Consider the following 288358-nt stretch of genomic DNA (forward strand, 5'->3'; position numbering starts at 1 on the left):
GGGATTATTCAGCACAGACATGATTTGGTAGAGTTGTTAACATTTGGAACCCTATGTTGATTGGTGAATTGTAATAAGTCTTCATGGAGTTGGAAAGGCCCTTCAGTGTTATCCCTAATTGAAGCAAAGGTGCCAGGCATTGAAACAGTTGTTGGATGTGGAGATGGGGCATGACTTTCCATTAGATGACTTTCTTGAGCCAAGGGCAAGTCCTGAGAGAGACTCAGCTGAGAGTTATTGGCTGCCGGATCTCTAAGCAGCTGAGAGAATGAATAACTTAGTCCTAAAGGGGGAGACATCTGAGAGGCACACTACTGCATACACTACAGTTTATTACATTTCCTATCAAGGCCATGTGATTCTTCTGAAATGGAGGGAGTAAATGATGGTTGGAAGTAATGAAACTGGAGCCCGAATGAGAGCCAAGGAATGATAGAAAGGGAAGGCAAGGATAATTAAAGACTGAAGAACAAGTGATTGGTTCTTTAGATTTTCAGTGATTGATGAGATCTTTCCCTTACAGTGGCCTCCTATGAGTGAAAATGGGTGACTTCGTATCCTCCATCGGAGTTCTGCTGTGAGCCCAGATAGGCAGACAAGAAGAAAAGCCTGTCAAAAGAATCTGGAGGAGGAAAATTTTCCTAAGGCAGATTTTGTTTGGTTTGGTTTTGTTCTCATCAGTCCCTATTATGCCATTGTCAAATGCCTACTTCGTCTAACACAAGTCAAACCCTGGTCAAAAGGATGAATTCCTAGTTTGCTAAGGATTTTTATTGTGAATGGGTGTCAAATATTTTTCAAATTGTTTTTCTTCAATTGATCTTATCAGGTCATCTTTTTGTTTAAATTGTTAATATGACACATTACATTGATTTTCAAATGTCAAACCTTCCTTGCATACCTGGAATAAACCCATACAGTCATGGTAATTATTTTTTTTTATATATTGCTGGATTCAATTTGTTAGTATTATGTTGGGGATTTTTGCATCCCTTGCTCATGAGAGGTATTGGTATATACTTTATTTATAATTGATTCAGTTGCCTGGGTTAGAGCACTCAAGTCCTATATTTCCTTTCCAGGAGCTTCCAACATCCTTGCGGTCTAACCTTAAAGTGACTGCGTATCTCTTGCCCTATTCCAAAGCTCTTACATCAACACACTGTACCTATCACTAGATTTACATAGCAGCTAGACTCTTGAAAAGGGAATACTAATCAAATGCTTTACTCAAAATGAATTTTTTTCAAAACCAATACATAAGAAGTAATAAACACTTTCGACTGTATAAAAAAGAGCTAAGTGACCTACACCCTGTTTTCTCCCCATCACATTTATATAATCAGTAAATAAAGCATTTATAAGGAAATGTGAACATATTAACAATGCTTAGTCATGACACTGACAATGCCTAGTCCAACTATCAGCCTCACAGGCATATAGCCTATGGTTGTATTCATCTTCTTCTCCTTGGCATCACAATCTCTGTATTTCTCAGACCCGGGGCCATTCTTCCATCTTGGTGACCTGGTCCTGTCTTGGTCAGACTGCAGTGAGTCCCTTGTCTTCCCAAGAGTCACCATGGAACAGTGATTGAAAGCATGTTCTGTGGAGCCAAACTGCCTGAGTTTGAAGCCTGGCTCGGCCACTTACTAGCAACATGGTCTTAGGCAGGTTACTTAAACTCTCTGTGCCTCAGTTTTCTCATCTATATTATTATGACAATAATAAGTGTACCTACTTCTTAGGGCTATTGTGGAAACTAAATGGAGTTAATATCCATAAAGTATTTAGAACAGTGTCTGATATACAGCAAACACCATTATAAGTGTTAGCTATTAATGTCATTATTTCAGTGTATCTGAGATCCTCTTGAATTCAGTGTTGATGGCCCTTGCCAGCCTCTTCACATGCCTGTGATGTTTGCTGACATTTTCTAGTCCTGGTTTCTCTTCATAGTAAACCTTTCTTCTGCCTTCCCAGGCCCTATCAAAAACAAAAGTTTGGGGGACAGGCAATATTATCAGGCAGTCTTTTGACCCCCATTTGGCCATATAAGAATGGGCCTTGGGCTTGGAACACTTCCTGACCAAGAGATAAAGAGCCCACACAACCTCTGCTTGAGTGAATATCTTTCCCTGTTGCCAGCTCAATGTATGCTCCTTTGTACCACTTAAGCATGTGTGTCATATGGCACCTGGCCAACCCCACTGCTGTATCTGTCCAATGAGGGGAGGGGACAGGGCCTTTTACTAAGGTACAAGAGAGGTGTGCAAAGGCAAACTGCCCTGAGTCAGCTGTGGAGAGAGACCCAGTGGCCACGGGGGACCAACACACACTACTGAAGCTGATCTTGCTGTCTCTTCTCTATGTAAGTAAAGTACTGTTGCATTCAGTACTTGACTGCATTGTATTTTCCTTGGTGACTCCAATATCAAGATGCAATGGGCAGAAGTGTTTGGAATCCTCACCTAGGACTGGCAACCAGTACACAGTGTTCCGCTCGACAAAACAAAACAAAACAAAACATTCTACTCAGGGGAATTCCCTGGTGATCCAATGGTTAGGTCTCTGTGCTTTCACTGCCGAGGGTGCGGGTTCAATCCCTGGTCAAGGAACTAAGATCCCACAAGCCAGGGCGGCCAAAAAAAAAATTCCACTCAGGAAGTCCATTTGCAAGAATGACAGGTAAGCCTGGGAGGCTCTAGTGTCATGAACTCCTGGCTTCAGTTCTAGCTCAAGCCAGTAAGAACTAAGTCACCCTGACTCGGCCACTGACTCCTCACAAGGTGTCTCCCCAGCATGAGAAAACGAAATGAGCAAGGGTATGAATGCATGTCTCAAGGCCTGAACAAATGTTAACTCAAAAAACAAGCAAAGAGCCTCACACCCATGTCCTTTCTGAGAATGTTCCTTTGGTAATGAGGCTTTTCTGCAGAGTTGTTGAGAGTCCCCTGTCTGGTATCTTGAATCCAGCCAGAGTCCTAGTAGGATTGACACTCACAAGTGCAGTAGGAAGAGGGGAATTTTGCTGTATTTTTTTGGTGGGTAGTTCAGGGTAATGAATTAATATTTGTTGAGTGAGCATCCACCTCTACTACACTACTGTGTGAGGTCCTATAACAGGTATAAAACAGACAATGAGTTGTTAAACATAAGATAATTGAGCATAAGACAAAGCTCTTGGCATGGAGAGTCTTCCAGTAGGGCTGAAACCTGTCTAACAATGCTACATCTATAGGAGAATAATAAATGCATTAAGGGGGACTTTGGAAGAACAAAAGAGCTTCAACAGAAAATTGGGGAAGCCTCCATAGAAGAAGTGACATTTGAGCAGGGCCTTGAAGAATGGCCAGGGTTTAGCATGCAGAGATGTGAATGGGAGTGAGAGGAAAGAAGGGTATTGCAGGCAAAGGAAAGATTGGGTTGGCCAAGAAGTTCGTTCAGGTTTTTCCATACCATGTTATGGAAAAACAAGAACTTGTTGGCCAACCCAATAGCTTGAATAAACTACAGAGGTGAAAATGAGTAAAGGGCATTTGTGTAGGAAACCCAGATTTGGTATGAAAGGAATGGGGAGAGTTAGGCTGAAAAGATGGCTTTGACCAGACTTGATAGTACTTAAATGCTGGACTAAGTTAGATTTGGGGTTTTAGACATTGGATACAACTGAAGGATTAAGAGAGATGGCAGGCCTGGATGAGAGTTACACTTTAAAAAGTTAACCTGCTGAGGGGGACCTTCAAGATGGCAGAGGAGTAAGACATGGAGACAACCTTCCTCCCCACAAATACATCAAAAATACATCTACGTGTGGAACAACTTCTACAGAACACCTACTGAATGCTAGCAAAAGACCTCAGACTTCCGCAAAGACAAGAAAATCACGACACCCCGGGTAGAGCAAAAGAAAAAAGAAAAAACAAAGACAAAAGAATAGGGATGGGACCTGCACCTTTGGGAGGGAGCTGTGAGGGAGGAAAAGTTTCCACACTCTAGGAAGACTCTTCACTGGTGGAGATGGGGGGTGGGTAGGGGGGAAACTTCAGAGCCACAGAGGAGAGCACAGCAATAGGGGTGCAGAGGGCAAAGCGGAGAGATTCCCACAGAGAGGATCTGTGCCAACCAGCACTCACCAGCTTCGGAGGTCAGATCCCAGGGAGAGGACTGGGGTTGGCTGCGTGAACACAGCCTGAAGGGGGCTAGTGTACCACAGCTAGCTGGGAGGGAGTCCAGGAAAAAGTCTGGAACTGCCTAAGAGGCAAGAGACCATTGTTTTGGGGTGCATGAGGAGAGGGGATTCCTTCCCTGTGTGCCCACAGAAGGCAGAGCACCACTTAAGCAAGCTCCAGAGATGGTGGCGAGCCATGGCTATCACCTCAGACCCCAGAGACAGGCACGAAGTGCTATGGCTGCTGCTGCAGCCACCAAGAAGGCTGTGCACAAGCACAGGTCAGTATCCACACCAACCCCCTAGAAGCCTGCTCAGCCTGCCACTGCCAGGGTCCCGAGGTACAGGGACAACTGCCCCAGGAGAACCCATGGCACGCCTCGGGCTGTTGCAATGTCATGCTGGCCTCTGCTGCTGCACGCTTGCCCTGCATTCAAATTATGACTACCATACCCCTTCCTCTCCCTGGCCTGAGAGAGCAACAGAGCCCTAATCAGCCACTGCTTTAACCCCATCCTGTCTGGGCAGGGAACAGACACCTGAGGGCACCTACACAGAGAGGCAGGGCCAAAACCAAAGCTGAACCCCAGGAGGCGTGCAAACAAAAAAGAGAAAGGGCAAGTGCTCCATGAAGCCTCAGGAGCAGTGGATGAAATCCCCAAAATCAAGTTGATGAACCCGGCATCTGTGGAATACCTGATTAGACAACAAATGTTCCCAAAACTGAGGCAGTGGAGTTTGGGAGCAACTGTAGATTTGGGGTTTGTTATCTGTGACTGATTTGTTTCTGATTTTTATGTTTCTCTTAGTTTAGTTTTTAGTGCTTGTTATCAATGATGGATTTGTTTATTGGTTTGGTTGCTCTCTTCCTTTTTTATTTTATTTCTTTATTTTTATTTTATTATTATTTTTATTTTATTAATTAAACATTTTTTAATTTAATTTTAGTTTTTTTTCTTTTGAGCTGTGTGGCTAATGGGGTCTTGGTGCTCCAGCCAGGTGTCAGGCCTGAGCATCCAAGGTGGGAGAGCCGAGTCCAGGACACGCGACAAACAGAGACCTCCTGGCCCCATGTAATATCAATCAGCAAGAGCTCTCCCAGAGATCTCCGTCTCAACACTAAGACCCAGGTCCACCCAATGGCCAGCAAGTTCCAGTGCTGGACGCCCCATGCCAAACAACTAGCAACACAGGAACATGACACCACCATTAGCAGAGAGGCTGCCTAAAATCATAATAAGGTCACAGACACCCCAAAACACACCACCAGAGAAGGTCCTGCTCACCAGAAAGACAAGATCCGGTCCAAATCACCAGAACACCGGCACCTGTCCCCTCCATCAGGAAGCTTACACAAGCCACTAAACCAACCTCACCCACTGGGGGCAGACACAAAACAACGGGAACTACGAACCTGCAGCCTGTGAAAAGGAGACCCCAAACACAGTAAGATAAGCAAAATGAGAAGACAGAAAAACACAGCAGATGAAGGAGAAAGATAAAAACCCACCAGACCTAACAAATAAAGAGGAAATAGGCAGTCTACCTGAAAAAGAATTCAAAATAATGATAGTAAAGATGATCCAAAATCTTGGAAATAGAATAGACAAAATGCAAGAAACATTTAACAAGGACCTAGAAGAACTAAAGATGAAACAAGCAACGATGAACAACACAATAAATGAAATTAAAAATTCTCTAGAAGGAATCAATAGGGGAATAACTGAGGCAGAGAAACGGATAAGTGACCTGGAAGATAAAAGACTGGAAATAACTACTGCAGAGAAGAATAAAGAAAAAACAATAAAAAGACTTGAGGACAGTCTCAGAGACCTCTGGGACAACATTAAACACACCAACATTCAAATTATAGGGGTCCCAGAAGAAGGAGAGAAAAAGAAAGGCACTGAAAAAATATTTGAAGAGATTATAGTTGAAAACTTCCCTAATATGGGAAAGGAAATAGTCACTCAAGTCCAGGAAGCGCAGAGAGTCCCATACAGGATAAATCCAAGGAGAAACATGCCAAGACACATATTAATCAAACTATCAAAAATTAAATACAAAGAAAAAACATTAAAAGCAGCAAGAGAAAAGCAACAAATAACATACAAGGGAATCCCCATAATGTTAACAGCTGATCTTTCAGCAGAAACTCTGCAAGCCAGAAGGGAGTGACAGGACATATTTAAAATGATGAAAGGGAAAAACCTACAACCAAGATTACTCTACCCAGCAAGGATCTCATTCAGATTCGATGGAGAAATTAAAACCTTTACAGACAACCAAAGCTAAGAGAATTCAGCACCACCAAACCAGCTTTACAACAAATGCTAAAGGAACTTCTCTAGGCAGGAAACACAAGAGAAGGAAAACACCTACAATAACAAACCCACAACAATTAAGAAAATGGTAATAGGAACATACATATCGATTTATCTTAAATGTAAATGGATTAAATATTCCAACCAAAAGAAACAGACTGGCTGAATGGATACAAAAACAAGACCCGTATATATGCTGTCTACAAGAGACCGACCTCAGACCTAGGGACACATACAGACTGAAAGTGAGGGGATGGAAAAAGATATTCCATGCAAATGGAAATCAAAAGAAAGCTGGAGTAACAATTCTCATATCAGACAAAATAGAGTTTAAAATAAAGACTAGTACAAGAGACAAAGAAGGACACTACATAATGATCAAGGGATCAATCCAAGAAGATATAACAGTTGTAAATATTTATGCAGCCGATATACAAGCACCTTGATACATAAAGCAAATGCTAACGGCCATAAAAAGGGAAATCAACAGTAACACAATCATAGTAGAGGACTTTAACACCCCATTTTCAGCAATGGACAGATCATCCAAGATGAAAATAAATATGGCAACAGAAGTTTTAAATGATACATTAAACAAGATGGACTTAATTGATATTTATAGGACATTCCATCCAAAAACAACAGAATACACTTTCATGTCAAGTGCTCATGGAACATTCTCCAGGATAGATCATATCTTGGGTCACAAACCAAGCCTTGGTAAATTTAAGAAAATTGAAATCATGTCAAGTACCTTCTCCAACCACGACGCTATGAGATTAGATATCAATTACAGGAAAAATTCTGTAAAAAATACAAAAACATGGAAGCTAAACAATACACTACTCAATAACCAAGTGATCACTGAAGAAATCAAAGCGGACATCACAAAATATCTAGAAACAAATGACAAAGAAAACATGATGACCCAAAACCTATGGGATGCAGCAAAAGCAGTTCTAACAGGGAAGTTTATAGCAATACAATCCTACCTCAAGAAACAAGAAATATCTCAAATAAACAACCTAACCTTACACCTAAAACAATTAGAGAAATAAGAACAAAAAAAAACCCCTAGGTTAGCAGAAGGAAAGAAATCATAAAGATCAGATCAGAAATAAATGAAAAAGAAATGAAGAAAACAATAGCAAAGATCAATAAAACTAAAAGCTGGTTCTTTGAGAAGATAAACAAAATTGAGAAAACATTAGCCAGACTCATCAAGAAAAAAAGGGAGAAGACTCAAATCAATAAAATTAGCAATGAAAAAGGAGAAGTAACAACTGACACTGCAGAAATACAAAGGATCATAAGAGATTACTACAAGCAACTATATGCCAATAAACTGGAAACCTGGAAGAAATGGAAAAATTCTTTAAAAGCACAACATTCCAAGACTGAACCAGGAAGAAATAGAAAATATAAACAGACCAAACACAAGCACTGAAATTGAGACTGTGATTAAAATCTTCCAACCAACAAAAGCCCAGGACCAGATGGCTTCACAGGCAAATTCTATCAAACATTTAGAGAAGAGCTAACACCTTTCCTTCTTAAACTCTTCCAAAATATAGCATAGGGAGGAACACTCCCAAACTCATTCTACAAGGTTACCATCACCCTGACACCAAAACCAAAGAAAAATGTCATAAAGAAAGATAACTACAGGCAAATATTACTGATGAACATAGATGCAAAAATCCTCAACAAAATACTAGCAAACAGAATCCAACAGCACATTAAAAGGATCATACACCATGATCAAGTGGGGTTTATCCCAGGAATGCAAGGATTCTTCAAAAGACACAAAGCAAGCAATGTGATACACCATATTAACAAATTGAAGGAGAAAAACCATATGATCATGTCAATAGATGCAGAAAAAGCTTTTGACAAAATTCAACACCCATTTATGATAAAAACCCTCCAGAAAGTAGGCATAGAGGGAACTTACCTCAACATAATAAAGGCCATATATGACAAACCCACAGCCGACATTATTCTCAACGGTGAAAAACTGAAACCATTTCCTCTAAGATCAGGAACAAGAGAAGGTTGTCCACTCTCACCACTATTATTCAAAATTGTTTTGTAAGTTTTAGCCACAGCAATCAGAGAAGAAAAAGAAATAAAAGGAATCCAAATCGGAAAAGAAGAAGTAAAGCTGTCACTGTTTGCAGATGACATGATACTATACGTACAGAATCCTAAAGATGCTACCAGAAAACTACTAGAGCTAATCAATGAATTTGGTAAAGTAGCAGGATACAAAATTAATGCACAGAAATCTTTTGCATCCCTATACACTGATGAAAAATCTGAAAGAGAAATTAAGGAAACACTTCCCTTTACCATTGCAACAAAAAGAATAAAATACCTAGGAACAAACCTACCTAAGGAGACAAAAAGACCTGTATGCAGAAAACTAAGACACTGATGAAAGAAATTAAAGACCATACAAACAGATGGAGATATATACCATGTTCTTGGATTAGAAGAATCAACACTGTGAAAATGACTACACTACACAAAGCAAACTACAGATTCATTGCAGTCCCTATCAAACTACCACTGACATTTTTCACAGAACTGGAACAAAGAATTTCACAGTTTGTATGGAAACACAAAAGACCCTGAATAGCCAAAGCAACCTTGAGAAAGAAAAACGGAGCTGGGGAAATCAGGCTCCCTGACTTCAGACTATAGTACAAAGCTACAGTAATCAAGGCAATAATGTACTGACACAAAAACAGAAATATAGATCATGGGAACAGGATAGAAAGCCCAGAGATAAGCCCAAGCACATATGGTCTCCTTATCTTTGATAAAGGAGGCAAGAATATACAATGGAGAAAAGACAGCCTCTTTAATAAGTGGTGCTGGAAAAACTGGACAGCTACATGTAAAAGAATGAAATTAGAACACTTCCAAATACCATACACAAAAATAAACTCAAAATGGCTTAAATACCTAAATGTAAGGCCAGACACTATAAAACTCTTGGAGGAAAATATAGGCAGAACACTCTATGACATACATCACAGCAAGATCCTTTTTGACCCACCTCCTAGAGAAATGGAAATAAAAACAAAAATAAACAAATGGGACCTAATGAAACTTAACAGCTTTTGCACAGCAAAGGAAACCATAAACAAGATGAAAAGATAACCCTCAGAATGGGAGAAAATATTTGCAAATGAAGCAACTGACAAAGGATTAATCTCCAAATTATACAAGCAGCTCATGCAGCTCAATATCAAAAAACCAAAAAACCCAGTCCAAAAATGGGCAGAAGACCTAAACAAACATTTCTCCAAAGAAGATATACAGATCTGCCCCTTTCTTTCTTCTCCTTCTGGCCAACTTCCAGAGTCCTGAAGAAGTTGGTGGGTTTTATCGTGTTTGTTTTTGTTTTTGTTTTTCTGCAGTTTTGTCAGTTTTATCATCTCTTTTTGAGGAACGGATTTGTTGAGCTTCTCACTAACCTATTTTGGAAGTCCCACCTCTACAGTAGCTTATTTTAATACCTAATACTTCCATGTCAAGTGGAAGTCAAACAGCTGAAAACAGAAGGCAAGTGGTCCTGAGAAATAGCTGCTTGTTAAAACATTTTAAAGGATACTTGAATTGAATTGCCCATTGAAGAAAACCTATCTTCAAACAAACCAGAGTGGTGAGTAATATTTATTAATACTTGTGTGATTTGGTAATTATTCACCAGCTGAACTAGTGTAATCATCTTACTAAAAGTTCTATAGTTCAAAGTAATCATGTTGACTAGAAATAACACTTCACACAACAAAGTTGAATTGACATATTTTCTTCCTCCAGCAGATGGTGACATTTTATAGATTATGGATAAATTGTCCAGAAGGACCAGCAAGCTAAGTGACTAAAATAGACTTGTATGTTTCATTTCTTCTTTATCTACATCCTGAATTCATTTACAAAAAAGCATTCATCAAGAAGCTACATCTATCAAAGTAGTCTAAGAACAATAAAAAATCATGACTAATATATACAGTAAAAATTTCAACTTCTTCAGTGCTGAGTTACATTGTGTTTTTAATCAGCTATTTTCTCCTTTGGCATCAGGGCACATCAGCCTGCCCATATACAAAAATAGAACAGCAAGGACAAGTGGGTAAATTTGTCTTTAAATAATGTCCACCTCTGATTTATCTTTGTTTCTTTCTTCCATGGAGGTCCCTCATTCCTCTCAGTCTCCCAAATTAGTTCTTTAGAATCAATTCTCCCTTCCTTTAAACTCAACACATTAATGTTTACTTCCCTAGTTTCTAACCTACAGTATAGAATCTAATTAAAATTCATTCTTAGGTGTATGTAATTAGTTGTCACAGCTTAATGTGCTAACTATACCGAGGATATTAAATACACTAGTTCAAACCAAACATCAATTGAACATATATTTCAAGGTTTCTTGTGGAGTTCAGAGTCCATCTAGTAAGGGAAACAAACTCAAACAGTAGGTAAGAGGTATTTTAATGCACGTGTGCACAAGATTCTATGGGAACCCAGAATGTGAATCGTTAATTCTGTTGAAGGAACTTTATATGTGAGTTTCAAACCTCAGTGCCATATCATAGACTGAGATGGGCAAAGGTCATTTCAGGCAGAGGGAACAACTTGAGCTCAGATTTAGAAGCATCAAACTACTCGGCATTTTTGCTAAACCCAGAACAGTCTTGTTCGAATACACAGCATAAAACACAGTGTGCCAACAGAACTGGAATGGTGGATGGGAGAGGAAGAGGAAGGAAATGGAAGAAAGTGAGACTGTAGAGGTAGGTTGGTGCCAGACTGTGAAACCCTTAGAAGGCATGCTAAAGAGTAACGACAGCTCTATGAAAAACCTTATGAGGTGTACTAAGGAGTGTGGACTTGATCTTGTGAGCCTCAAAGAGCTGTATTTTAAAAGCAGTGAGGGATGGAAGCAGAGAGACCAATTGAAAGGTGACAAATCGCACAAAGCCTGAGAGAAATAACACAGTGTGGATTGATGAGTGGTGACGTCTTGCAGGGAAAAGTGTCAATGATGAAGGCAAGTGTAAGAGACATTAACATGGTAGACTTCTGGGCTGAGGCAAATGGCTGGATGTGGTGCCTGAGAAAAGGGGAGGCACGCCCAAAGATGACTGTGAGGTTTCTAATTCTGCCATCTTGGTGTCTAATGATAGCATTATTCAAAACAGGAAATTCATGAAGAATAGCAGATTCGTAGAGGGCTGCAGAGGATTTGGTTGGGGACAAAATGAATTTGAGATGCTTGCAGGCATCCAGGTGGAGGTGCTGAGACAGAAGCAGAAATATGAGTCTCATTGGAGTTCAAGAGAGAAACCTGGAAATGGCATTTGAGTGAACACTGTAAATTTGCTGGGAGAGGCCATGGTAATGGAGTCTCAGGTGGTTGAGTGCAATGAGAAGAGGGGTCCAAGGATGGGATTCCCAGTATTTTAGGTTAGGTGGAGACTATGAAGGAGATTAAGAAGGAGGAGCTTGAGCGGTAGCAAGGAATAGAGTCGTGTTTGAAGAGGAAAGATGGTAACTAACCTTCCTCTCACAGTGTAACCTCCATATTTGTGGGAGATGGAGTGGTATACAATGATATCCTAACAATATTTCTAGAATAATCCCTGCCTCACTTTGGCCAGAGCTTGGAAGACTGTCCATGCCAGAAAGTCAACATCATAAGAATGTGAAGTGAGAGTATTATGAAAGATGCCCTGACCTACACTGTGTACTTAATTAATTTTTCTTTTCTGATGAGAAAAAAATTAACAAACTTAACTAAGTTCCATTAAAATCCGTTTTCATCCTCACAAGATAAATTATACATATTACAACAAGGAAGGAAAATGTGTAAAATTGGAAAAATTCCTGTGAGAAGACACTCTTTGCCCAGAAAATACATTTATTTGCTGATTTAAGTTTCTATCAGAACATACAGAGGGACCTCGGAAATGAGTTGTAATTGGATTTCAACAGGAATCCACCCTTTCTGCCTTTGTCGATGACAGAGCGTGTGGTGGATGCTGTCCAGATTCTCCTTCAGGAATAAAGAAAATGTTCCCCAGCTGCTGGGAGTGGTGCCCATGGAGAGCCCTCAGCCGCCGGCCTCTTCAGAGATTGCCTTGGCTGAAGAGAGCTGCCTCACCCAAAGTCACAGCCTTCTATGGATTGGCCTGAAACTAATAACCGAATGACAGGGGGCCTGTCCCCTCAACTTGGGACAACTCTCAATAGCCATTCCATCTTCAAAGGTCACCACGTGGTACGCCAAAAGAGTCGTTGGGCTCCTATTGTAAGCCAGCTTCTCCCTGTTTCCAATCCTGCACCCTTCCATTCCCTTCAATAGACGTTGATGCCTCTGATAAATCTCCTGCATGCTAATCTCTATCTCAGAGTCTGCTTCAACAGAAGACTCAACCTATAACAGGGGTGAACTCATAGAGCATAGACATGGGTTGCACGCAAACCCTAGGCCCACCTTTTCATCCATTTGAACTTGGTCATTGGAAGAATGCAGGGCTAGAAATATCTGGATTTCTTAATTTTATTTTTAAATTAACCTACAGTAAAACTCACTCTTTGGGGCATACAGTTTTATGAGTTTTCACAAATGCACCAAGTCATGTAACCACAACCACAGGCAAGATACAGAATAGTTATAATTACCACCACTCCCCAAACTCCCTCATTCTGTCACTTTATAATCAGTTCCTCTACTCTGTCCTTAATCCCTGACAACCACTAATCTCTTCTATCAATATACTTATGCATATTCCAGAATGTAATATAAATGGAATCATACAGAATGTAGACTTTTGAGCCTGGTTTCTTTCACATAGAATAATGCATTTGAGATTCATCCATGTTGCGTATTATCAACAGTGTGTTCTTTTTTATTGTTGAGTAGTATTTCATTGTATAGATAACCAGTTTGTTTCTCCATTCACCAACTGAAGGACATTTATGTTGTTTCCAATTTTTAGCAATTATTTTAAAAACTGCTATATTCACATAGAGGGTTTGGTTTGAACATCAGTTTTCATTTCTTTTGGGTAAATATGTTGCCATGGAATTGATGGGTCATGTAGTAAGTGTATTTTTAACTTTATAAGAAACTGCCAAACTGTTTTTCCAAACTGTTTGAACCACTTTTACACTCCTGCCAGCAATGTGTTAGAGTTCTAATTGTGCTACAACCTTGCCAGCTGCCGTTATTGCCAGGTTTTTTAAAGCCATTATAATAGGCGTTCAGTGGTATCTCACTGTGGTTTTAATTTGCATTTTACTATTGATGTTGAGCATCTTTTCTCACAGGAAATGCAGTGGAATATCTTCCTTGGTGTAGTGTCTGTTCAAATCTTTTGTGCATTTTCATATTGGGCTTTCTGTTTCCTTATCGTTGAATTTTGAGAGTTCTTTCTATATTCTGGTTATGTCTTTTGTCAAACATGTTATTTATAAATATTTTCTCCCAATATATAGCTTTTAGTTTTACCCTCTTAACAGCATCTTTTGTTGAGCAAAAATTTTTACTTTTCATGAAGTCCAACTTATCAAATTTTAATTTTATAGATGGTGCTTTTGGTGTCATATCTAAGAATTCTTGTGCCCAGGGCACAAAGATTTTTTTCTATGTTTTTTTCTAAAAGTTTTACATCTTACATTTAGGTCTATGATTGATTTTGAGTGAATTTTTGTAAAAAGTGTGAGGTATGTGTTGAGGTTCATTTATTACATATGGATGCCCAATTGTTCCAGTACCATTTTTTAAAAAGTTTTATTGAAGTATAGTTGAGTTACAATGTTTTGTTAATCTCTTCTGTACAGCAAAGTGACTCAGTTATATATATATATATATTTCTTTTTCATATTTTTTTCATATTCCTTTCCATTATGGTTTGTCAAAGGATATTGAATATAGTTCCCTGTGCTATACAGTAGGACCTTGTTTTTTATTCATCCTATATATAATAGTTTTTCTCTGGTAATCCCAAACTCCCAATCCTTCCCTCCCCTACCGGCCCTCCCCCTTGGCAACCACAAGTCTATTCTCTATATCTGTGAGTCTGTTTTTGTTTTGTAGATATGTTGTTTTGTATCATATTTTAGATTCCACATATAAGTGATATCATATGGTATTTGTCTTTCTCTTTCTGACTTACTTCTCTTAGTATGATAATCTCTAGGTCCATCCATGTTGCTGAAAATGACATTATTTCATTCTTTTTATGCCTGAGTAATATTCCATTGTATATATATACCACATCTTCTTTATCCATTCATCTGTCAATGGGCATTTAGGTTGTTTCCATATCTTGGCTATTGTAAGGAGTGCTGCTATGAACATGGGGGTGCACATATCTTTTCGAATTATAGTTTTGTCTAGGTATATGCCCAGGAGTGGGATTGTAGGATCATATGGTAACTCTATTTTTAGTTTTTTGAGGAACCTCCAAACTGTTTTCCATAGTGGATGCACCAATTTACATTCCCACCAACAGTATAGAAGGGTTCCCTTTTCTCCACACCCTCTGCAGCATTTATTATTTGTAGGCTTTTTAATGATGGCCATTCTGACTTGTGTGAGGTGGTACCTCATTATAGTTTTGATTTGCATTTCTCTAATAATTAGTGATGTTCAGCATCTTTTCATGTGCCTATTGGCCATCTGTATGTCTTCTTTCGGAAAATATCTATTTAGGTCTTCTGCCCGTTTTTCAATTGGGTTGTTTGTTTTTTTATTATTGATTTGTATGAGCTGATTGTATATTTTGGAAATTAAGCCCTTGTCGGTTGCATTGTTTGCAAATATTTTCTCCCATTTCATAGGTTGTCTTTTCGTTTTGTTTATGGTTTCCTTTACTGTGCAAAAGCTTGTAAGTTTGATTGGGTCCCATTTGTTTATTTTTGTTTTTATTTCTAGTGCCTTGGGAGACTGACCTAAGAAAACATTGGTACAATTTATGTCAGAGAATATTTTACCTATGATCTCTTCTAGGAGTTTTATGGTGTGATAGCTTATGTTTAAGTCTTTAAGCCATTTTGAGTTTATTTTTGTACATGGTGTGAGGGTGTGTTCTAACTTCATTGATTTATATGCAGCTGTCCAACTTTCCCAGCACCACTTGCTGAAGAGACTTTTCCCCATTTTATATTCTTGCCTCTTTTATCAAAGATTAATTGATTGTATGTGTATGGGTATTTTCCTGGGCTCTTTATTCTGTTCCACTGATCCGTATGTTTTTATGCCAATACCACACTGTTTTGATTACTGTAGCTTTGTAGTATTGTCTGAAGTCTGGGAGGGTTATGCTTCCTGCTTTGTTCTTTTTCCTCAAGATTGCTTTGGCAATTCTGGGTCTTTTATGTTTTCATGTAAATTTTATGATTCTCTGGCTTTGCTAACCAGAAATTCTACCTGGAAATTTTTAAATGTTCTATTAAATAATTCTTGAGAGGAAGGGAAATAAAAAAATGAAATAATAGAACTAATTTAAAAATAATGCTAATAAAAACACTACATATCAGAAATTATTGGATATAATTTTTTAAATGATTGGATGAAACTCCATACCCTAAACAATATCAATAAATAACAACAAATGAATAATATCCATACTAATAACATGAAAAAATGAAAACATGAAAATATATGAATTAAATTCCCAACTCGGGGACTTACCTGGTGGTCCAGTGGTTAAGACTCCACACTTCCAGTGAAGAGGGCATGGGTCTGATCCCTGGTCACAGAACTAAGATCCCACATGCTGCGTGGCCAAAAAAAAAAAAAAAAAAGAATATATATACATATATATATATATATATATATATATATATATATATATATACACACACACATATATATAAATTCCCAACTCGAAACACTAGAAAAAGAGCAACAAAGTAAACAAAGTAAAAGCACAGGGAGGAAAGAATAAAGATAAAAGCAGAAATTAATGAGATTAAAAAACAGAAAAACTATATTTTTACATCTAATTAGTAAATCAAAAGCCTTTTTTTCTTGAATAAATTAGTAAAATAGACAAACCACTATTGTACTGATAGTTCCAGTTTAATGTTAAATATTTGTGGAGATAATGGGTATCCTTACCTTGTTCCTGATCTTAGCAGAAATTTCTCTAGTGTTCCAAGGAAAAAAAAAAGAGGTGGCAGACGTATACAAGGTTAGAAATGACATGAGGGAAATAATCATTGAAATAGAAGAAATTTTTTTTAATCATGAGGACTTTCATAGACCTCTATGCAAATAAATTTGAAAACAGATGAAATAGATAAGTTTTTAGGAAAATACAGTTGCTAAAATCGACCCCTTTAGAGAGACAAAGCTTAAACATATCAATTTCTTTAAAGTTATAAAAGAACTCTTCCACAAAAGAGCAGTTGGCCCAGATGGTTTCACAGTAGAATTCTGCCAAACATCCATAGACAAGATTGTTCAAATAGTACATAGATTATTCCATAGCATGGAAAATGAAGGAGAAACTTTACTTTCTTTTTATGAAGCAAGTATAATCTTGATACCTAAACCTTATAAAGACAGCATAAAAAAATCACAAATTAAATCACTTTTATGAATATTGGTGCAAAAATACTAAATAAAAAATAAGCAAACATGATCCAACATGACATTAGTAAGTAATACTCCATGTCTAACTGGGATTTAATCCTGAAGTGAAAGGTTGGTTCAATATTATGAAATTCATTAATATAACATATTAACACATCTGAGAAGAAAAATTATTTGATTATCTCCATTGATGTGAAAAAACCTTTGACAGAATTTAACTTTATTTCCTAATTTTAAAAACACTCAAGAAAATAGAAATTTATGGATACTTCCTTTACATACTTCCTAGCATCTCAGGAATTTCTGTTAAGATCAGGAACAAGGTAAGGATACCCATTATCTCCACGACTATTTAACACTAAAGTGAAGGAATTAGCCAATAGAATTAGACAAGAGAAATTAATTAGAGGCATAAGAGTTTGAAAAACAGAAATAATTTTCTATTTGCAGATGACATGATAGTAAACCTGGAGGCCCCTACAGAATCAATAATAAAAACTAACTCAAACAATGAAAGAATTCAGTAAGTTAGCAGGATATAAAATTAACATAAAGGAATCAGCTGCTTCATGTGCACAATAACCTGTTAGTAAATGTAATCTTAGAGAAAAATCCATTTACAATAGCAACAAAGAAGGTAAAATACTTGAGAATAAGTTGAACAGGGAATATGCTAATCTATACAATGAAAACCTTAAAACATTCCTGAATGACACAAAAGTAGTCTTGAGCAAATGGAAAGACATTCCTTTATCTTGGATAGGACAAGTAAATATCATAAAGACAATTCTCCTCCCTAAGTTATTTGAAAAATTTACCACACTCTCAATAAAAATACCAATAAGTTTTATTCTGGACCTAGACAAGTTGACCCTAAAATTTATATGGAAAAACAAATTTGTGAGAATAGCAAAATGGTCTAAGTTTTTTGAACTGACCAGGTTCTCTTCTGCTACTCCATTGCCACCTCATTTAATTGGGCTCTTCTCCATCTTCAGATCTCAGCTCGAGTGTCCCTTCTGGGAAGCCTTTACTGCACACACACACACACACACACACACACACACACACACACACACACAGTCTAAGGCAGGCATTTTGTTATACCCTGTCACAGAACTGTGTTACTCTCCTTCATAGCACCTTGGCTCAATTTGGAGTTATTTACACACTGGGGGATTTATTTGGTTAAAGCTGGTCTCCTCTCCTAGGCTGGAAAGGACAAGAGAGGAGAGACAGGGACTGTTTTCCTCACCATGTATCTCCTCAGCCCAGCACAAACCCAGGTGTAAATGCATGATTGCATTTGGTAAATATTTTTGAATAAATATCAAGACATGAAAAAAATACAAAGGAAAGTTCCAGCCATTTTTGAGGAGGCTTGGTCTCCAGTCCAGGGTTTTTAAAGGATTAAAGATGTGATTTTAGCACCCCTGTTTATAATGTTTGAAACCTCATGAAAAAGAGAAAAGGTAACAGAATAAATGAATCAAAAGGAATCATTTTTTTTCTTTTTCCCATCTCAACCATTGGCCTCATTTTTCCTCAGCCAGGCCTGCGGATTCTGCTTTCCCAGGCTCTCTCCATCCTTTCCTTTCCTACTGCCATCTACTTCAAATCCTCCTCCCCTTCCCGCCCAGTACATCTTCTTGCCTCCATCTCAATCCACTGGACTCCAGCAAGACTATTTTTGGAAAGTCATTTCTGCTAATATTACTTACTCCCTCAATAAAAATAGTCAGTGATTTGCTTTCAAAGACCAAATGCAAAAGCGCTTCCTGCAGCAGTCACCTATGTGCTTGACACCATGATAAGCTCTGGTATTCAACACCCCTAACCACACAATTTACAAGCTTTAATGATTTGAGTCTTTATCCAAAGGCCCATTGGAAGTCATGACAGACTCCAAGCCCAGGAGTGACAGGACTGGAATAAATCACTGATTCAAAATCAGAGGGGACTTCCCTGGCGGCCCAGTGGTTAAGACTGCGCTTCCACTGCAGGGGTCGCGGGTTCCATCCCTGGTTGGGGAACTAAGATCCCGCATGCTGCAAGGCTCGGCCAAACTACGATTCAAAAAAAAAAACAGGGCTTCCCTGTTGGCGCAGTGGTTGAGAGTCCGCCTGCCGATGCAGGGGACACGGGTTCGTGCCCAGGTCCGGGAGGATCCCACATGCCGCGGAGCAGCTGGGCCCGTGAGCCATGGCCACTGAGCCTGCGCGTCCGGAGCCTGTGCTCTGCAACGGGAGAGGCCACAACAGCGAGAGGCCCGAGTACCGCAAAAAAAAAAAAAAAAAAAAAAAGGAGGAGAGCAGAGTGGAGACAGAGACCAGCTAAGCAGTTTTTACAGTGCTCCAGGGGACAGAGGTGCTCACCTGGGCTAGGCTGGTGGTAGTGGCAATGAAGAGACGTAAACAAATTAAAGGGATATGAGGAGGTAAAACCAACCTGCCTTGGTGATGGATTGGATTGAAGAAGGTGGGGCTGAGAAAAAGGGAGGTGCCAAGACCAACTCCTACATTTCTGACTGCATAATAAAATAGATGGTTTTCCCATTCACATATTAAACTTGAGATGACCAAGAGGGATTGTCAAGTAGGCAACTAGATTTCTAGGTCTGGAGCTCCAAGGAGGAATCTGGGCCAGAAATGTCGATCTGGGGTTATTGAAGAAACCACAGAGAAGAAAAAGGGCCTAGGGCTGAGCCTGAAGGAATTCTAAACATTCTAACATTGAATGACCAGGCAGAGGAGGGTGAGCTTCTCACAACAACGACAGTAACATAATCCTTGAATCTCACTCCACGTCATGCTCTGGGGTTCTATTTATATCTAGCTAGCTAGCTATCTGTATTATAAGATTTAATTCTTACAATAACCCTACAGGGTAGATACTATTAGGGTCACTATTTTACAGAGCCCGGTCTCCCAAGCACTGTGCTGTGAAGGTGCAGCTATGAAACGGGAGGAGAGCTGAGCAAAGGGCATGTTGCCAAAGTTGAAAGAAGAGAGTTTGTAGGTGGGAGCTGTCAACAGTGTAAATGCTACTGCAAGGTCAAATAGGCGAGGCATTGAAAATGTCCTCTGGATTCAATAACACAGAAGCTATTAATAAGCTTAGAAAGAGCTGTTTGGGTAGCAATATGGGGTCAGAATCCAGACTGGACTGTGCTGAGAATGAGTAGGAGATGACAGCAGGGAGGGAACAAGTATAGACAACTCCACCGAGAAGCTGGGCTGTAAGGAGCGGGCAGAGAAACTGGTGACAGCAGGTCAAGGGTGTGGCGAGGATGCCGGGCAGGAGGATGCAAGTGCAGGCTGGAATCCAGCCAGGCTCTGCATCCAGCTGTCAACTTGGACCTGGGGCTGTGGCCTGAAGGCAGGGGTGCTTTTCTCACTGTGGTCAGTCCTCCTTTCTGCAATTCCTCTGTCTGGAGGGGGCACCTTCTGATCCCCATAAAGGTGCTGAATGTGTTAGCAGCAGCTGTGCTACATGAAACCGTGAATCAATGGGATTTTAAAAAGAAAAAGAAAGACATTTAACTATGTTGCATTCTCACATTGGTGAGAATAATCTGGTTGAGAGAATGTGGTTGAATTAACAGGAGGGAGAAGTGTTGACTCATGGGGAGAGGGGCCTACTCTATTATACCAGAAAGAAGAAAAAAGGGGTGGCAGGTTCACTAACTTAGGTGTGATAGAAGTCACTTTGTAGAAAACAACTTTATGGGTTTGTTAATTGACTGTTGGGGTGACAGACAAGTGACCTTGATGATTCCTAGTGTTTCTCTACTCTTAGGGCTGTACAGTTAATCTGGGGTCTTAGGATCACTGGGTTTTGGTTCACATGATTGCCCCTGAGATGTCACCATCACTCTCTCTGTGACCCTTCTGCTGCCTCCCATCTGTAGCTGTCAAGATGAACCATGCAGCCACTCCTCCTTGAGTACTGCTCTTCCCTGATGCGTGGCCAGGAAGAAGAGCTCAGGTACTCTCTGCTCTGGGGGCGTAGACTTTCCTCTCTCCCTTCCCCCACCCCCAGCCTAGGGGAGGGGCCCATGGAGCGCTGCTCTTTCCTCTGCTTCTCCAAGATATTTTATCTAAGCCCTCACACCTTCTCTGTATCAGCTAGTTTTTGCTGTGTAACAACCCCCTAAAACTTAGTATCTTAAAATCCACAGCTGTTATTTCTCACAACTCTGTGGGTCAGCTTGGTGATTCTCCTGGTTTGGTTCAACTTGAATGGGGCTGGACAGTGTCACATCTTTTCAAAGCATGCTTCTCAGACCAGCAGTACACAGGAGCTTATTAGAAATGTAGACTCTCTAGCCCCACCCTAGGCCTAATGAATCAGTTTTGGCATTTGGCAAAATCCCCAGGTGGGTTACGTATAAAGTTTGAGAAGCACTGATCTAAGATATCCTCCCTCACTTGTCAGGTGGTTGGCATGCTGGTTTGTCTGGGGGCCTCAGCTCGGATGGCTTACTCTTTGATCCATGCGGCTACCCAGGCTTCTTCACACGGTAATCTCAGGGTTCCCAAGAGCAGCAAGAGGGCAACCCCCAAAGTGGAAGCATTTTTCAAGCCTCTGCTCGTTTCATGTTTGCTACTGTCCTATTGGCCAATGCAAGTCACAAGGCAATCCTAGAGTCAGTGGAGGAAGGCACTACCAAAGGACATGGAGAGAGGAGGGGAAAACTTTGTGGTTATTTTAAAAACCTACCTACCACACTCTCTAGTACTGGAGTTTACGCTTTTGGAAAGAAACACCAGCGACCTTCTGCATTCTGCCCAGCCACATCCCTCCCTACAGGTGAGCACAGAGTCACTTACTTGCTTAAAAAAGGAGAGAAGGGAAAAGTGAAAACATAAGGAAGGAAAAAGTTATAGATTAATATTGGAAAATAATATCCTTGCAAAGGAGAAGATGGGTACAGAAGTAAGTGGATATATGGATCTGATAGTGGACAAGTGAGATTCTCCAACCATTTCATATTCTCTATGAAGTAAGAGGTAAGGTCACCTGTTGAGAATGGGGGGGGGGGTGGAGGGCAAAGAGGGAAAACAGAGTAGACCTCTCCTCAGAGAAGAGGTTTGAAATAGTCACAGTTGAACTTGAGACTAGGAACTGACGTGAAAAGCACAGGACTGGGACTTCCCTGGTGGTGCAGTGGTTAAGAATCCACCTGCAAATGCAGGGGACATGGGTTTGATCCCTGGTCTAGGAAGATCCCACATGCTGCGGGGCCACTAAGGCCATGCGCCACAACTACTGAGCCTGTACTCTAGGGCCTGTGAGCCACAACTACTGAACCTGCGTGCCACAACTACTGAAGCCCACGCGCCAAGAGCCCATGCTCCGCAACAAAGAGAAGCCACCGCAATGAGAAGCCCTCGCACCGCAACAAAGAGTAGCCCCCCCTTGTCACAACTAGAGAAAGCTCCCACTCACCGCAACTAGAGAAAGCCCCCGCGCAGCAATGAAGACCCAATGAGGCCAAAAATAAATAAATTTATTTATTAAAAAAAGAAAGAAAAGCACAGGATTTCAGGGACCATTTAGGTTGATGCTTATGACTTTATCTTGATGCCAATCTGTCCTGTGGGGAAACTTTTTGCAACAGCGTTGGCAGGCACAGAGAAAGCCAAAAGCAGGGATTGGGGGATGTTGCTAAGTGAGTAATAAAAAGACAGAGGGTCAGGGAGCTCAGGTTATTGGTAGAAGCGTTACTAAAAATAATGGTCTGGAGCATGGGAGACCTTCAAGATGGCAGAGGAGTAAGACGCGGAGATCACCTTCCTCCCCACAAATACATCATTAATACATCTACATGTGGAACAACAACTACAGAACACCCACTGAACGCTGGCAGAAGACCTCAGACCTCCCAAAAGGCAAGAAACTCCCCCACGTACCTGGGTAAAGCAAAAGAAAAAAGAAACAACAGAGACAAAAGAATAGGGACGGGACCTGCACCAGTGGGAGGGAACTGTGAAGGAGGAAAGGTTTCCACACACTAGGAAGCCCCTTCGTGGGCGGAGACTGTGGGTGGCGGAGGGGGGAAGCTTCAGAGCCACGGAGGAGAGCGCAGCCACAGGGGTGTAGAGGGCAAAGCAGAGAGATTCCCGCACACAGGATCGGGGCCGACCAGCACTCACCAGTCCGAGAGGCTTGTCTGCTCACCCGCCGGCGTGGGTGGGGCTGGGAGTTGAGGCTCGGGCTTCGGTCGGAGCAGCGGGAGACGACTGGCGTGGAGAACACAGCCTGAAGGGGTTAGTGCACCACGGCTAGCCGGGAGGGAGTCCGGGGAAAAGTCTGGAGCTGCCGAAGAGGCAAGAGACTTTTTCTTCCCTCTTTGCTTCCTGGTGCATGAGGAGAGGTGATTAAGAGCGCTGCTTAAAGGGGCTCCAGAGACGGGCGCAAGCCGCGGGTAACAGCGCAGACCCCAGAGATGGGCATGAGACGCTAAGGCTGCTGCTGCCGCCACCAAGAAGCCTGTGTGCAAGCACAGCTCACTATCCACACCTCCCCTCCAGGGAGCCTGTGCAGCCCGCCACTGCCAGGGTCCCGGGATCCAGGGACAACTTGCCCAGGAGAACACATGGTGCGCCTCAGGCTGGTGCAACGTCACACCAGCCTCTGCCGCCGTAGGCTCGTCCCGCATCCGCACCCCTCCCTCCCCCCGGCCTGAGTGAGCCAGAGCCCCCGAATCAGCTGCTCCTTTAATCCCGACCTGTCTGAGCGAAGAACAGACGCCCTCAGGCGACGTACACGCAGAGGCGGGGCCAATCCAAAGCTGAACCCCAGGAGCTGTGCGAACAAAGAAGACAAAGGGAAATCCCTCCCAGGAGCCTCAGGAGCAGAGGATTAAATCTCCACAATCAATTTGATGTACCCTGCAACTGTGGAATACCTGAATAGACAACGAACCATCCCAAAATTGAGGCAGTAGAGTTTGGGAGCAACTTTTGCTATATGCGACTGACTAGTTTCTGGTTTTATGTTTATCTCAGTTTAGTATTTAGTTTATTATCATTGGTAGATTTGTTTATTGATTTGGTTGATCTCTTCCTTATTTATATATATATATATTTTTTCCTTTTTCTCTTTTTGTGAGGGTGTATGTGTATGCTTCTTTGTGTGATTTTGTCTACATAGCTTTGCTTTTACCATTTGTCCTAGGGTTTGTCTGTCCGTTTTTTTTTGTTTTTTTTTTTTAAGTATACTTTTTAGCGCTTGTTATCATTGGTGGATTTGTTTTTTGGTTTGGTTGTTCTCTTCTTTCTTTCTTTCTTTTTTCTTGATTACTTTTTAATTTTTTTATTTTTAATAATTTTTTAAATTTTTTATTTTAATAACTATTTCTTTTTATTTTCGTTCTTTCTTTCTTTCTTTCTTTCTTTCTTTCTTTCTTTCTTTCTTTCTTTCTTCCTTCCTTTCTTCCTTGCTTTCTTTCTCCCTCCCTTTTCTTCTGAGCTGTGTGGCTGACAGGGTCTTGGTGCTCCATCCAGGTGTCAGACCTGTGCCTCTGAGGTGGGAGAGCAGAATTCAGGACACTGGTCCACCAGAGACCTCCCAGCTCCACATAATATCAAACAGTGAAAGCTTTCGCAGAGATCTCCATCTCAACGCTAAGACCCAGCTCCACTCAACAGCCAGCAAGCTACAATGCTGGACACCCGATGCCAAACAACTAGGAAGACAGGAACACAAGACAGGAACACAATACCACCCATTAGCAGAGAGGCTGCCTAAAATCATAAGGTCACAGACACCCCAAAACACACCACCGGACATGGTCCTGCCCAGAAGAAAGACAAGATCCAGCCTCATCCACCAGAACACAGGCATGAGTCCCTTCCACCAGGAAGCCTACACAACCCACTAAACCAACCTTAGCCACTGGGGGCAGAAACCAAAAACAACAGGAGCTAAGATAAGTAAGATAAGCAAAATGAGAAGACAGAGAAACACACAGCAGATGAAGGAGCAAAGTAAAAACCCACCAAACCAAACAAATGAAGAGGAAATAGGCAGTCTACCTGAAAAAGATTTCAGAGTAATGATAGTAAAGATGATACAAAATCTTGGAAATAGAATGGAGAAAATACAAGAAACATTTAACAAGGACCTAGAAGAACTAAAGAGCAAACAAACAATGATGAACAACACAATAAATGAAATTATAAATTCTCTAGAGGGAATCAATTGTAGAATAACTGAGGCAGAAGAATGGATAAGTGACCTGAAAGATAAAATAGTGGAAATAACTACTGCAGAGCAAAATAAAGAAAAAACAATGAAAAGAATTGAGGACAGTCTCAGAGACCTCTGGGACAACATTAAACAAACCAACATTCAAATTATAGGGGTCCCACAGAAGAAGAGAAACAGAAAGGGACTGAGAAAATATTTGAAGAGCTTATAGTTGAAAACTTCCCTAATATGGGAAAGGAAATAGTTGATAAAGTCCAGGAAGCACAGAGAGTCCCATACAGGATAAATCCAAAGAGAAACATGCGACGACACATACTAATCAAACTATCAATAATTGAATACAAAGAAAACATATTAAAAGCAGCAAGGGAAAAACAACAAATAACGTACAAGAGAATCCCCATCAGGTTAAGAGCTGAAATGTCAGCAGAAACTCTGCAAGTGAGAAAGGAGTGGCAGGACATATTTAAAGTGAGGAAAGGGAAAAACCTACAACCAAAATTACTCTACCTAGCAAGGATCTCATTCAGATTCAATGGAGAAATTAAAACCTTTACAGACAAGCAAAAGCTAAGAGAATTCAGCACCACCAAACCAGATTTACAACAAATGCTAAAGGAACTTCTCTAGGCAGGAAACACAGAGAAGGAAAAGACCTATAATAACGAACCCAAAACAATTAAGAAAATGGGAATAGGAACATACATATTGATAATTACCTTAAATGTAAATGGATTAAAAGCTCCAACCAAAAGACATAGACTGGCTGAATGGATACAAAAACAAGACCCGTATATATGCTGTCTACAAGAGACCCACTTCAGAAATAGGGACACATACAGACAGAAAGTGAGGGGATGGAAAAAGGTATTCCATGCAAATGGAAATCAAAAGAAAGCTGGAGTAGCAATTCTCATATCAGATAAAATAGACCTTAACATAAAGGCTAGTACAAGAGACAAAGAAGGACACTACATAATGATCAACGGATCAAACCAAGAAAAAGATATAACAATTATAAATATTTATGCAACCAACATAGGAGCATCTCGATACATAAGGCAAATGCTAACAGCCATAAAAGGGGAAATCGACAGTAACACAATCATAGTAGGGGACTTTAACACCCCACTTTCGCCAATGGACAGATCATCCAAAACGAAAATAAATAAGGAAACACAAGCTTTAAATGATAAATTAAACAAGATGGAGTTAATTGATATTTATAGGACATTCCATCGAAAAACAACAGAATACATATTTTTCTCAAGTGCTCATGGAATATTCTCCAGGATAGATCATATCTTGGGTCACAAATCAAGCCTTGGTAAATTTAAGAAAATTGAAATCATATCAAGTATCTTTTCTGACCACAATGCTATGAGACTACATATCAATTACAGGAAAAATTCTGTAAAAAATATAAAAACAAAGAGGCTAAACAATACTCTACTTAATAACCATGAACTCACTGAAGAAATCAAAGGGGACATCAAAAAATATCTAGAAACAAATAACAATAAACACACGATGACCCAAAACCTATAGGATGCAGCAAAAGCAGTTCTAAGAGGGAAGTTTATAGCAATACAATCCTACCTCAAGAAACAAGAAACATCTCAAATAAACAACCTAACCTTATACCTAAAGCAATTAGAGAAAGAAGAACAAAAAAACCCCAAAGTTAGAAGAAGGAAAGAAATCATAAAGATCAGATCAGAAATAAATGAAAAAGAAATGAAGCAAACAATAGCAAAGATAAACAAAACTAAAAGCTGGTTCTTTGAGAAGATAAACAAAATTGAGAAAAAATTAGCCAGACTCATCAAGAAAAAAAGGGAGAAGACTCAAATCAATAAAATTAGAAATGAAAAAGGAGAGGTAACAACTGACACTGCAGAAATACAAAGGATCATGAGAGATTACTACAAGCAACTATATGCCAATAAAATGGAAACCTGGAAGAAATGGAAAAATTCTTTAAAAGCACAACATTCCAAGACCGAACGAGGAAGAAATAGAAAACATAAACATACCAATCACAAGCACTGAAATTGAGACTGTGATTAAAAATCTGCCAAGAAACAGAAGCCCAGGACCAGATGGCTTCTCGGGAAAATTCTATCAAACATTTAGAGAAGAGCTAACACCTATCCTTCTCAAACTCTTCCAAAATATAGCAGAGGGAGGAACACTCCCAAACTTGTTCTACAAGGTCACCATCACCATGACACCAAAACCAACGGAAGATGTCACAAAGAAAGATAACTACAGGCCAAAATCACTGATGAATATAGATGCAAAAATCCTCAACAAAATACTAGCAAACAGACTCCAACAGCACATTAGAAGGATCATACACCATGATCAAGTGGGGTTTATCCCAGGAATGCAAGGATTCTTCAATATACGCAAAGCAAGCAATGTGATACACCATATTAACAAATTGAAGGAGAAAAACCATATAATCATCTCAATAGATGCAGAAAAAGCTTTTGACAAAATTCAACACCCATTTATGATAAAAACCCTCCAGAAAGTAGGCATAGAGGGAACTTACCTCAACATAATAAAGGCCATATATGACAAACCCACAGCCAACATTATTCTCAACGGTGAAAAACTGAAACCATTTCCTCTAAGATCAGGAACAAGAGAAGGTTGTCCACTCTCACCACGATTATTCAACATAGTTTTGGAAGTTTTAGCCACAGTAATCAGAGAAGAAAAGGAAATGAAAGGAATCCAAATCGGAAAAGAAGTAAAGCTATCACTGTTTGCAGATGACCTGATACTATACGTACAGAATCCTAAAGATGCTACCAGAAAACTACTAGAGCTAATCAATGAATTTGGTAAACTAGCAGGATACAAAATTAATGCACAGAAATCTCTTGCATTCCTATACACTAATGATGAAAAATCTGAAAGAGAAATTAAGGAAACACTCCCATTTACCACTGCAACAAAAAGAATGAAATACCTAGGAATAAACCTACCTAAGGAGACAAAAGACCTGTATGCAGAAAACTATAAGACACTAATGAAAGAAATTAAAGATGAAACAAACAGATGGAGATATATACCATGTTGTTGGATTGGAAGAATCAACATTCTGAAAATTACTATACTACCCAAAGCAATCTACAGATTCAATGCAATCCCTATCAAACTACCACTGGCATTTTTCACAGAACTAGAACAGAAAAATTCACAATTTGTATGGAAACACAAAAGACCCCGAGTAGCCAAAGCAACCTTGAGAAAGAAAAACGGAGCTGGAGGAATCAGGCTCCCAGACTTCAGACTATACTACAAACTATAGTAATCAAGACAGTATGGTACTGGCACAGAAACAGAAATATAGATCAATGTAACAGGACAGAAAGCCCAGAGATAAACCCACGTACATATGGTCACCTTACTTCTGATAAAGGGGGCAAGAATATACAATGGAGAAAAGACAGCCTCTTCAGTAAGTGGTGCTGGGAAAACTGGACAGCTACATGTAAAAGAATGAAATTAGAAGACTCCAAAACACCATACAAAAAATAAACTCAAGGGCTTCCCTTGTGGCACAGTAGTTGAGAGTCTGCCTGCTGATGCAGGGGCACGGGTTTGTGCCCCAGTCCGGGACGATCCCACATGCCACGAAGCGGCTAGGCCTATGAGCCATGGCCACTGAGCCTGCGCGTACGGAGCCTGTGTTCCACAACGGGAGAGGCCACAACAGTGGGAGGCCCGTGTACCGCAAAAAAACAAAACAAAACATAATAATAATAAACTCAAAATGGCTTAAAGACCTTAATGTAAGGCCAGATACCATAAAACTCTTGGAGGAAAACATGGGCAGAACACTCTATGACATAAACCACAGGAAGATCCTCTTTGACCCACCTCCTACAGAAATGGAAATAAAAACAAAATAAACAAATGGGACCTAATGAAACTTAACAACTTTTGCACAGCAAAGGAAACCATAAACAAGATGAAAAGATAACCCTCAGAATGGGAGAAAATATTTGCAAATGAAGCAACTCACAGAGGATTAATCTCCAAAATTAACAAGCAGCTCATGCAGCTCAAAATGCAAAAAACAAACAACCCAATCCAAAAATGGGCAGAATACCCAAAGAGACATTTCTCCAAAGAAGATATACAGATTGCCAACAAACATGAAAGGATGCTCAACATCACTAATCATCAGAGGAATGCAAATCAAAACTACAGTGCAATACCATCTCACACCGGCCAGAATGGCCAGCATCAAAAAATCTACAAACAATAAATGCTGGAGAGGGTGTGGAGAAAAGGGAACCCTCATACACTGTTGGTGGGAATGTAGGATGGAGGTTCCTTAAAAAACTACAAATAGAACTACCATATGACCCAGCAATCCCACTACTGGGCATATACCCTGAGAAAACCATAATTCAAAAAGAGTCATGTACCCCAATGTGCATTGCAGCTCTACTTACAACATCCAGGACATGGAAGCAACCTAAGTGTCCATCAACAGATGAATGGATAAAGAAGATCTATACAGATCTATACAGATATATATATCTTTATATATAAAGATATATACAATGGAATATTACTCAGCCATAAAAAGAAACGAAATTGAGTTATTTGTAGTGAGGTGGATGGACCTAGAGTCTGCCATACAGTGAAGTAAGTCAGAAAGAGGAAAACAAATACCGTATGCTAACACATATATATGGAAACTAAAAAAAAAAAAAAAGGTCATGAAGAACCTAGGGTCAAGACGGGAATAAAGACTCAGACTTAGTAGAGAATGGACTTGAGGATATGGGGAGGGGGAAAGGAAAGCTGGGACGAAGTGAGAGAGTGGCATGGACATATATACACTACCAAATGTAAAATAGATAGCTAGTGGGAAGCAGCCGCGTAGCACAGGGAGATCAGCTCGGTGCTTTGTGTCCACCTAGGGGTGGGATAGGGAGGGTGGGAGGGAGACGCAAGAGGGAGGGGATATGGGGATATATGTATACGTATAGCTGATTCACTTTGTTACACAGCAGAAACTAACACAGCATTGTAAAGCAATTATACTCCAATAAAAACGTTAAAAAAAACCCCCACAAAACTAAAAATAGAACTACTGTACAACCCATCAATCCCCCTACTGGGCATACACCCTGAGAAAACCATAATTCAAAAAGAGTCATGTACCACAATGTTCACTGCAGTCTATTTACAATAGCCAGGACATGGAAGCAACCTAAGTGTCCATCGACAGATGAATTGCTAAAGATGATGTGGCACATATAAACAATGGAATATTACTCAGCCATAAAAGGAAACAAAATTGAGTTATTTGTAGTGAGGTGGATAGACCTAGAGACTGTCATACAGAGTGAAGTAAGTCAGAAAGAGAAAAATAAATACCGTATGCTAACACATATATATGGAATGTAAAAAAAAAAGTTTGAAGAACCTAGGGGCAGGACTGGAATAAAGACGCAGACATAGAGAATGGACTCGAGGACACGGGGATGGGGCAGGGCAAGCTGGTACGAAGTGAGAGAGTGGCATGGACATATATACACTACCAAATATAAAATAGGTAGCTAGTGGGAAGCAGCCGCGTAGCACAGGGAGATCAGCTCAGTGCTTTGTGACCACCTAGAGGGGTGGGATAGGGAGGGTGGGAGGGAGATGCAAGAGGGAGGAGATATGGGGATATATGTATATGTATAGCTGATTCACTTTGTTATAAAGCAGAAACTAACACACCATTGTAAAGCAATTATATTCTAATAAAGGTGTTAAGAAAAATATAATGGTCTGGGGGCTTCCCTGGTGGCGCAGTGGTTAAGAATCTGCCTGCCAGTGCAGGAGACACGGGTTCAATCCCTGGTCCAGGAAATCCCCCATGCCGCAGAGCAACTAAGCCCATGTGCCACAACTACTGAGCCTGCACTCTAAAGCCTGGGAGCCACAACTACTGAAGCCTGTGCACCCTAGAGCCCACGTGCCACAACTACTGAGCACACGTGCCACAACTACTGAAGCCCACACTCTCTAGGGCCCACGTGCTGCAAGTACTGAGCTGCACGCTGCAACTACTGAAGCCCGCGCACCTAGAGCCGCCCTCTGCAGCAAAAGAAGCCACCACAATAAGCCTGTGCACCACAGCGAAGAGTAGCCCCTGCTCGCTGCAATTAGAGAAAAGCCCGTGCACAGCAACGAAAACCCAACGCAGCCAAAAAAATTAATTGATTAATAAAATAAAAGTAATGGTCTGGGGTTTTTTAGCTGAATATGAAAAATTGAGAAGTAAGTGGGGGTAGTGGTCAATGAGGTTGGAAAATAGAGAGGATTTGAACCAGTGGCTGAAAGGAGAGGGAACTGTGGACAAAAAGTAGAATGCCTGAGCTAGTGATTTCAGAGGTGGAGTCGTTGCTGTGATGAAAAAGACTAGAGGAGAAGATCTTTGGAGATATTTCCACTTTTGCAGTTTGAACACCTTCCCCTGGTGGAGATGAGTACATTTGCTTTCTATCGTCATTAACCTTACAACACCTTCCCCAAGGGGGTGTTCATTATCCTCCCGAAACAGAGCAAAAATTAGCGTTTTTAGTTCTCTTGGATTTCAGGCACTCTGATCTGCCTCTTGGACTTCCTGTCACTTTTTCATCCACCCTTGAGTACATGTTCCTTCTTATGGGTCCTTTTATTTTTTTTAACTTTTTATTTTATATTGGAGTATAGCCGATTAGCTATGTTGTGATAGTTTCAGGTGCACAGCAGAGGGACTCAGCCATACATACACGTGTATCCATTCTCCTTATGGGTCCTTGTAAACACTGAGCTCCTGAGAAATTCCACCATCCTACCACTCTGAGTCTGTAAATGTCTTTTGCTCATGTGTGTCATAATAGGCTAGGTTATTCTGTGCTAACAAAGGACCCCAAAATCTCAGGCTGGAAGGTATGGAGGCACTAAAACTTATCTGCATTTTACAAATGAGTAAACTGATCTTCAGGGTGTCTGTAAAACGTGCATGGCCCTCAGCGGGCAAAATCCTAGGAAGACGACACTTATATTTCCGCAAAGGCTACACCTAAACAATTAAATGCTCTGAGTGAACGCAGTTGTGCTTCCAATTCCTCTGGACCACGATGCACTATGCAATCTGCGTCTTTATGCTAGTGGAGAAGTGCTCCCATCCAGAACTCAGTAACACCCACCCCGGGGCTGACGGGGGCGCTGGATGTAGATAGTGACCAGGGGCCCCATTCTAAATAGTGTGGAGGCGAGTCTGCTTACGACAGAGATGGCCAAGCAGGGGACATAAAACAGGAGAGACAGTGGAGTTCTCCGGGTGGGGTCCACGTTCTGTCACTGGGTACATTCTGTACACACGAGTCCCTCCCTTGCCTGCACTCAATTCATGAAGACTTGACTTCATCACGGAGGGGTTGGGGAAAGGTGGGGTCTGGCTCCGTGCGCCCCAGCCGGCGTCCCCCGCCCCGCGGCAACCCCTCCCAGATCAGGCAGAGCCCTGGACGAACCCCAGCGGGTAGAGAGGCGGGGAGAAGCTGCGGGGTGGAAGGCGGGGCGGGCCGCTGCCTAGCCGGCCAATAGGCGGCTCTCCAGCGCGGAGCCTGGAGAGGGCAGGGCATTCGCCACTAGCACCACCGCCTCCAGAGTTTCCCTTGTGGATGCACAGCCCTAGTGACTCCGCTCCTCCCGGCGCAGAGGGGCTCCAAGAGGCCGGAGGAGCGCACTCGGGACGGGATTTCCGAGGAAAGGGAGAGGAAGGGCGCCCCACCCGCTCTGGAGGGGTTCAGTGAACGATGAAGGGCCGGCGGCGGCGGCGCCGCCGAGAGTACTGCAAGTTCGCGCTGCTGTTGGTGCTGTACACGCTGGTGCTGCTGCTCGTCCCCTCTGTCCTGGACGGCGGCCGCGACGGGGACAAGGGCGCTGGGCACTGCCCGGGCCTGCAGCGCAGCCTGGGAGTGTGGAGCCTGGAGGCGGCGGCGGCGGGCGAGCGCGAGCAGGGCGCCGAGGAGCGGCCCGCCACGGAGGAGGACGCGGGCCGGTACCCCAGGTCCCGGGGCAACCTCAACGGCGCCGTCGGGGAGGCGGCGTCTCGCGAAAAGCAACACATCTATGTGCACGCCACCTGGCGCACGGGCTCGTCGTTCCTGGGCGAGCTCTTTAACCAGCACCCGGACGTTTTCTACTTGTATGAGCCCATGTGGCATCTGTGGCAGGCGCTGTATCCGGGAGACGCCGAGAGCCTGCAGGGCGCGCTGCGCGACATGCTGCGCTCGCTCTTCCGCTGCGACTTCTCGGTGCTGCAGCTGTACGCGCCGCCGGGGGATTCCGCCGCGCGCGCCCCAGACGCGGCCAATCTCACCACGGCCGCCCTCTTTCGCTGGCGGACCAACAAGGTCATCTGCTCGCCGCCGCTGTGCCCCGGCGCGCCCCGGGCCCGCGCCGAGGTCGGCCTCGTCGAGGACGCCGCCTGCGAGCGCAGCTGCCCACCCGTGGCTCTCCGCGCCCTAGAGGCCGAGTGCCGCAAGTATCCGGTGGTGGTCATCAAGGACGTGCGCCTCCTCGACCTGGGCGTGCTGGTGCCCCTGCTGCGCGACCCCGGCCTCAACCTGAAGGTGGTGCAGCTTTTCCGCGACCCGCGGGCCGTGCACAACTCGCGCCTCAAGTCTCGGCAGGGGCTGCTGCGCGAGAGCATCCAAGTGCTGCGCACCCGCCAGAGGGGCGACCGCTTCCACCGCGTGCTGCTGGCGCACGGCATGGGCGCTCGACCCGGGGGCCCGTCCCGCGCACTACCCGCCGCCCCGCGCGCCGACTTCTTCCTGACCGGCGCGCTCGAGGTGATCTGCGAAGCCTGGTTGCGCGACCTGCTGTTCGCGCGCGGCGCGCCAGCCTGGCTACGGCGCCGCTACCTGAGGCTGCGCTACGAGGACCTGGTGCGGCAGCCGCGCGCCCAGCTGCGCCGCCTGCAGCGCTTCGCCGGGCTGCGCGCGCTCGCCGCGCTCGACGCCTTCGCGCTCAACATGACGCGCGGCGCGGCCTACGGCGCGGACCGGCCCTTCCACCTGTCGGCGCGCGATGCCCGCGAGGCCGTGCACGCCTGGCGCGAGCGCCTGAGCCGAGAGCAGGTGCGCCAGGTGGAGGCCGCATGCGCCCCAGCCATGCGCCTGCTGGCTTACCCTCGCAGCTGGGAAGACGGCAACGCCGAGCCGTCCGAGGACGAGGAGACGCCGCCGGAGACGGGGGCCGAAGGCGCCACGTAGCCCCGCTCCCGCGCGCCCGGGACGGATCCGGGTAAGGTGGCCCCCGGCAGGGTAGGGTCAGGAAAGGGTCTTGGGGAACTTGGATCAGCCTTCAGGGGGAGGGGAGGGATGCCGTCTCAGATCGATCTCACCCGATGAAAATAGATCCGAGCGGAAGGGGAAGTCCAGCTGGGAGCATTTGGGAGAGTCATTGGGATCTCTAGCATAGCCCCCTGCCTTCTCAGAGGAAGACCCAGAGAAGCGAGAGGTTAATTATGGCTAAGGCGGAACGCAGGTCTCCACACTACCAGTTTCCCCTATGAAGTAAAAGGTAGGATCGTCTGTGGAGAATGAGGAATGGGGGAAGGAGAGGGAAGAGGGATATCACGGGTCTGAGCAGAGTAGAGAAGGTTTGAAAGTCACAATGAAACTTGAGACTGGGAATTGACATGAAAAGTACAGGATTTCGGGGACCATATGAGGTCCATGATTATGACTTTATCTTGATGCCACTAGGTCCTGTGGGGAAACCTTTTGCAGCAGTGTTTGCAGGCACAGGGAAAACCAAAAGCAAAATTTGGGGGAAAGTTATTGACTCTTATCCTACCTACCCCTAATCTGTTTCATATTTCTCTGCCTCTGCCTCTCTGACGTGTGCAGACTCCGAGGCGTTCTTTCAGATTTACCAAACATACAGTCATAGGCCTCTCTTGCAACAGCTTTTGCACATGTGTGTGCCTCAGGCTCTGGTATACTGGCGTGGAATGGACTTTGCTTTCCCCTGGCTCGAGGGGTGGCTCCCCCCACCTCCCACCTCCGCCCCCAATGGCTGGCGCTCCCAGGATATTTGACCATATTCCGTTCACATCAGGTCACAAAAGCTGCCTGGTCTGCTTCCTCTAGTGCAGACAGAACCTCAGGGCTGGGCTTCCCTCACTCTGCCCGATCCACTTGAGAGATGAAACCTTGGATCGGCAGTAGCAGCTTTGGCTGTGACTGCTGAAGGAGCTTTGTGAAAAGACATTCCCTTTCTGCCTCCCTCCCATTTTTTTCTTTCTCTGTAAAGCATATATCCTAAGGTATCCTAAGATGCCAAAATGGGGCTTAAATGATCTCAAAATGTGTTCAGTGTCTGGGTCGGTCTATGGCCTGTTCATTGGGATGAGGGAAGTTTGTTCTACGTGATGTTGACCTCAGGAGTCTAGTTAGTGGCATGGGAATGCGATTTCCCAAACTTTGTGTGAGCTGGAAGAGTGCAGCCTTCTGCACTGTGCAGTCCAGAGGAGGAAAAGCAGTGCCGGGTGGGCGGAAATGACTTAAGTTTCCATTCATTAGTTTATAGTGTAATTCAGTATTCCTCTGGGATGAAGCCCTGAGGACAATAGTCGAAGACGTTAATGAAGATGGATTTTGTTGTTGTGAATAGAGCCAGGGTTTCAGAGTGATTTCGGAAGCTGATTTTCCTCCTAGTGATCAAGTCGTTTTCTTAAGTTTCTGTAATTGCTTAGGAAGTCTGTGTTCTTTCCTGATTTCCAGAGTGAAGGTAAAAGGAACAGGGTGACTTGTCACATTTTAACAAAAACATCCTTTCATCTGCTAATCCTGTATTTACAGATGTAACATAATGGGTCTCCAATCCTCCTTCACCGGTCTGAGGGAACGCCTCTCGAGGACAAATGGCTGCAGCATTTTATGGTTTTAAGAATTGACAATCTCCCAGAAACTCTGACTCTTTTTTTTTTCATTTTTACTAACATTTGGCACTGACTGGGGTGAGGTAAGAAAGTGAATAGAGAGGAGGGTTAGAGGACACAGTCTTCATCCTCTAGGAGGTTAGAGTCTGTGCACGTGACAGTGACTATGGGGCCAGACATCAGTGCTGCTGTTTGGAAGAGCCAATGGGGCTTCCTTTGCAGGGCTGCAGGGACATCTGGGAACAAGCTTTAGGCTCTTTCATACTCTGGTGACTGAGCTCTTCCTCCCACATTTCTGCTGGAATTATCGGCCACTTACCATGTCACCACCAACTAGTGGATTTATCAAAATGCTGGTTCCGAGAAAGGTAATGTTACCAACCAACTGATGAGTTTCCAAAAGTCTGTCACACTCCACTCTAGGAATGGGAAGGGGATGGATCCTCAGGTGCGATGTGTTGAGTTAGGCATTGTGGATATATCATTACTGTGACTGTCGATGAAAATAAGCAATAAACAATCTATAATAAGAATAGGAAAGAGTTTCATTTGAGCCAAACTGAAGACTATAGCCCCGAAGACCGGAAGACAGTCAGATAACTCTGAGGAACTGCTCCAGAGAAGCTTGGTTTTCAGACCAGTTTTACATCTTGTCAGAACAAAGAACACTAAGCAACTCAGGGATCCGTTCCTTCAAGGTTTCCAAAAACAAACAGACAAACAAAACAAAACAAAACAGATCAGCACATACACCGCGAGCCAGTATGTCCTCAGCACCTGGGAAGGGAGTCTTATCATTGAAGGAGTACCAGCATGAGCGTCCCAGGAAGGAAGGCATTTAATCTTTATTTTTAACACAGACATTCTTTACTTCTGGTCAATGCGCCCTTTTCTTTAATAATTAAAGTAGAAGTACCGTGTACGTTTGATAGGCCACAAACAGGCTGTTTTAGTTAGCATCACATTCGGGTTAAATCAGGTATAAGCCAGAATGACTTCCCCATACCTCCACATGTGAACATTTCTTTCATCATGACATACTATCAGTTTTACAGATGAGAAATCAGAGATTCAGAGAAGTCAGGTACCTTGCCCAAAGTCACACCTGGGCTGCTGGGCTGCTGAGCCGAGTGTTAGACCCCAGAGCTCAGAATCTCTCCATTATAACACACCCTCACCTGCCCCCCCCTTTACCGTCCCCTGGCACCCTTTTGGCACTGCAGCCAGGCATAGTGGCTACTCTAGGGTGAGAACCACACTTAGCTTTATTACTAACAAACACTGAACAAACCAATAAAATATCTCTGAGCGCTGCCAACAGCACCTACACGGGAGAGCCCCTGACTCTATAGCCGTCCTCCTCATGGCTGTCCTTCGCTCGGGGCACCTGAGCACCCTTGGGGCACCCTTGGCTCAGCAGTGAAGAGGGACTGCACGTGAATTAACCTGAGCGACTTCTGGATGCTCCAGACCTGACAGCCAGGATTTGGCAGGGAGGGAGTCAGTGCGCTTTTTTCAGGGCTGGGTGGGGACCGCAGCACCAAACCAAGTCACCGAGGACCCCAGGCCCTTTCCATCTTCTTGGCTTTCGTTCACCAACTTATCTTCCCACTGTCACAAGATGGTAGCCTCAACAAGAAGCATCACTTCCTCACCCAACCACACAGGGTTGTGAAAATGAAGAAAGGAAGGAAGGTGGTTACTAAGGGGTAGCGTTTTCCCTCATGTATCTCTCTTTCCTCCAATCTGGTTATAAAGCCATCCCCAGAAACCCCTACCCCAGTCGACTTCCTTTTATGTCTCACCGGCTAGAACTGGGTCACGTGTTCTGCCCTAGCCCAGTAATTGGTGAAAGGGAAGGGGGTTGTCATGATTGGCTTAGACCAGTGCGTTCTCGGCCCTGGCTGAACATTACAGTCACCTGAGGAGCTTTTTTTTTCTTATGTCAATATTAAAAATACTCCATCCTCAGAGATTCTGATTTAATTGGTCTGGGGTGGGATCCAGTTATATAATTACTGTATAATCCCCCAGTGCAGCCAAAGTTGAGAGCCACCTACCTGGACCCGTCATGCTTCATCCCCTGGGCTGAGCCCTTGCCACTGGAACAGGATGAGGATGCAGACTAAAGTTGATGAGCAGCGAACTGTCTGCCATAGTCATTTATGTGAAAGAACTTGGAGCTGTGAAATACCAAGCAGCTGTAGGGTGTTAATATGGAAACGTCTTAAATTATTCACGGCTCCATTTATCACCCTCTCACATTCCTTCAAATGCTTCGTTGTCTGTATCTCCTTATCTCTAATCCATCATGGTACACTATCCACTACCATTCTGAACAGACTCATGTGCTGTCCTATCCTTTTCAGCAGGTATCCGTTTGACCTCTGCCCTTGGTAGGACCCAAGATTTCATTTCATTACGCATTTAAGACATCTTGGTCTTTGTTCTTCACAAGACAGATGGACCCTCTGATTGAAATTAGGAAGGGAGGTAAGTGCGTAACCGAAACCCCAACAATCAGAAAGTGTTCTTTCTAAGGAAACCATCCAAACAAAAAGAAATGAGCAGCCATCACCAAATCCCTAACAAAGCATTTTGAAAGTCATTCGATTTTAGTAAAGCCAAATGGCTTATGTATAAAAATCACTGAAAGGGAAATCTCTTGCTTAAACAGTAGTCTGTACTGCTAAAGAATAGGCATTTGTTAAACATTGTTCCTACCTAGAATTTCTCATTCAACAAAATTTGTTCAAATCCCTAATTGTAGTAAAAGAATGAAGCTAGAACACTCCCTAACACCATGCACAGAAATAAACTCCCAATGGATTAAAGACCTAAATGTAAGGCCAGACACTATCAAACTCTTGGAGGAAGACATAGGCAGAACACTCTATGACATAAATCACAGCAAGATCCTTTCTGACCCACCTCCTAGAGAAATGGAAATAAAAACAAAAATAAACAAATGGGACCTAATGAAACTTCAAAGCTTTTGCACAGCAAAGGAAACCATAAACAAGACCAAAAGACAACCCTCAGAATGGGAGAAAATATTTGCAAATGAAGCAACTGACAAAGGATTAATCTTCAAAATTTACAAGCAGCTTATGCAGCTCAATATCAAAAAACAAACAACCCAATCCAGAAATGGGCAGAAGACCTAAATAGACATTTCTCCAAAGAAGATATACAGATTGCCAAAAAACACATGAAAGAATGCTCAACATCATCATTAGAGAAATGCAAATCAAAACTACACTGAGGTATCACCTCACACCAGTCAGAATGGCCATCATCAAAAAATCTAGAAACAATAAATGCTGGAGAGGGTGTGGAGAAAAGGGAACCCTCTCGCACTGTTGGTGGGAATGTAAATTGATACAGCCACTATGGAGAACTGTATGGAGGTTCCTTAAAAAACTAAAAATAGAACTACCATATGACCCGGCAATCCCCCTACTGGGCATATACCCTGAGAAAACCATAATTCAAAAAGATATGGGAACATATGTATATGTATAACTGATTCACTTTGTTATAAAGCAGAAACTAACACACCATTGTAAAGTAATTATACCCCAATAAAGATGTTAAAAAAAAAAAAAAAAAAGAGTCATGTACCAAAATGTTCATTGCAGCTCTATTTACAATAGCCTGGAGATGGAAACAACCTAAGTGCCCAGCATCGGATGAATGGATAAAGAAGATGTGGCACATATATACAATGGAATATTACTCAGCCATAAAAAGAAACGAAATTGAGTTATTTGTCGTGAGGTGGATGGACCTAGAGTCTGTCATACAGAGTGAAGTAAGTCAGAAAGAGAAAAACAAATACCATATGCTAACACATAATATATGGAATCTTAAAAAAAAAAAGGTTCTGAAGAACCTAGGGTAAGGACAGGAATAAAGACACAGACGTAGAGAATGGACTTGAGAACATGGGGAGGGGGAAGGGTAAGCTGGGACGAAGTGAGAGAGTGGCATGGACTTATATACACTACCAAATGTAAAATAGATAGCTAGTGGGAAGCAGCCGCATAGCACAGGGAGATCAGCCCGGTGCTTTGTGACCACCTAGAGGGGTGGAATAGGGAGGGTGGGAGGGAGATGCAAGAGGGAGGAGATATGGGGATGTATGTATATGTATAGTTGCTTCACTTTGTTATAAAGCAGAAACTAACACACCATTGTAAAGCAGTTATACTCCAATAAAGATGTTAAAAAAATTCCTAATTGTAAATTAATGTAGGTACTGTGTTCGAGCCAGAGGGCTAGAAGTTAGGATGGGGCGTGTGTGTGTGTGTGTGTGTGTGTGTGTGTGTGTGTGTGTGTGTGTGTGTGTGTGGCAGGGATGCAGTAAGGTGCGAGCAATTTTTAAAAACACATCCACATCCAAATTATTATTGCCCCCTTGTGAGGCTAGTGCTGCCTTTGACCAAGACATTCTTGGAGCTCCCCCTTGGGGCTGCCTTCCCAGGCAGGACCCCCTCAGTTGATGGTGGATTTAGTGTTTAGGAAAAATCACAGCTCATCAAATGTGGTGAGTGAAGCAGGGGAGGAGGCTGGTCCTGCGAACTGAGGTGTGGCCATAGAGTAGTAGCAGAGTCATTCCTTGGCTCATATGAAATCAGGTTTTATATTAGGGTACAGGAACCCAGGCATCAGAGCCTGGCTTTCCTGGTTACTGCATGATTGACCTTGGCAAGTCCCTAAACCATTTTGGCTTTAGTGTTCTACCAGTAAGAAGATGAGGTTGAATTAAGAGGATTTACGAGTTTTCTTGGCACTAAGTGGGGGTGTGTGTGACATTTATCGAGTGCCTATTTTGTGTACTGTGTTACTAGCTTAGTGCATGTTGTCTGAGTTAGTCCTCATCTTAGCTTTATGAGGTACGTAGTATCCCCATTGTATGGATGGTGAAACAAGCTCAGAGAGGTTGGGTAATTGCTAAGGATAACACAGCCAGAGGATTAAAATCAGGTGCTCTCTATTTTGAAACTAGTGTTAAAAAATTTTTAGGAATAATATAAGCACATGGCGAAAAAAGAGTTCAATAGTTTAGGAGGATATAAAATACCTGCCAGGCTCACTTCATAGAAGTAACCACTACGTTTCTTGTGATATATGTCTAGAAATACTTTATGCAAATTCAAACAGAAGTATGTAGGCTTTTGGTACTTAAATCTTTTTAATTCCTTAAAATTTAAAAATTGAGATCTGACATAACATTATATTAGTTTCAGGTGTACAACGTAATGGTTCACTCTTTGTATATATTGCAGTAGATCTCCACAGTTAGTCTAGTTACTATCCATCACCACACAAAGTTACGTAGTTGTTTTCCTTATGATGATAAATTTTAAGATCCCCTTTCTTAATAACTTTAAAATATATGGGAATTCCCTGGCGGTCTAGTGGTTAGGACTCCGTGCTCTCACTGCTGAGGGCCCGGGTTTGATCCCTGGTTGAGGAACTGAGATCCCACAAGCCGTGTGGCACGGTCAAAAAAATAATAATAATACACACACACACACACAGCATTATTAACTGTAGTCACCATGCTGTATATTACATATCCCTGACGTATTTATTTTATACCTGGGATTTTATACCTTTTGACCCCTTCACCCAGTGCCTCTGGCAACTACCAGTCTGTTCTTTGCATCTGCAAGTTCATGGGTTTTGGGGTGGGAGGCGGAGGGCTAGATTCCACATATAAGTGACAGCATACAGTATTTGTCTTTCTCCTTCTGACTTATTTCACTTAGCATAATGTCCTCAAGGTCCATCCATGTTGTCACAAGTGGTGATATTTCATTCTTTTTTTATGGCTGAATCATAGTCCCTTGTACACGTATATACCACATTTGCTTTATCCATTCATCCACTGATGAACACATAGGGCATTTCCATATCTTGGCTATTGTAAATAATGCTGCAGTGACCATGGGGGTACAGGTATCTTTTTGAGTTAGTGTTTTCATTTCCGTTGGGTAAATACCCAGCAGTGGAATTGCTAGATCATATGATGGCTCTATGTTTAACTTTTTGAGGCGCTTCCATCCCATCTTCCATAGTGGCTGCACCAATTCACATTCCCACAATTCTTGGGTGACAGGGAGGGGCACTTTGTTGTACTGGATTTCTGCTGTCATCTACTTAAAGTCCAGAAACATGATGGCAAAGATGAAGTTATGAAAACTGTGCCTTTGAGGAAGATGGTGGAGAGAATTCGAATTCGCAAGTCCCAGATTCTAAATGATGAGGTAATCACTATCTTGGATAAGTACTTGAAGTTGTGCTATGGAGAGAACATGGCCATGGGGCACGTTCACCGCTCTCAGCCACCCATCTACCAGTCCCTGGCCAGCAGCTGGGGGCACGTATATCACCTGGTTTTTTTTAATAAGTAAATAAATAAATTTATTTATTTTTGGCTAAGTTGGGTCTTTGTTGCTGTGCGCGGGCTTTCTCTAGTTGCGGCGAGCGGGGGTCTACTCTTCATTAGGTGCGTGGGCTTCTTGTTGCGGTGGCTTCTCTTGTTGCGCAGCACAGGCTCTAGGCCCGCGGGCTTCAGTAGTTGTGGCTCGTGGGCTCGAGAACCCAGGCTCAGTAGTTGTGGTGCACGGGCTTCGTTGCTCCTCGGCATGTGGGATCTTCCCAGACCAGGGCTCGAACCCGTGTCCCCTACATTGGCAGGCGGACTCCCAAACACTGTGCCACCAGGGAAACCCTATCACCTGTTTTTGAAAAGTCCCAATACTGACTACATTTAATAACTAAGGGCATATTTTTTGTTCTATAAATTTAGTGAGAATTTTAGGGACTATTTTTCAGTATCTTTGTGCCAGTTAAAGTGGGATGCTTTTTTTTTTTTTGGCTGTATGGCTTGCGGAATCTTAGTTCCCCCACCGGGGATCGAACCTGGGCCCCCTGCAGTGGAAGCGCAGAGTCCTAACCACTGGACCACCGGGGAATTCCCTAAAGCGGCATGCTCTTCAATCTAAAAAGCTTAATTTTATAAAATTGACTTACTTTTCTAGACTAAAATTGTATATGCTTTTGGTAATTGGAAACTGAGAATATTGGCTGCTGATTGTTGCCGTCATGTTCTTACAAAATTATTTTCCATTTTTTATAGAATGTTCCCACAGCTAGCTGTGTCATAAGGTACTGCTCAGTTCATCCATTTATCCTTTGGCAAAGGGTCAGTAATGTTTAGAGAAAGATTTGTGGGCTTAAACAAGAAACTTAATGCCAGCGAATTGATTTAAAATCCTTTACCGATTAGCAGTAAACTTAATGATTAAGTATTTCACTTTTGTTTAGGGATTTTTCTGAGGGTCTTTTGTGAAGAATCTTTTCTAAGTAATTCTTCCCTTTCCTTTTCTGTGTCAGTGTTTCAGAAAATAGTGAACTCGAGTCCTCTGCTTTCTCTAAATCCACTTGTGACAAAAGCTAATTTGTGAGGTATGATTTAAAGGTTACAGAGATAAAACTAATGAAACCTTAAAAAGACAAAAAGTTCCTATATCTTCTTTTCAGTGACTGTCTAGTATTTCATTGTAGGAATGTATTGTAACATATTTAACCAGTTCCTAGTCCCAACATTTCATTGCTGCATTTTTAATAGCATCTTTTGCATACATGTAAGTACATCTGTAAGAAAAATTTCTGTAGTAGGGTGATGGTATAGAGCAAAAGGTATACAGGCTTTTTTACATTTTGAGAGGTTAAGTTGTTCAACGTTGCACCAACATCTGCCCCCACCGGCTGTTTCTTGGAGTGTCTGCTTCCTAGACTTTCAACAACAAGCATTTTATCTATTTATTTTTTCAGCATGGCTAGTGTGATAGGTGGAAAACCCTTTCTCCCAGTGCCCTGGCCCTCTCTGACCCTACAGTTCATCTCAGGCGGTGAATAAATGCCTCCCACCTCAGGTTGTGATAACCAGATGCCAAGATGAAATTCATTCCTTAGTCCTCGCACCTGGGTTTGCAAAGTGTCACTTCTGTGGTTCTTTTGAAGGACTGGACACATCTTGAAATCAAAGTGATCATCCCTTTATAAAACCACACTTACACAGGACATCAGATTGTAGCAAGCTTCTTATTAAGCTGAACTTCTCCTACTGCTGCTGCAGGGGATTGTACCTAGTGACTTGAACTTCAGCTATTTCGGGACACTATCAGTGGGGAACTGAGGCTGATTTTAAATGAGGTTGAACTCTATACATTTTCTCTCTAGTCCTGAGAGCCCTCTTTATTGGGGGCGGGTGGAGGGCAGAAGTGCCCATTTACAGTTGTTGAGGCAGGATTCAGAGGATTTTCAAAGAGGCTTTTTTAGTCTGGGCAGGGATTTGTTTCCCATGAATATTAATGTAATATAAATAATTGGGAGTGATGCTTTTAAAAAACATTTATAAGCAGCTGGCTTAAAATTCCTCAGTCCAAACAGTACAGAAAAGACTGAAACTGAAAAAAAGCCTGGCCCCTCATCCTCTCACTTCGTAATGGAACCTGAGGAACTTGCTCTATTGAAAGAACCATTTCTGCTCAGGTGCAGTATAAAATAAGAACAGTAGGGACTAAGAAACAGCCCTGGCCCAAGTTCAAGAACACAGGGAAGTGGAGAACTACTGGGGAGTTGAACAGGAAGCAGTTTCAGTCGGAGCAAAGTTGCTGAGCTCAGTGATGTCTGCATGGGAATGGGAAGCCTTCAGCTCTGCCCCAGCCCACAGGCGCCAAGCCAGAGCCCGTCAGTCCACTGGATGCTGAGAAGACATTGGAACGGCAGCTAGCAGTGAATGTTTTGAAATCTGGGGGGTTAAGGGGTGGTGGAAGACGACCACCACGTTTGACTTCAATGATGACCGCAGTGAGCAAATTTCTCCTCCCCTGAAATGGGTGCAGCAGGGGGCTTGGCTATAGAGTCACATTCTAAAAATAGCCACTGAGGTAGTAGACTTGTGTTCTTCTTTTTTCTTTGTCATTATTTTTTTTACATCTTTATTAGAGTATAATTGCTTTACAATTGTGTGTTAGTTTCTGCATTATAACAAAGTGAATCAGTTATACATATACATATATCCCCATATCTCTTCCCTCTTGCGTCTCCCTCCCTCCCTCCCACCCTCCCTATCCCACCCCTCCAGGCGGTCACAAAGCACGGAGCTGATCTCCCTGTGCTATGCGGCTGCTTCCCACTAGCTATCTACCTTACGTTTGGTAGTGTATATATGTCCATGCCTCTCTCTCGCTTTGTCACAGCTCACCCTTCCCCCTCCCCGTGTCCTCAAGTCCATTCTCGTAGGTCTGTGTCTTTATTCCTGTCTTACCCCTAGGTTCTTCATGACATTTTTTTCCCTTAAATTCCATATATATGTGTTAGCATACGGTATTTGTCTTTCTCTTTCTGACTTAATTCACTCTGTATGACAGACTCTAGGTCTATCCACCTCATTACAAATAGCTCTTGTGTTTTTCACTCGTGGAATGGAAGCCCTTTCTTTTAAGTGTTACCTTCAGGCAGAGGTGTTAGAAGGAGCCCCGAAGGCACAGGGAGAGTTGTCAGAATGCGGGGCAGTCTCTGGGCCCTGCCAGCAAGAAGCCTCAAATGTGGCCTGAAATCCAAACGCTTAGAGGGCCAGCTTGGACAGATTAATCTTGTGTGATTAAGATGGTTTGGTCACAGTAACCAGCAGGCTGGAAACAGCAGCCTAACTGAAAGGCTGAAGTCGAACATTACAGAAGCGTTTGTAAGCTATGGGGAGCGGGTGGGGACTCGAGACTCTGAGTTCTTTTGTAAAGATGATGAACTGGGGAAAGTTAGGAACAGCACAACTGGGAAGCTGGCTGAAGCAGTCCTGACATACATACAGATCAAGTGAACATCAAGGAAAAAATGTCCCAGGGCTTTGAGGGTCACTTTCCCCATGACTGAGACCAGACATTACCAAAAAGGACTCATTACTGCCTCGGAGAGCTTATGGGAACAGTAAGCCAAAAATACTAAAACCAAGATAATGTTTTAAAAATAGGACTTCCTTTCAAACAGCCTAGAGCTGGCGTATGTTAAATATACAGATTTTAGAAGCAATAAAATAGATGCTGTGTCTTCCTGTTAAATAAAGGATATTGCTAACAGGGATGTGAGAAGGGAAAACAATACATTTTTCAGGTTCTGCAAACAACAAAAAAGTTAAACTTTGTTGCCTTTCTGTGCACTCCCCTCCCCCACCCCATCCCCCCAGCTGGGAATTGCCAAGGAGACTATTTTACAAAAAGGAGATGGTTGGCTAAAAATAAACACACAGCCCTACCAAAGACCAACAAAACTCCCAGCATTATCGAATGCCTTTTAGATTTATTTTTATTTCTCAGCAGTCAAAGAGAAGGAGAAATCATTCTGAGCTCAGGAAAAATCCATGTCCTGCTCCTAAGTATGGCAATCTCTGGCAATCCTACAGGCCCAGGAGAAGACTGGTGTACGGCTCGCCAGTGTCCTGTGAGAACGTGAACCTGCTGTTGGCCATGGGGCCATTTCATCCCTGCCAGACTGTGCCCAGTGCTAGGAAAGGGTGGCACAGACACAGTGCCTCGCTCCGCAGGGAGAGAAAACCGGAAGTGATGGGCTAGACTTGGGGTGACACACAAACTCTGTAACCTGACTAGCCATCCTAACCTGTGAATCCTGAAGCTGATCGGGAGTGGCCCTAGTGCCCCCCACTCCATTTGGCCCCCTGTAGAGGCCAAAGGGCTGCCTGAATGGTAGGTCCAAGCTTCCCAACCCTGTGCCCTCACTAACCTCTGCCAACCCCACTTGGTAGTTGGCAAACATCTACAAGTGGGCGGTCAAATATATATTATAAAATACTGACTCCGTTCCTTTATTTGAGTTGGGAACGACTTTACTCACAAAAGCAAGTAGGTACACCAATTAAAATTGTATCTTGGAGCAGCTCAATGAAAGGAAAAAACAAAAGTCAACTAGCCAAACTCACGTCTTTCCAAGTTTTATTAACACTGGTTTGGAGCGCATTCCTTTTGTTCTGAAGTGAGCTCAAAAATTTAGGAAAGTTTTAGCTGGGCGTGGGTATGATAAAATTGGAAACGTGTTATTATTTTATTCTCTTCTATTGGGGAAATGTAATGGCCATTCCGTTTTTGCACTGGCTGACTCTGGGTCTTGACTAATGAGTCCCATGGAATGAGGTTTTATTCTGAATTCCGGAGCAGAGAAGTGAGTCCTCTTCTCCCACTGGAGGCAGGGAGGGATGGAGATGCAGCTCAGCTCTGGACATGGGCTGCCCAGGGTCAGGCAAGTGGCTTCTCCCCTAGTTTCCCCCTTTACCCCCCAGGCAAGAGTTTTGTTTGTTAGTGGGTTTTTTTTTTAAAGATTTCTTTGAATGTGGACCATTTTTAAAGTCTTTATTAAATTTGTGACAATATTGCTTCTGTTTTATGTTTTCGTTTTTGGGCGGCAAGGCACGTGGGATCTTAGCTCCCGGACCAGGGATCGAACCCACATGCCCTGCATTGGAAGGCGAAGTCTTAACCACTGGACGGCCAGGGAAGTTCCTTATTTTTCTTTTAAACTCAGTCTCTGTTTTCACCTAAAGGGAGAGTTGTTTCATGTATTAAATAGGACTGAAACTAGTATTGACTAATGCAAAGATACTGGTGCCCCCTGCCACTGCTACTTAATTTTTCAGATTGAAAGTCTGGAAATGATTTATAACATGTATGCTGCTTCAAGTACATTTCTAGGCTGTTTGGGGGGTGTGGTTGTATTAGCAAACTCCATGTTTCCTGTTCCATTTTGCTTTAGAGTCACAGGGAGGGAACGCTTGCACTTTGACATTTCTGGTATTTCAAGTATTATTTTAACATTATCCCTAGGCAGCTCCCTTAAAAAAAAAAAAGACAACTTAATGGCTCTATTGTCACAAACTTTGTCAGTTATTTCCGTTTTCCTTGGCACTGCATTTCACTAATTTGAGGTGAAAACAGGAAGGTGAAGAAAGCTTAACCAAGGTTAACATAAACTTAGATGGTAACATCACTCACAAGGGGGCTGTTCCAGAGTAGGATATTGGGAGATGGCCCCCCGCCACACACACACAAAACACGTCGCCCTTGAAAAGGAGGCTAATGCCTGTCCTCGGCCCATTTGTTCTGCAGCGGGTCCGAGAGGAAGGCTGTTACAATAGGCTGGAAAGTAATTCCCCCATGATAACGGGACCCACTGAATACCCGGAAACCTCAGCTCCCGCAGCCAAGATGCCAGGTCCCTGCACCAACTTTTAGCATCTGTGAAGTGGCTTCTGGTGGAGAACCTGGGGCACCTCACCTGGCACAAGTGTGTGCGCAGGGACAGGTGAAACCAAGAAAACTGGAAGGAAAGAGGGTCTAGTAGAAATCTACAAGTGCAATTCAAGGAGGGGAGGGAGGTGCCCATGCCGGTTCGCAGAGCCACCGGGGACGCCCAGGGATCGGTATCTGACTTGAAACGGGCCAGGAAGGCCACTGAAAGAGGTAAGTTCATTTGGCCGAATCTTCTGTTCTCAACCTTGAAAGTCGGCAGGAAGTTGATTCTTCCTCGTCCCCCATCCCAGCTTCAAACGTTGAAAAAAGTTTGATTAAAATGCTAAGAGTGTGTCTTCCTGGGTTATTCCGCCCGGAGAGCCGCAGCCAAGCCAACTGCAGGCAATCACAGCCTGGAATGACGTTTCCCTTTGATGGCAATGAGGCTATTAGTAGGTCAACCAGCTGCAGTTAGGGCCCGGCTGGTCATTTAAGTACTCAGGGGAACTGTAGCAAAGGAGATAAAATACACCCAACTCATGGGAGTATGACTTTGAATCTTTAAGTAAACAATCCATTTTTTAAAAGTGCAAGTGAATTTGTGAATTAATTTGAGTATTAATTAAGCCATTAAGGAATGACTTCACACTTCAATGCCACATATTAAAAAAAAGCCTTTTATACATGCTTCACAAAACAATATACAGAAATCTCTGTAATTCTGGAAATTAATTGCACCAAGACAGTTTTTAAAATTATCTATTCTCTATTATCATACAGGATAGGTCTTGAAATAGTTTTGACTTCAGAATGACCAGAAGGGTCTACACCATTTCAGGTGGTTCAGGCAGTAGTAAACATTCTCCCCAGACGCTGGACAAGCGGAAACAATTTTAACCAAGAAGTTTAGTAGCTTAAAATTTACTTCTACATTGTTAAACATCTAGCAGTTGTAAAAGGGCAAAGCTGGCTACTTGGTAACTGTAGCTGGCTGATAACCTGAGCGTTCACTTTTAAACTATGCATGCAAACTTGAACACTTCATTGCTCCAAATGAATCAGGCCACATAGTATTAAGAAGAGTGGGGTCTAGAGTTAAATTCTTAATCCTATATCTAAGGAGCTTAAGAATTTGGGGGATCATCACACTAAGAATTCATGGACATGTTAGTGTTTTAAACACAACCAAAAGTAATTAAAATGGGAGGAAATTAACTGATAGTTTTTGTAGGGTCTACTTGGAGGTGAAGTGAGAACTGGAAGGTATTTGAGCATCCCTGCCCTGGTGCGGTGACATTCAGGAACTGAGACCAAACCAGAAGAACAGGAATCCATTTCTGATGTGAAGAAAGGGCCTTGTGGGGTTGCTGCCTGGGCCCAGCCTGGCTTAGCAGGACTTCAGAATTGTTCTTCAAATACCCCAGAAGCAGTAATAGATCTTTGAGGGCACCTGTTTCTCCTCTCCTCCCACCTTGTACTGCTGGGTGATTTGATAAAAAGAAAATTTGGACTTACAAAAAGCAGCTTTTCAGGTAGATTTTTAAAAATTTTTTAAAGAAGGTTTTTAATAAAAGGACTTAAAGAGTGCTTATGGGTCCACAGGTTGGGCTGATAGTATCTCCATAAACATCTGTCAGGACATAGGATATGATCAGGCAACATTTAGCACTTGGTTAGTTTTTGACAGAAAGCCACCCTGAGTTACTGCCAAGTGTTCTCAGTCTTTAAAATGACCCAAATGGAGAGCTGAATGCATTGTACAAAGAAAGAGTGACAGAGGAAAACTTTTTATTTTGAAATAACTATAGACTCATGGGAGGTTGCAAAAATAGTACAAAGAGGTCCAGTGTACCCTTCACCCAGCTTCTCCCAAAGGTAACATGTTACACATCTTACACATAGATCAATATCAACACCATGAAATTGACATTGGTACAATCTACAGGCCTTATTCAGTTTTTAACAGTTTTTACGTACACTCATTTTGTGTGTATGTGTGTGCATAGATCTGTGTGATTTTATCACATATACGTAAACATCACCACAATCGAGATACAGAACTGTTCCATCAGCAAAAAGAAACTCTTGTGCTATCCCTTTATAGTCGCATACCCTACCTCATCCCACCCCTTTCCCTGGCAAACACCAATCTGTACCCCATCTCTGTAACTGTGTTATTTCAAGATTGTTATACAAATGGAATCATACAATATATAACCTTTTGAGATTGTCTGTTTTCATTGAGCGTAATTCTCTGGATATCCATCCAGGTTGTTGCATGTATCAATAATTCATTCCTTTTCATTGCTGAGTAGTTTTCCATGGTATGGATGTACCACAGTTTGTTTAACCATTAACCCATTTGAAGGGCATTCGGATTGTTTCCAGTTTTGGACTATTACAAATAAAGCTGCAATGCATATTTGGGTATAGGTTTTTGTGTGGATGTAAACTTTCATTTCTCTGAGATGAATGCCCAGGAGTGGAATTGCTGGTTTGTGTGGTATATTATGTTTAGTTTTATAAGAAACTACCAAACTGTTTTTCAGGGTGGCTGTACCATTTTATATTCCCACCAGCAATGTATGAGAGAGAAATTTCTGTGCAGCCTCGCCAGCATTTGGTATTGTTGCTATGTTGTATCTTAGCTGTCCTAATAGGTATGAAGTGGTATGTTATTGTACTCATTTGCATTTTCCTAGTGGCTAGTGATGTTGAACATCTTTTTGTGCGCTTATTTGCCATCCATATCTCCTCTTTGGTGAAATGTTGGTTCAGGTGTTTTGCCCATTTACTAACTGGATTGGTTTTTACTCTTGAATTTTGAGAGTGATTGGTATATTCTAGATAAAAGCCCTTTGTCAGATATGTGGTTGCAGATATTTTCTCTCAGACTGTATCTTGTCTTTTCATCCTAACAAGATCTTTGGCAGAGCAGAAGTTTTAAAATTTTGATGAAATCCGATTTATCATTTTTTCTTTTGTAGATTGTGCATTTGATGTCATGTCTAAGAACTGCCTGTCCCTCACCAGTATCACACTGTTGTGATTAATGTCGTTAGATGTAGCTTAATATTGAATAGAGTGACTATTCCTACTCTATTCTTTTCCAGAAAGGTTTTAGCTATTCTAGTTTTTTTGCCTTTCCATATAAATTTTAGAATAAGCTTCTCTGTATGTATAAAAGGCATTGATAGAATTTGGTAGGAATATTGTTAAAACTATAAATCAATTTGGGGAAAAAATGACATCTTTACTTGAGTCTTCCAATCCATGAACATAGTTATATCTCTCTATTGATTTAGATTGTTTGATTTCTTTTATTGGTGTTTTGTAGTTTTTGGCATATGGGTCCTTTATTGTTTTGTTAGATTTATACCTAAGTATTTAATTTGAGCGATCATAAATAGCATGAGTTTTAAAATTTGGTTTTAAGATGTTCATTTCTAGTATATATAAAGTTGATTTTTAAATATTGATCTTGTACCTGCAAATCTGCTGAATTCACTTATTAGTTCTAGGAGTTTGTTTTGTATTCCTTGGGATTTTCTATGTACATAATCATATAAACACAAATAAGGACTGTTTTCTTTCTTTCCAATCAATATGGCTTTTCTTTTTCTTGCCTTATTTCATTGGCTAGAACCTCTAGCACTATGTTGAATAAGAATGGTAAGTGCAGACACCTTTGTGTTCTTCCTGATCTTAAGGGGGAAGTATTCAGTCTTTCACCATAAATAATGAGGTTAGATGTCAGTTTACGTAGATTTTTTTAAACATCTTTATTGGAGTATAATTGCTTTACAATGGTGTGTTAGTTTCTGCTTTATAACAAAGTGAATCAGCTATATATATATATATATATATATACATATATCCCCATATCTCCTCCCTCTTGCGTCTCCCTCCCACCCTCCCTATCCCACCCCTTTAAGTGGCCACAAAGCACCCAGCTGATCTCCCTGTGCTATGCGACTGCTTCCCAGTAGCTATTTTACATTTGGTAGTAAATATAAGTCCATGCCACTCTCTCACTTCGTCCCAGCTTACCCTTCCCCCTCCCCATGTCCTCAAGTCCATTCTCTACGTCTGTGTCTTTATCCCTGTCCTGCCCCTGTGTTCTTCAGAACCATTTTTTTTCCTTTTAGATTCCATATATACGTGTTAGCATACAGTATTTTGTTTTTCTCTTTCTGATTTACTTCACTCTGTACAGACTCTAGGTCCATCCACCTCACTACAAATAGCTCAAATTTCATTTCTTTTTATGGCTGAGTAATATTCCATTGTATATATGTACCACATCTTATTTATGCATTCCTCTGTCGATGGACATTTAGGTTGCTTCCATGTCCTGGCTATTGTAAATAGTGCTACAATGAACATTGGGGTGCATGTGTCTTTTTGAATTATGGTTTTCTCTGGGTATATGCCCAGTAGTGGAATTGCTGGGTCATATGGTAGTTCTATTTTTAGTTTTTTAAGGAACCTCCCTACTGTTCCACGTAGTGGCTGTACCAATTTACATTCCTACCAACAGGGTAGGAGGGTTCCTTTTCCTTGACACCCTCTCCAGCATTTATTATTTGTAGACTTTTTGATGATGGCCATTCTGACCAGAGTGAGGTGATGCCTCATTGTAGTTTTGATTTGCATTTCTCTAATAATTAGCAATGTTGAACATTTTTTCATGTGCCTGTTGGCCACTGTATGTCTTCTTTGGAGAAATGTCCATTAGATCTTCAGCCCCTTTTTTGATTGGGTTGTTTTTTTTGATATTGAGCTGTATGAGCTGTTTGTATATTTTGGAAATTAATCCCTTGTTGGTTGCATCATTAGCAAATATTTTCTCCCATTCTGTTGGCTGTCTTTTCGTTTTGTTTATGGTTTTCTTTGCTGCACAAAAAAGTGGCTTCTTTAGGTTACACGTATGTAACTAATCACAACCTACTGGTCTCAACATTTTACTACCACCTCAAGTGAAGTGTAGAAACTTTATGTCCATTTAGGTTCCATTATCCTGTGCCCTTTATAATTCTCTTATAATATTTTCTCTCTGTATATTGAGAACTACATCATACAATGTTATAATTTTTGCCTCAACTGTCAAACATAATTTTTTAAACTCAAGAGAATAGTCTATTAAATTTACTTCTATTTTATCCTTTCTGTTCATTCTTCATGATGTTTCAAGTTTCCTTCTTTTATCCTTTCTTTTCTGCTGGAAAAACTTCCTTTAGCAGTTCTTTTACAGCAGTTCTATTGGCAATAAATTCTCTTAGCTTCCTTCATCTGAGAATGTCTTTATTTCACATTCATTCCTGAAGGATATTATCATGGAATATAGAAGTCTGAGTTGACAGTTATTTTCTTTCAGCTCTTGAAAAATGTCATGCCACTTCCTTCTGGCCTCCATGGTTTCAGATATGAAATCCACTGGCATTCAAATCATTGTTTCCATAAGTAGTGCATCATTTCTCTCTAGTTGCTTTCAAGATTTTTTCTTTGTCTTTACTTTCCCGAAATTTGATTATGCTGTATCTTGGTGTAGATTTCTTTGGGGTTTTGTTGGGGTTCACCCAACCTCTTGAATCTGTAGTTCTTTTGCCGAATGTGGGAAATTTTTAGCCGTATTTATTCAAGTACTTTTTCAGCCTCAATCGCTATCCCCTCTTTCTGGAACTCTGATTTTAAAAAAATGAACACTAGATCATTTATTGTAGTACCACAGGTCCCTGATGCCCTGTTCATCTTTTTTCACTCTACTTTCTCTCTTTTGTTCAGATTGGGTAATTTCTATAGTTATATTTTCAGACTCACTAATTCTTTACTGTCATCTGTAGTCTGCAATTTGGCCCATCCAGTGAGCTTTTAAAATTTTGGTTATTGTATTTTACAGTTCTAAATTTTCCATTTGGTTCCTCTTTCGTTTTTATATTATATTTCTTTGCCAGGAATTTTTTTTTTTTGCTTCAAGTGTGTAACTGCTAATTGAAGTATTTTTACGATGGTAGCTTAAAATCCTTCTTGGATAATTTCAGTATCTGTGTTGTTTCAGTGTTGGCATCTGTCAGGTGTCTTCTCTCATTCAAGTCAAAAATCTCCCTGGTTCTTGGTTTGACAAGTGATTTTTTTTTATTGTATCCTAAACATTTGGCATACATTTGAACATATATTATGAATCTCTGAATTTTATTTATTTTAGCAGGCCTCCACTGACAATGTGCTGGTAGAAGAAGGGGTGCATCACCTGGTTATTGCCAGATGGGGGTGGTAGTCCAGAAGCCCTGGCTTCCCCTAGGCCTCTGCTGACAGGAGGGGGGATTTTTTTTTTGAGGTGCTTGGGTTCTTTCTAGGCTGACCCTTTCCCTGCCCTTTGGCTAGAGATAACAGGCTTTTCATGGGGCTTTTATGGTCTATGGCCATTGGTATTTCTGGCCTGCTGGTTCTTCAGCATCCATCCTAGGATATTGAGGAGGCAAAAAGAAAACCCAGGCAACTCACACCTGTGTTGTTCCTCAACTCCCAAGGTCCCTAGTCAGTCCAGCTTGTTTTTCCTATCCTTCAGAGTCTTATCTTCATCTTATAAATATATTTGGGAATTTTAGTTACACTTTGTGGGAGGAATAAGGAGCAATGCATCTATTCTACCTTACCTGGAACCACAGTCAGCCTGTCTGGAAATTGGTTTTTATTAAACTAAATTCAACTGAAATTTGACATGCTGGCTCTTTCTTTATGTAAATAACCAGTACTAACAGAATGCTAAAGGTCATGAGACAGGCCTCAAGGCATTTATGAAATCAGTTCTTGTCTAATGCTTAATGTGAATCTTTATTGCACATTTTTAATCACCTTGAAAGTGCTCCTTACCCAAACTCTGCTGCATCAGTAGTTCTATCAAGTTTTACTACATTAGAAAATGATGTCAAATTTGGCACATATCCGGGGTCAGAGGAAGGATCACAAGAAAGCCAGAAACCGGTGGCAGAACTAGCATGAACATCGTCAGTTCACCCTTTGCCGCTCCCATAAAGTGATGCAGCAATGTGTTTTAATGGAAGATGGAAAAAGCCCAGATCCCACAGAGGTAGGAAGCTGGACTCGTTGCTTATATACAGCCTCAGTTTTACAGAACAGCTGATCGTTGTTGGCATGATTTATTTCGCACATACGAACCAGTACACAAGTGAAAGGTGGATGGTTACATGGTCGGTGCCTAAAGGTACAGCTTCAGTCCCAGCCCTTACCCCACTCTACCCAGCAGGTCTCAGAAAGTTTTCTTCTCAACAGGCGCCCCACAGCAGCAGCTGCAGAAAGCACAGTCACACTAAGAGAGGTGCCCCCATCTTTATCCTCACCAAACACCTCTTGGGTCACAAGCAGAAATGATAGATACTGATTCTGTATGCGTCTACAGCATTGGATAATGCAGCTTAGGTAGGGAAGATTATAGGTTTCATATTTAAGAGGCCTTATGTCATCAAGGTTCAACAGGCTTTCCGTGGATTTCTGTGTTCTGAAGTTCAAACATCCTTTGTTCCTTCCCTTCCAGGTCAGTCACCACGAACCAGGCCACTCAGCACGTTGTCCCAGCATTGGAGAAGCCATGCTGTGGAGGCAGTCTATCACACTGTCAGAGACTGGGGCTTGACTTGGTACCAACTGCTGTGCTATTCTGCGGAGCAGGAATATTATGAGCTGTTAAATAATGACTGACACATTGGTTGAAATGAAGTTTCCAGTAAGGAAGTGACAGTGCAATGTGGATAATTATGGCAATAAAATAGGAAGAGCTTTAGTTCCCAGCCTGACCCTGCCTCTGCTGGAGCCATGTCAACAAGGCGTTCTCAGAACAAAGAAGAGACGTGATTTGGTACCATTTCCCATCAGCAGGTGTCTGGACAAAACATCAATGTGAATAAGGTTCAAGTGCAGTCCTGTGTATCTTGATTAAATTACTTAATATTAAATAAAAGGTCTGGGTGGTATTTTTTAAAATCTGACTCATCCAGCTCTAATTCAAATAGCTCCCCTCACCCCGACCCTTGAATGGATTTTTAAAAAGTAATTTCTCTCCCTGGGGTGGGAGAACCCTAATGAACTGAAAGAAATTTTTGCTTTTAAATTGTTCTATATGATGTTTTTGTAAATTATATTATTAAATGACTCTGGAGTCACTGTTAATGACAAGATTTGGTTTTGCTCTGTTATGATGTAGTTCAATTGCATGGTTTAGGGAAAAGCTAGTCTACATACAAAAGAACACAAAGACTATGAAGGAAACCATAGCGAGCTCAATAATCTTAGCAACTAGCCAACACTCAAAGCCTGTTAAAGATGATTGCAGGCCAGGAGAAGTCACAGGCAGAGACCAGGTTTAAAGTGTTTCTTTTTATCCTAAGGCACATTTTTAACATCTAAAAAAAAATCTGTTGCTGTGATTTTTAGATCTAATTTTAAAACTAAAAATTTTCAAGCATCTCAATTAGGGGTCAGCAAAAAACTTTTCTGTAAAGACCCTGATAGTAAATAGTTCAGGCTTTATGAGCAGCTAGTTGTTCACTGCTGTTACAACTCCTCAGCTCTGCGTGAAAGCAGTCACAGACAGTATGCAAATGAGTGAGTGGAGTGTGTGCCAATAAAACTTTATTTACAAAAACAAGCAGTAGGCTGGATTTGGTCCAGGGGCTGCCGTAATTTGTCAATCTCTGTTCTAAATGAAGTTGGAGAGGAATAGCTTCCACCCAGAACAGAACCTCTCTGTGAGGGAAAGAAACAGACTAAGAACAGGATCATACTGCATTCTTCTACTAACGGACAATACTTTTAGAAATACAAAGCAAGATGAGCTCACCCAGTTAATCTTTTTATTTTGAGTTTTGTTAAAAAAAAAGCTTTGAGAAAAATGTGTTAAATATCAGTAAAGGCAGGAAAACATGTAGCTAGCTTTATAATATCAATCTAAACATATACACAAAGGCAAACATTAAGTAAAATGCTAGGGAAAGGGAGCACTTTGGGGGCCTAACTCCAGTTTTTCTTATTGCACATAAATAAAGGTTGCCGATAACTCCAAGTCTTCACTTTTTCACAGTTAGACATACTTTAATATTATTTTATATAACATGTTTATATAACATCCTATGTTAATTTTATAAAGCCACCAGTTTGCTACTGTTGAATGGAAGTAAAAGACAAAAATTTCCCCAATTACAGTATGTAAGTAAGCTCTCTATAAAAAAATTCCCCAGAAGGTCACATCAGCCCATATTAAATTCATCCTATTCTATTTAAAAAACTGCTTTTCAGCTATTAAATGAATCTTGGTGGCCTTCCCATTTAATCATTTTAATAGACATAGTAAAACTTCCTAAGTAAGAAGTACCAGATGTATTTTATGTAAAAAATAAAAAACCTAGGAGGTGACCCTACCATGAAGTCATACTTCGAATGAGTGATTTCAGGGACAAATTCCAAATCCATAGACTTAACACCCGCATGACTGAAAATCATCCCACTGCTTCTCCAAAGCCCAAAGCTGGAATAATCACAACTAAAGTCAACCCCCAAATGTCCATGCAGCTAGATACTCACCCAGTAACACTGGGATCTTAACTTTTTTGAAGTGCTTTAGACAGCAGATGTAGAGTTCTTCACGCTGTTTCCAAGTCCTTTTCCACCTGAGTTCCCCCAACACATACAGGCCCAGATAATTTTCCACTGGCCAAGAGTTGAGCTGACCATGACATGTGGCAGTTCTGTGAACCCATTTGAAAAGGTGGCCATCAGGATGAGAAGGTAACCTCTCCCTCTCCCGAGCACTCTCATGTCTGGTACACACCTTTACAAAGGGCAGCAGAACAGGCAGCCCTTCCTTCTCATCTTTTCCAAGGTTCATGTAGCAGAAAACTGGCTGCCTGTGTGTGCCATGTGGGCCATGGTTAGACTATACCCTGCTTACAAAAATAAAACTGACATCAAAAACTTTGGTTTTGCTCTTTACAATTTCTGCTAGCACTGGCTGACAAGATGGGTTTGTTAATTTATAAAAACTCTGCTTATGAAACTTGGAACTGGAAAAAAATGGTTTCTTTCTAGGTCTCGTTTTGAAAGGCTTGTCAAAGAGCCTACTTGCTTTTCCTCATTAGACATTAGCATTGGTTTCCAGAATATTTCTCTGTAGATTGTTCTTATTAGGTTTTAGAAAGAGGGAAGGTCTTTTGAGGTATCCACATGGTGAAAGCAGCATTCAGGTGGGTCGTTTCTAAACTCTAACTCTTGGCCACTAGATGCCCTCAATTTACTGTATCAGAACGCAGCAATTGACACTGGTGAGCCAGATTCTCATTTAAAAAAACAACAGAAGAGATCAGAATTCAATGATACCAATCTACTGTATTTGACAGACTAGCTCCTACACTAATTCACCTACAGAAGCAACATCAAAAAGCAGGCACGAAACCTGTCAAGTGTCCCATTTCTGAAGTGGAATAAGGAGTCATATACTTACTGAATCAGAAAGCTGACTTTCCAGATGCTCTCAGTCCAGATTGCATTTTATAGCAGATGGGAAAATCAGCTTTCTGATCTACCTCTTAGAACTCGCAATGGGTACCAAGGTAGGTTTCCAAGCAGATGATTTTCCCCTCTGATGAGCTGCTTGTTTGCCCTGCCAGCAACCTCCCCTGAGCGCATCAGCGGTGTTTCTACATTTAGCAATCATTTTGTTCACATTAAATAGCTGACATGATAACATTAACTTCCACTCTGGACATAGAAAGGGAGACCTATGATGGGGGGTGGGAGGTGTGTGCGTGAAACAGACTTCTGTTTTGGAAAGAACCATTACTTCTTTGCCCGAGACTGAAATGTTCGCGGATAGCTGAGATAACATTTTTTCAGGTTTTCTAAAGAGATTTTGTCAACTGAACCATGAAGGACATTTTCAGGTCTAGAGAACACGGCGTAAAGAGCGCCTTGCTGTTTGCTTGATGAAACATTTGATGTCGCAGCGTGATTTTGGGCTGCAGGGCATCAATGCTTTGTCTGGTCACTCTGAGTCCTGATGGTCAGAGTCCACTTAATCACATATGCCCTTCCTATACCTGTTTCCTAGGAAGAAATACCAAATTTCTTTAAATTCCAAATTTCCTTCTTTAGTTCAGTTCTCCTTGTAGTCCCCAAAAAGAGTATGAAAAGGAATTGCAGGCGTTTTTGTCTTTCCTGTGTCGGTGCTATACAAAAGTTTGTATCTCCTTAATTACCTGCTACCGACACCACCCCCACGTGACAGCAAAGTGATCACAACTTTCCACTTAATACGGGGCCTCTGCTCAGGCAATAAATGGGCCCATCCTTACCCTGAGGAGTCCATCGTGGATGCAGGCATGGGGACAAGCAAAGTGTGAAGAGAAAGAAAGTTCACTTGACTGCAATGGGGACTATTAATATAATCTCAGGTTAAACTGCAAAGATACCATCTCAGAAACCTTCACATTTGATTAGTCTGCAGCTCAGTTAAGACAAAACCCCTTTTTTCCCACAGATGGGGGCAAACATGACAGGTTTTTAATTCCCCCCGCCAAACATACACTCAAGTCGCCCATCTCTCCTTCTCACGCTCTAAGGTTTTCAAAAGTGACCTTTTAGGTTGCACTTTTTTGTGTGTGTGTGTGGTATGCGGGCCTCTCACTGTTGTGGCCTCTCCCGTTGTGGAGCACAGGCTCCAGACGCGCAGGCTCAGCGGCCATGGCTCACGGGCCCAGCCGCTCCGCGGCATGTGGGATCTTCCCGGACCGGGACATGAACCCGTGTCCCCTGCATCGGCAGGCGGACTCTCAACCACTGCACCACCAGGGAAGCCCTAGGTTGCACTTTAAGAGGTACATTCCTGACTTCTGCAAAGATTAGCATGAAACTCTCACAGCTGCCCAGTCTGTATTACCGATCAACAACTGTTTGTTCCACAAGACTAACAACTAAAATAAAACGTTCATTGCTAGGCCATTCTTTAAGGTTCCAAATAGGGTCCACTGCAAGTTCTAGACTAGAGGCTCTCAACCCTAGCTGTGTATTAGAATCCTTGAGGATCTAGAACAAAGCATGGCAGCCAGGCCCCACCCCAAACCTACTGAATCTGAATCTCTGAGGGTAGGGCCCTAGCATCAATAGTTTTAAAAACTGGCCAGGTAATCCTAATGTGCAGCCAGGGTTGAGAACCTGTGCTCTAGAGCATTCGACTACTGAACTGTCATCCCCCTAACCCAGAACAAACATGTTTATAAGATGACTTGGGATTACTCTCTCAGGGGAACTTTCTTCAGCTGGATGCACCATTACTTAGCAGTTTCGATCTGATTTCTGCCAGACTGGCAACAGACACTCAGCCTTGAGTGAGGTGATTTCAGGCCTACTTTTTTGCCACTCAGCACAGGCATGATGCTTCTGAGAGGTGGAAGCATGTTGATGAGTGGACTCACTTCCCATGACCCCTGGTAAGGTCAGGATTAATCTCCACATCTTGCAAACCAAAATTAGGACGACAGGTCAGTGATTCACTCTGATCCACTGAATAAAAAATCCAACCACATAATTACAAACCTAGCTAACTTTTAGCCTTAGCAAATCTCCATTTACTTATATTTAAGTAGGTTAGAATAAAATGTTTGCAGTGAAGAGGACAAAGCCCATGGATGACCATAAAATCAAAATGGACTTTAGTGTAGATACGAAGGAAAGAGGGGAATAAAAATGATTCAATTATATTATATTGAACCATATGAAATTGCCCTATTTTTTTTAAATGGTTGAATGTCAGCAATTTCATCTGGCTTAACCTAATAATAAAATTTTCCTGGTTTGCATAAATTATCAATTCAAAAACAAAGTATCAAGTAATGTCTTATTTAAAAATTAACCATTAAAAATGCGAGTCAAGAAGATTAAATGACTGACTTCATTATGGGTGTCCTAGACTGAACTGGGCCACTATTTTGTCTGCCATAATAAGAAAAATGCCCACATTTTATGAAAGCATGTTTTAGAAATTGGGTTTTCAAATATACTAGGACTGAAGCATAGAGACATGGGGAGAATCTCAAACTTGGTTTCCAAGAGTTCTCTCAGTATTTCACCTACTGCAGGTGCGGGCAGGTGGAACAGCTCATCCACAAAGAACCCAAGCTAAAAACCTAAATTTTAAAGCACACTTACACATTAAGCTGGTGCAAGGCTCCCCAGATACCAAGAAAATGGCCCTTCTCTACATGGCATTCAATGTCAAGACATCTGGATTCTTAATCTGTCTATAGTAGACAGAACCTTCCATCAAGGTGAATAATGCTGAACTTTTCATTGACTTGCCTCTGATTCCCCATGTGGCCACAGAAATCTCATGTATTTATTAGCTCAAAGTTTGGAATTCTACTCAGTCGTAAGAATACTATCTTGTATTTTCTTTGCAGTTAGTTTTGTTTGCAGTGAGATTTCTTCCCTCCGAATACTAGCTTGTTCCCTCTTAGGCTTCTTACTGCCTTCTCTTCCCTAGATAAAATTGCACCCCACAAATTGTGGTGTTATTTCTAAATCCACAATAGAACCCAGTCCTATTAATCGTTTTCCAGGCAGTCAGCTCATATGGGAGCCTTCAAGAACTGACTGATTTTTGCAGTGATATCACCATCAGTTTCTAAACAGTTTCTCCTGTCCTCAGATTAATTAAAAACAACAGTATAACACTATTTTGCCTTTGGTTTCAAACATTTCAGTAACTTCTTCTTTACGGAGATTTCCAGAGAAGGAATTGGAATTCGTTCCCCCATGTTGAAATGTTCATGGACATATTTTCCAACCTTCAGTCTAGAGGAAACACAGGTAGCCAAAAAGGGCAGGAATCCTGATAGGAGGGTGCAGTCACGCAGCCTCGCTGCTGGAGCCTCCACTCAAATTGCTTTTTCATGTTTTCTGGCCCGTTTAACACCAGCTTCTCACAATCCTTGGAGGTCCAATCTCCACTGCCTTCCTTCACGGTCATTTTCTAGCCTGTTCCCCCCCTTGCTATTCCTACAACCAGCTAGACCTGCATCTCTGTGTCTGGATATGAAGCCTCTCCTGGGAAGAACCCCCAGGAGTTCTTCAACCTGCCACATCTTGTTCAGATCTGCAGGTGAATGAATGAAGAGAGCATTAAAGCATGCTATTAGTTTGTTTGTTTGTTTAACTCTGAACAGCGCACTACTATGTGAACAAAGTGGGAATAGGTCTGCATTTGTCTTGATTTAGAGACACTTTAGCCCCACTAGCTGCGTCTTGGGTTAAATTTTAAATGTGAAGATATCTTCAGACCCCAATAAAATAGAAGTGTTTAGTTCCATTCAGTCAAGGCCCCACGTCAAGCTCGCAGCCATCCTCACCCCGCCAGTGGGCCTACCCCGTCACTCAGGGCTCAGGGCGGGGAGTCACGCGTTATCCTCCAGGGGAAACACCAGGCGGGTGCCCCGGCTGGAAACCTTCTGCTCTCCCATTCCCAGGTCTCGTTCCAGCACCTCCTCGGCGCTCGTGGGGGCTGCGTGGGAGCTTGAGGAGCCGTTCGCAGTCACTGTGCTGTCCCCGTAGGTCAAGGTGAGGTCGCCCTCGGTCAGGATGAAATCAGAGTCTTCCTCTCTCAGCGGCTCTTGGTTCTGAAACGTGCAACAAACACCACGAACATCAACAACAAATGGAAGACCACTATTTTCCTGGGCTGAAGCCAACCCCAACCTCAGCTCCTCATCTGAAAAGAGGGATCATAAAACTTGCCTGCCTTGAGCCTCTAGCATGATAACTGGATGCAAACTGTAGAGTGCTAGGCAATGTAAGGCTGTTGCTGAACCAGCACTTCAAACACCAGAAAGCAGTTCTGATTTTAAATGCCTGACAGCTTGGGGACAAAAAGTGACAAAAGGGAAGAAAGGGAGATCAGCTCCAATTTTCGGCTTCCCAACCCACAAAGGTAGGAAGGAGTAAGGTCCCTGGGCAAACCTACAAATAGGTTTCAGGTCCTCTCTTCTTTGGGAAGGTCTTCCGGGGGTGGAGGCGGCCTCCTGCCCTGTACAAACCACCGTAAACCCACCTGGTTTACAGTTGAACTACTCTTTGTCCTAGTCAGCAATTCAGGGAAGAGGATAAGCCATAATTAGGATTTCCTTCCTGTCCCCACAGAAACACCCTGATGGGAAGGAAGCCCTCAGGTGGATGAAGCAAGGGACAGAGAGGGAGGGGACGTTTTCTCGAGCATCTATTATACGTCTGCCAGGAACGTCACAGAAGGTCTCGTTTGATCCTCACCCCTTCCCTATGAAGGGCACAGACACTCGGGTCACAGAGAAGAAAACCTGAGAGAACCCATGGAATTTGCCTGTGGCTGTCCAGCTGCTTGGAAGCAGAGTTAGGATTTATGCTGTCCCTAGACTGGTTCTACCCACATAAAAAATGTGAAAAATCACCCCGTCGGGAAGAGGACTGGTGGGGCATCTCATGCTAGGCAGCGGTGGTAGCAGAACAGACAAGGCTGAGCAAAGCAGGCTAAGTGGCAACCACTTGAAACTATGAGACTCTACGGGGAGAGTGTCAGGAAGCAGCGTAAAGTCAGGCACAACCTTTCACCCTCCGATGGTTTAACAAGCAAAGCAAGGGGCCCCCGCTGCATGGCTGTCAAACACGGGGAGCTTCTTCCTTGAATGGCAAACATATGCTTCCAAGCCGCTCCACGTAAACGGTTCTTTCTCTCCTACTTCCCATCTCCCTTCAAAGTGCATTTGCGGTCCTTCAGCCTCTACACGACAGGGTCTCCTTGGTGTGGGATGCTGAGCCTACCTCCCTGACAGCCATGTGGCCCCCACTCAGTCTCGCTGCCCGAGTTTGGGGTAGATTCTCCCGTGTCCGGGCCGGGGATCCCCATCTACGTGAGAAACCACCGAAGAGCAGTGATCTCCTCCTCTTCCTGGCGCCCTTGCTTGCGCTGCTGACCTCTTAGGAGGTGCTAGACCAACGCCTGTTAAATGCACTGACCTAGGGAGGACCCGTGGGTTCTGGCCCATCTCTGGGCACGTAAGAGTGACAAGCACATGCTTGTTTTCTGCATTGTTTCTCAGTGACGTCGGCTTCTCCACTCTCCACAGTGTGACTCCACTTAATCAGGGCTCCGACTTTTTTAACAGGCAAGCACGCAAGTCCTCTTGCTTGCTGCCTCCATCCCTCACCGGAATGAGGCAGGGAGCAAACGTACAGTTCAATTAACATCCTTGACTCGGGCAGAGCATAATTCTAAAGCTCAGTCCAAACTCCCCAATTTCCTCCTCCCCATTAGTAGTTCTGAAAGTCCTGAAACTCCATCTGCTCCATGATGGTTTTCTTAACAACAGATGACATCATGTTCCCTGTTTTAGCACGTTCCATTTCTCCTGTTCATACATGTGCTAAGTAATGTTTTTGTTCATCTCTGTCAAAATCTCTCTCCCAGGGCTCCTTAGCTCCCAATGTTCAGGAGAAGACTCTCCTGGCACGTATTTTGCTGTTTCGAGGTTAGGAGCCACACGGGGACACAGAGGAATACAGAACAACTGCATGTGCGGGGAATTCTGCAAATGGAGCCAAGCCCCTCCCTCCCCAGCAGCACAGAGGAACCCCCAGATGGAAGCTCCGGCGTGGCCCACTCTGACGCCTCGCAGTGGGAAGCAGGGCCACGATTCACTGACAGGAGAAAACAAGACTGGATATTGTCCCATTCCATGATGAAACTCACAAGCCCAGACAAATAGTACCCCAGGAAAGGTCACTCAGAAACAAGGACGTAGTAAAACCCAGTGGAGAGGGATTTCCAGATGGAAGCTTAAGGAATGTTCTACGCTGACGACAAAACTATCCCACACCCTTGAATTCCAGATGACAGGATTGACAAAAGTTTTGTTCAGCTGAAGGTTTGTGTAATTACATAACTAGCTGTCCAGTGAGGGCTGCTATGGAAATGGAGTGAAATAACCCTGCAAACACCTGCAAGCAAGAGTGTCGTGGGAATGTGTGCATTTAAATAGCCACAGATCATTTTCGTTAGGTGGAAGAACAGTGTTTTCTAGGTGGTTCTCAAACCTAAATTTCATTTACAGTTAGTGGAAATGAGGAATAACGAACATCTTCCATATCTCCCAAAGAATCCTGGTGAAGTATAAAACGCCCTCCAGGTGATGGGAGGGCCCACCCAAAAGTGTGTCAAACAGCCCAGAGAATGGCTCATCTGATGCCCTCACCCGGCACTAGACTCCACATGGATCCCCCTCCATTCTCTCACCTCTGGCTTCCTCAGTTAAACTTCCAAAGACTCTCTGCTCTCACTCTCTCAGCAGCAGGCCTCTCCGTGTCTGGAGGTGGCTGGGACCCCAGTCAGGACCCCAGCCCAAGGCAGTAACGGCAGAATAGAGGGTGGTTCTTGCCTGTAGCCCAAGTCACCGCATCTTGGGTTGGCTGTGGGGAGTCCACAGCCCAAACATTACCCCAGGAAGCAAACCTTGGGCAGGCTCTGGAAGTGGTCAGGGGAGCACTTTCAATTTAAGTCCCTGGAAGTATATTGAGTTTATGCTGAGTTCAAAGTAGGCCAGATACCCCTAACTGATGTGTGAGGAATAGTTGGTAAGCTTCCGATTAGGTAAGGTTTTTATAAAGTTTTCATAGTGGGTTAGTTACTTTACTATTACAGAGACATGAAAAGTGACCCTTGTAAAACCTAAGTAAGAAGGAAGGCTTTAGAAATTGGTTAAAGGAGACTAGAGCTAGAAGGCAAAGAAACACGTAAGCCCAGTGAAACAAAATCAAACAGTGTAATCAGTTGGAGCTTCTTTAGCGGGAGAAGTGAGGATGCCGAGTCACTACCCTTTGTTTCTGATGATAAAACACATCCAAATGGCCCACACTGTCACTTTACACAGAGGTCCAAACTAAGCAAACTATTTAGCATTCAAAATAAGACAGATTTATTAAATAAAATGGGTTGGGAAATTATAAAAGTAACTTTTTAATCTATTGGTCTGTATCCTTCCAACATAAAAGGAAAGGTAATTAGCATTATTACCTAGGCTCATATTCCACTAAAAACTCACCATAAGCATTAAAAATCACTTTACAAAACTGGGAGCAGTTCTAAGGAAATGGTGTTCTTGGCATCTGACCCATTTTTTGTAATTTAAAAACAGTTTGTCAGAGGTGGCACGGGAATTCCATTTGTATATGGGGAGGGGCTGGGGAGGCTGGAAGCCTCAACTATCTTTAAGAGAAGGAGACATTGATGCTGTTCTCTGTCACGTTTGGTAGAAATTCAAAGCAAAGGCCATAGCAGAACTGCAGTGTTACCATAGCAACCTGGCCATGCTGTACTTACGTCGTACACCTGGGGACTGGTCAGACATCGAGCGAGCAAGCCACACCAGGCTGGGAGAGTGGTGGTTAATGGGGGGCCACTGTGTGTGAGGATGGGCTTCAAATAACTTTAAAAAGAGAATTAAGGAAAAGTGCCTGCAAAGAAAACACACACCCAACAAAATGTGTTTAGAAATCCCAAAGAGTAAATCATCTGGCATTCTACCCCCAAAAAAGCCTCTTTCCCCCCATTTTACCAGTACAATACAGAAAGTACCTGTAGTCTGCAACAGTCTGAATCCAAGATTAAACTATGCCCCAAAAGCCTTAAATGTTACCTGTTAACTTTCAGGTTGGCGGTTCCTCATTTTCAGTTAAAAAGAATATCTGATTAATTAGAACACCCTTCTGCCTTCTTTGTTATGCTGAATGAGAATTTTGGTTTTGATCAGCCTTCCAGCTTTTGACACACAACCAGCTCATGTTTTGGAAACAGGAAATCGTGTAGCGGGAGTGGAGATGTTACAGCCCCTGGGTCCCCTCCCCCCAGAGGTCACATGGTGGAAAAGTTCGAGGTGGACAGGACCTGAAAGGACTCGGCAAAAGGCAAAACGGTTTCACGAAGGTCACTCAGACCTCAACCTCCCACCTTCCCATACAGGACTACTCTTCCCTCTACCTGCTGCCTCTCTCCCAGACTCTCCAGCACAGTTTCTCCACCTCGACACTAGTGGCATTGTGGGCCAGATCACCCTTTGTCGTAGGGGGCTGTCCTGCGTTGTAGGATGCCTAGCAGCATCTCTGGCCTCTGCCCACTAGAGTACCCCCAACACTTCCCTCAGGTGTGACAACAAAAATGTCTCCTGACATGGCCCAGTGTCCCCTGAGAAGCAAACCTGCCCTCAATTGAGCCCCCTGTTCTAACATGAAGGTCAACTGTTCTGTGGAGACCGGCTCAGGGTTTGCCAATCTACGATATTTGTGCTGGCAAATGTGCAGCCCTGTGTCACATTACGATGGAGCTGGGACCATTTCTGATACCCAGAGCCAAAGCAATGTGGAAAAGGTGGAGACCTACAGGGCCACCTCAAATGCAGGAAAGGCCAAGAGACTTTAAAGGCAGGTGAGAAGGAGTCACAGCTGTCTGTACCCAAGCTGATGACTGCTCCGAGCACCATCACTTCCTGTCTTCATTCAGAGCAGCATGAGAGAGAAAAGGCTTCTCTACAGGAGGAGATGGAAGGGTGAGCCCTGGGTAAAATTCTGACTGGGAATTACTCATCAAAGGAGGATGTGCGGGCTCTGCTGGGCCTCTATAGGCAGAACAAGCCCCCTCTGACTGCTGTCCTCATTCCTAGAAACAGCCCCTACAGGCCTATCAGTTTCCTTGTGTCTTCAGCTCAGAAGCTGACAGCAGCTGGATTTGCAGAATGACTAATACAAAAGAGTTCCGGTGAACCCAGAGGCTACCTTTTAGTTCCCTGTCTTGGGCAGTTCAAAGACAAGCTCGCTCTTCCCAAATACAGAAGGCCCTCTAACAACTTCTTTAAAAGAGAAAAAATATTTACAGATAGATTTTAAATATTCAGATTGTTGGAAGGGCAAAATTGAAATATCAAGCCTCCCTCCCACCCAGTCTTTCTGGTAATTTACCATTACAACTTTATAGAATACAGTTTTTTTCGCCTATTTCCTGATTTATAAACTGTAGTCAGCTTTTAGCTCCCTCTTATGAAGGATGGTAAATTTAATTCATTTACATTCCTGCCTCTTTTCAATTTTTTTCTTTCTAATTTTTATTTATAATTAATTTTATACTGTAGATATATAACATTTGCATTCTGTAACTAATAAGCAAATATCTGCTTTGTCTATGGACTGAGCCTAATGTTAAAGACCAATAAGCAGCACTTGTAATAATGTAATTTATGAATATTATTCACTGTAACCAAGCAGAGTGGTTGGAATACTATTAAAGGAAATGTAATACAATGTCATTTAAACTTTGTTAGAAAAGAACATTTGAGTATCTTGCAAAAAAAAAAAGATCTTCTTTTAATTTCTTTTTGATCTTGTTCACTTCTTCTGGGTTATAACAAATCACTGTCCCCTTAGTTGGATTTTGTTTTGTTTAATCCTTATGTTATTTTCCCCCCTTCTTATAGAGTCTGCACGGTGCTAAACTTTCTGAATTCTTGCATGTCTGAAAGCCACCCTCCTTTTTTTTACTCTTTTTTTTTTTTGCGGAGCACAGGCTCCGGACACATAGGCTCAGCAGCCATGGCTCACGGGCTCAGCCACTCTGCGGCACGTGGGATCCTCCCGGACCGGGGCACGAACCCACGCCGCCTGCATCGGCAGGCGGACTCGCAACCACTGCGCCACCAGGGAAGCCCTGCTCATTTTTGATTAACAGTTTGGGTATAGAATCCTAAGCTCAGAAAAAATTTTTTCATCCTAGGACTTTCATTTTGTTGATGGTTTCCTTTGCTTTGCAGAAATTTTTTAGTTTGATGTAAAAAATTTTACACGTGTTTACTTTTGCTTTTGTTGCCTGCACTTTTGGTGTCAAACACAACAACAACAACAAAAAATCAGGGCCAAGACCAATGTCAAGGAGCTTTTCCCCTCTGTTTTCATCTAGGAGTTTTATGGTTTCAGGTCTTACATTTAAGGTTTTTTTTTTTTAATTTTTTTTTATTTTTAATTTTTTTTTTAACATCTTTATTGGAGTATAATTGCTTTACAATGGTATGTTAGTTTCAGCTTCACAACAAAATGAATCAGTTATATATATACATATATTCCCATATCTCTTCCCGCTTGCGTCTCCCTCCCTCCCACCCTCCCTATCCCACCCCTCCAGGCGGTCACAAAGCACCGATCTCCTGGAGGGGTGGGATACATTTAAGTTTTTAATCCATTTTGAGTTGATTTTTATGAGTGGTATAAGATGAGGTCCAGTTTCATTCTTTTACATGTGGCTGTCCAGTTTTCCTAACACCATTTATTAAAGAGACTTCCCTTTTCCAATTGTGTTTCCTTGGCATGTTGGTCTTGACTCTATATGCAAGGGTTTATTTCTGGACTTCTTATTCTGTTCCTTTGATCTGTGTGTCTGTTTTTATGCCAATGCCATACTTTTTTGATTACAGTACCTTTGTAATATAATTTGAAATCAGGAAGTGTGATGCCTCCACCTCTGTTCTTCTCCCTCAAGATGGCTTTAGCTATTTAGGTTCTTTTGTGGTTCCATACAAATTTTAGGATGGTTTTTTTTTTTCTGTGAAAAATACCATCAGAGTTTTGATAGAGATTGTACTGAACCTGTAGGTCGCTTTCGGCAGTGTGGACATTTTAACAATATTAATTCTTCCAATCCATGAACACAGGTATCTTTCCGTTTACTTGTGTCTTCTTCAATTTCTTTTGTCAATGTTCTTTAACTTTCAGTATATGGATCTTCACTCCTTGGTTAAATTTATTCCTAAGTATTTTATTGTGTTTTTTTTTGCTTTTTTTTTTTTTGCAGTACACGGGCCTCTCACTGTTGTGGCCTCTCCCGTTGCAGAGCACAGGCTCCGGACGCACAGGTTCAGCGGCCATGGCTCACGGGCCCAGCCGCTCCGTGGCATGTGGGATCTTCCCGGATCGGGGCACGAACCCGTGTCCCCTGCATCGGCAGGCGGACTCTCAACCACTGCACCACCAGGGAAGCCGTATTTTATTGTTTTTGATGCTACTGTAATGGATTTGTTTTCTTAATTTCTTTTTTGGATAGTTCATTGTTAGTATATAGAAATGCAACTGATTTTTGTATGCTGATGATATCTCCTGTAACTTTAGTGATTTAGTTTAAAAGCTTCAAGCAATTTCTTGGTAGAATCTTTAGGGTTTTCTATATGTGAGATCATGTCATCTGCAGAGACAATTTTACTTCTACCTTTCTGATTTGTATGCCTTTTATTTCTTTTTCTTGCCTAACCGCTCTGGTTAGGATTTCCAGTAGTGTGTTGAATAGACGTGGCAAGAGTGTACACCCTTGCCTTGCTCCAGATCTGACAGGAAAAGCTTTCAGCTTTTCACCATTGAGTATCATGTTAGCTGTGGGTTTGTCATATGTGGCATTTATTATGTTGAGGTACATTCCATCTATACCTAATTTGTTGAGAGTTTTTATCATAAAAGAATGCTGGATTTTGTCAAATGCTTTTTCTGCATCTATTGAGACGATCACATGATTTTTATTTTGTTACTGTGGTGTTCACATTGATTATGTGGCATCCCCCAGGGATAAATCCCACTTGATTACGATGTCTGATCCTTTTAATGTGCTATAGAATTCAGATTTTTAGTATTTTGTTGAAGATTTTTACATCTATGTTCACCAGGGATACTGGCTTGTAATTTTCTTTTCTTGTAGTGTCCTTGGTGGGCTTTAATATCAGGGCCATGCTGGCCTCAAAAAATGCATTTGGGAGTATTCCCCCATCTTCAATTTTTTGGAAGAGTTTGAGAAGGGTTAATTCTTTTTTTCTTTTTTCTTTTTTTTGGCTGCACTGCACGGCTTGTGGGATCTTAGTTCCCCCACCAGGGATTGAACCTGGGCCCTCGGCAGTGAGAGCCCAGAGTCCTAACCACTGGACCTCCAGGGAATTCCTGGATTAATTCTTCTTTAAATGGTTGGTAGAATTCACCAGTGAAGCCATATAGTCCTGGGCTTTTCTTTGCTGTGAGGTTTTTAATTACTAATTCAATGTCCTTGCTTGTATTGGTCTGTTCAGATTTTCTATTTCTTCATGATCCAGTCTTGGTAAGTTGCATGTTTCTAGGAATTTATCCATTTCTTTTAGGTTATACGATTTTTGGTGAATAATTGTTCACAGTAGTCTCTTAGCCTATATATTTCTGTGGTATTAGTTGTAATGTCTCCTCTTTCATTTGATGTTATTTATTTGAGTCTTCTCTTTTTCTTAGTCTAACTAAACGCTTATCAATTTTGTTCATCTTTTCAAAAAACCAACTCTTAGTTTTGTTGATCTTTCCTACTGTTTTCTGAGTCTCTATTTTATTTATTTCTGCTCTGGCCTTTGTTATTTCCTTCCTTCTACTAATTTTGGGCTTCGTTCTTCTTTTTCTAGTTCCTTGAGGAGTAAAGTTAGGTTGTTTGAGATCTTTCTTTTTTCTTAACGTATCACTTAATGTATCACTTATCACTATGAACTTCCCTCTCAAAACTGCTTTTGTTGCATCCCATAAGTTTTCCTGTGTTGTGTTTCCATTTTCATTAGTCTCAAGATAATTTTAAAATTTCTCTTCTGATTTCTCCATTGACCCACTGATTGTTTAGGAGTGTGTTGTTTAGTGTCCACATATTTGTGAACTTTCCAGTTTTTCTCCTGTTACTGATTTCTAGTTTCATACTATTGTGGTCAGAAAAGATACTTGGTATGATTTCAATTTTCATAAATTTGCTAAGACTTGTTTTGTGACCCAACATATGATCTATCCTGGAGAATGTTCCATGTGCACTTGAGGAGAATGTATATTCTCTTGTTGGATGGAATGTTATGTATATGCCTAAATGTCATTTAGTCTAAAATGTAGTTCAAGCTCAATGTTTCCTTATTCATTTACTGTCCAAATGATCTATCACTTTAGCATTTTGTCACTCTCCTGTGAACTCTCTCCAATTTTCTCTACATCCTTTCCAAGCCCAGTGAGTAACATGCATTCTGAATTACAATGTAGACAAAGTTCATATAACTTAAAAAAAATCCCTGGGGGTTCTATTTTAGTTAATAGCAAACAAGGTAATTTGAACCATCTTTTCAACTGAGGCTAACTAGAAAAGCTGGGAAAATAAAACACAACAAAATTTTCTGCTTAATGGCATCAGAAAGCTACCATGGCAGTGAAGAGGGCCAGAGTCTGGAAAAGGAAATCCAAGAGGTGAGCCCTGCACACGGTGAGCCACGTTTTCCCTAAAAGCACCTGAGAAGCTAAGCAGAGCATCTGGCAGACTCACAAAAACAGAGTGAATCTGACAAAAACTGGAGTCCAGGGTCTTCTGAGGAAGTCTACATAAATACTCTAGGCTCTAGGTTGGAACCCTAGAAGAAAGGGCACACAGAAAACAGACTAACCCTCACAGGAACTGAAGCCCAGGTTCATCTCACCTTTATTCCCGATTGGATTAAAGTGATCTGGAATTGCTCATTCCCCTAACCTTGCCACTGACCAGATGTAAGGTAAATCACCTCTGAAAGATGAAAGATGATAACCTCATCTAGAGCATCTCAAATTTTCTCTATACTTTTTCATTGCTCATGTCTGTCACTTATTTAAAAAAAACAAACAAACACAGAAGTACAGAAGGTAAACAATAAAGCTCCTAGAAGATATCATAGGAAATTGGCTTTATGACTTTGGAGTAGACACAGATTTCTAAAACAGAACACAAACAATAATAACCAGAACAGATAAGATCAAGAAATTGGATTGGACCTTTTGTTCATCAAAAGATTCTATCTAAAAGTGAAAAGGCAAGTCACAAGTAGAGAAGATATTTTTTATCACATATAACTAGCAAAATACTAATATCTAGAATACAAAGGAACTCTTAAAATTGGTAATAAAAAGGCCAATGACCCAAGAGAAAAACGGGTAAGAGACTTGAACAGGCACTTCACAAAGGAACATACCAAAGGGCCAGTAAATATATGGTAAGGTGCTCAACCTCATTAGTCACTAGGTAAATGCAAATTAAAACCACAAAGGAGTATCATCTATAAAAATATTGAATCACTGTGTTGTACACCTGAAACTAATATAATATGTAAATCAACTATACTTCCATTTAAAAAAACCACAATGAAATACCACTATAAATCCACTAGAAGGGCTAAAATTAACAAGACTGGCAATACCAACCGTCAGTGAGGATGTGGAGCAAATGGAACTCTCATATGCTAGAGGTAAGTGTGAAAAGTGGTACCACCATTTTATAAAACTGTTCGACACCATCTTCTAAAGTTGAACCTTTGCATGTCCTATGACTCAGCAATTTCACTCCTGGGTATACTCCCAACAAAAATGTATGTAAACATGCGCCAAAAGACATGTATAAGAATGTTCATGGCGGTATTTTTCATCGTAGCTCCAAATTAGAAACAATCTACATGTTCATCAACAGGATGATAAATAAATTATGATATAGTCATACAATGAAATACTATACAGCAATGAAAATAGATGAACATGGATGAATCGCACAAATAATGTCAAGCCAAACAAACCAGATACTAAAATATAAACACTCTATAATCACATTTATACAAAGTTCAGAAACAGGTAATATTATTAAGTGTTGCTAGAAGTCAGGAGAGTGGTTATGTTTGGGGAGGAGAAAGGGGCAGTAATTGGGTTACGGCATGAGGGGAATTGGTAATTTTGTGTTTCGTGACCCGTTTGGTATTGAGTGTACTTATTTTGCAATAACTCGCAGAGCAATTATGATTTATGTACTTTCCTATACGTATTCTTTATGTCAATAAAAAAATTTTAAACACTTTCAAAGTCTCCAAAGACCATATATAAGCTACCTACCCATTTGACCGCTATGTCAACCTAAGAAACCATGGAAGTGTAACTTTTTGGTTTTTAATTTTTCACCTGGGGCCAAGTGAATCTACTAGAACAGAGTCTGCCTTGCATGTGGTCCAGTTAAGGCCAGGATCAGACTTGGCCAGACCTGGTTCAGCCAATAGGAATCATCCTCTCCACATAGATTAACTGGCCAACCTCCACTTCCCTTCCTGACCACAGCATGGTTCAAGTGGAATTTTAACTAATTCACCTACACAGGCATATTTCCCTTGGACACAAAGCTCTGAAGTGCCACGTGAGTCTACCAGGCTGTGGACTGGCTACCCTAATGATGTGCAAACATTCTTCTTGGCCAGAGAGATGCTAGTTATGACTGCCTGTGGTTGAATGATCATTGCATGTGTCCCAAGAGAGGACTGACTACACCTGTAGCAGCAAGCACACATCTTTCCTTGCTCATCAGAAGTCATTCACTGACAACTCAACAAGAGGATTTCATCATTGATGTTGCACAAATACAGGGAATCCTCTTAAAAGGATACTTGTGGTCAAAGCTGTACCACAACCTGAATAGCCATGCACTCTCCTGCTTTGTCCGGTTTCCTCTGGCAGTATCTGGACCATCCTAGGAACAAACAAGAAGAAAGATACTTAGTTGCAGAAAAGGGATTGAAATACGGGGAAAAGCTTCCCTTTTAATCATAACCTTTAGAGATTTTGAGTTCAGGGTCAAACATCCTGTATCACCAAAATTTCAAGGATTTATAGGGAGGTAATATTTTAAAAGAAATCAAATAAGTCCAAAAGGCAGACAAATCCATCCCCAAAGAAACAGGCTTGGTTATGTCTGAGAGTAGACCAACTCAATGTAGTACAAAATTTCTTTTGGCATTTTTACTGTAATTTTCCTCAGAGTGCCTTTTAGCAGGTTAATTACCCTAAAGTAGTCTAGATCCTAACAGGCCAAAATTGATTTATAGAGAAGATTAAAGAAAGCATCTGTAAAACCAACTTTCCAGGTCCCCCACAGCTGGCCTGGGGAAATCACGCTTGGTTGAGTTTCCTGACAAACCAGCCAAGGGCTCTTTGTGGTCCTTACCCAGGCACCTGCATTGTGTTCCAGGCAGTTAGTAACTTGCCCTCCCAGCTTTAGGAAGGGGGGGTGGTGGGCAGGGGAAAGGGAGCCAGAATCAGCATCTCTGTTATTTTCTCTGCCCTCAAGTAGTACGTTCCTTTACTACTCTTCTCATGCCTTTCCAACTCAAACATCCCCATCATTTCATTTTCAAAGTAACTGGCACAATCAAACATTCATTTGTGGTTTAGGAAATCTGTTCTGTGTGAGTAGGATAAGCAGCACAATTAATATTAAAAAGTGGACTGATGGCAGCAGTCTGAGGGCAGTGCTGGGGTTCTATGTTGCTGGATGACAAGCTCTGAAAGTACAGGCTGCTTGTGAAGTGCAGCCATTTTTATCATCCTCCTCTTGAATGTTCTAGGGAGAGGCAGCTCTACAAGTAAGGGGCAATCAAGAATAGCCAAATAGGGCTTCCCTGGTGGCGCAGTGGTTGAGAGTCCGCCTGCCGATGCAGGGGACACGGGTTCGTGCCCCGGTCCGGGAAGATCCCACATGCGTGGAGTGGCTGGGCCCGTGAGCCATGGCCGCTGAGCATGCGCGTCCCGAGCCTGTGCTCCGCAGCGGGAGAGGCCACAACAGTGAGAGGCCCGTGTACCGCAAAAAAAAAAAAAAAAAAAAAAAGAATAACCAAATAAAAGTTGAGTCAACGATTACAAGTATGTAGTTCCAAATCTCAGTGGGTGTAAATGCTACCTGTAGTAGAGATGCCAAGAATGAGTCAGAAATCTCTGAGAAGGTAAGATACAGACAAGCTTAGGGAGGGAAGTTAGCAAGCACTATTTAAATTCCTAATATTTCCAACGGCAAAGATGACTTTTAAAAACAGGGTCCCCCACGGTATTTGAGGAATGTTTAGTGACATATATGCAAATGGCTTAGTTAAATGGGCCCTTCTGTGGATGAGGAAATAAAAAGGAGAGACCCCAGAGACCAACTTTATTTCACATTTTAATAAATCACATAGGGAAAAGGGGGCACAGAAATGTCTCTATTTGCAGATAACAATCATTCCTTCAGGTAATTAATTGCTAGCCCAATGACAACTCTAGGGAGATTTCAAAATGCCACACGACTGAGTGGAAAAGCGGTAGATGACTTTTTTGAGAGATGACCGTTTTACGAAAAAAATTAAATGCTTCTTTATAAAGTGATAGGCTCTAAGCTCTTGGTTCTAAGTGTCTGTAGAATCTTACTAAAGAAAAAACTAGCAAGATGATAAACATCTTCTGGAAGGATGCTATAAACCATTGGGCATAAGACAAGTTCCCCAAAGTCACTTGTCTGCTCTTCCACTAAAATAACAATAAAAATGGCAAACCCCTATTCTGTCATCCTAACCTCTGCATTATCAAATCACAGTGCATTCTCATCACCTGCAACACTTAAGTTCTTGCCATCCCACCTTAAGGAAGCTACAGGAGACTGACCTATATAAGCCCCAAGAGGGACAATGAAAATGAGTAAAGCAAGGGAAAGGCTGTTTTCTGAAGGCAAATTAAGAAAAGGTCTTCTCAGGCTACAAAGAGATATGCCTACAGTCCACAAATAAGATAAAGCGACCTTAGAAATGTAAGACACTAAGAGCCAACCCTGAAGGGTTACAAATTCAGGGCAAATAAAAAGTGCAACTCTGTAATGGGGGTGTTAAACAACTTCTTATTCTAAGAGATGGGGCCAGAAGCATGATTACGTACAGGAAGAACTTGGATAAATCCACATATAGAGGCTTTGGGGAAATCGGGGAGGGTCTGTGGAACAGGACTGATTTTTTTAAGCTGACCCAGAAGACAACCAACAACTGCTTCCTAGCATGATTTGGGCGGCTACCACTCACAAGCCAGCCAGCCATTCCTGCAGGCTCCAAGCAGGGGTCAGTGTGGGTGCAGGTGATCCTACAGTAGGTGGGCCGCCTGCCTGGGCTGCCCAGAGAAAAAGCGGGGACTTGGCTCTCCCACCATGCCCTCCTCAAAACCTCCATCCCCACCAGGACGGTTCACACCCCCATGTCTTTAGTTCAGGCTGCTTCTAGAATCCAGAACACCCTTGCATATTCTCACCTTCTTCCACCCACAACACCTACCTGGCTGATCCCTATTCATCTTTCAAGGCTGTGCACAAGGATGGCATCTCTGAGAAATGTTTCAAAGGCAATGGAGTGCTCCAAGAGGCGTAGGTGTAACCATCACAGGCTTTCTCAACAGACTACCTGGGCCCAAGTCCTAGCTCTACTCCTGACTGTGCCTTTGCCCTGCTGTGTGACTCTGGGCAAGTTTAAATTGAGACATAATCGACATATAACATTGCGTATGTTTAAGGTGTACACCAGTGTTGGTTTGATGTTTATATATTGCAGTTTGATTACCACCATAGGTTAGCTAATGCCTCTATCCTGTCACATAATTACCATTTCTATCTTGTGGTGAGCACAATTAAGATCTAGTCTCTTAGCAACTTTATAGTTTATAATATAGTATTGTTGACTACATTCACTATGCTGTACATTAGCTCTCCAGAACTTGTTTATCTACTAGTTGCAAGTTTGTACCCTTAAACATCTCCCCAAATCTCCCCCTCCCCCATCTCCCAGCCCCTGGTAACGACCATTCTGCTCTCTGTCCTTATGAGTTACACAAGGGATTTTAAAACATTTTACTGAAATTGTTAATAGAGAAGCCCCTTCAGGAAAATAAATACCACTAGCTCTGCTTATCACCAATTTTTGAGCATGAAACAATGAACGGCTATTTCTCCTGCATTCATTAAGCACCTACTGTGTGCCAGGTACCATGCTGGGTGCTGGAAACACAAAGAGGAATGAGACCCAGCACCTGCCACTTGAGGAGCACATTTCCAGAGGGGGAGACAGACAGACAGATACATATGGGGTGAAGAAAAAGAAAGCAGATTGAAGACCTGGGGAGTGGCAAAAAGGTCCTATTTTGAAATAATTTTTCTAGAACTAATGAATAATGATTTCTGGGTAGAGTTATATTTCATTCCATTCTTACTGTTAAGAGATGTATTTTTTATGTTAAGGTCATTACAATAATGAGAACAGCTTATTTTTTTTTTCAGAGATGGAGCAGAATACTGCCCCTGCCCCCCAAAGATTTCTACATCCTAATCCCTGGAGCCTGAGTCTGTTAACGTTACATGGCTAAAGGGGCTTTGTGGGTGGACTTAAGGTTTTCCAGGTAGGCCCAGTATAATCACATGGGCCCTGAAAAGTGGACAAGGCGGGCAAAAGAGTCAGAGAGATGTGGTGGGAGAAGAGGCAGGAGAGATTCAGAGCATGAAGTTTTCATAGTTGGAAGTGGAGGGGGTCAAGAGCCAGGAAACGCGGGTGCTTCTAGGACCTGAGCTTGACTCCCAGCCAATGGCCAGCAAGGAAACAGGACCTCAGTCCTACAAGCACATGGAAGGGAATTCTACCAACAACCTGAAGGAGACTGGAAGTGGCTTCTCCCCCAGAGTCCAACCCCACTGACACCTTGATTTTGGCCTTAAGAGACCTAAAAGAGAGAAACCAGTAGAACCCACCAGACTTCTGACCTACAGAACTATAAGACTGTGTTGTTTTAAGCCACTGAGTTTGTGGTAATTTGTTACAGCAACGATATGAAACTAATGCAGAGCAACAGAGTACATAATTGATGCAACCCGATTTGGGTCTTTTTCATGTCCCTGGGATGATGGGGCCAAGATTTCTCAGAAGCGGGTAACACAGGGTTTAAAAACAGGGAATTAAGAGCTCCACACTGTCTCCACCAGGGTTTCTCAAATTGTAAAGTGCACACAACCCTCCTGGGCACCCTGTTAAAGTGAACATTCTGATTGTGTGATTCTCTCAGGTGGGGCCTGAGAGTCTGCATTTCTAACGAGCTCTCTGGTGATGCCCAGGCTGCTGTCCACGGGGACACTCGGAACAGCAGGGGGGAGGTTCACGGTCCCTCTTGGAGAAGCAGACAAGGCCCTCCGCCATCTCACCTCTGCCACTCTCCACCCTTATCCTTCATCACATTGTCACCAAACCCTTAAGGACAGAGATTCATCTGTCATGTTTGCAAATGTATTCCCAGAGCCTGCAAGAATGTTTGAAATATAACAGATGCTCCACAAATATTTGTCAAATGAATGAATAAATGTTAATTTTGAACTTTTAAGACAAAAAAAAAAAAAGAATAGCAGAAAGGGAAATCAGGGGCCAAGGGAGGCCATCAGAAAAACAAAAAAGTGTGGTGGGGAAGGCAGTCAGAGAGTAGTCATCTGAGGAAAGGCACTTCAGCAACTGTTTGAAGTTAAAGATTTAAGGGACTGGATGTCAGATTTTAGCCTGGAAGGAAACTGGGGGAGGACCCAGGAACAAACAAATCCAACTTGCTCAGAAAGGTATATGTGAATGCAACTATAAACAGCTGAGTTTCTGCAGTTTTCAGGTACACACACACACACACACACACACACACACACACACACACCACGAGCACAGTGGTTCCCTTCCCCCACATTCCACTAATATCCTGCTTGTGACCTTGTCCTGCTGAGATGACAGAGGCGGGATACATTCAGATTCGTGTTCCTGCCTACTCCAAAGCGGTCTCATCAATGAGCGCGCTTCTGTAAACTTGGGGAAGGAAGTGCATGATGTGTCTGCGTGTCCGGCCAACATAAATCTCAGCTGCATCTGGCATGAAAAATGCCCCCTTGAATGGGTTGGGAGGCCACCCCCAGGCCCAGGCAGCTTGCCTCCAGCTGGGCTTGTTTTTGTTTTGGTTGCAAAGTCACCAAGACCTCCACAGAAACAAAGCAGCTGAGTCTTTTGTTTTGTTTTGTTGTAATGAGTCAAACTTGCCAGGGACATGAAGCTTAAGTCTATCCACAATATTCTTATGCTTCCCTCACATAGAGCCAAAAGTTCTGGCCAACAGCTCCCTTCTTTCGCCCACATGAGCTAATATTCTGTGGCTCTGTAGCCATGACTCTGTTTATAACCCTGGGCTTCTAGGACCGGTGAGGAAAATCGTGCTCCTTGTAAATTGTGCTTTCCCATCAAATATCACTTTTTTGTTTGTTTGTTTGCTTTTAGCAAGATGGGGAACAAACATCTGGACTTCCCCCACCTCTGATTTCAGTTTCATGGCAACATTGAGCATATGATCTGGATCCATTTCAGCGGAAGCTGCGAGGAACCCAGGGTTTCACCCAAAACTGAGAAGCCCATTTAGTTCTCTGTTTTACTGGTTTCTCATGACCACTGAGTGCTCCCAGCCCTGTTGTTAATGGCTTACTGGATCAAGAAGTCAGGCCAGAAGGACTTGGAAAAATGAGGCCCTTTCTGCATGAGGGCATGAGTCATTTTTCAGAAGGTGTCCCGAAGAACTGAACTTGAAGTTCGCCTTTTTTTTTCCAGTCTGACAGCAATCTTTTTTTTTTAACATCTTTATTGGAGTATAATTGCTTTACAGTGGTGTGTTAGTTTCTCCTTTATAACAAAGTGAATCAGTTATACATATACATATGTTCCCATATCTCTTCCCTCTGACAGCAATCTTGAAAGACTTTCAAAATGCCAACAGAACTGCCTTTGAGGGCCCTCTGCACGACTGCGTATGAGGTTTGGAAGGAGGGCGGTTAAAGCAAAGGTGTGACACAGCTCCTGACCAGGGCCGGCCAAAGGGGCGCCACTGGGAGTGCAGCGGAAGTGGCTACCACCTGCCTGGTCAAAATTGGCCCAAAGGGCGGTTTCCAATGTTTGCCCTGCCTGAGGCTGGGGGCGCTACCTTAACTATCACTGCATGGACTAAATGTACCGCCAGAACCCATAGCATTTAGGACCCACTGCTTTTCAAACATTTCCACAGCAAGTTTGTTACTAAGTCTAGTTACAAGCCCACTGTCTCTGAGACATAGTAAGTTCAGCTACATGAAACCAACCAAACCATTTCATGTATTTCCTTTCACAGATGCTTGAGTCCAGAGGCAGGAGCAATGGAAAACAGCAAAATGGCCGGGGGGAGGGGGTCGGTATTGACCAACTTGGAACTGTCAAGATGAAATTGCCCCAAACTCTTGATATCCACCTGGCAGTGACCTGTTTTTCTTACAAAATTAACTTGACAGGCCACAGGTCTATGGAGGATGTGTATCCTACCAGAGCCATTATTTTCCCTTCGGTGAAATGAGGATGTCCATCATGAATTTCACCCAGGTTTCCTCAGATCCCAGTTTGGGGGAACCCAAACTGTCAGACTCTAAATTGGCTGCCAGGTGCACAGTTCCTGAACCCCTGTTTTCTAAAGTCCTTAATCAAAGCTCAAGTCAAAGAGCAACTTTTCAAAAAGAGCTTCTCATTGAAGCCACATGTCCCCACTGGCACAATGGCCGATTCTAATATAGCCGCAAAGGTCTTCTGGAGCACCGTTAAAGTGGGCACCAAATCTCCAAGTGAAGCTCACTGAAAGCTCTTCCCAAAATGCCTAGAACTTTCAGAGGTCATGGCTTTGTGTCCCTTAAGGGGCATCAACCCAAGAATGGCTCATCAGGCTGTAGCCACCCTCAGAGAAGGCTGTGGTGGCAGCCCTGGGCCCCACACGGCCCCACATTTTGCAAGATGTGTTAAATCAGATTCGGTAGCTGGAGTCATTTAGAAGATCCTAGGGAATCTAAGACGTGCAAACTGGATTTGGGATTAAGTGCAATGATGAGTGTGATGCAAAGCGGACTGAAAGAAAAAGAAACACTCAACATGGCTTTGTGGACAACACATGCACGTGGTGAGTGAAGCTTCCCATGCCCTGTGCTGCTCTCGCTCCCCCATCTTCCCATCAAATACCGATCAGGCCCCCCCATGGACCAGGCACTGTGCTCAGCACTGGGTATTCTATGCTGAACAAAACAGTTCTTCACTCCCAAGGCCAAATAATAACATTTTGGAAACACATCTCTGCTCGTGTTGTGCCTTTCCCTTCCCCCACCTTGCCTGCCCAGGAAATGCTGGTCTGGGGAAGGAGCAAAACCTGGAGGCAGGGCTTCCCTGGTGGTGCAGTGGTTGAGAGTCTGCCTGCCGATGCAGGGGACACGGGTTCGTGCCCCGGTCCAGGAGGATCCCACGTGCCGTGGAGCAGCTGGGCCCGTAAGCCGTGGCCGCTGGGCCTGCACGTCCGGAGACTGTGCTCCACTCCGCAGCTGGAGGGGCCACAGCAGTGAGAGGTCCGCGTACAGCAAAAAGAAAAAAAAAAAAACCCTGGAGGCAGAATGAGCCCACCAGCCCCACAACAGGGCTGATACAGCAGCTTTAGAACATGGCTGCCACTTCGCTTATGCTCCTCCCATCCAGAGGTGATGGTCTCTATCTCCTCCCACTGAATCTGGGCTGGCCCTAGCAACTTGTTGTAACCAAGAGCAAGTCACGGAAGTGATGCTGTGTGACTCCCAAGGTTAGGCCAGAAAGGGCCACATAGTCTCCACCCTGCTTGCTGGGACACGGGCTTTTGGAAGCCTGAGCCATCACATAAGAAGTCCCATACCCTGAGGCCATGGAGAAGCCATCACAGGCATTCTAGTCGCCGGTCCTAGTCTGAGTCCTCCCAGCCCAGGCGCCAGACATATGAGCGAATGAGCCTTTGGATGATTCCAGCTCCCAGCTGTTGAGTTTCCCCCAGGTTTCTTCATGGAGCAAAGGCAAGCTGTCCCGACTATGCCCTTTCCAAACCTAGAGAATGCATGTGGATACGAAATTGTTGTTCACTTTCCTTCCTATGTTTGGGGCAGTGCATTATGCTGCAAGAGTGACCGGAGCAGATGGCAAAACCAAGGACCAGCACGCGCCTCTTCCCCCACCATCCCCACCCCCGCCCCACCCCGGTCTCCATCAGAATTCTCTGTGGCAGCAGGAACTCTTCCCTGCTGTCACACGAGATGCGGCCATAGCGCTCTTGCCCTCACCTGCTTCTACAGCTTCCACTCCAGGCTGTCACTGCCACCACGATCCTGCCCAAACCTTAACCGTTAGCCTTGCTGTGACCTTCATCGCCTATGGGGCTGAGGGCTGCTGCTCTGCTACTGCCGCGCCGTCACCCAGCGTCCCTCCTCTCTTGCTCAGATTCCCTGGGCTGCAGAGTTGATCACATCCCTCTCCTTCCCAGAACCAGTTACCGTGAGCCAATCACCGATGTATCCATATATCCATCCTTGGAAGGTAGGGAGTCAGCTTAAACACACTTTTTGGCCCCTTAATATGTTAAGAACAGGGACTTTGGACTCAAATCCTGCCTCCATCATTTTCAAATTCTCTGACCTTAGATGACTCACTTCAACTCTCAAACTTCAGCTTCTAATCTGTAAACTGGGGATAACAGTTCCTACTTCATAAGGTTGTTGTCAAGACCACAATGAGGGAATCCACGTAAACTGCTTGGCGTGTAGTAAACGTTCAATAAATTTTAGCTATTTTTAATAACACCTCCCTGGGAAGAAGCATCTCTTGTGACTTACCCCTTGTAAGACTTGGAAGCTGTCATTGTTGGGTGGTGGGTCTTGATCTGGATCAACACCAACTCTGTAAGTCATCAGAGAGAAAGACAAGGAGAAAAACAGAGAGTATTAGCTTGGACCATAGCGGCCAGGCTGGCTCAAAGTAGCCAAGAGGCTGACCATCTTCCCAAGGTGGAAGGAGTGGTTAGCTAAAAGAAGGGAAAGGCTGTCATGCAAAAGTCGTGCGAAAGAGGTCATACACCACATCAGATCCCAGGGGTAGGCCGGGCAATCAACCTGTGTGCTGACACCTTAAGCAAGACCTCTGGAGAACGGCAGCAGCGGGCAAACTGTCCGCCTGCCCTCCTGCACCAGATGGCCCCAGGTAGCAAAAGGTGGGGTCCTGCCGTCCCAGGCCTCTTCCTCTCTGCTGCTTCCTTACGCCCCTCTGACCTGCTTTTATTTCCTAACCTTTTGTTATGGAATTTTTCATATATCCAGGTAAGTTTTGAAAGAATTTATAGTGAATACCGGTATACCCCTCACCCAGATTCTACCATTAACATTTTGCTGTATTTTCTTTATTACATACCTAGCCCTCTCTCTATCATCCACCTTATTTTTTGGATGAATTCAAATAAAGTCGCAGACATCCATACACTCCCCCTAAATATTTCAGCATGCATATCATTAACTTTCTATCGTGGTGGCCCCGCATCCCCCTGCAGCACAGATGACCTGAGAACTCACACGTTTGAGATCAGCAACTGAAGACAGAAAGAAAAAGCAAGGTGGCACAATCCACTTATAACGAAATCCATGAAAGCACTAGGGTAAGCTGACTTGGCTTAGCAACATACCAACTGTTGCCCTATGTATCTGTTAATTCTTTATCCTTGAACCTTCCTCATTGTAAGGCAGAGAACCGTGGCACTGATGACACGGATAACATGGGGCAGCGGAGGAGGAGACAAAGATGCCAGGAAAATTCTCTACTTTCCTTGTTCCCTCCAATATTGCAAAGAGTGGCTGGGATCATAAAAGCCAAATAGAAAACACAGCTTTCAGCAGGTCTGATTTGAGCTTGAAGAGAGGTGCTGAATGGCCTTGACCACGTGTGTTATTTGCTGTCTGGCACCAGGGCGCTGACTCTGATGAGCAGACAGTGGATGTGCAAAGCCCCACGTGTGCCTTATTTTTCCTCCTCTCCCTCCCGCTTCTCCACCTGTGATGCCCAGGATATATCTTGAGAAAAGAGACTAATGGAAAGGAAGAATAGAAGACAACACAGACATACTGGCAGCCTCCACTCTGTTTTACTCCAGGCTTGCCGAGCACTAAGCCAAGGTGCGTGCCCCCTGGATGGGGGTGAGGAGATACAGAAGGAAAGGGAACCGTCACACCATATTTTGCTGAAGGCAAAGTTTAAAAACCACGAGATGAATTCATGCATTCAGCAAATATTTACTGAGTGCCTACCAAGTCAGGCCCTGTTCTGAGCACTCTGTTAAAACCTATGGTGTACCTGGCACCAGATTTCCTCCCCACAGGCCTGAGGTTTGATGGAATCTTTGTAGTGAATTAGATTGGCTTTGCTGTGTCTAGAGGTCAATTTCTGGCAGGAGTTTCTGAGGCCTGGAGGCTTGATCTCATAGCTGGACATTATCCAGGGACTTTTTTTTTTTTTTTTGCGGTACGCGGACCTCTCACCATTGTGGCCTCTCCCGTTGCGGAGCACAGTCTCCGGACGCGCAGGCTCAGCGGCCATGGCTCATGGGTCCAGCCGCTCCACGGCACGTGGGACCTTCCCGGACCGGGGCACAAACCCGCGTCCTCTGCATCAGCAGGCGGACTCTCAACCACTGCACCACCAGGGAAGCCCCTATCCAGGAACTTTTGAGCAACAAACCTCACAGAGATTTTTTTGGAAATGAAATATTCTGGGGTCCCAGGACTACCCACAGAGGTCACACGAGAGCCTCAGTGCTTCCAAAGTGTCTAACATACTGAAGTGGTAGAGGAGAGGTCACACTGAATTCCTAGCTGTTCATCTTTAACTCTCACCTGATTTGAGAGTCTCTAATGTACGTTCCATAGAGAAATGTCCTCTATATGGTGTCAGATATGTAAGACCAACAGCTATAGGAATCCAACATTAGGTCTTGTTCTGTGGATTCTACAGCCGCATGGAGCCACTTCATGGCAGACTAATTTGCATAGATGAGCTCCCCAGTAAAGCCTCAGAGAGAGGAGCAGAGCACTGGTTACCAGTCTGTCTCCCAGACAGCCTACCGGAAAGCCTGGTGACACAGCAGCCTTCTGCCTAACCACAGAGAGGCTATTGTGGGGCAGGAGCAACGAGATGATGTGATCTGAAGGGCATGGCGGGCAGGATGGCGAAGAGCACAGCAGCTCATACCTGCCACGGACAGTCTCTCCTTTCTCTACTGTGAATTTTGAAACAGGTGTATTGCCTTTGTAAGTGGCTTCCACGCAGTAAAGATAAAACATATGGATTTTATCAGCCTAGGTGAAATAGGAACCCTATGGGTAAGAGAAAAGGCTTAAGTGTGCCTTGTCCTACAATGAAGAAAATAAAGCCAAACATAATAAAAGCTTCCAAATGAAGTCTAGCCCCCTCTATTCTTTCAACTAACCTCTGCTAGGAGAAAAAAAAATTGTTTAACAAGAATTAAAATAAATTCTGTTTAACAAGAACTGCTTATAAAGACTAGGTTTTGACTATTTTCATTCAAGTCCTGGAAACATAAGAGGAATTCATCTATTATCCTCGGTCCACATGGCCAGGCCAGAATTCAAACAATGGAGTACGAAACACTGGAATAACCTGATAAACTCACAAAATCAGGGCCACCCTAACCTCATCCCAAACTGGTTCGACATTTTGCTTGGGGGAACTTGAGGATGATTCTAGATGCACATCATCCAACAGAACTTCCCGCAGTGATGGCGGTATTCTAGATCTGCACTGTCCAATGTGGTAGCCACCAGCCACATGTGGCCACTGTGCACTTGAAATGTAGTTAATATGACTGAGGAACTGCATTTTAAGTTTTATTTCATTTTAGTTAATTTAAATTTAAACAGCCACATGTGTCTAGTGGCTACCAAATTGCACAGTGCAGATTCTAGAAAGTACTAATTCCAGCCATGTCTCTCTAGCATCACTTTTTTCTCTGCCAAAAAAAATGACAACTATCTGCTTCCTTCTGCCTTCTCAGTGATAATACCCAAGATTCCTGCTGGGATCCTGTGGAGACGCAACTCTGTAGTCCCACACATATTAAGTAAAAATTTGCTTGAACTGATTACTTAGACAATGGAGAGATTTCTCACTTCCTCGGTATAGAAAATAAGATTGAAAACACGCTGAAAGCTCCTCTATACAGATACTTGTCATAAACATGAAAGGAATGACAGGATTAGAAAAATCACCACTTGCCCCTCACAGTGTAATAATTGTTCTGAGACAATTTTACCAGTGGGTAAAAGGTTGTTGGGAATCTGACTATTCATATGATGTTAAAGGATCACTCTACAGGTAACTTCTTAGTTACAAAGGGAAAACAGTGCTTTTATGGAGAGACCTGGCGTCTAAAGTGATCAAATTTAACATCACTAATAAAAGGACAGCCTGACAACATGCACCAGCTGATATGATGCAACAAGAAAGTATAACATCACTTTTACATTATTTTTGCGCCCCCCAAAATGATTATCTATCTCTACTCAAGAGGAAAACAAATTTAAAAAATCCACTTTGTAGGGCATTATGCAAGACAATTATCCTGAAAATCCTGACTCCTTAAAAAAAAAACAACCCTCAATGTCATAAGAGACAAAAAGAAGGAGGGGAGGATTGTTCTAGATTAAAAGAGACTAAAGGGGCTTCCCTGGTGGCACAGAGGTTAAGAGTCCGCCTGCCAATGCAGGGGACACGGGTTCGAGCCCTGGTCCTGGAAGATCCCACATGCCGCGGAGCAACTAAGCCCACGTGCCACAACCACTGAGCCTGCGCTCTAGAACCTGTGAGCCACAGCTGCTGAGCCTGAGCGCCTAGAGCCCGTGCTCCGCAACAAGAGATGCCGCCGCAATGAGCAACGAAGACCCAAGGCAACCAAAAATAAATTAATTTAAAAAAAGAAAAAAGAGACTACAGAGGTGACAACCAGGTCAGTCAGAGCACACAGTGACAAGGAGCGGGGGGAGGGGCACGGAGCCACCACGGGCCTGAATTTAAAAAAAGATGACAGCCAAAGGAAACTTTGATTGGATCCTGGATCCTGTGTGTGTGTATAAAATTCATGTTGCTTTCTCAGGTGTGATAAATATACTGTGATTATGTAGAAGACTAGATTCCTAGGGGATACATGCTGAAGTATTTAGGGGTAGAAAGTCATGATGTTTATAACGTACTCTGAGGCACTCAGAAATGGTTGAGAGAGAGAGAGAAAGAGAAAATGACGCAAAAATGTATGACAAAATGTTAATAATTGGCACATCCAGGTTAGAACTTGGATATTCATTGCTCCATTCTTTCAGCTTCTTTTACAGATTTAAAATTTTTCACAACTTAAAAACAATATTTAATTATATCTTTGGTGAAAATGTTTCACAAATACGTGAGTACAATTTCCTGTCTCTATAATTTAATCTAATTTACTAATAATGATGATTCGGGATCCTCATATTACTCCAGGGTCTGAAAAATCACAAATTGTGAAGATTCATGGACATAGGGTGCTATAATAGGTAAATAGGTAGATACAGTCTAATAATTACACGGGTTTTTTAATCCCAGATAAATCTTAGAATATTCTGTTGAGGTTTTCCTCCTAAAAGTGAAGGGCAAGGAGAAAAATGCTAGTTAACTGAAACATATGGTTAACTAAATTCCAACCAAGACAGCCATCCTCAGAGCTGGTTGTGCACATCCCCTGGAAACCCGCAGTTCTGAGCACAGGCCTACCCAGAGTAACTTGGGAGGGCCCCTTGGAGGGTCTCGGAGGTCCCTGCTACTGACATAAGTGCTGAATAGGAGAAAGTAAACCTGCTTCCCAGCTTGCTACTGGGTTTTAAATGCCAAAAGAAAACAGACCAGGGGACTTGCGACACAGACCGTGTTCTGCGATTTCTTTCCCCATTCAAGGCTGTTTACTTCAGGACAATTGAATGATTACTTTTCTGGCAGAGTTGAGGGTCTCTTGGACCAATTCGCAAGGATGATAATGGACCCCTACAAAGGGCCTCACCCTTGGGGCAGGGTGTGTGGTGGTGTGCTGGGCAGCAAGAAATACCAGGTACAGTATTTTAAGTACAGTGCTTCAGAAGACTTAGGGTTCGTTAACTTTCTGAAATTCCTGGTTTTAGGAAACTGTCCACAATATATATTTCCCTCCTGACCTGTTATAACGCTTTTGATCTAGGCTACCATATAAATCTAAAACTTCTGTGCTGTTTCATTACATCATATTTTAGCACTCCCCTGATACATCAGGGTTGAGCTCATCTAAGCACATACAACAGTCTTTTCTTCCAGAATGAACTGAATTATCCTTACTTTCATTAAGAATAAGACAAATGTGGTAATCCCATACCAAATGAGAAAATAAAGCTATCACACTGATGTGCTCATTCTGGAATGAATACAAAAAGTGAATCATTTCCCTTTTGATATAGTATGTACATTCTGATTAACCACCATATAAAATGCCATGAAATCTCAGAAATTTTAGAAGCTAGATTTAATCAACAGGTTTTTACTTTTTAATTGGAATGGCTGAGGTCCTAAATTATTTGGGGAATATGAGACACACATGTTCACATAAAACATTGAACAACAAACAGATCATTATCAGAATTCTCTCATGTCCCAAGTGTAATAACTTGCACTTTGCCTGAGGGACCTTCCTTCTTGAAGGTTGGATATTTCAAAGGAAAGGATTTCCCCTGCTACTTAACTGGTAGTTACAGTCAGGTCTCTGAAAATGAATTTGTGAGTGTGTGTGTGTGTGTGTGTGTGTGTGTGTGTGTGTGTGTATGTGTGTGTATTTTAAGCAGGAGAAAAAAGTGTGAATCCAGGGAACTTAAATGCTTCAATTAACTGTATGCATGTCATTATAGTTTACATTGGGGCCTGGCAATATCCCAAGATTCATGCTCCATGACAGGTACTGCTGCTTTTACCACTGTCCTCAGAGAGTAAAACACTTTCACAATGAGAGAAGAACAGAGTTCAAGCCTGTTTTGTGTCTGATTTATCTACCAGCACCCAGAATCAGATCAGGAAGAAAGCATGCCAGTTAAAGATATGGAAAGGAAAGAAGAAACACTAAAGTCTTTACTCTGATAGCCCCAAATCACCACCCTTAGGCATAATCAAATGATAAACTTGGATGGACACTGAGAAACAAATTGCATTAGAAGAGTCTTTCATTATCTTCTGATTTAAAGAAAAATCTGTGTTTTGTATCTTCTGATTCACCATGATAAGGTACAAGTACACAAATTCATACTTAAAAAGTAAAACGGCATTGGTGCTTAATTAAAATGGTATAAACCATACCCCAGTCATGGCTGAAATAGAAAATTCGAGTTCTCTTTATGACTTAAAAGCCTTGTTTACTAGATCACAAGCAGAATTTTGTGGGGAAAGCATTTGTGGCTCTGAAAATGGGCTGCTCTTAACACTAAGCTCAGCTGTACACGGAGAGACTCGCCAACTCCAGCTTTGGTGCCACACACTGTCCAAAATGGGGCGAGGGGGGACAGACTCTCAAGAACACCAACACATTAATCAGCCCAGAGGAGGGTAGAATAATGATTAACCGGACCTCCTGCCCCTTTTCGAAAAGGGGCAGACGGTTGGCGCACACGGGGAAGGAAGAAAGACACAAACAGCATAAAGAGAAACATCTCAGGTTAGAAAGAGGAGAAAAGCCAGGCCCAGTTAATTTGTTTCTGAGGACGCCCTGTGTCACCTGAAGTACTGCCAGCGGTGTTCATTCTGGTCCTCTTCGGAGGGCTCCTCGACGCCAACTCTGGGCAGCAGAAGAAGGGAACGTGAGTGTGACGGGGACAACAGGGGAACTAGGAGCTCTGGGCACATGACCTGGACCACGTCCATCAAAGAATAAAATCCGCACCCCCTCTTAAACTGTCCCCCTGTTCTCTAAAACCCAGAGAGGCTGCTAAATTTACATCAAAAGCAACAATGTTAGCAGCCACGTCAAATGAGGATTGATTAGGAATGAAGACAAGCCTCTCAAAATATAACGTAATGAAATCAGAGTAATAAATGCAACTCATAGAAAATGACTTCATACAATTTTTCAGGAATTCATCTGTTTTATAAAGCAAGACACATCCATACAAAAACTAGAAAACAGAAAGTTGTTATTAAACATATATTTGAAGTGTTTACACGCAGTTTTACACATATTTGACAGAAAGAACACTGTATCACTGAAAACAGCAAAAACAGAAGATAAAATGGCCTTTTTTTCTAGACAAGTAATCACACTGTCCATGGGTTGTACCCGAAGGTCAGGAACCCAACTTCTGCTATTCTCTTTACCTTATGGCTTCAAGAGTTGACACGGTCTATTTTCACCTCCCTTAATAACTGCTGGGTTATTCAGACTACAATTTGAATTACACCATCATACTAAGAGCAGGGTTTCACAACCCCAGCACTACTGACTGACATTTTGGGCCCTGGCCTCTACCTGCAATATACCACCAGTAGCACCCCGCTCCAGCTGGAGCAACCAAAAATGTCTCCTGACATTGCCAATGTCCCGAGAGGGCAAAACTGCCCATAGTTGAGAACCTCTACTCTTAAGTCCTGCATTCTCAGTGGGGGGTGAAAATTGGTTCTTATGGGACAAAAAATTGTTTTAGATATTACAGTGGTTTGTAGCCCTCTAAAGCACCACAGTACATAAACAGATACATAGATCTGTGGTATGAAAATTTCAGTGGAAGAGGTAGATAAAAAGAACATTTTTAAAGGCTCTTATTCAGAGGGGCAGTGATGGAAAAAAAAGGTTGAGAAACACTGCGCTAGATAATGCCCAAATACTCATGCTACTAATATGCCCTGAAAAAAGCAAGTGAGAACATGATGCTTCTTAAGGTGGTACTTTTAATTAGGTATATGTTCAGAATGTGACTTAAACCAGACTACAGTATTGAAAAATTGTAACAAATTCCAGAAAAGCAAGCTGGATTCCATTAATGTAAGATTCACTAGTAATAATAATAGTAATAGCAGCAGTATTAAGGTTATGATTGGCAATGATAATGTCATAGCTAAAATACACTAAATGCTTTCCATGTGCCAGATGGTACATTTAATGGCAGAATTCTTTATCATGTTTATTTGGTATCACATTTTATCTTCACACTGTTGTCATCCCCATTTACCCAGACAGGAAACTGAGAGCAAGAGAGGTTAAATAAGTTGCCCAAGGTCACAAAGGTAGAAAATGATGGAACCAAGATTGCAACTGAAGCTGTTAGATCCCAGAGCCCTAGCTCTACCCCTTACAGGATATTGCCTTTGACTACAAGGTGGCGTCTTTAAATTCTTTTAAAATATCCAGTAACAAATGCTATTACATAAAGATCTCAGAGCTTCTCCCTGCCTTTATTCCTTAATTTATCTTTAAAGAGCTTTATCTTAAACTCTCAGTGTGACAGGATTATACCTAGCAGAGTGACCTTACTTGTCCTTGAGTGATTGTATTGCTGCACTCTGGAGTATGACGGTTACCCTGTTCATTTGGCTGCCTGGGTGTATGCCATTAACCCTCCACAATCACCACCACTTCATTGGTGTGTCACTTGAAGCTGGGCCTTCCAAGAGGACAGCCACCATGCCACCAAAATGTGCTCAGGACATAGATGAGGCTCATCTGCTGAATCTGCTCATCTGCTGAATCTGCGCATCTGATGGTTTTTTCAAGTTGCCAAAATTACAACCTTTGTGAATAACAACAACTTGCTCAAGAGACTAAGAAAAATAGTATGTAGTTTGTATATTACCAGAAGGCAATTTGAAGTTTGTATATTACCAGAAAGCAATTTGAGCATTTTGCCATTAGGTTTTAAAATAGCAATCACATGCTCAACATCACTAATTATTAGAGAAATGCAAATCAAAACTACAATGAGGTATTACCTCATGCCAGTCAGAATGGCCATCATTAAAAAGTCTACAAATAATAAATGCTGGAGAGGGTGTGGAGAAAAGGGAACCCTCCTCCACTGTTGGTGGGAATGTAAATTGGTGCAGCCACTATGGAGAACAGTATGGAAGTTCCTTAAAAACTAAAAGTAGAATTACCGTATGATCTAGCAATCCCACTCCTGGGCATATATCAGGAGAAAACTATAATTCGAAAAGATACATGTGGGAGTTCCCTGGTGGCCCCCGTGGTTAGGATTCCGGGCTTTCACTGCTGTGACCCCGGTTCAATCCCTGGTTGGGAAACTGAGATCCCACAAGCCGTGTGGTGTGGCCAAAAAACAAAACAAACAACAAAAATACACATGCACTCCAATGTTCATTGCAGCACTATTTACAATAGCCAAGACATGGAAGCAACCTAAATGTCCATCAACAGAGGAATGGATAAAGAAGATGTGATATACGAACACACACACACACACACACACACACACACACACACACACACACACGAGATGCAATATTACTCAGCCATGAAAAAGAATGAAATAATGACATTTGCAGCTACATGGATGGTGAATCACTTTGCTGTACTCCTGAAACTAACACAACATTGTAATAAATTAACTATATTTCAGTTTTTTTAATGGTTAAAGAAATAATAAAAAAACAAAATAGCTATCACAAAATTTCGATTTAAAAAGATAAGTTGGATTTCTGGAAAGCAGTGACCTGGCTTTGGATTTGTGGTTATATTCATTTTATATTATACACAGACTAGAAATTAGCCATGGTTAAAAGTCATAGCTGGGCTTCCCTGGTGGCGCAGTGGTTGGGAGTCCGCCTGCCGATGCAGGGGACTCGGGTTCGTGCCCCGGTCCAGGAAGATCCCACATGCTGCTGAGCGGCTGGGCCCGTGAGCCATGGCCACTGAGCCCGCGCGTCCGGAGCCTGTGCTCCGCGACGGGAGAGGCCACAACAGTGAGAGGCCCGCGTACCGCAAAAAAAAAAAAAAAAAAAAAAAAAAAAAGTCATAGCTAACTCCTAATTATTTATGGAGGAACTCCAAGTCCTACCCTGGGCTTCTGACTTCTGGGCAGCCACTTAGCAGCTGATCAGGACCTCTGTCAGCAGCCTGGAGAAGTAAGAAACAACTAGGTACTGATCTTACTGAGGTCACAGATGTCAAAACACCACACTGAACTTCAGGGGGTTTCCGAATCATTTTAGAATAAGAACCTGGTCCACATAAATGATCCGTGGCCATTAAGTAACACCATAAGCCCAAGCCACAAAAACCAATCAGTCTCATTACCTTATTTCTGAGGGAATTTCTTTTAATGTAATCTCCGTAAATGTCAGTTTCTACCTCTAACATATCACTATTTATACACATCTGAAAAAAACGCAATGAACTGACACCATATGTATTTTTCACCAATGGCACACTTTGCTTCATTACACTATCTGGGTAGAGTTGGACAGAAAGAAGGAACTAATATAGAAGCAGATTGAAATTGAAAACAGAGAAACAATACAGAAAATCAATGAAATAAAAAGCTAGTTCTTTGAAAAGATCATTAAAATTGACAAACCTCTAGTAAGAGTGAAAGAAAAAAAAAGAGAGAAGATGCAAATTACCAATACTGTGTCACGAATGAAACATGGGATATCACTACAGATCTCACAGACATAAAAACAATAATAAGGTTATGCTATGAACAACATAAACATGACAATTAGATGAAAATGACCAATTTCACAAACTGCCACAACTCACCAATATGAGATATAGCTGTTAAAGAAACTGGCTTCATAATTTATACAATAAAACTCCTGGAAAAGAAGACTCCAGGACCAGTCGGTTTCACTGGAGGATTCCATAAAACCTTCAGGAAGAATTAACACCAATTCTAAACAACCTCTTCCAGAAAACAGAAGAGTAGGAAACATGTCCCAACTCATTTTGAGAGGCCAGATTACCCTGATACCAAATCAAAGGCAGTATGAAAAAAGAACACTACAGACCGGTATCCCAAATCCTTAACGACATATTAGTTAATAGAATTCAGCAGTATGTAAAACATTTATTTATACACCACAACCAAGTGGGGTTTAACAAGCAAGGGTGGTTCCGTATTTGAAAATTACTCAATGTAACCTATCATATTAACAGGCTAAACAAGAAAAATCATATGATCATATCAATTGATACAGAAAAGCATTTGATAAAATTCAACATCTGTTCATGATAAAACTCTCAGAAAACTAGCAATAGATGGGAACTTCCTCAACTTGATGATGAACATCAACAAAAACCCTACAGCTAACATCACACTTACTGGCGAAAGACTGAATGCTTTCCCCTTTAAGATCGGGAACAAAGCAAGGATGTCTGCTCACATCACTCTTATTTAACATAGTACTGATGGTCCTAGCCAGAGCAATAAGTTAAGAGAAGGAAATAGCACACTGGTTGGAAAGGAAAAAATGAAACTGTCTCTATTTGCAAATGATCTGATGGTCTACACAGAAAGTCCCAAAGAATTTATAAAAACAAAAACAAACTCTCCTAGAACTAATAAGTGAAATTGGCAAGGTGTCAGGATACAAGGTCAACCTACAAAAACCAGCCTTATTTCTATATCCTGGCAATGAACGCACAGAAAGTGAAACTGAAGATAGAATAACATTTAAAATAGCTCAAAACGAAGAAGAAATACTCAAGACGTAACTCTAACATACACAGGCATTCTATGCTGAAAACTATAAAATACTGCTAAAAGAAATCAAAGAAGACATAAATAAATGGAGAAACGTGCCATTTTCATGGATTGGAAGACTGAATGAGGTAAAGATGTCAATTCTCCCCAAGTTGATATACAGGTTTAACACAATTCCTATGAAAATCCCAGCACAAGTTTTTTTTTAAGATGTAGTCAAGCTTATTTTAAAATGTATATAGAAAGGCATTAGAAGAGCTATGACAATTTTGAAAAAGAATAAAGTGGGAGGACCCACTCTGCCTGATGCTCAAGCTTATTATATAACCACAGTTATCAAAAGTGTGGTACTGGTGGAGGTACAGACACATAAATCAACAGAGCAGAATAGAAACAGACCCGAATGCATACAGCGAACCGATTTCTGGCAAAGGAGAAAAAGTAATTCAAAGGACAGTCTCTCTTACAAATTGTGCTGGAACAACTGAATAGCCATAGTCAAAAAAAATAAAATAAAACCTCAACCTAAACCTCATGTCTAATATAAAAATTAACTTAAGATGGATCACAGATTTAAATGTAAAGCATAAAACTAAAAAACTTTTAGAAGATAACACAGAAGAAAATCTTTGGGACCTAGGGCTTGATGAAGAGTCCTTAGACATAACACCAAAACCATGATGTTAAAAATAAATAAGTTGCATTTCATTAAAATTAAAAGTTCTGCTCTATGACAGACTGTTAAAAGGGTTAAAAGACAAGCTACAGACTAGGAGAAAATATTTGCAAACCACATATCTGATAACAGACTAGTATCTAGAACAAATAAAGAATTGACAAAACTCAATTAAAAAAACAAATAATCCAATTAGAAAATGGACAAAAACCTTGAACAGATATTTCACCATTGCTTATTTGAATGGCAAATAAGCACATGAAGAGATATTCAACATCATCAGCCATGAGAAATGCAAATTAAGACCACAATGAGGTAGCCCCACATACCTATTAGAACAACTAAAATAAAAAAGTGTCAACACCAAATGCTGGCAAGGATATGGGAGAAACTGGATCCCTCATGCGCAGTGATTTCCTGACCTCTCACCATGTGCTAGCTGTTATGTTCTAAGTGCTATATATATCCCATTAATATTTTCACAATCCAATTATTATATGTGTACATATACAGCTTGCACACATCAGGGAAAGTAGCCCCCACTCCCGGCTCTGGATAGGACTACTTCAATGGCCCATTTTTTGAAAAGGGTTATGAGAAGTGCAAAATGTCACAAGTCAACTGTCTACTCTCAGTGGAAAGTTATTTGGTCCTGTATGTGTTAGGGGGGGCGGTCAGAAAAGAACTTATGAAATAGCCTGAAAAACAAACACGATTTAACCAGGCTCTGAGCATCCAGGGCACCTACTGGGCAACCAGATAAATAGGAGCAGGAAGTAATCTCAGAGAGGTCACCAAATGCAAAGGTTCTCAACTCTGTGCAGGGTAAACCTCCTTTCTTGCTCTTATTCTGCTACACAGAACAAAGATGATACCATCTTATGTCTCAAGTTTAAAGCCAAAAATCTGTACATTTTCTTCTTCAGATTTCTACTTCCACAGATGAATTATTTTCCTTAATATGACTCGAAATTCACGCCAGGAAACTGAAATTTTAATCATCCTGAATTTTACAACATGAAAACGGTCCCTAACACAGCAAGCCTTTCGGGCAGTATAGCACAGTAGCTAAGAGTGTGCCTGGGTTCAAATCCCAGCTTGCCCACTTAAAGCTTTGTGACCTTGGGCAAGTTATTGCTCTGTCCCTCAGTTTCCTCAGCTCTAAAATGAAAATAATAGTAGTAGCTCCCTTATAGGAATGCTATGAGGATTATCTTAATGTACGTGTTGGCATCTCAACCAACAACTGCGCACAAACGTTAGCTACTGTAAGACTCTTACTGATAAGCCCACCCAGGTTCTGCAGACCCACTCAGATCTGAGGCTGAGACCCACTAACCCAGAAATGGTGCAGCCGGCAGTGGCCACGCCCAGGAATCCCTGCCTCCCATCAATATAAAAGTTCCAGAAGAGGGAGACTATTCTCTCAAATCCCAGTTTTCTCCCTGACCCCAAGGATGACTGCAAGATCCTTGTCGGTTTCTCCCTCCTTCATGCTAGGTGTACTCCGCAGTTGTCAGCCCTGAGCAAACTAACAGCCAGCAGAGAAAGAACAAAAAACATTGCCATCTTGTGGCTTTTCAGAGAATTCTTCACACCTATGCGCCACCCAAGTCTTCTCATTCCCAGCATGTTCACCCTTTGCAGATCTGAAACTGAGGCAAGTGGCAAGAGCACTTTCGATGACGCAGAGGACACACTTAGAGCTGCAGGGACCTGGAGAAAAGGTGACAGCACGCTTTTATTTAACGTGAAGGAATACAGAGGCTGAAAAGACATGAGGAGCTTGTCTTAAACCAGGGTCAGAGTTAGGCTGTGGGTCTCCTGACCCCTGTTCCAATGTCCTCTTTACTGTAAGGTGCTGGAGCTCACAAGCACAGTTTGCAATTCAAATGCTCTTAAAAAAAATCAAACTTGGGTCAATGACCTTCCATGCTGACACAGCTACAAAACCACAGGCCGGGGATGTCCATGAGGCTGCAAGAAGCGAGGGTTATGCAGGAAATGTCACCTCTTCTGTGCACTAAAGCAAGAAGAGACGGCGGCATACAGTTTCCTCCTAAAACAAAACTCTAATGGCCTCCCTTTATTTCCAGCTGATGAGCTTATTTTTCAAGGCCTTAGGTTTGATTTCAAAGGAATGTGAAATGCCAGACATTGCCAGCAGCTATGTCTATTCTCTCTCCTGCAGCTTTAAGACTTTTTGAATTCTTGCCCTAATGTCGCGGCACTAGCAAGGTCCAGGTGTTTCTAATTCCTTGTGTTTTTGTACCCACAAACAGTTTCATGATTTTTTTTTCTCGTGGAAAATTCAATACTCTGAATTTTTATTTATTGTTTTAAAATTTTTAATCTTTCCCCAAACAAAACAAGAAACTATAAAAGCCTTCCATGCACTAAGCTATATGTAGCACCCCCTGCACGGGAATAGTGACATAGTTAGACACAAAACTGGCCTTGGTTTCAAACCAACCTTATATTAAGCCATGACAACATGGGCGTCGTGCCTCCACCAATGATCCAGACGGTGAAGAAGACAATGAGGAGGGTGGTTGTGAACATCATCTGGCGTGCGTAAGATGCCGTGTCTCGAATAGCCAGTGCAAATGCCATCGCTCCCCTGAGGCCTGCAGGGACCAAAGAGGAAGCTGTCCTGTCATAAGGATAAATAACAATGTGTCCTCAAATCCACTGCTGCCACCTGGGGCTAATAAATTGTGTCTGCTTATGCTTCAGAAGTCGAGTTGTTTTATACAGAAAATAACTTTAAAGGAATAGGATTTCCTCCTATTTGAAGTTTTCTTTTGCAAAATGCCCAAATGCAATGAGAAAAACACTGCACCGCTTTGTATAGCACATTTTAGAATAATACTCTTTTATTACTGAAATAATTCTCCTGCTAATAACATGAACCAAAAAGAAATATAAATAAGAAATAATCATATAAGCTCTCTAAGTCTGTGATCCAAGTACTACCCCAGCACTATACAGTCATTATAAACTTAAGAAGCAGGCTAGGTATGAGTATGTGAAATGCACAAAACAGCTCAGCATTTCCTGAGCAAAGCGAAGCAGAGAAGTAACAGTATAACCTGATCTATATCAGGAGTTGGTGAGTTTTCTGTAAAGTGTCAGGTAATATTTTAGGCTTTGTGGGCCAAGAGGAAAAACCAAGGATGTTATGTAGGTACTTACATAAAAGAGAGAAAACAAATTTCCACAAAATTTTATTGACAAAAACCAAGAGCATAATACTATAAGTATGATATATAAGTGCCATGTTATAAAACTATAATAAGTAATTATAATAAGTAATAATAATTATTATAATAATGAGTTCAATTTATTGTAATCCAGGTCTACTAGTGAAAAGAATGGAATTCTTCTGGGGGTGGGAGATTTCAGTTAATTGGGTTTCAAAGTTAGTGTCCCCTATCATCAAATAGGTTGCAAATATTCATCTGTAAAAGCCATTCTTAGCCCGTGGGGTAGATGAAAACAGGCAGCAACCAAATTTGCTGACCCCTGGTCTACAGCCACATTTTTATGTTCTAGAGCTTCTCTTTCTAAGCTCTTTTGTTCCTTCCCCATACCATGCTCCTAATTTGTTCTATAGTAAAGACTTAATCCATGGTCTTTAATAGCTATCTAGTATAAATTCCTATTCACCATGCGTAAGACTGTGTGTATATTATGAGAATGAAAAATTAACACTCATTATATTTCTTCACATATTTTCCCACCTTTTCCAATAATTTCACAATTTCACTAACCTGAGAACTTCACAATTCACTAAAGAAGAGTGATTCAGCAAAATATACATTAAAAAATAGAGCAAAGTTGATGTTCTCTATTAATCTGTCCTAGTCAAATATTGACACACATCTAGACCATCCTACAGCCAGCTACGACACCACTTAATATTTAAACCTTTAAATGGATGTTGTCTCAAAGAAGAAAACTTGAGGGCCAGAGAGAGACAACGCATGCTCCATTTTTCTTTATTAGGTAAACACTGTAAGCAATATGAAGGTGAAACCTCAGGTATTTCTTTCATAGCCTTGAAGAATGAGTTCCTTTTGAAAGCCAGATTTCTCCCAGCAGGAAATAATTTTGATAGGAGATATCTTTAACAACACTGTGTACTTCTCAGTCTTTCAGCACAGAAGATAATGAACACACTTAAAAGTTTGTCTAGGTGATAGAGCTATCTCCAATTAATCTTTCTCTTTCCACTGGCATTTTTCTAATATGTATGGACGATCTGGTCTGTCATTGCCCTCCTCAGAAACCTCTAACGTTTCCCAGCTGCTCTTGGATAAAAGCCCAACTCTTTGGCATAGCACTGGAGCTTCTCCGTGGTCTAGACTCCAGCAATGATTCTTGAAGTGTGGTCCTCAAACCAGCTGCAGCAGCAGCAGCAGCTGAGAAGATGTTAGAGATGCAAATTCTCGGGGCTCACCCCATACCCTCAGAATCACACTCTGGTGGTGGGGCCCAGCAATCTGCTATTAACCGGCCCAACAGGTGATTCAGATGCAACCTGAAGGCTTGCACCGGTTTACATGCAATTTCCCTTTCCAACCTCACTCTCGTTCTGCATTATCCCATGTGTCTCACATTTAAACCAGACTGCTACCCTTCCCTGAAAAAGCCACACACAGCAATGCTTTCCTGCCCTTCCAACCTGCCACCTCCTGAAATGCCACTGCATCCAAGTCCAGTTCGAAGGCTACCCCTTGGCGAAGGTGGCCCTGGGCCCTGCTTTTCTTTTGTGCAATTCACTAGCCTCTCTTGTGCAATTCACCAGCCTCTCTTGGGAGAAACTTAGCTCTTTGTACACCTGTCTCCCCCCAGTGGACTGTGAGCTCCTGGAAGGAGGTGGGTTTCTGTATCCTCCACAACCTTGAAGTGTGACTTATATAACAAGGATGCTCAACAAATGTGTGTCAGAGTGAAAGGAAATCATTAAGGCGGTCTGTGTACTTAAGTGCAGATGCAAGCAAGGACTAGACAAAGCAACTGCTTTGCTGAGCAGTGCCTGCTGGTGTGATTTCAGTATGACTCTCTGAGGCCTCCAAGAACTACTGTGTGGCAGTAAAGGGCTGCTACTCACGTTGCCTCTTGTACAGCCTCTCCCCCTTCCCGGACAGAGGCACCTTTAGGGGTCACGGTGGCCTTTTGCCTATCTCCTCCCTCTGCTCTACAGAGATGCTCTTACTTGGGTCTCGTCTATAAAGTCGGATGCTTTCCACTCTCACTGCACCATCTACCTCATGCCAATTGCTCTCTCCTTTCTTTATCTCCACATATTTCTTTATTGTCCTTTGTCCCCTCAGTGGCTTCTCCACTCTTCTCAGCTTTGTAGTGAAGAGGAAGCATTTGGGAGACAGTGTAAGTCAAGCAGAACTATCACAGCTGTTATCTTCCAGTTTGGGGCTCATCTTGCTAATGTGAGTATATTTTATTTCTTTTACTCCATAGAAAGTTAATAAAACTCATTTTATTTACATTTTTTTTTTTACCTGAAAACATCATCATGTGTTGAAAATTCCAGCCAATCTTGTGCCTTCTGCCCAAGTTGAGGAAGAAGGAGAGCGGGTAGATGTGTGCAGCTCTTCCCAGGAAGATGGCAACCTGGCCGCCAGGTGGAGGTTAAGGGCCCAACAAGTTTCCAGGATAGCACTTTCACACAACCTGTGACTGAGCAGAGAGTTTTAGGAATGCCATGACACCTCGCTGTGATCAGGAGAGTTGCACAGAGAAGGCAGGCTGTCTCATTTCCCACCAAACAAGTCTCAGCAGCAAGTGGGATTCCACTGGCCAATTTTCCCAACCTCCTGGCTCACAGAGACAATTTTTGGCCTGTTAAACACACTGTTGTAACTTCTTAATTTGATTAAACTGATATGGACCAAGTCTCCGACCTACCTAAAAATGAGTCCAGAAATAAGCTAAGGTGCCGTGGCTGGGGTGGGGAGTTAAGAGAAGCAAACAGCGTGCTGGACTCTATTGGAAGAAAAAAAATCACAAGAAGAAAAAATTACTAACCCCCGAGTCAAACTATAAAGAGAAAGCTTGGTGGGTGAGCTTGTAAGCTTTGGTTGGAAGTAAACATCAGGGGTTTGTATGACCAGGAAGATACTACAAATAAGAGGTGGGGAAACTTACAGTATTCCTACCATGAAGACATATTCATATTCCTCACAAGGATCACCCTGGGGAGATTTATCTGCCTAAGTGGCTAACATATCTTTGGGGAGGTAAGAGATGGAAACGGAGGAGTGTGGAAGAGGAACTCTTACTGTGCAAACCAAAGAATTCAGGGAAACCGGTCATTCGTCACTTGCTGAGTTTAGAACAGAGCCCAGCAGAGAGATGCACACTGCCCTGGTCATAGGAGGAAACCACTGTGGGAGCCAGAGGAACAGGGAGCTTCCGTTTCGACCAGCCGGAGCTGCAGCTGTTTCAGACAGAAGCGAGGGCGGGACTGTCTTCTGCCTTCTCTAGGATAAAATACTAACTACTTTTCTTCTTTTCTCGCTCTCTTTTTTTCCCCTTTTTGCTATTGTTTTGTTTTCTTTTTCACAGAAGGAAAGAGGTCGTGCTTATAACATTCTATCCCAGTAGCCACGCATAAGTCCGCAAGTGGAAGCGGCCTTCAGGATTCACAGAGGCCCCGGCTCCCCCTTGAACAAGGCCCCCTCGCTGTAAACAAGGCAGCACTCTCACTATCTCTCACAGGATGCCGCGCTAAGAATGCAAATCAAAATGACATGCCAGGTCTTTCTTAAGAATAAAAACACTGATCCGCTGGATCTTTAGCTCGTGGTCTGTTGAGTGTGTAAATCTAAGAAATGAGCCCCAGTTGAAGCAGATAACACTCTAACTGGCAGGACTCTGGCATGGCATTAGGCCACTGTTGCTCTCTAGCTGCTTGGTGAGTATCATTTATACCTGCACAATAAATGAGAAGCCCAGAAGAGAAAAATACTCCTTTTTGGGGGGGCCAGCATCCCAAGATCTAAGGATACCCATGAGACCTCAGAAAAGGCAATAGTGGACTCCTGCTATAGTTCCAAGGCCCAGAAGAGTTCACTTTAACGAAAACAATAAGGATCTGAGGCCAACTGAGCAAAGCCCTCAGCTGTCCACGTACTGCTGGGCATCTGTATCTCTCCTCACTTGAGAGGAGCCAACCCCCAAACCTGTGTCTCTCTTCCAAAAACTGCTCTCACGATGGGACTAAATCAAAGAACCCAGTATTTCTCCATTTCATCTGCCCTTCCTCTCCATTTCTTTTTTCTTTTTTTTTTTTTTTTTTTTTTGCGTTAAAGAAAAGGGTCACCATACGGAAGCTTGGGTGAAAGCGTGCACACTGCCTGTGGGCTGCCCTGGGCGGCGAGAGGAAGGGCTGCTTGTAACCACGTGCAGCTGAGAGCAAGAGACACAGAACCTTCAGGTCTTCCAAACGGGGAAGCTCCTGGATTGGAATTCACGTGGCGATGAGAAAAAAACAATTTGGGGGACTGATACTGGTTGCTGATTTTTAGCTCTGCTAGGAAGGGTGCTTTAAAAAACAAACTACCACCTGCCAATCACCAGTGTAACAGAAAGGCCACCTTACACAGAAAATGCAGAAAGGGTAACCCTAGAATCAACACCGGTCCTTGAAATCAAATACACTTAGCTTTATATTTACCACTTAAGCCTTCTTTTTCTCATCATAAAAATACCACGAACCAGTGCTGGCTCAGTCACCTCCCCGCCAAACTAGAAATTATTGTTGTTACAGCTTCCGCAGCAGTGGTCGTCTTTCCGTGTAGAAAATGGGGGAACCAAAAGAAGGATACAAAAGCTCCAATGATGAAAACGGGGCTGAAAACGTGCTTCTGGAAGGTAAACAGCGCCAGGCCCATGTAGGAGAAGATGAAGTTCTCTGCCAGGAAGTGTAACACCTCAAAGAGCTGCACAAAAAGGGAAAAGGAAGCCGTAAACCCTGTGGGTCCCCTCCCTTGTATTCTCAGGTCACTTGTGGGGACACAGGCCTCTCCCTCACCTGCTTCGTTCGACTTCTTGATTCCACCGACAGATTGTTGTAGGTGTAATGAGCTTGTGTGATTCCACAGAAAAGGACAGCTACAACGCCTGGCAAGAGAGTTTAAAAAAAAAATCAATGGAGGGAAAAAAAGAAGCAGAAAAAAATCCTACCTGAAACAAAAAGTTAAGGTAGTCAAGCCCAGCATATCCAACTTCCTGAAAGTTTTTGAAAATTTCCTATTACTGAAAGCTCCCTCTGCCCACACTTCTCGTATCAACCTTTGCTTCTCCCAACCCTGCCCTCCTTCAAAGACAAGGCCACTGATTTACCTCTTGTTCCAGATTTAAGAGTATTCTCTCCCCTCTTCTAAACTCCTACTGAATTGGCCATCTCTATATGGCATGGCATTTAGCATTCATTCCCTCAAAGAGACTGTGAAGTGTGCGCCCATCACACACTTTTGTCATATTCCTCTCTGTTCACTGAATGAATGCATTTAATTTCAAACCAATGCTTTATATTTTTGCATGGTCTAGGGCTTCAGACAAAATGGATCCAGAGTACTAGTCCAATTATCCTGGCCCTGATAATCTAGATTTCTGGTTAACGGTGACTATTTTATTGTGTAAGACAATTAACACACCTGGGACTTTGCCTATATATTTACAGATGATTGTCAAGTTTTAAAGGAAGTGGGGCATATAAAGATATGCTGCAATATTTTGAAAAGACGATAAAAAGGACTTCCGAATTACCTGGATTATGTATATATAGTAACTGTACTTGAGTTTTCTAATAGAAAAATCCAATGATTTATTATTTTTAATGAGGGAATGTGAGGAACTAAAACCACATGATCACTCCCACTAATAATCTATGAAACGGGCACCATAAAAACACAGTATTGAAAAGCAATGATTAAACAGACCAAAAACAAAACAAGGAAAAATTGTGCTCACACTCATCTGAGTAAAAGCAAAATTACCTTTAAAAGGATATATATTTTGCTTGTTATTGCTACTGTTTGTAAAATAAAGAAGCAATCCAGGGGAGGATACAAATGAGGTGTTAATATATTCAGTAACTTTTGCAGCTAAGTATCTACTTATAGTTAGAACGAGTACTCAAGGATGTAACTGAGTTTGAAACAATAAAGCTTATCCTTTAAAAAATATGTAGCTCTGGGAAACTAAATTATTCATAAGGCAGAACACCAGCCTTGCTCAGCAGTCCTCCATATGGACACTCCGTGAGTGGTTTATCAACTCTGGGCAGCAGCTATTTAAGAATTCTTCGCTCCCCTCAAGCTCCCACAGCCTCTGCCACAGTGAGGGGAAGGGTGGCCAAGGGCAGAGGAAACCCACCGGTAAACCCACAGGCTTCTGCCAAAAGGAAGGTGCTCCACGACATCAGGAAGAAGAGCGCCGTCTCCAGCAGGGGGAAGCAGTGCAGCTTGGTAAACTTGGTCACGTCAGCTCCTGTCAAGGAACTGTCTCCAGCAACAAGCATCAGGGTCACCGAGAACCACGCTCTCTTAGCCCAGGACCCCTCCCTAAGGGCTACCCTTTCCCTTCGGCTCTTCCTTTGGGGCCCCAGAGCTGCTGCTTGGTTTTGAAAGTAAAGAAAATGAAGCTTCCCAGTAGAATAGAGGTTTCCAAGGGCTGGGAGAGGGGAGGATATAGGGATCATATTGTTTAATGGGCACACACTTTCTGTTGGGGATGACGAAGAAGGTTCAGGAAATAGCGGGGATGGTTACACAACACTGTGGATGCACCTAAGGCCACTGAATTGTACACTTAAAATGATTAAATCTTAACCTGTGGAAGGCTTGCCTGCTCATTCTGCACTTTGCTTTTATGTTGGTTGGTTTGTTGGTTGGTTGGTTTTTAAGGCAATATTGTGCAGTCCTCGGCTTAAGGAAGGCCACCTTGCTGTAATTCCCCCAGATAGTCCCTGGCTACTTACGGCCACGTTAGTCCCATATGGCCTGGAACAGTGGACAACAGCAGTCAGGCTGCGGCTAAAGTACTTCACAGCCTGCTTCCTCCCAGCCTCCTGAGAGGTGGTCCCTGATTCCCAGCCTCCTCCTGGCTCTTCCACTCTTTCAGCCCCACCCCACCCCCCAAAAAAACTGACACTTCCCCCAAGCTCCTATCTCCGACAGGTTTATAGGGAGGACAGAAAACACAAAGGTGAGGACAGAGCTAAGCCAAGAGCTACACTCTCAAACATTTTCTCAAACTCTTAGCTAGGCCATCGACTGTCATGTTTCACCAAAGGGTGACATTTCAGGAGCCCCCAGCCCCCAGTGGGACAATTAATTTAAGATTCATTTCGGAAAGGAAGAACTGAGAACTTTCTTTTCCCAAGTGCAATGCCACATAGTCATACTTAGGCAGGGGCAGAAACTACAAAAAGGATATTAGAGCAGTCACAACACCAGTCACAGCTCCCATGGTAAAAGAGCCACTAAATATACCTAGAAAAATGCCAACTGACTTAAAAAAGGCAGCAGCATCAAAGGCGTGAGTGTTCAGCCCCGCTGGCTGGTAGGCAACAATAGACCTGGAGTTTAAAGAGAGAGTTAAAAAACACTAAGCTGGTTTTACACCATGGTACTTACAAATATCGACAAACATAGGCATCTACACTCTGCAGAGCACTCCCCATGGTATATTCATTTAATTTAATCTGCAGTCACCATGTTATGATGGTATCGGCATTCCAACCGCTGCCAACTGGACAAAGCAACGTAACTTTATCAACTAAGTCGATAAACCTCATTTAGAAGAGCACCCAATTCAAAATTTAACACTTTTAAGATGGGCCTCTGATTTTAGCCCAGAGCATTCAGGAAGCCAGAGTCTCTCTTCCCAGGCAGAAATATTGTTACTTACGAGGACAGTACAATGGCAACAGCATCATTTAGGACACTTTCTCCAAACAGAAGTGCGTAAAGGTCCACATCTGCATGCAATTCATTAAATATCGCCAGGACAGTCACTAAAACATGGGACAAAAGCATACAAGTTAGTTTCGGTTTCTGACTTTAAGCCATTGATAACAAATTCATAGAAGCAATTCTTATCTTTGGTGGGACAGGGTGGTTTGGGAGACAGGAAGGGAGTCAAAGATGGGTCGTCTGTCTATGGCAGAAATGAAAATGGCAATCTTCCTAATCTTAATGAGGAGTGATATGATGCTTGATTCTAATAACACTGTGCTCTCAACTGTAATCTCATCACACTTTGAAAACACTTCTATTACAGAACGTAAAAAATAATCACAATTAATGTGACTTGGCTCTACTGGTGGGGTGAAATCTCTTTGAAGGCAGAAACCCTATTTTATTTTTTATTTTATTGAAGTATAGTTGATTTACAAAGTTGTGTTAGTTTCAGGTTACAGCAAAGTGATATCTGAATACACACACACACACTCTTTTTCGTATTCTTTTCCCTTACGGTTTATCACAGATACTGAATATAGTTCCCTGTGCTAGTTTATCCATTCTACTGATATATATAACAGTTTGCATCTGCTAATCCAAATCTCCCATTCCATCCCTCCCCCACCCTCCTCTCCTTTGGCAACCACAAGTCTGTTCTCTATGTCTGTGAGTCTCTTTCTGTTTCATAGATAGGTTCGTTCACGTCATATTTTAGATTCCAAATTAAGTGATATCATATGGTATTTGTCTTTCTCTTTCTGACTTACTTCACTTAGTATGATAGTCTCTAGGTCCATCCATGTTGCTGCAAAGAAACCCTATTTTATTTTATTTTATTTTTCGTTTTATTTTTTAAATTAATTAACTAATTTATTTTTGGCTGTGTTGGGTCTTTGCTGCTGCGTGTGGGCTTTCTCTAGTTGTGGGGAGCTGGGACTACTCTTCGTTGCGGTGCGCAGGCTTCTCATTGCGGTGGCTTCTCTTGTTGTGGAGCACAGGCTCTCGGCGCGCGGGCTCAGTAGTTGTGGCGCACAGGCTTAGTTGCTCCACGGCATGGGGGATCCTCCCAGACCAGGGATCGAACCCATGTCCCCTGCATTGGCAGGTGGATGCTTAACCACTGCGCCATCAGGGAAGTCCCATAAGCACCATTTTAATCTCAAAATCTTAGTGGTAAAGCATTGGAAAAAGGACTCCGCACATGGAAAGATCATAAACCTGGGCTCGCTGGGGATCTGAAGAGCATGTAAACTTGGTGCTAGCTGGCTCTGCCATGCTCCCAAACTAGAATATAAAAGTGCAGGTTCAATTTCCTGGTAATTTGTCATCGGCCCAGACTTACACCTTTTAAGATCCAAAAGATACAACAAAAAGTTTATTCAAAAATTTGTAATATAAGAGAATGGACTGGAGGATATGGGGAGGGGGAAGGGTAAGCTGTGACAAAGCGAGAGAGTGGCATGGACATATATACACTACCAAACGTAAAATAGATAGCTAGTGGGAAGCAGCCGCATAGCACAGGGAGATCAGCTCGGTGCTTTGTGACCACCTAGAGGGGTGGGATAGGGAGAGTGGGAGGGACGTAGACGCAAGAGGGAAGAGATATGGGAACATATGTATATGTATAACTGATTCACTTTGTTATAAAGCAGAAACTAACACACCACTGTAAAGCAATTATACTCCAATAAAGATGTTAAAAAAAAGAATATAATCTGGAAAAAAATAACGTAATACTTTGCTGTACACCTAAAACTAATGTAACATTACATATTAACTACAATAATTTAAAAATTTTAAATTAAAAATAAAAAAAACATAATGGGGGCAAAATGCCTATTTCTGGTCATTCAAGTTTGAGTTTAGAGCTAACAAAATCAATTTTTCTTTAAATGTCTGTTAATGACCACCAGGAATAAAAAGAAAGAACATGGAAATAGAAACCCTATTTTATTGATCACTGTGCTCCAGCATAGGGTCGGGGCACAGTGAAGGTTTAATAAAGGATTACGAAATAATGAAAGTCTTCATTTATAACAGAGTATACATAATTACACTTCTCACAGTTTTCACATTTCATAGACATTTAAAAATCAGCTATTTTCCATTATGAACCAAGATGGCAGAGTAGAAGGACGTGCTCTCACTCCCTCTTGTGAGAACACCAGAACCACAACTAGCTGTTGGACAATCATCCACAGGAAGACACCAGAACTTACCAAAAAAGATACCCCACATCCAAAGACAAAGGAGAAGCCACAATGAGATGGTAGGAGGGGCGCAATCACAGTAAAATCAAATCCCATAACTGCTGGGTGGCTGACTCACAGACTGGAGAACACTTATACCACAGATGTGCACCCACTGGAGTGAAGGTTCTGAGCCCCACGTCAGGCTTCCCATCCTGGGGGTCCAGCAACGGGAGGAGGAATTCCTAGAGAATAAGACTTTGAAGGCTAGTGGGATTTGATTGCAGGACTTTGACAGGACTGGGGGAGACAGAGACTCCACTCTTGGAGGGTGCACACAAAGTAGTGTGCACATCGGGACCCAGGGGAAGGAGCAGTGACCCCATAGGAGACTGAACCAGACCTACCTCCTAGTGTTGGAGGGTCTCCTGCAGAGGCGGGGGGTGGCTGTGGCTCACCATGAGGACAAGGACACTGGCAGCAGAAGTTCTGGGAGGTACTCCTTGGCGTGAACCCTCCCAGAGTCTGCCATTAGCCCCACCAAAGAGCCCAGGTAGGCTCCAGTGTTGGGTTGCCTCAGGACAAACAACTAACAGGGAGGGAACCCAGCCCCACCCATCAGCAGACAAGCAGATTAAAGATTTACTGAGCTCTGCCCACCAGAGCAACACCCAGCTCTACCCACCACCAGTCCCTCCCATCAGGAAACTTGCACAAGCATCTTAGATAGCCTCATCCACCAGAGGGCAGACAGCAGAAGCAAGAAGAACTACAGTCCTGCAGCCTGGGGAACAAAAACCACATTCACAGAAAGAGAGACAAGATGAAAAGGCAGAGGGCTATGTACCAGATGAAGGAAGAAGATAAAACCCCAGAAAAACAACTAAATGAAGTGGAGATAGGCAATCTTCCAGAAAAAGAATTCAGAGTAATGATAGTGAAGATGATCCAGGACGTTGGAAAAAGAATGGAGGCAAAGATCAAGAAGATGCAAGAAATGTTTAACAAAGACCTAGAAGAATGAAATAACAAACAGAGATGAACAACACAATAACTGAAATGAAAACTACACTAGAAGGAATCAATAGCGGAATAACTGAGGCAGAAGAACGGATAAGTGACCGCAAGACAGAATGGTGGAATTCACTGCTGCAGAACAGAATAAAGATAAAAGAATGAAAAGAAATGAAGACAGCCTAAGAGACCTCTGGGACAACATTAAACGCAACAACATTCGCATTATAGGGGTCCCAGAAGTAGAAGAGAAAGAGAAAGGACCCAAGAAAATATTAGAAGAGATTATAGTCGAAATCTTCCCTAACATGGGAAAGGAAGTAGCCACCCAAGTCCAGGAAGCACAGAGAGTCACACACAGGATAAACCCAAGGAGAAACACACGGAGACACATAGTAACCAAATTGGCAAAAATTAAAGACAAAGAAAAATTATTGAAAGCAGCAAAGGAAAAACGACAAATAACATACAAGGGAACTCCCATAAGGTTAACAGCTGATTTCTCAGCAGAAACTCTACAAGCCAGAAGGGAGTAGCATGATATACTTAAAGTGATGAAAGGGAAGAACCTACAACCAAGATTACTCTACCCAGCAAGGATCTCATTCAGCTTCCATGGAGAAATCAAAAGCTTTACAGACAAGCAAAAGCTAAGAGAATTCAGCATCACCAAACCAGCTCTACAGCAAATGCTAAAGGGGAAATGCTAAGTGGGAAACACAAGAGAAGAAAAGGACCTACAAAAACAAACCCAAAACAATTAAGAAAATGGTAATAGGAACATACATATCGATAATTACCTTAAACGTGAATGGATTAAATGCTCCAAGCAAAAGACACACCCTTGCTGAATGGATACAAAAACAAGACCCCTATATATGCTGTCTACAAGGGACCCACTTCAGACCTAGGGACACATACAGACTGAAAGTGAGGGGATGGAAAAAGATATTCCATGCAAATGGAAATCAAAAGAAAGCTGGAGTAGCAATATTCATATCAGATAAAATAGACTTTAAAATAAAGAATGTTACAAGAGACAAGGATGGACACCACATAATCATCAAGGGATCAATCCAGGAAGAAGATATACAATTATAAATATATATGCACCCAACATAGGAACACCTCAATACATAAGGTAACTGCTAACAGCTATAAAAGAGGAAATCGACAGTAACACAATAATAGTGGGTGACTTTAACACCTCACTTATACCTATGGACAGATCATACAAAAAGAAAACAAATAAGGAAACAGAAGCTTTAAATGACACAATAGACTAGATAGATTTAATTGATATTTATACGACATTCCATCCAAAAACAGCAGATTACACTTTCTTCTCAAGTGCGCACGGAACATTCTCCAGGATAAATCATATCTTGGGTCACAAATCAAGCCACAGTAAATTTAAGAAAATTGAAATCGTATCAAGCACCTTTTCTGACCACAACGCTATGAGATTAGAAATGAATTACAGGGGAAAAAACGTAAAAAACACAAACACATGGAGGCTAAACAATACGTTACTAAATAACCAAGAGATCGCTGAAGAAATCAAAGAGGAAATCAAAAAATACCTGGAGACAAACGACAATGAAAACACGACAATCCAAAACCTATGGGATGCAGCAAAAGCAGTTCTAAGAGGGAAGCTTATAGCTATAAAAGCCTACCTAAAGCAACAAGAAAAATCTCAAATAAACAATCTAATCTTACACCTAAAGGAACTAGAGAAAGAAGGAAAAACAAAACCCAAAGTTAGCAGAAGGAAAGAAATCATAAAGATCAGAGCAGAAATAAATGAAATAGAGACAAAGAAAACAATAGCAAAGATCAATAAAACTAAAAGCTGGTTCTTTGACAAGATAAACAAAATTGATAAACCATTAGCCAGACTCATCAAGAAAAAGAGAGAGAGGACTCAAATCAATAAAATTAGACATGAAAAAGGAGAAGTTACAAGAGACACCACAGAAATACATAGCATCCTAAGAGACTACTACAAGCAACTCTATGCCAATAAAATGGACAACCTGGAAGAAATGGACAATTTCTTAGAAAGGTATAGCCTTCCAAGACTAAACCAGGAAGAAACAGAAAATATGAACAGAACAATCACAAGTAATGAACATGAAACTGTGATTAAAAATCTTCCAACAAACAAAAGTCCAGGACCGGATGGCTTCACAGGTGAATTCTATCAAACATTTAGAGAAGAACTAACACCCATTCTTCTCAAACTCTTCCAAACAATTGAGGAGGAAGGAACACTCGCAAACTCATTCTATGAGGCCACCATCACCCTGATACCAAAATCAGACAAAGATGCTACAAAAAAAGAAAATTACAGACCAATATCACTGATGAATACAGATGCAAAAAGCCTCAGCAAAATACTAGCAAACAGAATCCAACAACACATTAAAAGGATCATACACCACGATCAAGTGGGATTTATCCCAGGGATGCAAGGTTTCTTCAATATATGCAAATCAATGAATGTGATACACCATATTAACAAACTGAAGAATAAAAACCATATGATCATCTCAATAGATGCAGAAAAAGCTTTTGACAAAATTCAACACTCATTTATGATAAAAACTCTCTAGAAAGTGGGCATAGAGGGAACCTACCTCAACATAATAAAGGCCATATACGACAAACCCACAGCAAACATCATTCTCAATGGTGAAAAACTGAAAGCATTTCCTCTAAGATCAGGAGCAAGACAAGGATGTCCACTCTCGCCACTATTATTCAACATAGTTTTGGAAGTCCTAGCCACGGCAATCAGAGAAGAAAAAGAAATAAAAGGAATACAAATTGGAAAAGAAGAAGTAAAACTGTCACTGTTTGCGGATGACATGATACTGTACATAGGGAATCCTAAAGATGCCACCAGAAAACTACTAGAGCTAATCAATGAATTTGGAAAAGTTGCAGGATACAAAATTAATGCACAGAAATCTCTTGCATTCCTATACACTAATGATGAAAAATCTGAAAGAGAAATTAAGGAAACACTCCCCTTTACCACTGCAACAATAAGAATAAAATACCTAGGAATAAACCTACCTAGGGAGACAAAAGACCTGTATGCAGAAAACTATAAGAAACTGATGAAAAAAATTAAAGATGATACCAACAGATGGAGAGGTATACCATGTTCTTGGATTGGAAGAATCAATATTGTTAAAATGACTATACTACCCAAAGCAATCTACAGATTCAGTGCAATCCCTATCAAATTACCAATGGCACTTTTTATGGAACTAGAACAAAAAATCTTAAAATTTGTATGGAGACACAAAAGACGCCGAATAGCCAAAGCAGTCTAGAGGGAAAAAAACGGAGCTGGAGGAATCAGGCTCCCTGACTTCAGACTATACTACAAAGCTACAGTAATCAAGACAGTATGGTACTGGCACAAAAACAGAAACGTAGATCAATGGAACAAGATAGAAGGCCCAGAGATAAACCCATGCACCTATGGTCAACTAATCTATGACAAAGGAGGCAAGGATACACAATGGAGAAAAGACAGTCTCTTCAATAAGTGGTGCTGGGAAAACTGGACAGCTACATGTAAAAGAATGAAATCAGAACATTCCCTAACACCATACACAAAAATAAACTCAAAATGGATTAGAGACCTAAATGTAAGACCACACACTATAAAACTCTTAGAGGAAAACATAGGAAGGACACTCTTTGACATAAATCACAGCAAGATCTTTTTTGATCCACCTCCTAGAGTAATGGAAATAAAAACGCAATAAACAAATGGGACCTAATGAAACTTCAAAGCTTTTGCACAGCAAAGGATACCATAAACAAGACCAAAAGACAACCCTCAGAATGGGAGAAAATATTTGCAGACGAATCAACGGACAAAGGATTAATCTTCAAAATATACAAACAGCTCATGCAGCTCAATATGAAAGCAACAAACAACCCAATCCAAAAATGGGGAGAAGACCAAAACAGACATTTCTCCGAAGAAGACATACAGATGGCCAAGAAGCACATGAGAAGCTGCTCAACATCAGTAATTATTAGAGAAATCAAATCTACAATGAGGTATCACCTCACACCAGGTAGAATGGGCATCATCAGAAAATCTACAAACAACAAATGCTGGAGAGGGTGTGGAGAAAAGGGAACCCTCTTGCACTGTTGGTGGGAATGTAAATTGATACAGCCACTATGGAGAACAGTATGGAGGTTCCTTAAAAAACTAAAAATAGAATTACCATATGATCCAGCAATCCCACTACTGGGCATATACCCAGAGAAAACCATAATTCAAAAAGACACACGCACCCCAATATTCATTGCAGCACTATTTACAATAGCCAGGTCATGGAAGCAACCTAAATGCCCATCGACAGACGAATGGATAAGGAAGATGTGGTACATATATACAATGGAATATTACTCAGCCACAAAAAGGAACGAAATTGGGTCATTTGTTGAGACGTGGATGGACCTAGAGACTGTCATACAGATTGAAGTAAGTCAGAAAGAGAAAAACAAATATCATACGTTAACGTATATATGTGGAACCTAGAAAATCGTACAGGTGAACCGGTTTGCAGCGCAGAAATTGAGACACAGATGTAAAGAACAAATGTATGGACACCAAGGGGGGAAAGCGGCAGGGGGGTGGGGATGGTGGTGTGATGAATTGGGCAATTGGGATTGACATGTATACACTGATGTGTATAAAATTGATGACTAATAAGAATCTGCTATATAAAAAGATAAAATGATATTAAAATTTTTTTTAAAAAATCAGCTATTTTCCAGACCAGCAGCTCTCATACTTTTGATCTCAGGACTTCTTTACACCCTTAGAAAATTTTGAGGCCCCAAAGAGCTTTAGTTTTGTGGGCTATAGGTATCAATATTTACTGTATTGAATAAAACAAAAAATTAAATATTTATTCATTTAAATTACTAGTAAAACCATTATATGTTAACATATTTTTAATGAAAAATAATTATATTTTCCAAAACAAACAAAAAAAATTGTGAGAAGAGAGCCACTGTTTTACATTTTCTCAGATCTCTTTAACATGTGAAGTAATGGAAGATAGATGGTTCTCATATCTGTTTCTGCATTCGATCAACAGAGAGTCAGTATCACACATTATATAGCCCCTGGAAAACTCCACTCAATGGTACACTTGTGAAAGAACATAAGTAAAAAAGACAAATGATGTACTACTATTATTATTAAATCAGTTTTGACTTTATGGACCCACCCGAAAGGGCTTTGGAGTTTCTCAACTTCAGTTCTACTGATATTCGGGGCCATATAACTCTGTCGTGGGGGCTGTCCTGTGCCTCATAAGACAGTTTAGCAGCATCCCTGACCTCTACCCACAAGATACCAGTAGCACTGCACATTCTCCCCTGCCAAGTTGTGACAACTAAAAATGTCTCCAGACATTGCCAAATGTCTGCTGGGCAGGGGGGTGGGGGGAGGGGTGTGGCACAGAATCATCCCCGGTTGAGAACCACTGCTCTAAATGTACACATGCAGGCGGGGTTCTCTTTCAACACTCACACCCAACTACCTCCTGTTTTGTTAGTTTCTGCCATAAGGACCTGAAAAACTAAACTCACTTCTTCAGCTTCCCTTGTGGTGAGTGCCACTTTTGCTGCCTGGAAGAGGGAGGAGACTGGACGCAGTGCAGTCATCCTGCCTCCATGGGGCAACTAAGGTGTGTCTGAAACCCAAGGGTAATGACCTAGAAAGACTGAGTGCCTGGATGCCTGACTATAGTGGCAGCCATGGCACCAGCTCGGAGCCGTTAGCCAAGTTAAATAGCTCTCTGTTTAAGCTAGTATTAGCCAGATTTTTCTGTTATCTGCAGCCAAGTGCATTACTAACTGATACTATTAGAAAACAAAACGTAACAAATATTTAGCACTATTATAAGCCAACCACTCTTGTAACCATCATCCAGTTCAAGAAATGGAACTTTGCCAACCCCCACAGAAGCCCCCCACAATATGTTCCATCCCACTCTCAAGCCCCTTCCTTCACTCAAAAGTAACCAGTAACATGATTTATAGGAATCATTTCCTTGCATTTCCTTATAGTTTGACCACTGATGTATATTCCTTGACACTATCATTCGGGGTTTACCCATTTTCAAATTTATTGTTTTAATACTTTACATCTCTTTTTCTCCATGGGTTCCCCCTCCATTCCTTTCTGTCAGCTCTCTTTTCATAACGCCCTATTGTGTAGTCCTCTCATTTCTGAATTTTCCAATCCTGATGTATACAGTTCTTTTATAACTTCTATCATTTTCTTAACTTACTTTAGCTTCTGTTGGAATGTTAATAAAGTTTCATCTGCTTTGGGACCCTCTTCTTCTGGTATGACTTCATTATCTGTAACTTTATTATTCATAGGGGTTATCCCCATTTTTTCTTATATTTACATGAAGTTCAACCTCAATCCATTTCTGCTGCCCGTATTAAGTGAGGTGGGTAGGGGGTAGAAGGCCCAGAACAGCTTTTCCAGTTTCATGGCTCTAGGGCTCCCTCTTCTGGTTTTACATTGAAGTATTAAAAATATGGTCCAGAGGTGTAGCCACCCAGAGGTGTAGCCAATACTCAGATCGACTTCCTCTGGCCTTCTCCACCATTACTATCTGAGCTTTCTTTCTCCTTTAATGCCCCATCAATCAAGGTCTGTGCTCCGAGCAGGTCATTTTTAGGCAGTGGCTCTGTCCTTGCAGAGAGATCTTCTACAAGGAACTTCCTGAGAGGTCTGAGGGCCCAGGTCACTCCAGCAGCCTCACGCCTCTTCCAGTCTCCTTGCCCTCCCCCACAAATTAGAGCCTGAAAAGCCTCCTCCCAATATTCACTGATGTTATCCAATACAACCATAAAATTCTTCGCTCCCAGTGGGGATCCCTCCTTTTGACTGTGAATACTTGTGGGAAATTTCTAGGTTCCCTGACAATCAAAATGACCAGCAGCCCCTCTTTCCTTTGCTTCCTCCAGCACAGCTGCTGTTCTTATCCCTAAGTCTCACTGCTACAGGTAGTTTGACCCCCCCAGTTGATAACTGGGGATTCATGGAGATACTCTGTCAGCTAGTAGAGTCTGTGTTTTCTTTTTTGCTTGTCTCGCTTTCTCTATTTTTGTTAGGGATTAAGGGAGATTCTGAAACCACTTCCCATCACGCCTTTCTCTTCGAAAAGTTCAACTCATTTATTGAGAGTAAACAAAAAATAATTTGGAGTTGAAAAATGTCAGCTATATCATGAGGCTGCTCCAGATAATCGTAAATCTAGGCACTAAAACCACTACTCTAAGCTTTCAGATGCTAACCAGACATCAACAGGGGGCATCACCAGCAGGCATACTTCCTAAAGGACAGACATGTCATCTGCATAAAACAAGACACAAACAAGGTCAATCTCTTTCTTCCACCCTTGAAAACAGTTTGTCAAGTTACACAACAGGAAAAATCTTCAGGGATTAGGCTAAAAAAAGTTCTTGTTTTCTGGATTATTTATTACATTAACGATATGTGTGGCTCCTTACATAAAACCTGTGATGGTTAATTTTACTTGTCAACTTGACTGGACCATGGGGTGCCCAGATTTTCGATTAAACATTATTCTGGATGTGTCTGTGAGGTTCTGGATGAGATTAACATTTGAGTCAGTAGACTGAGTAAAGCAGATGGCCCCCCTCAATGAGGGTGGGACTCATGTGGTCTGTTGAAGGTTTCACTAGAACAAAAAAGGCAGAGTAAGGGAGAATTCACTTTCTCTGCCTGTCTTTGGACCCAGACTGGAACTACAGCATTGGATCTCCTGGTTCTCAAGCCTTTGCACTGCAGATCTTGAGACTTCTTAGCCTCCATAATCACATAAGCCAATTCGTTACAATCAAGCAGTCAATCAATCAATATGTCTCTTTCCCTCTCCCCCTCACACACACATATGTCTCCTATTTATTCTGTTTCTTTGAAGAAATCTGACTAATATAAAACCTCTACTCTTAGTTTATCGTTATATGACACAAGAATTGTCTTGTTTTGAACCCAATGTTGAAGAAAAATTAACAATGATAATAATAACAATGGTTAAGGTCTTACCGGGAAGCAGGCACTATGCTAAATATTTTACAATCTCATTTAGTCCTCATAAAAACCCTAGGAAGGTAGTAGTATCATATCTCCCAATTTAGAGATGAGAAAACAGGCCCTGTGTGGTGGGCTACTTTCTGCTGCCGTAACAAACTTCCCAAAATCCCAGTGGTCAAACCCGAGAGAAATTTTATCTATTACTCATACAGTACGTCCACTGGGGGTTGGCACCAGAGGCCTCTGTTCACATCAGTCAGTCAGTCAGTCAGGGACTCAAGACTGGTGGAGGCTAATCTCAACGAACAGAGCACAGGGCTGGCAGCCCAGGACACCTGGGTCCCAGGACTTTATCAGCGAGCGTTCTGGCAGGAAACAGATGAGTAATTTGAGAAGTGTTTATAAAGGCATTATTTATAGAAGTGTGTAGAGAACACGGGAGAGGGGGAGGGCAGTACCTGTGGCTGAAAACAGGGAGCTTTTATACCATCCCTAGGCTCAAAGAGTCCAGGGAAGGAGTGGTTGCCAGAACCAGGAGCTGTGTGGAGAGGGTCACCCAACAGGAGCCGTGACCTTTGTTCAAGGGACACAGCCAGCCCACAGGGACCCTGCATGTCGAGCCTCCTCCCAGTCTCCCACTGGTGCTCTCCCCGCGGACAAATCCAATGGGAAAGTAGAAGGCAAAGGAACCTTTGCAATCTTCCATACCAGTCAGCCTCCCAGTGCCAAGAAGAGAGTGGGGAAGGGTAGTGTGGAAATGTGGAGGGGCAAACGGAAGCCATCCAATAGTGCACAGCAAAGTCCAAAGACAGAGTAAAGCGAAGCCTTGAGTACATGATTTTCAAAAGCCCCTTTGACTTTTAAACACTATTTTCCTAAAATACTACTGTACCAGTAGTAAAAAAAAAAAAATAATAATGTGTAGTTAACTCATTTATTTATGACAATAAACACTAGCTCTGCATAATTAATAATGAACACTTTGTACTGGTCTGAATTTGGCTGTTCTGAATTTCAATTTCTCATTCTCCCTGCCCATCACCTTAGAAAGCAGGGCAGGAAGTCGGCCATGTCCCTCCTGGGCAAGCCTGTGCCCAACCAAGATGAGGACTACGGGTGTGGACAACCAGAAGATGATGCGGGGGTGGGGGTAGGAAGGGGATGACAGACTGGGTGAGTGGCTCCCCCCACAGCTGGACCCTTGCAATCAGAGAGAACAAGGTCACAGCAGCTGTTTCCAACCGGACATGGACTGAGAAATTACAGTTCACTGACTGAAGACTGCTGGTACAGGTATCTAAAAAGCAGTGGGAAAAATGAAAGAACGGTGGAAAGAGAAAGAAGGAAAAATCAAGAACCTGACTTTGTTCCTTCAACTAACTTTCCCTGAACACTCCATCTGTGTACTAAAGAGTACTTAGCACTTGCGAACGCTCAGCACAAAGCGGCAAGTAATGTTATGTAGAAAATAGACCCGACTCAAGAGCTGTGGGAGCTACTGACTGAAGCAGTAAAGGAAGAATAACCAGTCAGGTGGCAGATTTGAACTCAGTCTCAAAGACTAAGCAAAAGACTGACCAGCCTGGGTGGTGCAACTAGAGAATTACTCTCTGACAGCACAGATCACAGCTTTTGAAACCTGTGAGTGGGTCTGACTGACTCGAGGGGTATAGAAGTGACAGGATTCCAGTGAGAGGAATCACTGCATAATGGCTCACAAGAAGGAATGGCGCTCATTTTCTCTGGTAGCTGCTTATGAATGTAGCAATACTACAGGTTGGAAACTTATATTTTCTTTCCTGAATTGTGGATCCATTTAAGTAACAGTCCACAAAGATGGCACGTGGCACCCATGACACATAACCACGGAATGGAGAGGGCTCCTGGTCACAGAGCAGCCTATAGCATACCACGCACAGGCTGCCCCCATCAATGGAAAGACCAAACACAAGAGCCAAGTACAGTGAAATCAGGGACAAGGACTCTTACTCTTTCATATCCATCAATACCACTACATATCCCAATACCAGAATTTCTGTTTGATGCACCAGGCACAAGAAGTCAATTTGGTCTTATGGTTCCCCTCTAACTCTGCACTTAAAGTTTTTATTTCTTTTATGGCCCAAGTTCTCAAACAACAGATTTTTAGGAAGCTGGTAAAACACTTTTAATTTACAAAAACACTTTACATTTCAGAAAGATTTCCATTAAAAAGCAGTTAAAGTTAATGTCCTGATGTTTAACAAGTTTAAAGTTTCAATTTTCTAGAACTTTCATTTCTATAAAACCTTTACTGTGCCAATCTTCACAGGACAAATAAGAATGGTGTGTCATGGTAATGCCTTCCATTATTTTCTACCACAGCATGGACACATTAAAGTGAAGTAAACAATTACAAAGATAATCTGGAAAAATAAGCCTTTCTATCCAATTAAATGAAGCGACACTATGGCTCAGAAAACAGTATCAGTAATCTTTATCTTACACTAACCTCCCTTTGCTTATTGGTGGTACTAATAAGATTTTAGTAGTAAAGTTATAGATGAGTATAGTTAGTAATATATTTTCAGAGATACTAAACACCTTTCTTAAACTTATATAGAATCATTTCTCAACAGACACACATTTGGAGATGTCACAGACATTGTAGTGTTAGAATAATAAAGCTACTTTTCACAGTGCTTAGATTAAGTGCTAACCTATTACACACACACACACACACACACACACACACACACACACACACACACACAGAGGTAAAACAGAGAAATCTCTGCCTGAGTCAGAAGATGTTGATAGAGACCAACATAATCAGCCGATGCTATGCTCAACACTTTACATGCATTATCTCATTTAATCTTCACAGTAGCCCTTCACAATAGGAAACAGGTACCATTATTCCTACTTCATAAATGAGGAAACTGATGCTCAGGAGATAAAGTGTGCCCAGGCCACCCGCTTACTGACTGGCAGGGCTAGAACTCAAACCACCACCTGCAACTCCACATCCCACATTCTTCTCACAAACAAGGGTGATTCAACCAGCCAAGTCTTCAGTATCAATTTACTTAGAGTGTTTGTAAGAAAACAGGGGGGTGAGAGGGACCTCCCTGGTGGCCCAGTGGTTAGGACTTCACACTTCCACTGCAGGGGGCATGGGTTCGATCCCTGGTCAGGGAACTAAGATCCCACATGCCTCGTGGTGCGGCCAAAAAAAAAAAAAAAGGAAAAAAATTTTTTCAAAACATAAAAAAAAAAAATAGGGGGGTGGTGAGAGAGATCAACGGTTTTTGGATCATCAAGATTTTTCAGAACTACACAACTGTCTAGAGCTGTGCTATCCAATGCGGTAGCCACTAGCCACATGTAGCCATTTAAACTTAAATTACTGAGCATAAAGTTCAAAAATCAGTTCTTCTTGCACTATCCCACATTTCAAGTGCTCAATAGCCACAAGTAGCTACTGGCTACCATAAAGGATTGGGAAGACTATAGAACATTTCTATCATCACAGAAAGGTCTACTGGGTAGCGCTGATCTAGAGGACCCCCCAAGAGGCACGGTGAAGTGGAGGTGGGGCATGGTGGGAATCTGTATATCTTAGAGATCATTACTGCCCAGAATGTTAGAGGACATCATAGACAATGAAAAGACCTTTCCATCTGTACTGTAAGAACAAGATCAGCTCTTTCTCCATAAATTCTTTCCCTGCAATGGCACTCTCAGTAGTTAACACTAGAGGAAAGAATAGCCATAACTACTTTATGTGAACTGATTCAATTATGGGTTCCAACTTGGAGAGGAGAGCTTGTTTGTTTGTTTTGAGCTGCAGGGGAGGAAGGGTATATAATAATTCCACTTTTAAGAACTGGTTCAACTAACACTTGAAAAATACAAGGTAAGAGATTTATGAATAGGAACCACATCACAGTGTGCAGGAACATTGCACAAAAGGACTTTACAAATTAAATTACATTCACTACAGGTACTGGTGTGCATTTCTACTAAGCAAAGGTATTATTTAAACCAAATGATAGGTTTCCTAAAAGAATGAAAAAGCACAACACTGAGAAAAAAGACAGTCTAAGTGTAAAAATTATGACTAAATTAGACATTCTAAAATGAAAGACAAAAGGGAAATACAGGTGGAAGCAACCCAAGGGCTTGTTGGCAGATGGATGGATAAACAAGATGCGGTATATTCATACAATGGAATATTATTCAGGTTTAAAAGGAAGGAAATTCTGACACATGTTATAACATAGATGAATCTTAAGGACATTATGCTAATGAAATAAGCCAGACACAAAAAGACAACTTCTGATGATTCCACTTATATGAGGTATCTACAGTAGTCAAACTCATAGAGACAGAAAGTAGAATGGTGGTTGCCCAGGACTTGGGGGTGGGGTGGGGGGAGGATGGGGAGATGTTGCTTAATGGGTATAGAGTTTCAGTTTTGCAAGATGAAAAAATTCTGGAGATTGGTTGCACAACAATGTGAATATACTCAACACTGCTGAACTATACACCTGAAGATGATTAAGATGGTAAATTTTATGTTTTTTTTTTTACAATAATAAGAAGAAGAAGAAAAGGGAAATGCAGGCCCTTAGAAAAGCCATCTAAGTCTGTTAGACCACTTACTGGTCTCTTCCTCCACTGTTCCATGTTAATACTACAGTCTCCCTACTGTAATGAAAGTTAATGATTGCTCTGAACTTTTTAAGATTTAAATAATAAAACATCATAATGATAAGGCCAAATATGCAAATACCTGGGTCAGTAGCAGAGATAACTGCTCCAAAAAAGAGACAATCCGTGTAGTAAAATTTATCCGAGAGCTGCCCCACAATCTTCATGAGCTTCACCACACCATACATGAGATTTCTGTAAGAAGGGAAGGTAAACTATGTCAGAAGGAAAAAAAAAGAAAAGAAACCCATCTAATCGAGTAACCTGGCAAATGAGCAAGCAGAGGAGTACTAGAATACTGTACTTCCAGAGAGGTTTGTGAAAACATCGGGCAGCTGCCGTGCTTGGACACTTACCAGGAACATGTGCAAATAAGACTTTGGCACCAAGTAATGGTCTGCAGTTAATGTCATCTTGCTGAAATATCTGAACACTCCATTTTAAAAAACTGTGCTTATGTACAACTATAAAGTATGATCCTTAATTAGCAACAGTTAGGGCATTTTAAGCAACTGTGTAGTAGGGAAGAAAGGAAGAGAAAGAACCCTGCAAAATGGGTAATGAATTGCTACAAAACTCCCAGGATTCTAAGACAATGCATTTAAAGTCATGGAAATGAGTGGACTGGATGAAGCTGGAGAGAAAAAAAATGGGTTGGCCACAAAGATTCAACTGGTCAACTTTCTCTGCCAATAATTATTTCAAAGAAGGGAAGAGAGGCAAAGCTCTTTGAACATCCCATTAAAATATCAGCATACTCATGGACATACCTGGCTTCTCACTCCTTGCATGGGTTAGGCATGCCAGCAGCAGCCCTCCTTATACTGTACAGAATGTGATATGGCCCAAGAAGGACCACCAAGTTAATATTTCAACTTGGCCAGAGCACATTTCCTACAGGACAGCTGACAAATTGGGAGGAGTGAAGAGTGTTAAAAGGCCTAGTACATGTTATTAAGGGTGTGTGTGTGTGTATGTGTGTGTGTGTGTGTGTGTGTGTGTGTGTTGGTAACTGCTGTAGGGATTAGGGGAATAAAAACAACCACAGAATAAAGAGAAATTAAGAAAATCCCGTTTACAACGACATTGAAAAGAATAAAATGCCAAAAATAAATAGCCACAGAATAGACTCATTGTACCCTACAGCCAACCCCCAATAATAAGATTCTTAAAGGTCAAGACCGTATCGTTGCTCATCTTTGTACCTTAGGTGTCTAGAACAGTAGATTGACGAAGCTAGAAGTTCAAGAACTATTTGCAGAATTGAATCCTTTTGAGAATAAATAGCTATAACTTAGTGTTTGCCTACTGTGTGCCAGACATTGACACTGTTCCAGACACCTAAACAGTTATACTTCAATTCACAGGAATTCTATGATACAGAGTTGATTTGCTCTTTGTTGCTTATCAAAGGCTTCTTTCACCTACTTTTTAAATATTTCTTGAAACTTGGACCTTCCTCTCCATTTCCTTCTATCATAAGCTTAGACTTCTGAGCAATAGACTTCTCCGTGGTAGCGTTTTCCCTATAGTCACCGATACCAGTTATCTAACCTCTCACTCTTCAGTGGCTTGTCTCTCTTAAAGGACGAAGTCCAAGCCCCTCCTGTTTTAGTGGCATAAAAGCCTCCTGCTTTTATCTCCAGCTTTCCAGCTAATTTTTTTTAATTAACTAAAGTTCACATTTCAGTCAGATTTCCTTAGTTTTTACCTAATATCCCTTTTCTGTTCCAGGATTCCATCCAGGATACCACATTACATTTAGCCATCATATCTCTTTTGTCTCCTCTTGGCTGTGACAGTTTCTCAGACTTTGCTTGTTTTTGATGACCTTGGCAGTTGGGGAGGAGTACTGGTCAGGTATTTTGCAGAATGTGGGACTTGTCTGATTTTTTTTTCTCATGATTAGACTGAGGTAATGTGATTTTGGGAGGAAGACATAGCAGTAAGCGCCATTCTCATCACAGATATCAAAGGTACAGCGTATCAACATGATTTACCAATTTTGGTGTTAACCTTGATCATCTGGCTGAGGCAATGTTTGCCTGGTTTCTCCTCTGTAAAGCTACTCTTTCTTCTTCCTTTGCATGATGTACTCTTTGGAAGGAAGTCACTATGGACAGCCCACAATCAAAGGGGGGAAGGCCCAAGCTTCATCTCCTTGAGGGGGGTTGTATCTGCATAAATTATTTGGAATTCTTCTGCACAGATTTGTCACTTCTCCCCCATTTATTTATTCATCCAATCATTTATTTATATCAGTATAGACTCAAATATATTTGTTTTATGCTTTGGGTGATGATCCAAAACAATGTTATTTCTTTTGTTGTTCTTTAGCCATTAGGGAGGGGGGGTTTTCAGGCTGGCTCTGTGTCCCTTTGACATGCTCCATATCCTTTTTGTTTGTTTTCTGAGCACTTCCTTACTCTCTGACATTATAAGATGCTCCATTGTCATTTTGTATATTTGCTGCCCCAGCCCTAGAATCAGCCATTTCTGCAAGGGGTCCTGGTTCTTTTCATTGAAGAATGCTATTAGAAACTAAGATCTGGGGACTAGGTTTTATTTTATTTCAGTGTTAATGAATCTTAATTTCAATTTAAATAGCCACATGTGGCTCATAGCTACCACACTGGACAATGTAACTCTAGATCTTAATTACAATCATCATAAACATCAAAATACTGGAATCTGGCCCTTGCCAGGGGCTGGGGGGGTGGGGGAAATGGGGAGGTGTTGCTCAAAGGGTACAAACTTCCAGTAACAAGATTAATAAGTTTGGGGATCTAATGTACAACATAGTGATTATAGCTAATGATACTTTACCACATACTTGAATGTTGCTAACATGTTCTTACCACAAAAAAAGAAATGGTAACCATGTGACCGGATGAAGGTGGTAGCTAATACTATGGTGGTAATCATTTTGCAATTTATAAATGTGTCAAATCAACACACTGTATACCCTACACTTTCACAATGTTATGTGTCAATTATATCTCAGTAAAGCTGGGGAAAATATTGGATTCTGTGGACCCATGTGGATCTCATCTCTTTGGAAGTGTGGTAATTTGGTTATATGACAAAGAGTCACTTACCCGATAATGAAGCAGGAAACGGCAGTCCCCAAGAAGGCATAGGCCAGAATAGACCCAAGGTTTCTGAAAAAGTGTCTCTGAATAAAACAAAAAAGCAGGAATCACATTGTGAATTTTGCCAGTGAACATTAGAAACACTACAAGTCTCTAAAAAGTGAAACTTTACTTACTGCTTCCATTATATTAATTAACAACTGAAGTTACTCCTGAATAATGCTATTTAGCCTTAGAAAATCATGGTTTTAAGATATCCTTTGTCCTACCAATCAGTAAACAAGCAAGCAAGGCCTTAGTAAATTTCAGAAAAAACTACTCTGGCTGATTATATTAAATTACATTTTGTGTGGTTTTTTTTTGTGTGTGTGTGTGTGTGTGAGAGAGAGAGAGAGTATTATGTGTGTGTAAGTAGACCAATCATTTTCACAGATTTAACCCAAACTATTTTACCCTAGTGATTCAACTAGTCACTTCCAGTTCTGGTGGTACTTTAGAAGAACATTACAGATATAAGTTTGAAACTAATAAGCTATGAACGTGCTAAGGAGCTTTCTGGTTAACTCAGCATCGGAGGCGTCTTCTGATATTCATCTGAATTAATCTTTGGAGCCTGGGAAAGAGGAAAAATAGAGATAGGTGTGGAGAAACAAGAAACAGGTAGTTCATCTAAGATGGGCAAATTTAAAAGTATGTGTACACACACACACACACACACACACACACACACACACGAATTTACTTCTCATAAATCACTGGGCCTGTGGATATTCTGATGGGGAAAATCCATGTTCTTGGGACCCTGAGACATGATCCTTACTTCTCAAGGCATAAAGCTGTTCACACTGGACAATCATAACTATTTAACAAAAACAGACAAACAAAATCCCCTAAACACCCTAATTAAACAGGAACCAGGAACACTTTATCTAGAAATTTTAAAAGGCAGGAGAGCCCCAGCATGTGAGCTAAGCACCATCAGGGAAAGAGAGGGCACAGAAGAAGCACTCAGCCTGGATCAAGCAGCCTTCACGAAGTCTGATCAGACACAGGGCTGCAGGCGACCACTGGCCTGCATTCCAGACAGAAGACCTAAGACCTTGGCTTCAGCCTTCCCCAATGCCTGCCCCTCTCTGAGGCTGTGAAGAAGGCATCAAAGAACCCCTAGTGGCCCTAAACCACCTGCTCAGAACAGAATCCTTCAAGGGCTTCCCACACTGACAGTCATCAAATGAAGGTACTGCCTGTACATATTATAGACACATTATGTTTGCTTCCTAAATCAGTCACTGTCCTCAGTCTTTTTTAATGCTAATGCATTTATATGCCACTGTTTTGAAAAAAAAATTAGGCTTCAAAAAAAAACCAACAACTGTGACCTACTTGCCTTTAAAAGCTCCATCAAGTGCTTAAACCAGGGAGGGAGTGCATCAAGGACAAGACATGAGACCAATGAAACCCATGCGAAGTATCCAGGAGCAAAATTTTAACCCTAGATGTGCTTTCCCTTGCCACTTGGCTTTCTTTTGGGTAATCATTCGTATGGTTGGTTTGAATATATTAAGTAAATTTGTATTTATGATATTAGCCAAAGCATAAAATTAGAAATGTAAATCTACCACCAAAAATGCATTCATGATATATTCTAAAATCACACACACACACACACACACACACAAATTACCCATCCCATTCATATCTGTTGATATGAACTGGAATTTTATTGCACCTTGAAAAGGTATAACATGCCACTTATTTGTATATTATTATACCTAGTATTTCATTATATACTTCATAGTTTACAGAGTACTTTCGCATATTAGCTCATTCAATTCTCACAACAACCTCATCGTGAAGGTGTTTTTTGGACCATTTTATATGAGAGACAACTAAGGCTCAAAAGTGTGATGTGAGCTGCCTGAAGTCACATGTCTACCAAACCGCAGCACCAGAACTGGAAAGCAGGTCTTCTGACCCCAAGGCATTGCACTCTCACCGCACAAGATGCCCTTCTTGATTCCCACCACATCCTTTTAGGGAAGAAGGACAGGAGGTGTCTAGTGGAATCCTGTATCTTTCATCATCTTCTTATTTGGCCTTAACAGTTCACAGTCACGTGTGGTTCACATGGCCATGACTGGTTCAGTCTCTCCCTTCTTTTCCCTTTCCATTATAGAATGGCAAAAAGAAACAAAAGGAGATGGCATGCCCTGGTAAAGCCTTTGAGAATATTAACCTAAAACAGATCAGGATGAGAAGGTTTGCATTCAATGAAAATTCACCCGGCATCCCAATTCCTAGTTGTACCATTCTAAGCCTTACATTCCTACTCCTTGGGAAACCTCATCATCGCCCATTCCCCTGACAAATTTGAACATGGTGTGTGTGTGTATGTGTGTGTGTATTGGGGGAAATGCACAAAACATGAAAGCTTCTATAGGTGAATTCTTTCCCTGCCAATGCCCTCTAAGCAAACTGAGTGGTAGCACAAAATCAGAGCTAAGACCATGGTACTTTTTTCAAGTTAGAAAAAAGAAGGCCCATGTCTGAATGACAACTACATGTACATAGGTCAAAGGGTATGAATCTGTTTACATACCAGAGGTTAAATGGTGAAACACTTATTACACATTTAATTGGGAACATTTAATCAGAGATGGCAACCACATAAGTACCAACTATTTAGGTGCCTGATTAAAAAGGAAAGAGACTAAACTAAGAGCTAATAATAACCTTTAAGACTAGCATTTCAAAAACAACTTAAGTTGGTAACTGGCAAAGCCTGTTATTTGTTTTTCTTCTGAGAAAATGAAGCTGACAAAGGGAAGGCTCTGCAAACGCTAAGGGTTTTTTTAGCCATTAGAGTGGCTTTCACAACCAATGGTTTAGTTTCATTTTTTTTTTTTTTTGTGGTATGCGGGCCTTTCACTGTTGTGGCCTCTCCCGTTGCGGAGCACAGGCTCCGGACGCGCAGGCTCAGCGGCCAGGGCTCACGGGCCTAGCCGCTCTGCGGCATGTGGGATCTTCCCAGACCGGGGCACGAACCCGTGTCCCCTGCATCGGCAGGCGGACCCTCAACCACTTGCGCCACCAGGGAAGCCCGGTTTGGTTTCATTTTAAAGCAACTATGACCTTGATTATACATTAAGTTTAGTTATTTAAAATACCAAATTATTCATCACCCATTTGATCTTAAGAGCAGCTCCCAAACTCTTTATTCAGATAAAGAATAACATTATTTATACCTGTAAGATCATCTACCATTTTTTACATGTCAATAGCTGACATATAGATTCAGATTACTCTGGCAACCTCATAAATAAGTCTGAAAAAGGATACTTTTTCGGTACAGAAAACCTATATCTGGAAAGAATGTTAACACAGAGGAACAAATCTAGGCCCTCCAGTCAGACAGACAGGCATAACCTTGACTCAGTCCTGCACCACCTATATAACCTCAAATGTCACTTAATCGTTCTCAATTTGGCTTCATCATCAGTAAAATGCAGGACATTCTCTACATGTCTGTGAGTGTCCAGATGTGCGTTGGGCTGGTGTGCAGAAACACAGCCTCCTGCTCCTCAAGCATCCATTGTGGAGAGGGGACTTAAGTTCCATCCCTCCTCCCTTGAAGGTGATGCAGTAAGAAGGGGCCATGTGATCTCTGAAGGGTGAGATTGGCTTGACCCTGACTTGTAGCCTTGACTCTCTTACGGAAAGTGGGGGAGTGCTCTTGCTCCTATGGCCTCCATGCTACGAGCAAAAGAGGCAGCCTTTGGAAGGCCCAACAATTTCTAAGATCTCTCCATTTCAGCCTCCGTATCTGTGACTGTGACCGACTTGGTGGCTAAAGGGCATCTGTCTTCAATTCATGAGGTCGGCAGTAAGGAGCCCCATTACCAAGGGCTAAACTATATCATCCAAGATGCGTCACCAGGGACTTTGGGTCATAAATGGATCATTCAGTTGCCAGTTAGCTCCTTGTGTCTGTTTATAAATGAGTTGGAAACCTGGGGGAGAAGGGGTGTGAGGTAATCTACCATGCTCACATTCTTACAGAGTTTCTGTGATGATCAGAAATAATGTATATAAAAACCGAAATAAAGGATACATGCAAAATTCTTTATATCATATGCTCCATAAGTAACTATATTTGTGTGGGTTGGGAAGAGTTTAAAAACCTTCTGAAAACTGCAGATTTGCTTTGACAGAAGAACCAGCCTGATGGGCAGGCACCCTCTCATAAAATGAGTTGTAACTGTTCCCTCCTCTATGTTCTGAAAGATTTTGTGTAGGACTCATTATTTCTTCCTTAAATGCTAGATAGAATTCACCAGTGAAGCCATCTGGGCTTACATAAAGGTTTTTAACTATGAACTCAGTTTATTTCATTAATATAGGGCTGTTGAAGTTTTCCTTCTCTTCTTGGGTCAGTTTTGGTAATTTGTGCCTTTTGAGAAATTTGTCCATTTCACCTGGGTTGTCAAATTTATTGGTACAAAGTTGTTCATATTATTCTCTTATTGTCCTTTTAATGTATGAAGGGTCTATACTGATGTCCCCTCTTTCATTCCTAATATAGGTAATTTGTTTCTTTCCTCTTTTTTTTTTTACCTTGATTGATCTATCTAGAGGTTTATCAACTTTGAAGGCATTCTCTACTTCCTAAGGATGTTACTGAGTTTTATTGGCAGCCAAGATCTCTCTTCTCTAGGCTCACTGAAAAGGTTTCCTTTAGTCCCCTTTCAGAAAGACAGCTGAAACAAGGTCCTTGGCTGTTATCTGAAGCAGGCCCTTTTGAAGGCTAAATTTTCACAGAATAGTCCCACAATGGGGAGGAAGGGAGCCACTCACACTATTTATAAAGGTATTTGGTATTTTAAATATCTAGGGGCTTAGGCCCAACCTTGCTGCTGAACACAATGACCCTCCCTCAATAATGATATTTTTTAAACTTTTTACTTTGGAGTAATTATAGATTCACAGAAGTTGCAAGAATAGTGCAGAGAGGTCCCGTGGTACCTTCACACATTTTCCTCCGCTAGTTATATCTCACATAATTGTAGTGCAATATCAAAACCAGGAAACTGAAATTGGTACAATGTGTGTGCATAGTTCTATGTCATTTTATCACACGTGTAGATTCTTATAACCACCACTGCAATCAAGATGCAGAACTGTTCCACTGCCATGAAGATTTCTCTCATGCTACCCACTTTATAGTCACAGCCACCCCCTCCCCTTCTCATCCCCACCATCCCTAACCCCTGGCAACCAATAATTTGTTCTCCATCCCTATAATTTTGTCATTTCTAGAATGCTATATAAATGAAACCATATAGTATTTGACCTTTTGAGATTGGATTTTTTTTTCACTTAGCATAATGCCTTTGAGATCCATCCAGGCTGTTTTGTGTGTCAATAGTTTGTTCCATTTTATTGCTGAGTAGTATCCATGGTATGGATGCTTGTTTAACTATTCACCTATTGTAGGACATTTTGTTTGTTTCCAGTTTGGGGCTATTACAAATAAAGTTATTATGAACAACCATGTACAGTTTTTTGTGTAAACAGTAGTTTTCATTTCTCTGGGATAAATCCTCAGAAATAAAATCGCTGGGTCATATGGTAATTTCAACTTTAGTTTTATAAGAAACTGCAAACATGTTTTCCAGAGTGGCCATACCATTTTACATTCCCACCAACAATGGATAAGAGTTCTAGACTTTAAAACAGAAATGAGTCACTGATGATGAGTCAACTGTAGTCTCTGAGTGGGTATAGAACACAGTAATAAGCAATCTGAGAGAAGGAAAAAAACTAGAATATTGTACAGGAAAATTAAAGCAGAGATTCCCATGCTTTAAGAAATACTGGCAAAAATTCCTTACCTTCTTTAAACTGTATCCAGCATGGAAAATAATTGGAGGCAGCAGAATGTTGAAAAAGACCTCTGGATCAAATGTTACCTAAAAGTTTAAAAAGAAAAAAAGCCAATTTTTTTGTTGAATACCAATTGGTGCCATAATATTTGCTTAATATTTTAAGCCACTGACTAAAGTTTGAATATTTAAAACAAATGACATAAATGTGAAAAATCACAGACTCAGCACAGTAGAGAAGCCACAGCTCCCATGAGCACTGGCCTGTTCTTCTCCACACGGTACTTCTGCCTTCTACTCTTGGTGTGTTGTTGAATATGTATTAAGACACAACAATTCAATGCAATTTTGAGAACTCACAGAAAGCTTCTGGTCAATGTTCTTAAACAAGAAATGAAAACATCTTGATTTTTATCAAACCTTTATAAAGGTTCAACTACAATAAAAGATGCAGTCGTGAGTCTTTATTAATTTCCTGTATCCTACCACATAATGATTTATAGACATAATCTTACTGAATTTAAGTTTCTTTTGAGTGACCAGCCATTTGTGATACGTAATGTGGACTAGATCAAAGTCTCCAGTGGTGCTAGTGACTTCCTGAATATCAACATAAACTCATCAACTCTAAGGGGACTAAACCTACCTGTAGGCAATCAGGGAAATCACTCTGGAACTATGAGCAAAGCCTTATCACATCCAGAAAAGAATTAAACATTGTATAAAACCTCCTAACCTTTTTTTTTTTTTTGCGGTTTGCGGGCCTCTTACTGTTGTGCCCTCTCCCGTTGCACAGCACAGGCTCCGGACGCGCAGGCTCAGCGGCCATGGCTCACGGGCCCAGCCGCTCTGCGGCATGTGGGATCTTCCCGGACCGGGGCACGAACCCATGTCCCCTGCATCGGCAGGCGGACTCTCAACCACTGCGCCACCAGGGAAGCCCCCTCCTAACCTTTTTAAAGAATTTGTTCATGTTGGTAGATTAACTGGCTCTTATTTCAATTAATTATTTTAAATCTCCATTCTAATTATTAAATGTAAACAGCCATTAGTGTGGTATTACACTGGGTATCTTTCTCAGTTGCATTTAATTTCACAAATGTTTATGGAAATCCCATGCATTCTTATGAAGGGTTGAGAGCAAAGAGCTCACTAGGACCGCCCTTAGGGACAGAGAGAAGATGGGCGTGTTGAACGCTCCAGGTTGAGAATAATTTTCTTTAAGGATTATGGCAGATCCTGAGAACAACAATAATTTAATTTTGGAGCACAGGCTACAGTCTTTGACTGCAAGCTTTCACGTATTAAAGGGGTCTCACACAACTTGGATCCCCAGACTTTATACGGAAGCCCTCCTGCTGATAAGCCCGGGTCTATAAGGTACTAGAATGTATGTGGATAAATACAGATCTTGTGCTTATCCTGGAAATCACCCAAGTGAAATGAAGAGATATATAATCCCTTTTCCTGTGGAGTATTTTAGCTACCCCCAACATTAAATGAAAAACAACATGTGGACTCAAATTCTAAGACAACAAGACATTTTTCCTCTGAAGATTCATTAAGGCTTTGGCATCAATCACCAATGAGAGTGGGAAACTCAATAAATGTTTGTAGAATATGGTAAAATAACCACGAAGAAGTAAGAATAACACTTCTGAACACTGATTATAACAAGCTAAAAAAAAATAAGAAACCAATCTTAATTTAAGAAAGAAACAATCTCATCCCTAAAGCATAACAAGAGTAAGAGACATAATCAAAAAGAGATGGGAGTTGGACAGAGGAGCTGAGTGGGATGTACAAACCCACTGCACCATTGGTGGCCCACATCAGTCTGACAAAGCTAAAAGGCTCAAGTTCAAATATGGTTCCTTCTCCTCATCACAGTCCAAAAGCTTTCTAGCCAAACTGACAGCCAGGAATGTTACTGATGTTCCAGGAGTGTCAAAAGATTTCTGTTCACAAAGTTGAGAGAGAATCAGAAAATCAAAAACCACGTCAGGACCAAAGTGGCTGAGTGGCCCGAGCTCACCTTCCTCAGCATGTCATTCTGCTCTACACTGTTGACCTTGCCAGGGCTGATTTCTCCTTTCAGGGTGTATTCGAAGAACTTCCCACTGACATTCACTAATAAGGTGCTGAAGGCCCTGTCTTCCTGAGTGCAGCTGAGTGACTTGTCATGACCACTGGTGGCAGTGGTGCCGTACCTCAGGATCACCCCGACGATGAGCCCTGAAACAGAGTGGAAGAAAACATCAGGCCTGTGGAAGGACACAGAGAGCATGGGAATAATGGCAACAACTAAGAAACTCTGAAGTAATCTTAGAGACCAGGTAGATGATGTGTATTTTAGGGACAACTACACAGTCCTTCAAAAGGGTTAAGAATCCATCTATTCTGGTTTGAGTCCCTCAGCCACCAAGAGGACAAGGTAGGACAGTACCTTTTGGGATTATGACAGTACTCCGAGTACTATGAACCACTGATCATGTCTCATTTCTCAGGTTTCTGCTGGAGGAAGATGGGGTGATAAGAGGCAAAGTTTTTTTCTGCCTAGCACAGCACAAAGCAGAACCACTGAGCTCTTTGATTTGCACCAGCAGCATCCCTCAGGCCATCCGCCAGTGAGGACAAGGCCTCGGGAATTTCTAGTTGTTACAAATGCAATTTGTTTTGCCACACACTAGAGGAAGGGAAAAAAAAGAAAAGAAATGCTTTTGCTGAGGTCATTTCAAGTATTGGGTATCATGGAGAAAATAATTACATCCCTTAGGGAGCTAAACAGCACAGTGCCAATTTTCGCAGTCATGATTCAGGGACTGGAGAGCTGGCTTCTTGGGGCTATGCCATTGACACAGCTAGCATAATTAGCTGCAAGTCTTTCCGTCTCATTCTGTTCTTAGCAGGGTTTTCCCTTTAGGAGGAAAAAACCAGCAAAATTGTGTGTAAGCATTTAATTCCGTGAGTTATGAAGAAATGTTGCTCCCCTGGTCCTGGACATGAGTCACACATGCCCAAGTAAAAGTGAGGGAAATGTGAAAAAAAAGAAAACATAAATAACAACCAGACACTTTCCACAATTCTCTCTTAGGTGGAAAACTTCAGACCTCTCTCTATATTCAGTTCTTTGCTAGCAATATTAAGAGAGAGAATGGTAAAATGCTCCCCCATCTCATTTTGCCATTAATGGAGAAAGTTATATGAGAAAAAGAAAGAAAATGCTTATTATATCCTATGTATAATGTTCTACAATGTCTCTTATCACCAAGACATATGAGAACTCACAAGACATTGCTGAAGAACAAATAACATATAAAATCCAGAAAGATACAGTTTTTTAAGCCAAACTCTGTGCTCTGTGTCTGTATTGCTTTATTATTGTTGTTGTGGTTGTTGTTGTTAAAGACCTGTACTAACATACTTGAACTTTGTTGACTTTTGTGAACAAATAAAGTTGTAAAATTTTACTACAGATTAAAAATGAGGTTCTTAATAATCTCAATTTGAGAGCTTGGTCTCCGCGCTCTGGAAGGTACACACATGGTTTACATTTGGCAGCCAATCAAATAGACTGGGGTCCTGAGCAGTCTCTTTTTCTGGCTTGGCTGTGCCAGCTCTAAGGGAAATTTGTCATACGAGGTGCCCATAAGGGGCCTTTGTCATCCTCACCTTCGTTGTGTCAACCTGTACAACGAAGGTCCTTTACTCTCTTAAGACTATTTTGGGGAGTAAACTTTCTAGATCTTGTGAAGGCTGCATCCTTTGCACTCTCTTGTGGGGACGCCTCTAGCGTGTTATTGATTTGTGTCACTATTAACATATCTCATCAATGGCCAGACGATGGATCCTTTAAATTGGGGAAACGTCTAAATTGGTGAATTTTTAGAGCGCTCTCATAAACAGCCATTTTACTGGTACCTATGAAAAAACAAATTAGAAGGTGGTAAAAAAAATAGCTAACCTAAGAACTCCCTCAGTTTAAAACAAAACAAAACAAAAAAACCAGTTTGGGAAGCCTCATTTGTGGTCTCAACTTACCCTCAATGGGTCTTACAGATGCTAATGAACAGGAGATTAATTGTTAATTAGGTTGATTAACAGGAAAATAAGAACCTGAGAGAAAGTCTATAGATTTCTTTCCAAAAAGGTGAAAAATTTAAAGGGACTCGTCCCAAAAGGATAAAAATCTTCAGATGGTTATTAAGAAATGGGATAAATAAAACAGATGTTAATGGGATTAAAACAAAAGGTTTTGATACAACACTACCTAAGGTTGGATGGGCCAAAGGGACCCCCTATGGTCCCCAACATTAAAGGGCCCCAAACAAGTCCACTCTATTTACCCCAGTTAAATATATATATGCTTTTTACCCAATTGTAACCCAATTTTTACCCAATGTGTAACCAGGCCTCTTGATGGCTAAACATCTTGAGATAGTAGATAGTAGATCATACATTTAACTCTATATAGAATTAACTGTAATAGTGCAACTCTAGATGTGGGAAGAAGCAACAAGGGAAAACATCCCCTGGATCATAACAGACGAGTAAAACAGAAGATCCAGAGAATTTTAGGTTACTAACAGGGCCTAATCCAAAATTTAGCACATTGAGTGGCCTATCAACACAATCCTCATCTGATCTAGGAATGAGCCTTCTTAGCACCTTGGGACAAATTGGTCAAGAAATGCCTCCCAAACCTTGGTCTAATTTACGACCAAGAGGGGGTGCTGTGGAAAAAAAAATGTTGCCTGCCATTCCAGTAAACAAAGAATATTGCCGGCCATAAGCTGCCAATGTAACCGCGCCCCCCACAACCCAAGGTGTGCCCTGGGGAGAATTCAGACGGAGAAAAACATGATGTGAACATAGATAGTTAAAATGCATATCAAAGAAATAATTTCAATGAGCCAGACTCTTGCATCTTCGCAGACATAGAAAAGTGCTAAATTCATTAACTTGACAGGTCTGGTTTTTGTGATTAGTGGTAATCTTTTGATGTTCGACTACACATTTCGGGTTTTTTTTCCTGCAAAAACTCCTATATATCCTGGCTCCTCCCTTACCTCTTTGGAACAGATCCTCCGAGCTATCTGAGAGGCTGTTTCCTGGGCTGTATAGTACTCAGTAAGGTCCCTGAATAAAACACGTTTCGCTTCAGTTAACAGTGTCTTCATCAGGAAACCAAAGTAAGTCATTTACAAAAGGCTATCCTTCTCCCAAATCAATAGCTGCTTTACATAACTCACTGTTTCTTTTCAGTACTAGCTTCAATATTTGCAGAGCTAACTAAAAAAATAAACCACAATAGCACAGGGTCTTCACAATGACAACTATTCTAACAAAAGAGGAGTTGTGATACTGTGATTTATAATAAGATATATTTGGTCTTTGTCCCAGTTTCCTGGTACAGAGCTCCTAACCCCCCCCCCCGCCCCCCCAATCTCTGAAGTGCTAAGTGTCTTTTTGTATGCTAATGAGGTGGCTGGTGGCTGGGGGTTCCCGGATTAGCCTCCGAATGAGGGCTGGTTGCCAGGGGAACCAACCAGGTGATTAGAGAGTTGGAACTTATTTATTTATTTATTTAGGCTGCGCACAGTCTTCATTGTGGCATGCGGGATCTTTTTAGTTGCGGCATGAGGACTTCTTAGTTGCGGCATGCATGCGCGATCTAGTTCCCCAACCAGGGATTGAACCTGGGCCCCCAGCACTGGGAGCACGGAGTCTTACCCACTGGATGACCAGGGAAGTCCCCAGAGTTGGAACTTTTAATTCCACCCCACCCCCTGACCTCCATGCAGGGAAGAGGAGCTAGAGGTTAAGTGGATCACTAATGGCCAATGATTTAATTAATTACACCTATGTAATGAAGCCTCAATAAAAAGTCCCAAAGTACACAGGTTCAGAGAGGTTCTGGGTTGCTGCACACGTGAAGCGCCAGAGAGGGTAGCTTACCCGAAGAGGGCATGGAAGCTCCATGTCCCTTTCCACATACCTTACCTTATACATCTCTTCCATCTGATGGTTCCTGAGTTATATCCTTTGATAATAAACCAGCAATATAGTAAGTAAATGGGCTTCCTGAGTTCTTTGAGCTATTTTAGCAAATGATCAAAGCTAAGGAGGGGAACATGAGAACCTCTTATTTATAGCCAGTTGGTCAGAAGTTCAGGTGATAACCTGGACTTGTGACTAACCTCTGAAGTGAGAGGGGCAGGGGTCTTATGAGGCCTGTGGGATCTGATGCTATTTCCAAGTAGACAGTGTCAGAGTTGAGTTAAATTGTGGGATACTCAGTTGGTATCCACTAGAGAGCTGGAGAACTGCTTAGGTGTGAGAAAACTCCCACACATGTGGTCACAGAAATGTCCAGTAAGAGTATTGAGAGCAGAAGGGAAACAGGAGATTTTTCCTTACAGGAGGCTTTTATTTGCAGACAAATTCCTCAACTACAGGAAATACCCTCGCAGTCTCTGTCCGTAATCATCACCATCATACCTAGAAGCATTATTAGATGACGAATATTAAAAATAATAATACATACTTATAAAATCTTTCCCTCCCTACCCGGGTCCAATGTGCCCATGCTAAAGATGTGATGGAGACAGTGAAGGTGATGATGCTGCCCCCTTGTGTTAAAATATGGCAACAAAGCCCCCTCACAGCAAAGATACAGGTTAAAACGTCATGATTGATAGTTTTGACCAAAAATATACCAAGCAACAGGATTTGCTGCTAATTCAAGGTAGAGTTTGAGTAGCTCCTCAGACATTTAGATTCATATTTATTACCACTGGAGTCCATGGCACAAAAGGACAGTCATTGCTATATTAAGTTCACGTGTGGCATCTTCCACTTCAAGAAAGAATAAGACATTAGGACTGCAGAGGGGTATTTTAGTGAGAATATAACGAAGACTTGGAAAAAACATGAATGGCATATTTCCATCTTCTAGATATGGAAGACATCCTCTGACAGGGAACTATAAAGAGGTCTTAACTACAAGGAATTAGAATTTGACATTAGATATTTTGCAAAGCTCAGAAACTTCAGTATTCCCAAAAAAATGATGGAGAACAATAGAGGCATTAATGACTTTACTGGATCAACATCATAGTGTTCCAGATTACAAAGAGCAATAATCTACTGTGTGTGGGCCAGAAAAATATCACATGTCAACTGATGAAAAGAGACTCACTGATTTCACAGGTATATGACTAATGCTAGGAAAGAATTTAGTTTTGAACTTTTACAGAAAGCAAATATACATGAAATTCCTTTGACATCTGATGTGGCTTAAAGCAACATGGTGAACTCCAAAGGTGCAAAAATTCAAGACTTTTTCAGTAGAAAAAACTCAAGACTGTTGCAACTTTTGAGTATGAAAAAACTCCTGTATTTGCGTATTGTGCTGATGGTATACAACTGCCAACTTTTCTAATGTTTAAAAGAAACACATAACCAAAAAAAGAACCCTATATACAATTTATGCATGTGCCCATTGGTGGTATGAGGAAGGAACTTAATTATGGACAAAGCATTGTTCAAAAATGCTATGAGGCCATTAAAGGAACTAGCCCCACTAGTCTGGTGCCAGTTTCCGCTTTTGTGACTCAGGTTGTTGGGAAGACAGTTGAACAAATTGACACTCAGCTGTAATTCTAGACAGCTATCCACCTGCTGCAATATTTAAATGTCTCTATTAATAAGCCTTTGTTAAGGAGTTGGGAACAGGTGCATGGATGCACTGTTCTCTAACGAGACTCCACCTTCCCTTATATGAGCTACTGGGAGCAGATGATCATCAGTTCGGTTTGGCCACCGCTATGGGGATTTTTACAGCACTGTAGGAGTTGTTCTGAGTTCTAAAGCTTCATCTGAAATTCTGAGAAAAGAAAGCGTCCCATTCCACATCCCGTTACACAGTGTTTGAAGAGAGTGATAACTATTTCTAATCGAGCAAATAAAGAGGATGCAATGGGTGCCAGCAGTGACAATGATTTTTCAGGTTTGAGGGTCATTTAAGCGACTCTTGTATTAAGAATGTATGTTACAGCCTTTTCAATATCCTTTTCTACTTGTTCTATTACTTATTATGCAGCTGTGCTATTCATTGATATATTCGTTTCAAGGAGAATTCATTTAAAATATTTTTGTTACTTGTTTTGAATATGTAGTGAAATACTTTTTAAAAACAATTTTTGTGTGTGTATGTGGTACGCGGGCCTGTCACTGTTGTGGCCTCTCCGGTTGCGGAGCACAGGCTCCGGACGCGCAGGCTCAGCGGCCATGGCTCACGGGCCCAGCCGCTCCGCGGCATGTGGGATCTTCCCGGACCGGGGCACGAACCCATGTCCTCTGCATCGGCAGGCGGACTCTCAACCACTGCGCCACCAGGGAAGCCCTAAAAACAATTTTACTGAGGTACAATTCACATACCATAAAATTCCCCATTTTAAGTGTACAATTCAATCATTTTATTATATTCGCAGAGTTGTGCAATTATCACAATCTAATTTGGACCATTTCCTTTTGCAGTCACTCTCTGTTTCCCACTCCCAGCCCCAGGCAACTGATCTATTTTCTGTCTCTATAGATTTGCCTTTTCTGGACATTTCATATAAATGGAATCATACAATATGTACTCTTTTGTGTCTGGCTTCTTTGTCTTAGCATACTGTTTTCAAGGCTCACCCATTGTGGAAGAAAGGTATTAGTACTTCATTACTTTTTATTGTTGAATAGTATTCCATTGTATGGATATACCATATTTTGTTTATCCATTCACCAGTTGATGAGCATTTGCGTTGGTTCCACTTTTCTGCTATTATGAATAATGCTACTATGAACATTTGCATACAAGTCTGTATGGACATATGTTTTCATTTCTCTAGGGTTGAAACCTAGGAGCAGAACTGCTGTGTCATATGGTAAATCTATCTTTACTACTTTAAGAAACTGTTGAACTGTTTTCCATTTGGGAAACTGTATACCATTTTATACAATTTATACCCCCACCAGCAAAGTATGAGAGTTAAAGGTTGTTTACATGCTCTACAACACTTGTTATTGTCTTTTGATTGTATCTATTTCAGAGAGTGTTAAGTGATATCTCACTGTGGTTTTAATTTGCATTTCCCTAATGCCTAATGATGTCAAGCATACTTTTGGCTATCACAAATAAGGCTGCTATGAACATCCATAAAACCGGGTTTTATGTGAACATGTTTTCAATTCTCTAGGGCAAGTACCCAGCGTGGGATTGCTCAGTCATTGGGCAAGTGTATGTTTAACTTTATAAGAATTGGTCAAATCATTTCCCAGTTACTATACCATTTTGCAACAATCTACCCAGTGCCAAGCAATGTATGAGAGTTCTAGCTGCTTCAAATCTGATAACTCTTGACAATACAACAGAAAATCTGTGAATCACCAATCAGCCAGCCAATGCTATTCTGATAAAGGTTGACTTTAATTGAAGAAATAAACGGAGTCTGTAGCCCTTCAAGACAAATGTTCTGTCTTGCTTCCATCAGTATATGAGATACTAAAATAGTGAAAATCAGGCCCATCAGCCAAGAGTTCAACCTCCAATCCAATGTTCCTCTTCTTCAACAGCTAAAATTCCAAAGATTTGATTAAAACCAACATGGAACAAGTTTATGTGAGTCAAAAAACACCATAATTGCTAAGTAGTTTCCCGAAATATGGAATGTCACAGTTAAGAATAAGAGGAAGAAAATGACTTTAAGTCTTAGATATCTACTTGGGAAAACAAGATATGGAAAAATCATTATATTGTCCCATGAAGTTCTTGGGACACCAGGAACATCTTCTCATCATTGCTGTGCTGCACAGCATTTCTCTATGGGTGACCAGATACCACATACCTTCTGACAGTCTTTACAAAATGGAGATGCCCATTCTAGTATATAATGGAAGAGTGGGAGAGTCTTTCATTGAAAACTAGGAACCAAGGAGGCAGACTTGGACTCGATGACTGAACTTTTTTAAAAATAGATCTTTATTGGATTATAATTGCTTCACAATACTGTCTTAGTTTCTGTTGTACAACAAAGTGAATCAGCCATATGCATATATATATCCCCACATCCTCTCCCTCTTGAGCCTCCTCCCACCCTCCCTATCCCACCCCTCTAGGTCATCGCAAAGCACCGAGTTGATTTCCCTGTGCTATACTGCTGCTTCCCACTAGCTAACTATTTTACATTTGGTAGTGTAATGCATGTCGATGCTATTCTCAGTTCACCCCAGCATCTCCCCCACCCCGCCCCCGTGTCCTCAAGTCCATTCTCTATGTCTACGTCTATATTCCTGCCTGCCACTAGGTTCATCAGTACCATTTTTTTTTAGAGTCCATATATATGCGTTAGCATATGGTATTTGTTTTTCTCTTTCTGATTTACTTTACTCTGTATGACAGACTCTAGATCCATCCACCTCACTACAAATAACTCAAGTTCGTTTCTTTTTATGGGTCAGTAATATTCCATTGTATATACGTGCCACATCTTCTTCATCCATTCATCTGGATGACTGAACTTTTAACTAGAGTCCAATATGGTACCCAAGTATAAACTGATTACACTTGCCTCCTTCTAGGAGGGGCCTCTGCTGGCTCAACACCTCCAGGGCCCGGAGAGATTATTTCTGTCTAATCCAGGGCTACAGTCTCAGGAAGCCATTGTTGCCACACACCCAAACCACACTCTCCAAGCTCTATCTACCTGGCTCCTTTATCTCCCAATTGGTTCCAAATTTTGATAACAGAGAGAGTATCACTAATTCAACCCCTCAAATCCCAAGCAATATGGATGACCACTCAAATTCTTAAACATATTTTCTTTAAAATGCTTTTAAAATAAAATTCACAGATTTTGAGAAGATAATGGGGGGGCTAGCAGATTCCTGGATAATGTCTAAGGACCTTAAGTCAGGTATTTGAATATTTGATTCTGCCTCACACTCTGACATTTCCCAAAATCAAGGACAGTGTACTTGTGGCTGAATCATCACTCAACACATTTTAATTGCTGTTTTGTGTATTCCCCCTTTAATTAAAACACACTAATCAAGTTCAAGTCAACTGCCAAAGGACTACAAATGTTACTACAGCAGATTATCACACATTTTCCTGACCCATTTGCCACTCTTTAAAGGTCCAGGACAAGACTTTCAGCTAAACATCAGCTACCTTTTGAAATAAATTAATCAATCTTTCCTCTGAGCCTCTGCCTGGAACTCTCTTCCCACTCTCTGCTCCCTAACCATCTTCAATGGGTTAACTCCTACTCGTCCTTCAAGTCACAATGTAGATATCACTTCTTCCAGGCAGGGAAGCCCTTCCTGATACCACAGGACCGGGTTGGATTCTCCACAATCAGGGCTGCCCTCACAGACTTCAACATGAAAGAGGCTCCCTGGAATTGTTCAGGACACAATGTACACAACCATATGTGGCAACCCATCTCATCATGCATTTCCGGAACAGTCTCTGATAGTGACTACGTTATCAGAACAATGATTGCACTGCACTGTGACTGCCACTTAAGTGCCTGTCCCTCATCCCCAGGGCTAATTTTCCTGAAGGCAATGCTCAGTGAGTACTCACCACCCATCCCTGCATCTGACTACCACAACCACTCAGTAAACGACAATAGACTACGGAGACATTAGCCAGTAGCCATGTGTTAACGAGGAATTACCCCATTTGAGTTATAAGAAAAGAGCCTTAGTTCTGATGCCTAAGGAAGCAACTACATATTTTCAGCCTCTTACCCGCCATTAAATTCAAGGATGCCCATCTTTATCAGCCTTTATAATTTGGCCTAAATTAATAAATAAAATTCAAGTACTCTCATAGGGTAAAAAACTTCCAATAATTTTGAGGCATATTACAGAATCTACTCCCTAGAAGCCCTGAATTTAAACAACACTGCAAATAAACAAATGCACTAATCACAGTTATCTTAGAGAGCCATGAAACTGGAACACACAATAGTAACTACATTTGCTGCTCTACTTACTCCAATTACTAAGGGATGGTTGAGTCTTAAACTGAAATACATGCAAATATACAGATATACACAACTGAAAAGGGCGGGTTTGGAGAACACATGGTAAAATAAATGAACAAAACAGAGCTTGTGTGTACTTACCTCAATTTCTGATGGTATATTTTTTAAAAAAACTATTTAAGAATTCACCTGAATTCAAAGACTATCAACCAAAATAAACTATCTGCAATGGACTGACTGTGTTCTCTCAAACTCAAACTCTCAAATATATGCTGAAGCCCTAACCCCCAAAGTGATTGTATTTGGAGATCAAGCTTTTAGGAGGTAATTAAGGTTAGAGGAGGTCATATGGGTGGGGTCTTAATCCAATAAAATTAGTGGCCTTATAAGAATAGGAAGAGAGATCTCTCTCTCTGTGCACATGCACAGAGGAAAGGCCAAGTGAGCACACAGTGAAAAGGTGGCTTATCCAACAAGCCAGGAAGAAAGGCCTCACCAGAACCCAACCCTGGTGGCACCCAGATCTCAGACTTCCAGCCTGTGAGAAAATAAATTTCTACTGTTTAAGCCATCTAGTCTGTGGTATTTTGTTATGGTAGGCCATACAGACTAGCATACTATCTTTTTGAGAAACTGCAGGTGGCTTCTCTGGACCATCAGCAATACCTCTACAGCTAATTTACATCCCACCTCCCAACCAGGAAACATTTCTTTTACAGATGAGAAGTTAAGCTCTCACTGCTGTAATACAGGGTCCCTAAACCCTACTCCAGAAATGTCTTTTGCTTATTTGTTTTGCTTTTCCCATACCACCATCATGAGTTTTCTTAATCTTCCAAAGGAGACTTACACCATGTTGACCTCCTGACATGAAGTCCCACTTTTGTAGAAAGTATTATCCTATGGCACTAACCAAGAAATTACCACACCTCTGTTCTCCCTGATCAAACCTGATAGGGCCAGACCCAAGTTTAATTTTCATTAATGCTTTTAAAACATCACACACTTGGGAAGATCCTGAAAATGTTTAGAAATTTAGTCATAGTCACACAACACATAATTTTTTACTTAGGTGACCAATACAACAATTCAGAAAAGGGGAACGGGACTTCCCTGTTGGCACGGTGGTTAAGAATCCGCCTGCCAACGCAGGGGACACGGATTCGATCCCTGGTCCAGGAAGATCCCACGTGCCACAGAGCAACTAAGCCTGTGCGCCACGACTACTGAGCCTGCGCTCTAGAGCCCACGAGCCACAACTACTGAAGCCCGCATGCTCTAGGGCCCACGTGCCGCAACTACTGAGCCCGTGAGCTGCAACTACTGAAACCTGTGCACCTAGAGCCCGTGTTCTGCAACAAGAGAAGCCACCACAATGAGAAGCCTGCGCACCGCAACGAAGAGTAGCCCCTGCTCGCCACAACTAGAGAAAGCCTATGAGCAGCAACAAAGACCCAATGAAGCTAAAAATAAATAAAGAAAAGGCTGGGGGGGGGGACAAAGGTTTAAGTTCAAATTGATTAATTACATATACTAGTAAGATAACTATAAGACTATAGGGCATCCTTTAAAAAATTTTATTATGAATTAGATACCTAAAAGTAGAGGTATAGTATATATAAGGGATAAAGAATAATATAATTGGGAAGGAATATACAAGGGGGTTCAAAGGTACAGGTAATTTTCTGTTTCATAAGCTGGACAGTAAACACAGGTGTTTATTCCATTTTTTATCTGTATATAAGTTATATATAGTATTTCAAATATTTACTATATTTCACAAGAATTTATTATGACAAGAATGGTCTGCCAGTCATCTACATAGCTTTCACTCAGCTTAATCAACGGTGCATTACCAAGAGAGCCTAGAACCCTTCGTACCCTTCCCAATCAATCCCCCCACTTTCTCCCACTCCACTGCCTGGAAACCACTAACCTCAATCTGGTGTTTATTATGACCTTAGAGTTTAAATTACGGATAAATATATTGTTTAATTTTGCCTGTCTTTGAATTATGTATGGTATGAGTTACCCTGGAACTTGCTTTTTTTCACCCCTTAGTATGCTTGTAAGCATCATCCATATTGACATGTGGCTCTGGTTCATGTGGTCTCGCTGCTGTGTAGTATTTCAGCATATGGGTACATTTTCCTTCTGCCTCTCTGTGCCCCTTCCTGGATAATGCTTCAGATACATTGTCTGGTTCACCAATTCTCTCTTCAGTTCTTTACCCTCTCCATTGCGTTTGTAGTTTCAATGACTATTTTCAATTTCTTGAAATTCTATTTGGTTCTTTACCAAATACACCTGACTTTCTGTGTGTTAACAGAATCTGGACTAAGAGTTGAAAACAGTATCTACAATCCTCAGCTCTGCACCCTGTGGCTGCTGCTCACTTATTCCAATCTATGTCACGGAATGGATAACAACACATTATTATAAAAGGCCTACATGTCTCCTCCAAAGGGTAATGGCTAAATAAAGTCTGACCCCCTCACAAAGTCGGGAACACGGTCATCACTCAATAAATGTTTGCTGAAAGAATGAGATAATGGGAATCAAAAACTATAATTTGACTACAAATAATATTAACAGATTATACACATAGGGAAGCATCAGTTCCCTAAATTATGAAGATAATGCCTTTTTCCCTTGTAATTTATGTCTGGGTTTTGGCAGGCAATGAAACAGTATCTGGAAAGATTAGATTTCTGTATTTTTGTTGCAATTTCTTGAGTCATGAAATTGGTGTCTGGGAAGTATCAAAGTCAACACTAATGACACAACAAGAAACACTTCACACCATATACCCAGCAAATTTCTTTATGTGTTTATGTGAGCAGAATAAAATGTAATTACTCACTGGGTTTAATTCAGTCCAGCTGAAAACTATACATTATTTAACAGCCTACTTGATAAAATTATTTTAAAACAAAACACAGAGTGGAGAAGAAAATCTGATTTTCTACCAGATTTTCTCTGATAGAAAATCTGTTGTTCATCCTTCTAAGAGTTGGTACCAAACAGATATACTCTGCATTCCAAGAGGGGAGGGCTCTGGGCTGGGTGCTGAGGAGACTGAGCTGGCTGGGACACAGCACCTCCCCCCTCAGCCCCCCACCAGCCCACCCTAGGGAACACATAATTAACAATGAATTCAGAGGCATAAAAAGGCGGCACAGTGAGGAACAGAATGAATAATTCTTTCAGGTGAAAAAATAGTTCAGGAAAACTTCACAGAAAAGGTGACTTCTCAGTTGGGCCTTTCAAGATGAGTCAGACTTATTTTGATGAAAGAAGAGGGGGGTGTGAACTATACTTCAGAGAAAGCCCTCAGCATGAGGTGGGAAAGTGAACACTGACTAGAACAGCAAGGCTGGGGAGAAGGGGGAAGGTGGAGACTGAGCATCAAGGAATGAGGAAGATGGTGAGCCATCTCCTTAAGCCAAGCTCACAAGAGCAGACTTCAGCCCACAGGGCCACAGAGACTTCTGGGCTAAGAAGGGGCATGATCGGGCCTGACTTTTGGAAGATACCATAGTAGCAATACAGAGAATTAACTGCTGGAGAGAGAGGCTACAAGAACAAGAACTTCATCAGGCTTTCCTAAAAACATCTGCCTCTCAGGGGAAAAATATCAAAATCATTCCTCCAACTAAGAAGATCCCTACATTATCCCATCGGCCTCCACCTCTTTCTTTCATTCAAGTGCTGGTTATCATTCGGGTTCACACAAATAGGACCCAGAATGCTCTGAAAAGTTACCCACCCAAACCTACAGATTAAGACAGATTTAGGAGTTACAGAGACAAACCAACCAAATGTAGTTGTAGGGACCTTATTTGCATCTTAAATCAAATTGCAAAAAAAAAAAAAAAAAAGAGTCAATTGGGGAAATGTGAACTCACCAGACATTTGGCAAATATTATGAAATTACTGTTATTTTTGAAGGGTGATAATGTATTGTGGCTATGTTTTTTAAAGATTCCTTATCTTTTGGAGATAAATGCAAAAATATTTACAAATAAAATTTGGAATTTTGTGTCAGTGACGTGGGGAGGGGTAGCCGTGGGGGATATAGATGAAACATGATTGACTATGAGCTGGTAATTAACAATGCTGGGTAATGGGGACATGGGGTTTGGTTTATTATACTTCTCTGTATGTGTGTGTTTTGCATACCACCAAGCAATTCTCCAATACCAGCTGGGTTTCCTATAATTCAACTCAATTCTGACACTATCTACCTAGAGATAGTATCAGATACCACAGGTTAAGGGCTCAGTCCCACGATACTCCCCCAAACCCACTTCAGATACCAATCACAAGTCCAGGTTATTCACCTGTCCTTCTGACCAACTGGCTATAGATCAGTGGCCTCCACAACACCCTCTCTGGGTTGGATTAATTTGCTAGAGAGACTCACAGAACTCAGAGGAACATTTTACTTACTAAATTACTGGCTTATCATAAAAGGATATAACTTAGAAATAGCCAGATGGAAGGGATGCTTAGGGCAAGGTATGTGGGAAGGGTTGCAGAGCTTCCATGCCCTCTCTGAGCACGACACCCTCCCAGCACCTCCACATATTCACCAACCCAGAAGCCCTACAACCTTGTCCTTCTGTTTTTTTAATGGAAGCTTCGTTATATAGGCATGATTGACTAAATCATTGGCCATTGGTGACTGAACTTAATCTCCAGCCTCACTCCCCCTCCTCAGAAGTCAGGGGGTGGGACTGAAAGTCCCACCCCTATAATCACTAGCTGGTTTCCTTGGCAACCAGCACCCACCCTAAGGTGCTTTCCAAAAGTCACCTCATTAACATAAACTGAGGTGTGGTTGAAAGGGGCTTGTTATGAATATCAAGATGCCATTCTAGCTCTTATTACTTAGGAAATTCCAAGGCTTTTAGGCTCGGTGCCAGAAACAAAGAAACCAAATATATATTTCTTATTATAAATCACACTATCATAAGTTTTTGTTATATTGTGGTTTACTGTCTTGACATTTATGTGTGAAATTTTCCATAATAAAAACTGAAAAAAGTCATCCACCCAACTTGAAACTTTAAAGCAATGACTGTAGCAACTATAGTTGTAAGACAGTCTTCTCCCCCATGCTCCAGAACCTTATCCAAACTTCTGCTCCACATCTCCCTAACACCTCTAACTCAATAGGTCCGAGAGGTGATTCTCACTCCTCCCTGTAAACATCACTTCTCGCCCCCATTCCCTGTCCCTGTGAGACCAGATAACTTCAAGTCATCCTCATCTCATTCATTCACAAGGCAGTCATCTAGTTCTGCACAAGTAGCAACAATTCTTCTCACGTAAACTTTTTTTTTTGACAACCTCCTCACCTCCCTGCACCCATCTCATGCTCCTCAGCAGTCCACCTCAAAACCACTGCAAGGATGGCAATTCTAAAATAAACATCTCTGCCAAGCTTCGAGCCTTCTGATGGCTCCTTGCCATCTACAGCACAAAAGTCTCCACTTCTGAGCAAAGCACACTCTGTTGATTTCTTTGTGTTTACAAGGTCCTGAGGTTTTCCTGATACCATCTTAGTGAATCCAGTTCTCACAAAGGACACGAAACCCATTTTAGAGCTCATTATCTGACTAGTGAGTGGCACAGCCTGTTCACCTCTGACAGCCACAGTCACAATGAGGGATCTCCTGAGGCGGAGTGGCCAGACAGCCCTTACCAGAAAGCCAGTGTCACCATTCAGCCAGCAACCCCCCAGTTCTATATTCATGCTGTGGCCCCCCCAACTGCCCCCACGAGAGATGGGACCCAAGGCTCATATATTCACAGCGGCTGGCTGACTAGATAGGCAAAATGTGGCCACAAAACAGAATTTTGCTCTGTGTGACTAAAAGATCTATTTAAGGTGCAAACTCAAACCCAATCAACTGTCCTCCTCCTTAATATCAGAGTGACAGCTCCTAAGCAAAGGAATCCAGATATTAACCATAAAAGGAGGAGAAATTAAGCCACTAAAAAGGATATACTTTCTGGTAAGAATAACAAATAGGCGTATGAATCACCTTTATAAAAAGCACTCAAAATAGGTTAGCAAAATTCAAGTGGAGAGTGTTTGGAGAATATGCCAGCCACTGGAGAGCAGAGCCCAAGATGTCTTTTTCCAAGACCATCCACTATGTTGTCTATTTCTTCTTTCCATGTGCCTCTCAGTCACTCAGCCCCAAACTATAGCTTTTTTCTTTTTGTAGACAGATGAAAAATGTCTCCCTAGCCTCAAAGCATTGATACTAATGGACAATCTGGAAGAAATGGACAAATTCTTAGAAATGCACAACCTGCGAAGACTGAATCAGGAAGAAATAGAAAATATGAACAGACCAATCACAAGCACTGAAATTCAGACTGTGATTAAAAATCTTCCAACAAACAAAAGCCCAGGACCAGATGGCTTCACAGGCGAATTCTATCAAACATTCAGAGAAGAGCTAACACCTATCCTTCTCAAACTCTTCCAAAATATAGCAGAGGGAGGAACACTCCCAAACTCCTTCTACGAGGCCACCATCACCTTGATACCAAAACCAGACAAGGATGTCACAAAGAAAGAAAACTACAGGCCAATATCACTAATGAACATAGATGCAAAAATCCTCAACAAAATACTAGCAAACAGAATCCAACAGCACATTAAAAGGATCATACACCATGATCAAGTGGGGTTTATTCCAGGAATGCAAGGATTCTTCAATATACGCAAATCTATCAATGTGATAAACCATATTAACAAATTGAAGGAGAAAAACCATATGATCATCTCAATAGATGCAGAGAAAGCTTTTGACAAAATTCAACACCCATTTATGATAAAAACCCTGCAGAAAGTGGGCATAGAGGGAACCTACCTCAACATAATAAAGGCCATATATGACAAGCCCACAGCCAACATCATCCTCAATGGTGAAAAACTGAAAGCATTTCCACTAAGATCAGGAAAAAGACAAGGTTGCCCACTCTCACCACTTTTATTCAACATAGTTTTGGAAGTTTTAGCCACAGCAATCAGAGAAGAAAAGGAAACAAAATGAATCCAAATCAGAAAAGAAGAAGTAAAGCTGTCACTGTTTGCAGATGACATGATCCTATACATACAGAATCCTAAAGATGCTACCAGAAAACTACTAGAGCTAATCAATGAATTCAGTAAAGTGGCAGGATATAAAATTAATGCACAGAAATCTCTGGCATTCCTATATACTAATGATGAAAAATCTGAAAGTGAAATCAAGAAAACACTCCCATTTACCATTGCAACAAAAAGAATAAAATATCTAGGAATAAACCTACCTAAGGAGACAAAAGACCTGTATGCAGAAAATTATAAGACACTGATGAAAGAAATTAAAGATGATACAAATAGATGGAGAGATATACCATGTTCTTGGATTGGAAGAATCAACATTGTGAAAATGACTCTACTACCCAAAGCAATCTACAGATTCAATGCAATCCCTATCAAACTATCACTGGCATTTTTCACAGAACTAGAACAAAAAATTTTGCAATTTGTATGGAAACACAAAAGACCCCGAATAGCCAAAGCAATCTTGAGAACGAAAAAAGGAACTGGAGGAATCAGGCTCCCTGACTTCAGACTATACTACAAAGCTACAGTTATCAAGACGGTATGGTACTGGCACAAAAACAGAAAGATAGACCAATGGAACAGGATAGAAAGCCCAGAGATAAACCCACGCACATATGGACACCTTATCTTTGATAAAGGTGGCAGGAATGTACAGTGGAGAAAGGACAGCCTCTTCAATAAGTGGTGCTGGGAAAACTGGATAGGTACATGTAAAAGTATGAGATTAGATCACTCCCTAACACCATACACAAAAATAAGCTCAAAATGGATTAAAGACCTAAATGTAAGGCCAGAAACTATCAAACTCTTAGAGGAAAACATAGGCAGAACACTCTATGACATAAATCACAGCAAGATCCTTTCTGACCCACCTCCTAGAGTAATGGAAATAAAAACAAAAATAAACAAATGGGACCTAATGAAACTTAAAAGCTTCTGCACAGCAAAGGAAACCATAAACAAGACCAAAAGACAACCCTCAGAATGGGAGAAAATATTTGCAAAAGAAGCAACCGACAAAGGATTAATCTCCAAAATTTACAAGCAGCTCATGCAGCTCAATAACAAAAAAACAAACAACCCAATCCAAAAATGGGCAGAAGACCTAAATAGACATTTCTCCAAAGAAGATATACAGACTGCCAACAAACACATGAAAGAATGCTCAACATCATTAATCATTAGAGAAATGCAAATCAAAACTACAATGAGATATCATCTCACACCAGTCAGAATGGCCATCATCAAAAAATCTAGAAACAATAAATGCTGGAGAGGGTGTGGAGAGAAGGGAACACTCTTGCACTGCTGGTGGGAATGTGAATTGGTTCAGCCACTATGGAGAACAGTATGGAGGTTCCTTAAAAAACTACATATAGAACTATCATATGACCCAGCAATCCCACTACTGGGCATATACCCTGAGAAAACCAAAATTCAAAAAGAGTCATGTACCAAAATGTTCATTGCAGCTCTATTTACAATAGCCCGGAGATAGAAACAACCTAAGTGCCCATCATCGGATGAATGGATAAAGAAGATGTGGCACATATATACAATGGAATATTACTCAGCCATAAAAAGAAACGAAATTGAGCTATTTGTAATGAGGTGGATAGACCTAGAGTCTGTCATACAGAGTGAAGTAAGTCAGAAAGAAAAAGACAAATACCGTATGCTAACACATATATATGGAATTAAAAAAAAATGTCATGAAGAACCTAGGGGTAAGGCAGGAATAAAGACGCAGACCTCCTAGAGAACGGACTTGAGGTTATGGGGAGGGAGAAGGGTGAGCTGTGACAGGGCGAGAGAGAGTCATGGACATATACACACTAACAAACGTAGTAAGGTAGATAGCTAGTGGGAAGCAGCTGCATGGCACAGGGATATTGGCTCGGTGCTTTGTGACAGCCTGGAGGGGTGGGACAGGGAGGGTGGGAGGGAGGGAGACACAAGAGGGAAGACATATGGGAACATATGTTTATGTATGACTGATTCACTTTGTTATAAAGCAGAAACTAACACACCATTGTAAAGCAATTATACCCCAAAATAGATGTTAAAAAAAAAAAAAAGCATTGATACTAAGTAACACTGAACAGAATGAAGTGAAATCTACGATTGGTGACAATAATCAATTTAATGACAACACACACAATGGTACCTCTCCGGATTATACATAAAACAAATATTCATTGAGTAGCTTACCACATGCCAGGCACTGGGAGTACAGCATTCAACAAGAGTGACAAAAATCCTGCCCTCGTAGGGCTTACAGTCTACTAAGGGAAAGAATGTTTTAAAAACAAGATAAATAAGTTAAATAGTACATTGTAAGTACTGAGGAGGAAATAAAGGAGGGAAGGAGCACAGGTGGTGTTGTGGGTGGTCCTGGGGTAAGACAGTGATGCAATATTACAGAGCAAAGAAGAGGTGATAAACCGTCCTAAATACAAAAGGTTATCTGCTCTTCTCCTTGCCATTATATTCTCCACCAGTTATGTCTGTCCATGTTTTTAAAAACAAAATGCCCGCATCTTAATTACTGAAACTAACAAAAATAAAAGTGTTCATCTCATCATTTGACAAACACATATTGAGAACCCACTCTATGTATAAGACTGTGAAAAGCACTAAAAGGGACAGACCAGAAACAGTACACAATGACTCCTGCCCTCTGAGAGTCCATAATCCATTTGAAGGCAAAATGCAGAAAAGAAAAAAAGCACTAGAGAGACAATGCATCTATCATCCTTCTAGTTATATTCCAGCAGTGGACGCTCATGGTTCTCAGAAGAATCATGAAGCAGTCAAATGCTGTGTGAGCAGGGAGGTCACCTCACTGTCTATCGGGGTGCCGATGGCAGCCTAGTGTAACAGAAAGGAAAGGCCTGCTGCAAAATACACCGTGAAGAATAAGTCAAAGGAATATGATGATTAAGAAGATATAAATGAGGCAAAAGGACAAAAGAGAAATAAAAGAAAACACCAAGGCTTTGAGCTAAGGTGGCTGGTAAGATGTGGATACCATTTATAGAAATGAGAATGTACAGCGGGAAAGCTGGTATTAAAAAATGAAAGGTGTCCATCCTTCTCAAACTCTTCCAAAAAACTGTGGAGGAAGGAACACTCCCAAACTCATTCTATGAGGCCACCATCACCCTGATACCAAAACCAGACAAAGATACTACAAAAAAAGAAAATTACAGACCAATATCACTGATGAATACAGATGCAAAAAGCCTCAACAAAATACTAGCAAACAGAATCCAACAGCACATTAAAAGGATCATACACCATGATCAAGTGGGATTTATCCCAGGGATGTAAGGATTCTTCAAAATACGCAAATCAATCAATGTGATACATCATATTAACAAACTGAAGGATAAAAACCATATGATCAACTCAATAGATGCAGAAAAAGCTTTTGACAAAATTCAACACCGATTTATGATAAAAACTCTCCAGAAAGTGGGCATAGAGGGAACCTACCTCAACATAATAAAGGCCATATACGACAAAGCCACAGCAAACATCATTCTCAATGGTGAAAAATTGAAAGCAATTCCTCTAAGATCAGGAACAAGACAAGGAAGTCCACTCTGGCCACTATTATTCAACATAGTTTTGGAAGTCCTAGCCACGGCAATCAGAGAAGAAAAAGAAATAAAAGGAATACAAATTGGAAAAGAAGAACTAAAACCGTCACTGTTTGCAGATGACATGATACTGTACATAGGGAATCCTAAAGATGCCACCAGAAAGCTACTAGAGCTAATCAATGAATTTGGAAAAGTTGCAGGATACAAAATTAATGCACAGAAATCTCTTGCATTGCTATACACTAATGATGAAAAATCTGAAAGAGAAATTAAGGAAACACTCCCCTTTACCACTGCAACAATAAGAATAAAATACCTAGGAATAAACCTACCTAGGGAGACAAAAGACCTGTATGCAGAAAACTATAAGAAACTGATGAAAAAAATTAAAGATGATACCAACAGATGGAGAGGTATACCATGTTCTTGGATTGGAAGAATCAATATTGTTAAAATGACTATACTACCCAAAGCAATCTACAGATTCAATGCAATCCCTATCAAATTACCAATGGCACTTTTTACGGAACTAGAACAAAAAAAATCTTAAAATTTGTATGGAGACACAAAAGACGCCGAATAGCCAAAGCAGTCTAGAGGGAAAAAAACAGAGCTGGAGGAATCAGACTCCCTGACTTCAGACTATACTACAAAGGTACAGTAATCAAGACAATATGGTACTGGCACAAAAACAGAAACATAGATCAATGGAACAAGATAGAAGGCCCAGAGATAAACCCACGCACCTATGGTCAACTAATCTATGACAAAGGAGGCAAGGATACACAATGGAGAAAAGACAGTCTCTTCAATAAGTGATGCTGGGAAAACTGGACAGCTACAAGTCAAAGAATGAAATCAGAACATTCCCTAACACCATACAAATAAAATAAAATAAACCATACAAAAATAAACTCAAAATGGATTAAAGACCTAAATGTAACACCACACACTATAAAACTCTTAGAGGAAAATCTAGGAAGGACACTCTTTGACATAAATCACAGCAAGATCTTTTTTGACCCACCTCCTAGAGTAATGGAAATAAAAACACAAATAAACAAATGGGACCTTATGAAACTTCAAAGCTTTTGCACAGCAAAGGAAACCATAAACAAGACCAAAAGACAACCCTCAGAATGGGAGAAAATAATTGCAAACGAATCAACGGACAAAGGATTAATCTCCAAAATATATAAACAGCTCCTGCAGTTCAATATTAAAAAAATGAACAACCCAATCCAAAAATGGGCAGAAGACCTAAATAGACATTTCTCCAAAGAAGACATACGGATGGCCAAGATGCACATGAAAAGCTGCTCAACATCAGTAATTATTAGAGAAATGCAAATCAAAACTACAATGAGGTATCACCTCACACCAGGTAGAATGGACATCATCAGAAAATCTACAAACAACAAATGCTAGAGAGGGTGTGGAGAAAAGGGAACCCTCTTGCACTGTTGGTGGGAATGTAAATTGATACAGCCACTATGGGGAACAGTATGGAGGTTCCTTAAAAACCTAAAAATAGAATTACCATATGATCCAGCAATCCCACTACTGAGCATATACCCAGAGAAAACCATAATTCAAAAAGACACATGCACCCCAATGTTCATTGCAGCACTATTTACAATAGCCAGGTCATGGAAGCAACCTAAATGGCTATCAACAGACGAATGGATATACAATGGAATATTACTCAGCCATAAAACGGAACGAAATTGGGTCATTTATTGAGACGTGGATGGATCTAGAGACTGTCATACTGAGTAAAGTAAGTCAGACAGAGAAAAACAAATAGCATATATTACCGCATATATGTGGAGCCTAGAAAAATGGTACAGATGAACCGGTTTGCAGGGCAGAAATTGAGACACAGATGTAGAGAACAAACGTATGGACACCAAGTGGGGAAAGCGGCGGGGTGTGGGGGTGGTGGTGCGATGAATTGAGCTATTGGGATTGACATGTATACAATGATGTGTATAAAACTGATGACTAATAAGGACCTGCTGTATAAAAAAATAAATTAAATAAAATTCAAAAATTAAAAAGAAAAAAGAAAGGTGCCAACTCTGTCATCACATACACTGATTTCAGAGCATGGCACATTCAGGGGGAAATGGCCCAAATGATGAGAGCATTTGCTTCCAAGGAAGAGAATGGGATACATTTCTGTCCAGCAACAAAGGGAGGCCTAGTTTTCAGCTGTCTTCTCTTGGAACTTTTGAATTTTGTACTATGATATATATTACCTTATCAAAAATTAATTTTAAAAAGTGGTGAGTGGAAAAAAAAAGTGGTGAGTGGGACTCCCCTGGTGGCACAGTGGTTAAGAATCTGCCTGCCAATGCAGGGGACACGGGTTCGAGCCCTGGTCCGTGAAGATCCCACATGCCGCAGAGCAACTAAGCCCATGCACCACAACTACTGATCCTGCACTCTAGAGTCCACGAGCCACAACTACTGAGCCCACATGCTGCAACTACTGAAGCCCGCGTGCCTAGAGCCGTGCTCCACAACAAGAGGAGCCACCGCAGTGAGAAGCCCGCACACCACAACGAAGAGTAGCCCCCGCTCACCATAACTAGAGAAAGCCTGCACACAGCCACGAAGACCCAATGCAGCCAAAAAAAAAAAAAAAAAAAAAAGTGGTGAGTTTCAGGACTGTATTGTAGAAATTACATTTTTTCCTGATTTATTATTATTATATAAATCAGTTTTCCTATATGTACGTGTAAAGTAATACACATACATACACACATTTTTAAAAGACAGCAATATAAAATCGTAAAAAACAGAAAGACAAATCCTATGTACTCCACCTTCCAAAATAACCTCTGTTAACATGTGGACTGAATACAAAGACCTGTAAGGCAGATATGCAAAAATGACATCTGAAGCCACAGATCAGAGAATGAAAGAAAGTTATCAGAACAAGGACTGGCCCTTGGGCACCTCCACATTTAGGCAAACAGAGTGAAAGGAGGGACAACTGGGCAGACAAAAGATCCTCCTCTGTGACGGGAAGAACCTCATTCGAAAATACTACTGAAAGCATCATGAATACCTGGAATAGGGGAGCAGAAGTGAAGGCCCCCACAGATGTAAAGGTAAGAGAATGAAGGCTTTCCTCTGAGTTAGCCAACAACTGCCATACATCGGATGTGACTAGCATATTAGATGTTCATGTGCCCTGAAGAGCCTGGGAATCCCCAAACCACAAGGTGACCTAATCTGAGATTCACTGGAGGGAAATCCAGTCCATCATGTGGTATCTAGTATGGAAAAATAACATGGAAAAAAAAAGAAAAGCAAACCTCCAAAAGTCAGATGGTGAGACCATCCATGCAACCACTGGCTGATGGAAAGGATACAGTGCCTGCACTGGACTGGCAGCGGGGTCAGGGGGCAGGCGACAAGTCTATCCCTAGCAAGGCATGGGTTCATGAGCCTTTTCTAGTCTGCATATAAACATAGCATAATGCCTCTGTTCTTATTCTGTCCTAAACAACCTTCTGACGACAACCCAGGGTCCCCTGCTGCTGGTCTACGCAGAGAAAACGCTCCGCTCTGCCTGAATGTACATTCTGCTATGCTGCACAGTCAACTCCCTTACCATAAATTAATAAACTGGCACTCTGGTTTAGGTACAGGCTCTCTGAGCCTGACCAACATAAGCCTGGCCCTGAGAGACAGAGTCACTCAGGCTGCTGATGACTGCAGCTTTTGAGCAGGCAACGTCCTTATCCAGAGTCTGGACCAAGATACATGCTACCAGTGTGACTTCTTGCAGCCTGCCAGCCTTCTCCTAGCAACATCTGTGCCACAGGCCTTAACATCAAACTGCAAAAGCGTCTATTCTCCCAGTTATATTTCACAGCTCACTCCTCTCATGACAACGGCAGCTGTGTTCTCCATGTCTGTTTTAAGGGTGATTAGATAACACCAATATTTTCTGCTAACCCAGTCACTTTATACAGGGGTAAAAGTCACTGTTAAAAGCCATCAGAAAACAGCTTGGTATACAGCAATCGCAAAAATCTCAAATATACAGACTCTTCATCCTTCATTACTGAATTAACTGTCCTACTCGGACATGGCTGACTTAGCAGCACACACAGAAGAGAGAGAACCCCTTATGGCTTAGTGTATACAGAGCAAGCAGGATGTATTCCCCGCCCAAGTCCCATTCTCTCCTTTCTGCCTCCAAGACAACCATCGCTCATGTTAGTTTATGTCTCGTCCAAGGTTTACTAAATATCCATAAATATATAATATTCTTCTGCTTCTTTTAACTTGTATAAATAGTATCATATAGAATTAGGAAACAGGTTCAGCTGCTGGAACAAAGACCCAAATAATAGTGGCTTAATTGAGACAAGAGTTTATTTTTCTCTCACATAAGAGTCAGAGTATAAATATTTCTGGGATAAAATAGTGGCTCCCCAGTCTTACTGCTCTACCATCCACAGGGTATTGTCCTCACCATCAGGCCCACATTTCAGGGAGAGAGAACTGAGACCAGGACAAGGAAAGGTTCTCCCCTTCTCTTTATGGGGACAGCCTCTAAACTGCACACACTACTTCCACTCACACCCTTACACCCCGCTGGCCAGGACCTGGTCACGTGGTCACATCTGGCTGTAAGAGAGGTTAGAAAACAAAGTCTTCTTTCTGGGAAGCCATTTCTCCTTCTAAAATTCCATGTATATGGAAGAAACAGAAAGCAGATACTTGGGGACAAGTAGCATTCTCTACCATAGTTACTGGATGGATTCTGCTGCATCTCCCTTTTTTCGCTCAAATATGACGTTTTTTTGATGTTTTTGAGAGTTACCCATGTTCGAAACATGTAAGTTCACGCACATTCACTGCTGTTCAGTTGTATGTCGCGCACCTTATAAGGGCTCACGTGACAGATCTGCTTTACAATTTAGGATCTATGAATCCTAAATTAGGATTTATGAATACACCACGTTTATTAAACTTTTCCCCTATTGCTAAGCACCTGGGTCTTTTAAACACTTAAATTACAGTGTTTGGATCACATCAGGGGAAATGTTATGTCAGTTAAATGCTAAACTATATGGAGTATAGTAGTTGAGTATGTACTCAAGTACACTCTGATTGCTTCTAAAGCCTTTAAGGTACCCTACAGCAAGCCAATTAAAATAGAAACCGATAATATTAACTACACTGTACATAAAAGGAAGAATTAAATGAATGGTCTTCCTTGACTTTCTGTTGCTGTAGTCAAGCATTACATGGTTTCTGGGTTTCTTGACAATTGAAATAAAAAGGAAACTTGTGTTCTGTTTGATTCCCATCATCTGATAAAAGGAAATAAACCAGTTAAGTAAAACAGATGTTTGCTTAATCCTAATTCTAAAACAAATCTGTCACAAGAGCCCTTATCCAAGGCTCAAATAGCACGAAAGGATAATGTCTTTCACAACCAGTTATACAAAAAAAAAATGCACAAGGCTTCTCCAGGAGAATGTTTCCTTGGTTGACCCTTAACAGAAGACTTAACATCAAAATTTTTTCCGCAGAGGGTCAGGGTAGTGCCTCAGGTTCAACATGAGATTCCTGCCTGGAGGGGGACATCCATGAGGACCTGACCACTCAGGAAAGGCCAATTCTCCCCCAGAGCCTGGTGGCTTCCCTGTGGTTTGGTACTTTTGGAGATCATACTATTAGTGACTCTGGTATAATTAGGGGATTTTCTCTCTCCTGTAATTTACTCAAGGTTTCAAACCATTTTGGAGAAGTGAAAGGATACTGGTTACTTCTGTGTGTTTTTTTCATGACTGTAAAACACCCAAATATAGTATCTTTCTTTTCATTTTTACTCATATTAAGTAGTTACTTTTTCTAAACCACAGTTACAACACACTACCCCAACGTTGTTTGCTTCTCCTTATTACTCTAATTTGCCCCAAACAGAAAAGGTACATTTTAGTATGTTAAAACAGTTTCAAATCAATTAGTGCAGGATAAGAAATACTTATTGAATACCCACTTTGTACTAAGGATTTTACTTAACAACATTCTCTCTTAATTTTCACCATAACTTTATGAAGTAGGGATCATTAACACTACTTTACAGTTAAGAAAACTAGATCTTCAAGAGTAAATAATTTGCCTAAGGTCACAAAGCTGGTCTGGTCACAAAAATTATAGAACTAGGATTCAAACTCATATACTTCAATTCCAAAGCCAGAATTCTTTCTGCTATTTCCTGATGCCTCCCAGATGACAAATGAATTGTATGAAAAATTTTGCTCAACTTTATAAATAATATATTACCTATTTTATTGAACCCCTAAACCTCCCCTCAACACAGGCTACTCTCCATAATCTGGCCATAATGACTGTCCCCCCCCCAATCTTATTTCCTACTATGCTCTACACGGATCTCTTCCCTCAATCTGACCTGACAGGTTTCATCATTGCCTCCGCATTTACAGACCACACATTCATTCAGCAAATATTTTTTGAGCTTCTACTATGTCCTATGCACTGTTCTAGTCTTTGGGGACACGTATCAGTGAACAAAACAAAGAGAAAGTCCTGCTCTCATGGAACGTTACTTCTAGTAGAGGGAGAAACACAAGAAACAAACTTAGTAAATTACATAAGTAAAGAACGTGGTAAGTGCTATGGCAAAAAATAAAGCAGAGAAAGGGTTAAAGAGAGTAGTGTGGGGTGGAAGATTGTAATTTTAGAAAGAACCAAGAGAAACTTCAGAAGAGAAAAACATAATCTTAGAATTTTTGTTTCATTTTCAAGTTCAACAGCAGACTAGACACAGTGGCAGAGAGAACTGGCAAACTGGAAGATAAATGTGTTGAAAGAGATTCATTCATCAAGCAAATTAATATTTATTGAACATCTACCATATATCAGACATTGTGCTAGATGCAATTACTCTACCTTTATACCTTCACAAACTTTCTTTTCACCTGGATTACATTCCCAGGTTAAACCTCAACTTTCTAAAGTCTACTCAAGTTTCTTGTTCATGTTGATATTTTATTTCTCTAAACAATTACTCTACTTATCATTTTAAAATAATAAATATTTGGGAATTCCCTGGCGGTCCAGTGGGTAGGACTCCGTGCTTCCACTGCAGGGGGTATGGATGGGTTCGATCCCTGCTCGGGAAACTAATATCCCCCGCAAGCTGCACGATGCAGCCAAAACAAAAAAAATTTATTTGTATGACAGATCAGACCAGTTCTTAAATTATTCCATATCCCTAACTAGACTGTAAACTCCTTAAGGATTAGTTCTATAGATAAGATTTCTTTTACATCTCCCACATGGAACAGCTCAGTACATACAGTAGGCATTCAATAAACACTTGACTGTCCAATCACTACTAATTAGCTAGTTAACCTTGGGCATATTGCTTGAACCCGCCTGGGCCTCAATTTTCCCTCCTGTCAGCCAAGGTTAAGTGAGCTCTATTTGCAAAGCCAGAACTGACAGGCAGCTCTGCTTAAGCAAGGTTAAGTAGGTGAATTTTGGCCTCAACCTGACTGAGTTCAAATCTCTGCTTCTCAATTACTTCTCAATTACGTCTCAACTGATGGTTTTGGGTAAACTACTTATCATACCTTGGCTTCCTCATTTGTAAAGTAGATGTGTTAATAACAGTACCTGCCTCATAATGTTGAGGTAATATTTGTAACCAAGGACACTGTCTGTGACTGGAAAATGTAAGAATTGTGCTCAGAATACACTCATATCAAGGAAACAACACCAGAAACTCTGAGATAAGTGTGGACAATAAAGAATCAATGGGATCAGGGCTTCCCTGGTGGCGCAGTGGTTGAGAGTCCTCCTAACGATGCAGGGGACACGGGTTCGTGCCCCGGCCTGGGAAGATCCCACGTGCCGCGGAGCGGCTGGGCCCGTGAGCCATGGCCGCTGAGCCTGCACGTCCGGAGCCTGTGCTCCGCAACGGGAGGGGCCGCACAGTGAGAGGCCCGCGTACCGCGGAAAAAAAAGAACCAATGGGATCAAATGTCCGAGAGCCCGCGCACTCTGGAACCTGCGTGCCACAACTAGAGAGAAGCCTGCACGCCATAAGTAAGAGCCCGCGTGCCTCAACAACCCGATGCAGCCAAAAAAAAAAAAAAAAGTCAATTAAGATAAAATTCCTTAATATTATCTTTAAATTACTGTCATTACAACTGTCTAATTTTCTAAAGTTTAATTGTATATTCTATCAGCTACATCATGGACTAAATCTATTTGGATGATGGCTGGGGATTAACCACAGTATATATTATTTCTAGGTTCTCATTTTTGTCAAAGTATGAACTTCAAAGAGTTAAAAACAAGATTCTCATTAAAATGCATAGTGAACAAATGTCAAAAATATTTAACTACTTAATTAGGGAACAGGCAGAATGGTAAAAAGCTGGTTTCGAGGAGGAAAGGAAAGATCAGTATATTCAGAGTCAATGGAAGAAAGAATACAGAAAAAAAGATTGGTAAACTAGATTTTAAAATACTGATTTCTATGGTCTGAATGTGTGTGTCCCTCTCCTTTGCTCCCACAATTCATATGTTGAAATCCTAACCCCCAAAGGTGATATAGTAGATGAGGGTTTTGGAAGGTGCTTAAGTCATAAGGGTAGAACCCTCATGAATCAGATTAGTGTTTTCTAAAAGAGGTTCCAGAGAGATCCCTGCCACCGTGTGACTTGACTGAACAGCTTCTTCTCTATAATGGCTCAAGTGCAGTTAGCTCCTGGAAATGGCCGCAATATTGTTAATAACTATACTGTGGTTCATTGATCCTAAAATTAAAATATGAGTCCATTAATATAAGTTGTGGATCTAATCAAATTTCTGTGAGGGCACCATCATCCCTGGTTAGTTAAGAATGACAAATGCCACATATGGTCTATTTTTCAGTTTTGAGAAGTCTTTACATATACATTACTTAATATTATTCCTGGCAAAAGCACTCCAAGGTAGGCAGTGCACATATTAGCCTTATTTTGTAAATCAAGATGCTGGAATCTACAAATAGTAAGTGGTCTGCTCAAGTACAGGTGGGTATTGAAGAGTGAAGCAATGACTCAGACCCAGGACTTCTGACTCCTAAGCCAGTGCTCATATGTATAGAAGTGGATGCACGATACATCTCCAAGTGGCTAACTGGTTAAGTGAACATTTGCAGGGCCTTAAAGGGCTCTGCCTTCCAGTAACTTCTGGTAACATATGCTTATTTTTAGAGTACTTAAGCTCATAACAAATGGAAATCAGTCAAGAAAGGACTCCCTGTTGCCTGCATTACTCAGCCACTAGATGCTGAAAGCCCTGAGATGACTAAGGCTGGATCCTACTCAGTAAGACAAGAAGCCTAGCACAGAGCAGGAGTGCGGCAGTACAGGCAAGTGCTAAGGAAGCACAGAGGAGGGGAAGTAAATACCTTTCCCAAATCTGCTCTCAAACTCCCCAGTGACTCACCCTGAAAAACACTTGAAATATTGAACTGTAAGAGATCTAAGCCTATTGTGAAGGCACTAATTCTTCTCATTCAAAATAGCAGCAGGAAATTGGAGGTCTAACTGACTTACACCCAAACAGGAAGGGTTGACTCTGATATCAATAAGCAAATAATTCCCAAATGACTTTCAAACCCTATTTGAAGCTGTTTTGATCATGCTTTAGTTTTTCTTAATTTTTTTCTTTTGTTTTTCTGTTTCTCATTCCAGTTCCTTGCTGTTTGGGAAAGGGAGGACCACCCTGTCCTGAAGTCAGTTGGCTTCCAGATAAAGCCAGAACTCTGACCAAAAAGATATGGGCTGCCCAGGACAAAAACAAAACAAAAACCCTAGGTCTGTATTCCCTACACTGTACATTTCATCCGTGTGGCTCATTTATTTTGCAAATGGAAATCTGTACCTCTTAATCTCCCTCACCTATTTCTCTTCTCCCCTCACCCTCATACATATACCACATCTTCTCTATCCATCAGTAATTATACAATATCTCCATAGGGTGACAGATGGTAACTAGATTTATCCTGGTGATCATTTTGAAATGTACAAAAATATCAAATCGCTACACTGTATAACAAGAACTAACATAGTGGTGTAGGTCAATTACACTTCAAAAACAAACAAACTCATAGAGAAAGAGATCAGATTTGTGGTTACCAGAGGAGGGCGTGGTCAGGAGGGACGAGGAGGAACTGGATGAAAGTAGTCAGAAGGTACAAATTTCCAGGTATAAGATAAATAAGTACTAGGGATATAATGTACAACATGATAAATGTAATTAACACTGCTGTATGTTATATATGAACGTTAGTAAGGGAGTAAATCCCAAGAGTTCTCATTACAAGGAAAAAAAAGTTTTTCTATTTCTCCAATTTTGTATCTGTATGAGATGACGAATGTTCACTAATCATTTCATGATGTATATAAGTCAAATCATTAAGCTGTACACCTTAAACTTATACAGCATTGTGTATCAATTTTCTCTCAATAAAACTGGAAGAAAAAAGAGCTTAAAGCAACAAAAAAAGAGAATAAACTTTAAAGACACTTAATGTGGATGTAATATTTAACTCTTTATGTAATTATAAAATAAACAAATGATAACTTAAAAAAACCTAGTCCTGGTTCTTCATCCTGGACATTTGGTCACATGAGTTATGCCAAAGCAGTCACTAGAATAATCTAATTGCATTTCCCCCCCAAATAATGAAATAATTGGGAAGGGGGTGTCACATTCTTGAGCATTGCAGACAGGAGCTATGTCATAAAAAGCAAAGTTGCAGCTACAGTCTATATTCCTGGAAAATACTCCAAAGGTGCTCCAAGTAATATAAAATGGTCATATATAGTATAGACATTAATTATACAAAGGGTCAAGTGACAAGAAATCCCACTTAGTACCACAAAAATTGCCCTAATATTTCTCTTGTTAATTTATATTATGTTTGGGTAATAAAGTGTTAAAGTCACTGAGAAAAAAATTCTGTTCAAGGAAGTCTAAGCAGTCCTCTTCTTAAATATCCTAATAAATACTGACGTAGGGTATTCAAAATCTTAATTCTCCTTAGAAACATACTTTAATATATATCCAACTGATTAAAATGACTTAAAGTAAAAACACAAATCTAGTTAAAAGATTAATGAATACAGTAAGAAAAAGAACAGAAAAAAATCCATAATCGAAAAAAAGAAAAAAGTTATCTGAGGAAAACCATAGAAAATAAGCTTAAAATTCTGTACTTTTTGCTGACAAGAGCAAAGTGAAAACACAAGAATAAACATGAGTTTCGTTTTCTAGCCTAAGGGTTAATAAATTTTTAAACTGTTGTTATAGTTACTAACTTTTTTTATTTTTTAGATTCCACATATAAGTGATATCATACAGTATTTGTCTTTCTGTGCCTGACTTGTTTCACTAAACATTATACCCTCCAAGTCCACACATGTTGTTGCTAATGTCAGTGTTGATGGACACCTAGGTTGCTTCCATATCTTGGCTATTGTAAATAATGCTGCCATGAATGTTGGGGTGCACGTATCTTTTTGAATTAGTGTTTTCGTTTTCTTCAGATATATACCCAGGAATGGAACTGCTGGATCATATGGTAGTTCTAGTTTTCGTTTCTTTTCTTTTTTAACTTTTTATTTTATATTGGAGTATAGCCGATTAACAATGTTGTGATAGTTTCAGGTGCACAGTAAAGCAACTCAGCCATAGATACTAAGGGTTGATTAAATTAAAAAATTATTTTGTTGGTCCTGTGCTCTAAGAAGAATCTGTCTCAGGGTCTTTGTGGAAATTGAGGGAAAGAGGACCACTAAGGTCAATAGCCTTAATAACATTTTTCTCCAAAACGCAAAGGTATTCCATATATACATAGCCCTCAGAGAAAACTAAAGACATGATGTCAGTTTGATTCTATAAGGACAACTCTGGGGGTGGAACACTGGAGGGCAAAATACTATGGTCCAATCTTTCATTTCCTGGTGTTGTAGGCTGAAATTATTTTTTAAAGAATTAATAAGTAATATATTCCTTAAGAACATTCTCAAATTCTAAAATTTTCAGCCAGGCTTCTGACACAAGCAGGATGAATGACCAACATGACTAAGATCATTACTGAGGACCTCAATAGCTGTTTATTTAAAAGCTCTATAAGCTACAGTTTCCAAGTGTATCTTCTTGCCTGCTAAAGAAAGGTTCTAAAATCACAAAAAAGATTTCCTCAGACAGCAACTCTGGTTCAAGCACTTGAGCAATTACTTGATTCAAGCACAAAAGCTTGGTACCACTGAGGGGCACCGCATCACCTCCACATCCTATCATTTCCCAGTCCTGTCAACCCTGCTTCTTAAGTACTCACTCTTCCTGCTCATCATAGCCAGTTAGTAGTTCAACTTACTAACATTACTTTGGTTCAGTCTCCTGCCTGGACTTTACATAATAATTTCTTAACTTTCCTCTCCGCTTCTAACCTGGTTCCCTAATCATCCATTCTCCAACCACCACCAGACTAACTTCTCTGAATCACAAATAAGGCTAGTCATGCCATAGCCCTGCTTAAAATTCTTCAGTGACTTCACTGCCCCTGGAAAAGAAACCCAAGCTTCTTAACATGGCATTCAAGGCCCACAAAGACCTGGCATCTGCCACCTCTCCAGTTTCACTTTCTACCACCATCTGGCCCTCACACATAAACACTCGTCCTATTCAACACCTCAGAGACGGACTTCCCTGGCTGTCCAGTGGTTAAGACTCTGCACCTTCCAATGCAGGGGATGCAGGTTTGATCCCTGGTCGGGGAACTAAGATCCCACATGCCACGAAGCGTGGCTAAAAAATAAAATAAAATAAAAAAACAAAATACACCTCAGAGTGCCCCTCACTCACCTTGCTATCATCCTGACAATGATATCCTCCAAGACCTTCCTCACAGCACTGGCAGAGAGGAGAAAAGGAAAAAAAAAGAGAGAGAGAAAAAAAGGAAGACAAGAAAAATAGAGAAGAAGGGAATCTCAGCTAAGGGGGCCTCTCATCCAAATAAACCCTGGGGATCTCTGAGATGATGTATCAAAGCAAAACCACCTACACATACAGACTGCCAAGACTATATCCTGAATTCCCAGAGCAAAATCTCTCCAAAAAGCGATAAAGCATCATATGAGTGGATGTTAAAGATGAAGTCTCTTGATACACGAAAACCCAAACTTAGGAACAAACAGATTGAAGAAAGGACTTCAAATCGCATTCCCACAAGATGATTAGCTCTGGTCCAAATACATATGATGATGTTAATAGTGCTTTTAAAATATATTTCCTGTGTTGGTTATCTTACTGATCCTATTTGAAGATATAATTTGATTTAACTGTGAGTTGATCTTACAAAATTCTAGTAAATATTTTTATTCTTAAATGAGTTTAATATAACAGCCTGCTTAGGTTCATGTGTTCCAACAGATAATGTTCTTTTCACTTCTAAAATTAAATTACTCAATGAGAACTGCCAGAAAGAGACTTTATTAATAATTCTCCAGAATGATAGAGAACACACAAGATATGTTTCCATTTTACCACTCTAATCAGCTAGCAGAAGAGTGGAATTTTCAAAGATGCAAATAGTTCACCTAGGTCATGTTACCCTGGATAGAAATCAGAGCTGCAAGAGAATAGGAGACTGAGGGAAAAGAGCACATCCCTCAGCCTCTGGTTTCTCTGGCTTACAAATCTAGAGCAAATGGTCCTCTTCCTTTAAATTCATCCATTCTGCTTCCAAGAAATAAGTAAGTTAGCTGTGAAATTCAGTTTCCTGTAAAGTCATCTTCAGATGCTTCACAGTTTTAAATTATTATAAGTATCACAACACAGCTTGGATTCCAAAGTGAAGGGCCAGGATTGAGAAAAGACCCTCCCCTCCATGCATCACCATCCAACCCACTGCAGACTATGGAGATTCTCAGTCAGCCAGTATTGGAGCCATCACGAAGAAGGCCATCATGGGCCTTGCCTTTATGGACCTTGTGGTCTAGTGCAGGTAGGGAGGAGTAGCCAATAAAAAAGTAAATCAAGGGCTTCCCTGGTGGTGCAGTGGTTGAGAGTCCGCCTGCCGATGCAGGGGACACGGGTTCGTGCCCCGGTCCGGGAAGATCCCACGTGCCACGGAGCGGCTGGGCCCGCGAGCCATGGCCGCTGAGCCTGTGCGTCCGGAGCCTGTGCTCTGCAACGGGAGATGCCACAACAGTGAGAGGCCCGCGTACCGCAAAAAAAAATAAAATAAAAAAGTAAATCAAGAGAAGAGATGATTATGTATTGTGCTAAGTGCTGTCAGTGAAAGCAGTTGGTGACATGCACCAACAAGGGGCACTTTTTTTTCCATTTTGCTTCCTACATTCTCAATAAACGTATAACTTCATGGTTTGGACTATTAATTGCACAAACACTAGAACAAACATGGATTTTCTATTCTAGTCTAAGGGTTGATAAACCAAAAATCTATTTTGATGATCCTGTGCTCTATGAAAAATTGCCTCTGGTTTTTTGTGGAGGGGTGGGTGACTGGGTACCAGGATCAGCAACGGTCTTAGTGGTACTTCGTTACAAAATGCAAAGGTGTTCCACACATGAGTAGCCTATGAACACAGGTTTCAAAATAAGCATAAAGCCTTAACTTAGAGTTTAATTATACTTTAGAGTCATCACTACCTTAATGTTTAAACATCTGTTTAAGTCCTCCTAATAAGGGAGAAATGCCTGTTTGTTTATGGCTTTTCTAAATATAAATGCAGTGATCTATGGCTTTAAAAAAACACTTTGTTACAATGTTAGTTAATCTAGCTAATAAGAGTTATTTGCAGAAAATGGAACATAAGAGAGAGTAATAGAGGTTTTTCATGTACAAGTAAAAACTGTTTCCTTCCCAAATCTTAGTTACCCGAATTATTCTCAGATTATTTGTAAAAACTAAAGTTCAGTGAGGCAATAAAAGAGTTTTATCAACCCCACTTATGACATTTAATTTAAGCATTTCACACAAAGAATTGGAGTATTAAAGAAAGTAACCAAAAAAGAGATAGATGCTGATCACAAAATCTTTTCACAGGCACATATACCAATAAAACCATGAAAAAGAGGATTAAATAAGTGATCTGAGTGCTCCAAAACTTTATATACAAAGTTACTCCTTTGTGTCTGTGGGTCATTGTAACAATGAGACTGCAATTTACTAGATGCCATTCACAAGTTCTGCTGTGGGCTCAAAGCAGAGGTATGGGGGGGGAACCTCCAGAAGATTCTTCCACAGTAAGCAGTAACCTTCTGTCATTTTAGGCCACCACACAGAAATAACTGTCACTCACAGCTTCAGTCACAGAGTGGGATGTATCATGCTTCATTCGGTACAAAATAGGACAATGAAAATACCAATAACTTGATCAATACTATGGACAAAAAAATTGTTGCCTGCCATTTCAGTAAGCAAAGAATGTTGCCTGCCATTCAGGTACCCAAATGTTGCCGGCCACCCTGAGGGGAATTCAGGATGGGGGAAAAACAGGATACTGGCTCTAAATAGTTAAGACGCATATCAAAGGAATAATTTGATATTATCAATATTATCAATAAGCATAGACTCCGACATCTTTCCACACATAGAAAAGCACACTAAAACCTCAAGTTAAAACATAACTTGAGGGCTTCCCTGGTGGCGCAGTGGTTCAGAGTCCGCCTGCCGCTGCAGGGGACACGGGTTCATGCCCTGGTCTGGGAAGATCCCACATGCCGCGGAGCGGCTGAGCCCGTGAGCCATGGCCGCTGAGCCTGCACATCCAGAGCCTGTGCTCCGCAAAGGGAGAGGCCACAACAGTGAGAGGTCTGCGTACCGGAAAAAAACAAACAAACATAACTTGAGGTGTCTGTTTTTTGTGATCAGCAGTAATCTTTTGATGTTCGACTACATGGTTTTTTTTGGTTGGTTTGTTTGGGTTTTGTTTTTTGTTTTTTTAGCAAAAACTCCTATATATATATATCCTGGCTCCTCCCTTACCTCTTTGTATCAGTTCTTCAGAGAGCCTGTGAGAGGCTGTCTCCCAGTAAGGTCTCGCAATAAAACATAACTCTCAATTCTTAGGTTCTGTGGGTTTTTTCAGTTGATAATATATTTCAGCAACCCCTGGTCAGCCAGCAGTGAGAGGAAGCTGAAGTGCTGTGATAAAACATCAGGCTGCTTGCAATGTCGACCTAGAAACCAAATCACTGCTTTGTAGCAAAGAATAAAAATCATGATACAAAAGCCACATTCAATCTACCCACCTAGCAAAAGAAAGATGAATAAAATATATAAATCACTACCACACGTAACTGGAGGACTTGATATGAGAAGTAATATATTACATTGGGTTGGCCAAAAAGTTCGTTCAGGTTTTTGGTAGCATCTTACAGAAAAACCCAAACGAACTTTTTGGCCAACCCAATAAAATAATATAATGTGGTATTATAAGGCTCATCTTGGAAAAGGAACAGTTTGCTTTCTTTGCTGTGACTAAAGGGCCTGGGTTGGGCAGTCCATATATTAACAATGAGATTTCTCATAAGAAAAGGCAAAAAACCTCAACAGAGCAATGTCTGAAGCCCTGAGCCAGCCCCAAGTGCACACCCATTGCTCAGACCTTGCCTGGGTTTCCTCCCAAAGCAAACTCCCTCGCTCTCCTATGAAGAGGCGAAGCAGGAGACTGCAAAAGCATCACAGCCGTGAGCCCTGAAAAAGATGCCAAGAGGAACTTTGAGGAATGGGCTGCCTCAATAGCAGAGGGCGTCAACAGATGCGAAGTGAGGCCCTATAACTGTAGCATAAGCCTTCCCTTGGCTTGTACAGGGGTACAATCCAAGGGGTAGGTGCTCTCCTCACCCATGTAAGGAATCTGTGCTCCCCAGAAACTGCCCAATGACATAACTGTACAGCTGTAAACTGCATGAGCATTCTGACTCAGTCATCAACGATAACCTTAAAAAAAACAACTACTAATTCCATTCTTTTGCTATGATGAAGAATGCAGAAGAGAAGCTAGAGGAATTGGAATGGTTCAAAGCAGGGATTCTGGAGCCAGACTGCCCGGGTTCAAATCTCAGCTTAAGGGACTTCCCTGGTGGTCCAGTGGTTAAGAATCTGCCTTCTAATGCAGGGGACGCGGGTTCAATCCCTGGTCAGGGAACTGGAATACCACATGCCTTGGGGCAACTAAGCCTATGCGCTGTAACTACTGAGCCCACGAGCCACAACTAGAGAAAGAAGCCCGTGCACCACAACGAAAGATCCCGCATGCTGCAAAGAAGATCCTGTGTGCTGCAACTAAGACCCGATGCAGCCAAATTAATTAATTAATTAAATATTTTTTAAAATCTCAGCTTCACCGTTTACTAAGCTGGATGACCTCAGCCAAGTTACTTCTTTTTGCCTCAATTTTCTCATCAGTAAATGGTAAATGGCATTGCGTTGTTATGAGGAACTGAGTTCATATTTATAAAGTGCCCGGAATAGTACTTGGCACATATTGAGAGCACTGTTTATTAAATTTTTAATTAAATTTTAAAAAATAAAATAAAATAATGAAATAAAATAGTTTACACAGCTAGGAAGAACCCCTGACCCCATTCAGACCTCTCATCAGAGCTGTAGTTGGAGTTCTGTTCTCTCTTCTGCCCCAGACCACTTAACAGAACTGCTAACGGGAGTCTCAGTGCCATGATGGGTACAGATATTCACTATTCTCACCTTCTCGTTGCTATAACCCTGATTCAGGTCCTCCTCATCCCCAACACAACCAACTCTCAAGGCATCTCCCCAGCTGGTATCACTAACCTCTCATTCCCAGGCAGCAGTGCAGTTGCAGTGATGGGTTCAAGCTTGCAATCAGACTCCCAAGACCCAAACAGGTTTTCAGTTAATATAACATTTACTTCGCTTTAGAGTAGGACACGGACAGGAAATACATCAGGGACAGCAGCTTCATCTCCATGGGAAGCCCAGAAGCCATCCCAGTACACAGTTCTTCTGTCCCCTCAACCACACCGGTGGTGAATGACTGCCACAGTGGGAGCCAAGATGTTCAGGGGTCTTGTTGAGACACCACAGTCCCTTTTCCCATCAGTCTTTTATACCATCCTCTGCAGGCTAAAGGTCCACACTCCAACTGACACCTCCCCAAGCCAGGTGCAGCTCCATACAACAACCGAGGCAGACACAATATCCCCTAATTATCTTAACTCGACTGTTTCCAAAGACACAGAGTATGGGAGACCAAGATCATTCTTAAGGCAGGTCTAAATCAACCCAAACCTTTGCTCACAAATGCCAACCCATCCTTTAACAGAACACAGCCTCAAAACTCCAAAAGGGCAAATGAGGTCCACAAAGGATTCTGTTCCCTGAATCCTACGTTTCCTGTGTTATGCCCTACAGTGATCCCCACATGCCCTAACCTCAGCCACACAGCCTGACCTGGCTTTCGGTGCACCATAGACAGTTGTGTTCAATTCAGTGTCAACTCCTTGGGTGCAGAACCTTTTCTTTATTTCCTCTTCCCACCACTCGGCACTGCAGCATAGTCTCTTAAACCTGAAAAACTCAGCAAAACATTAACTGCATTTAAGCAACTAATAAAGCTGGGTCATCCAAAGAAGACATACAGATGACCAAGAGGCACACGAAAAGCTGCTCAACATCACTAATTATTAGAGAAATGCAAATCAAAACTACAATGAGGTATCACCTCATACCGGTTAGAATGGGCATCATCAGGAAACCTACAAACAACAAATGAGGGAGAGGGTGTGGAGAAAAGGGAACCCTCTTGCACTGTTGGTGGGAATGTAAATTGATACAGCCACTATCTGTATCAACTGAAGAACAGTATGGAGGTTCCTTAAAAAACTAAAAATAGAACTACCATATGACCCAGCAGTCCCACTACTGGGCATATACCCAGAGAAAACCATAATTCAAAAAGACACATGCAAAAAAAAAATAAGACACATGCACCCCAATGTTCATTGCAGCACTATTTAAAAGCCAGGACATGGAAGCAACCTAAATGCCCATCGACAGACGAATGGATAAAGAAGATGTAGTACATATATACAGTGGAATATTACTCAGCCATATAAAGGAATGACATTGGGTCATTTGTAGAGACGTGGATGGACCTAGAGACTGTCATACATAGTGAAGTAAGTCAGAAAGAGAAAAACAAATATCGTATGTTAACGCATATTTGTGGAATCTAGAAAAATGGTACAGATGAACCAGTTTGCAAGGCAGAAATAGAGACACAGATGTAGAGAACAAACGTATGGACACCAAGGGGGGAAAGTGAGGGTGGGGTGGTGGTGGTGGGATGAATTGGGAGATTGGGATTGACATTTATATACCAATATGTATAAAATAGATAACTAATAAGAACCTGCTGTATAAAATAAAACTCAAATAAATAAAATAAAGCTGGGTCACAATTATTCTGCTACAGTGAAGGAATGCTACGTCATTTTCTCAGTGTCTGAATGACAGTGAGGACACACATGAAATGTTAAAGACTGAAAGCCTAATCCAAACCACTCTCTCGATTTTTCTGTTTCTCTTGCTGGAAGAAGCAGCTCCAGAGGGATCATAAAGCTAATTTCTTAATAACCTCCTCCACATAGCACTCCCATAGCAGTCCTTGTGAGAAGGGTCTGTGTCCCTGTACAATAAATAGCCACAAATACTTGGGTAGTCAACATACGACTTAATTTTGTGAAAATCATGGTTGGGCTTACTTGGGTCTCTTTATGGAAAGATTGAAATCTGTAATTAATAAACAATACGAAAATAAACACAAAGAACTAATCAATATAAATGAGGGATGTCCCAAAGTTTGACTCAGGCACAAATCAGCTTCAGTCTTCAGAAGTAACTGAACGTCTCCCTCAATGGCATTTTGGGTATTCCTTAACTGTTAGTGATCAACAACCATGTGATAGCAAGATATAGAATGTCATCACATGTGACCAGCATATCAACATGAGTAATATAAACAAGGCATGCCTTTTGTATTTATTATAAAGTCTATTTGTAATTTGGAGTACAGATTGCCTTATGTGTTTTACATGTAGAAATTCTACCAGTCTCTTGAGTGATATATTCATCTTTATTATTGTAAAAATAAATGTTGATAAATGACTAGGAGAGCTGTTGATTTTACATACAAAACAGTTAACTTATTAATAATGCATTAAGGGGACGCGGGTTCGTGCCCCGGTCCGGAAGGATCCCACATGCCGTGGAGCGGCTGGGCCCGTGAGACATGGCCGCTGAGCCTGCACGTCCGGAGCCTGTGCTCCGCAACGGGAGAGGCCACAACAGTGAGAGGCCTGCGTACCGCAAAAAAAAAAAAAAAATGCATTAAGATGGACACAAAAAGTACAAACCATAAAGGGAAAAACTGACAAATTGGACTTTATCAAAACCTAAAACTTCTACTCTTCAAAAGGCACTGCTAAGGAAATGAAAAAAACAAGCCACAGACAGGGAGAAAATACTGCAAACCCCTTATCTGATAAAGAATTTGCACTGAAAAAATATAAAAGCACAACTCAAGAAGACCAAAAGAAAAAAGAAGATTAAAAATGGGCCAAAAAATATGAACAGAGCACAACAAGGTATACAGACTGCAAATAAGCACAAGAAAAGAAGTTCCACATCATTGATCATTAGGAAGATGCAAATTAAAACAACAATAAGATACCACTTCACACTAGAATGGCTAAAATTAAAAATTCCTAAATAAGAAAAATTGGTAAGGCTGTGGAGCAATCTTCCACACTGCTGCTGGGAATGCAAAATGTTCAGTCCCTTTGAAAAAGGTTGCCAGGTTTTTCTAAAGTTAAACATACACTTACCATACAACCCAGAAATCTCACTCTTGGGTGTTTATCCAACAGAAATGAAAACACATGCCCACACAAAGACGTGTAGGCAAATGTTCAGAGCAGCTTTATTTATAATACCCAGAACTGAAAACAACCCAAATGTTCAACGAATGGTGAATGTGCAAGTAAACCATGATGCATCCATGCAATGGAATACTGCTCAGTAATAACAAAGAAACAGACTACTGATACACACAACAACATGGATGAATTGCAGAAGTATTTTGCTAGGTGAAAGAAGCTAGACACAAAAGGGTACCTAATATATGACTTCATTCACTTGAAGTTTTAGAAAAGGCTAAACTATAGGGACAGAAAACAGACCAGTAGTTGCCGAGGGCTCTGCAAAGATGCACAAGGACTTTCTGGGGGGATAGATGTTCTACATATTGATTTTGGTGGTGGTCACACAAGTGTATGTGTATGGGAAGACTCACCAAACTCTATACATAAAAAGAACGAATCTTATCGTATGAAAGTATATCTCAATAAACCTGACTTTTAAAAAGGAATACATTAAGAAATAAACAGGTAAACAGTGAAGGTTGAATGAACAGTGCAATCACTAAATAACTTAAGGAAAAACAATATATCTGGTTAAGTCAAAAAATATCTAAAAGTTTAAGTAACAACACAAGATACAATAATAGACATTAGGTTATAATTCTAATCTTTGTAGAATTGTTTGGTACCATTAACATCACAAAACAACCTTCTAGAGTTGCATTTAATTTCTAGCTATCTCTTCGGTATCACACAAATAGGACCTAATGAACTCCCCCATGCAATCTAGCAGCTGACAGTGCTGAGAAATTACACTCTGTAATGTCAAACTTTGAAAACATGACAACTGACATTTTTAATAAAATTGCAATAATAACGCATCCCTGAGTAAAATATAGATTTAGTAAACTCAGAGATTCATTTTAAGTTGGTGATACTTTGGTTTGGTGTTGGCCAAATACGAATTTTCAACACTTGCCATTCAACAATTAGCCAAAATAGTTATTCAGTGTTATGTCTAATACAAGTGATCAATCTGTTAACTTTAAGGATGCCAAGTTTTTGGTTCATGACAAGCCAGCCTCCACCAAACCGATATCAAAATACACTCTGGGTTTTGCCTTCTCTGCCTTCAAGCACTTATGCTAACATCTACACTAGAAACCCTAAGCCACTTTCAGTACTTTGATTTGTTTACATTAATTTTCAAGATACTTCATTTCAAGGTAGAAATGTAGTAAAAAGCATTTGACAATTTTCAGGAAATATCCTGGGCTGTGAAAATGAGAGTAAAGAAAATGAAAAATAATGTGGCTAAGCCAATTTAAATGAAAAGTATTCCAGAACAACAATACAATTTAAAGATATAATGGACAAGAAGACCTCATTTATAATATTAACAAAAACATAAAATATCTAGGTTTAATGTTAACAAGAAAGGTGCAAAACTTAAGAGGAAAACGCAAAAATACTCCTGAAGAACACAAGAGTCTTGAAAAATAGAAAGGCATAGGAGGTCCTTGAATAGGAAGAATCAACATGGTAAAAATTATTCTTCCCACACTGATTCATAAATTCAATGCTATCCCAATAAAAATACCAATAGGCATTTGGGAACTAGAGAATTCTAGAGTCATATGCAAAACTAAACAGACAAGAACCGGGATAACTCAAGGGGAAAAATGAGCAATGAGGGACATTAGCCCTAACATATTTTAAAATATTCTAAGGGCTGAAACCATTGGAACTATTTAATACTGGTACAGTAATAATATTGATGGCATTAATTCATGAATAGAATCATACCAATGGAAAAGAATAGAAATTTAGGATATGATAGAGAAGGCATCTCAAATCAGCAGGGTCGATATGAACTTTTTAGTAACTGGTGATGGTACAACTAAGTAGATATTTGGGGAGCATCTTTCTAACGATGAAGTCCAGACATCTTAAGAGTAAAAACTGAAAACACTGACTACTTGATAGCAAAAACAACAAACTTCTAAGAGGAGGAAAACACATAATCAAGGTTTTTTAAAAAAAAAAGATAAACTGAAAAAAATAGTTGCAACCCATCACAGATAAGGGGGCTAATCTCCCTAATATATTAAAAAGGTCCTACATGGAAGCAACCTAAGTGTCCATTGACAGATGAATGGATAAAGAAGATGTGGCACATATATACAATGGAATATTACTCAGCCATAAAAAGAAATGAAATTGAGTTACCTGTAGTGAGGTAGATGGACCTAGAGTCTGTCATACAGAGTGAAGTAAGCCAAAAAGAGAAAAACAAATATGGTATGCTAACACATATACATGGAATCTGAAAAATAAAAAAGGTCTGAAGAACCTAGGGGCAGGACATGAATAAAGACACAGACATAGAGAATGGACTTGAGGACATGGGGAGTCAGAAGGGTAAGCTGGGACAAAGTGAGAGAGTGGCATGGACATATATACACTACCAAATGTAAAATAGCTAGCTAGTGGGAAGCAGCTGCATAGCACAGGGAGATCAGCTCGGTGCTTTGTGACCACCTAGAGGGGCAGGATAGGGAGGGTGGGAGGGAGACGTGAGAGGGAGGAGATATGGGGTTATATGTATATGTATAGTTGATTCACTTTGTTATAAAGCAGAAACACACCATTATAAAGCAATTATACTCCAATAAAGACGTTAAAAAAAAGTCCTAGAATCAAGAAAGAGACAAGTCCATAAGGAAAAAGTATGCAAAGAATATAAATAGGCAATTCACAAGAAAAAAATATAAATGGCTCTTAACCTTTTGAAAAGATATTCATCATTATTTATAAGAGAAATGCAAATTAAATGACACTGAGATACCATTCTTATCTCTCAAATTGACAAAAATCCAGAAGTTTGACAACACATTCTTTTGGCAAGACTGGGAAAATGGGCACTTTCATTGCTGGTAAGAGTGAAAAATAGTACAACTTCTAATGAAAAGAATCTGGCAAAATCACCCAAAATTGCAAATGTATTTACCTTTTGAGCCAGCAATCTTACTTCTAGGAATCTATCCCACAGATACAACCACACGTGTACAAGATGTTCAAGGTTATCCAGTGCAGTATTGCTTGGTGACAGTAAGCCTGGAAACCATCCTAGCGTCCAACACCAAAGGACTAAATTATGGTACATCCACACAATAGAATACCTTGCAGCTATAAAAGAAACGAATGGGGAAGACTTCTTTGTTCTAATATGGCAACATCTCTAGGATAACTTAAATGAAAAACACAAGATGCACTACAGGACACATGGTATATACTACCTTTTATGGAGGAAGGGTGGAAATCAGAACATATGTTATTTGCTTATATTTACGTGAAGAAATACAGGAAAGACAAACAAAAGTGGTTACTACAATGTCAAGGAGAAATGAATATAGAGGGACGCAGCATACATTTTCTTTTTTTTTAACATCTTTATTGGAGCATAACTGCTTTACAATGTTGTATTGGTTTCTGCTGTATAACAAAGTGAATCAGCTATACATATACATATATCCCCATATCTCCTCCCTCTTGCATCTCCCTCCCAGTTTCACAATCCCACCCCTCTAAGTGGTCACAAAGCACCAAGCTGATCTCCCTGTGCTATGTGGCTGCTTCCCACTAGCTATCTATTTTACATTTGGTAGTATATATAAGTCCATGCCACTCTCTCACTTCGTCCCAGTTTACCCTTCCCCCTCCCCATGTCCTCAAGTCCCTTCTCTAAGTCTGTGTCTTTATTCTTGTCCTGCCCCTAGGTTTATCAGAACCAACTTTTTTTTTTTTTAGATTCCATATATATGTGTTAGCATATGCTATTTGTTTTTCTATTTCTGACTTACTTCATTCTGTATGACAGACTCTAGGTCCATCCACCTTGCTACAAATAACTCAGTTTCATTTCCTTTTATGGCTGAGTAATATTCCATTGTATGTATGTGCCACATCTTTATCCATTCATCTGTCGATGGACACTTACGTTGCTTCCATGTCCTGGCGATTGTAAATGGTGCTGCAATGAATATTGTGGTACATGACTCTTTTTGAATTATGGTTTTCTCAGGGTATATGCCCAGTAGTGGGATTGCTGGGTCATATGGTAGTTCTATTTTTAGTTTTCTAAGGAACTTCCACACTGTTCTCCATAGCGGCTGTATCAATTTACATTCCCACCAACAGTGAAAGAGGGTTACCTTTTCTCCACGCCCTCTCCAGCATTTACTGTTTCTAGATTTTTTGATGATGGCCATTCTAACCGGTGTGAGGTGATATCTCATTGTAGTTTTGATTTCATTTCTCTAATGATTAGTGATGTTCAGCATCCTTTCATGTGTTTGTTGGCAATCTGTATATCTTCCTTGCAGAAATGTCTATTTAGGTCTTCTGCCCATTTTTTGATTGGGTTGTTTGTTTTTTGCTACTGAGCTGCTTGTAAATTTTGGAGATGAATCCTTTGTCAGTTGCTTCGTTTGCAAATATCTTCTCCCATTCTGAGAGTTGTATTTTGGTCTTGTTTATGGATTCCTTTGCTATGCAAAAGCTTTTAAGTTTCATTAGGTCCCATTTGTTTATTTTTGCTTTTACTTCCATTTCTCTAGGAGGTGGGTCAAAAAGGATCTTGCTGTGATTTATGTCATAGAGTGTTCTATGTTTTCCTCTAAGAGTTTTACAGTGTCTGCCGTTACATATAGGCCTTAATCCATTTTGAGTTTATTTTTGTGTATAGCGTCAGGAGGTGTTCTAATTTCATTCTTTTACATGTAGCTGTCCAGTGCTCCCAGCACCACTTACTGAAGAGGCTGTCATTTCTCCCTTGTATATTCTTGCCTCCATTAGCAAAGATAAGGTGACCATATGTGCGTGGGTTTATCTTTGGGCTTTCTATCCTGTTCCATTGATCTATATTTCTGTTTTGTGCCAGTACCACACTGTCTTGATTACTGCAGCTTTGTATTATAGTCTGAAGTCAGGGAGCCTGATTCCTCCAGCTCCATTTCCTTTCTCAAGATTGCTTTGGCTATTTGGGGTCTTTTGTGTTTCCATACAAATTGTGAATTTTTTTGTTCTAGTTCTGTGAAAAATGCCACTGAATCTATAGATAGCTTTGGGTACTATAGTCATTTTCACAATGTTGATTCTTCCAATCCAAGAACACGGTATATCTCTCCATCTGTTTGTATCATCTTTAATTTCTTTCATCAGTGTCTTATAGTTTTCTGTGTACAAGTCTTTTGTCTCCTTAGGTCGGTTTATTCCTAGTATTTTATTCTTTTTGTTGCAATGGTAAATGGGAGTATTTCCTTAATTTCTCTTTCAGATATTATATCATTAGTGTATGGGAATCCAAGGGATTTCTGTGCATTAATTTTGTATCCTTCAACTTTACCAAATTCATTGATTAGCTCTAATAGTTTTCTGGTAGCATCTTTAGGATTCTCTATGTACGTATCATGTCATCTGCAAACAGTGACAGTTTTACTTCTTCTTTTCTGATTTGGATTCCTTTTATTTCTTTTCTTCTCTGATTGCTGTGGCTAAAACTTCCAAAACTATGTTGAATAATAGCAGTGAAAGTGGGCAACCTTGTCTTGTTCCTGATCTTAGAGAAAATGGTTTCAGTTTTTCACCACTGAGAACAATGTTGGCTGTGGGTTTGTCATATATGGCCTTTAATATGTTGAGGAAAGTTCCTTCTATGCCTACTTTCTGGAGGGTTTCTATCATAAATGGGTGTTGAATTTTGTCGAAATCTTTCTCTGCATCTATTGAGATGATCATATGGTTTTTCTCCTTCAATTTGTTAATATGGTTTATCACATTGATTGATTTGCATATATTGAAGAATCCTTGCATTCCTGGGATAAGCCCCACTTGATCATGGTGTATGATCCTTTTAATGTGCTGTTGGATTCTGTTTGCTAGTGTTTTGTTGAGGATTTTTGCATCTATGTTCATCAGTGATATTGGCCTGTAGTTTTCTTTCTTTGCAACATCTTTGCCTGGTTGTGGTATCAGGGTGATGGTGGCCTCGTAGAATGAGTTTGGGAGTGTTCCTCCCTCTGCTATATTTTGAAAGAGTTTGAGAAGGATAGGTGTTAGCTCTTCTCTAAATGTTTGATAGAATTCGCCTGTGAAGCCATCTGGTCCTGGGCTTTTGTTTGTTGGAAGATTTTTAGTCACAGTCTCAATTTCAGTGCTTGTGATTGGTCTGTTTATATTTTCTATTTCTTCCTGACTCAGTCTTGGAAGGTTGTGCTTTTCTAAGAATTTGTCCATTTCTTCCAGGTTGTCCATTTTATTGGCATATAGTTGCTTGTAGTAATCTCTCATGATCGTTTGTATTTCTGCGGTGTCAGTTGTTACTTCTTTTTCATTTCTAATTCTGTTGATTTGAGGCTTCTCTCTTTTTTTCTTGATGAGGCTAATGCTTTATCAATTTTGTTTACCTTTTCAAAGAACCAGCTTTTAGTTTTATTGATATTTGCTATTGTTTCCTTCATTTCTTTTTCATTTATTTCTGATCTGATCTTTAAGATTTCTTTCCTTCTCCTAACCTCGGGGTTATTTTTGTTCTTCTTTCTCTAATTGCTTTAGGTATAAGGTTAGGTATCTGTTCCCCACCCAGACAGCAGGGGGTTAAAACAGTGGCTGATTAGGGGGCTCTTGCTCATTCAGGCCTGGGGGAGGGAGGGGTATTGTGGTTATAATTGGAATGCAGGGTGGGCCTGCAGTGGCAGAGACCAGCATGATGTTGCAACAGCCTGAGGCGCGCTGTGTGTTCTCCCAGGGAAGTTGTCCCTGGATCACGGGACCCTGGCAGTGGCGGGCTGCACAGGCTCCCGGGAGGGAAGGTGTGGATAGTGACCTGCGCTTGCACACAGGCTTCTTGGTGGCTGCAGCAGCAGCCTTAGCGTCCCATGCCCGTCTCTGGGGTCCACGCTGATAGCCGTATCTCACGCCCATCTCTGGAGCTCATTTAGGCAGTGCTCTGAATCCTCTCTCCTCACGCACCCCGAAACAACAGTCTCTTGCCTCTTTGGCAGGTCCAGACTCTTTCCCAGACTCCCTCACGGCTAGCTGTGGCGCACTAGCCCCCTTCAGGCTGTGTTCATGCAGCCAACCCCAGTCCTCTCCCTGGGATCTGACCTCCGAAGCCTGAGCCTCAGCTCCCAACCCTCGCCCATCCCAGCGGGTGAGCAAACAAGCTCCTCAGGCTGGTGAGTGCTAGTCGGCACGGATCCTTTGTGCAAGAATGTCTCTGCTTTGCCCTCTGCACTCCTGTTGCTGCGCTCTCCTTCGTGGCTCCGAAGCTTCCACCTGCCCATCCCCCGTCTCCACCAGTGAAGGGGCTTCCTAACGTGTGGAAACTTTTCCTCCTTCACAGCTCCCTCCCAGAGGTGCAGTCCCCATCCCTATTCTTTTGTCTGTTTTTTCTTTTTTCTTTTGCCCTACCCAGGTACATGGGAATTTTCTTGCCTTTTGGGAAGTCTGCAGTCTTCTACCAGCATTCAGCAGGTGTTCTGTAGGAGTTGTTCTACATGTAGATTTATTTTTGATGTATTTGTGGGGAGGAAGGTGATCTCCACGTCTTACTCCTCTGCCATCTTGAAGGTCCCACTGGGGCATACATTTTCAATGTGTCCCCTTTAAGTTTCTTTTCTATTTGGACCGTGTAAATGTATTACCTATTCAAACTTTTTTTAATATTTGCAAAAGAGAGTCAGGAAGGGCAAAAAATAACAATAAAATTATTAAGAGCTACATATACTTGTTATAAAACTATATAGACTATTTAAATTATAACTAAATTTCTTTTGCTGTTGTTGAGTCCAACTTCAATTACTTTTTGGTCAGAGAACATTCTTTATGATTTCAATCTTGTAAAATTTAATAAGACTTGTTTTATGGCCAAGCATATGACCTATTCTGTAGAATGTTCCATGTCTGCTTAAAAAGGATGTGTGTTTTACTGTTGCTGGGTAGACTGTTCTATAAATGCCAGTTAGGTCAAGTAGGTTGATGGTGTTGTTTAAATCTTCTGTAACCTTGCTAACTTTTTATGCAGGTGCTCTTTCAATTATTGAAAGGTATAGAAGTCCCTACCTATTATTGTTGAATTGCATCTCTCTTTTCAAGTCTGTCAATTTTTGCTTCATGTGTTTTGGAACTGTTTTTAGGTGTGGACACATTCATAATTTTTTATATCTTCCTGAGGGCATTATGAAGTGTTGTTCTTTATCTACAATAATATTTCTTATCTTTTTTTTTTATATTTCTTATCTTAAAGTCTATCTTGTCTGATAACATAGCTACTCCACTGCTTTTATGATTAGCGTTAGCTGGAATGTATTTTTTCCATCCTTTTACTTTCAACCTTTGTGTGCATGTGCGTGTGTGTGTGTGAATCTAAAGCGTAGTTCTCAGCAGGGAGCAATTTTGTCCCCTGAATGACATCTGGCAATAGCTGGAGAAATTTATGTTTATCACAACTGCATGGCTACTACTGACATGTAATGGATAAAGACCAGGGATGCTACTAAATATCCTACAATGCACAGGATAGCCCCCATAACCAAGAATTATCCAGTCCAAAATTTCAATGGTACAAGGTTGATAAACCTCATCTAAAGTATGTCTTTTAGACAGCATAGAGTTGAATCTCAGTTTTTTTTCCCTAGTGTGACAATGTCTGCCTTTTGATTGCAGTGTTTAGTCATCACATTTAATGGTTGGGTTTATGACTGCCACATTTGCTATTTATTTTCTATGTTTCATGCCATTTTGGTTCTTTCTTACTTTCTCACTGCTTTCTTGTGTGCATGCGCATGTTTCTCTGTCTGTCTGTCTCTCTCTCTCTCTATATATATATATATAATTTGTGTGTATGTGGAATTTCAATTCCTTTTTTTTTACTATATTTTTGAATTATTTTTTATTTCCATAGTGGGTGTTCCAGGGATTACAATAGTCATCTTGATCGCAATCTACTTCAGTGTGATGCTAATTTAATTCCAGTAAAATATTGAAACTTTCTTTGATTGTAGCTCCATTTCCATGTGATTCTTTACTGAAACGTAATGAAAACATTCCATTTTTAAAACGAATTGTGATGGGCAATGAAAAGTGGATACTGTACAATAATGTGGAACGGAAGAGATCATGGGGCAAGCGAAATGAACCACCATCAACCACACCAAATGCTGGTCTTCATCCAAAGAAGGTAAGGTGTATATGGTGGGATTGGAAGGGAGTCCTCTATTATAAGTTCCTTCCGGAAAACCAAATGATTAATTCTACAAGTACTGCTCCCATTCAGACCAACTGAAAGCAGCACTCGACAAAAAGCATCCAGAATTAGTCAAAAGAAAATGTATAATCTTCCATCAGGATAACACAAGGCTGCATGTTTCTTTGATGACCAGGCAAAAACTGTTACAGCTTAGCTGGGAAGTCCTGATTCATCTGCCGTATTCGCCAGACATTGTACCTTCAGATTTCCATTTATTTCAGTCTTTACAAAATTCTCTTAATGGGAAAAATTTCAATTCCCTGGAAGATTATAAAAGGCACCTGGACCAGTTCTTTACTCAAAAAGATAAAAAGTTTTGGGAAGATGGAATTATGAAGTTGCCTGAAAAACGGCAGAAGGTAGTGGAACAAAATGGTGAATACATTGTTCAATAAAGTTCTTGGTGAAAATGAAAAATGTCTTTTATTTTTACTTAAAAACCGAAGGAACTTTTTGGCCACCCCAGTATTTTCTGTTTCTATACATTTGCCTTTTCTAAACATTTCATGTAAATGGAATCACACAGTAGGCAACCTTTGTGCATGACTTCTTCCATTTAGCATAATGTTGAGGTTCATTCATGTTTTAGCATGAATCACTACTTCATTCTTTTTAATCTCTAAATAGTATAAACAGTCCTGCATGGTAGTGGGAACTGCAAAAATGACTATGCAAGCTAAAAGCAAGAAAAGCAATCTTAATAATCAATGGGGAAAATATAATCATTCAATGATCTTTAAAAAATGTCATCAAAACATTAAGGACTCTTACTCTTGGCTATAAATGTAAAGAGAAATGAAAAGATAGTAAAACTTATATTTATTTAGTACCCTGTAAGTTAAAACACCAAAAATATTAAGAATTAAAGGGTTTTTTCTTGGGACTTCCCTGGTGGACCAGTGGGTAGGACTCCATGCTCCCAATGCAGGGGGCCCAGGTTCGATCCCTGGTTGGGAAACTAGATCCCACATGCATGCCACAACTAAGAGTCCGCATGCCGCAACTAAGGGTCCGCATGCCGCAACTAAGACCTGGTGTAGCCAAAATAAATAAATAAAAATTTTTAAAGGGGTTATTTCTTTGTAGAAAACTTATCAAAAGTAGTTTGAACAGTGCTTGCTTTCTTTCTCTCACTGTATAACTTACTGTACAACACAGAGGGATACAGAGCAAGCGTCTTCTCTATGCCTTGGTGACCTGTCACACTCCTTTCTAGGTTAGGATCAGTTTTCACATTATAGCCTTAGCACTTTCCATGTCTTGAAATCTCTCCAACAGCTCCTTCAATATGAAGATTTTTTGCTGGCATCACTTCCTCTGGATCGTCATCCTTTTCATCACAACCACTTTGCTCATTTACATCAGTAAGTTCTTCACTAAGTTCATCTGGCTGTACATTTAGAGTTTCTCGAATGGTGGCAGTGTCGACATTTCTGCTATCAGCCCTTTCTTCTATTATTCCACTTACGTTTGATACAAATTTCAGTGTTGTTACTTTTCATTTCTCTGCTGCACTTTCATCTTTCTTGGCCAATTCCCTCTTTCAGCTACCCATTTTTGTAAAATGTCACATGGATTTATCACTGGCAGACAAGGAGGCAACCCAACTGCATGCTTTGCTGTCTGTGTGTGAACTGAATAACAGGTGGGCAGTGAGCACGGACAGACTTTGAAAGACTGGTCACTCATCTCGATGTCCATTTGTTATTTATGTAACACAAAGAGCTAGCAGGAAAGTCTGAACTTTATGCAGTTACTCACAGTTAATATACCATGGTACCAGAAATTTGAACTGTGTTGTTAGGGACTGATGTTATTTAACTAAACCATGGTAACTGAAATTCATACATATCAGACTGATGCAAAGTGAGGACTACCTATGTTTTGGGTGGGTAGGACTTCTACGTTGCTTCTAACCAAAAGAATATGGCAAAGGTGATGGGATATCATTCCTGCAATTACGTTACATTATATGAAAAAGGTGAAATGATTTTTCAGATAAAATTCAAGTCCCTAATCTTCCTTGTTACGAAGTCTACTTTATTTGAGATTAACCTAGCTACTTCAGCTTTCTTTTGTTTAGCATTTGCATGGTGTATCTTTATCCTTCCTTTTACTTTGAATCTATGTCTTTATATTTAAAGTGGGTTTCAGGACTTCCCTAGTGGTCCAGTGGGTAAAACTCCAAGCTCCCAATGCAGGGGGAGCCTGGGTTCGATCCCTAGTCGGGGAACTAGATCCTGCATGCATGCAGCAACTAAGGAGTCTGCATGCTGCAACTAAAAAAAGATCCCGCGTGCCACAACAAAGATCCTGAGTGCCGCAACTAAGACCCTGTGCAGCCATAATTAATTAATTAGTTAGTTAGTTAAAGTGGGTTTCTTGTAAACAGCATACATGTTATGTCTTTTTTTTTAAATCCGATCTGACAATCTCTTTTAGACCATTCACATTTAAAGTGATTACTGATATGGTGGGGTTAAAATCTATCTTGTTAGCTGTTTTCTATTTGTTCCGTTTGTTCTTCATTTCTTTTTTTCCTCTCTTTCTTCTTTCTCTAGGCCTTATTTAGTATTTTTTATGATTCCATTTTATCAGTTCTATTGCTATGTTTACTTAATGCTTGTTAGCTTGGTAGTGGGGAGGTGGGAGATGGGGGCAGTCTCTTCTGTTCCGGTCAATCATCAATATTAGATAGGTACTGTGGCCCCAGGTCTTGGGGTTGTGGCCTCCATAAGCATGTGATCCTCTTCCAAGCAAAATTCTGTGCCCAGAATTATGGTATTCCTTTCCTTCCCTAAGAGTAGAGCTTCTTTGTTTTTCCTGTTCTTTCTCAGCTGCAGTGGGTTTCTACCAGTTTTTGTTCCCCTTCTTCCTGCAGATTAAGACTTTTGTTCCTTTAGGAGATGAGGAGACATGTCTAGGCAGATTTTGGCAGTGGCTGTTGTTCTGCTATCCTAGCCAGCACATGGGGGACACTTTCTCAGGAGTCTCCCTGATCCTCCCTGTGAGCACCTGGTGGGGATCCTGAAGGAAAAGTCTGCAAGACAGAACCTTCTATACCTATGGCCCCCAACCTTTAGTAACTCATTAACAATTTAATATTATTGGCTTATATGACATTGGCAGTGTCTATCCCAGGTAAGCAAATGCTCATGTGCTATTTCTCCCTGCAGTGCCACCTGCATCACTCCTGATTTGGGGTTAGGTGTAAGCCCGGAAACCTTAGTTTTCCATTGGGTTCAAGAAAAGTCATTAATTTGCAATTTGTCCAGCTTTTTTCTTGTTGTAAGGATGGGAACTCTACACTCCACATCTCTGAACTGAAACCAGAAGGCTGTTGATTAGTTTTTCAAGCGTAGTTATATCTTGTATGCAGCCTTTTCTCACAGTCTAGATATTTGAAATATTAAAAGACTGTGTCAAGCAAAGTATAATGTACTAACAATTCGCTGAACATTTTGTTAATCCAACAGACTGGATATTCTTATAGTGTTAATACCTAATCAAGGATTCTGATCAGTTTGAAATAACTAATATTCTTGCCTGGGTTGCAATAATTTCAATTAAAAAAAGAACTGGGCTTCCCTGGTGGTGCAGTGGTTGAGAGTCCACCTGCCGATGCAGGGGACACGGGTTCGTGCCCCGGTCTGGGAAGATCCCACATGCCGCAGAGTGGCTGGGCCCGTGAGCCATGGCCGCTGAGCCTGCATGTCCGGAGCCTGTGCTCTGCAAAGGGAGAGGCCACAACAGTGAGAGGCCCACATATCGCAAAAAAAAAAAAAAAACTTATTGGGAATTCCCTGGTAGTTCAGTGGTTAGGACTTGGCACTTTCACTGCCGTGGCCCAGGTTCAGTCCCTGGTCAGGGAACTAAGATCCTGCAAGCCGTGTGGCACGGCCAAATAAAAAATAAAAATAAAAAAAAAATAAAAAGGGTCCTCCCGTCTCTCCTCATATCTACCACCACCTCCTCTCCCTAAATAATATATAATAACTCAATCAAACAGCATCAGTAGATAAGCTTGAAAAATAGCTGATGTGGGGTTTGTTAATGCATAAACTTAACATTTCAAATGTGAACAACTGTTTATCATAATTACCTCATCTCATCCTTTAAGCAGATATTAAATGGCTTTGAGCAGATATTAAATGGCTTTTAAGCAGATATTACATGGCTTTAAAAGGTGTTGTGCCTCAACACCTAGCTTCCTTTCCCCCAGACTGCTGATAGGAATACTGGCTCTTTTGATCCTGACCATGCAGCTTTCCTCTTCCCTTCTGGACCATATCTAGGTATTGGACATACTGTATATCAGAATAGGCATTCGATTTGAGGAAGGACCTTCACACCAGTCCTGGGCTGATGTGCCCTCAGATCCACTTTCTGCCCTTTGCTGCTCTGCTATGTGTTGCAGGGGACGGGAAAAGAGGGGGGACTCCTGTAAACTACTTTTCCAGGCCCCCTTGCAAGTGGCTTCCAGTTAAATTAATCCAATGGGTGGCACTGATAAGAGACTAGAGGGTGAGAGGAATGAAGTCAGGGTATCTCAGGCGACCTCACTCCCGGGCTCTGGTAACACCACCTTCTCCCTATGTCCGCCCCTGGGGTGACAGTGGCTTCCTGCTGTTCCTTATCTCTAGGTCGCTTCAATGCACGCTGGTTGGCTTCTCAGCTCTTCCAATGCCTTGGTTCACAGTTGTCTCCTACTGTACTACTTGCCTCTTTTTTCCTGAGTGGACTGGGATTGGGACTTCATCTGCCACATCAGAGCTTCACTCTTTACCAGATTTCCCCACAATGAATAAAAATCACTACTGCAAAGAAAAAAAAAATGTTGCCTGCCATTCCAATTCTGCAAGGATCAAGCCATTAGCCACTGCTGTCGCCCACCAGTTCATACATATTCTAGCTCCTCCATTACCTCTTAGGAGCAGTTCCTCAGAGCTATCTGAGAGGCTGTCTCTCAGGCTAAAGTCCCCGAATAAAACTTAACTCACAACTTTCACGTCGTGCATTTTTCTTTCAGGCAACACTACAGTATTACCATCTTGTCTGTGTCTCTCTCCAGTGCCATCATAAACACTCTGCACAACACTGCCATTGAAAAGAGACAATTCTCTCATTCATGTCACTGAAGAGAATCACTCTGGCCCATTCATAGCCTACTCTGTTAATGAATGCAATTGTTTCCTTCCCCAGTTCTCTCAACAGCAAAAATGTACAGTAGCCAACAGATTCCTAGACTAGAATAAGATCATCCACAGTAGGCTTGTTTTAAATGTGTGTCTATGTGTACATAAAAATGCATAACTGCATAAAAACACAGACACACACATGAAGTCCACAGTTCAAGAAAAATAAAACAAAAAGAGTCTGTATGGGGGTTACCATGACAAAAAAGAAAGACCAAAACTCCTTCATGGAATTAAGGCTTCCACTTCCAGACAAGAAAGAGAAAGAGGGACTGGAATTATCTTCATGCCTGAAACAAACACAAACATAAATACATGAAATAATGGTTTTCAAGGCACTGGACATCAGGCAATGAAGAAAAGTGATCCCTGAGAGATGCGGGGAAATGAGGTAAGCCCTTGATTGCTCCAGCTTACTGCCTTAAGAGCGTTTCCAAGCCACAAAACAGGGAGGGGAAACAGAGACAAAGTCTAGCCAACTCCTGAAACTGAAAAAGCTGGGATTCTGGATACAAAAGCAGCTAAGGTTCCCAGGACTGAGCACCAGAAAGGAGACCTAAACAGAGAAAGAATCCTGGAGATCCACAGGGGGTCTCTACCTCAGGTATTCAGAAGAGATCAACATATGCATATGAGGGGAAAGAATAACCTGAAAGGATTATGGATACAGGGTTCCTTTGCGGGGGGAGTGATAAAAATGCCCTAAAATTGTGGTGAATAATGGATAGATCTACATAGGAAATCATTAAGAATATAGAGGTAAAACAATTTTGTAAAAGAATAAAATTGGAGGACTCACACTACCCAATTTTAAGATGTACTACAGAGCTGCAGCAAGCAAGACAGTATGGAACTGGCACAAAGCTAGACACAGGTATCAGTGGAACACAGGAGAAAGTCCAGAAAAACATCCATACAGATATGGGCAATTGAGGGAATTCCCTGGTAGTCCAGTGGTTAGAACTCTGCACTTTCACTACCAAGGGCCCGGGTTCAATCCCTGGTCAGGGAACTAAGATCCTGCAAGCTGCGTGGCATGGCCCCCCCCAAATATATATGTATTTCATATTACATATCCAACAAAAAACTTGATTCCAGAATATATAAAAAACTCTCAAAAATTCAAAGAAAACAATACAATTAGAAAATGGGCAAAAGACTTGAACAGTCACTTCACCAAAAAGAATATGTGAATGGCAAATAAGCAGATGAAAAGATGTTCAGCATCAGGGAAATGCAAATTAAAACCACGATGAGATACCACTACACATTTATTAGAATGGCTAAAATTAAAAATACTAACAATACTAAGTGCTGAAGAGAATGTGGAGCAACTGGAACACTTACATATTGCTAGTTGGAACGTACAGCTACTCCAGAAAACAGTTTGGCAGTTTCCTTATAAAGTTAAACATATGCTTACCTATGACCCATCAATCCCACTCCTGGGTATTTACCATAGAAAAATGGAAACTTATATTCACACAAAAACCTGTATGCTAATATTTATAGTAGCTCTATTCATAATCACAAAAAAACTGGAAACAACCTAAATGTCCCTCAACTTGCAAACAAATAAACTATGGTATACCCATAAAATGGAAGCAATAAAAATAAACTAATTATAGACACATGCAACAACATGGATAAATCTCAAAGGCCTTATGCTGAGTAAAAAAGCTAATCCCAGAAGGTTACATACTGAAAGATTCCATTTATGTTGACATTTGAAAAGACAAAACAAGAGTGATGGAGAACAGATCAGTGGTTGTCAGAGTAGGGTGGTAACATGGGTTTTTTAGGGTGAAGGAACTAATATTCACCTCAATTGTGGTGATGGCTATACATATCTATATATATTGTAAAATTCATAAAACTGTATGTCAAAAGTCAATATTACTTATGAAATTTTTTTAAATAAAATTAATAAATCTAAAAAAGTAATGATTTTTAAAATAAAAGTGGGACTTCCCTGGTGGTCCAGTGATTAAGACTCCACGCTTCCAGTGCAGGGGGCACGGGTTTGATTCCTGGTCAGGAAACTAAGATCCTACATGCTGTGAGGCACGGCCAAAAAACAAAAAAAGTGTCTTGAAACCAAAGAACCCCCAGGAACCCAAAAAGCTAACAGTCAATTGATAACACAGGAAAAAGTTAACATAATAGGCCTGATGTTGCTATTTCTAGGAGGCCCTGCTTGTATGACTGATCCGTGCAATAGCTCCTGGGAACTTGGCCTGTAAAATATCCCCTATGCTACTAATTGATAAGGTTGTTTTATGTGCCTGGAATGCTGAATATGGCCATACAAGCCCTGCTAGATAGTTTCTGCAAATGTAATTCATAGAGAACACCTGCTTTCTTCTGGGAATCAGAAATTTCAGTAACAGTACCTAATCAGTCCCCAATTAAAAAAAAAAAAAAAACTCCGAGTCTTGAGCAAACTTCCCTAGGCAGAAACACTGTGCAGGCACTGCTGTATTTAATTGCTGGAGGAAGCAGCTTGTTCTGTGAAACCCCACCCCTTTGGAAGCCCACATCTAGACTCTTCCAGACTCCACCCATTATGTCTTTTTCCCTTGCTGATCCTGCTGTGTATCCTTTCGCTGCAACAAACCATAGTGGTGACTACAAATGTCTCTAAATCCCATGAGTCTTTCTAGCAAATCACCAAATGTGTGGGTGATCGTCAAATGCCCAAAACAGTTCCAAAATATAAGTGGTACTTTAAATCTTAACCCTTTCCTCAAACCTTTTTTTTGGATCTGTACTGCCTACTCTTTAGCCTCTCCTAGAATCCCAAGCAGTGCCATATCCACTGTAGTCTTGAACATCTGCATTAGGCCCTTGAAAGAGCCTCATATGTGACACCCAAGTTCCAAGTGGAACTCAGAGCCTGGTGTAAATGTTACAATTAGGTTCAGCAGCAAATAACAAAGATCCATTTCTCTCTCACTTACAAGGAGTCCAAAAGTATGTAGTCCAAGCCTGGCATGGCAGCTCTATGCTATCAGAGACCTCAGCTCCATCTAACTGTATTGCCAGAAATGCCTTCCATTCCCAAGGTTACCTCTTGATCCAACATGGCTGCTGGAGATCTAGCCATAACATCCACATTCAAGATGACAGAAGTCATGGCAGAAGAAGGGCATGCTCCCTTCCTTTTAAGGACACTTTGCACTAACCCCAAACAACACTTCTTCTAGTCTTTAAGCCAGAACTTGGTCATATGACCATACCTAACTGCAAGAGAGGCCAGGAAATGCAGTGATTTCATTACACAAAAATATGCTGAGCTAAAAATCAGGGTTCCATTAGAAAGATGAAAGGGAGAATGGATATTGGGAGGTAACTGGAGTCTCTGCTACACCTAGTTAGTTCTACACTCAACACAAAGTAATCTGTGAATCAACTGTTTTAATAACCTAAGATAATTTGAGGTCAACGTGTCTTTACCTAAAATGTGTTACAGAGGTAGACATGGAGAAGAGTGATAAGAAAAGATTTGTTGAGTATAAACCTAAACTGCTACTTCTTTCTTCTGCCTGCTCAAATATACTGTTGATCCCCTCAGGAGGAAATGAACACATTCCTAGAAAGACACAAACTGTCAAAAACTGACTCAAAAAGAAACAGAAAATCTGAATAGATCTATAACAAGGAGATTGAATCAATAATCAAAAACCTCCCCCAAAAGAAAAGCTCAGAACCACATGGCTTCACTGTTGAATTCTACCAAACATTTAAAGAAAAACTAACACCAATCCTTCTCATACTTCCCAAAAGTTGAAAAAGAGTGAACATTTCCTGACTCTAGGAGGCCAGCATTACCCTGATACCAAAGCCAGACAAACACATGACAAGGACAGCTACAGACCAACAGTCCCTACGAATATAGATGCAAAAATCCTCAACAGAATACTAGCAAACAGAATTCAGCAGCATATTAAAAGAATTATACACCATGACCCAATGTAATTTATCCCAGGAATGCAAAGGTGGCTCAATATATGAAAGTAAATCAATGTAATATACCATATTAATAGAATGAAGGGAAAAACCCACATCATCACCTCAACTGATGCAGAAAAAGCATCTGACAAATCTAACACCTTTTCATTATAAAACACCCAATAAACTAGAAATAAAAAGGAATTTTCAATATGATAAAGGTCATATGTGAAAAAAACACATCTAACATCATACTCAATGATGAAAGACTGAAACCTTTTCCCCTAAAATCAAGAACAAGACAAAGATGCCTGCTTTCACCACTTCTATTCAACATAGTACTGGATGTTCTAACCAGAGCAATTAGGCGAGAAAGGGAAATAAAAGGCATCCAAATTGGAAAGGAAGAAGTAAAACTATCTCCATTGGCAGATGACATGATCTTACACACATAAAACCCTAAAGAATAGACACACACACACACACTGTTAGAGATAATAAACAAATTCAACAAAGCTGCAGGATATAAAATCAATACCAAAAAAAAAGCAGTCATACTTCTATATATTAGTAATGAACAATCCAAAAAGGAAATTAAGAAAATAACACCATATATAAAAATTAACTAAAAACAGATCAAAGATCTAAATTTAAAAGCTAAAACAGGGAATTCCCTGGCTGTCCAGTGGTTAGGGCTCGGCGCTTCCACTGCCAGGGCCAGGTTTGATCCCTGGTCGGGGAACTAAGATCTTGTAAGCCGTGTGGTATGGCCAAAATAAATAAATAAAAGCTAAAACTATAAAACTCTTGGAAGAAAATATAGGAGGAAAGCTTCATGGCACTGGATTTTGCAATGAATATGATACCAAAAGCACAAGGAACAAAAGAAAAAATAGATAAACTGAACTTCATGAAAATTAAAACTTTTGCACATCAAAGGACACTATCATAGAGTGAAAAGGTAACCCAATGGATAGGAGAAAATATTTACAAATCATATATCTGATAAGAGAACAATATCCAGAATATGTAGAGAACTACAACTCAACAACAAAAAATAATCAAATTTTTAAAATAGAGGCTTGAATGAACATTTCTCCAAAGAAGATATACAAATAGCCAACGAGCACATGAAAAGATGCTCAACATTATTAGTCCTTAGGGAAGCATCAATCAAACCCATAATAAACTACCACTTCACAACTACTAGGGTGACTATTAAAAAAACAAACAGAAAATAAGTAGGAAAGGATGTGGCAATATTGGAACCCTTGTGCATTGTGGTGGGAATGTAAAATACTGCAGCCACTTTGGAAAACAGTTCAGTGGTTCCTCAAAAATTTAAACACAGACTTACCCTACGACCCAGGAATTCCACTTCTAGGTATATACTCAAAAGAACCGAAAATAGAAACTCAAACAGACACTTATATGCAAATGTTCATAGCAGTATTATACCACCAATAGGCAAAAGGTGGAAACAACCCAAGTGTCCCTGAACTGATGGATGGATACACAAAATGTAGCGTATATATACAATGGGATACTATTCAGCCACAGAAAGGAATGAAGTTCATGTACCTGCTACAACATGGATGAACCTTGAAAATATTATTTTAAGTGAAACAGATAAAATATTGTATGAATACACTTATATGAAATCTCTAAAATAAGCAAATTCATAGAGACAGAAAGTAGATTAAAGGTTATCAGGGGCTAGGGTGAGGGAAGAATGGGGCATTATTATTTAATGAGTACAAGGTTTCTATTTGGGGTGATGAAAAAATTTTGGAAATAGTGGTGATGGTCACACAATTTTATGAATGTTATTAATGCTAGTGAATTATACAGTTAAAATAATTTAAATGACATTTTATGTTATATATATTTTACCACAATAAAAAAGAAAGAAAAACCCACCACGTGGCTTATTAGCTAAATATACAATTTTCTGCAAACACATACTCACCTATCCCTTCATTCTCCTTTCTTAAACAGTTCGCTGTGATTCAAGCAGATGTTTTCACAAAGGTTTCCTTCTCAGAAACTTCACTCTCAGTGTAAATCCGGGGCACAACAACTTGAAGGAAGGACCTTTAATGCTAAGCAGTATTACAGCATCTCATTTTTTGTTAGACAAAGTAGAATCCATTAAACAAATATTCCCATAGCACCTACTATGGGTTAGGCACTGTTCTAGGGGCAGAGACAGAGCAAACAAAAGAGATATTCCTGCCTGCACCAGGCTTCTTTCTCACGTATTGTGTTTTGGAAAATCTCTCCAGGAGACTATGATATGCCTGTGACAACTAGCACAGTAAGAGCAGAGAGACCCGAGCGCTTGACAGACCCAGTTCTACCCGCTTCCCCACCTCTGTGATAGCGATGTCTAGAGATGAGAAAACTTTTAAGCAACTGCTCCCACCTGAGAAGGCCTAGTGCAGCCACTCTGATCACCATTTGACTACATTCCTCCATAACACTGGGAGACTTCCGTCATACTGTCTTAGTTCGGGCTGCTATAACAAAGTACCATAGACTGTGCAGCCTACAAACCAGAGAAATTTATTTCTCCCAGTTCTGGAGGCTGAAGTCCAAGATCAGGGCACCAGTATGTTCGGGTTCTGGTGAGAGTCCTCTTCTGGGTTGTACACTGGCGACTTCTCGTTGTATCCTCACATGGTGGAGAGTTCTCTGGGGCCTCTTTCTAAGGGCACTAATCCCATTCATGAGGGCTCCACCTTCATGACCTAATTACTTCCCAAATGCCAAATGTCCCAATACCATCATCACCCTGGGAGTTAGGACTTCAACATATGATTTTTGAGAGGCCACAAATGTTCAGTCCATAACACATATCAATGGAGTAACACCTGGAATGTGGCCTTTGGGGTACAAATGAGCAGGTATCTTGGCTTTACTTGGATTCAAGGGCCCCAGACAGATCTAGCACAGGAAAATTGATTCTTCCGAACTGGCCAGCCTCACCCCTTGCAGCTGTACACTGGAGTTTGGAGACAAAGTCCCAGCTAATAATAAAGGGTCACTTTGCTTTGTTTTATACTCTGGGCATGGATTTCCCTCAAAGACCTCCTGGAACCAGGTAATCAGGGCACGATTCAGGTTCTGCTCTATCCTGGCTAAACACATCCTCAACCTATTGATCTCATCCTTTAATAGATCCCCATTTACCAATCTCAAACATGTGACTCTAAACAAATGAGGTACTAAGCCTAACTTCCAATTTCTTCATCTCGCAGAATGGGGCCAATAATACGGTCTTCATACATTTGATGTGACGGTTAAATGGCTTAAAGTATGCAAAATACTTAATATGGTGCTTGACTATTATAGCAGGTGCTCAATAAACAGCTGCTATTCTTTTCCTTCATTTATTTAATTACAAGCAACATAGTGTATGTATTTAAGGGGTGAAAACTTAAATATTCTATAGCAGTGAGTTTCAAACTTCAGTATTTAAAAGAAAAAAACCTTGGTAGTGTATTGAATCACAGATTTCTGGGCCCCACTGAGACATTCTCAGTCAGTCTGGGGCCAGACATGCTATTTTTAACAAGCTCCCAGGTAATGCTGATAGGTCTATTGAAACAACTTCATAAACTGAAGATGAATGCCCTCTTCAAACTGGATCACTTAAAATACAAAATTTAGTTTATCAACAGCTGACAACAACAAGAAATATGCATGCAAATCCTACTACTTCTCTTTTCTGGATTATGTATTACAAAGTACTCATCAAATACTTCAGAGATTGGCTAGCTGCTTTCCAAACCTGTTCCTCTTACTCCAACTAGACGATATTTCCCTGCCTCCCTTCCAGTTAGATGTGGCCTCGTGACCAAATTCTGTCCAACAGAAGCTGCGAAGCAATGTGCAACACTTCCGGGCTTAGTGTCTAAGCCTTCCCCATATGATCTTCTTTTTCTTGCCTCATTCGTTGGCTGGAGGGAGAGGATTCCAAAGCCCCAAGGGATGGGGAAGCCACAAGATGGAAGACACCTGGTCCCTGAATCACCACATGGAGAGCCACCTGCCAGACCCTTGCACTGGCCCATTACATGAGTAAAAAATGAACTTTTCTCTGGTTAGGCCAGAAATTTGGGGTTGGTCTATTATAACAGCTAGCATTACCCTAATACAAATATCCACATTGATTAAAAGAGAGGGATCATGGGCTTCCCTGGTGGCGCAGTGGTTGAGAGTCCACCTGCCGATGCAGGGGACACGGGTTCGTGCCCCGGTCTGGGAAGATCCCACATGCCGCGGAGCGGCTGGGCCCCGTGAGCCATGGCCACTGAGCCTGAGCGTCCGGAGCCTGTGCTCTGCAACGGGAGAGGCCACAACAGTGAGAGGCCCGCGTACCGCAAAAAAAAAAAAAAAGAGAGGGAGCATGATTTAACCAAAGGAGAAAAGTCTCCTAATATATACTCTCTTCTAAGTGGAACAGAGGCAGTTTTTCAAAAAACATGTGAACCTAAAAATCAAACCAAAAAACTGAAATGAAAAAGAAGTTACTGATTCTTAAGTCACGTAAGCCTAACATCACCTCATGCAACCTAAAGTCAGTGTTACACAGTGTCAGAAAGAGTTTAATGAGAGTAACAGATGGGTTGTAGACAGCCTCACCTGTACAACATTTTAGACAGAACAGTTAACAAAGTTACCAGCTAAGAAGTTACAGGGAGGTTAACATCTCCCCCAATCTTCTATTTTAATGAAAATTTCAAAACAGACAAAAAGTTGACAGAATATAAAGCACACCTTTTCATCCACCACCTAGATTTAACAATTGCTAGTATTTTGCCATATTTTTCCTCTACGTATGTGGTGAATTTTTTTCGACTGAACTTTTTGAAAGTTGCATACATTAGGACTCATATACTTCACCCCTAAATACTTCAGCCTACATCTCCAAATAAGTACATTCTCCTATATAAATAACCTTAATTATCACACCTAAGAAAATAACAGTAATTTCCTAATCATCTAATACCAAGTCCACATTCAAATATCCCCAACTGTCCCCCAAACATTTTTATAGCTCATTTTCATAAACCAGGAGCCAATCAACTGTCCTGTGCTACATTTGGTTATGTCTCTTTGGTCTCCATTAACTCAGAACACTGTCTTAGTCTGCTCAGGCTGCTAGAACAAAATACCACAGACTGGATGGCTTAAACAGTATTTCTCACAGTTCTGGAGGCTGAGAAGTCCAAGATCAAGGTGCTGGCAGATTCGGTGTCTGGTTAGGATGCTCTTCCTGGCTTGTGGGTTGCTGCCTTCTTGCTGTATCCTCACATGGCAGAAGAGAGAGGGCACTGATCCCATCATGGAGAGTCCACCCTCATGACCCCATCTAAACCTAATCTCCTCCCAAAGGTCCCACTTTCAAAGACCATCACATTGGGGATTGGGACTTCAACATATGAATTTTGAGAGGACACAATTCAGTCACTTATCTTGCCTTTCTGTTTCCCTTGACATAGACTTTTTGAAGAAACCAGGACCAACTGTCTTGCAGACTGTCCCATATTTTGGATATGCCCGTTTTCACATGGTATTTTATAACTTATTTCTCTATCCCCTATATTTCCTATAAACTGGAATATGTGCCTAAACCTCGATTAGATTCAGATGAAACATTCTGAGGACGAATACTACATAGGTAAAGCTGCATGCTTCCTCTTGCAACACATCAGGAGGCATATAATACCAGATAGTTCCACAAGGACCAAGGATAAATTTGATGACTTGAGTATAAGATGGTGACTGCCAGACCTCTCCACTGTAAAGGTACCTTCTTTCCTTTGTGATAGGTAAGTAATCTGTGGGGTGATACTCGGCACCATGCAAGTACCATGTTCCCCAACAACCTCTCACCTATGGCTCTGGAATTCACTGAAAATCCTTGTCTAAATCAACTGTCCTTGCGAGCTGTGAAATGGTGATTTCTAATTACATCATGCCAAAAAGGTTCTAAGAAATGCTTTCAGGAAATGTCATTTTTCTAATTTTAAGACACATTTTACTTCCATTTCTAATTTTTAAATAACTAATGTTATCGAACCACACAACTTATAATCTATTTCTAATGCATTTTTGCTACAAAAAAAGGTGTTTGCTTTATTTTTTAATTTTTATTTTATATTGGAGTATAGTTGATTAACAATGTTGTGTTAGTTTTGGGTGTACAGCAAAGTGATTCAGTTATACATATACATGTATCTATTCTTTGTTTGCTTTACTTTTAAATGTTTCAATTGCAAAAGTAATGTGTAAGTGTTATAGAAATTTCAGGCCATTCAGAAGAGTACAAAAGGAAAAGTAACATCTCCCCTCTCTCCCTCCCAACAACAGGTCCCACTGTCAAAGGATAACCACTGCTAAGTTTGTGCATCCTTCCAGAGCACACATATCATATATAAATGTATATGCATCATGTTTATGTATATACATCATATGGCTTTCAAAAAAATAAATGAGATACTATACATACTGCTCTGTGCCTTGTTTTTTCCCACAAAACTATGTGTGGGCAGCTGCCCTAAAAGGACATCTCAAAACACCTCTTTTTCCCAGCTGCATAGTATTCCTTAGTGGGAATGTGCTGTAGTTTAACCAGTTCCTTCTTAATGAGTATTGCAACTTGTTTCTGCTGCAACAAATATTGCCATCTATATAACGTAACATGCTAGTGCATGTATTTCTGAAAAATAAAGTCCAAGAATGGAGACTGCTGGATAAAAGAGTAGAATAGCTACCCTGTAAATTTTTTTCTAAGTATTAACAAATAGCCCACCAAAAATTACGATTCTCATCACTCCCACTAACTGTATCCTAATGCATTTTAAAATTACAGCAGGTCTCTGCTCAAGTAGCAATGCTGGCCAAAGAATCACAAATCTAAGTTGAAAATGAGAACTAATATTTACCAAGTAAGTACCAGACACTGCACTTGACCTTTACAATATCACAATAATACAAAAATTCTGTGAGGTGAGTGGCATTGTCTCCATTTCTGAAAAGAGGAATCTAAGGCTCAGAGAGCTTGCCCAATGTTACACAGCTTTATAAGTAACAGGGCCAACATTTGAACCCAGGGGATCTGGTACCCCACGGAGACTATACAGAGCTTCCCCAAACTAGGGCCAAAGTGAAGGGCTCTTAAAAATAAATAAGGGCTCCGGATTAACCAGGAAGAGGGTGGTTCTGAAATGTTTGCTCACAGGCTCAAATGTTAATTTCATGCTACTGCAAAAAGCCATATTTCCTCTTTCAGACTTTGGCTTTGAACCCACCCTCAGCCTGTGCTTAGGAATTCAGCTTCAACAAAACAACAATGAGCCCACCGTCCACAGAACCTGGAGGGGCTGACCAACATGTACTTGGAAAGTTGACAGGCGTGGAGGAGGGGGAAGCCAGAAGCAGGCGGTGGGCTAGCATGGCAAAGTTAGATATTCTGGACCCATATCAGTTGTCACACAAACATTATGGGGGAAGTGGAACCACTGTACACACGAGAGAGAACCACAATTAACTGACACAATCTGTTTATGACACCTTTCCCTGCCTCAAACACTCGCTGTTTCTGCTGCACAGACATGCGGGGCTTGGTAACTTCAGGACGGCACTCAATCATGTACCGAGCCAGACAGCTGGGAGCTCCCTGCCCTGAGAAAACAGGTTAGACTGGTGCCAGGCAAGCACCTTACCCACTGCCCTGCAGCTCCCATCGCAGGGTCTGGGGGCTGCCTTCAACGTCCCTGGAGAGTCTAGTCTTTGGTCACCTTCCCTTGTAGCTGCCTGGACCAGTGGCCAGGGAGGAGGAGTGCTTCTAACTGTCCCTTGGTGAGTAGGGGAATTCCTTTCAATTTAAATGCTAAGCATTCACAGCATGTCTCTTCTTGTCCTTAGGTCCTTTGGGATCTATCTGTACACACCGCTCCTAAAGTAACATCAACTCTTTTGGGGAGATAGTGGGATAAAAGGAGCGAGGAAGAGGAGGGAAAATCGCTTCCCCTTTCCCTGTCTTGTCTCCCTTCCAAACACAGGGTTCCAAAAGTTTCATGGGTAGTCAACAATTGAAAGATCACAGAAAATTGATAACAATGTGATTTGAATAGGGAGAAGCGGGCATCAAACTGGGTGATTTGAGGAGCATCTTAAAATGCCACAACAATGCCACAGAATGGAGGCATGGACATGCTATTAGGTGATTCCACTTCCAAAGTTAAAAAGAAAGCACAAAAGGGTATAAAGTGATGTCTCCCTCCCACCCCTATGTCCCACCCACCTAGTTCCTCCCCCACAAGGAAACCAATGGTACTAGTCTATTGCATGTCCTTCCAGAGATATTTTACAACTACACCAGCAAATACATATATTATCACATTTTAATATATTACTATATATTAATACATTGTATCATATATGTATGTATCACAACTTATTTTAAATATTAAAGCCTTCCCTCTCAAAGTACCACTTAAATATTTTTAAAGTGGCAGGAATTAGATTTTTTAAATTTCAAAGTAAAGAATTGAAATTCGCAGCTGAACTCTTTTCACTCATGAAAACTTACCAACATTTAAAAGTTAAATTGGTCACCTCCATAAATTAAGTTGGGCACCCAGCACACAGCTGATACTTAACAAATGTTTCCTTAGATCTTTTTTTCCTTTATTACTCAGAGGCAACAGGACAGTTACTCATTTCCTCTATTGACATCAAGAAATGAAATCTGATTTCTTACTATTAAGAAAGAGAAGTCCTGAAATTTGCACTGCATTCACATAAGTATTCAAAGATTTTCATACCGAATTTTAATCAGAATCCCTATCCCAATAGTCTAAGTATACATTGGCTAGTTAGCTTATCAAATGACATTAGAATTCAGAATTGGGGGCGGGGGAGACTTGAAACAGTAGACTAAATATCCCTGAGAAAAAGAGAAATATTTTCTCTCAATTATAGGCAACCCACACCAAAATATTAATATTTGGCAGAACCTAGGACATCTCACATTGACAAACAAATTTCTTAATGCATTTCAAAGGAAGATTAAAAAACCCAAAGACACAGAACAAAATTACAGAGAATGCTATGAGAGGATGTTGCCTTTTCTGAACATCATCAATTAAACCAGATTTCCGCAAGACAAAATGAAACAGTACACTGGTAGCACAATCCCAATGACTAAAAGATTGAGATGAGTTTAAAAAGTACATATCCACAAAGGAAAATTCCACTGTTGTTTTCAAGCCTTAAGATAAAGGTGACTGAGCTGCTAAGAACATGGAGTACTCCTCAGAAAATCCATTTTTAAATCCCATTTCCATGCACTTGAGCATGTATTTATGAGCCTGTCAAATCTACCTTCTAAAAGTATTTCACACTGTACTTTAATGAATTGGATCTAAGGGCTATAAAATAAAAATATTTTCATGGCTATCTATATACATATAAAGGCAACGTTCATTTGCACTATGGCAGAGTCAATCGCCTGAAATGACAACATGCTTCAACTCCCCACTCTGCTACCTGCTCAGGAAACCTTCGAGCTTACCTGCAGCCTGGGCATCAGTCGTCACCGACTGACACAAACCACAAAGCTAAAGAATGGCCAGGTTTGTGTTCACACCTATAATTTGCAATAACCAAACTCAGTTTTAGATCTGGTCCTGTTTCAACTCAAGTCCTGTTTAGGCCACTACCTCTTTAAAACTAGAGGGCTCCCTGACAGCACTTCATAACCTTGGTGGCCATGAGCCTGGGCTGTCAACAGTCAAGAACCATGAGAAGCAAGGCCCAGGGCCAAGGGTAATTGTCACATTAAAGATTAAGGTGTCTGCTTTCCATTCTCTATCAGGGAATCCTGAATGGAAATTGAGTGGAGAGATCCCTCCAGTATAAGTGATGAAGTCAAATGTTCCCTACTGAGAACAGTCGTGAAGTGGGCTCATCTATTTCACATGAGGATGCCAACCCGGGCCTTAACTCCACTGAATTAAATTCAAAAAGAGAATACTTGGTTCCAGTTTGGAGTCATGTCATGGTGGGCGGGGGTGGGGGCGGAGTGGGGGCATGGCGGGGGGAAGAGGGATGATTCAGATTGTGGCTGACATCCATGTAGTAACGGAAGATTTGTGCTGACCACTGTGCATGTAAAACACCGTGTGCCATTAAATCCAGAAAAGGATGGTGGCATTAGCCCACCTTTCACAACAAAAGAAGGCTGACCCCAGAATTAAAACCACTACTTTTCCTCTTCATACACCCTTAAATGTATCTTCGAAGTCGTGTCCTTCTTACAATCTGAGGAATAGGAAAGCTCCTCTTAGCTTAGAGAAGGCAAGTAACTGGGTAAAACTTCCCACCTGGACATAAGAGTGGGAGGCGTGCCCATCTCCCCGACTAGGCCCGCCATGGCGGTGCACCACTCTTAAGTCCTGGACCACGCTCACCTTTCACAGTGCTTCAAGCTTCGACTTTATTCACAAGAGATCCGGGAACACAGATGTCAGAAGTGGGCGCCCACCCAGGTTGACCATGGACGCGGCGGCATCCACCAAGCCCCGTCAGCCGCAACCCAAGCCGAGGAACGCTCAGTCCTCGCCCCACCCTCACGGTGGCCTGCTTCCTGGGGCGGTGCGGTTCCTGGGAGGTCACCCACCTCCCGCCACCGCACACACCCTGTGGAGCTGAACTGGGGCGGGGGCGCGAGAGGGGGCAAAGCTGAGACAGAACCGATCGGACAGAACCAGGCCACCCCGGTGCCTTTCATTTTCCCGGTTCCCCTTGAAGAAACGTCGAAATGGAGTGGAATTCTCTTTCATGGTAATAGGGAGCCCGAAAATGCAGACAGTTGACCTTGGGAACCAAGACCGTCGCAGCGGGAAACGGAAAAGAAACGAAACACGTCGGCAAGTGAAGGGGGAGCACAAGGCGACGACGGGGGGCGGGGGGGAGCGCAGCAGCCCGGGCGGCCGAGGGGAGTCGGGGACGGTGGGCGCGGGTGCAGGGTGCTCACCGTAGATCATGGCCAGCCCGGTCTCGTGCAGGAAGCGCACCCGGCGGTGCTTGAAGAGCCAGATGGTGAGGATGGTGAGCGTGAGCAGCAGGATGAAGGTGAGCAGGCTCACGCTGTCCTGCCGGTGGCTCTCCTCCGCCTCCTTCTCCGTGGCGAGCTCCTCCATGGCGCTGCTGTCCTCGGCCGCCGCCCCAGAGGAGGAGGCCGAGGCCGCCGCGCGCAGCCCCCGACCCAGCAGCAGCGGGAGCAGCGGCAGCAGCAGCAGCCGCGGTGGCAGCGCCCGAACCACCCGCTCCGGGCCGAGGCGTGCCGCGTCACCAGGCTCCATGGCCCCAGCGCCGCCCGCGCGCCTCCTGCGCGCTGGGACAGGCAGCCCGCGCCGTCGGCGGCTTCCCGTGGCGCCGCCGACCTGCCCGAGTGGCCGCTGAAGCCGCAGCTCCTCCTCCCGCTCGCGCCGGGGCCGGGGCCGCGCCGGGAGCCGCGCTGGGGGAGGGGCGCGCGCAGTGCGCAGGATCCCCAAGCACCGCCCCCCGCCCGCGCACCTGTCCGGCCCCCGGCCGCGCCGCGGGCCCGCCCCGTCGCCTCCCCAGCGGGGTCGCCGGTCGCCTTCCAGCCTGCGGGCGGGACCGCTGGCCCTCGCCTTCTGCGCTCCTCGCCTGGTCCCGGCGTACCTGGCCAGGCCGTCTGGGCTCGCGGGGCCACTTCCTGGGCACTCGCCGCCGCGCTTCGTAAACGGGACGCCAGAGGTCGCCCGTGCCTGGCAGGAGCATCCTCTTGGATGTGCGGTCTCGAGTCCTGTGTCTGGGACCACTCGAAGTATTTGATCTCCGGCCAGTGTGTAGCCGCCCTGGGCCCAGTAAAGTGGGGACTCTGGAGAAGCCGAGGAGCCTCGAAGCCACGTTACCCCCTACACCGCTCTTCCCACGTCTCTCAGAGTGCCTTCCAGCATTCATGGCTTCCCAGAATCCGCCAGGCTTCATTCAAACCTCGGCTTTAGCCTGACCCAAAGTGAGGACCGATAAGGGATTGAAATGAGGGAAGAGCGTTAAAATAGCACCTTTACCACTTGGCAAGTAGACTGACTTCTTATTCTAGACTGTGTAACTAACCCTCTGGGGAAGCGGGTTGAACCAGAAGGAACTGGACACTTGCCATTCCAGGTAGATAAGCAGCAGGTGGTTGGGGAGGGGCAATTACCCTAGTGGCCCTTTTATGTTGACCTGTTGGTAGCCCAGGGAGTTTTTGGTGATTCTTAAGACCGGGCCCAGGTCTGGAAAAAAATCGTAAAGTGGACTCTAAATGATAAAGCCTCTTGGAACAAATCCTCAGGAACAAGAATTTTCAATCTACCTTGTTCCTCTGGTCAAGGAAGAAAATAGAGATTGAGTTAATCACTGAATTCCCAGCGCCTAGCACTGTGCTCATAAGCGTTTACTGAACCACTCTGAAATCCGTACCAACTGTCCAAGTTTTGTCTCCCAGAGGAGTCTGCATTTTTAAGAGGATTCATTGAAGAGAGCAATGCTTAACTAAAAGGAGTAGTAATAGGGTAGAGATGGTATTAGGTAGGAAAGATATGTGAACCAGACTTCCTGGTTCCCCTCTAGGTGAGCACGCTGCCAAGGCTGCCCAGTACCTTCTTTGCAGCAGGGGAATCTCTTCATCTAGATTTTAGCTAGCATCTCTCCCTGTTCTTCCAGACTGTCACACAGCCCCTACAAAATCAATATACCTTGAAGTTCCATGCAGCTCCCCAATGAAACTGCAAACACTAAAAATGTGGATAGTCACAGAGAAAGTTAACCAATGGGAAAACTTGATCTAAGTTCTGGAGACTCACTAAAAGTCATGTTTGCTGAAAATCTAATTTCTGGAGAGTCACTAAAAGCCATGTTCACTGAGCATAATATTTAATATCACAGCCTCTTAGATTCCCAAAAGTCAAGGGAAAAGCTTCTCTCTATAGGTAACACTGAGGACAACTCAAGAGCTACCTTAAAAGTACAGATTTCTGGACTTCCCTGGTGGCGCAGTGGTTGAGAGTCCGCCTGCCGAAAAAGTACAGATTTCTTAGTACTTACGGCAGATCGTGTTTTCCAAAAGCGCCAGAAACCGGGTTTCCAATCCCACATGCTCTTCCATAACTTTGCCACTCCTGCATTAAGAGGTGGCAGCTATGTTCACCCCCCCTTGAACCTCGGTAGACCCTTACTGCCTCAAAGAATAGAATGTGGTAACTTGTAAAGCTACGTCGTAAAAGGCAATCGGGTTCCTGCCTGGCTCACTCTTTTTTTTTTTTTTTTTTTGCGGTACGCGGGCCTCTCACTGTTGTGGCCTCTCCCGTTGCAGAGCACAGGCTCCGGACGTACAGGCTCAGCGGCCATGGCTCACGGGCCCAGCCGCTCCGCGGCATGTGGGGTCTTCCCGGACCGGGGCACGAACCCGTGTCCCCTGCATCGGCAGGCAGACTCTCAACCACTGCGCCACCAGAGAAGCCCCTGGCTCACTCTTAATGCTCTTGCTCTCCACTCACTTTGGAGCCCTGAGCTTCCATGTAAGAAATCTAGACCATAATGAGATATCACCTCACACCTGTCAGAATGGCTATTATCAAAAAGACAAGAGATAATTATTGCTGGTGAGGATGTGGAGAAAAGGGAACCCTTGTGCACTGTTGGTGGGAATGTAAATTGGTGCTGCTACTATGAAAAACAGTACTGAGGGTCCTCAAAAAACTAAAAATAGGACTATCATATGATCCAGCAATCCCACTCCTGGGTATATATCCAAAGAAATTGAAATCAGGATCTCATCGAGATATCTGTGCTCCCATGTTCATTGCAGCATTACTCACAATAGCCAAGATATAAAAACAACTTAGGTGTCTGTCAACAGATGAATGGATAAAGAAGACGTGGTATATACATACACCGTGGAATATTATTCAGCCATGAGAAAGAAGGAAATCCTGCCATTTGCAACAGCATGGATGGACCTTGAGGGTGTTATGCTAACTGAAATAAGTCAGACAGAAAAACAAATACTGTATGATCTTACTTATATGTAGTATCTAAAAAAACCAAATTGATAGAAACAGAGAGTAGAGTGGTAGTTACCAGGGGCTGGGGGTGGAAGAGATGGAGAGATGTTGGTCAAAGAGTACATACTTCCAGTTATAAGATAAACAAGTTCTGGGAATCTAATGTACAGCATGGTGATTATAGATAATAATACTGTACTATATACTTGAAAGTTGCTAAAAGGGTAGAGCTTAAGTGTTCTCACCACAAAAAAAGAAATGGTAATTATGTGACAGTATGGAGGCATTAGCTAATGCTATGGTGGTAATCATATTGCAATATATATGTGTATCAAATCAACATGTTGTATTCGTTAAACTAACACAATGTTATATGTCAATCATACCTCAATAAAGCTGGGAAAAAAAGAAATCTTGAAGGTTCCATGCTGGAGAAACCATGGAGAGACCACATAGCAGTAGAGACAGACACCACAGAAGCCAAACTTTTTGAATGTTCCCAGACCAAATGCCACACACATGAATGAGTGAGCCTTCAGATATTTCATTCCCAGATACCATTTTACTGTAAACATATGAGAGACTGCCCCCCACAAGGAAGAACCACCTAGCTGAGCCTAATCAATACCTGAATCTATGAGATAATAATAACATAATTTATGTTATTTTAAGCTACTAAGTTTGAGGGTGATTTCTCCCATAGCAATAGATAACCAGAAGAGTATTTATAGTATAAAGTGGTTGCCTCAGGTAGAGTATGAAAAGATTAGTCCCAGCTATTCACAAATATACACCAAAGAAAACACTCCATTATCTATATATATTTATATATGAAAACTAATGTATATGATACAAGGGTTCTGATTCCAGTTAACACAGAATAATCACACTCAACCCATTCTCTCCCACTGAATGCAACTATAAAACCTGAACAGAATGCATGGAGCAGCTATTTGAGGACTCTAAAAAATACATTGTACCAGATGATTTGAGGAAAAACACCCAAATTTGAAGTAAAACAACTGGCAGCGAGTTTACAATTTTTTTCCCTCCAGTAGCCACCGGACTGGACTCAAGGCAGCCCAAAACCCAGTAGGGGGCATTGACATGGACAGAAAGCACAACAGGACGAGCAAGAAATAGATCTCCTAATGTTCAGAGAAAATAGGGAAGTACCATTTTTTCTTTTCTCCAATCTCTCACACCCTAGCCAATAGGCAATCCCCCTATGACAGCTGAGTCAACCATGACAATGGAGGGAGCAGTGCTCTCAAGTGCCTAAAATGACAAGGGAGGGGAGATCTTCCCTCTGATTGGAGTAGCTATGGTCCCAAACCAGTGGGGCAACACCCTATTTATATATATTTTTTCTCTCTCTGCCCTCCTACTACTTGGCCCCAGACATGAGAGAAGTTGCAGGAAGTGCACGGCAGAGAGGAGTAAATAAAGACTCAGATTTCTTGCCAAAGAATTGAAAAGGGGGACTCCAAGGAGTAGCAAAGTAACAGGGAGATTATGCAGAGGGAGTTGCTTAGGAAAACAACCCTATCACATTGTTTTATGAGCTCCTAGATTCACCCCAAGCTGCATGTGGATCTGATCTTACATAGCATACCAAAGACTGTGGTAACTGAACTAAGAAACAGATCGCCACCCAGATCCTAGACTAGCCACTGGTTAAAACACATGTGGGACAGATCTAAATAGCACTGTAAAACTTTTGAAAACTGAATTGACTCTGGAGCCATGATCCACAAAAGGCAGGTCAGAACTTACGATCTGGACCCTACCAAGTTGACTATAAGCTAAAACAAAAATATGAATATTCCTCCATGCGATTAAAACAAGATATAAAGCCCCGTAACATAATATTTTAAATGTCCAGACTACAGCCCAAAATTATTTGGCACATGAAGAACCTTAAGAATCTCAACTATTGATTGCCTATTGAAAAGGCGTTCAATAGACACCAGTGCTGAGATGACACATGACATAGCTATTGGAATTATCTAAAAAAGACTTTAAAGCAGCTATTATAAAAATACTCCAACAATCGCTTCTCCACTTTTTGGCTAAGATCAGGTGTAAAAACGCTCCAACAATTTAAAGCAAACAGTCTTGAAATGAATATAAAGACAGAAAATCTCAGCAAAGGAGTAAACAATAAGGGAAGAACCAAACTGAAATGTTATAACTAAAAAATATAATAACTGAAATTTTAAAGGTGACTAAATGGGCTCAGTAGCAGAATGAAGATGAGTCAGTAAATTTGAAGACAGATCAATAGAAATTATCCAAATTGAACAACAGGGGAAAAATTGAGAAATAAATTAATATAGCCACAAAAACCTGGAGGATAATAACAAAAGGTCTAATATTCACATGTTTGGAGTCCCAGGACAGGAAAAAGAGTGTGATACAGAAAAAAAAAATATGTGAGCATATAATAACTAAAAACATTCCAAAGTTAGCAAAAGAAATAAACCTGCAGATTCAAGAACCCCAGCAAAGTCCAAACAGGGAAAACTCAAAAGAACCAATGTCCACACATATTATATTCAAACTGTTGAAAAGAAAGACAAAGAAAATACATTGAAAGCAGAAAAATAACAAATTACATTTAGAATAATGACAATTCAAATGATTATGGATTTCTCATCAGAAACCAAGGTGGTCATAAGGAAGTGCACAACATTTTTAAAGTGCCAAAAGAACTGTCAACCCCAAATAATATATCCAGCAAAAATAGCTTTCAGGAATAACAGTGAAATAAAGACATTCTCCAAAGCAGGAAAACTGAGAGAATCCATTGACAGCAGACCTGCTATAAAAGGATGGCTAAGAGAAGTTCTTCTCTTTATAATAGTTCTTTAAAATAGGCTTTCTGAAAACAAAAATTATAACATGATCTAATGGGATTTTCAATATATGTAGATGTAATACACAGACAACCATAACATAAAGGGCTAGGGGGATAAAGGTACCTATATGTTAGTATGGTTTCTATATTCCACTTGAATTGGTAAAATATTGATTCTAGGTAGACTGTAAAAACTTAAGTATGTATGTTGTATTCCCTAGAATATACAAAGAGATAAAAATTTTAATAACACAATAGGTGAATTAAATGGAATACTAAAACGTGTTCAAAGGAATCTAAAAATAGGCAGAAAAGGGGAAATGGAGGAACAAAAATCAGACAGAACAAAAGAAAACAAATAATAAAATGGTAGACATAAATCCAAACATATCAATAACTACATTAAATGTAAATGGTCTATACAAATCAATTAAGAGAGAATGTCATAATGGATAAAAAACAAGACCCCAAAACAAGTGCCTAGAAACTCACTTCAAGTGCAGAAGCCAGCAAAGAGCAAGACAGTGGCAGCCTTGGAGTGGAATCGGGCCCGAGGAAGGGCCATTGGTTTATCACACCCAAGAAGGCAAGCATGGTGCAGCAGCAAAAGCTTGAGTAAAACCTAGCGGTCAGGATCTGGAAGAACATCAAACATGATGTGATGAAAGCCAGCACCAGCCTGCCCGAGAACCTGGCACTGCTGAAGACCCTCACCAAGAAGGTGGCAGCCTTCTCCTCCACCAAGACACCTTCCTAAGGATGCTGCCCCAGTAGAGGCCATCACCACAGCCCCCTCCTCTGTGCTCAGACTTATGCAGGTAACTCCATACGGAGGAGGGGGCTTGCTAGGCAGAGCCTTGGGTTGCGCCTTGAACTTTAGTGGGGGCCTGGCCCGTGAGCAAGTGATCAGCAGGTCCGAAGTACACTGGTTGGCTTCCCAGAGTGCTGAGGACTCCACACAGGCCAAGGCCATGAGGATGCCTTCAGCCACTTCCTGTGTCCACCCTCCCCCTCCCCACATCCTTTCTCCACTGGTTTAACCCAGGGCAATAAACCTGACTTTGTCATTCAAAAAAGAAAGGAAGAAGTTCACTTCAAATATCCTGACATAGGTAGGTTTAAAGTAAAAGGATAGAAACATGTATACCATGTAAACATGAATAACAGAAAGCTGGAGTGACTTTATTAATATCAGACTTAGACTTCCCAGCAAAGAAAATTACTCGGAATGAAGAGGGACATTACATAACAATAACTGATCTATGCACCAAGAAGACATTACAATCTGCACTAGTTTTCTATTGCTGTGTAACAAATTACCCACAAACTGAGTGACTTAAAACAATGCACATCTGTTATCTGACAGTTTTTGTAGGTCAGAAATCAGGGCACAGCTTAACTAGGTTCTCTGCTTCAGGTGCCTGCAATCTAGGTATCAGTTAAGGATACAGTCTTATCATAAGCTTGACTGGGGAAAAATCCCCTTCCAAACTCATCCAGGTTTGGGGAAGAATTCATTTCCTTGCAGCAGTATAACTAACTAAGGGCCCTAGATTTTTCTTGGCTGTCCTTTGGAAGCCACCCTCAGATATGAGAGGCCACCTGCAGTTCCTAGAGGCTAGCTGAAGCTCCTTGCCATGTGGGTTTCCTCAACATGGCTGCTTACTTCATCAGTCCAACAAAGATAATCTCTCACTCCAGTTTGCTAAAATGGAGTCTTACATAATGTGAAATAATTATGGGAGTGACATTTCATCATCTTTGCCATATAACATGACAATCAAGAGAGTGACATACCATAACCTTTGCCATATTCTACCCATTAGAAGCAAGTCCCTGGTCCTGCCCCTGCTCAATGGGAGGATATTACAAAGGCATGAACATCAACAGGTTAGTTCATTTGGACGCACCTTCTTAGGGACTGCCTACCACACAGTTCTAGCTATGTGTGTGCATCAAATACCAGAGCTTTAAAATACATGAGGCAAAAGATGACAGAACTGAAAGGAGAAATAAACATGTCCACAATTAGAGTTGGAGATTTCAATACTCCTCTTTCTGTAATAGATAGAACTAATAGACAGAAAATCTGCAAGGATACAGAAGATCTGACCAACAGAATCAACCAACTGGATGTAATTGACATTTATGGAATGCTCCACCCAACAACAGCAGAATATACATTATCTTTAAGTGCACATGGAACAAAAGTCTGCAATCAGTTTCACTGGGCTAAATTCACTGGGCGAAATTCAGCAAGGCTGGTTCCTTTTGGAGGCTCAAGGGGAAAATCCATTTCCTTGCCTCTTCCAGCTAATGGAGCTTCATTACCTGCCTCATGGTCTTTTCCTCCGTCTTCAAAATGAGCAGTGTAGCATCTTACTTCCATTGCCACATCTCCTAATTCCTCCTTTGACTTTCTTGTCTCCCTTTTTATTTTTTTAAACATCTTTATTGGGGTATAATTGTTTTACAATGGTGTGTAAGTTTCTGCTTTATAACAAAGTGAATAAGTTATACATATACACATGTTCCCATATCTCTTCCCTCTTGCATCTCCCTCCCTCCCACACTCCCTATCCCACCCCTCCAGGCGGTCATAAAGCAACGAGCTGATCTCCCTGTGCTATGCGGCTGCTTCCCAGCAGCTACCTACCTTAGGTTTGGTAGTGTATATATGTCCATGGCTCTCTCTCGCTTTGTCACAACTCACCCTTCCCCCTCCCCATATCCTCAAGTCCATTCTCTAATAGGTCTGTGTCTTTATTCCCGTCTTACCCCTAGGTTCTTCATGACATTTTTTTCCTTAAATTCCATATATATGTGTTAGCATACGGTATTTGTCTTTCTCTTTCTGACTTACTTCACTCTGTATGACACTCTAGGTCTACCCACCTCATTACAAATAGCTCAATTTCGTTTCTTTTTATGGCTGAGTAATATTCCATTGTATATATGTGCCACATCTTCTTTATCCATTCATCCTATGATGGGCACTTAGGTTGTTTCCATCTCCGGGCTATTGTAAATAGAGCTGCAATGAACATTTTGGTACATGACTCTTTTTGAATTACGGTTTCCTCAGGGTATATGCCCAGTAGTGGGATTGCTGGGTCATATGGTAGTTCTATTTGTAGTTTTTTAAGGAACCTCCATACTGTTCTCCATAGTGGCTGTACCAATTCACATTCCCACCAGCAGTGCAAGAGTGTTCCCTTTTCTCCACACCCTCTCCAGCATTTATTGTTTCTAGATTTTTTGATGATGGCCATTCTGACTGGTGTGAGATGATATCTCATTGTAGTTTTGATTCGCATTTCTCTAATGATTAATGATGTTGAGCATTCTTTCATGTGTTTGTTGGCAGTCTATATAACTTCTTTGGAGAAATGTCTATTTAGGTCTTCTGCTCATTTTTTGATTGGTTTTTTTGTTTTTTTGATATTGAGCTGCATGAGCTGCTTGCAAATTTTGGAGATTAATCCTTTGTCAGTTGCTTCATTTGCAAATATTTTCTCCCATTCTGAGGGTTGTCTTTTCGTCCTGTTTATGGTTTCCTTTGCTGTGCAAAAGCTTTGAAGTTTCATTAGGTCCCATTTCTTTATTTTTGTTTTTATTTCCATTTCTCTAGGAGGTGGGCCAAAAAGGACCTTGCTGTGATTTATGTCATAGAGTGTTCTGCCTAAGTTTTCCTCTAAGAGTTTGATGGTTTCTGGCCTTACATTTAGGTCTTTAATCCATTTTGAGCTTATTTTTGTGTATGGTGTTAGGGAGTGATCTACTCTCATACTTTTACATGTACCTGTCCAGTTTTCCCAGCACCACTTACTGAAGAGGCTGTCCTTTCTCCACTGTACATTCCTGCCTCCTATATAAAATACAAGGTGACCATATGTGTGTGGGTTTATCTTTGGGCTTTCTATCCTGTTCTGTTGATCTATATTTCTGTTTTTGTGCCAGTACCATACTGTCTTCATTACTGTAGCTCTGTAGTATAGCCTGAAGTCAGGGAGCCTGATTCTTCCAGTTCCGCTTTTCGTTCTCAAGATTGCTTTGGCTATTCGGGGTCTTTTGTGTTTCCATACAAATTGGGAAATTTTTTGTTCTACTTCTGTGAAAAATGCCAGTGGTAGTTTAATAGGGATTGCATTGAATCTGTAGATTGCTTTGGGTAGTAGAGTCATTTTCACAATGTTGATTCTTCCAATCCAAGAACATGGTATATCTCTCCATCTATTTGTATCATCTTTAATTTCTTTCATCAGTGTCTTATAATTTTCTGCATACAGGTTTTTGTCTCCTTAGGTAGGTTTATCCCTAGATATTTTATTCTTTTTGTTGCAAAGGTAAATAGGAGTGATTTCTTGATTTCACTTTCAGATTTTTCATCATTAGTGTATAGGAATGCCAGAGATTTCTGTGCATTAATTTTGTATCCTGCAACTTTACCAAATTCATTGATTAGTTCTAGTAGTTTTCTGGTAGCAGCTTTAGGATTCTCTATGTATAGTATCATGTCATCTGCAAACAGTGACAGCTTTACTTCTTCTTTTCTGATTGGGATTCCTTTTATTTCCTTTTCTTCTCTGATTGATGTGGCTAACACTTCTAAAACTATGTTTAGTAAGAGTGGTGAGAGTGGACAACCTTGTCTTGTTGCTGATCTTAGTGGAAATGCTTTCAGTTTTTCAACATTGAGGATGGTGTTAGATGTGGGTTTGTCATATATGGGCTTTATTATGTTGAGGAAAGTTCCCTCTATGCCTACTTTCTGCAGGGCTTTTATCATAAATGGGTATTGAATTTTGTCAAAAGCTTTCTCTGCATCTATTGAGATGATCATATGGCTTTTCTCCTTCAGTTTGTTAAGATGGTGTATCATGTTGATTGATTTGCGTATATTGAAGAATCCTTGCATTCCTGGAATAAACCCCACTTGATCATGGTGTATGATCCTTTTAATGTGCTGTTGGATTGTGTTTGCTAGTATTTTGTTGAGGATTTTTGCATCTCTGTTCATCAGTGATATTGGCCTGTAGTTTTATATCTTTTTGACATCTTTTTCTGGTTTTGGTATCAAGGTGATGCTGGCCTCGTAGAAGGAATTTGGGAGTGTTCCTCCCTCTGCTACATTTTGGAAGAGTTTGAGAAGGATAGGTGTTAGCTCTTCCCTAATTGTTTTATAGAATTCGCCTGTGAAGCCACCTGGTCCTGGGCTTTTGTTTGTTGGAAGATTTTTAATTACAGTTTCAATTTCAGTGCTTGTGATTGGTCTGTTCATATTTTCTATTTCTTCCTGATTCAATCTTGGCAGGTTGTGCATTTCTAAGAATTTGTCCATTTCTTCCAGGTTGTCCATTTTATTGGCATAGAGTTGCTTGTAGTAATCTCTCATGATCTTTTGTATTTCTGCAGTGTCAGTTGTTACTTCTCCTTTTTCATTTCTAATTCTATTGATTTGAGTCTTCTCCCTTTTTTTCTTGATGAGTCTGGCTAATGGTTTATCTATTTTGTTTATCTTCTCAAAGATCCAGCTTTTAGTTTTATTGATCTTTGCTATCGTTTCCTTCATTTCTTTTTCATTTATTTCTGATCTGATTTTTATGATTTCTTTCCTTCTGCTAACTTTGGGGTTTTTTTGTTCTTCTTTCTCTAAGTGCTTTAGGTGCAAGGTTAGGTTGTTTATTCGAGATATTTCCTGTTTCTTAAAGTGGGCTTGTATTGCTATAAACTTCCCTCTTAGAACTGTTTTTGCTGCATCCCATAAGTTTTGGGTCGTCGTGTCTCCATTGTCATTGTTTCTAGGTACTTTTTGATTTCCTCTTTCATTTCTTCAGTGATCACTTCGTTATTAACTAGTGTATTGTTTAGCCTCCATATGTTTGTATTTTTTACAGATCTTTTCCTGTAATTGACATCTAGTCTCATAGCATTGTGGTCAGAAAACATACTTGATATAATTTCAATTTTCTTAAATTTTCCAAGGCTTGATTTGTGACCCAAGATATGATCTATCCTGGAGAATAGTCCATGAGCACTTGAAAAAAATGTGTATTCTGTTGTTTTTGGATGGAATGTCCTATAAACATCAATTAAGTCCATCTTGTTTAATGTATCATTTAAAGCTTGTGTTTCCTTATTTATTTTCATTTTGGATGATCTCTCCATTGGTGAAAATGGGGTGTTAAAGTCCCCTACTATGAATGTGTTACTGTCGATTTCCGTTTTTATGGCTGTTAGTATTTGCCTTATGTATTGAGGTGCTCCTATGTTGGGTGCATAAATATTTACAATTGTTATATGTTCTTCTTGGATCAATCCCTTGAGCATTACGTAGTGTCCTTCTTGGTCTCTTCTCATAGTCTTTATTTTAAAGTCTATTTTGTCTGATATGAGAATTGCTACTCCAGCTTTTTTTTCATTTCTATTTGCATGGAATATCTTTTTCCATCCCCTTACTTTCAGTCTGTATGTGTCTCTAGGTCTGAAGTGGGTCTCTTGCAGACAGCAAATATATGGGTCTTGTTTTTGTATCTATTCAGCCAATCTGTGTCTTTTGGTGGGAGCATTTAATCCATTTACATTTAAGGTAATTATCAATATGTATGTTCTTATTCCCATTTTCTAAATTGTTTTGTGTTTGTTATTGTAGGTCTTTTCCTTCTCTGTTGTTCTTGCCTAGAGAAGTTCCTTTAGTATTTGTTGTAAAGCTGGTTTGGTGGTGCTGAACTCTCTCAGCTTTTGCTTGTCTGTAAAGGTTTTAATTTCTGCATCAAATCTGAATGAGATCCTTGCTGGGTAGAGTAATCTTGGTTGCACGTTTTTCTCCTTCATCACTTTAAATATGTCCTGCCACTCCCTTCCTGCTTGCACAGTTTCTGCTGAAAGATCAGCTGTTAACCTTATGGGGATTCCCTTGTGTGTTATTTGTTGTTTTTCCTTTGCTGCTTTTAATATGCTTTCTTTGTATTTAATTTTTGACAGTTTGATTAATATGTGCCTTGTCGTATTTCTCCTTGGATTTATCCTGTATGGGACTCTCTGTGCTTCCTGGACTTGATTAACTATTTCCTTTCCCATATTAGGGAAGTTTTCAACTATAATCTCTTCAAATATTATCTCAGTCCCTTCCTTTTTCTCTTCTTCTTCTGGAATCCCTATAATTCGAATGTTGGTCCATTTCATGTTGTCCCAGAGGTCTCTGAGACTGTCCTCAGTTCTTTTCATCTTTTTTTAATTCTGCTCTGCAGTAGTTATTTCCACTGTTTTATCTTCCAGGTCACTTATCCGTTCTTCTGCCTCAGTTATTCTGCTATTGTTCCCATCTAGAGTATTTTTCATTTCATTTATTGTGTTGTTCATTGTTGTTTGTTTCATCTTCAGTTCTTCGAGGTCCTTGTTAAATGTTTCTTGCATTTTGTCTATTCTGTTTCTAAGATTTTGGATCATCTTTATTATCATTATTCTGAATTCTTTTTCAGGTAGACTGCCCATTTCCTCTTCATTTGATAGGTCTGGTGGGTTTTTATCTTGCTCCTTCATCTGCTGTGTGTTTTTCTGTGTTCTCATTTTGTTTATCTTACTGTGTTTGGAGTCTCTTTGAAAGCTGCAGGTTCGTAATTCCCATTGTTTTTGGTGTCTGTCCCCAGTGGCTAAGGTTGGTTCAGTGGGTTGTGTAGGCTTCCTGGTGGAGGGGATTAGTGTCTGTGTTCTTGTGGATGAGGCTGGATCTTGTCTCTTTGGTGGGCAGGTCCACGTCTGGTGGTGTGTTTTGGGGTGTCTGTGGACTTATTATGATTTTAGGCAGCCTCTCTGCTAATAGGTGGGGTTGTGTTCCTGTTTTGCTAGTTGTTTGGCATAGGATGTCCAGCACTGTAGCTTGCTGGTCGTTGAGTGAAGCTGGGTGCTGGTGTTGAGATGGAGATCTCTGGGAGATTTTCACCGTTTGATATTATGTGGAGCTGGGAGGTCTCTTGTGGACCAGTGTCCTGAAGTTGGCTCTCCCACCTCAGAGGCACAGCACTGACTCCTGGCTGGAGCACCAAGAGCCTTTCATCCACCCGGCTCAGAATAGAAGGGAGAAAATGTAGAGAGAAAGAATTAGTAGAAGTAGGAAGAACAAAAGAAAGAAAGCAAGGAAGGAGGGAAGGAAGGAAAAAGGAAAGAAAGAAGGAAGATAAAGTAAAATAAAGTTATTAAATTCAACATAATTATTAAGAGAAAAATTTTAAAAATTAAAAAAAAACGGATGGATAGAACCTTAGGACAAATTGTGGAAGCAAATCTATACAGACAAAATCTCATACAGAAGCATACACATACACACTCACAAAAAGAGGAAAAGAGGAAAAAATCATAAATCTTGCTCTCAAAGTCCACTCTTCAATTTGCGATGGTTGGTTGTCTAAAGGAGGGAAGGAAGGAAAGAAAGAAAAAAGAAAGAAAGAAAGAAGACAAAATAAAATAAAATAAAGTTATTAAAATTAATTATTAAGAAAAACCAATTAAAAAAAACAGGGACGGATAGAACCCTAGGACAAATGGTGGAAGCAAAGCTATACAGACAAAATCTCACGCAGAAGCATACATATACACACTCAGAAAAAGAGGAAAAGGGGAAAAAATCATAAATCTTGCTCTCAAAGTCCACCTCCTCAATTTGGGATGATTCGTTGTCTGTTCATGTATTCCACAGATGCAGGGTACTTCAAGTTGATTGTGGAGCTTTAATCCGCTGCTTCTGAGGCTGCTGGGAGAGATTTCCCTTTCTCTTCTTTGTTCTCACAGCTCCCAGGGGCTCAGCTTTGGATTTGGCCCCTCCTCTGCGTGTAGGTCGCCGGAGGGCGTCTGTTCTTCGCTCAGACAGGACGGGGTTAAAGGAGAGGCTGATTCAGGGGCTCTGGCTCACTCAGGCCGGGGGAGGGAGGGGCATGGAATGCGGGGCGAGCCTGCAGTGGCAGAGGCCGGCACGACATTGCACCAGCCTGAGGCTCACCGTGCGTTCTCCCTGGGAAGTTGTCCCTGGATCCCGGGACCCTGGAAGAGGCGGGCTGCACAGGCTCCCCAGAAGGCAGGTGTGGACAGTGGCCTGTGCTTGCACACAGGCTTCTTGGTGGCGGCAGCAGCAGCCTTAGCGTCTCCTGCCCGTCTCTTCGGTCAGCACTTTTAGCCCCGGCTCACGCCCGTCTCTGGACCTCCTTTAAGCAGTGCTCTTAATTCCCTCTCCTCACGCAGCAGGAAACAAAGCTGGAATAAAAAGTCTCTTGCCTCTTTGGCAGCTCCAGACCTTTTCTCGAACTCCATCCCGGCTAGCCGAGGTGCACTAACCCCTTCAGGCTGTGTTCACGCAGCCAACTGAAGTCCTTTCCCTGCGCTCCTACCAAAGCCCAAGCCTCAGCTCGCAGCCCCGCCCGCCCCGGCGGGTGAGCAGACCAGCCTCTCAGGCTGGTGAGTGCCGGTCGGCACCAATCCTCTGTGCGGGAATCTCCCCGCTTTGCCCTCCACACCCCGGTTGCTGCACTCTCCTCCGCGGCTTCGAAGCTCCCCCCCTCCGCCACCCAGTCTCCACCCGCGAAGGGGCTTCCTAGTGTGTAGAAACCTTTCCTCCTTCACAGCTCCCTCCCACTGGTGCAGGTCCCATCCCTATCCTTTTGTCTCGGTTTTTTCTTTTGCCCTACCCAGCTACTTAGGGGGTTTCTTGCCTTTTAGGAGGTCTGAGGTCTTCTGCCAGCGTTCAGTAGGTGTTCTGTAGGAGTTGTTCCACGTGTAGATGTATTTCTGGTGTATCTGTGGGGAGGAAGGTGATCTCCGCGTCTTACTCTTCCGCCATCTTCCCCTCCTGTCTCTTGCCTCCCTTTTTAAGGACTCTTGTGAGTATATTTGGGGCCCATTCAGACAATCCAGGTAATCTCCCCATCTCTAGATCTTTAACTTGATCACGTTTGCAGTGTCCCTTTTGTCAGTAGGGTAATATATCCACAGGTTCTGGAAACTAGGACATATATATAGGAGGCCATAATTCAGCATACCACATATACTTGTTGAATAAATTGAACTCGTAGTAAGAAACATTTCAAAGAAGAATTCTGCAGGCCCAGGTGGTTTCACTGGTAAATTCCACTGAAAATTTTTACAAAGAATTAACACCAATACTACACAATCCCTCAGAGAAAATATGAGAGGACTGAACTCTTCTCATTTTATGAGGCCAAAATTACCCTGATACCAAAACCGACAGACAGTTCAAGAGAAGAAAGCTGCAGAACACTATCTCTCATGAACTTAGACATAAAACTCCCCAACAAAGTATTAGCAAATTGAATCTAACAGAAAAAAGAAGTATACATCACAACCAAGTGGTGTTTTTCCTGGGATTGTAAGGCTGGTTTAACATGAGACAACTAATCAATGAAATCTACCATATTAACTATCTAAAGAAAAACCACATGATCATATTGGTGCAGAGAAAGTATTTGACAAAATTGTTGACTTGTCCATTCATGATAACAACTTTCAGCAAAACAGGCATAAAAGGGAACTTCCTCAACTTGATAAAGACCATGTGTAAAAACAAAAACAAAAAACAAACAAAAAACCACTACTGCTAACATCATTCTTAATGTTGAAGACTGAATTATTTCCCCCTAAGATGAGGAAAGAGGCAGGAAGGTCCACTATCACCACTCCTATTCAACAGTGAAGTGAAAGTCTTAGTCAGTGCAATAAGGCAGAAAAAAATAACAAAAGGCGTACAGATATTGCAAAAATCACAATATATAAATTTAAGTCGAATACTGAGGAAACAGAGGAACAAAAAACCCAGAAGAAACAAAATGAAAAGGAAGGGGGATAAAAGTTATCAAAGGATATTAGAAAATTTCTCCTATTCACAGATGGATATAACTGTCTACTTAGAAGATCCCAAGGAATCCATAAAATCCTAGAACTATTGCTATGTACTAGCTATGTGCAATTTGAGGTAACAAGTTTTAAAATATATCATTCACAATAGTAGAAAATAAAAGAAAATACTTAGATTTAACAAAACATGTTCAGGATCTATATGCTGAAAACTACAAAATGCTGATGAAAGAAATGAAAGAAGGCCTCAATAAATGGAGAGACATACCATATTTATGTATCAGAAACCTAGCAAAGATGTTAATTCCCTCCAAACTGATGTACAGACTTAATGCAATTCCAGTCAACATCTATGAAGAAATTTTTGTAAATATAGACAAGGAAAATCTAAAATTAATAGGAACATCAAAGTAACTAGAATAGCCAAAACAAATTTTTAAAAGAAGAATAAAACTGGAGACCCCATACTACCCAATTTAAGATGACTTATAAAGCTACTATACTAAGTAATAAGGCATAAAGCAATCAAGGCAAGGTATTATTGGCGAAAGAATAGATGTATAGATCAATGGAATGGAATAGAGTCCAGACATAGGTCTACACACTAATATGGTGAACTGATTTTTGACAAAAGTACATACGCAACTCAATGGAGAAAGTACATTCTTTTATACAAATGGTTTGAAATAATTGGATATTCATATGCCCAAAAAAATGAACTCAATTTAAAAATAGGCAAAAGACTTTGACACTTCACAAAAGAGGATATGTGGAGGACAAATAATGACATGAAAAGATGTTTAACATCTGTAGCCATTAGAGAAATAAAAATTAATGCCATGATTACTACCTATTAGAATGGCTTAAGTACAAAATGCTGACAATACCAAATAAAGGTGAGAAAGCAAACTACCTAGAACCCTTGTACACTGCAGGTGGAAATGCAAACTGGTATAACCACTCTGGAAAACAGTTCGGCAGTTCCTTATAAAATTAATATATATTTACCCATAAAAGCAAGCAATCCCACTCCTAGGTATATATCCAAGAAGAATGAAACTTATGTTCATAAAAAAACCTATATAAAGGCTTCCGGGAAGATGGCAGAAGAGTAAGACGCAGAGATCACGTTCCTCACCACAGATACACCAGAAATACATCTACATGTGGAACAACTACTACAGAACACCTACTGAACGCTGGCAGAAGACCTCAGACCTCCCAAAAGGCAAGAAACTCCCCACGTACCTGGGTAGGGCAAAAGAAAAAAGAATAAACAGAGACAAAAGAATAGGGATGGGACCTGCACCAGTGGGAGGGAGCTGTGAAGGAGGAAAGGTTTCCACACACTAGGAAGCCCCTTCGCGGGCGGAGACTGTGGGTGGTGGAGTGGGGGAGCTTCCAGGCCACGGAGGAGAGCGCAGCCACAGGGGTGCGGAGGGCAAAGCGGAGAGATTCCAGCACAGAGGATCGGTGCCGACCAGCACTCACCAGCCCGAGAGGCTGGTCTGCTAACCCGCAGGGGCGGGCGGGGCTGGGAGCTGAGGCTTGGGCTTCGGTCGGAGCACAGGGAGCGGACTGGGGTTGGTGGCGTGAACACAGCCTGAGGGGTTAGTGCACCACGGCTGGCCGGGAGGGAGTCCGGAAATGTCTAGAGCTGCCGAAGAGGCAAGAGACTTTTTCTTCCCTCTTTGTTTCCTGGTGTGTGAGGAGAGGGGATTAAGAACGCTTCTTTAAGGAGGTCCAGAGACGGGCGCGAGCCACGGCTAAAAGTGCGGGCCACAGAGACAGGCATGAGACGCTAAGGCTGCTGCTGCCGCCACCAAGCAGCCTGTGTGCCAGCACAGGTCATTCTCCACACCCACTTCCGGAGAGCCTGTGCAGTCCGCCACTGCCAGGGTCCCGGGATCCAGGGACAACTTTCCCAGGAGAACGCACGGTGCGCCTCAGGCTGGTGCAACGTCACGCCGGCCTCTGCCACCGCAGGCTCACCCCACACTCAGTGCCCCTCCCTCCCCCCGGCCTGAGTGAGCCAGAGCCCCCGAGTCAGCGGCTCCTTTAACCCCGTCCTGTCTGAGCAAAGAACAGACGCCCTCCGGGGACCTACGCACAGAGGCGGGGCCAAATCCAAAGCTGAGCCCCTGGGAGCTGTGAGAACAAAGAAGAGAAAGGGAAATCTCTCCCAGCAGCCTCAGAAGCAGTGGATTAAAGCTCCACAATCAACTGGATGTACCATGCAACTGTGGAATACATGAATAGACAACAAATCATCCCAAATTGAGGAGGTGGACTTTGGGAGCAAGATTTATGATTTTTTCCCCTTTTCCTCTTTTTGTGAGTGTGTATGTGTATGGTTCTGCGTCAGATTTTGTCTGTATAGCTTTACTTCCACCATTTGTCATAGGGTTCTATCCATCCATTTTTTGTTCTCTTAATAACTATTTTTTTATTTTAATAATTTATTATATTTTACCTTACTTTATTTTATTTTACTTTATATTCTTCCTTTCTTTTTTCCTTCCTTCCCTCCTTCCTTCTTTACTCCCTCACTCCCTCCTTTCTTTCTTTCTTTCTTTCTTTCTTTCTTTCTACTTCTACTAATTCTTTCTTTCTAATTTTTCTCCCTTTTATTCTGAGCCGGGTGGATGAAAGGCTCTTGGTGCTCCAGCCAGGAGTCAGTGCTGTGCCTCTGAGGTGGGAGAGCCAACTTCAGGACACTGGTCCACAAGAGACCTCCCAGTTCCACGTAATATCAAATGGTGAAAATCTCACAGAGATCTCCATCTCAACACCAGCACCCAGCTTCACTCAACGACCAGCAAGCTACAGTGCTGGACATCCTATGCCAAACAACTAGCAAGACAGGAACACAAACCCATCCATTAGCAGAGAGGCTGCCTAAAATCATAACAAGTCCACAGACACCCCAAAACACACCACCAGACGTGGACCTGCCCACCAGAAAGACAAGATCCAGCTTCATCCACCAGAACACAGGCACTAGTCCCCTCCACCAGGAAGCCTACACAACCCACTGAACCAACCTTAGCCGCTGGGGACAGACACCAAAAACAATGGGAACTACGAACCTGCAGCCTGCAAAAAGGAGACCCCAAACACAGTAAGATAAGCAAAATGAGAAGACAGAAAAACACATAGCAGATGAAGGGGCACGATAAAAACCCACCAGATCTAACAAATGAAGAGGAAATAGGCAGTCCACCTGAAAAAGAATTCAGAATAATGATAATAAAGATGATCCAAAATCTTGGAAATAGAATAGACAAAATGCAAGAAACATTTAACAAGGACCTAGAACTAAAGATGAAACAAACAACGATGAACAACACAATAAATGAAATTAAAAATACTCTAGATGGGATCAATAGCAGAATAACTGAGGCAGAAGGACAGATAAGTGACCTGGGAGATAAAATAGTGGAAATAACTCTTGCACAGCAAAATTAAAAAAAAGAATGAAAAGAACTGAGGACAGTCTCAGAGACCTCTGGGACAACATTAAATGCACCAACATTCGAATTATAGGGGTTCCAGAGGAAGAAGAGAAAAGAAATGGACTGAGATAATATTTGAAGAGATTAGAGTTGAAAATTTCCCTAATATAGGAAAGGAAATAGTTAATCAAGTCCAGGAAGCACAGAGAGGCCCATACAGGATAAATCCAAGGAGAAATACGACAAGGCACATATTAATCAAACTGTCAAAAATTAAAGACAAAGAAAACATATTAAAAGCAGCAAGGGAAAAACAACAAATAACACAGAAGGGAATCCTCATAAGGTTAACAGCTGATCTTTCAGCAGAAACTCTGCAAGCCAGAAGTGAGTGGCAGGACATATTTAAAGTGATGAAGGAGAAAAACGTGCAACCAAGATTACTCTACCCAGCAAGGATCTCATTCAGATTTCATGGAGAAATTAAAACCTTTACAGACAAGCAAAAGCTGAGAGAGTTCAGCATCACCAAACCAGCTCTACAACAACTGCTAAAGGAACTTCTCCAGGCAAGAAACACAAGAGAAGGAAAAGACCTACAATAACGAACCCAAAACAATTAAGAAAATGGGAATAGGAACATACATATTGATAATTACCTTAAATGTAAATGGACTAAATGTTCCCAGCAAAAGACACAGATTGGCTGAAAGGATACAAAAACAAGACCCATATATTTGCTGTCTACAAGAGATCCACTTGAGACCTAGAGACACATACAGACTGAAAGTAAGGGGATGGAAAAAGATATTCCATGCAAATGGAAACCAACAGAAAGCTGGAGTAGCAATTCTCATATCAGACAAAATAGACTTTAAAATAAAGACTATGAGAAGAGACAAAGAAGGACACTACATAATGATCAAGGGATCGATCCAAGAAGAACATATAACAATTGTAAATATTTATGCACCCAACATAGGAGCACCTCAATACATAAGGCAAATACTAACAACCATAAAAGGGGAAATTGACAGTAACACATTCATAGTAGGGGACTTTAACACCCCACTTTCACCAATGGACACACCATCGAAAATGAAAATAAAAAAGGAAACACAAGCTTTAAATGATACATTAAACAAGATGGACTTAATTGATGTTTATAGGACACTCCATCCAAAAACAACAGAATACACTTTTTTCTCAAGTGCTCATGGAACATTGTCTAGGATAGATCATAGGATGGGTCACAAATCAAGCCTTGGGAAATTTAAGAAAATTGAAATTGTATCAAGTATCTTTTCCAACCACAATGCCATGAGACTAGATATCAATTACAGGAAAAGATCTGTAAAAAATACAAACACATGAAGACTAAACAATACACTACTTAATAACGAAGTTATCACTGAAGAAATCAAAGAGGAAATTAAAAAATACCTAGAAACAAATGACAATGGAGACACAACGACACAAAACCTATGGGATGCAGCAAAAGCAGTTCTAAGAGGGAAGTTTATAGCAATACAATCTTACCTTAGGAAACAGGAAACATCTTGATTAAACAACCTAACCTTGCACCTAAAGCAATTAGAGAAAGAAGAACAAAAAAAAACCCAAAGTTAGCAGAAGGAAAGAAATCATAAAGATCAGATCAGAAATAAATGAAAAACAAATGAAGGAAATGATAGCAAAGATCAATAAAACTAAAAGCTGGTTCTTTGAGAAGATAAACAAAATAGATAAACCATTAGCCAGACTCATCAAGAAAAAAAGGGAGAAGACTCAAATCAATAGAATTAGAAATGAAAAAGGAGAAGTAACAATTGACACTGTAGAAATAGAAAAGATCATGAGAGATTACTACAAGCAACTCTATGCCAATAAAATGGACAACCTGGAAGCAATGGACAAATTCTTAGAAATGCACAACCTGCCAAGACTGAATCAGGAAGAAATAGAAACTATGAACAGACCAATCACAAGCAATGAAATTGAAACTGTAATTAAAAATCTTCTGACAAACAAAAGCCCAGGACCAGATGGCTTCACAGGAAAATTCTATCAAACATTTAGAGAAGAGCTAACACCTATACTTCTCAAAATCTTCCAAAATATAGCATAGGGAAGAGCACTCCCAAACTCATTCTACGAGGCCACCATCACCCTGATATGCAAACCAGACAATGATGTCACTAAGAAAGAAAACTACAGGCTGATATCACTGATGATCATAGATGCAAAAATCCTCAACAAAATACTAGCAAACACAATCCAACAGCACATTAAATAGATCATACACCATGATCAAGTGGGGTTTATTCCAGGAATGCAAGGATTCTTCAACATATGCAAATCAATCAATGTGGTACACCATATTAACAAATTGAAGGAGAAAACCATATGATCATCTCAATAGATGCCGAGAAAGTTTTCGACAAAATTCAACACCCATTTATGATAAAAACCCTGCAGAAAGTAGGCATAGAGGGAACTTTCCTCAACATAATAAAGGTCATATATGACAAGCCCACAGCCAACATCATCCTCAATGGTGAAAAACTGAAAGCATTTCCACTAACATCAGGAACAAGACAAGGTTGCCCACTCTCACCACTCTTATGCAACATAGTTTTGGAAATTTTAGCCACAGCAATCAGAGAAGAAAAGGAAATAAAAGGAGTTCAAATCGGAAAAGAAGAAGTAAAGCTGTCACTGTTTGCAGAAGACATGATGCTATACATAGAGAATCCTAGAGATATTACGAGAAAACTACTAGAGCTAATCAATGAATTTGGTAAAGTAGCAGGATACAAAATTCATGCACAGAAGTCTCTGGCATTCCTATACACTAATGATGAAAAACTTGAAAGTGAAATCAAGAAAACACTCCCATTTACCACTGCAACAAAAACAATAAAATATCTAGGAATAAACCTACCTAAGGAGACAAAAGACCTGCATGCAGAAAATTATAAGACACTGGTGAAAGAAATTAAAGATGATACAAATAGATGGAGAGATTTACCATGTTCTTGGATTGGAAGAGTCAACATTGTGAAAATGACTCTACTATCCAAAGCAATCTACAGATTCAATGCAATCCCTATCAAACTACCACTGGCATTTTTCACAGAAGTAGAACAAAATATTTCCCAATTTGTATGGAAACACAAAAGACCCCGAATAGCCAAAGCAATCTTGAGAACGAAAAACGGAGCTGGAAGAATCAGGCTCCCTGACTTCAGACTATACTACAAAGCTACAGTAATGAAGACAGTATGGTACTGGCACAAAAACAGTAAGATAGCACAATGGAACAGGAAAGAAATCCCAGAGATAAACCCATGCACATATGATCACCTAATCTTTGATATTGATGCAGGAATGTACAGTGGAGAAAGGACAGTCTCTTCAATAATTGGTGCTGGGAAAACTGGAGAGGTACATGTAAAAGTATGAGATTAGATCCTTCTCTAACACCATACACAAAAATAAGTTCAAAATGGATTAAAGACCTAAATGTAAGGCCAGAAACCATCAAACTCTTAGAGGAAAACATAGGCAGAACCCTCTATGACATAAATCACAGCAAGATCCTTTTTGACCCACCTCCTAGGGAAACGAAAATAAAAACAAAAATAAACAAATGGGACCTAATGAAACTTCAAAGCTTTTGCACAGCAAAGGAAACCATAAACAAGACCAAAAGACAACCCTCAGAATGGGAGAAAATATTTGCAAATGAAGCAACTGACAAAGGATTAATCTCCAAAATTTATAAGCAGCTCATGCAGCTTAATATCAAAAAAACAAACAACCCAATCCAAAAATGGGCAGAAGACCTAAATAGACATTTCTCCAAAGTAGGTACTGACTGCCAACGAATGCATGAAAGAATGCTCAACATCATTAATCATTAGAGAAATGCAAATCAAAACTACAATGAGGTATCATCTCACACCAGTCAGAATTGCCATCATCAAAAAATCTAGAAACAATATAAATGCTGGAGAGGGTGTGGAGAAAAGGGAACACTGTTGCACTGCTGGTGGGAATGTGAATTGATATAGCCACTGTGGAGAACAGTATGGAGGTACCTAAAAAAACTACAAATAGAACTACCATATGACTCAGCAATCCCATTACTGGGCATATACCCTGAGAGAACCATAATTCAAAAAGAGTCATGTACCAAAATGTTCATTGCAGCTCTATTTACAGTAGCCCAGAGATGGAAACAACCTAAGTGTCCATCATCGGAGGAATGGATAAAGAAGATGTGGCACATATATACAATGGAATATTACTCAGCCATATAAAGAAACGAAACTGAGCTATTTGTAATGAGGTGGATAGACCTAGAGTCTGTCATACAGAGTGAAGTAAGTCAGAAAGAGAGAGACAAATACCGTATGCTAACACATATATATGGAATTTAGGGGGGAAAATGTCATGAAGAATCTAGGTGTAAGACGGGAATAAAGACACAGACCTACTAGAGAATGGACTTGAAGATATGGGGAGTGGGAAGGGTGAGCTGTGACAAAGCGAGGGAGAGGCATGGACATATATACACTACCAAACCTTAGGTAGATAGCTAATGGGAAGCAGCCGCATAGCACAGGGAGATCAGCTCGGTGCTTTGTGACTGCCTGGAGGGGTGGGATAGGGAGTGTGGGAGGGAGGGAGATGCAAGAGGGAAGAGATATGGGAACATATGTATATATATATAACTGATTCATTTTGTTGTAAAGCAGAAACTAACACAGCATTGTAAAGCAATTATACTCCAATAAAGATGTTTTAAAAAACCCCTTTATATATATATAGTTAATCACCACTTTATTTGTAATACCCCCCAAACTGGAAACAACCCATATGTCCTTCAATGCGTGAATAAACTCTAGTACATCACACAATGGAATACTACTCAACAATAAAAAGGACTAAACAATTGATATACCTAATAACTTGAATGAATCTCAGAGGCATTATGATGAGTGGCAGTCTCAAAGGTTGCATACTATAAGAATCTATTTTTATGACATTCTCTTTTTCCCCAGCTTTATTGAGATATAATCAACACATAACATTGTAAATTGAAGTGTACAATGTGTTGATTTGATACATTTATAAATTACAAATTGATTATCACCATAGTGTTAGCTACCACCCCCAACCCTTCACATAGTTTTTAGGACATTCTTGAAAAGACAAAACTATAGTTATGGAGAACAGATCAGTAGTTGCCAGGAGTTAGTAGGAGAGGAAGAGTGTAATTATAAACAGATAGCACAAGGGAGGTTTTTGGGGTGACAGAATTGCTCTGTATCCTGATTGTTGTAGTGGTTATATGAATCTGTACACATGTTAAATTCATACAAGTGTATATTAAAAAATACATTTTACTGTGTGTTGATCTAAATAATTCCTCCACATCATGTGTTAACAAACCCTTTTGTTACCCTTGGACATTCTCCAATTTTATATTGGTTTAAGTAGGTCGTTAAGTCTTCAAGAAGTCCCCTAAACATTTCACAATATAAGTCACTTGAAATATAAGTCACTTTTTGCTGTACACTTGAAACTCAGTGATGTATGTCAATTAGATCTCAATGAAACTGGAAACAAATAAAAAGTAAAATAAAAACCATGATTTGGAAAAAAAAAAAGAAAAGTCCACTAGAGATATATCCTAAGTTCAGTTATCCTGAAATGTGGCAGGACGTGGCAGGAAAGGAAAGCTGAACCCTTAAGTCCAGGCACATCCATAGGGTACTATGAAGTCTAAGGGCATAAATCTTAGCATCATGGTGAGGGACCTGTTTTCTAGAATTGGAAATCAAGTGTCCAAAATTAATTCTCTGATAGATTTTCACAGATAAGCTGGAGAGTTACTAATTTACTGAGGATTTAATTAAAAAGAAAAAACCACTTCGAATATTTTCAACTAAGGACCCCAATCTGGTGGAGGATGGTAACTTCAGGCTGAGCACGAGATTCCTGGAGCACCACCCTGTTTCCTCACCATCAACCAATCAGGAGAAAGTCACACACCCTGCAGCCCTCACCCCAAATTTGGTCTATAAAAGCTTCTCCCTGGGGCTTCCCTGGTGGCGCAGCGGTTGAGAGTCCGCCTGCCAATGCAGGGGACACATGTTCATGCCCCGGTCCAGGAAGATCCCAAATGCTGCGGAGCGGCTGGGCCCGTGAGCCATGGCCGCTGAGCCTGTGCATCCGGAGCCTGTGCTCTGCAACAGGAGAGGCCACAACAGTGAGAGGCCCACGTACCACAAAAAAAAAAGCTTCTCCCTGAAAACCATCAGGGAGTTTGGGGGTTTTTGAGCATGAGTCACCCATTCTCCTTGCTTGGCCCTGCAATAAATCTTTCTCTGCTCCAAACTCCGACCTTTTGGTTTTTTGGCCTCACTGTGCATCAGACACACAAACTTTCACTCAATAACATTACCACAGGGAACTTCCCTGGTGGTCCGGTGGTAAAGAATCTGCCTTACAATGCAGGGGATGTGGGTTTGATCCCTGGTCAGGGAACTAAGATCCCACATGCCATGGGACAACTAAGCCTGTGCCACAACTATTGAGCTCAGGCACCTCAACTAGAGAGCCTACATGCTGCAAACTACAGAGCCCACACACTCTGGAACCCGCATGCCACAACTACAGAGCCCACGCACCCTGGAGCCTCCACACCACATCTAGAGAGGAAAAGCCTGCACTCCACAACTAGAGAGAAGCCCACGTGCCACAACGAAGAGCCCGCATACTGCAATGAAAGATCCCACATGCCTCAAGGAAGATCCTGCATGCTGCAACTAAGATCTGACACAGCCAAAAATAAATTTAAAAATAAATAATAAAATTTAAAAATAAAACAGAATAAAATAAATTAAATTACCACAGTAAAATCTAGCTTATACTGACTAATACATTTGTGATTTGTCCCCTGCCCACCTCTCTAGATTCATCTCTAGCTGTGGCCCCTACTCTCTTACTCTTCCCTAAGTGCATCAAGAAAGCCTAATGCCTCTGGGATGCTGTATATGCTCCTCTGTCTGCCTTATAATCATTTTGACCTGACACCTGCTGCCAGTAGTTGAAAGCCCAGTTCAGATGCTACCTATTCCAGGAAACCTTGTTAATATAGGTTAGGTCTATTTCCTAATATAGGTTAGGTCTATTTCCTATATTTTCCCCTAATACCTTGTGATTAATTGTAATATGACCCTTTCCATGTTGTATCACATTATCTAATTATTTGTTGATATCCCACTTTACATTAAGCTCTTTAGAGGCAGAAATTGAGTCTTTTTTGTTGTTGTATTTTTTATTGTTGCTTTTTATATTTATCTCTAGCTAAATAATGCATTGAGCACAATGCCTGGTACATAGTAGATGTTCAAAAACATTTGCTGAATAAATGATTAAACATACATAAATAAAGCAGAGGATTTTTTTTAATGTTTAGCTATATACATATAATACAATTTAACTGCAAGTTATTTTGTGAATTCTATATTTTTCCAAGGTACCTCATGTGGCTTTTTGATCATCTACTTTATTTAGAATTCATATCTTTTTAGTTATCACTTGCTTTTGTCTAATATATTTTCTGCCCCCTTCTTACTTTCATTGATCTATTTCTACAGAATCCACTTACTTGATTTGTGTCAGTAAATATGTATAGTTAAAATTCAGTGCAGTCTTGGAAAACTGAAAGGATTTAAATATATTTTATGTATTTAATGCTATAATTTTCTTGTAACATATTCCAAATTAAAGTTACTTTTAAATATAAAAGAAAAGGTTTCGGGTTTTTTTTTCAGCAATTTTATCATCCCCAAATCACAGTGCTCCATTTTTTCTTCTATTTCCAAGGGCCAAAAATCCCTCCCAATTCAAATTCAGTCTCAGTTCAGATTCTCTTGAAAAAAGGCAAAGTCATTTCTAGATACTCATAGTTTTGTTTCTTATTAAACACATTGAAATTCCTTTAAATGTGAATCAGTTAAGCAAAGCCTTGGGAAACCTCCAGATTCCTTTTAATTATCTTAAAGTAATCTGAAGATAGTGAAGCAAATGCTGGAGAGAATGCCCTTATTATCAAGATGTTTTAAAATTTTTAAAAAGAGCCTATTATGAGCTAAAAATACTCCTCAAAGCTTTTATTAACAGTTCAGGTTTGTCCCTTATATCTGCCTTCTCCTGTCTCACTACATTAAGCAAAATGTTGGTATTGCATTTTTTAAGCTCCTTTTAGCATCCTGCAAATTTGGGCTTCCACCCAGAGATGGCTGCAGTGCACCATTCTGTGAGTTGATGACAGCTAAGGTCGAATAGCCCCTGGGGAACTTCTGTGGATGTGTTGACTACCACAAGTATAAACAGATGATCCAGTGGATGTGTTGACTACCACAAGTATAAATAGATTATCCTTTTCGTAATGCAAGATGGGCAAAAAGACACAGGGAAGACCCAGGTACCATTACCTGCATGCCTGCATGAAACCACACAGACTACATGTTTATGATTCGGTAGCCATATTAGAAAAGTGCTGCCTCAGACTCTAGCCAGAGGTTAGCCACAGTATACCTTAGGAGTCCCCTCCACAGACGTTATCCTTCTTCCCATGGTGGCTGTAAACTTTTGCCTCTGACATGTACAGGAAAACTCATCAGTTAAAAGGAACTCATCAGGTTTATTAGAAATACTTTTGCTATAAGTAGCAGAAAACCTGTCTCCCAATGGCTAAAGCAAATAGGAGTTTATCTTACTCATATAACAGGAGTTTTCTCTGTAGGAAGCTGCTAGTAGAGGTTCAGTGCCTCAAGGATATAAGGACCGCAATTTCACATAGCCCAGCCTTTATGACTGAGAGACAGATACTGCAGCTAAAACCGAGTCCCCACTAAAACTGAGTTCCCCTGCCAATTTTATGATTAACTTTTGTATCCAAAACTTTATTCCCTTTCTTGTCCCATCCCTGTTCCCCTTAGGATTAAGGAGTATCAAAGAAAAAGGGGGATTGAAACTGAGCAGGACACTTCAGGGCCTTTCCGGGAACAAAAGCCCCTCTGTATCCCCTATTTCTTGTTTGTAGGAAAAAGGCTTTTGTCTCCTAGGTTTTCCCCAAGTTCCAAAGAGCAGACTTAAGCAGTTACAAATTAAGGAAATGAGGGAATGCAGAAACAAAGAAAAAGCAGTTAAAAAAGAAAAGTAGGAGCTCCGGGAAGATGGCGGAAGAGTAAGACGTGGAGATTACCTTCCTTCCCACAGATACACCAGAAATACATCTACACGTGGAACAACTCCTACAGAACACCTACTGAACGCCGGCAGAAGACATCAAACCTCACAAAAGGCAAACCCCCCACCCACGTACCTGGGTAGGGCAAAAGAAAAAAGAATAAACAGAGACAAAAGGATAGGGACAAGACCTGCACCAGTGGGAGGGAGCTGTGAAGGAGGAAAGGTTTCCACACACTAGGAAGCCCCTTTGCGGGTGGAGACTGTGGGTGGCAGAGGGAGAAAGCTTCGGTGCCGCGAAGCAGAGCACAGCCACAGGGGGGCGGAAGGCAAAGCGGAGAGATTCCCGCACAGAGGATCAGCACTGACCGGCACTCACCAGCCTGAGAGGCTTGTCTGCTCACCCGCCGGGGTGGACGAGGCTGGGAGTTGAGGCTCGGGCTTTGGTCGGAGCGCAGGGAGAGGACTGGGGTTGGCGGCCTGAACACAGCCTGAAGGGGTTAGTGCACCACGGCTAGCCGGGAGGGAGTCCGGAGAAAAGTCTGGACCTGCCGAAGAGGCAAGAGACTTTTTCTTCCCTCTTTGTTTCCTGGTGCGCGAAGACAGGGGATTAAGAGCACTGCTTAAAGGAGCTCCAGACATGGGCCCAAGCCGCGGCTAACAGCATGGACCCCAGGGACTGGCGTGAGACGCTAAGGCTGCTGCTGCCGCCACCAAGAAGCCTGTGTGCGAGCACAGGTCACTATCCACACCCGCCTTCTGGGGAGCCTGTGCAGCCTGCCACTGCCAGGGTCCCGGGATCCAGGGACAGCTTCCCTGGGAGAACGCACGGCGCACCTCAGGCTGGTGCAACGTCAGGCCGGCCTCTGCCACCGCAGGCTCACCCCGCACTCCGTGCCCCTCCCTCCCCCGGCCTGAGTGAGCCAGAGCCCCCGAATCAGCCACTCCTTTAACCCCGTCCTGTCTGAGCGAAGAACAGACACCCTCCGGCGACCTACACACAGAGGCGGGGCCAAATACAAAGCTGAGCCCCTGGGAGCTGTGAGAACAAAGAAGAGAAAGGGAAATCTCTCCCAGCAGCCTCAGAAGCAGTGGATTAAAGCTCCACAAACAACTTGATGTACCCTGCATCTGTAGAATATCTGAACAGACAACGAATCATCCCAAATTGAGGAGGTGGACTGTGAGAGCAAGATTTATGAATTTTTTCCCCTTTTCCTCTTTTTGTGAGTGTGTATGCTTCTGTGTGAGATTTTGTCTGTATAGTTTTGCTTCCACCATTGGTCCTAGAGTTCTATCCGTCCTTTAAAAATTTTTTTTTCTTAATAATTATTTTTTATTTTAATAACTTTATTATATTTGAACTTATTTTATTTTACTTTATCTTCTTTCTTTCTTTTTTCCTTCCTTCCCTCCTTCCTCTCTTCCTCCCTCCCTCCCTCCTTCCCTCCTTTCTTTCTTTCTTTCTATCTTTCTTTCTTTCTATTTCTATTAATTCTTTCATTCTACCTTTTCTCACTTTTATTCTATGCCATGTGGATGAAAGGCTCTTGGTGCTGCAGCCAGGAGTCAGTGCTGTGCCTGTGAGGTGGGAAAGCCAACTTCAGGACACTGGTCCACAAGAGACCTCCCAGCTCCACATAATATCAAATGGTGAAAATCTCCCAGAGATCTCCATCTCAACACCAGCACCCAGCTTCAGTCAACGACCAGCAAGCTACAGTGCTGGACATCCTATGCCAAACAACTAGCAAGACAGGAACACAAACCCATCCATTAGCAGAGAGGCTGCCTAAAATCATAATAAGTCCACACACGCCCCAAAACACACCACCAGCCGTGGACCTGCCCACCAGAAAGACAAGATCCAGTTTCATCCACCAGAAAACAGGCACTAGTCCCCTCCACCAGGAAGCCTACACAACCCACTGAACCAACCTTAGCCACTGGGGACAGACACCAAAAACAACGGGAACGACGAACCTGCAGCCTGCAAAAAGGAGACCCCAAACACAGTAAGATAAGCAAAACGAGAAGACAGCAAAACACACAGCAGATGAAGGAGCAAGATAAAAACCCACCAGACCTAAAAAATGAAGAGGAAATAGGCAGTCTACCTGAAAAAGAATTCAGAATAATGATAATAAAGATGATCCAAAATCTTGGAAATAGAATACACAAAATGCAAGAAACATTTAACAAGGACCTAGAAGAACTAAAGATGAAACAAACAACGATGAACAACACAATTAATGAAATTAAAAATACTCTAGATGGGATCAAGAGCAGAATAACTGAGGCAGAAGAACAGATAAGTGACCTGGAAGATAAAATAATGGAAATAAGTACTGCAGAGCAGAATAAAGAAAAAAGAATGAAAAGAACTGAGGACAGTCTCAGAGACCTCTGGGACAACATTAAAAGCACCAACATTCGAATTATAGGGGTTCCAGAAGAAGAAGAGAAACAGAAAGGGACTGAGAAAATATTTGAAGAGATTATAGTTGAAAACTTCCCTAATATGGGAAAGGAAATAGTTAATCAAGTCCAGGAAGCACAGAGAGTCCCATACAGGATAAATCCAAGGAGAAATACACCAAGACACATATTAATCAAACTGTCAAAAATTAAATACAAAGAAAACATATTAAAAGCAGCAAGGGAACAACAACAAATAACACACAAGGGAATTCCCATAAGGTCAACAGCTGATCTTTCAGCAGAAACTCTGCAGTCCAGAAGGGAGTGGCAGGACATATTTAAAGTGATGAAGGAGAAAAAGCTACAACCAAGATTACTCTACCCAGCAAGGATCTCATTCAGATTTCTTGGAGAAATTAAAACCTTTACAGACAAGCAAAAGCTGAGAGAGTTCAGCACCACCAAACAAGCTTTACAACAACTGCTAAAGGAACTTCTCCAGGCAAGAAACACAAGAGAAGGAAAAGACCTACAATAACGAACCCAAAACAATTAAGAAAATGGGAATAGGAACATACATATCGATAATTACCTTAAATGTAAATGGACTAAATGTTCCCAGCAAAAGACACAGATTGGCTGAAAGGATACAAAAACAAGACCCATATATATGCTGTCTGCAAGTGACCCACTTCAGACCTAGAAGCACATACAGACTGAAACTAAGGGGATGGAAAAAGATATTCCATGCAAATGGAAACCAACAGAAAGCTGGAGTAGCAATCCTCATATCACACAAAACAAACTTTAAAATAAAGACTATTAGAAGAGACAAAGGAGGACACTACATAATGATCAAGGGATCGATCCAAGAAAAAGATATAACAATTGTAAATATTTATGCAGCCAACATAGGAGCACCTCAATATATAAGGCAAATACTAACAACCATAAAAAGGGAAATCAACAGTAACACATTCATAGTAGGGGACTTTTACACCCCACTTTCACCAATGGACACATCATCCAAAATGAAAATAAATAAGGAAACACAAGCTTTAAATGATACATTAAACTAGATGGACTTAATTGATATTTACAGGATATTCCATCCAAAAACAACAGAATACACAATTTTCTCAAGTGCTCATGGAACACTCTCTAGGATAGACCATATCTTGGGTCACAAATCAAGCCTTGGGAAATTTAAGAAAATTGAAATTGTATCAAGTATCTTTTCCAACCACAATGCTATTAGACTAGTTATCAATTACAGGAAAAGATCTGTAAAAAATACAAACACATGGAGGCTAAACAATACACTACTTAATAACGAAGTGATCACTGAAGAAATCAAAGAGGAAATCAAAAAGTACCTAGAAACAAATGACAATGGAGACGTGATGACCCAAAATCTATGGCATGCAGCAAAAGCAGTTCTAAGAGGGAAGTTTATAGCAATACAAGCCCACCTTAAGAAACAGGAAACATCTCGAATAAACAACCTAACTGTGCACCTAAAGCACTTAGAGAAAGAAGAACAAAGAAACCCCAAAGTTAGCAGAAGGAAAGAAATCATAAAAATCAGATCAGAAATAAATGAAAAAGAAATGAAGGAAATGATAACAAAGATCAATAAAACTAAAAGCTGGTTCTTTGAGAAGATAAACAAAATAGATAAACCATTAGCCAGACTCATCAAGAAAAAAAGGGAGAAGACTCAAATCAATAGAATTAGAAATGAAAAAGAAGTAAAAGCTGACACTGCAGAAATACAAAAGGTCATGAGAGATTACTAAAAGCAATTCTATGCCAATCAAATGGACAATCTAGAAGAAACAGACAGATTCTTATAAATGCACAATCTGCTAAGACTGAATCAGGAAGAAATAGAAAATATGAGCAGACCAATCACAAGCACTGATATTCAGACTGTGATTAAAAATCTTCCAACAAAAAGCCCAGGACCAGGTGACTTCACAGGCAAGTTCTATAAAACATTCAGAGAAGAGCTAACACCAGTCCTTCTCAAATTCGTCCAAAATATAGCAGAGGGAGGAACACTCCCAAACTCATTCTACGAGGCCACCATCACCCTGATACACAAACCAGACAATGATGTCACAAAGAAAGAAAACTACAGGCCAATATCACTGATGAACAGAGATGCAAAAATCCTCAACAAAATACTAGCAAACAGAATTCAACAGCACATTAAACAGATCATACACCATGATCAAGTGGGGTTTATTCCAGGAATGCAAGGATTCTTCAATATACGCAAATCAATCAACGTGATACACCATATTAACAAATTGAAGGAGAAAAACCGTATGATCATCTCAATAGATGCAGAGAAAGCTTTCAACATAATTCAAAACACATTTATGATTAAAACCCCACAGAAAGTAGGCATAGAGGGAACTTTCCTCAACATAATAAAGGTCATATATGACAAACCCACAGCCAACATCATCCTCAATGGTGAAAACCTGAAAGCATTTCCACTAAGTTCAGAAACAAGACAAGGTTTTCCACTCCCACCACTATTATTCAACATAGTTTTGGAAGTTTTAGCCACAGCAATCAGAGAAGAAAAGGAAATAAAAGGAATCCAAATCGGAAAAGAGGAAGTAAAGCTGTCACTGTTTGCAGATGACATGATACTATACATAGAGAATCCTAAAGATGCTACCAGAAAACTACTAGAGCTAATCAATGAATTTGGTAAAGTAGCAGGATACAAAATTAATGCACAGAAATCTCTGGCATTCCTATACACTAATGGTGAAAAATCTGAAAGTGAAATCAAGAAAACACTCCCATTTACCACTGCAACAAAAAGAATAAAATATCTAGGAATAAACCTACCTAAGGAGACAAAAGACCTGTATGCAGAAAATTATAAGACACTGATGAAAGAAATTAAAGGTGATACAAATGGATGGAGAGATATACCATGTTCTTGGATTGGAAGAATCAACATTGTGAAAATGACTCTACTACCCAAAGCAATCTACAGATTCAATGCAATCCCTATCAAACTACCACTGGCATTTTTCACAGAAGTAGAACAAAACATTTCACAATTTGTATAGAAACACAAAAGACCCCGAATAGCCAAAGCAATCTTGAGAACAAAAGATGGAGCTGGAGGAATCAGGCTCCCTGACTTCAGACTATACTACAAAGCTACAGTAATGAAGACAGTATGGTACTGGCACAAAAACAGTAAGATAGCACAATGGAACAGGAAAGAAATCCCAGAGATAAACCCATGCACATATGATCACCTAATCTTTGATATTGATGCAGGAATGTACAGTGGAGGAAGGACAGCCTCTTCAATAATTTGTGCTGGGAAAACTGGATAGGTACATGTAAAAGTATGAGATTAGATCCTTCTCTAACACCATACACAAAAATAAGTTCAAAATGGATTAAAGACCTAAATGTAAGGCCAGAAACTATCAGACTCTTAGAGGAAAACATAGGCAGAACCCTCTATGACATAAATCACAGCAAGGTCCTTTTTGGCCCACCTCCTAGAGAAATGGAAATAAAAACAAAAATTAACAAATGAGACCTAATGAAACTTCAAAGCTTTTGCACAGCAAAGGAAAACATAAACAAGTCCAAAAGACAACCCTCAGAATGGGAGAAAATATCTGCAAATGAAGCAACTGACAAAGGATTAATCTCCAAAATTTATAAGCAGCTCATGCAGCTCAATAACAAAAAACAAACAACCCAATCCAATAATGGGCAGAAGACCTAAATAGACATTTCTCCAAAGAAGATATGCAGACTGCCAACAAACACATAAAAGAGTGCTCAACATCATTAATCATTAGAGAAATGTAAATCAAAACTACAATGAGATATCATCTCACACCAGTCAGACTGGCCATCATCAAAAAATCTAGAGACAATAAATCCTGGATAGGGTGTGGAGAAAAGGGAACACTCTTGCACTGCTGGTGGGAATGTAAATTGATATAGCCACTGTGGAGAACAGTATGGAGGTTCCTAAAGAAACTACAAATAGAACTACCATATGACCCAGCATTCCCACTACTGGGCATATACCCTGAGAAAACCATAATTCAAAAAGAGTCATGTACCAAAATGTTCATTGCAGCTCTATTTACAATAGCCCAGAGATGGAAACAACCTAAGTGTCCATCATCAGATGAATGGATAAAGATGTGGCACATATATACAATGGAATATTACTCAGCCATAAAAAGAAATGAAATTCAGCTAATTGTAATGAGGTGGATAGACCTAGAGTCTGTCATACAGAGTGAAGTAAGTCAGAAAGAGAAAGACAAATACTGTATGCTAACACATATATATGGAATTTAAGAAAAAAAATGTCATGAAGAACCTAGGGGTAAGACAGGAATAAAGACATAAACCTATTAGAGAATGGACTTGAGGATATGGGGAGGGGGAAGGGTAAGCTGTGACAAAGCACGAGAGAGGCATGGACATATATACACTACCAAACGTAAGGTAGATAGCTAGTGGGAAGCAGCCGCATAGCACAGGGAGATCAGCTTGGTGCTTTGTGACTGCCTGGAGGGGTGGGATATGGAGGGTGGGAGGTAGGGAGACGCAAGAGGGAAGAGATATGGGAACATTTGTTTATGTATAACTGATTCACTTTGTTATAAAGCAGAAAGTAGCACACCATTGTAAAGCAATTATACTCCCATGAAGATGTGAAAAAAATTTAAAAAAAGAAAAAAAAAGAAAAGTAATGATAATTTAAACCATAGTCAGCAATAAAACAGAGTCCTAGTTCCTCCTCAAGGAATATACATAGCAATCTGACACACATTTTTGAGTTGCTCTGCAGGAACTAAGACCCCCTACCCAGGTGGAGGATTATGACTCTGTGATGAGCACAAGCACGTATACCCCAGACTGATTGGAACCAGAAAGTTGATAATTGAAATTCCTGAAACATCACCCTGTTACCTCACCACCAACCAATCTGAAGGAAGTCCACACGCTGCAACCCTCACCCCAAATATTGCCTTTAAAACCCCTTCTCTGAAAGCCATCAGGGAGTTCAGGCCTTTTGAGCATGAGCTGCCTGTTCTCCTTGCTTGGTGCCCTGCAAAAAATGCTTGTACTTTCCTTCACCTCAACCTGGTGTCAGTAAATTGGCTGTGCTGTGCAGCGGGCAAGTGGACCCAAGTTCAGTTTGGAAAGACAGCTCCAACCATAGGGTCTAGGTTCAGAGTAGGAAGATGGGAGAAGGGCCCCTGCAGCCTCTCTCCTTTTATCAAGAAGGCAAAAGATTTTCTAGACCTATCTCTCTGAGTCCCAGCATACTTCAGCTTGGTCTCATCACCCGGAGCTTAAGTTACCACCTCTGGGTGCAAGAGAGGCTGACAAAACAAGGAGCGGGATTGTCATGATTGGCTTAGTGCAGTTGTGAGGCTGCTGCTTCATAGAAAATCAAGGATCCATTCATTAGCTACAAAGAGTGTACGTACACCAAGGTCTTGGGACTTGTACCAATGTCTGCCTCAGCAAGACTGTTCAGGAATATTATACCCAATTAAAAGGCCTTTGTTTAGAATGTGGCATGGAGTGGGGCAGGTACCGTACCTGCTAAAAGGATTCTCTTCTTGTGTTCAGCCATGAGAAAGGAACAAAGTACTTACACATGCTACAATATGCATGAACTTTGAAAACATGCTAAGTAAAGGAAGCCAGACACAAAAAGTCACATACTGTATGATTCTATTCATATGAAATATCCAGAATAGGTAAATCCATAGAGACTGAATGCAGGTTGGTGGTTACCAGGGGTGGGGGAGAAGGGGGAATGACGGCAACTCCTTAATGGGTTCAGGTTCCACTGAGGTGATGAAAATGTTTTGGAACTAGAGAGATGATGTTTGCACAACATTGTGAATGTGCTAAATGCCACTGAATTGTTCATTTTAAAATGGTTAATTTTGTCTTGTGAATTTCACTCAATAAAGAAGAGTATTCTGTTGCCTTCTACTGAAAAAATGAAGACCAGCTTTTTGCAAATAATCTTTGTATAACATTTATTCTTCAGCTCCTACAAACTCATTTTGGCAGTAGTAGTTTCAATAAGAGCCACTGATTTGCAACCGAGGCAGAGATAACTAGTCAGCCTCCAATATCCCCTTCTTCTATCCTTTGCTCCTTAGTAACGGAAACCTAGTCAATGTGCCCAGCAAAAAAGCAAAAACAGAAAGCTATAATTTCCCAGCTTCCCTTGCAGCAAGCTATGGCTATAAGTTCTGTTCAGTGAAATGTGAATGGAAGCATTGGGTGGGTCTCCCAGTTGGATCCTTAACAGTGTATGACCATTTGTCCTACCTTTTTTTTTTTCTGTCTTCCAGCCTGCACAACAGACTTGATGGCTGAAGCATCACCTGCCAACTTGGACCATGAAGTGACCTTGAAGATGGAAGCTGTGCTCTGAGTATGGTAGGGCAAAAAGAGAAGAGACTGAAGATACTATACCATTCGTGGACAGCCTACTTCCAGATTTCCTTTACCTGAGAGAAATGGGAGAGAAAGTTCTATCTTATTTTTTGTTAGGAGGAGGGGGTTGTTATTTACAAGCAAACTTAATTGTAACTGATACAGCAGCATAACATCCTTCAGACAATCCTTCATTCTCTAACTCATTTAAGATCGTACAGCCCAGGGCTTCCCTGGTGGCTCAGTGGTTAAGAATCTGCCTGCCAATGCAGGGGACACGGGTTCAAGCCCTGGTCCAGGAAGATCCCACATGCCGTGGAGCAACTAAGCCCATGCACCGCAACTAGTGAGCCTGCGCTCTAGAGCCCACGAGCCACAACTACTGAGCCTGCATGCCACAACTACTGAAACCCGGGCGCATAGAGCCCGTGCTCCGCAACAAGAGAAGCCACCGCCATGAGAAGCCCACGCACTGCAATAAAGAGTAACCCAACTAGAGAAAGCCTGCGCACAGCAATGAAGACCCAACGCAGCCAAAAATTAAATAAATAAGTAAATAAATTTATTAAAGAAAAAAAATATCATACAGCCCAGAGCATGAGTAACATACTCCACTCCAAGGTAAGAATGGACCTGCCTACAGGGCTATACCCTGTTCTGTAACAGACGTTGCTGCCATTTACCTGGTCTGTCTGATAAGAACACTAAGTATACATTTCTATCAATATACCTCAGAGGTCACAGGTTGGCCAAACCCATTCCGTAAGTACATTTTGTTTGGCCATCACATTTGTTTATTTTATTATTAATACTGTTATTATTTTTTTATTATTTTTGAATTATACTTGAACATGGTAAGGGGGCATGTGCTCTCCAGTTTCCCATAATCCCCTCACTGTATTTTCTCAAGCTGAGTGCTTCACATCTGTACAGAACCTACTGGGCTCCTGAAGGCATTAATGAGAACTATCCCTGGAAATGATTCATTCAACTTGGTACTTAAGAAATAAAGGAAGTGTCGAGAATTAGTCAAGATTGTCTCAGCTTGAAATGATTCACTAACAATGAACTGAAGTCTGAATGTATTGATAGCAGACAATACAAAATATACCCCATGGCTCCAATGTTAATTTCAAATTTCTCTCTATGAACAGAATGCCTTAGGATGTGATTAGGGAAGCACTTTTGTCTTAGTCCTGTTGAACTTCAATTCCACCAGTGTCAGAGTCTGTTTTCTTGTATCTGGACTTCAAAGATTTTCAGTCTGTCTTTATCAACTGCAGGCAGTTCACATATCAACTACGTGTCCAGACTGCTAACTACTGCTGAATAGTTGCTGCTGAATGGATCATTCAACTCTGGAATGTAAGTTGGTCCTACTTGAATGTAAGTTCTTTGAGGCCAGAAATCATGTCTGCTTTCCTCACTGCAGTCTCCCCAGCGCCTAGCACACAGGGCCCGGTGCATAGCAGTCACCTAGGGCTTCGTGTATGGTTTTGCAGGTTGTTTCCTAGAGTGTGTGCCAAGAGGATAGCACATTAGCCGGCACTAAAATCCAGCCCTCCCTGCTCACCAAACCGGCACCCTGGTGTGGGCTTCTTCCAATTGAGAAGATGAGGGTTTTTCTAACTTGCACAAAGGTCCTCTGGGCTCCCCAAGCTAAGTGAGAAGAGCTACACCTGCCCAGAAAGTGAGCATTTTTGTAATTCACACAGAGTTTTCTTGTGGAGTGGCAGCAGCTCTGGAGGCTCTCAAAAATAATTTTGATATGGTAAGGGAAATAAGTCAGAGAAAGACAAGTACTGTATGATGTCATTTATGTATGGAATCTAAAAAATAAAACAAACTAGTGAATATAACAGAAAAGAAGCAGACTCACAGATGTAGAGAACAAACTAGTGGTTACCAGTGTGGGGGGAGCAATATAAGGGTGGGGGAGTGGGAAGTACAAACTATTGGGTATAATATAGGCTCAGGGATGTATTGTATAACACAGGGAATATATCCAATATTTTTTAATAACTGTAACTGGAATGTAACCTTTAAAATTGTATTAAAAACTTTTAAATTTTTTAAAAAATAAAATAAAATACAAATAACTTTTAAATAAATAAATGCCCTCCTTCTATGAGCACTTTGTAATTCTGGCCACAGCCCCAGGTGGCCCCAGGAAGGGCAGCATGGGGCTTCCCATTGTTGTGTTTCTGCTCATTCCTATGTGTTTCACTTAGCAGTGGAACAATTTTTAGACTGCATTATGTGGATCTACCATTGATAAACTTGTGACATGGAAAAGAAAACTACTGAAAATCTATGTCCCAAAGGAACTTTCTGGGGTGATAATAATATTCTATATCTTGAATGTAGTTTGGGTTACACAGGTGTATGCTTTTTTCAAAACTCGTGAAATGGTCCACTTAAGATGCGTGCATTTTAATGTATGTAATTGTTATCCCAAAGGAAAAAATTAACCATCAACAATATTAAACTCCAGTTAACTTTATGCATACTTAAGTACTTAAGAGGAGATGTACTGATATACGCAATGCATCAAAAATAAGATCGATGGATGATGAAGAGATAGATAATGTGATAAATCAAATATAATGAAAAATTAATTATAGAATCTAGATGGAGAGTATATGGGTGTTCACTGTAAAATTCTTTCAAATTTTCTGTGCTTGAAATTTTTCATAATAAAATATTGGGGAGAAAAAAGCTATGCCCCACAGTAGCAGATTGGATTATTGTGCTCACTCTTTACTCTCTCCCCTTATTAACATTATATCACCATACCCTTTGCTATGTGACTTTGCAGGGACTCCCAGTAAAGTAGGTAGAGTAAATTTCCTTGCCCTATGGGCTTCATCCTTGGTCATGTGACTTGCTTTGGCCAATGAGACAATAGCAAACACAGTATGAGCAGAGGCTCTAGATGTGTTTACTTGGCTTAGCCTGGCATCTTGTGCCTCTACCATCACCATGAAAAGAACATGACCCATGTTGCTGCTGTTATCAGATCTGAACTTGACCTGCAGCCTGAGGCAGAACTGCCCAAACTAACCCTGAGGCCCATGAATAAGAAATAACTGCTTGTGTAAGACACTGAACTTTGGGATTGTTTGTTACACAGCATTATCACAGCAGAAATCTAATTACACATTAGATCCATTCTGTCACAGAGGTTAAATGTTTCCATTGGAGAAATGGTTGTCCTTATCAAAATTCAGTGCCCTAATTTAGTGTCTGTGAGACCTATGGCTATATTGTCCTTGTGAGAGGCTGTGGTGGGGGAGGATTAAGGCTGACTTTGAAGTGTTTTGACCAGGACTGAGGCTAGGGCAGGTGCTTCTAACCAAGGCAAAGGGCACACCTAGAACAAGAGGGTAAATCAGGCCATATTCCCTCAGAATATGCTATATTATCTCTTTGGTTACATTTTTGAGACAAACTTACATTTTCAGTGAAACAAGTGTACAAGTGTAACCACTCTTTGAAAGTGGGTTGTGGAGCTAGTTGGAGTCAGAAGAGACCTTAAGGAAGATCTGTATTTACCTAATTGTACAGATGAGAAAATTGAGGGATAAATGCAACTGACCTATGCTTACACAGGTAATTGGTGGCAAAGCAAGAATTAGAACCCAGGTCTCACTGTGTGATCCAGGTCCCAGACTGGCCTGGAAAAGCATTCAGCTAAATGATAGATTCTGCTTAAGAAAACAATAGGTTCTTGCTGAAAACTCAACTGCTGTTTCTTTGCTCACCACTTGAGCCTGATTTGATATTTTAATCCTTTCATTGAAAGGGGCAAGAGCTTCCTTCCTAACAACATTTATTACACACACACTCACCAAGGCAACAAGGATTGGATTCTGAGTGACTGTGCTTGGTGGGGGGCAATCAGAAAGATACAGCTGACCAGCTTGAAGTTTGAATTTTCTTACACCCTTGCTACTCAAAGTGTGGTCCGAGGAACAGCAGCATTGGATCCTGCTATAGAATCTTGGGCTCTATCCCAGACCTGAATCAGAATGTGCATTTCAACAGGAATCCCAGAGGATTCAAATGCATATTAAAGTTGGAGAACCACTGCTCTGTAACCTTTGCGGTGGTTTTAAAACATGGTCCCAAATTATTTGACTTTCCTCCCATTGAGAGTTGGGGGGTGCTATGGTCTCAATGTTTGTGTCCTCCCCCCAAAGCTCGTATGTTGAAATCCTAATGCCCCAAAATGATGCTATTAGGAGGTGGGGGCTTTGGGAGGTGCTTAAGTCATGAGGGTGGAGCCTTCATGAATGTAATTAGTGCCTTACAAAAGAGACCCCAGAGAGCTCCCTCACCCCTTCCACCACATGAGGATACTACAGAAGGTGCCAGCTATGAACCAGAAAGCTGGCCCTTACCATAATGTGACTATGCTGGTGCCTTGATCTTGGACTTCCCAGTCTCCAGAACTGTGAGAAATAAAATTTTCTTTTGTTTATAAGAAAACCCAATCTGTGATATTTTGTTATAACAGCCTGAATGGACTAAGATAGGAGGGGTCTATGCCCCTCCCATTGATGCTGGATGAGCCAGTGACTGCTTTAACCAATAGAGTATGGCACAAGTGACGCTGTGTGACTTCCGAGGCTAAGTCATGGTCTACTTTATTCACGGTAATATTCTCTCTTAGAGCCCTGAGCAGACATGTTAGGAGTCCCTATCTTGAGGCCCCAGTGCTAGAGAGGCCACATGTAGATGCTCTAGTCAACAGTCCCAGCTGAGCCCAGCCTCTGAAGAACCATTTCTGTCAAGGTATCAGGCACATGAGTAGATCTATCTTAGACCCTCCAGCCCATCTGCTTGCTGCACATCATAGAAGGATTGCTGTCAATACCACGTGGAAGAGAAGAATCACCACAATAAACCGTAAGAAATGATTGTTGGGTTGGTTTTTTTGGCCACACCACGTGGCATGCAGGATCTTAGTTCCCTGAACCTGTGTCCCCTGCAGTGGAAGTGCAGAGTCTTAACCACTGGACTTCCAGGGAAGTCCAAGAAATGATTGTTGTTTTAAGGCAGAAAGTCTTGAGGTACTTTATTATTCCACAACAGGCAACACAGTCCTCAAGCTTAGCTACACTCCGAACATTCCCCCCCCCCTTGAGAATGAATGAATTGGTCAGGGGTACAGCCTGGGCATTGGGATTTTTAAAACCTCCCCAGGTAATTCCATTCTTCAACCAAGCTTGAGAATCCCTACTCTTTAAGGTATTATCATATTATCTTAGATCACTTAACCTTTCTGCACTTAAGTCTTTTGGATTTCATCAACTGAAAATGAACATAATCACTTTTACACTGAATCACCTGGGTGATTCCAGCTGTCTGCCTGCCCCCTTGCCAGGCAGCTACCTAATCAGCTATTTTTCTTTAAGCACACGTGTAATTTCTCAGTAATCCATGAGGGCCTAATAAATTTCGGTGTTGAGACAGGCATTATAGATTGGCTAACTCAAACTCTTTTTTCTCCTTGCCTACCTCTGCTATCAAGGCTATAAAAACTAAAAACTCCATTTCCCAATCTCCATTACAGTTAAGTCCTGTGACAAGTACAGATGATTTCTAGTTTCTCTTCTTCCTCTTCCTCCTTTTTCCTGATGGAATGCAGATATGATGGTTAGAGGTACAGCAGTCATTTGCAGCCACAAGTCAAGGAGCATGAGAATGGAGGCCTGCATATTAAGGATACCAGGGCAGAAATCTGAGGATTGCATCTTGCTAATCCTACCAGATGGCTTTATCAGTCTGAGCTGGCTACTATTTATATGATGTAGTAGCCACATTTGACTGTTTAAATTTTAATTAATTAAAAGTCAATAAAATTAAATGTTCAGGCCCTCAATCACACGACAAATTTCAAATCCTCAATAGCTACATGGAGCTAGCGGCTAATGTATTGAACAGCTAGAATCTTAGAACATTTTCATCATCAAGAAAGCTCTACTTGACAGTATTGACCTAAAGCATCCCTAACGGATACAGTGTGTTTTGAAGGGAGCTCAGAAAAGGAAAGACTGGTTTTAAAATCATCTTCCAAAGGCAAAATCATGTGCACTTCCCTACAAAGGCTAGGTTTGTTTCTGACTAAAACTGAAGCTACAGGGTTTTACTTGGTCCCTCTTTTTTGCCAAAAACAAACAGTGAGAATAAAATCATGCTATCCTTCCAAACCAATCATGTTCCATGATCTCTCAAAGCCAGGAGGAAAAAAAATGTTTCTGCAATGATTTGAAGCAATAGTCAGAAATGGAAACAGGGAAATGCTGAAGAGATGCAAGTAAAAAACAGAAAAGAATGAGCCAGAACAAAATAGAGATGATCTCTATTCTGTTTTCTAATATCCATCCTTGAACAGCATATAATGGGCTTTCAGACCCACTGGATTTCAGGTGAAGCCAGGTAATGGAAGAGGATTCTTACAGCCTAGCGGCCTCAGGGGTTTCTACGTAATAGGCAGAGGCTAACACAATTAACTGCTGTAGCTTTGCATTGTTATGGGTGTCATCTAAAAGGTTTTTTCTTATTACAATATTGTAAAAATAAATAAAGTCAAGAACAAAACAGAAAATCTCATATCCAAGTTATATTTGTTTGAATCTTTCCTTCTTTCAGTGTTGATTAAATTGACCGAGATAAACTACCTATTCTACCATCTGTGCATTAAAGTCAATGTCTAGGGCTTCCCTGGTGGCGCAGTGCTTGAGAATCTGCCTGCCAATGCAGGGGACACGGGTTCGAACCCTGGTCTGGGAAGATCCCACATGCCGCGGAGCAACTAGGCCCGTGAGCCACAACTACTGAGCCTGTGTGTCTGGAGCTTGTGCTCCGCAACAAGAGAGGCCGTGACAGTGGGAGGCCCGCGCACCACGATGAAGAGTGGCCCCCGCTCGCCACAACTTGAGAAAGCCCTCACACAGAAACGAAGACCCAACACAGCCAAAAAGAAAGAAGCTTTCATTAAAAAAAAAAGTCAATGTCTATTCTCCAGGTGGGACAAAGCCATGTTTACAATCAAATGCAGGCACACAGGTTCACATTCATCATCACTTCTTCATGTGCAGCCTTCTACTTGCTTATGCATGGGTGTTTGTGCACCTCACCTGTTAGGATAGCTATTAACAATAATACAAAAAGATATACGTGAGCAAGCATGTGACTATGTCTTCTGCCCAAGTTTCCTCCTTCCCCATATTCAGCCATACAGATCATAGAACTGTTATTAAAGTACTTCTCTCAACCCTTCATTTCACCAAATAGTGAAATATCCAGGGTCAATCATATACAAGCACTATAATTAATAGCAGGCAGTATAGCTTAATGGAATCAACTTCAGGAATTAAAGTCTTTTCTCTGAATATGGAGTATGTTGACAGTAAGTGCCCATATATCAAGGAAAAGTGACATTGATGAAAAATGCCAGAAGCTAACAAATGGAAAAGAAAGCCATACACAATTGGTTTCCCTATATCTAATAATCACTAATTATCTTTTCATTGACTTAGGAAATATTTAATGAATTCCTCCTGTGTACAATGCTCTGCAATCAAGTTAGTGAATTCACCAACTCAGAGCCCTGCTGTCAAAGACCTTATCATTCTTTACAGGTCGAGGCTCTTCTGCTCCAGCCACAGATGTAGGCTTTTCACAGAGGTAATGGCAAGGCTGGAACATCACACTCAGAAAATGAGCAGAGACCAAGGTAAGCAAGGCAGCCAGAACAGACCAAACTGTGCCCCCAAACCATTCCAACAGAAGCACCCCTGCTGCTTCCTGTGACTCCTGGAGGCTGGAATGTAGACTGTGACCCTGAGGTTCTGGCATCTCAGTGGCACACTGCCCTGGAGATTGGGTGTCGCTGTTGCCATTGCCACCACCATGGGACACATTCCTCACTGTTGCTAATTCTTCACCTCTCCCGCTTTCGATACAAAGTACCAGGTGGATGTGTTTCATTGGCTCAGCCTAGATCATGTGCCAGCCCCCTAGCTGCAAGGGAGGCAGGCAAAGCAAGCACCAGCTTTTCGAGCCCTGGTCCGGGAAGATCCCACGTGCTGCAGAGCAACTAAGCCCGTGCGCCCCAACTACTGAGCCTGTGCTCTAGAGCCCGTGAGCCACAACTACTGAAGCCCTGTGCCTAGAACTACTGAGCCTGCGCCTAGAGCCTGTGCTCCCCAACAAAGAGAAGCCACCGCCATGAGAAGCCCGTGCACTGCAACGAAGAGTAGCCCCCGCTTGCCGCAACTAGAGCAAGCCTGTGTGAAGCAACGAAGACCCAACACAGCTAAAAATAAATAAATAAATTTATGAAAAACAAATTTATAGGATGAGCAGCAGAGGTAGGGGGTTCAGATATTGGGCAACATACCAACGAAAAATACACTATATGAGCTACATATAAAGTACAATGGGCATTCAAATGAAAGGTAGATCACGTCTAGCTGGTGCAATCAGAAAAATTTCTCCAAAAGATGATTTTTAAGGTGAATTTTATAGGACAGTATGATTTGGACTTGGGAAGATGTGGAGAAGAGCATTACAAGTGAGGGGGCAGCATGAGAAAATAAATACACAGAGTTGGGAAAATGTGGAGGCAGGAAATGACAGGATTTTATTCCAACAAGCATTTATTAAACATATGATGTGTGCCAGGCACTCTGTTCAGCACTGGAGACTAAGACATGAAAGGCACACTCTTTGCCCTTAGGTGTTCACAGTCTAGTGGGCAGAGACCACATCAAACTAAAAAACGTCTGTACAGCAAAAGAAACCATCAACAAAGTGAAAAGGCAACTTATGGAGTGGGATAAAATATTTTCAAACTATCTATCTGCCAAGGAGTTAATATCCAAAATGTATGAAGAACTCCAACTCAACAGCAAAACAACAAATAATCCAATTTTAAAATGGGCAAAGGACTTAGACATTTCTCCAAAAAAAGACGTATAAAATAGCCAACAGGTATATGAAAAGATGCTCAAAATCACTAATTATTGGGGAAATGCAAATCAAAATAATAATGAGATATCACTTTATACTTGTTAGGATGGTTATTAACAACAGCAAAAAAAAAAGATAAGTATTGGCAAGGATGTGGAGAAACTGGAACATTTGTACCCTGTTGGTGTGAATGTAAAATGGTGCAGCCACTATGGAAAATGGTATGGAGGTTCCTCAAAAAATTAAAAATAGAACTACCATATGATACAACTATCCCACTTCTGGGTATTTATCGAGAAGAATTGAAATCAGGATCTCAGAGATATATCTGCATTCCCACATTCATTGCAGCATTAGCCAAGATGTGAAAACAACCTAAATGTCCATCAACAGATGAATGGATAAAGAGAATGTAATATAAACATACAATGTAATATTATTCAGCCTTAGAAAGGAATTAAATCCTGCCATATGTGACAACATGGATGAACCCGAACATTATGCTAAGTGAAAAAAGCCAATAACAGAAGGACGAATACTGCACGATACCACTTACATGAGGTATCTAAAATAGTCAAACGTATAGAAACAGAGAGTAGAATGGTAGTTGCCAGGGGCTGGGGGAAGGGAGAAATGGGGAGTTGCTGTTCAGTGGGTATAAAGTTTCAGTCAGGTAAGATGATTAAGTTATAGAGATCTGTTTTACAACATAGTGCCTATGGTTAAAATTACTGTATCATAGACTTAAAATTGTATTAAGAATGTAGATCTCATGTTAAATGTTCTTACCACACACAAAAAAATTTTAATACACCAGGACAAGTGCACTATACACTGGAGGAATCACAGACCAGGGTCACTTAACCAGCCTCAAGGGAATTAGGGAAGGCTTCCCCAAGGTAGTGGGCTAGGTGTGAAAGACAAGTCAGAATTAGCCAGGTGAAGAAGTAGCAGGTATGGGTGTACTGAGGTTTGAAGGAATTCCTAGTAGAAGGAATAGCATTGTATTAGTTTGCTAGGGCTCCCATAATAGAATACCACAAACTGGATGGTTTAACAACAGACATTTATTATCTCACAGTTCTGGAGGCTGGAAGTCCAAGATCAAGGTGTCGGCAGAGCTGGCTTCTCCTGAGGTCTCTCTCCTTGGCTCTCAGGTGGCTGCCTACGCACTGCATCCTCACACTGCATGGTCAATGCTCTGTCTATGTTGTCTGTGTCCTAACCTCCTTTTCTTATCAGGACACCAGAAATATTGGATTAGGGCCCACTTATATGACCTCATTTTACATCAGTTGCCTCTTTAAAGGCTCTATCTCCAAATAAGCCACATTCTGAGGTCCTGAGGACTTTAACATATGAGTTTGGAGAGGGGACACAATTTTCAGCCCATGACAGGTATTCACAAAGTCATGGAGGTGAAAGGATGCATTGTATGCTTGGGCAACTGCAGGAAATTGGTATAGCCTGTGACTGAGTGGTGAATGATGAGGCACAACTGAGAAGTTTGGGTTTTACATGAAGGTGATGGGAAAATGTTGGGGAGCATCATGATTGGGTCATGTTTTTGAAGGACCACTGATTGTGGTGGGACCAAAACCAGAAGCCAGGAAATGAGTTGTATCAGTTAGCTTTTTAAATTTTTTTAATTTTTTGCTGTGGCAGGAACTTAAGCCCAAACTTAACGGCTTAAAAAAACCCCATATTTATTTATCTCACTATTTTGTGCTTAGGCAATTGGGGCTGGGCTCAGATGGGAAGTTCTGCTGATCTGGGCCAAGCTTGGCTGAACCTGGTTGGGCTCATGCATTTGCTGTGAGTGGCTGGGTCAACTGGGTGCTGGCTGGTCCAGGATAGCTGAGATGGGATGGCTCATCTCTGTTCCACATGGTCTCTCAGCCTCCAGCAGGCTATTCTGGGTTTGCCCACATGGCAGTAGTGGTAGGGGTTCCCAGAGCAAGAGTGGAAGCACACAAGGTTCCATTAGCTTCTCACTTGAAATTCACACAATATTGCTTCAACTGCAAAGCAAGTGTCAGGGCCAGCCCAGAGTCAAGGACTGGAGAAAGAGATTCCATCTCTTGACGGAAGGAGCTGCAATTATTTGTGGCCATTTCTGCAATCCACTACAACAGCTGGGAGGTAACTTTTTGTAATTCAGAAGGAAATAAATGAGAAGAACCAAACCAAATTAATGACAGGATGGATGAGAGACTGACTTGGGACAAGTGACCAGACTTGGTGATTGAATGGGTCCCCTGGCTCTGACTTGAGCAGTGAAGAGATTGGTGACGTCATTTGGAGGACGAGTGTGAAGAGAGGGGCTGATGGTCAATTTGCCCAGATTATATCATTAAATGCATTCAGATTAACCTCTGTTACAGTTCTCAACTCTTGCTCTTGCATGCACAGTCTTTATAGTTTGCTGTAACCATGGAACAGTGTTATCTGCTCATGAATGAGATAAGAGTGTTAGTGGAAAGGATGGATACCTCTGGGTAGCAGTTTTCTGTTCCTCCAGCAAGAGAGAACTTTTACTGTGTTAAGCTGTAGAGAAATACTAGAGGATATGTTTTCCCAGTTTCAGGGCTTGCATCTAGGACTTTGCACATGCTGTTCCTTTTCCTTGAAATGCCTTACCACTCATTTCTTTGCCTTTCCCTTGTGTCTGCTTTTTTCTCATCTACCAAGTTGCAGTTTACATGTCATTCTCTCAAAGAGACCTTTTCTGACGACCCTATCTAAATGCACACTACTCTTGCCAGTTACTTTCTATTACAGTGCCCTGTTTAATTCTTACTCAGCAAATTTCACAGTCTATTGCCATTTTGGTTTGGCTTATTTATGCATTTTGTGTCTCCCATTACTCTAAAATGCAAGATCTGAGATCAACAATATCGTTTTATTCACCCCACACAGAGCCTGGCACATTCTAGGTGCTCAATACATATTTGTTGAATGAAAACAGACTATTATCTCTATGGCTGGAGTTCTTCTTTTTGAATTTGCTTTAATATGAGTTTAGAAACACACATTGAAAAGTAGAAGGAAGCTTTTGATATTGAAGATGTGATTAAACACTGGAGTGATTTACTAATATGGTATATATTGGGTTGGCCAAAAAGTTTGTTCGAGTTTTTCTGTAATCTTACGGAAAAACCCGAACGAACTTTTTGGCCAACCCAATATTTACTGAGTGTTTGCTATGTCCTTTGTATGCATTAAGTCATTTAGTTTTCATTACAAGACTGAGATAGTGACATAGGTGCTATCATTATGCCCACTTTACGAAAGTATTAAAATTCATGGTAGAGCCCACACTTAAAGCCAGGCCTGTGCTCTTAACCACTGTGCCATAGCTTCTTTAAAATTATTCTGCTAGTTCCTTTAAAAGGCCTGTTTTCTATCTGTCTAGTACAAGTCTGCTTAGAGATGGCCTAAATAAATATTCCATCAAGTTCCTTCCCAGGCCTATGAATCAGTAAATAAATGCATGGCCATCTGAAATGAATGTTAACATTAGTTCCTGTTTCTTTATATGGATAGCCTATTTGAGCTGAGCAGTGAAAATCAAAGCTCCAAGAATTTGACTACACTATCAAACCAAATGTTTGAATAAGTTAAAGCAGTCTTTTTGAAATATGCTATATCCGCTAAGACACCAAAAGCACAAGCAGCAAAAGCAAAAATAAATAAGTGGGATTACATCAAACTAAAAAGCTTCTGCACAGCAAAAGAAACAATCAACAAAGTGAAAAGGCAACCTAAGGCATAGGAGAAAATATTTACAAGTCATGTATCTGATAAGGGATTAATATCCAAAATATACAAAGAGCTCATACAACTCAATAACAGCAGAAACAAACAATCCAATTAAAAGATAGGCAGAGGACCTAAATACACATTTTTCCAAAGAAGACGTACAAATGGCCAACAGGTACATGAAGATGCTCAGCATCAAAAATCATCAAGGAAATGCACATCAAAACTACAGTGAGGGGCTTCCCTGGTGGTGCAGTGGTTAAGAATCCCCCTGCCAATGCAGGGGACACGGGTTTGAGCCCTGGTCCAGGAAGATCCCACATGCTGCAGAGCAACTAAGCCCGTGCACCACAGCTACTGAGCCTGTGCTCTAGAGCCCACGAGCCACAACTACTGAGCCCACGTACCACAACAAATAAAGCCTGTGTGCCTAGAGCCCATGCTCTGCAACAAGAGAAGCCACCACAATGAGAAGCCCGTGCACCGCAATGAAGAGTAGCCCCCACTCGCCGCAACTAGAGAAAGCCTGTGCACAGCAATGAAGACCCAATGCAGCCAAAAATAATAAACATAAAATTAATTAATTAATTAAAAAACTACAGTGAGATATCACCTCACACCTGTTAGAATGGTTATTACCAAAAAAATAAGAGATAACAAGTGTTGGCGAGGATGCAGAGAAAAGGGAACTTTGTGCGCTGTTGGTGGGAATGTAAATTGGTGCAGCCACTGTGGAAAACAGTATGGAGTTTCATCAAAAAAATTAAAAATAGAACTACCATATGATCCGGCAATTCCACTTCTGTGTGTATATCCAAAGGAAATGAAATCAGGATCTTGTCGTGATATCTGCACTCCAGTGTTCAATGCAGCATTATTCACAATAGCCAAGATATGGAAAGATCTAAGTGTCTGTCAGTGGATAAATGGATAAAGAAGATGTTATCTATCTATCTACACAATGGAATATTATTCAGCCATGAGAAGGAAGGAAATCCTGCCATTTGCAACAATATGGATGGAACTTGAGGGCATTATGCTATGCTAAATAAGTCAGATAGAAAAAGACAAATACTGTGTGATCTCACTTACATGTGGAATCTAAAAAAGCTGAACTCATAGAAACAGAGAGTAGAATGATGGTTACCAGGGGCTGTGGGTGGGGAAAATGGGGAGTTATTGGTCAAAGAGTACAAACTTCCAGTTAGAGAATGAATAAGTTCTGAGATCTAATATACAGTGTGGTGACTATAGTTAACAATACTATATATACGTGAATGTTGCTAAGAGAGTAGAAGAAAAAGATAACTGTGAGATGATGGAGATGTTAACTAACCATATTGTGGTAAGCAGTTCACCATATATGCATGTATCAAATCATCACGCTGTATCCCTTAAACTTACACAACGTTAAATGTCAATTATATCTCGATAAAACTGAAAGAAAAAGATTCCTAATCAAGGTGCTATCATGCAATCTAATTATTAAAAAAGGAATATGCTACAAACTATCAGCAGATAAGCTGATCTTCTTAATTCTCCTATAGGTCCAACCCTTTAATGAAAAAAATTAAAATGCTTATTCCTTTTGAAAAACAAAACTTGTCAGATGATCCTGTATCCACTATCTATTGTGGTGTAACAAACCATCCCAAAACTTAGTGGCTTAAAATAATTATTTACTCAACATGGATAAACCTTGTGGATATTATGCTAAGTGAAATAAGCTAGTCACAAAAAGGCAAATACCGTATGATTCCACTCACCTGATGTATCTAAAGTAGTTAGATTCATAGAAACAAAAAACAGAATGGGGATTGACAGGGGCTGGGAGGAAGGAGGACAGGGGAGTTGTTTAGTGGGTACAGAGTTTCAGTTTTCAAAATGAAAAAGTTCTGGAGGTTGGTTGCACAGCAATGTGAATACACTTAACACTACTGAACTGTACACTTTAAGATGGTAAATTACCTGTTCATGTTTATAACCACAATTAAAAATAAAAAGATAATTATTATAATTATTGCTTATTATCTCTCACAATTCTGTGGGATGGCTGGAATTCAGCTGTGTGGTACTTTGGCTGGTCTTGGGATCTCTTATGCAGTTGTGTTCAGTTGGGATCTCTAAGGGTGGCTTGGGTTAGAACCTCTAAGATGACCTCTCAGGCTCCAGGACCTCTCCCCACATGGCCTCCAATCATTCAGCAATCTAGCCTGGACTACCTTATGTCATGGCAGCTGGACTCCAAGAGGAAGAAAGCAGAAGCTGTCATTCACTCTTAAGGCCTGGGCTCAGAAATCCCATAATAACACTTTCACCTTATTCCATTGGTCAAAGCAAGTCACAAGACCAGTCAAGATTCAAGGTGTGGGAAGACAGAGTCCAGCACTTGATGGGAGGACTGGCAAAGAATTTGTGGCCATCTTGAATATACCACAGGGCCCAACCATCAGATTGTTTGGGTCCTGGTGTATGTTTTTAATTAATTTTTATTGGAGTATAGTTGATTTACAATGTTGTGTCAGTTTCTGCTGTACAGCAAAGTGAATCAGTTATACATATTCATATATCTATTCTTTTTCAGATTCTTTTCCCATATAGGCCATTACAGAGTATTGAGTAGAGTTCCCTGTGCTATACAGTAGGTTCCTATTAGTATATATATATAGTAGTGTGTGTATGTCAATCCCAATCTCCCAATTTACCCCTGCCCCCCTCCCCCGCTTGGTAACCATACGTTTGTTTTCTACATCTGTGACTCTATTTCTGTTTTGCAAATAAGTTCATTTGTACCAGTTTTTAGATTCCAAATATAAGCGATATCATATGGTATTTGTCCTCCTCTGTCTGACTTACTTCACTCAGTATGAGATTCTCTGGGTCCTTGAATGAGTGATTATTTCACTGTAGGAGAATATCCCTTATTTTTGTGGAGGACATAGCCTCCATTCCAAATAATCAAGAATATTGACAGAGGGCTCCACTTCCAACATTCTGAAGCCAGGTGTGGGCATAGAAGCATAAGAGAAGGATGCATGGGGACCATTTAAGCAAGAGCAACATTATTAGTCCCTGAATCCTAATGCCAGGTCAAGCTTCAGTGCTGATGTCTGCTCAACATCTCAAATGGAGATACTTAAATCCAAGTACTATTTGGGTCTGAGAGAACTGCCTCTATCACATCACAGTGGGGCTTTAGCTATCAAAATCATCACTGCATTAATTTGAAGGCTTTTGGCTGCAAGTGGCAGAAAATTCAGCTCACACTGGTTTAGCATCATCATAGTAATAACAATAATGATAAGGCTTACGTAACTGTGCTAGACACAGAGATGCACCCCCAGGTCTCCCTTAAGACAGCTGTGATAGCCTCCAGTTGTCAGTTCCTTCCAGGGCTGCCTCAAGTGCAAAGGACCACCTCCCTCAAGGTCACACCCTTCTGAGCCCATATCCAATGACAGAGCAAGGCAGAGGATCAAAAGCCCACCTTGAGACTTGAACTCTGACAGGAAATACTTGCTCTGGAGATCCCTGCTGTATTGGCTGAGGCTTTGTCAGACCTGCCTCATTGCTGCCCCATCCTGCTTCCTCCTCCTTTCACAGGTGTTGACCCCTTATAAACCTCTCGCTCCCCAAATTGCATTTCAGTGTCTGCTTTTGGAGACCCCGACCTGCAACAGTGGTCTGACCAGTGGTAAATTTGGCTTCAGGCATGGCCATACACAGGAATGCAGAGACTCAAAGATGTTTTCTATCTCTCAGTATAGCTCTGCTCATATCCGTATGTTAGCTCATTCAGGAAAGGCAACCTCATGGCTGGAAGGTGGCAGCAAGGAACTTCTGGGGTAGCCTTCCAATTTCACAGCCAGCAGAAAGAAGCAAGCATCTTTATTTATCCCAGCATTCCCAGAAGTCCTGAAGTTCATTCTAACTAGGTCTAGCTGGATCAAATGCCCCAAGTCTGAACAAATCACTATGGCTGGGAGAAGGCAATGCTGATTGGTTTAGGTCCAGGACACATGCTTCACACTGAGTTAGGGTGGGAGAGGAATAATTTGCCATATGGAAGCCATGGGAAGTGGGCAGAGATTGGGTAAAAGGATACTCACACATCCCCCACAATCACTCCTTGAGACACTCTTAATCTTATTCAGATTAAAACTTGGTAAAAATCTAAACTTTGATCAAGATAAAAGATATCAGTAAAACGGAGTCTAGATTGAGACTGGGAATATCTCAGTTGAATGTTATACACCAAAAGCATTTCTAGAGTGCCTATCACGTGTGGAGCATAATACAAGGTATTGTTAGAAGATAGTCCCCACCCTCAAGGTACTTAAAATTTAATCAAATATTTACTCAGTCAATGACAAGAGGTACTTGCAGAATGGTATCAACACCTTTAAGGGAAGAGTAGACTTTCTAGGAATCTCACACATGTGGAATGGAGCAGGAAAACCAAGAAATCTGCTGATGGGCTGGAGAAGCCATTTCAAAACCCACATACGTGACTATGGTTATGTGAACTGCAGGCTTTCCTGAAGAGCCTATCCATTGTTACTTTTTCCTACAGTTTTAATAGTCATGGTAAACTCTTTCTCCTGCTCAGTTTAGAAGTCACAGATTATGAAAGGGAGGAGGAGTGGACAGTGTGATCCTAGAGACAGTAAGAAGGGATGACTAACAGGCTAAGAGACAGAGGAGAGAATGTGTGGCTGAACCACACTGACTCCATTTGTCAGCTCCATCTTGCGCCTGCACTCTTACCACCTCCCCTTTCCACATGACTGAGCTTTAGCTCAAGCCAGATAAGTTCCCTATCAACTTTTACCCTTGCCTTCAGCTGATATAAAAACTGGAAGAGTGGCTTTTGCTGACGTGGATGCTTAATGGTCATGAGCACCCTCAGGGAGGAAAAACCCTCAGTTCCCATCAATGTAGGCGGTGCTTCTCACTTGGTAGTCAGATTTTATTTTTAGCTTTGGCCCCTTTAAATTCCTCTGTACCCCTTTCATCAGTGTGGAGTGCAGCTTCGAATGCCTCTGGATCGTAGTCGTCCACCCAAGTCCTGCCTGTATGTAAGTTACTCACCACAAACTTCATAATTGCACTTTATGGAACAGCCTGCTTCGCTTTTTAGTCTCGAAGTTCCTTCTCAGTTTGGACAATATTATTCAATATCTCTGCCTCCCAACACAGAACCATCTGTGGAAGCTGTAAGAAACTGCAACTAAGTAGAATAAATAAGCTATACATAGAAAAATGTCTCAAAGAAATATTTTAAAAAGAGACCAGAAGGAAATACATCTAAATGTTTCTAAGTCTAAATGAGTAATTTTCTTTCTACTTCTTTCTATTTTTGAAATTTTCTATAATAAAGATGTAATATTTTTATACGAGGGGAAAAGCAAATGTTACTTTAAAACCCCAGCTGGTAGAACTATAAAAGCACACTGAGGTGAGCCATAGTGCAAACAGTCCTACACATCTTGGTAGCCATGGCACCATGGGACACAAAGGAAAGATCAAATTATACATAATATACACTTTGAAAGAAGGCAGATAATTCTACAATCTATTTTAAGAAGTGTTCTACTGGGAATTCCCTGGCGGTCCAGTGGTTACGATTCCACACTTCCACTGCAAGGGGCACTGGTTCGATCCCTGGTCGGGGAACTAAGATTCTGCAAGCTGCGTGGCACAGCCAAAAAAAAAAGTGTTCTATTAAGACTGTTCAATTTTAGAGAAAAAAATTTGGCACTAAAAGTGGTAAATTGAGTTGCATGGAAAATTCCCTTATGCAGAACAATGCTTGCACCAGAAAGCTCATTTACTTGAGTAAACAAGGCATCACTGGAGCACATGGGAGGACCATGGTGAAAACGCCATCCTCATTAGATGTCTTCCACCTTGACCTTGAGAGTGGGCATCAGCATGGAGGTGGGGCTAACAGGGGCTAAAGCATACAAAGGACTCTAGGAAGCACTGGCGCATCGTGGAGTTGTGCCAGGACAGGGTTGGAAATGCTTGCATGCTACGGCTGCAGCCAAACCCAAGTCAAGCAAACCTCCATTTCTGAGCTGTCACCCTCTACCCCCAACACATATACACTCTCACATTCTCTTTTTTAAAAAATATTTTATTTTCGGGCTTCCCTGGTGGCGCAGCAGTTGAGAGTCCACCTGCCGATGCAGGGGACACGGGTTCGTGCCCCGGTCCAGGAGGACCCCACATGCTGCGGAGCGGCTGGGCCCGTGAGCCATGGCCGCTGAGCCTGCGCGTCTGGAGCCTGTGCTCCGCAACGGGAGAGGACACAAGAGTGAGAGGCCCGCGTACTGCAAATATATATATATATATATATTTTTTTTTTTTAATTTATCTATTTGGCTGCACCGGTTCCCAGTTGCGGCACACGGGACCCTCTAGCTGCAGCATGCGGGATCCAGCTCCCAGCCCAGGGATCAAACCTGGACCCCACCACACCCCACACAGGAGCGTAGAGGCCCAGCCACGGGATCACCAGGGAAGTCCCTCACTCTCACATTCTCAATCCCAGAAGGGCATAGGTCTGGTGAAGAAGGGTGAGTCCAGGCCTGGCCCAAAAGAGTTGATTTAAGCGTCAGAATGAGTATTTTCTTTTAATTTAATTTAATTTATTTTTTTATACAGCAGGTTCTTATTAGTCATCCATTTTATACACATCAGTGTATACATGTCAATCCCAATCGCCCAATTCATCACACCACCATCCCCACCCCACCCCCCGCCGCTTTCCCCCCTTGGTGTCCATACGTTTTTTCTCTGCATCTGTGTCTCTATTTCTACCCTGTAAACTGGTTCATCTGTACCATTTTTCTAGGTTCCACATATATGCGTTAATATACGCTATTTGTTTTTCTCTTTCTGACTTACTTCACTCAGTATGACAGTCTCTAGATCCATCCACGTCTCTACAAATGACCCAATTTCGTTCCTTTTTATGGCTGAGTAATATTCCATTGTGTATATGTACCACACCTTCTTTATCCATTCGTCTATCGATGGACATTTAGGTTGTTTCCATGTCCTGGCTATTGTAAATAGTGCTGCAATGAACATTGGCATGCATGTCTCTTTTTGAATTATGGTTTTCTCTGGGTATATGCCCAGTAGTGGGATTCCTGGGTCATATAGTAATTCTATTTTTAGTTTTTAAAGGAACCTCCATACTGTTCTCCATAGTGGCTGTATCAATTTACATCCCCACCAACAGTGCAAGAGGGTTCCCTTTTCTCCACACCCTCTCCAGCGTTTGCTGTTTGTAGATTTTCTGATGATGCCCATTCTAACTGGTGTGAGGTGATACCTCATGGTAGTTTTGCTTTGCATTTCTCTAATAATTAGTGATGTTGAGCAGCATTTCATGGGCTTCTTGGCCATCTGCATGTCTTCTTTGGAGAAATGTCTATTTAGGTCTTTTGCTCATTTTTAGATTGGGTTGTTTGTTTTTTTATTATTGAACTGCATGAGCTGTTTAAATATTTTGGAGATTAATCCTTTCTCAGTTGATTCATTTGCAAATATTTTCTCCCATTCTGAGGGTTGTCTTTTGGTCTTCTTTACGGTTTCCTTTGTTGTGCAAAAGCTTTGAGGTTTCATTAGGTCCCATTTGTTTATTTTTGTTTTTATTTCCATTACTCTAGGACGTGGATCTAAAAAGATCTTGCTGTGATTTGTGTCAAAGAGTGTTCTTCCTATGTTTTCCTCTAAGAGTTTTATAGTGTCCAGTCTTACATTTAGGTCTCTAATCCATTATGAGTTTATTTTTGTGTATGCTGTTAGGGAGTGTTCTAATTTCATACTTTTACATGTAGCTAGCTGTCCAGTTTTCCCAGCACCAGTTATTGAAGAGACTGTCTTTTCTCCATTGTATATCCTTGCCTCCTTTGTCATAGATTAGTTGACCATAGGTGGGCGGGTTTATCTTTGGGCTTTCTATCCTGTTCCATTGATCTATATTTCTGTTTTTGTGCCAGTACCATATTGTCTTGATTACTGTAGCTTTGTAGTGTAGTCTGAAGTCAGGGAGTCTTATTCCTCCAGCTCTCTTTTTTTCCCTCAAGACTGCCTTGGCTATTCGGGGTCTTTTGTGTCTCCATACAAATTTTAAGATTTTTTGTTCTAGTTCCGTAAAAACTTCCATTGGTAACTTGATTTGGATTGCATTGAATCTGTTGATTGCTTTGAGTAGTATAGTCATTTTCACAATACTGATGCTTCCAATCCAAGAATATGGTATATCTCTCCATCTGTTTGTATCATCTTTAATTTCTTTCATCCGTGTCTTATAGCTTTCTGCATACAGGTCTTTTGTCTCCCTAGGTAGGTTTATTCCTACGTATTTTATTCTTTTTGTTGCAATGGTAAATGGGAATGTTTCCTTAATTTCCCTTTCAGATTTTTCATCATTAGCATATAGGAATGCAAGAGATTTCTGTGCATTAATTTTGTATCCTGCAACTTTACCAAATTCATTGATTAGCTCTAGTAGCTTTCTTGTGGCACATTTAGGATTCTCTATGTAGAGTATTATGTCACCTGCAAACAGTGACAGTTTTACTTCTTCTTTTCCAATTTGTATCCTTTTATTTCTTTTTTCTTCTCAGATTGCCATGGCTAGGACTTCCAAAATTATGTTGAATAATAGTGGAGAGAGTGGACATCCTTGTCTTGCTCCTGATCTTAGAGGACATGCTTTCAGTTTTTCACCATTGAGAACGATGTTTGCTGTGGGTTTGTCATATATGGTTTTTATTATGTTGAGGTAGGTTCCCTCTATGCCCACTTTCTGGAGAGTTTTTATTATAATTGGGTGTTGAAATTTGCCAAAAGATTTTTCTGCATCTATTGAGATGATCATATGGTGTTTTTCTTCAATTTGTTAATATGGTGTATCACATTGATTTGCGTATATTAAAGAATCCTTGCATCCTTGGGATAAATCCCACTTGATCATGGTGTATGATCCTTTTAATGTGCTGTTGCATTCTGTTTGCTAGTATTTTGTTGAGGATTTTTGCATCTATATTCATCAGTGATACTGGTCTGTAATTTTCTTTTTTTGTAGTATCCTTGTCTGGTTTTGGTATCAGGGTGATGGTGGCCTCATAGAATGAGTTTGGGAGTATTCCTTCCTCTGCAATTTTTTGGAAGAGCTTGAGAAGGAGGAGTGTTAGCTTTTTTTTTTAACATCTTCATTGGGGGTATAATTGCTTTACAATGGTGTGTTAATTTCTGGTTTATAACAAAGAAAGTCAGTTATACATATACATATGTTCCCATATCTCTTCCCTCTTGCGTCTCCCTCCCTCCCACCCTCCCTATCCCACCCCTCCAGGCGGTCACAAAGCACCGAGCTGATCTCCCTGTGCTATGCGGCTGATTCCCACTAGCTATCTACCTTACGTTTGGTAGTGTATATATGTCCATGCCTCTCTCGTGCTTTGTCACAGCTTACCCTTCCCCCTCCCCATATCCTCAAGTCCGTTCTCTAGTAGGTCTGTGTCTTTATTCTTGCCTTACCCCTAGGATCTTCATGACATTTTCCCCCTTAAATTCCATATATATGTGTTAGCATACGGTATTTGTCTTTCTCTTTCTGACTTACTTCACTCTGTATGACACACTCTAGGTCTATCCACCTCATTACAAATAGCTCAACTTCGTTTCTTTTAATGGCTGAGTAACATTCCATTGTATATATGTGCCACATCTTCTTTATCCATTCATCCGATGATGGGCACGTAGGTTGTTTCCATCTCTGGGCTATTGTAAATAGAGCTGCAGTGAACATTTTGGTACAAGACTCTTTCTGAATTATGGTTTTCTCAGGGTATATGCCCAGTAGTGGGATTGCCGGGTCATATGGTAGTTCTATTTGTAGTTTTTTAAGGAACCTCCATACTGTTCTCCATACTGGCTGTACCAATTCACATTCCCACCAGCAGTGCAGGAGTGTTCCCATTTCTCCACACCCTCTCCAGCATTTACTGTTTCTAGATTTTTTGATGATGGCCAGTCTGACTGGTGTGAGATGATATCTCATTGTAGTTTTGATTTGCATTTCGCTAATGATTAATGATGTTGAGCACTCTTTCATGTGTTTGCTGGCAGTCTGTATAACTTCTTTGGAGAAATGTCTATTTAGGTCTTCTGACCATTTCTGGATTGGGTTGTTTGGTTTTTTGTTATTGTAAATTTTGGAAATTAATCCTTTGTCAGTTGCTTCACTTGCAAATATTTTCTCCCATTCTGAGGGTTGTCTTTTGGTCTGGTTTATGGTTTCCTTTGCTGTGCAAAAGCTTTGAAGTTTCATTAGGTCCCATTTGTTTATTTTTGTTTTTATTTCCATTTCTCTAGGAGGTGGGTCAAAAAGGATCTTGCTATGATTTATGTCATAGAGTGTGCTGCCTATGTGTTCCTCTAAGAGTTTGATAGTTTCTGGCCTTACATTTAGGTCTTTAATCCATTTTGAACTTATTTTTGTGTATGGTGTTAGGGAGTGATCTAATCTAATACTTTTACATGTACCTATCCAGTTTTCCCAGCACCACTTATTGAAGAGGCTGTCCTTTCTCCACTGTACATTCCTGCCTCCTTTATCAAAGATAAGGTGACCATATGTACATGGGTTTATCTCTGGGCTTTCTATCCTGTTCCATTGATCTATCTTTCTGTTTTTGTGCCAGTACCATACTGTCTTGATTACTGTAGCTTTGTAGTATAGTCTGAAGTCATGGAGCCTGATTCCGCCAGCTCTGTTTTTCGTTCTCAAGATTGCTTTGGCTATTTGGGGTCTTTTGTGTTTCCATACAAATTGTGAAATTTTTTGTTCTACTTCTGTGAAAAATGCCAGTGGTAGTTTGATAGGGATTGCATTGAATCTGTAGATTGCTTTGGGTAGTAGAGGCATTTTCACAATGTTGATTCTTCCAATCCAAGAACATGGTATATCTCTTCATCTATTTGTATCATCTTTAAACTCTTTCATCAGTGTCTGATAATTTTCTGCATACAGGTCTTTTGTCTCCTTAGGTAGGTTTATTCCTAGATATTTTATTCTTTTTGTTGCAATGGTAAATGGGAGTGTTTTCTTGATTTCAGTTTCAGATTTTTCATCATTAGTGTATAGGAATGCCAGAGATTTCTGTGCATTAATTTTGTATCCTGCAACTTTACCAAATTCATTGATTAGCTCTAGAAGTTTTCTGGTAGCATCTTTAGGATTCTCTATGTACAGTATCATGTCATCTGCCAACAGTGAACGCTTTACTTCTTTTTTTCCGATTTGAACACCTTTTATTTCCTTTTCTTCTCTGATTGCTCTGGCAAAAACTTCCAAAACTATGTTGAATTAGAATGGTGAGAGTGGGCAACCTTGTCTTGTTCCTGATCTTAGTGGAAATGCTTTCAGTTTTTCACCATGGGGGATGATGTTGGCTGTGGGTTTGTCATATATGGCCTTTATTATGTTGAAGAAAGTTCCTTCTATGCCTACTTTCTGCAGGGTTTTTTATCATAAATGGGTGTTGAATTTTGTTGAATGCTTTTACTGCATCTATTGAGATGATCATATGGTTTTTCTCCTTCAATTTGTTAATATGGTTTATCACATTGATTGATTTGCGTATATTGAAGAACCCATGCATTCCTTGAATAAACCCCACTTGATCATGGTGTATGATCTGTTTAATGTGCTGTTCGATTCTGTTTGCTAGTATTTTGTTGAGGATTTTTGCATCTATGTTCATCAGTGATATTGGCCTGTAGTTTTCTTTCTTTGTGACATCCTTGTCTGGTTTTGGTATCAAGGTGATAGTGGCCTCGTAGAATGAACTGGGGAGTGTTCCTCCCTCTGCTATATTTTGAAAGAATTTGAGAAGAATAGGTATTAGTGCTTCTCTAAATGTTTGATAGAATTCGCCTGTGAAACCATCTGGTCCTGGGATTTTGTTTGTTGGAAGATTTTTAAGCAGTTTCAATTTCAGTGCTTGTGATTGGTCTGTTCATATTTTCTATTTCTTCCTGATTCAGTGTTGGCAGGTTGTGCATTTCTAAGAATTTGTCCATTTCTTCCAGTTTGTCCATTTTATTGGCATAGAGTTGCTTGTAGTAATCTCTCATGATCTTTTGTATTTCTGCAGTGTCAGTTGTTACTTCTCCTTTTTCATTTCTACTTCTATTGATTTGAGTCTTCTCCCTTTTTTTCTTGATGAGTCTGGCTAATGGTTTATCTATTTTGTTTATCTTCACAAAGCACCAGCTTTTAGTTTTATTGATCTTTGCTATCGTTTCCTTCATTTCTTTTTCATTTATTTCTGATCTGATTTTTATGATTTCTTTCCTTCTGCTAACTTTGGGGTTATTTTGTTCTCCTTTCTCTAATTGCTTTAGGTGCAAGGTTAGGTTGTTTATTCGAGATGTTTCCTGTTTTTTAAGGTGGGCTTTTACTGCTATAAACTTCCCTCTTAGCACTGTTTTTGCTGCATCCCATAGGTTTTGGGTTGTCGTGTCTCCATTGTCATTTGTTTCTAGGTATTTTTTGATTTCTTCTTTGATTTCTTCAGTGATCACTTCGTTATTAACTAGTGTATTGTTTAGCCTCCATGTCTTTGTATTTTTTACAGATCTTTTCCTGTGATTGATATCTAGTCTAACAGCATTGTGGTTGGAAAAGATACTTGATACGATTTCTATTTTCTTAAATTTCCCAAGGCTTGATTTGTGACCCAAGATATGATCTATCCTGGAGAATGTTCCATGAGCACTTGAGAAAAATGTGTATTCTGTTGTTTTTGGATGGAGTGTCCTATAAATAACAATTAAGTCCATCTTGTTTGATGTATCATTTAAAGCTTCTGTTTCCTTCTTTATTTTCATTTTGGATGATGTGTGCATTGGTGAAAGTGGGGTGTTAAAGTCCACTACTATGAATGTGTTACTGTTGATTTCCCCTTTTATGGCTGTTAGTATTTGCCTTATGTATTGAGGTGCTCCTATGTTGGGTGCATAAATATTTACAATTGTTATATCTTCTTCTTGAATCGATCCCTTGATCATTATGTAGTGTCCTTCTTTGTCTCTTCTCATAGTCTTTATTTTAAAGTATATTTTGTCTGATATGAAAATTGCTACGCCAGCTTTCTTTTGGTTTCCATTTGCATGGAATATCTTTCTCCATCCCCTTACTTTCAGTCTGTATGTGTCTCTAGGTCTGAAGTGGATATCTTGTAGACAGCAAATATATGGGTCTTGTTTTTGTATCCATTCAGCCAATCTGTGTCTGTTGGTGGGAGCATTTAGTCCATTTACATTTAAGGTAATTATCGATATGTATGTTCCTATTCCCATTTTCTTAATTGTTTTGGGTTCGTTATTGTAGGTCTTTTACTTCTCTTGTGTTTTTTGCCTAGAGAAGTTCCTAGAGCAGTTGTTGTAAAGCTGGTTTGGTGGTGCTGAACTCTCTAAGCTTTTGCTTGTCTGTAAAAGTTTTAATTTCTCCATTAAATCTGAATGAGATCCTTGCTGGGTAGAGTAATCTTGGTTGCAAGTTTTTCTCCTTCATCACTTTAAATATGTCCTGCCACTCACTTCTGGCTTGCAGAGTTTCTGCTGAAAGATCAGCTGTTAACCTTATGAGGATTCCCTTGTGTGTTATTTGTTGTTTTTCCCTTGCTGCTTTTAATATGCTTTCTTTGTATTTAATTTTTGACAGTTTGATTAATATGTGGCTTGGCATATTTCTCCTTGGGTTTATCCTGTTTGGGAGTCTCTGTGCTTCCTGGACTTGATTAACTGTTTCCTTTCCCATATTAGGGAAGTTTTCAAATATAATGTCTTCAAATATTTTCTCATTCCCTTTCGTTTCCTCTTTTTCTTCTGGAACCCCTATAATTCAAATGTTGTTGTGTTTAATGTTGTCCCAGAGGTCTCTGAGACTGTCCTCAGTTCTTTTCATTCTTTTTTCTTTATTATGCTCTGCAGTAGTTATTTCCACTATTTTATCTTCCAGGTCACTTATCCATTCTTCTGCCTCAGTTATTCTGCTATCGATCCCATCTAGAGTACTTTTCATTTCATTTATTGTGTTGTTCATTGTTGTTTGTTTCATCTTTAGTTCTTCTAGGTCCTTGTTAAATGTTTCTTGCATTTTGTCTCTTCTATTTCCATGATTTTGGATCATCTTTATTATCATTATTCTGAATTCTTTTTCAGGTAGACTGCCTATTTCCTCTTCATTTGTTAGGTCTGGTGGGTTTTTATCTTGCTCCTTCATCTGCTGTGTTTTTTTCTGTCTTCTCATTTTGCTTATCTTACTGTGTTTGGGGTCTCCTTTTTGCAGGCTGCAGGTTCATAGTTCCAGTTGTTTTTGGTGCCTGTCCCCAGTGGCTAAGGTTGGTTCAGTGTGTTTTGTAGGCTTCCTGGTGGAGGGGACTAGTGCCTGTGTTCTGGTGGATGAGGCTGGATCTTGTCTCTCTGGTGGGCAGGTCCACATCTGGCGGTGTGTTTTGGGGTGTTGGTGGACTTATTATGATTTTAGGCAACCTCTCTGCTAATGGGTGGGTTTGTGTTCCTGTTTTGCTAGTTGTTTGGCATAGGGTGTCCAGCACTGTAGCTTGCTGGTCGTTGAGTGAGGGGGGGGTGCTGTCATTGAGATGGAGATCTCTGGGAGATTTTCACCGTTTGATATTATGTGGAGCTGGGAAGTCTCTTGTGGACCAGTGTCCTGAAGTTGGCTCTCCCACCTCAGAGGCACAGCACTGACTCCTGGCTTTAGCACCAAGAGCCTTCATCCACACTGCTCAGAATAAAAGGGAGAAAAAGTAGAAAGAAAGAATTAGTAGAAGTAGGAAGAATGAAAGAAAGAAAGGAGGGAAGGAAGGAAGGGAGGGAGGAAGAAAGAAATAAGAATAGAATGAAAGAAGGAAAGAAAATAAGAAAGGAAGGAGGGAAGGAGGGACGGTGGGAGGAAGGAAGGAGGGAAGGAAGGAGGTAAGGAAGGAAAAAAGAAAGAAAGAAAGAAAGAAGATAAAGTAAAATAAAATATAATAAAGTTATTAAATTAAAATAATAATTATTAAGAGAAAATTTTTTTAAAAAACCGGATGGATAGAACCTTAGGACAAATGGTGGAAGCAAAGCTCTACAGACAAAATCTCATACAGAAGCATAGACAGACACACTCACAAAAAGAGGAAAATGGGAAAAAATCATAAATCTTGCTATCGAAGTCCACCTCCTCAATTTGGGATGATTTGTTGTCTAAAGGAGGGAAGGAAGGAAGGAAGGAAAGAAAGAAAGAAAGAACGAAAGAACGAAAGAAAGAAAGAAGATAAAGTAAAATAAAATAAAGTTATTAAAATTAAAATTATTAAGAAAAAAAATTTAAAAAAAAGAATTGGACGGATAGAACCCTAGGACAAATGGTGGAAGCAAAGCTGTACAGTCAAAATCTCACACAGAAGCATACACATACACACTCACAAAAAGAGGAAAAGGGGAAAAAATCATAAATCTTGCTCTCAAAGTCCACCTCCTCAATTTGGGATGATTCATTGTGTATTCATGTATTCCACAGATGCAGGGTACATCAAGTTGATTGTGGAGCTTTAATCTGCTGCTTCTGAGGCTGCTGGGAGAGATTTCCCTTTCTCTTCTTTGTTCTCACAGCTCCCAGGAGCTCAGCTTTGGATTTGGCCCCGCCTCTGTGAGTAGGTCACAGGAGGGTGTATGTTTTTCGCTCAGACAGGACGGGGTTAAAGGATCCGCTGATTCGGGGGCTCTGGCTCACTCAGGCCGGGGGAGGGAGGGGCATGGAATGGGGGGCGAGCCTTCAGCGTCAGAGGCCAGTGTGATGCTGCACCAGCCTGTGGCACACCGTACGTTCTCCCAGGGAAGTTGTTCCTGGATCCCGGGACCCTGGCAGTGGCGGGCTGCACAGGCTCCCCGGAAGGGGGGTGTGGATAGTGACCTCTACTCGCACACAGGCTTCTTGGTGGCAGCAGCAGCAGCCTTAGCGTCTCATGCCCGTCTCTGGGGTCCACGCTTTTAGCCGTGCCTCGTGCCCGTCTCTGGAGCTCCTTTAAGCAGCGCTCTTAATCCCCTCTCCTCACGCACCAGGAAACAAAGAGGGAAGAAAAAGTCTCTTGCCTCGTCGCCAGCTCCAGACCTTTTCCCGGACTCCCTCCCGGCTAGCCGTGGTGCACTAACCCCTTCAGGCTGTGTTCACGCCGCCAACCGCAGTCCTCTCCCTGCGCTCCGACCGAAGCCTGAGCCTCAGCTCGCAGCCCCGTGCGCCCTAGCGGGTGAGCAGACAAGCCTCTTGGGCTGGTGAGTGCCGGTCGGCACCGATCCTCTCTGTGGGAATCTCTCCGCTCTGCCCTCCACACCCCTGTTGCTGCGCTTTCCTCCGCGGCACCGAAGCTTTCCCCCTCCACCACCCGCAGTCTCCGCCCGTGAAGGGGCTTCCTAGTTTGCGGAAACCTTTCCTCCTTCACAGCTCCCTCCCACTGGTGCAGGTCCTGTCCCTATTCTTTTGTCTCTGTTTTTTCTTTTTCTCTTTTGCCCTACCCAGGTACGAGGGGATTTTCTTGCCTTTTGGGAGGTCTGAGGTCTTCTGCCAGCGTTCAGCAGGTGTTCTGTAGGAGTTGTTCCACGTGTAGATATATTTCTGTGGGGAGGAAGGTGATCCCCGCGTCTTACTCTTCTGCCATCTTCCCCTCGTCCTCCCGAGTGTTAGCTTTTTTCTAAATGTTTGATAGAATTCACCCGTGAAGTCATCTGGTCCTGGACTTTTGTTTGTTGGAAAATTTTTAATCACAGTTTCAATTTCATTACTTGTGACTGGTCTGTTCATATTTTCTATTTCTTCCTATTTCAGACTTGGAAGGTTATACCTTTCTAAGAATTTGTCCATTTCTTCCAGGTTGTCCATTTTATTGGCATAGAGTTGCTTGTAGTAGTCTCTTAGGGTGCTTTGTACTTCTGTGGTGTCCATTGTAACGTCTCCTTTTTCATTTCTAATTTTATTGATTTGAATCCTCTCCCTGTTTTCCTTGATGAGTCTGGCTAATGGTTTATCAATGTCATTTATCTTCTCAAAGAACAAGGTTTTACTTTTATTGATCTTTGCTATTATTTTCTTAGTTTCTATTTCATTTATTTCTGCTCTGATCCTTATTTCTTTCCTTCTACTAACTTTGGGTTTTGTTTGTTCTTCTTTCTCTAGTTACTTTAGTTGTAAGGTTAGATTGTTTATTTCAGAATTTTCTTGTTTCTTGAGGTAGGCTTGTATTGCTATAACCTTCCTTCTTAGCACCTTTTTTGCTGCATCCCATAGGTTTTGGATTGTCGTGTTTTTGTTGTCATTTTTCTCTAGGTATTTTTTGATTTCCTCTTTGATTTCTTCAGTGATCTCTTTGTTATTTAGTAACATATTGTTTAGCCTCCATATGTTTGTGTTTGTAACGTTTTTTTCCCTGTAACTGATATCTAGTCTCATAGCACTGTGGCCAGAAAAATGCTTGATATGATTTCAATTTTCTTAAATTTACTGTGGCTTGATTTGTGACCCAAGATGTGATCTGTCCTGGAGAATGTTCCATGCACACTTGAGAAGAAAGTGTAATCTGCTGTTTTTGGATGGAATGTCCTATAAATATCAATTAAATCTATCTGGTCTATTGTGTCATTTAAAGCTTGTGTTTCCTTATTAATTTTCTGTTTGGATGATCTGTCCATTGGTGTAAGTGAGATAGTAAAGTTCCCCACTATTATTGTGTTACTGTTGATCTCCTCTTTTATAGCTGTTAGCATTTGCCTTATGTATTGAGGTGCTCCTATGTTGGGCACATATATATTTATAATTTTTATATCTTCTTCTTGGATTGATCATTATGTAGTGTCCTTCCTTGTCTCTTGTAACATTCTTTGTTTTAAAGTCTATTTTATCTGATATGAGTATTGCTACTCCAGCTTTCTTTTGATTTCCATTTGCATGGAATATCTTTTTCCATCCCCTCACTTTCATTCCGTATGTGTCCCCAGGTCTGAAGTGTGTCCCTTGTAGACAGCATATATGGGGGTCTTTTTTTTTTTTTTTTTTGCGGTTCACAGGCCTCTCACTGTTGTGGCCTCTCCCATTGCAGAGCACAGGCTCCGGACACGCAGGCTCAGCAGCCATGGCTCATGGGCCCAACCGCTCCACGGCATATGGGATTTTCCCGGACCAAGGCACGAACCCATGTCCCCTGCATCAGCAGGTGGACTGTCAACCACTGCGCCACCAGGGAAGCCCCTGGCGTCTTGTTTTTGTATCCATTCAGCGAGCCTGTGTCTTTTGATTGGAGCATTTAATCCATTCACGTTTAAGGTAATTATCGTTGTGTATGTTCCTATTACCATTTTCTTAATTGTTATGGGTTTGTTTTTGTAAGTCCTTCTTTTCTCTTGTGTTTCCCACTTAGAGAAGTTCCTTTAGCATTTGTTGTAGCGCTGGTTTGGTGGTGCTGAATTCTCTTAGCTTTTGCTTGTCTGTAAAGCTTTTGATTTCTGCGTCGAATATGAATGAGATCATGCTGGGTAGAGTACTCTTGATTGTAGGTTTTTCCCTTTCATCACTTTAAATATATCATGTTACTCCCTTCTGGCTTGTACAGTTTCTGCTGAGAAATCAGTTGTTAACCTTATGGGAGTTCCCTTGTATGTTATTTGTTGTTTTTTCCTTGTTGCTTTCAATAACTTTTCTTTGTCTTTAATTTTTGTCAGTTTGATTACTATGTATCTCAGTGTGTTTCTCCTTGGATTTATCCTGTATGGGACTCTCTGTGCTTCCTGGACTTGGGTGGCTATTTCCTTTCCCCTGTTAGGGAAGTTTTTGACTATAATCTCTTCAAATATTTTCTTGGGTCCTTTCTCTCTCTCTTCTCCTTCTGGGACCCCTATCAGGCGAGTGTTGGTGTATTTAATGTTGTCCCAGAGGTCTCCTAGGCTGTCTTCATTTCTTTTCATTCTTTTTCTTTATTCTGTTCCACAGCAGTGAATTCCACCATTCTGTCTTCCAGGTCACTTATGTGTTCTTCTGCCTCAGTTTTTCTGCTATTGATTCCTTCTAGTGTATTTTTCATTTCAGTTATTGTATTGTTCAACTCTGTTTGTTTGTTCTTTAATTCTTCTAGGTGTTTGTTCTTTAATTCTTCTAGGTCTTTGTTAAACATTTCTTGCATCTTTTCTATCTTTGCCTCCATTCTTTTTCCGAGGTCCTGGATCATCTTCACTATCATTGTTCTGAAATCTTTTTCTGGAACACTGCCTATCTCCACTTCATTTAGTTGTTTTTCTGGGGTTTTATCTTGTTCCTTCATCTGGTACATAGCCTTCTGCCTTTTCATCTTATCTATCTTTCTGTGAATGTGGTTTTTGTTCCACAGGCTGCAGGATTGTAGTTCTTCTTCATTCTTCTGACTGCCCTCTGGTGGATGAGGCTATCTAAGAGGCTTGGAATGAGTATTCTTATCAGTGTTCTAAAAATAGTGGTTGAGCTCAATAAGCTTGCTGATTACATTAAAATGTTTGCATTGTTAACACCTTAGGAGAAAAGAGGGGACTAGGAACACATACAAAGGGAAGTGTAATTAAGGAAATACTTGGCACAATAAGGTCTTTGTGCCATAACAGAGTCCTATCTTCATAACAAGCAGAAATATATTGCTAACAGAAACATGTGAAAAAGCCCCCGTTTGCTACATTTGGCTTTGGTCAGACCCTTTGATTTAAACGGTACTCAAATTCTTTTTTTTGAGGGAGATGAATGTAACTCATTTAATCATAACACATAACATTGTTAAGCATTAATTATGTGCCAAACACTGTGCTTTACATGTATTCTCTCATTTTCAAATATGTTTTGGTGTGAAATACACAAAAAATATATAAGTTATAGGCACATTTTACCAAATGGTTAAAAAGTAAAATGTGACCTATTAGGTGCTCTCTAATGACTTATATGGAAATGGAGTCTAGAAGAGAGTGGATATATGTATATGTATGGCTGATTCACTTTGCTGTACAGCAGAAACTAACACACCATTGTAAAGCAGTTATACTCCAATAAAGATGTTTAAAAAATCACATAAATGAAACTTAAAATTGTGATGACTTCTTTCAACTACCCAAGTTAATTCTTTAATAATTGTTCTGACCTCTGTATTTTGTTCAGAAAAAATTCAATCTAATTTAAATAAATAGAAGTACCTACAAAAAAAGGTAATTAAAAAAATAAAAAGTAAACTGTATCCACACAAAAACTTGCACTAAGATGTTTTTAGAAGTTTCACGTATAATTGCTAAAACTTGGAAGCAACCAAGATGTCTTTCAGTAGGTGATGAGTGAATAAATAAACTGTGATACACCCAGACAATAGGATATTATTGAGTGATAAAGAAATGAGCTGTCAAGCCTGCATGGAGGAACCTTAAATGTCTAGTCCTAATGGAAAGAATCTAGTCTGAAAAGGCTGCATACTGTTTGATTTCAATTAAATGACATTCTGGAAAAAGCAAGACTGTGGAGACAGAAAAATGTCAGTGGTTGCTAAGGATTACAGGGGAGGGAGGGAGGAATAGGTTGAGTACAGAGGATTTTTAGGGCAGCAAAACTATTTTGTATGATACTATGATAGTGGATGCATGTCATTATACATCTGTCTAAACCCATAGAATGTACAAGACCAAGAATGAACCCTAATATAATCTGTGGGCTTTGGGTGATTATGAAACATCAGTGTAGGTTCACTGATTGTAACAAATGTACAATCTAATGGGGGATGTTGATAGTGAAGGGAGCTGTGCATGTGTAGGATTAGCAGGTATATGGAAATGCTCTGCATTTCTGCTCAATTTTGCTGTGAACCTAAAACTGCTCTCATAATAAAGTCTATTAAAGTTTTTTAAAAAGTAAATGTCTGTGTTTACTAAGCAGGTCAGGAAAGAGAACATTATAGTCACCCTTTAAAAGCAACCCCTGCCATGGATTCCTAGTTCCTCCCCTTCCATCCCCCACCAGAGGTAACCACTACCCTGACTTTTATGCTAATCATTTCATTTAATTTCTTTTCTTTTCTTTTGGCTGTACTGCAGCATGCAGAATCTTAGTTCCTCAACCAGGAATCGAACCTGTGCCCCCCTGCAGTGGAAGTGCAGAGTCCTACCCACTGCACCTCCAGGGAATTCCCTATGTTAATCATTTCTTGCTTTTCTTCATGGTTTTATGACCTAAGAATACAACCCTAAAAATATAGTGTGTTTGTTTTTTAAATATATGTGTATAAATGAAGTCACATTGTATATAATATTCTGTGAATTGTCTTTTTAATGCTCAACAATGTGTGAGATTCATCCATGTTGTTATGTATAGAAATAGTTTGTCCATTTTTTAAAAAATTAATATATTTATTTTTGGCTGCGTTGGGTCTTCATTGCTGCACACGGTCTCTCTGTAGTTGCGGAGAGCGGGGGCTACTCTTTGTTGCAGTGAGCAGGCTTCTCATTGTGGTGGCTTCTCGTTGTGGAGCACGGGCTCTAGGCACATGGGCCTCAGCAGTTGTGGCTCATGGGCTCTAGAGAGCAGGCTCAGTAGTTGTGGCGCACAGGCTTAGTTGCTCCACGGCATGTGGGAATCCTCCCAGACCAGGGATCGAACCCGTGTCCCCTGCATTGGCAGGTGGATTCTCAACCACTGCACCACCAGGGAAGCCCAGTTTGTCCATTTTTCTTGCTGTATAGTATCCCATTGTATGACTGTGCCATAACTTTTATACATTTTACTGTTCATGAGCATTAGTGCTGCGATGAACATTTTTGTAGGTATAATTGTAGTACACATTCACATGCCTTTCTGTTGGAAGTATACCTAGGAGTAGAACTGCTATGTTAACATACCTGTGTTGCTTCAATATCATTAAATAATGCCAGGTTCCAGTTCTAGGTAAGATGCAATAAGCATACTCTGCCTGTCTCAGCCACTGAATGCAGCTATAAAGCCTGGAGCAGTTACTTTCAGGACTCTGAAAAGGAAATGAGAGTAGGCACATTAGGGAAAAGACTAGAACTCAAAGTATCACTGAACTGATGGTGAGTTTACCTCTTTTTTACCTCCCTCTGGCATCCCCTGGCAGCCCGAGCCCATAAGTGCTGACAGAGAGAGCCCCAAAAGAACTCCTCTAGTTCAGGCTTGAAGAATGGGAAAGGAATCTTCTAAAACTCAAATAACGTATGGAAATCCCCAGTTATGTTTCTCTTTTCTTTTCTTTTCTTTTTTTTTTTGTTCTCCTAAACCAAGCCTGAAAGTAATCTTATGGTGGCAATAGTAATGTTTCTGCATTCCACTTAAAATATATTGATTCTAAGCAATGCAGGGGAGAGTAGGCATTCTTACCTTGTTCCTGATCTCAGGAAAAAGCATTAAGACTTTTACCATTAGGTGTGATGTTAGCTATAGGGTTTAGTGTGTGTGTTTGTGTGTGTGTGTGTGTGTGTGTGTGTGCATGCTCTTTATCAGATTATGGAAGGTTCTTGTACTTCCAGTTTGCTGAGGGTTTGTTTGTTTGCATTTTTTATTAACATATGTTGAATTCTGTCAAATTCTTTTCTGCATAAATTGATGTGATCATATGATTTGTCATCTTTTAATATCATGTAATTCATTGATCGATTTTGAATATTGACTCAGCCTTGCATTCCCAGGATAAATCTCATGTGGTTATGGCAAATTTTTCATCATGTTATGTACAAATAGGGATAGTACAGAAAGTCCTAGTCAATGCAATAGGCAAGACAAATATAGAGAAAGATATGGATTGGAAAGAAAGAGAAAAAAACACTTCCTATTTATAGACAACATGATAGTTGTCTGTGTAGAAAATCCCAAAAAATCCACAAAATGACTTATAACTAATAAGTGAATTTAGCAGGGTCACTGAACACAAGGCTGACACACAAAGATCAATTCTATTTTTTATACTTGTAATAGACAACTGCAATAGAAGTTAAAAACAATACCGTTCATCATTCACCATAATTAAGTGGGATTTATCCCTGAGATGCAAGGGTGATTCAACATACACAAATGAATAATATGACACTATATTGATAAAATGAAAGATAAAAAATATATGATCATCTCCATAGGTGCAGAAAAAGCATTTGACAAAGTGCAACATCCTCTCATGATTAAAAAAAAAAACACTCAAGGAACTGCCTATAGATAGAACACACCTCATCTCAATGAAGGCCACATATGACAAACCCACAGACAACATCATACTTAATGATGAAAGCTTGAAAGCTTTTCCTCTTAGATCGGGAATAAGACAAGGATGCCCACTCTCACCACTCTTATTCAGTATAATACTGAAAGTCCTAGCCAGAGAAATCAGGCAAGAAAAAGAAATAAAAGGCATACAAATTGGAAAGGAAGAAGTAAAATTGTCTTTGTTTTCAGATTATATAATCTTTATATAGAAAATCCTAAAGACTTCACAACAAAACCTGCTAGAACTAATCAACAAATTCAATAAAATTGCAGGATACAAAATCAACATACAGAAAACAGTTGTGTTTCATACACTAACAACAAAACATCTGAAAAGGAAATAAAGAAAACTATCCCATTCACAGGAGCATCAAAAACACTAAAATACTTAGGAATAAATCTAACCAAGGAGGTAAAAGATACATACATTAAAAACTACACAACTTTGATGAGAGAAATTGAAGAAGACATGAACAAATCCATGTTCATGGATCAGAAGAATTAATATTGTTAAAATGTCCATATTACCGAAAGTCACCTATAGATTCAATGCAACCCTTATCAAAATTCCAATGGCATTTTTCTAGAAATAGAAAAAAATCCTAAAATTTGTATGGAGACATACACACACACAAACCAAAGCAACACTGAGAAAGAAGAACAAAGCTGGAGGTATCACATGTCTTGATTTCAAACTATACTACAAAGCTATAGTAAACAAAACATTATGGTTCTGGTATGAAAATAGACACATAGAAAAATGAAACAGAATGAAGAGTCCAGCAATAAACCTACAAATATGTAGTCAACTAATATTTGACAAGAGAACCAAAAATAGTCAATGAGGAAAGGATAGTCTCTTCAAGAAATGATACTGGGAAAACTGGATAACCATATGCAGAAGAATGAAATTGGACCCCTATCTTATACCACTCATAAAAATTAACTCAAAATGGACAGAAATGGGACAGAATATTTGCAAATTATATATCTGATAAGGAGTTAATACCCAAAGTACATAAAGAACACATACAACTCAATAGCAAAAAAAACCCTAACAACCCAATTAAAAAATGGACAGAGGAACTAAACAGACAGTTTTCCAAATAAAATATACAAATGGCCAACAGATACATGAAAAGATGCTTAACGTCATTAATCACCAGGGAAATGCAAATCAAAACTACAATGAGATATCACCTCACACCAGTTAGAATGGCTATCATCAAAAAAGACAAGTGACACCAAGTTTTGGTGAGGGTGTGGAGAAAAGGGAATCCTAGTAAACTGTTGGTGGAAATGTAAATTGGTACAGTCACTACGGAAAACAGTATGGAGGTTCCTCAAAATTAAAAATAGAACTACCATATGATACAGCAATTCCATTTCTGGGTATCTATCTAAAGAAAATGAAAACACTAATTTGAAAAGATATGTGCACACCTATGTTTATTTGCAGCAGTATTCACAGTTGTCAAGATATGGAAACAACCTAAGTATCCATCAACAGATGAATGGATAAAGAAGATGTGGTATATATATATATATATATATATATATATATATATATATATATATATATATATATATATATATATACAATGGAATACTATTCAGCCATAAGAAAGAAGGAAGTCCTGCCATTTGCAACAATACAGATGGACCTTCAGGACATTATGTTAAGTGAAATAAATCAGAGAAAGGCAAATATTATATGGATTCTAAAAATGTCAAACTCAGAGAAACAGAGAGTAGAATTGTTGTTACCAGGGGTGGGGGGTGAGGTAAATGGGGAGATATTGGTCAAAGGCTACAAACTTCCAGTTATAAGATGCACAAGTTCTGGAGCTCTAATGTACAGCATGGTGATTATAGCTAATAAAACTGTATCATATACTTGAAAGTTGCTGAGAGAGCAGATCTTAAATGTTCTCACCACAAAAAAAGAAATGGTAATTATGTGACGGGATAGGGTGGTAGCTAATGCTATGGTGGTAATCATTTTGCAATTTATAAATGTATCAAATCAACACATTGCGCACCTTAAAGTTACACGGTATTATGGGCCAATTGTAGCTGGGGGGAAAGTACTATTCACAATGTCTCCAAAAATGAAATACTTCAGTATAAATCTGACAAAACATGTACAGAGGGATTTCCCTGGTGGCGCAGTAGTTAAGAATCCGCCTTCCGATGCAGGGGACACGAGTTCGAGCCCTGGTCCGGGAAAATACCACATGCCGCGGAGCAACTAAGCCCGTGCGCCACAACTACTGAGCCTGCGCTCTAGAGCCCACAAGCCACAACTACTGAGCCCGCATGCCACAGCTACTGAAGCCCACACACCTAGAGCCCGTGCTCCGCAAAAAGAAAAGCCACCGCAATGAGAAGCCCGCACACCACAATGAAGAGTAGCCCTCGCTTGCGGCAATAGAAAAAGCCCCCGTGCAGCAACAAAGAACCAGCGCAGCCAAAAATAAATAAATTTATTAAAAACAAAACATGTAGAGAATGTGCGTGCTGGATGGCTCTATTGCAAAGCAGGAGAGGACAGTGATGGAGATGGAATGTGAGCAAAGGGCAGCCTCTGCCAAACCATCTGCTCCACCAGAGGGAAGCATTTCCCCTAGTATACCTCCCGGATAGTACTCTGACGCTTATCCCTGCTTTTGCTTACCTAGTCTTCATTTCGGTACACTTCCTCAGAACATGTTCAGTCTTGACTGCTAAGGTATCTATTGGCACAACATTGCTGCATAACAAATTACCCCAAAACTCAGTGGCTTAAAAAAAGGAAGCACGTACTTAGCTCAGAACTGTGGCTCAGCAAATGTAGACTGGACCCAGATTGTGTGTGGTGGGGGTGGAGGAGGGGGTCCTCTGTTTTTCACTGGGATCACTCTACTCTCTGGAGATAGATTAGCTGTCAGCTTATCTCAGATAGCCTTGGATAGTACTGGGGTGACTTGACTCTGCTTCATATGTATTTCATCCTCCAGCAGGCCAGCCTGGGCATGTTCTCAGAGGAACAAGAGCAGAAGCAGATACATGCAAGTGCTTTTTAATGCCTCTGCATGCCTCACATCTGCTAACGTGCCATTGGCCAAAGAAAGTCACATAGCTAAACTTGGAATCAAGGGGTACAGAAATATGCTCAGTCACTGCAATGAGAGTAGCCTCAAAGTTACTTGTCAAAGGGTATGGATACTGGGAGGAGTTATTAATTGGGGCCATTAATGCAATTAATCTACTAAAACCATGGTGTCAGACTCTCATCTTTGGTACCCACCCTGGTCTCAATCCATTTGTGACCTCTGTCATCGTTCTTAGACATCGTTTTTACATTATCATTGCTCCTTCTAACAAATTCTTCCAGGATTAGCTCTAGAGCTGGTCTAAGACCCCCAGAGATGTCTGGGTCACTGACTTTCATTACATTCTCACAGCTCTGAGCTCTGAAAAGCAGTTGGCCCAGGCTAGGTTGGTCTAGCTGAGATGAGAGCAAGAAATAAAGGCTGTGTACATGTCTGAGTATTCTGATCTGAACTATACTCTGTCACCACATTGCTGAGCTTCCAGAAGCTTGGATGTGAGGTTACTTCTCTCAGACTTACTATGTACAGCTGTGTGTCCACCGGTAAGGTCCTTCTGGGGATCTGGAACTAAACACCTCCCTCTGTCATTGAAAATACTACTGATTTCTAGCTGTGTATCTGACTATGCTAAATTCTTCTTGTGTTCTTTAGTTCAGTCAACAACTGCATGTTTTCTCTTTCCATTTGAACCAAATTGTTGACTTTCCTCAATACTATGAATACGTGATTCCTAAAGTGATCTAAAACACTATGGTTGTCTTCTTCCCATGACAATTGACCCTCAACTACTGACCCTGCCTTCAGTAAATACTTAATGTTGGTGAGCCCTGTGTTTCAAGCTGAGCACCCAAAGTATATACCAAAGAGCCACATTAGGAGTTGGATGGTGGGATGGGGCTCCAAGCTCAATCCATGAAGTAAAAGCTGAGTGGAGATTAAAGCTAGGTCAACCTTGGCTTAAAAGAGAGATATACCATGACTAAGCAGGGAATGCATGAGATTCCCAGTTTGGGGCCCAGTCACGGACAAAGTTGATAGGAGATAACATGGAGATAAAGTTCAGGAGTGCAGATAATGTTGCATGTTGTGTTCTCTAAGAAGCAGACTCTGAGACAGAGTTTAGCATACAGAATATTTATTAAAGAGTGTCCTTGCAAATGTGAATGAAAAATGTTGCCTGCCATGTCAGTAAACAAAGGATGTTGCAGCCATCAAGCCACTACAGCTGCCCACCTTCATGGTGCGCCCTAAGGGAACTCAGGATGGAGACAAAAGAGTTGGGCTGCCCACTGCCAAGCTCTCAGCCACTACAGCCACCCCAGAGGGTGCACCCTAAGGGGACTCAGGATGGGAAAGCACAGGATACTGGCCCTGGATGGCTAGGGTGCATATCAAAGGAACAATTTCAGTGAGCCCAGACTCTTGCATCTTCTCATACATAGAAAAGCACCACATTTCTTAACCTGAGATGTCTGGTTTTCTTTAATCAACAGTAATCTTTTGAAGTTCTGACTGCCTGGTCTTTGTTGCAAAAACTCCTATATGCCCTGGCTCCTCCCTTACCTCTTTGGGGCAGTCCCTCAGAGCTATCTGAGAGGCTGCATCCCAGGCTCAAGTCCTCAGTTTTGTCCACCAAATAAAACATAGTTCTCAACTCTTAGGTTGTGAATTTTTTCAGTCGACACAAACAACTCCTGGAACAAAAAGGGAAGGGAGAAGAACTGGGCAGAGAGACAAGTCAAGCTGCAAAATAGGCCCAAGAACATCAAGCAACTCTATGGACCATGATGGAGATAAAATGGCCCCTCAGAGTTGTCCTGGACTGGGCCAAAATGGCCAGGCCATCTACTCCTGCATCCATCAGTCATTGGATGCGAGCATTGAGCAAAGCTGTCTACCCACAACACACTTAGCAACGGGGCCGACAAGCTCTTCCCTCTTCCTCCTTTTAGAGGTGTAAGTCACTGATCCTGGAAATTTGCCTAAGTCAATCTTAAACACAGGGCCCCTGAGCTCAGTATCTGACGGCAATTCTACTGTGTTCTTTTCATTCATCTCTGAGGTTACAGTTCATTTTTTTCATCATTTTTGTCCAGTCTAATGTATTGCTTAAAAATCATGATATAATCCTTCAGAGATAAATATATAAAGCTTAACACATTGTGGCAATTTAAAAACATGCTGTATTAGTCAGAGTTCTCTAGAGAAACAGAACCAATAGGATATATATGTTAGGGAACGTTGACCAAAACCACCCACCTTGGCTCGATGATAACCACTTGCATGAGTTGTCTCACAACAGGAGGTCCTGATGAGAAACATGGTGCTGCCACTGAAAACTAACCAGGAGAATTTGGGCAGGGCCAAAAAGAGGGAGGAAATGCCAGCCCATAATATTGTCCTACCACACTCCCAGAATCCTTCTTGCTGGAATCCATCTTGGCTGAGAGGTGCTCACACCACCAGGCAGGACCCTGAGTCAGACCAAATGTGGGCACGAGCAAGATGATTGGCCAGAGACAACCGGAAAGCTAACATCATTACCATAAAACCTGAGACTGTGAGCCACGTGACAGAGCGGTCCTCCTGGGTTCCCTTACCCTCCTGCTCTCTGCCCGGGCGCCCCCTCTCAATAAAGTCTTTTGCTTTGTCAGCATGTGTGTCTCCTCGGACAATTCATTTCTGAGTGTTAGACAAGAGCCCACTCTCAGGCCCTGGAAGGGGTCCCCATCCTGCGCTATGTGTGTGTGTGTGTGTGTGTGTGTGTGTGTGTGTGTGTGTGTGTGTGTGTGTATATATATATATATATATATATATGAAGAGATTTATTATAAGGAATTGGCTCACACAATTCTGAAGGCTGAGAAGTCCCACGATCTACTCTCTGCAAGCTGGAGACCCAGGAAAGCTGGAGGTGTAATTCAATCCAACTCCAAAAGCCTGAGAACCAGGAGCACCAATGGTGCAGAAGATTAATACCCAGCTCAAACAGTCAGGAAGGACCGAATTCTTCCTTCCTCCATCCTTTTGTTCTATTCAGGCCCTCAACAGATTGGATGATGCTCATCCACTGTGGGGAGGGCAAACCACTTTATTGAGCTCACCAATTCAAATGCTAACTTCATATGGAAGCATCCTCATAGACACACTCAGAAATAATGTTTAGACAAATATCTGGGCACCCCATGATCCAGTCAAGTTGACACATAAAATTAACCATCACACATGTCCACAAATTCTTTGATTCTCCTTCCATCAAGACGTATGGCCTCTGTCTCCTTTCTTTGAACTGGGGTGGGCTTGTGATTGACTTGTAATCAATAGAATGAGACAAATGTGATGCTGTATGCTTGTGAAGCCAGGTCAGAAAAGGCAATGCAGCTTCTACCTTGTTCCCTGGGACACTAACCTTAAAGCCCTGACTCACCATGTAAAAGATCCGACTACCCTGAGGCCACAATGCTGTGTGGCAGCCCAGCCCACATGGAAAGGACACAGGGTAGAGTTCTGTCAACATCTCCAGCCTAGGTCCCAGCCAACAGCTAGAATCAATAGGCAGACACGAGAATGGAGATGCCTTCCTATGACCCCAGCCCCCAGACTTTGAGTTACCCCAGCCCAGTCTTCCCAGCTGAGGCCGCAGACATGGTGGAGCAGAGACAAATGACTCCCACTGTGCTCCATCAGAAACCCTGACCCACAAAATTAGTGGGCAGAATAAAATGATTATTGTAAGCCATTAAGTTTGGGGGTAATTTGTTATCGAGCAATTGGATACATTTGCTCGATAACAACATGGGATACAAATCTTCTTGTGATAAATTCTCGGGTCTGTCCCTCAATTGTTACAGAAGAGGCTCTCATGCATCTTTTGGCTCTGCAGAGCCTGGAAATGACCTAGAGAAACTCTCCCTTTTGGAGAATTAGAAAGGAGAATTTCTGGATTAAAAGCATAATTTTTAGGAGCTCACTATGTGCTTTTTGCTTCAAGAGGCAAGTATATGACAACTGAATCCAGGTCATCCTAAAAAGTCCAAGAGTGAAGATGACTCAGAGAAGGGGGACATCAGTCTTCCACCACACAGGTTTAGTTCCTGATCCTAAATTAATGTTTTACAATTTAATCTGGTTGCCATTCGGCTCGTGTTTATTTTTACATCGACTAAACATAAAATACAGGTTGGTCCAGTTGTGTTAGTCATAAAACATATCAAGCAATCTTAGTTAAATAGTTTTAAAGCTAAGAATTTTCTCTCTGTATAAGATAATCTCTTTTAGTTAATGTTTCCAGACACCCTCAAATGAGCAGTGCATATCAGTGCTTGAAAAATCCAAATGAAAGAAGTTCTTTTATCTTCATAGCAGCTAGCATGATTTATCTTGCTAACAAGCAGAAGTGAGGAATTCCACTTGAGGTTTTAATTAAAATGTAAGGACTCATTGAATAGAAGGGATTGAAAACCGCCATCTCCAACGGGTCAGAATGCAGCCAATGTAACAAGCAAGGCCTCTTGAAATTTAAGAGCCGAGTTTTCCTGGTGTTCAATATAGTTGACAGTCTATGGGCTGCACGAATGAAAATATCTACCTCATTACCCAGAAGGTCACCCCAACTACTGTAATCAGGTACTTTAGGGAAATTGTTGAAATCACTTGCCAGAAACATCCCTCAATTTTTTCAAC

The 288358-nt window shown here is 41.1% G+C and overlaps 2 protein-coding genes across 2 annotated transcripts; one reads left to right on the forward strand and one right to left on the reverse strand.

Moving 5' to 3' along the window:
- Window positions 1-33032: 33032 nt before the first annotated feature.
- CHST7 (carbohydrate sulfotransferase 7) lies at window positions 33033-56647 on the forward strand. The gene is made up of 2 exons (XM_079909841.1): window positions 33033-34651; window positions 56163-56647. The coding sequence occupies exon 1, from the start codon at window positions 33157-33159 to the stop codon at window positions 34618-34620; it is 1464 nt and encodes a 487-aa protein (XP_079765967.1). The 5' UTR covers window positions 33033-33156; the 3' UTR covers window positions 34621-34651; window positions 56163-56647.
- A 3029-nt stretch (window positions 56648-59676) lies between these two features.
- On the reverse strand, window positions 59677-206841 carry SLC9A7 (solute carrier family 9 member A7). The gene is made up of 17 exons (XM_079911487.1): window positions 206104-206841; window positions 134858-135057; window positions 132832-132909; window positions 126947-127023; window positions 123931-124043; window positions 107767-107872; window positions 107293-107434; window positions 106231-106336; window positions 104885-104973; window positions 104679-104792; window positions 102351-102462; window positions 99299-99452; window positions 91214-91273; window positions 84234-84297; window positions 75145-75227; window positions 67017-67122; window positions 59677-63288 (listed from the first exon to the last, which is right to left on the reverse strand). The coding sequence occupies exons 1-17, from the start codon at window positions 206429-206431 to the stop codon at window positions 63067-63069; spliced, it is 2154 nt and encodes a 717-aa protein (XP_079767613.1). The 5' UTR covers window positions 206432-206841; the 3' UTR covers window positions 59677-63066.
- Between the last annotated feature and the right edge of the window lie 81517 nt (window positions 206842-288358).

Source organism: Stenella coeruleoalba (assembly GCF_951394435.1).
Source record: "Stenella coeruleoalba genome assembly, chromosome: X".
NCBI lineage: Eukaryota > Metazoa > Chordata > Mammalia > Artiodactyla > Delphinidae > Stenella > Stenella coeruleoalba.

Coding starts and splice junctions, on each gene's coding strand:
- SLC9A7 (XM_079911487.1), bottom strand. CDS start 206,431: ATGGAGCCTGGTGACGCGGCACGCCTCGGCCCGGAGCGGGTGGTTCGG. Junction 107,435..107,766: donor GTTGCCATTGTACTGTCCTC/GTAAGTAACAAT, acceptor TTTAAACTCCAG/GTCTATTGTTGCCTACCAGC. Junction 91,274..99,298: donor TTGTCATGGCTTAATATAAG/GTTGGTTTGAAA, acceptor TCTGCTGCCCAG/AGTTGGCGTCGAGGAGCCCT.
- CHST7 (XM_079909841.1), top strand. CDS start 33,157: ATGAAGGGCCGGCGGCGGCGGCGCCGCCGAGAGTACTGCAAGTTCGCG.